Source organism: Vidua macroura, chromosome 8 (assembly GCF_024509145.1).
Source record: "Vidua macroura isolate BioBank_ID:100142 chromosome 8, ASM2450914v1, whole genome shotgun sequence".
Classification (NCBI taxonomy): Eukaryota; Metazoa; Chordata; class Aves; order Passeriformes; family Viduidae; genus Vidua; species Vidua macroura.
Window position 1 is genome coordinate 5,679,729 of NC_071578.1, and position 287,502 is coordinate 5,967,230.

General features: G+C 44.0%; 6 protein-coding genes and 1 non-coding gene across 9 annotated transcripts; 4 read left to right on the plus strand and 3 right to left on the minus strand.

Moving 5' to 3' along the window:
- Positions 1–900: 900 nt before the first annotated feature.
- On the minus strand, positions 901–149,250 carry GRK5 (G protein-coupled receptor kinase 5). 2 transcript variants are annotated; one of them, XM_053984210.1, is made up of 16 exons: positions 149,112–149,250; positions 86,881–86,976; positions 53,655–53,767; positions 45,440–45,517; positions 27,789–27,889; positions 24,844–24,936; positions 22,610–22,673; positions 21,950–22,090; positions 20,662–20,852; positions 16,163–16,200; positions 15,259–15,348; positions 13,725–13,933; positions 5,873–6,010; positions 3,437–3,574; positions 2,497–2,628; positions 901–1,683 (listed from the first exon to the last, which is right to left on the minus strand). In XM_053984210.1, the coding sequence occupies exons 1-16, from the start codon at positions 149,161–149,163 to the stop codon at positions 1,585–1,587; spliced, it is 1,773 nt and encodes a 590-aa protein (XP_053840185.1). In that variant the 5' UTR covers positions 149,164–149,250; the 3' UTR covers positions 901–1,584. The 2 variants fall into 2 exon arrangements, with proteins under 2 accessions (XP_053840185.1, XP_053840186.1); XM_053984211.1 differs by lacking the exons at positions 53,655–53,767; positions 86,881–86,976; positions 149,112–149,250 and having other exon boundaries at positions 24,844–24,940.
- Positions 149,251–156,340: 7,090 nt separating this feature from the next.
- On the plus strand, positions 156,341–161,764 carry PRDX3 (peroxiredoxin 3). The gene is made up of 7 exons (XM_053983572.1): positions 156,341–156,553; positions 156,635–156,710; positions 156,794–156,935; positions 157,672–157,807; positions 160,011–160,114; positions 160,938–161,103; positions 161,582–161,764. Exons 1-7 carry the CDS (start codon positions 156,356–156,358, stop codon positions 161,633–161,635), a joined length of 876 nt encoding a protein of 291 aa, XP_053839547.1. The 5' UTR covers positions 156,341–156,355; the 3' UTR covers positions 161,636–161,764.
- Positions 161,765–162,760: 996 nt separating this feature from the next.
- Positions 162,761–173,224, plus strand: SFXN4 (sideroflexin 4). Its single transcript, XM_053983570.1, has 14 exons — positions 162,761–163,128; positions 163,201–163,266; positions 164,020–164,094; positions 164,440–164,466; positions 164,564–164,618; positions 165,398–165,423; positions 166,876–166,926; positions 167,012–167,077; positions 167,190–167,258; positions 168,531–168,621; positions 169,843–169,958; positions 170,685–170,770; positions 171,844–171,958; positions 172,842–173,224. The coding sequence occupies exons 1-14, from the start codon at positions 163,090–163,092 to the stop codon at positions 172,917–172,919; spliced, it is 960 nt and encodes a 319-aa protein (XP_053839545.1). The 5' UTR covers positions 162,761–163,089; the 3' UTR covers positions 172,920–173,224.
- Positions 173,225–178,873: 5,649 nt separating this feature from the next.
- DENND10 (DENN domain containing 10) lies at positions 178,874–186,984 on the minus strand. Of its 2 annotated transcripts, none has more exons than XM_053984369.1 (9): positions 186,813–186,984; positions 185,715–185,911; positions 184,540–184,619; positions 182,885–183,033; positions 182,583–182,694; positions 182,095–182,195; positions 180,899–181,006; positions 180,250–180,344; positions 178,874–179,595 (listed from the first exon to the last, which is right to left on the minus strand). In XM_053984369.1, the coding sequence occupies exons 3-9, from the start codon at positions 184,593–184,595 to the stop codon at positions 179,419–179,421; spliced, it is 798 nt and encodes a 265-aa protein (XP_053840344.1). In that variant the 5' UTR covers positions 184,596–184,619; positions 185,715–185,911; positions 186,813–186,984; the 3' UTR covers positions 178,874–179,418. The 2 variants fall into 2 exon arrangements, with proteins under 2 accessions (XP_053840344.1, XP_053840343.1); XM_053984368.1 differs by lacking the exon at positions 186,813–186,984 and adding an exon at positions 186,423–186,538.
- Positions 186,985–188,564: 1,580 nt separating this feature from the next.
- On the plus strand, positions 188,565–217,534 carry EIF3A (eukaryotic translation initiation factor 3 subunit A). Its single transcript, XM_053983955.1, has 22 exons — positions 188,565–188,727; positions 192,360–192,550; positions 192,753–192,889; positions 194,707–194,870; positions 195,923–196,122; positions 196,618–196,826; positions 197,304–197,475; positions 198,446–198,550; positions 199,331–199,429; positions 200,112–200,228; positions 200,632–200,817; positions 202,927–203,274; positions 203,513–203,617; positions 205,361–205,474; positions 205,756–205,878; positions 206,577–206,730; positions 207,663–207,847; positions 209,560–209,648; positions 212,100–212,917; positions 214,210–214,384; positions 214,809–214,978; positions 216,269–217,534. Exons 1-22 carry the CDS (start codon positions 188,679–188,681, stop codon positions 216,508–216,510), a joined length of 4,152 nt encoding a protein of 1,383 aa, XP_053839930.1. The 5' UTR covers positions 188,565–188,678; the 3' UTR covers positions 216,511–217,534.
- LOC128811141 (small nucleolar RNA SNORA19) lies at positions 199,793–199,925 on the plus strand. Its single transcript, XR_008438249.1, has one exon. It is a non-coding gene; the product is annotated as a small nucleolar RNA SNORA19 (small nucleolar RNA).
- Positions 217,535–224,142: 6,608 nt separating the features above from the next.
- NANOS1 (nanos C2HC-type zinc finger 1) lies at positions 224,143–225,162 on the minus strand. The gene has a single exon (XM_053983960.1). The coding sequence runs from the start codon at positions 225,095–225,097 to the stop codon at positions 224,324–224,326; it is 774 nt and encodes a 257-aa protein (XP_053839935.1). The 5' UTR covers positions 225,098–225,162; the 3' UTR covers positions 224,143–224,323.
- Positions 225,163–287,502: the final 62,340 nt, after the last annotated feature.

Sequence of the window (287,502 nt, forward strand, 5' to 3'; positions counted from 1 at the left end):
ACCTGATGACCCAAAGGTTTTAAAAAAATCAGTATAGTCTAGCCAACATTGTAAAGACTCTGGGGAACCAACACAATCTACAGAACACTTTGCCCTGCAGTTGTGGGCACAATGATTTTCCAATTCCTGTGGAAGGGAAGTAACCATATTTTTTGGTCTGGTGTTCTTAACAATAAGAGTGAAATACTTGAGAAGAGCCTGATTCTGATGCCTGAGGCACAGCCACTGATCCTGCCTGATCCTGTTCATCCTAGTGGGGACAGAGTTTTTGTCAATGGTTAAAGGATCCTGGACAAAGAACGATGGAGCTGGAAGTGGGAGTTATTATTTCACACTGGCATTTTATTCAGTGGAGGATCTAACTGAGGGGATGTGTCGGGGGTGTTTGCATGACACATGGAAGTATTTTAAGTGTGGGCACAGCCTGTAGGTTCTGCCACTGCCCAAAAGCAGCTCAGATCCCACTCTAAACCCCCACGGCTCAGCTCTACAAGGCTGTCACCAATCTCATGGTTGGCACAAACCAGACTGCTGAACTTCCCTCCTGCTGCCTCTTTGATATGGGCAGCTGTGGAAAGACCTTGGGCTCTTGACTGCAGCATGGAGAATACTTTGAGTTTTGCTCTCATTTCAGCAGGTGCAGGTTTGAAGTCCTAGAAAAAGAAATGGACATTTGCTTTCCTGGTCACCTCTCCCTCAGCTTTGTTCTGCCTGTTGCTAGAAACAGCACAAACACTAGTGAAGGGAAAGAGCTTAAAACAGGGCTCCCTTTCTACCTAAAAAGCCTTTGATGGAACAACAACATAAGTGCAAATCTCAGCTGTGCTGGTCCCAAGACATCACAAACCATCAGCATAGCAAGTAGCATTTTTGAATGCATCAAAATCTTGTCTTTTAGCATTTAATGCGAGACATTACAAACTAATGAAGAGGAGAAATGTATGCAGTGTTGCTGTAAACCAAATATACAGATGTAAAATAATTAAGAATAAACTGTTCCATAAAAATGCATGTCAATAAACCCCCATCTGATAAAGTGATTTATGAAGAATTTTCTAGAATTGCTAAAAAGAATGATTTCTCATTTGAGGCTCTGGAAGTCTTGAGTCACATTTTGTTTCTTTTAAAAAAATGTCTTAAAACACATGGCTTTACAGCTGCTGCTTGGAAAATATACACCTCCAAAGTCTGACTTTCATTTAAATACAAATGTACAAAATGTAAACTGAGACAATAGAGAAATTTACAAAACTTTTCTTTAAAAATAATAAAGACAAAATTCAGTTCTAGTATGATGCTATTTAAATACGTGCAAGTAGTCATGTTCATTGAATTTCTATTGCAATGTTCTAAGGAGACAAATTTGATTCACACAGTCTTGAGTGCCACCTCCAAAAACAGACCTGAGTGGAAATTTCTTCTTAAAATGTGAGGCTCCACTAGAAGGAATGGGTAGAAAATCTCCATTTTGGGAGATCCAGATTTTCTTTTTTTCACTCAACGGTGGAGGCTCTCTCATCCACAGAAGCTCCAGAGATTATAGTGGAAGGATGCAACATGTTGTTTCATAGGACTGAGCTGGAACTAGCTGCTTCCAGTGGAGTTTGAACTTACGTGATTTGAATTTATGTGATGATTTAAACTGGCCTTTGAATTTGGAGAACTCTTTGAATTGTTCTGATGCTGTAGGAAGAGGAAGAAAATGACAATTAGATTTCCATAATATGCCATGGTTTTATTTTTAATCCAGCTTCGTTCATTTTATGGTCCTGGCTGGACTGCAAGACTCTTGCTTGAAGATCTTCAGATGCAAAATATTCTCCATTTTCCTACCTGTAGTCTCTTTAGGTCAGCAGAACCATGACAGTTCTTGAGGAATGCAGCAAAGAAGACTCACTTGAGCTCCAGGTGACAAATCAATTCACTGCAAAATGTCAGCATCTGCTAAATCTGACAAATACAGAGGGTACCTGCCAATGCTCAGGCACAGCTTTAACCCTACAGAAATAGACCAGTCTAAGAATGTTATTGACATTTGCAAGTGGTGCCATGGTGCCTCATGAAAGCTGCACATTATGTTTGATCCAGGTTGCTCTCTTCTTTATTATCTTGGTTTTCTGCCACAACTGCCTCCCTCAAAATGTGCATTTTCCTTTTTTTTTTTTTTTTTTTAACACATAAATCAAGGATTTTCACTAAAAATGTCTTAAAACCATAGGACAGTTTCAAAAGGCATTTCAGCATACCACTGAAAAACAGGTTGGGTAAGAAGTTTTCAACTGCTGGAAACAAAACTCACGAGCAACACTGGAACTGTGACAAAAAAAAAAAAAAAATCACACAAGGTAGATGAAAAACTTGAGATATGGAGGTAAATGTGAGAGCCAGCCCTCTCTAAGATGCACTGCCCTTCTCCTAGCAGAAATATCACCAGAACAGGGCTGTGAAAACAGGCATCTACAGGAGTTTCCTGGTCTTAGTCATAAAAGATCTCACCTGTCGCTTAAATATTCTCTGTAGCAATCCTTTCTTGGGTGGCTCTGGGGGGTAGCTTTTGTTTAGGTCTGGTGAAATAGTACCATTTGGTCCAAATACATTCAGCTCCTTGAAGCACTCTGTTTCTATCATCTAGTGGAATATAGTGTGAGAGAGAGAAAAAAAAAAAGGAATTATTCATCTGCACTAAATAAATTCCAGTAGTGCTAGGTTTTTCAAAGTTAGCAGTGTGTGAGGAGAGTTAACAGTTGGATTCCTGCTGGTGTCTGTAGAGGGCAATTAGAGTGTATGAAAACCAGAGGCTGAGTCTGCTCTGCGTGTTTGCATCAGACTTGTCAGAAGCTGCCCCACAAGACTTTCTGTTCTTTCCTTTAGCATTGTAGAGAACATCAGGCAAAGACAGGCACACTTACAAAACCCCAGTTATTAGCAGCCCTCTGCCCAAGTGGATCTGCTGTTTGATGCAGAGCTGGATTCTGAAATCCACTGCTGGCTGTGGTTTGATACCAAACAGAAACAAAGACCAAGACATGGAAGTGCTGGAGGAGTTCAGGGTCCAGAGTTAACTGCTGCAGCTGGGGCTGACTGCAGACAGTGGCTGAGAGCAGGGTCACCAGTGGAGGATCCTTCCCTTAAGGATTTCCAGCTGAACCACAGAAGGTGCTGAGGGCTGTCGAAACACCTCTGTAGAAATCCAGGAGGAGGAAGCACAGTAGGATCCTTGCCAATTTACACAAATACACAGAGCCAACAGATACAGTCACCTGAACCTGACATCTGTGGTACATTACAGACCTTGAAAGAGGCCATTTGTAACTCATGAAAGCATTAGAGTCTGGCAAGTTATCCAGTAGCTATATATTACTGGAACATAGAGCTCCTCTTAAATTGTCTGTGTTATGGGGTTTATTGCAGTAACTTTGCTATGATACATCCTTACCTCATTTTGCCATGGAATAGACACTGATCCTGTGGAAAACTTGGAATAGAAATCGTCATCTGTTTGGTCCAGGTTAACTCCTTTCACTGTGGAGAACTGCTCAATGTCTAACACATCCTTGCAGTACACTGCTCTGGGCTGTGTCAGCAGAAAAAAAAAGGAGAAATGACAAGAGGAAAAATATTTCTGAGTCGGACCATGTGCTTTCATTCACAGATTCAGTCAAGTGAGAATGTCTAACAAGTGTGTGTCTGCATCCTCCTTCTCCAGACTTGCTCTGCCTGCGTGTTTATCATCAAAGGCAGACTTCACTTTAAGCACATTAAGCTTCCTATTCTGAAGTCCTCAAAGCATCAGTCAAAGTGGGTTTTAGTCATCCATGTACCATCTGGTTAAGAGGTGAGAGGAAAAGGACAGAAAGAGCCAGAAAAGAAAAATGGAACCCTTCAGTAGTCTTTTAATTTAGAGAGGGAACAACAGAAAACCAGAATGTTTACGAGTGGCACACTGGAGAGAGCTCTGAAAAGAGGCCTCAGATAGAAGTGCCCTCCTGCCCAGATAGCTGTGGAGTTTGCAGCTTGGAAGTTTAAAGGAATGTATCCTAATTGCTAAAGAAAACAGAGGAGGTTTGGCATTTTTCCATTGTTTTTATTAATAGCTCAGCTGCTGGAAGCTGCCCAGAATTACCTCTATTAACTCTTTTAACTTGTCTGCATTTCTTCAAAGGAACGGTCAAATGGCTTTGCCTTTTTGAACTACTCAATTTTCTGGGATGACAGAGACAAAACTCTTTGCAGTGATGGAACTTTCAGCTCATACTCCAGCAGTCAGCCCCAGGGAGCAGAAAGAGTCAGCAGTGGCTGCCTGTCACAGGCAGTGTGTGTGCCCAGAGAGTTCCCATCACCAGCACAGCCACCCTTTGGCATGCAGGGATAATTGAGGGGTGGCTTGTGGGACCAGCCTGACCTGCTGAACCCCAGCCTGTGTGGAACCCTACTGTCTGTCTGTGCTACCAGGACTGCCCAGCCAGGGGTCCAACAGTGCAGCACTTTATTTATCTGGATCTGAGCGCTGTGACCAAACCAATCGACCTAACTCCTGACAGAAGTCCTGTTTGCTGAAGGCTGTATCCCTCTGCATTCCTGACAGCTGCAATCCACAACATTTTTGTGGAGATGGAGTAACGTAGAAGAAGATGGGATTCACTTCTGTCATTGGCTATATAGCTTTGGGTGATTCAGCTGACTTCAGTAAAGACTGGAAGATCTATGGATGGAGTGCCAAATAAATTAAATTAGGAACAGCTCTTGAGCTCTCAATAAATAGCCATAAAAATTTATGTGCCTTTGCTTTTGCAAATATGTCTCTAAGAGGTGCCTTCTAGGCCTTATGTGCCACAGTTTTTATGCACTCTGGCGGATCCCAAATTTGAGCCCAGAATTTTATAATTTTCTACATCAGAAAGAAATAGTAGCTCGTCTCTTATTTCTTCCCACTAAAGCAGGTCGTAACACCACGGGCTAATTGGCAGGAATAACTAGGCTGCATAGTAAAATGTAAAGCAAAACCAGAGGAACTAAAGTAAACTTTTGTAGTGTTCAAACCACTTTGGTTTGGTTGAGCCTGCAGCAATGGGAATGGGAGCTGCCAAGATGTTACTTTCTTTAATATGTTAAAATGGCAGTGTTTACTTAGAACCATATGGGGACTTTAAGGATAGAAGCTCCAGCCAGAAAGAGAGCCCTGCAGGAGGGAAATAATCAGATAACTCTGTGCATTGGGCTAGAAACTGATACCACAAAAGCGTGGAAAAGGTTTTGTTGTTGCCAATGCAACGAAGCCTTTCAATATGTATGAGCCTGGTGTGTAAATCTGAGTAAGGACTCAGTGTTGGGTTCTGTGCCCCATGAACACCAAAAAGCTCCAAATGCTCTCTCAGGTCCAAGTCACCTTCTCTGCTTGAGGTGACACTTGATAGCTGAGCCTGGCTCAGACTCTCTGTAGCAAACTACTGTTCTCATGATGATACAGTTCCACAGAGCCCTGGACTTTGTATTTCTGGTTTCACCTCTATAAACCTGCATGCACACATTTGGCTTTCACTGCTGATTGTCCCAAGCGCCACCTGGTTCTGAGCACACTTATTTTCACAGTAATGCCATGGATAAGGGTTCCCAGTGCCTCCAGTGTTGTGCAGGAATGCTGTGGTAAAAGGAGTGGGAATGTATCAAGCCCCACATTACCAGCCTGCATCCACATGCCCACAGAGCCCTCTCTCCTCTTCCTCCCAGCCTCCCCACTGCAGCCCCACCACTTATCACACCTTCCTGGGGTAGCTACCCATGCAGACAGCGATGACAGCCCTGAGAGAGAGAAGTTATTTTAGAAACAAACCTCTTAAAAGAGGCCACTGGTGGTTCTTGCCATCGTACTTACATCAGGCACAAAGGGAGGATCCAGCATTCCTGCTTCTAACCGCTTGAAATTCATGCTCTTGAAAAAGGGGTGTCTCTTCACTTCTGCTGCACCTTCCCCTTGACATCCCAGCCGCTGCTTCACGTCTTTGGTGAGGAGCTGAAACGTGCCAGCAGGAATGGTGAGGGTGTCAGGAAAGCAAGAGCTCCACAAAGATATTTTTATCTCCACTTGTTTTTGAATGTGCCCACAGGGAAGTACAGAGGGGAGTTGCAACTGCTGTTACTTAAAAGCTGAAGTTAAATGGATTAGGACTGCACTGTTCTGCATGCTAGTGAAATCCTCAAAAAATCCCCTGCTGTAAAGTATTTACAGTCAAAATAGAGACCATTTATTTTGCCTGCTTTCAGTGAACACTTTCAAGAGATCTGACATACCCTAGAAACATATAAAGATGTCACTTTCTTATATGTTACTTACATCTAAAGATGTTACATTCATAAGTTCCATGTGCTTTGTGTCAGTTCTTTTGTTTTTGTTTTTTACGTTTGTAAGAATAATTTTCCCTCAGAAGAACAGGTGCTTAGGAGAAACCAAAAATAGCAAACTGTATTTCCCTCACCCATTGCACTACATTTCAGTGCATCACATGGCACATTGGACCAACCCTTTACAGTCATGGACTTATCCCTGCTGAATTCAAGGGGAGTTCCATCCACAGAGCCAATGCCCAGTAATGATCCTCAGTTCTGCCTTGTTTGTTTTCAGAGAAGGGCAGTGCAAGTCCTACCTGTTTTCTGGGTACCCATAATGGAGCAATGCCACCGACTGAACTCAGCATCTTTGGTCTATCAGATAAGCAAGTCCATGAACAGAAACGCTGTGATATTCACAGGGGAGATTCAACAGCCCTTTCCAGTGCAAGAGAGCTGGAGAGGCACCTTGGATAAGGGCATGTCAAAAAAAGACAAGGGGGAATGGCTTTAAACTGAAGGAAGGCAGGTTTAGATGGGATATTAGGAAGAAATTCCTCCCTGTGAGGGTGATGAGGTCCTAGCACAGGTTGCCCAGAGAAGCTGTGGCTGCCCCTGGATCCCTGGAGGCGCCCAGCTCCAGGCTGAGCAGGGCTTGGAGCAACCTGGTCCAGTGGAAGGTGTCCCTGTTAGACTGGACGGTGTCACGGATCCCCCCAACGCAAACCTTCCAGCGGCTCCGCCGGCGATCCTGAGCCGCTCGGGCGGTGCCGCCGGGAGGCAGCAGAGGAAAGGGCAGCGCGGCGGGGCCGGGCGGCGAGCGCTGCCCGGGGCTGCTCCGGGGCACGGCGGATGGGAGGGCTCCCGCCGCTCCGCCGCCGCTGCCCCCGGCTCTGCTGGCCCTCAGCCGGGCCAGAAGCAGCGCTCGGCCCTGCCCGGGTGCGCTGTGCACGGGAATGGCACCGAAAGCATCAGCAAAGCCCACCGGGGCTCGGCAGCAGGCGGGGAAGGGGCTGGGTTGGGCTCTCTGAGCCCGGGCAGGCGCCGGCACCGGGAGCACCCCCGGCAGCACCCCCGGGACCGTCCCAGCTGCGCTGATAGGATGCAAACACCTTTGGGCAGGCTGGGGAGGAGTCCCGTGTTCTCGGGTGCATCCCTATAGCAGCAGGACCGGGAGCCAGGCAAGTTTCCCTCTGGGGCAAAGCTGCCTGGAGATTGTGTGCCCAGCTCAGGGCTTGTGTGCCCAGCTCAGGGCTTGTGTGCCCCAGCACCTTCTGCCTCAGCCACCGAGGCAGCAGCCCAGCTCAGTTACCTCATCTCACCAACGGGGAACTAGGAAAATTGTTTGTTGCTAATGTTATGTTGTGCTCTTTGCTCTGGTGCCTGGCTGGAGCTGGGGTTTCTTGTCCTTATCAGGGGTTTACAGTGTCACAGCTCTTCAGGCTTCTCTGAACACTCTGCTACCACTGGGCATTTCTACCATCTGAGCATTGGTGGTTTTCTTATCTGACTTCCAACAGCCACCTCAGTTCTGCTTCTGTGTTGCTGGGGCCTCATTTCCAGCCTGCGACGGCAAATGGCTTTGGCAATCCGTGTGCCCCATGGGTACAGAGGCCACCCTCCAGCCCGCCCTGAGCAAGCTGCAGCGGCAGCAGCCACGCCAGAAATGGTGGTAAAGGGCTTTGCAGACATAGGAGTTTTCTGCTCAGGTCTTTCTGCCTCAGCAGCAGCAGCAGCAGCAATAGCAGGGACTGAATGGTCGGGGGAACATGTTTAAAGCCACTGGTGCTGGCCACAGTAGCAACGTTCAGCTTCCAAATAGCAACAGCCCTTTCTTCCCCACACTTTCCTCTGCCTCTGATGCTGCCAAGGTGGTTACATCTGGGCTGACAGATCACAAGTGGCTGATCCATAAATGTAAAAAGACTTAAGGAAATATCTGTATGCCTTGCCATTCTCTGAGCAGAGAGATTCACATGATACTGCACCACATCCATCTGGCTCACCACAAAAGATGTGTCTCAGAGCACTTCTCTGGACTTTGCTTTCCTTGCTAGAAGGAAAGAGGGATGCTTTACTTTCAAATAACTGCATTAGACTTTGAGTTCTCATGGTCCTGAGACTAGGATTTTTGTTGCAAGGTTGTTTTTTTTTGTTTGTTTGTTTTGTTTGTTTTGGTTTTTTTTTTTGCTTTTTTGGTTTTTTTTTTTTTTTTTTTATCTTATGTTCTAGCCTATTTGAAGATGATCGCTTTGGAATTTCCAGACAGAATCAGGCATGCTCTATTCTGGTTGGGCAAAGAAATCAAAAGTTATTTTAATCTTTTATTCTCATGTCAATAAGACTTTCCTGACAGTTGGAAAGAAGAATCTGAAAGCAGAAAGACCATTTTTAGCACCCATGGCTCTGATATACTTTTGGAAATGATACCTTGGACCTTTGAGGAACAGCTGAGGAGCAAGTGGTGGTATGAAGGGATAGATTTGGACTTGCTTGGAGATGATACAGGAGACCTCTACAGTCTCTGCTCTCAAGTCAGCTCTGGAGGGATGAAAAGGGGGTTATTTCCCATCTCTGCAGTCTGGATTCTGGACTTAGTGGGGAGACCAAGCTGATCTGTGAATTTGCCCTTGTCAGGCTGTAAGATGTTTGGAGTGTGCGGTCAGAGAAAAGGGTAGCTGAGGACAGAAAAAGGCTGCTTGGGGATTCCTGGGTTCCTCCATGACAAACAAGGGAGTATTCAGTAACTTCAGATGCAAGAAGGAAGTTTCTGGAGCATGAATGCAGTTGGTTGTGGGTGGCTGGCCACTGCTGGCTGAAAGGCACAAAAGGGAACAGGCCACTTGGGAATAGGCTGGGACTGAAAGAACAGAGAAAGGAGAGGATTCTCCTGCAAAAACCTGCTTCAGGGGAGCAGCTGCAGTCTCTTGAGAGTCCCAGGAGAGTCACAATGGAGAAGAATGTTAGAAATAAATGGAATTTGAAAAGCTGTAGATGCAGCCAGCTATAGAGAGGGCAACAGGTGAAACCAGACATTCTTCCTGGCTTCTGTTGTGTATATCAAGACATAGCATGGAATAGAATGTTTTCCAGAAGGGAGAATCCTTCCTTTCACCAAGGAATAATTAGTCTTTCACCATTTCCTGCAGCCCCAGAAGCTTTCTGCAATAGTAAATCCATGCAAGAGCCTGAAATATGCATCCCATTTGGGAATCTGATGTGGAAAAGAGAATGGAGATAACAGAATGTTATAAGTAATCTCTACACTTTTGTTTAATTCGGCTTCAAAGGGTTTATTTTATATGAATAGAGAGCAGAACAAAAGCAACTCCATCAGGCTGATGACAAGCCCTCCTGGGACAGTAGCGGAAGGGACCCCATCAAAGGTAATTTAAATATAATTCTACAGTAGAGCCTGCAGATAATTCACAGTTTCAAATCTGGACATGGCCTGGGCCACCCAATCGTGCATGAAGTCAATGCCAAGCAGCAGAGCTGTGTGTTCTGGTAAAAAAGGCTCCAGTTGACACTGGATATTTAGGGTTTAGTCTTCAGAGTTCATGGACAGAGCGTGACTAGAACAGGACTTTCAAAGAGAGTCTTGAGTAGCAGCAGTAAAGTTCCATCAAGATCTTGATATAAAGAGCTCTCTGATACTTTCATGTCACTCATTTGATGCCCACTGGGTATTCAAACTCTGCAATGTCTGAGACTTTTCCATGAGTTTGTTTTGCTTCCTTTACAAAAAGAAACAACTGTTGTGAGGATGCTAAAAAAAGCCAGAAGTCCCCAAAGCGCTGTTTTATCTTCATGTGATCAGTCAGTTAATCTCCAGATCATACCATGTAATAAATAATTCCAAGTTCTAAGATGTTAGTCCTAAAATTATAGGAGTAAGGAAAACAAAAAATTGCCACTCATGAAAGCAGACAAGAGGAATGCTAAAACCATTTCCATTGACCCAGCTGATCAAGCAGTTTAAGGAGTCACCTAGGTAAAGTTCAGCCCTGACACTGAAGTAAACATATTATTTTCAGCAATTTTTAGAGAACAGAAAAGCAATACTATGGTCAATTACTATATGAGAGCAGAGAGATGAAAGAGCAGTTATCCTTGGGCACTGATAAACTTCAAGGTGTCATAATGCTGATTTCCATGGGATGAAAGCAGAAAGGAGGGATGGCAGCAGGCAGGAGCAGCTGTACGATGACAGAGCTCCCGATGGCAAGTAAGGAACAGGAAAACATTGCTTTTACGGAAAACAGAACTCATTATCTTTCAGTTGGTTGGGGGGGGGCGCTTTGCAAAGGGAATGGAGATCAGAAACATGGAAGAGCTGAGGCTGGAAGCCACATCTGGACATGCTCTAGTCCAATCCCTCTGCTCAAAGCAGAGTTTCCTAGAGCAGGTTATTCCAGAACTTGTCTGATTGGGTTTTGTCTATCTCCAAGTGTGGAGACTACATACATAGCCTCTCTGGGCAACCTGTTCCACTATTTGGCTACCCTCACCATGGAAAAATGCTTCCTAATGTTCAGAGGGAACAGAACTGCTCCTGTGCCTCAGTTGGTTTCCCTTGCTTCCTGTCCTGTTACGGGACACCAAACCAGGAGTTTGTCTTCTTTACACCATCCCATCAGGGACCTCTTGTGTAGGGTAAAATGGGAGCTGCAGGGACAAAAGGCATCAGGGAAGACAAGTCTGTGGGAGATGCAGACAAGCAGGGCACTGACAGAGTGACAGAAGAGCACAGCAATGAGGGCCCATCCAACGCTGCTGACTTGAATGCACTTCAAGTCACATCTTTGGATGCATGACTGCACTTGTCAGGGAAAACACGCATGTACATCAGTGGAGCACGAGGCATAACCACAACAAACATGGAGCATTTCCTAGAAAGACTGGATGTTTTTCACAGAAAAAACACACCAGGAGCAGCTATGTTATATGGGAACTATGGGTTGGGGAGCTTCCCAGAAAGCCAGCTGCCCCTGTTCCTAATTATTTGTTATTCATCTCTGTTTCAGTCCAAAATGAGGTCTGATTTATGGGAAATTACTTACAAAATGAAACATGGAAATATGGGATGTATGATGATTAATGGGAGCTATGATATATGCCTGCAAAAATGCAAAAGGGCACAAACATCCAGGAGGGGAAGGTTGACGTGGGGTGACACCAGAGGGTTTTCCTATGAGTAAATGAGTAAAGACAATGTATTTCCTGGTGGTGATTAGCTCATGAAGTAAGCTCTGAAGAAGAAAAGGCTGGGCAACATAGTGGGAAACATTTCCTCACTCCTGCCCTGAAGAGTCCACTATGGGAAAGCCTTTTGTGTTGGATCTTTGAGAAGGCTCAAGTTTCATTTATGTATTGCAACTTTTTGCTTCATTTTGCAGATATGATGGGTACTTTATGACTCTTTTGTTTCCTTGTTAAGATGCTGATGCAAAGCAACAAAGTTCTGGCTTTCAATATAAAAAGCAAAAAGAAATTGAGAAAATATGTTTGAATAATGGATTTAAAAATAAAAAACATCAATTGATAAAATAAATCACTTTTGGATGGGAAACCACAAACACCATCATACTCAGTATCAGGACTCAGACTCTTCCTGCCTCAAGATACTAATGCTCAGAAAGGGAAAGGTTATTTTTGGATCCATTAATAGTTTGCACAAACCACCTCAATAAACATGCCACATGACTGGACAGGGAAGCAGTAGTGATCAAGTTTTCAGGAATAAATTATATATAGTCCAAGCTTCCCTGAGGCAAGAGAAAGAACTGGATGATCTTCTGAGGCCTGACTCCCTGAAACCAGAGTCTCCATGGCTGGAAGATGAAAATGACCACTACAGTGGTCATGACTGTCTGCTGCCGTGCGAGTGTGGTAGGTCATCTACAGCACTGTCCCATCAATGCTACATTTAATTCTCCTCAGCTTTAAGTTCTCATGGTTATTTTCAAAGTATATGTTCATTTTGTTATGCAAGGGAAATAAAGAGTAACAAGAAGGGCTTCTACAGGTATGTCAGCCAGGAAAGGGGGGTTGGACTATGTCATCTTTAAAGGTCCTTTTCAACCCAAACTGTTCTGATTCTGTGTCGCAAGCAGCAAGGTAAAATTTCTGCCTCACATCTCCATTTCAGATTAACAGCAGGACATGCACAAATTCCCTGCCACTCCAGCAGATGCTGCTCCTCACCTGGTGAGAGCTGAGACGCCACCTGAGGAGAGAAGGCAGCCTGCTGGGGCACATGGGATGGTCTGTGAGAGCCCATGGCTGCCCCAGTCCTCCCATGTCAGCTTCACTGGGGGCTCTGCATCACCAGTTAAGGGCAGTGAGTGGCCTGGAGCATCTATCACGAGTGATGTCAGTTAAATACCACCCCGAGGATTCAGGAATGACTCGGTGCACTGTGAGTTAATGACTTCCAGGCATGACTCTTGGCAGTGCTACCATTATTATTTTGCAAGGAGACTTCAGTGTCTCTTCATGCAGCCAGCCAACCAGAGTGTTGTGGATCTGCTCTTTGCTTTCCTGTTGCACAAGACACTGGTGAAACCTCCCCTACCTATTTGTTGACCTTTCCTCCCCTTCGTTCTCCCTCTACCAGCAAACACAGATAGGTCATTGTCTCCAAAGGAGACCTCACTCCTTAGCAAACAACACCCAGAAAAAGGCCACATCCTTTTCCAAATTACAATTCAGCCTTCTAAAGATGGATGTCAACAAGACATTGATTAATTCAGACGCAGCTTTGAGATTTCTCAGAGGGATTGAGGATTTCCATTGTCAGACATGGCTATTGTGCTATGAAAATGACTCCCAGCTGAAGGAGTGAGAAAACATTTTGAAGAACAGCTCAACAGTATTAAGAAAAGCTGGATACCCTGGCACCCCAGGGCAAAGCTGCTAACAAAGTTAATGAGATGGGCCGGGACAACATTTGAGTGTCACAATAATTTCATTGCATAATCTTTGTCCTGCTTACCCCCAGCTCTCACCAAAGACAATGGAAGCGTGGGGTTTGCAGTTCCTTGCAGGAGACAATCAGACTCTTGCATCATCGAGTCCTTTTTCTTTTTTTCTACAAGGTTATAAAAGACAGAAATGCATTCTTGACTGCAAACTAACATTCAAAGTCTCATGAGAATAGATACTGCTCCCTTGGCCATAAATCTTTGGAGAGGGCTCAGGATGACCATGATGAATCTCATGGAGAAACAAGCCCAAATAAACAGAGTTTGAATGAATAGAGTGCAGTCATCCCATCCACAGATGAGCTTGGTTAGTCCTTGTTTCTGCAGCCCCTCCATGGCACCCTGTAACTGCTCAGACCATGTCAGACACAGCTCGTTAATGAAGCTGCCCCACTGAGCCTCCCAGCCCCTTACCATTTTACAGATGGACTTGGCCTCCTCAGAGAACTTATGGGAGTACACCTCCTCTGTCTCCAGCACTCTTCTGTCCACTTCTTCCCTCTTCACCTTCTCTTTTCTTCCTCGGAATGGTGATTGCCCAGCAATCATTTCATAAATGAGACAGCCTAACCCCCAGTAGTCAGGGCTGAGTGTGTATCTCTGGTTGTTCAACACCTCTGGAGCTGTGGAGGAGAGTGAGATGTCTTGTAGAAATGCTTGGTATTTACACAGGCAGAGCACTTAAATGCCTCGAAGTTTCATTTTGGTGACTGGATACACATGCACAGAGGATGGTGGGTAAAATACAAAAATGCCTCCTGATTGCAGTTGAGGGCATTACAGGAAATGCAGCATGCTACATGCCATGGTGTTCTCTCTACATGCTACATGCCTTGTGCGTGCTGCCTTCTGACTTCTCTATCAACTCAGTCCAATTAAAAAAAAAAAAAAAACACGAAAGAAGTTAGGCCTAAATATTAAGCAGAGACCTAATTTTAAGAGTTCCTCCAAATTTCTCCACTTAGGGAAGAAAGGAAATGAAACACACATCCTGTAAACAGCCGTGACATTTCTTCAAAAGCAAATTCTGTCTCTTTGGTCAATTCATAGCTTTTTTTTTTCCCCTTTAAAGAAACTCCAATCCATTAATTTTGTGTTGCAACCACAGACAATGCTTTTGGGCAGAGAGTCACTGTCTTGCAGGCACCCTCACCTCCATGCAGGGGTACAAACACACATCCTCACGTGCTCACAAGCACAGAGCCTTGGTGTGCACGCAAACTTACACTGAGATAACAAAATTTAGACATGACAACTGATTTGCTTGCTTTCATTAAAGTCTCCATATGGTGAAACAGTGGCTCACATCAGCTAGTTTCTATTCAGTCAAATAAGCATAAGCAATTTTTACTCCAAGAAATATGCCCACCCAGAGAATGCATGAAAATAATTACATTGAGTTTAGAAAACAGATCTAGTTAAATAAGGGAGTGTAGTTTTGGGCTTTTTTTTTTTTTTTTTTTTTTTTTACCAATGTACAAATCTCTACTCATCTTTTGTGCAGCCTCCCCTGCACACAGAGGAAAGCTCAAGATGACCCTGGTCAAGATGACCATAGGTGTGCACTTACCCATTTGATCATAACCATGCAAATACATTGTAACTCCTATACAAAGCAGCAACTAGAAAGAAACCTTTATTTTGGCACATAACCCTCCTAAGATAAATCTACACTAAAATCACTAGAATCCCAGCTGCTGTATCCCCTTTCAATTTGCTTTGCTGATTTAAGGTTATAGACCAGCCTCACTGAGAGCTGTAGAGGTCCAGCCTTTCACCCTCTTCTGATTTTTATTGTCAGGGTTTCTGTGGGAGTTGCTGCATGAAACTGGACCCAGCTGAATGTGAATATTTTTTATTCTTTTTCTTAAGCTTTCTCGGCAGAAATATCTCAAAAACTCAAGTAATCTCAGCAAATTTTTAAAAATATGAACTGTGGAAGACTTACCCATATACCCTACTGTTCCTACTCTTCCACGGATTGATTCACCCTCGGGGATTTTAACAGCTAGACCCAAATCAGATATTCTAATATGGCCTGGAAGGAAAAAAGAAACAAAACAACACAAAGCAGATATAATAACCTGACCCAAATTAGTCCAAAACCCACAACTGTGCTCATTGCTAAACTACTCTTGCAATTTACTGCTCGGACATTTTAAGAAAAGAGTGTTCTGAATCACTGAATTGGAGCAGTTTCATTGATATGGAAAAGAGGAATTATTAAGGGCACTACAACGCAGTGAAATAAATGTTAACAGCAAGGCTGTGGACTGCAGCGGATCGTATTAGGTATTTTAAAACCAGTGAAAAAAAGGCAGAGAGAAGCATGCTGTGGGGAAGTATCTTGAACTGATCACAGAGGATGGATGGGCTGACACAATTCTGTAACTCTGTGGTTGCTGAAGAGGCTACATCTGGTCTGCAAGTCAGCACGAGATTTGATTATCGCTGCCTCCAGCAATGAACGGGTGGGTACCTGGGCTTGCATAAAACCAGGTTTGGCTCAGCAGAGGATGAAAGTACTTTCAAAAATGGAGAGGGAAGCACAGATATAGAAATTAGAACTCCATGTTGCACCAGCCTTGCAACAAGGATGGAAAAACAACAGGGAAAGGCAGAGAGCCCCAGCAATGCCGAGCTCTCGAGAACAGCCCCTGCTGAGGGCACGGCTGCTTCCTTCCATCTGTGCAGCGAGCTCCAGCAGCTCACCCAGCCCACGACAGGAATATTAGTGTATGCTGAGCCTCTTAATCACTTCAGAGCATTATTTGTCTTTGTGCAATACATATCCTGAAACTAACTTAATCTACTTTACTGTGAAAGCATCTCTGTAAACCTCCAAGACTTACCATAATCATCCAGCAGGATATTTTCTGGCTTCAGATCTCTGGAAATGAAAGATAGCAGTTATGGGTATGAAGCTGGTTTTGATAACATAACCATACAACTGTGTGAGGGCTTTAATACTTGTAATAAACCAATTGAGTGTCAACTCAAACAGCAAGGAACTCCTGAAACCAATACAACCTTTTACAACTCACTTCACAGATAGACTGAAACCATATGTCTTTTTCTAAACTGGAGTTACAATTTTTCACTAAGCCAAGCTTTTAGTTCCTAATCTACCCTATAATGGACTCATCCATCTAGTCCTGTAAGCCCTGTAAATGAACCCCTATAGTCCTCTGTGTTGTAAAATCTCTCTAACATTTTCTGTTATAAAATCTTATGTTAAAAAATAAAAAAAAAATGTTTTAAAATACTTTATTTACATGTGAAAATTGAAATAGAAATCTGTTGGGCTCAAATTTTCTATGTCTGGCATCTGAGTCAGACCAAATATGTGAACGTGTGTCCATGCACTTGCACATATATGCAATAATTTTGTTGAGTTTGGAAAATGTGGGGCAGAGCGGGGAATGCTGTGCCCAGACTAAGATTATTCTTACAAGCATTTGTGAAACTCAAGTGCCTGTGTGGTTTGGAGCAATGCCATGAAAATTGGCAAGGTGGTCAATCTAATGTCGAAGATGTGCCTTTTATTGTTCCTGAAAAAAAAGAAAACAAAAAAACCCCAAATCTGGGCAAGTTATAAACTCCTGAAGTAAATAGTATCAGTTTTCACATATTTAGCAGAGCCTTGGCAGATCATTCTTCTGAAAGGTTTGTCTGCACAAAACCTCCTCCACCAGCTGCTGCTTTGAGATTCTTCCCAGCCCAGCCACGCTGTCCTCTCCTTGACCAAGGCTGTTTTCCAAACCTTTCCAAGCCCAGCACAACTCTGCAGCTGCTGCCATTCTTGGGCTGCTGCTGAGGTGGGAGCCAGGCAGGCTCCTTCCCATCCTGCTCATGCAGAGTGGGAATGAAGCCAGCCCAGGAGATGGGACCAGAGGTGTCAGAGGGGGAGATGGACATGCTGGGCAGGGAGTGTCCCAGAAGTGCCCCAGGACTGGGCTGTGCTGGCTCAGGAGCCTGAATGAGGCACCAGCAGCTGGGTGGGGCAGGGAAAACAGCATTGCTTCAATTCACCACATCATGCCCTGGCTTTTATCTAAAGGCAGTGCTTAGCCTGGTGCAAATCCAAGCACTGCTTGGCCTCTTCTTTTTGTAAGGCCTCCTTGCATCTGTGAACCAGCTTGGTTCTGTTAACTTCCCAGCAAGAAGCATTTCTGTGCAAAGAGCAAAGAGAGGGCGTGTACAAGAGAAAGCCTTGCACCAGGGCACAGGGCAGAGCACAGAGCCTGTGCAGGAGCCCACCCCACCACTCAAACTGTACCACTCCAGTATCATGAAGTTTCCTGTGTATGGAGAGGGGTACTTTATAGTTTTTACAATGCCAAAGCTGGAATTTTGAAACTTGCCTTGTTTTTATTTATGATTTCAAGCAAGAACACAGAGAGCTGTGAGTAATCTCCTTGCTTGCTTCAGACCTTCCTGACCTCCAAGATAAACCTCACCCAGTGCCCAGTGGTACCAAGCCTGCTTTTCAAACAAACAATGCTGAAATATGTGAAGGGCAGCTGAATACTGAGGAGAAGCTGTGATTTTGTTTAACATACCACTGTGGATTTCCCTGCCAATCAGCAGAAGGTTTCCAATGCTGGAGCAGCACAGTCAAGGGCATTGTCTATTTATTTTTGAAAATAGGTTCTGAATCCTGTAAGAATCATTCCCTTGAAGAACTCAGCCTTCATCACTTACTTCATCTTCTGCTCAGCAGATATTAGTCCCACTTAAAACTGTAACTGGTGGCCAAGCTTAAGAATTTTATGTGCAACTTGGGAAATGTTGTGTTTGAATGAGAAAATGGGAGACTCCACAAGGACTCTTAGAACACCAGTTCAGTTCTTAGGGTCAGGGCAATTAGAAGAAGCCTTCCTCCCCTCCCAGACATCAGTTGTCATTCCTGTTTTCAGATTTCTGGTTCCTCAAGATCAAGGCTGGCTTACTTTGCATGGCCAGCACTTCAAAGGGTTCATGACTGAAATGTCCAGAGGGAATAAAAATCCCTGGTGGACACACTGACACATAAAGCTACTTCCCAAAGGCTCAGCCTTGCCCAAACATACTGGAACATAAACTGCTGGCACTGTGCCCATGCTCAAAAGGCAATTGTTTGGCTGTGCAGGACAGTCTAAACAACTCAATTAATCACTTTGGACAAGACTTTACCATGTATTTGTGCAATGCCTGGCACAATGTGAATTTCATGCTCACTGCAGCTTCCAGGCATGGCTATAGTATAAATTTTAAAAAATCACATACTTAAAAAAAAATGTATATAAAACAAAAAATGTTTTATATAAAAAAAAGTTGTATATATATATATATAAATTTAAATACATAATATAAATTATGAAATAGAAATGAATTTTATATATATATATATATAATTTGAGGAGAACCAGCAGCTTTTTACATTTGCTTTCCATGAACAACCAACCCGTTGACCTTTACTAACATGATGCAGTTGAGAAATGTAGCACAAGTGCCATGTTTGACAAGGGAATTCTGAATGAGATAAATCTGACTCTGAGCCTGGTTGCTCTCCCAGGTCACGTCTGCAGCGTGCGTCAGCAGCGGCCCAGGAGATCGGGATGCATTTTCCAACGCTGTGATTTACTCAGGAGCATTTTGTTTAGAGAAAATGAAATTAAGTCTGAAGAATAAGTGTTTTGTGATGAATTATTCGCCTTGAGAAGGCAGTAGCATTTAGCTGCTATATTTTATTGACCTATATAGCACTTCTCACAGGTCCCACAACACGCTGCGCTATTACAAATGAGGGGTCTCTGCAGATGCTCCTGACAGACTGCTAGAAAATGTCACCTACAAGGATGTAGTATCATTCATCACCAAAATGAATGTGCCATCTGAGGTGTAAAGCAGCAGCTCTTTTAAGAGTAGCATGAAAACTCCTGCTTAAGGAAGGAGGTGCCATTTCTCTCAGAGCCACGCACTGTTTTAGGTGGCCAGATCTGATTTGTTCTATTAGAAAATGGCATTAGTATGGCATTTTACCAGCCATGTTATGAATGCAGCAGTCATTTTTTTTCCAATAAAATACGATTGTGAAACACTACACTATCCTTATAAAATGTTTGAAAATGTGGTAGGAGGTTCTTTAAGGGAAAAGGAAGCCAGACACTTCACTTATGATTTGATTTTTCAATTGACATTAGACACTTAGTACCATTTTGTTCCTTGGGGAAAGAAAAAACTTCCTTCTTGGGTGAACATCAACAAAATCAGCATGTTATCTGTCTGCCCTCTGTGTGCCAGCTAGCAAGATGCAAGGCAACCAAGTGTCAGTTTGTTAGAGATCTCCAAGGAACAACAATATTGCAATTTCTAGGCATACAAGCACGTGCATCATATGTATTACACCCAGGCATATAAAATTATTTAAAGTGTGGCTTGGCTTTTAAAAATAGCATCTTATTGTCTATTAATCATTGTCCTTGGAAGTCCTTTCATCAATTTACATGCCCTCTTCTGCTGTGAATGCCAGCAACGATGATTTCACAAGCAGGGATGATGAAGACAAACAAGAACCGTTGTTTACAACTACAGTGGCTGTTGATTAAAAAAAATAAATTCTCGTGGAGTCACAAGAACTCTGTCTGCAATCTGCTTGCTTATCCAGCCTGCCCTGGAAAAGTGCTTCTGTGGAGCTGCAAGCCAAACTGGAAGCTGAGTACTTGGGATCTGCCCTCCTGGAAGCGGCAGCGGCGGCGCCGGGCAGCGCTGTGCCCGCTGGCTGCACCCATGGATGGTGGGATGCTGCCAGCAGGATGCCTCTGTTGTGTGGCTGGGAACGGGCCCCCTTCCATGGCTGGCACACCAGGATCATCATGATCCCATCCAGTTAATCACACTCACCAGTGGAAATCCATGCCCTCTGTCTCAGACACCCTCTTGGGATTGCATGCCCTCTGCAATAGAAGTATTTTCACACGCTGCAGCCTCTCGTGCAAAATAATCTAACTAATTAAAATAGAGGCTTGGATGGAATAATCTCCATTTCATCCCAACTAGGAACTCAATTCCTTAACGAAATCCCTTTGAAGGGACTTCCATAAATATTTTTTTTATGTTGCCCAGTGCACATTGAGGTAGGGTTTGGGGAGCTTTATGCTAGCTCTGGATAATTTACACAGGATGTATTTAGGGAAGCAACTGCTCCCTTCCATGATTACTGTATCATGCTGTATTTATACAGGGCTCTGCAAAATTTCAGCCGAAGCACTCAGGCATCTCAGCTGTGCAGCACCACAATAAGAAGGGAGGAAGTAGACAATTCTTTCCTACCCAGAAAAGACATCCTAAGACTCTAGAGAGTGCTTACCTGTACACAGTATTTTCTCTGTGAAGGTCTTCCAAGCCACAAAGAATCTCTGCTGCATAAAACAAAGCTCTTTCCTCCTCGAAGCCTGGGTTTCCCATGTTGTAGATATGAAACTTCAGGTCACCTCCATTCATTATGGTCAGAACTAAACACAGTGCGTCCTTTGTTTCATAGGCATAGGCTAAATTGACCTAGAAAAACATTCGCAGCACAGTTGTGACAGTTCAGATGGCTGCTAAGAAGGAAGTGCTAGCTTTTCATTAAAGATTTTCTCCAGAAAATGAAAAAAAATACATTGACTGGATTTGGTATGGGCTCTCTTACAATGGCAAACATATATTTTAAAAGTACAGAAAAAATCAGATGTTAGGATTCTACAGATTAATTTGTGCAATCCAGCCTATTTACCACCAGAAATGCTCAAGGCTCAGATGGCTTCAGAGGCTGGACAAACATACTAATTTCAGGCATACTTTTCCATTGTATGAGAAATCTTGGTAATCAAGGGAATTTACACCTCCTGCACCATTTTGCATCTCAGTGAGTTCCCTGGAAGGCCCAGATATCCCAGTCCTGGGGTGATCAAATGAACCATAACGGAGATGTGAAGGTCAGCATCATCCCTGGAGGCTCTGGTGGGTGCCCAAGGAAAAATCAGACCAGCCAAAATCTACCCATCACTTTTAAATATGTGCCATCCTCTGGTAGAGGCAAGCAAACATGTAAGCAAACACCTTGCATTTGTTGTACACACAGTGTTTCCTGAAATAAGTATAAAGAACATGACAGATGCTGAGATAACACCTTTTTTTTTTTTTTTTTTTTTTTTTTTTTTTTTTTTTTTTTTTTAAATCTAAGGCAAGTTTTAAAGGAGGCACAAGAGCTGGTGTGACTCAGGAGAACCTTGCATCAGGCCAACCAGGTCCACCTCACTGCTTAGGTGCTTCTGCAGGCCAGTCTCATCTGATCTGTTTGGGTTGAATCTCCTTCAGTCTCCTCCAAGCACCTCTCTCCCAGACCCTGGGAATTCAGGTAATCACGCTGGATAAGAATAGCTCGTCCTGATGCAGCTGTGATGCAAACCAAGGCTGTCAAACACATCATGTTCCCATGGACCAGAGACTAAAATGAGACTCGGCAAAGGTACAGGGAGCAGGGCTAAGGTGCAAAGCAAAGGGATTCAGCTTCTGGCACATTTCCAGGAGCAGGAGATGGAGGAGGCACTGGATTCAACCAGAACAGTGCTCAGCAGGTGAGCAGGGAACCACGGAGCTCAAACAATACTCACTACAAACTGACTATTGACTTTTTCTAAAATCTGCTTCTCATTGAGCGCCATGGATTCGCCTTTCCTCTTCTTGATCCTCTTCTTCTCTAATCTCTTGCAGGCGTACATCTTCCCCGTGGCTCGCACTTGGCAGGCGCAGACCTGCGAATGGAGCAGAACAATTGCCGCGTAATTCGAAGCAAACGCTGCGTCTGGGCTGCGCTTTGCTCCTCACCAGCTCCTCTGCTTTAGTCCTTTTAAGGCGAGAGACGGCGGCTTAGTGAGCCAGGCCTAGGCGGGGGCAGCTGGGGGACCGACTACTGTTTCCAAACCTGCTGTGGAACATTGGTTTAATTATTTCACTGTCTCCGCCTGCTTCCTCTCCCACCTCCTTTTGTCTGTGCAGATTTTAATCTCTCAGTCTGCACCTCCCCTGCCTCTGCTGCCACCTCCAGACACCAGGAAAATACAAATAAGGGTGTGACCCCAATTCCACTGTGAATGCAACAGCTGAACACAAAATAACTCTCGAAAGTGTCCTTTTGAGATTACAGCGTCATGAGGGGTTGAGTAGAACTGTCAGCAATTAATGAAAAGCAGTCTCTATCACATCAGGCTCCTGTACCTGCAGTGTCTAAAAAGTAAGAAACACACTTAACAGAAAATTTCGGAATTACTCACCTCGCCAAAGCCGCCTTTCCCCAGTACCCTGTACTGCCTAAACGTGTTTTTTGTTACTGGTTGCCTGGAAGAAAAGGAAATAAATAAATAAATCCCCCACCACACTATGTTTAATGCACTCTCTGTGATTTATTTATTTCAGAGCATACTTTTGAAAAGCAAAATAGATAAATATTATATAATCCTATTATTTCAAGGTAATCGTATTATATAGTATAATATATAATTATGTAATTACATTACTTCAATACTATGTATGGCTTGAACTTTTCAATTCCAACATATTAAGCTGTAATAAAATACAACACATTAGTGAGTCATCAGTATAATTTCTGCTAGCATCTTAGGACCAAGGTGGGTTCTGACTCTGCATTGTAGAGCTTTGGCCTTTGTTAAGCAAAGAGGAAGCCTGAGATCTTTCAGTAAGATTCCCATTAATTCCCATGACATATAGGGTGGGCTAACATATCGCTCTGCTTGGCCAGCAAGATGAGAAAAAGAGATCTAAAATTCAAACCACCAAAACATACTTCTGTTGTGTTAAACAAAACATGAAAGTTGTATGAATCAAAGGCAGAAACAATCCTGGGAGTAGGAGAGGTGGATTTATGTGACATTTGCAGGCTGGGAGAGCAGGAGGACAAGGTCCAAGCCAGTCCATTCCCTCTGGGCTACCTGCTTCCTGGGGGAGCATCACAGGCAAGAAGTGGGCAAGAGCTAAATTAAGGTTAAGTAAGTCTGTTCCCAAGGGCAGAGTGCTCCCTATCACTTGACACGATCCCTACACAACCTCCCAGACTTCCCACAAAATCTGAATGGAACCAGAATGGCTCCAACTCTACATCCAACTTTTACTTTGCTACTGTAGAAGTTTTATAACACGACAGAAGAAGGATTCCAGGTTCAGCGAGATCCCGTTTTGTATCCACAGGGAAGGTTTTACAAGGATCCCAGCAGTGGATATGAACATTCCCGCTCTCCTTGCTCCCCTCTGGCAGGCAGCCAGCCGGCAGAGGGAGCACAGTAACGTGGCTGTTCCCACCACAGGGATGATGAGGTTGATGACAATGAAGAATAAATGCTGAAGCGAATCCTTTCATTAACGCCCAGTATTGTTTTCCAAAGTAGGGGAAGAATAGTATGCAGACAGTAAAAAACTAGAAGAGGAAAAGATGTTATTTTCAGTATTCTGTGAGGCTGCTGCAAATGCTTTTGGGGTTAAAAGCAACAATTAGTAGTGATAACTACATGTTCAGCAATGTCCCTGGAATAAATGGACTCTGTGACTGCTCCTTTGGAGCCAGCAGGCTGTCAGAAGGAGCTGCTGATCACTCCATGCTACTAACATCTCTTTGCTAATCCTAAAAACAATTCTCCCAGCTTCTTAAGCCAGGCATATCCAATAGCTTGTCACACTTGTTGGGGGAATGGAAAAAGAAAAAAATCCTCAAAGCATTGCAGAAAATTCCTTATCCCTAATGTGAAAACAGATAGGAAATAGCCTGGCTAGAGATGAATCACCCAATGCTTTTTTAATTGAAATGGAAGAGTAAATGCTGGGCTCAGAAAGATGGCATGTGGAGCATGTCTTGGCATGAAATGGCTCTTCCCTCTGCCCACCCCTCCTGAGCAGCAGCTTTGTAGCTTTCCAGGGAGAGGAACTGGCACAGCTCCTTTGATCTGGAGGCGTCCTGCTGACACACACTGCTCATGGATCCGGCCCTGGCTCATCCGCCGTAATTAATGCCATTTGTGGAAAATGGGGCTTCTCTCAGCTCAAGGTCACTGTCACCCAGCAGTGACCGTCTGCTGCAGCACTCCCTGACAAGGGAAAGGCACAAGCCCTTTCCTTGCAAATTAATACCCACTAAGGCTGCCTGGTTATTAAAATGTGCTCAGGAATGTCCAGCCAATAAATACAGTGAGAGGACCTATATGCCACATTTTTCCTCTCTTTAGAGTGATTTAATAGCAGTGACAACTGGTCCAGACAAAAAGTCACCACATTCAGAGGGTAGCTAAACAGAAAGACAGCTGAAGTTGCTGAATGTACATTAATCATACCTAATATGTTTAATGTACCTAAGTCCATTAAATGGTCGAACACTTGAGCTGTAGAAGCAAACATTATCTCAACTGTCAGATTTTGAGCATATTTGACAGACTTTGCATGGAAAGTAAAAATAAACCTTTTTATTTATTTCTACTTAAAAAAAACATCTTGTGACACTTACCTTTCCAACCACTTCCACTGGAGAAACCTGTCGAAGTACATGCTGTTTAGGTACTCTTGGAATGGTTCCCCACTGAGGTGGTCAAGGACAGATCTATCTCAGATGAAAAGGATATATAAGCATTTTATAATCCTGAACTTTGAGCAAAAGAGAAATAAAACAAGAGGAGAAAAGTCCAGACTTCTTTTATGGTAGGATTATGTTATATCTACTTTATTTTGCACTCTATTTTGTACTTTATTTTGCTCACTGTTTCAGTACAAAGTGATGTACTTGATGTATTTCATAACAGGAGGCCTCATACATGCCGAATACTGGTGATGCTTGCTGAAAATTATCAGGGCAACTCCCACTGACTTTAATGGACTCTTACAGAGGTTGTTAGCCACAACACAGTGAATGTCTTTGCTTCTGTTGGTAAACTGAAACAGGAACTGAGCTCCTAAACTTTGAGGCATGTTTACATCTGGACAGAAAATTTCTGGCTGAAGCCCATTTCTATCAAAGAGAGACCAACTGAGGCATCATTTTGAGCAAAAAGTTCAGTTTCAATTCCTGCTATATAGAAGAATTAGTACATGTGACTAAAGTCAAAGGGGATTTCCTAACAGCTATGTGCTTTGTAGAGTAAAACAGAGGACAGAAAAGTCTGAACAGGGATGTGGATTTGCTTCTGGATCAAGAAAAGAATTTTGGGGCTCACGCAGTGCATGGAGCCTTTTGCATAATGGAAGGAATGAAGGAATAAAAAGATCAGTCTGCAAATGTGAGAAGAAAGGTGTGTTGCTTGTGACAGGCAGCAAACAGTCAGAGAGCATCAGGCATCCCATCAGAAAGGCCAAAGGCTGGAACTAAGAAAACATGAGCTGGGAGTTGTCTAAAATGAAGGTGGTCATGTTGTTTAACAACTGCTGGTGTTGGTTCTTGATTTGCTTACTGGGGTCCTGCATCCACCTCTGCTGGCAGCACTGGCAGGACAGAAGTTGGGTTAGGGTGAAAACTGCCCCAAGAAATGAGCATTTCTGTCTGGATGTATACAGACACACTTGTGTCTGTGTCTAAGGGCATACAGACACATTTCTAGATCTTGCTGGAAGGAGGAAATCATCTCTGAATGACTGCTCTACTCAGGGGATGATAGTCTATGTCTTACCCCGGGGTAGTTCTCTGAGCAAACAAGTCACCATGAGTAATGTGTCTCCTCAGTTCAGTTCCTCCCCATTCATGAGCTAGTATTTTTGGAATTTCTCAGCTGTTACAATATTATTATTTTTTTAATGCTTGCACCATCAATTTGGAGAAGGCAGGTAATTGCACACGCTCAGTGTGCACAAGTCAAATTGTTGCTGTCTTCATTAGCTTTGACTGGACACAGATCGTAACAGTTTCCCTTAATGGATTAAAGATTACAAAATGAACTAAAATGTAAGTCTTAATTTGCTTTAATAAATGTCCAAATTCAACATCAGATTTCTAGGTGATGTTGGAGAAGGGCAGGAGCAGACAGTCAAAATATTAAAGGTAATAGCAGAAGTTACATACATGCACTTTTCTTGCATACTGATTTTTATCTATGAAGATGTGAATGGAACTCATCCCATCCCTGCTCCTCCAGGACAGCAGGCTTCATATTTGTATGTATGCCTCCCTTTTCTGGTCTGACTGTGAGCCCTTCCAAAATGAATATCATTCAGCAACAGTAAACACCAACAGCAATTTTTTAAAACTTCCTTTTGACCTCATTTCAGTCCGTGTGAAATGATCAGCATATTTATTAACAAGGTCCCAAACCTGGCTCATTCCTGAGTTTCAGCTGGGATGATGGAAGGAGCCTGCATTAAGTGGTGTCCAATGCTCGGCCTTTCCATTCAGTTAATTAAAAGCTGCACGTATTTTAAAAGAACAATAGCTGCCTTTCAGCAGTTGTTTGCTTTTTAGTTCCCCTCTTTGGCAACAACAAAGCGCATTTTAGAGGGAACTGTCAGCTTTCAAACCGATTTGAGAACTGGAAACAGGCACCAGGGGGGTTTGTGTGGAGCACAGCTCTGCCTCTGTTGCTGGGACTGGCACCCACAACTGGTGCGAGTTACAGAGCATCTCTACAGGACGCCAGGCCAATGCAAGGAAACTGCCTGTGCTATAAGAGAAGGCCAGAAATAACCCACAGCTCCTACCAACGCAAAGAATAACTGGAACCAGAAAAGGTCAATGAAATGAGTCAAAACAATGAATGACAGCGGAGCAAATTTTACAAATCCCCATTACATCACCCAGGGAAAACAAACCGCGCTCAGCCAGAAACCACATGGGCCCGCGTGCCATGATCCCTCCTTTTCATATTTTTATTGGTTTATGATCTACTGGCGTGCACGCGCTCGGGGCAGGGTTTGCAAATGCAGATTGCATACCTGGAGCTTTAGCACATAATGGCACAAATCGCTGCAGAAACTGATAAGCCTTTTCCCAGACAAAGGGGGAAATAATGCACGTTCGTTTGAACGCCACAGACAGACAGAAAGCATTAAAAAAGCCCCGTTCTCCTGGTGAAGATTTTCTGGAAAAGTCATGCGGAGCAAGTTTGCACATTCCTCTGTCTAAATGGACTGTATAGACACTTAATTTTTATTCACTTTGAAACAGAGATGTTTTCTTTGGATACATTATCATTGTAGCTCTTTTCACACAGCATGAAATCCACGGCTGGTTTACTTGGCTGGAACACTCTGTCAAATACCTGAAACAGTAAGTGCCTGTGTGTAGCGCATATAATGGCATGGAAATATTTATTATATTTTGTTCAGATGAAATGACTTCACCGCTCGTCAGCTCTGCCTCTAGGATTGTGAGCAAAGATACCTGCCTCAGGCTCAGGCTGAAATGTCTCTTCCTGCCACATTCCTCACAAGCTGCTGGCTGCAGCCCTTTGGGTGTCGTGTTATACTTACTTTGTGCAGGGAGAGAACAGCTCTTTGCAGGGGCTGTTCTCGAGTTTCTCCTCTGTCTGCTGGATAAGTTCTTGACTGACTTCGGGAACATAGGCTGGAGACTGGGGAGAGAAGAGAGGGGCACATTAACTCTCCGACGAGGTGCAGATTCTGCTCTCTTAACGTGTGAGAGGCACATTCATTATTTATGCCCCTGAGCTGCTTCCATTCAATTCCAGCGGTTGTGTAAAAGCAAAGGAGCTTTACGTCAAAGAGCAGTAAAATAGGATACCGTGGCAACTCGCTCCACATTCCACTCTATCCTCACATTGCTTTTCTGCCTTCTCCTGTACTTTCACCTCCTCGCCCAGCCTCATGAATATGCAGGACCCACTCCTTGCCAATTCTTTGAACTGCTCCCTTGCATCCCATGAAAAATGTGCTGGCTTTAACTGTGTACAGCCCATTCTATTAAACAAAAGAGAATTTGCCCAGTGTTTTCACTTCATGGGTGATTCATTGTGCTGTCTGAAAAATCCATCTTTTTTATTTTAACCAGCAAAGCAAAACAAAAGCAGAGCATTGGTACATATTGATACAGATCTACATCTATCTATATACAAAAAAGATGTTCACAAAAGCATCTGGACACCTTAGTCCATCCTCAGAAAAAAAAAAAATTCAGCAGCTTTAAAATAATAATTTCAAAAAGGAACTTTGCCAACCAACCACATAAACTCTTTTCATCCTCTTCTCCCTTTGGAGAGAATGTATATTTAACTCTGCAAAACCTTACCAAAGAGAGGTGTCTTGCAATATGCCTTGATGGTTAAGCAGTTTAGGACTTTTAGGACTAATTATCTAAAAAGACAGTTTTTTAGGCAGTTCACATCCTTACACATTGACTGTATACTGTAATTATATTACAAAGTGTATATCTGTGTGTGTGTGTGCACCTATTTATAGGCATTTCTCCCATGTACATGACAGTCCCATTATATAACCAGTTGGATTTGGGTATTTTCAATAAACTCATCCATAGATGATAGAATCCTCTTTCCTTGCAGAAGCCTTAATGCCCCTATCCATGCCCACAGCCAGCAGATGTGCTGAGTGGGTGGGGCACAGAGCATCATCCCTCATTCCTGGCCAGATGTTCTCATTAACTCACCCCTAGTCAGAGATATCTTGGCAAGCACTGAAATGCATTGCAGGCAGAGTTCAAAAACACTGGGAATGAGGACAGAGGAAGGGGCAGAGGTGGAGCCACAGAAAATCTCCAGCATGTTGAAAGCTGAATTAAGTCTTTTATCTTTTCCTTCCCACTGCTGTAATGTGAATATGATCCTGGTTTGTGACATGAAAAAGTAAGTTTGTTCCACTTGAATGTTTTTAAATAGGAACATGGTTTACAGAACTGTCTGTGCATGCTGTGCAATGCACTCTCACTGCTCAGCCTTGACAGACAATCTGCAGAACGTGCTGGGGACACCTCTGACCTGCCTGAAATGTTTCCTCATTTCCTCAATATAGTCCTCCATCTCCTCAGCCAAAGATATCTACGGAACACCCACTTTTAATCACAGACAAAGTAGATTACCAATAATTAAGAAGTCTCACAGTTTCTTGAGAGGTAGATCAGCCCCTCACGTTAACATCTAAAAGGCAGAGACTGAGACAAAGCCAGATTTTCTCAGCTTGATTGACCACTGATGTAACTATACATGCCCACAACGAAATCTAAGTCCCAGTTTTGGTTCAAGAGAGTAAGTAGAGGCAAGAGGGAAGCAACGGAAGAACTACAAATAAAACCTCCTGTTTTCCAGTCCTACAGCACTGAAACTACTGGGGGAAAAGACAGGAAAGCAGATTAAACCAAAGGCTTTTAAAGCAATATTCAGACATGAACAAAAGCCTAATGATTAACAGTATTTCAGTTAATTTTGGCTAGAAAGCAGATGAATGAATACCTTTAATTTACAGTTTATGCACTCAGTGGATACACATTTGCACACACATGCTCGCTGGTAGCCCAAAGTTGGTAGGTGGCTGTGTGAATCCAGTGGTCCAAGCCCCGGGTCAAGATGATCATCTCTCTGATTTACAGGGAACAGAAACACCCCTGAACTCCACAGTTTTGGGGCTGCTGTGGACCAGGAGTGTCTTTTGATGTGAATGGAGCAGCACTTCAGTAAAATCCATACTGGGGCCTCAAACTGAAGTTTACTGCTGACTACATCTGGAACTTGTTCTGCACTTAGAGGTCAAAACTGGAATCCAAAAGCCAAGTACTAAACTGCATAATTAGTCATTTAGACCAAGTGACCCGATTCTTACTCATGCCAGGCAACTTCATCTCCCATTGGAAATTCATTTCCCAGTGGAAGGTAAACTGCCTTGAGGTTAGTGTTGAAGATCATGCCCATGACACATTATGAGAGTACTAATTCCATCAAACTTTGTCTGAGATCAAAGTACATTTTAAAAAATAAATTATAAGCATCAGCTAACTCTTATTCATAGAGAGGAAATTAAATTCTTGTAGTGAAAGGGGGAGAGAATGAGCAAAAGAAATGGTAAGTAAGACAATGTGGGAAGTATTTAAAAATGACACAAACTGATTCCTCTCTCCAAGTTTGTGGGAGATGCAGTCACCAGTTGGTTTTTCAAAACCACTCATCGCTGACCTCTGAGTCTTTACTTCCTCTACACAAAGTTGAGCATGGTAACAATATCAAGGTAGGCAAAGACATGAACTCACTGAAATCCTGTGCATGGACTAAAGCCTTAGAGTGCAGTGCAAACACTTCCCTTGACCACTCCATTTTCTATAACAAGGAATAGAGGTGTGGGTTTTTTTTTTTGTTTGTTTGTTTGTTTTTGTTGTTTTTTTTTTTTTTTTCCTAAGGCTGATCATTTCTAAAGCTTCTGTAGACCCAGCAAAACATTTTGTGCTATTCTACAGCCCTTCACAGAGTTCAGGGCACCACATGCCTGGGAAGAACATACCCAACTCTTTCCAAAGGCTCCAGGGAGCCTTTGTATGATCCTTCCTGAGAATCTCCTTGAGACTTCCCAGTTCCCACTGCTCCCATTAAACAGCCATGGCTGCCACTTTCCCTGTGTGAATACTGTGCATGCCCGCAGCCTTCAGAAGTTCAAACAAAGCCAGAAACAATTTCAACCCAAAACCCAACCCACCAACCTACTTTTGCTCCCCTGGAGAACCATTAGGTAGCACAGGTTGTGCATGCAAGGAAGCCTTTGGATCCCAAGAGTGAAAGCTTCCAAAGGTAACACTTTGGCCATTTACAGATGAAAAAGTTGCTTCTTCCCTGGAGAGGTGCAGAAGATTTCTGCAGCCACAATGAAATGGTTATTAACACCATTCTCCTGCTGCATTATGGGCAATGGCTGTAAAAGCAAATTTGGCTTTTACAAGGGAACAGAGACACCTTTTCCAACATATTAAATGTCCTGTGGCAGCTAGGAGAGCCATACACTGTGATTAAGACCATTACATCTGAGGTTGTGACAAAGAATATTCTGCTAACTCTTCAGAAGCACCTGCAGAAACCAGTTACACTTTCTTGCATTCAAAACAAAACACTGGGGAGTTACAAGCATAGTTCCATATTTCCCCTAATGGCTATTCTGCTTCCTGAAGGCAAAGGAAGAGATGCAATAATGTAATCAGAAATTATGCCAGTCAAACCAACTGATTAACACTAGGGTAAAGCTGATGGAACTGAAACCAGATTCATGGCAGTGAATCAAGACGTGCTGAATTTGATTCTACAACAAAAATTTCTCTCATCACACTATCCTTATTGATCAGACATTTTAATAATAGTCCAAAAGTCCCCAATACTTTTACCAGGTTTTAACCACAATCTCCTACCTCCCGTACCTTCTCTTTTATGGCCAGAAACTGAAAACCTCTCTACAAATATTTTGCTGGCATAGCAATAACTCAGTTTTATGATACTCTCCCATTTAATTTTTAAGAAAAGAATGTGACTAGGAATTGTGTTAGTGGTTATTTGAGAAACAAGAAATGGATATTCAGTTACTTCTGAGTGCCATTAGCCCACCCTGAGAAAAGTCTCCACTTTTAAATTTTATTTTTTTCTGTCTTTATAGAAGAGCTCCTCTCAGATGCTTTTCCCTTTCCATAAATGGCATGAGAACAGCTGATATGTCTCACACTTGCTCAGGGTTAGTTGTGTTCATGTCCACAAAAAGTCTGGATGCCAGCAGAGCCCTGTCCAGCAGCAGTGTCTGGTGCTGCCCATGGCCTGGCACCCCACTGAAGTACTGAAGTACTGAAGAGTAGCAGAGTCTGGTTCAGATCAGATGAAAGCTTCCAGGCTCTGTGACTCCCCATCATCTGTTACTTTGAATGTCATGTTGCATCGCTACCCTTTAAAACATGGCCTCTCCTTTTCTGACAGCTCTGTAAGTTTTGCTACAGGCTATTTCACTCAGACCTCCAAGACCCAGTCTTTGCTGAGTTCACTGAACAGGACAGCCATCAAAAAAACCTTCTCCTAAAGTCATTTCTATTTGTTTGCCATGCGACTCACGACATCTCTCAGTGCTTCCCCCGCGACTGTGTGGGGGACATCCGACCTTTTGTTGATCTATCAGCAAATCAAATTCTTCATCAAACAAGCTGAAGTGCTGGCAGTACCAAGGGAAGCATTCAGAAGACCTTCTCTTTTACTTTTTCAACAGATGTGTTATTTGTTCTACCTTTTCTTATGAGATAAAAAACATTTCCAAACATTTGCTGTGCATGACCTCGGTCAAGACGTGATGCGCTACAGGCGACACCTCCACGCCTGTGGGAGTGAAAGCAGGCAGCCAGCAAGCAGAGATTGGCACTTTCAAGGAACAGAAGCATTTTTCTGGCAGCCCAGCAGCTGGGGTTCACACTTGTGGATGAGGTGGGGTGAGGTGGGAAGCAGGTGTCCCCAGTTATTCCCAGAGCCCAAAGCATTGAGGAACTAGATCTGTTTAGTCTGGAAAAGCAAGGGTGAAACTTGATAAAGGTCTTTTAATATAGAAATGTTTTTAATAAAAAGGGCAGGGATCAATTATTCTGCATATTCTGCTCTGCTCTGGGGGAATGATGTGAAGAAATCCACTTAATTGGATATGAAGGCTTTTTATTCTAATTTTTCACACACAGAGAAGCAGAAGAACAGGCCTGTGAATATTGTGGAATTTGTTCTCAGAGGTCTGAAAGACCTCCAAGGGCACTCAGACATCTGTTGATCATCTAAGTGTATTTGATCTCTGTTCAATGCAAGAGGCTCTTGAGCCCTTTCCCAGCCCTTTGTGCCAATGATTTTGCAAAACACTGGGCTTCATATAGCACAGGCACATGGCATGGCCATGAGAACAGATGAGGAAGGGAGTTTGTTTGCTGAGTGCTCACCAAAGAAAACCTGTAGCTCTGAGTAAAGGAATAAGAATCTTCTCTGCAAATTAACAATCCTGTTTCAAAGACTTGTCTCAATCATCACTGTCTCCTAAAAAAATAAATGACATGGCTTGCAGATCCCTGAAGTTCAGACCAGAAAAAGGGAAAGCATTGAGGTTGGCGAGACTGACTTTGTAAGAAACAGAGCAGGTCCATAGTTTGAAGGTAATTCTTCATCCTTACACAATGACTTTCATCTAAGAACCTCAAAGTATTAAATCTTCATTGCAGGATTAAGTCTCCGTGAGCTAGGTGGCAATCTCACAATATTTTACAGAACAGCGCACAGGAGGTTGAGAGATGTGTTTTGCAGAAGATTTGATCATCACCTGTGACTGAAATCAAAGAAGTCACACTGAGATAAATGAAAGCTAGAGATGCTGAGATTCCTCAAATCAGTCCAATTGTCCCTTGCAATTAGTGAATAAAGAATAGAAACCTAGAAGTACAGGCTTTCATTTCATACCAGCTCCTGCCAGTGGATGTGAGTCATCAGGGTGCCTTAAAGCATAACTGTTCATCACTACAGAAGCTATATGAACCAGAAAGATTCTACACTCTTTAGATTGAATAGACCTCATGCAAACTTCTGTCACAAACACAACTGCTTTCCTGGCAAGTTTCAGGCATGCAGCTGATACTGAAACATGGTGAGTTATTTTAAAAGTCACTTGTGTAAAATAAATAACGTGCAGCATATGTTATGTTTCAGGTTATGAAAACATTCCACAACAAACTGGCTTAAAACAATTAAAAACGTTTCAGTCAATGGACGAAAGTTCAAGCTGTAACTTTTCTTGAGCTGCCTCTCAAACTGCTTTCCAAGCATTTGTCTTCATGATATGTGTATTTTCAGATGTTGACAGCAATGTTCCACATATAATCTGTTTGAAAATCTCCACACACTTGCTACCAGTAGAGACCTCAAAACTATGACAGAAACAGGCTAAAATGAACTTTTTGTGTGAGATGATGCATGATCAGACAAGAAGAGTTCATACACGAAAACCTGGAAATTCTGGCTTTATCCAGCAGTCTAAGCTCCAGCCAGGGAAGTTCCAACCATGCAGCCAGGGACTGACTGAGGGAAAGTGTGAAGAGGCTGACAGGGGGAATCCAAAGTTCTTTAGGTTGGGAAAGACCTTTAAGATCACTGAGTCCCATCAAGAAATTCAGAGGAGAGCAGCAGATGAGGAGATGGAATGTTGTATTTCGATTTTGGGAAATCAAGGTTGGGCATTCCTGGTGAGGGAAAGGATCCCCGCACTGTCACAGCACACGCAGTCTCCTGATGCCTTTTGGTGTTACACAAAGAAATCTTGGAACATTCTTTTGCCTTTCCCTGTCTGATCTTATCTATTCAGTTTGAGCTGTATGTGTAGTAAACAGCCAATTCTACATGAGGAGCAGCTGCAACACTTTAACTAATCAACTTCTGCATTTTCTTTTTACTTTTTTTTTCCCCTGTCACAGTCATTTGGGTTGGTATGAGGCGAACCAGTAAAGCAAAAGGCTTCATAATTCCAGGATATTTGCTTTGAGATGATAGATGTAGGAATTGGCAGTGAGGTGGACGGGGAGCATGGAAGGCAGCTGTGTTATTAGTAGCAATTTATCTATTACAACAGTGTGTAGACATGACACCTAAGAATGGGGGTCCATAGTGCCAGGCACTACAGACACGTCATGGGAGCCAGAGCTTCCAAAGCAAACCAATCTCACCAGCCCTGGGAGTGGGAGCAGGGGCCAAAGATATGAAATATCTCATCCAGGATTTCAGAGAGGGTCAGTGGCAGAGAAAATATTGAGCCCAATCCCAATACCCAGGGCAGGATCACTTGCTATCTGAGTGAAGCAAATCATCAGTGTCTGTCAGCTGTGGGGTTTATTTTGTAGCTGCAAGCTGATCTGGAGTCATGACAAATCTGTTTTCCCTCATATGCTACTAAACTATCAAAACACATGTTGACACACAGAAAAATACAATGACTGGAGAGAGCAGAGCCCTCAGCAAGCAGCTGAGCATGTTCTAGCCTGGAGGGGTTGTACTCGTGCTGCACAAAGGGCCACGCTTCCACCTCAGTTCTCGTGGTAGATCTGGAGTAGCTTCAGGCTCCCTTGCTTGCCCTGGACTCCTCAGGTTACCTCTTGTGCCTCAGCAGCAGAAAAAGGAGATGTTTCCCCCCTGAGTTCCCAGCATCCTTCCTCTTTGGAGCAGGGATACAAGCTGTAGTCTAGAACCATGCCCTTCCTTGGGAAAACAGCAGCCCCTGAGGTTTCCCTTCTGACAAGTGCATAGGAAGTATATGAATTATTTTTTGGCTCTCCTGTTAGTCAGCAACAGGGCCTGCTATCTGGCTATACCTTGTTTTTCCTCTTCTCAGCAGACATTTTTGTAGCTGCTCCTTTCTAGAAACCGATATGGCAAACAAGCAACTGCCATGCAACTGGTGTGAGTCAACATGTTTCCTACATACAGCTTTTCTGTCCAAAGTGTGGTTTCCTTGGAATGTTGACTTATTTGATTCAGAGAAATCTGGGGGCATAACCACAACAGGAGTTTCAGAGCAACAAAGGAAAAGACTGCCTAGGCTCAAGAAGGAGAAAATTCTTCCTGGCTCCTATTGGTGACCAGAGCTTAAACACCCAAAGCCCCATAGAAAGTAATTTTGAAATAACAAATTGTCCCATGAGACAAAATTTAGTTGCTTCATCATCTCCTTTTGCAAGTCCAGTGAATCAGCTTCAGACTTTATACTCTTCAATTAAACAGAAACACTCACCACAATCCCAACCAGCTACAGGGTTTTTGGTACAGCTTATTTTAAGAATCTAAACTGGTCAGCACAGAAGATATGCTTTTGACTTCAATTAGTGAGAAATGTGACCTCACAAGAAGTGCTTGGCAGGATATTTTTCTGGATCTTCAAACCTTAGTCCTTCCCTACCCATACTTTTAAAATTATTCTTTAGAAACATGCTCATAGAGATTTCTTCACCAAAGAAATGCATTTTTCCTTCTTTCTGTAGACAATAGGTTTATTGGTGGAGGGGTGCTCATAAACCAGCCAGCTGAAATACTTTTAAATAAATTTGCTTTTAAAGCGGAGGAAGGGAAAGTTTTGTTTTGCTTGTTGTTGCCCTTTTTCTGCCTTAAAAGCATTTTGCCCCCAGATTAAAGGATGGAAATAGATGAAGTGACCTGTCAGCAGGATGAGGAGGGCAGCTTAAGGAACAGAGAAGAGAAGCAGGATTTTCTGTCCACTCCACAGTGAGGCTGCTCACAATCCTTTGGAGTGTCACAGAACCACTTTTGTTAGCAACTCAACAGAGCCATGCTACAAACAGCCAGATATTTGATAAAGCTTTTTGGGAGAACAATGTATTCCCACTATTACTAGCAGCAAACATGACAGGACAATTCTGAAAGCTTCTCTTCTCAGGAAGTCTTTTTCTCTTGTCACATGTGCTTAATAGGTTTGGATAATATCCATTGTCCAGCCTCTTATCAGGACCTTCCTACCTTTTAACATCCTCCTGCACTGATGGATGGCCTAAACATTAGCAAGCAACCTTATGTTGCAATAGTCATAGCTTGGCTTCCTCTGGTAAGCCAAATGTCATTTGTTCCATTAAAAAAAAAAAAACAAAAAACAACAACCCCTAAACAGATAAACACTCACTCACAACCTCAACGTTACTGAATGGCTTTCTTGCAGGAAAACAAACAGATCCCTGCTTGAATTCACTCCTGAGACACAAGGCTGTAAACAGGAGTAACCCTTCCCTTGCAGGCTGAAGCCTGATCCACACTGAGCTCCACTCAAGGGCTGTTTTGCCATCACTTGCAGGGGGGATTCTATCGAATTTGCCTTCATCTTTTTCCATCTTTTTCCAGGTCCAAATCCTGAGGAAACATTTGAATGAAAAAATGAGAATCCAAAAGAGAGTCCAGGAAGGTCTTGAAAAGAATTAGGAAATTAATTAAACAAACATCAGGCAGGAACCAGTGACCCACTCACAGAAAGACTGGAAACACCCAGGAAGGCAAACAAAATCACTGCTGGAAATGGGGCATTCCCACATCACCTGGATCACACAATCCATTAGCAATCATATGGCAACAGCCATCTGCAAGGAACTGGGAGGGAAGACATTTATTGTAGGGAATGACACGCTGTTTGCAGTGGCATATTCCACTCTTCCTCACTTTTGCTTGTTGGACAAACAACATCAGTGCAAGGATAATAAACTTGCTATATGCTTGATTTTTGACTCAGATCAGAGTCTGACTTGGTTAAAAAAAAGTAGCATACAAGCTAAAGCTTGGCAAGCGGGTTAAATGACTTTTTTCAGTGTTGTTGGATTACTGGGAAAAAAAATTAAACATTAATAGCTTGAAGAGTCACATATCCACAACTTAAATATGCTGGTTATTTCTAAATCAATTTGTAAAAAAAGACGTTTTGAAAAATCTCACTTTTTACACTTATCAAGCAATATTTTAAGGAAATGAAATATATTTTTTTTTTCTGTGAAATTTAAAACCCTGTGATTCCTGGTTCCAAGTTAAAATAGCACAGTTTACCAGCTTACTGATTCTTCTACGTTGCATCATCCCAGCCAAAGGTGTCAGCCTCAGGCATCTCACTGGAATTTGCCTGACCTGTCCTTATGAGGCTGCTCAGATGCTGAAGCCTCCAGATGTTTTCGCAGAATCCTAATTTCCTATTACAATGGAATCAGTTGAGAAATAAGGTATGATTAACTTCCATTCTCTTCTTTGTTGGGGTTGCCTGTTACTGCTTCTGAGTTTAGCACACGGAATCCTGAGCTCAGGGAGACATCAGTTGATCTATTATACTTTTAGTTTCAGAAATCTGAAACTGAACCAACCAGAAAAGTTGCAGCAAGTGGGGGAATGGAAGGGCTGTGGAGGTCAGGTCTTCAAATGACTCCTGAACTATTGAGAAACTGTGCACAGAAACCTGTGTGGGTATGCCGTGCAAGGTAATTTAATGTATTCTGCATGACACCTACTATGGAATTCACCTCATCACACTTTAATCATCTAAAGCTGAGACACTCAGAGTCTGCCCAGGCTCCCCGTAGCCAGTGGGCAGAAAGAGTCATCTCATCTCTCCAATCCAGATGCCTCCAAGGCTGAGTGCTGGGAATGCAAGAGGCTGGACTCATCAGAGGTCTATTTTAATGTCATTCTGTGCAAACACACAAAAGCCATCTCCTGCAGATTTCTGGATGTTTTGCAAGTCAGTGTTCCAGACAGCTGATTCCTTTTTTCCCATGTGAGCAAAATTTTCAGGAAGAAGAGGCTGTTTCTGGGAAAGCTGAATGCACCTGAAAGTCTTTCAGAATTAACTTCCCTGGCCACTGGATAATCCATACAAACCAAATATAAGTTATGGGGGCATGCAGAGGGGATAGAGGAAAGATGACCCCAGAAACAGGGATGAGGAAACTATAATTAGCATATTCATTAGCCAAGAGCAGGCAAATAGAGCCTTCCTATTGCCAGAAAATCCTGAGCAGATCTGCTCTTTCTTTGCAGAGTCCTTTTGGGTGGCCTGGCTGCTCTCTAAGAGGAGCTGGAGCAGGCTGGGGGCCTGCCCTGCCTCACAGGCAGATGTAAGCCAGGTTTACATGTGTGGTTGACATCCATTAGTGGAATCGAGTTTCCATTTTCCAAAGGGTCAAGTCAGAGTAATTCCAGCAATCACAGGGAAGCCAGAAAGCTTCTTCTCAATGACCAAGGCATCCCAATGCTTTTCCTGACCAAAAATGACAAACAGGAGGCATGTGCACTGGAGAGTGTAACCTCTCCAGAAGAACAGGGAAAGAGAAGCAGAGCTTCAATAGCTCTGATGAGCACAAAACTGGAGGAGTTAATGACCCCAGCCCAGACTTTCTACCAGTCTGAGCAAAGGAATTGCAAATGCAGCCCTTCCTGAGTCTAAAGGACAGGACACAGGACCACCCAAGGACCTATTCTGGGGCAGCATCATCAGGACAGGGCAGGCTCCAAGTTGTTTCCACAGACTCTCCTGCAAATTTGGCACCACTGCAGGAGACAGAAGCTCTCAGTAAGTGTTTAGTTAACTAACATTTGTATTATAAACAGTGGGTTAAGGATGAGGAAATAGGACTCCAGCAAACCGTGAGAAAAAAGCCTTTTTGCCTGAGACCACAGCAAAGGGACTCCTAATCAAGGCAACACTGTGATTTTTCAGATTCCCTACCACACTACATTACAGCCCAGCCTCAGTGACAGACAAATGTTTATTAAAATAAATTCTGACTAGAAAGCATTAATTTGAGTAACTAATTTGAGTAACACGGTTGCCGTTCTGCCACCCAGATATTTTCCCAGAACTGAACTTTGGAAAGATGAGCTTTTTCAGAGAGCCTACTGAGAAGGTACTTTCCTGGACTCAGACACAGTGATCAGCAGAGGTATTGATCGTGCTGTCTCTGCAACAACAACAGGAATTATACATTGATTTCTCTGGAGACTGGATTATGTATTGATTATGCAAGCTGCAAAGCAGAGGTCTAAGTAATGCTATCATGTCTGGCTAAAATGGTGCTCGTAGAGTAGTGAAGTCAATAGAAAGGGGAGATGAGAAATCCATTGAGGCAAAGGGCAAAGTCCCAGGGTAATTAATTAAATGGCAAAATTCTCCTGGCTCAAGCAATGCCAGGATTTCTACTTAAGCATTTTGCATCCTGAAAAGTCCCCTAATAGGAGCCCAAAGGATGCAGTGAATAACGCTTTGAGCAAGTAAATAATTCTAGCCCATCCCGAGTCCGTGTAGCACACTGTGGACAGACAGGCACTTCATTCATTGCTTACTTCAATTGGGTCATTAATGAAATACATAGGGTTTAGAAAAATTTGAAAACTAGCTGTGGAGATAACTCTTGGATCAAGCCTGAAGGGGCCATCCACTGCAGTCAGTGAAAAGAGATACTGTGCTGGCCTTTTATCAGCAAGATAATAAGCTTACAAGGGGACAGAGATGACTTGCTGGATATAAGTGATATAAGCTGAATTTGTTGGAGAAAGATAACAATGTAGAAAACAGCCCCTGAAGGCTCACCTTTCAAAACACAGAGCCTCTGTCTTGCGTTAAGCTCTCCAGATTGCTTTACAGAAGCTTAATGTTTCTATCTTCCACTGCTTCCCTTAGAGTGGAATTCAGCTTTTGTTCTGGCCATCCCAAAAACTAATTATAACATGTTCTCTAGGAGGCATTTAGTAAAACTAAACAGGTAGAGGAAAAGGTCTCAGGACCTGAATCCAATTCTTGGTGTGGTGTGACCTGCAGGATGCAGCCAGAATCATTAAGAAGTGATAGATGAAACTTCACTGATCAGCAAAGATGACTCACCCAGAAGCACAAGTGCTGAAGTTTGCATTTATTTTGGGAGTGGAAATAGAAAGGAGGGGAAGAAATCTCAAGGACAGAGGGAAAGGTCCTGGCTGTCAAGATCAAAACAATGGCCAAAAGGAAATTATTCTGGTGGTGCACAGAGATGGGAGAGGTGTCTGCGAGCAGGAGCCTGGCTCAGCCACGTGGCCTGGCCCAGCAGAAAGCCTCATGTGTAATTTTAATTTCATCTCACCCATCTTATGGACATGTTTTCTTCTCCATAAACAACTGATTTGAGAGAAGGGCACATTTTAGCCAGTAGACAAGTAGAAGGCCAGGTACTGCTGATCAGCCAGAGTCCCTTTCAAGGGACTTTTCCCTCCCTTCCTTATCCTATAATTGTTCATAAAAACAAAGACATTGTTTTGTTTACCAAAATCCCCACTGACAGCCTTAGACTGGTGTAAGGTGGTTATTGCTGTGCCCAGCTAACCTCTTGCAGCAAAGAAAGTGCAAACATAGCCTTTATTCTGTGCATTTCCTGGAGGAAAGGGTACTGGACAGGAATTCAGATAAGAAAATTCATGTTGTTGCTGTTCTTCATACTCTGTGAAGTATTTTAAAGGGGGTAACAATACATATTAGACATCCTGTTCAGTAACATTTTTAGTACCCAGCTGAGTCCAAATATAAACTATAATGGCATATGGAGACTGTCTTAAGAGCCATTTCAAATCAATTTAGTTTTATATAGCGTCTCTTCAAGTCTCTCAAGGTGATTTACAGTGAAAAAGCAAATAGTGGGATAGTGATTTAGTAGAGTAAGGCATGGCAGCTGTCAGGCAGGAAGGCAAAAATGCTGCATGGAGACATAAAACTCTAATTTAAAAGCAGCACAAAGGTAAATATATCTCTTTGCTCTTCCAGTACAAGAAGCAGTCAGGTAATGAAGCCAGGTTGGGTTCAGTTTAATTCAACAGTTCAATGGAGCCATTTACAGATGGAACTGGACCTAAAACTGTTCAACTCCGCTCAACTGCTGAGATTAGGAAAAAAACAGGGAAGAAATATTTGTGACCAATTCATTTTACCATCATATTTCACAACCTCAGAAATTTCAGACTTCCTGTGGCTTGGACTTCTGCCCTAGGGGCTTATGAAGTCAAGAAGGCAGCTTTAAGTGCCTTTTTCATGGAAATTGCTAAAGCCTTTTTTAAAGAAGCAAGATTCTAGTCAAGAAACCTTGACCTGGCTGGTGTGACAAACATTGTGCTGCTCCTGTGCACGGAGAAGGAATAATTCTTCAGAGAACGTTTCCCTCAGCTACAGGCCACCCTTCCTGTGGGTTTTTGCCCTCCTGCTCACCCCTCAAGTGAAGCTGCTACAGAAGCCATGAAAACGCTCATATTTTGGTGTTCCTAGTGTGAGGATCACATGTGCTCCTTACATTTCCTTCCCACCAAAGAGCTCAGAACAGGCTGTTGGATGTGGCTGTTTCAGCGAACTTTAGGCAAGAGAGAGGGAATGCTACTGTCTTCCTAGGACCTGAGTACACAGAATTCTGGGGCAGCTCAGCGTGGAAGGGACCTTTGAAGATCTTCTGATCCAACATTTCATGGGAAAGGGAGACTAGATGAGATGATCCAGTGCCCAACAGCATCCTGAAAACCCCCAGTGATGAGGACTCCACCACACCTTAGGAAGGTTGTTCCAAAGTATCTCTTCTCTGAGAAGCCTAAACACCCACATTTCCTTCCAGCTAAACCACCCACATTTCCTTCCAGCTAAACCACCCACGTTTCCTTCCACCTAAACCACCTACATTCCCTTCCAGGTGCCAGCATTTGTCAGGATTTGTCACTGCTGTTGCCCATAGGTCAGGGACACGTTGGAAGCCTGACCTGCTTGTCCACCAGGACTAAGATTTCAATTTTCCAACAAACAGGTAGGGGTTGTTCAGGATGCCAAAGCTGTGAAGAGCCTGAATTGTGATCACTTGAAAAAGTACCTCCTTACTGTCCTATCCTGGCAAGTGCAGGGTTTGTTCAGTGGCCTCAGGGCAGACGTCTCACAGGCAGTGACTTTGTGAGTCACACGGGGCTGGGAGTCCTGCTGGGATGTCTGTTCATCTGTTCATCTTCTCTTCCTTTCTGCTGTGCAAGAAGTGTATGTTTTATTAAATAAAGTGCGTGTTCCCTATGCAAATGAACGCCCTTTGGAATGGTGATACACCAACACGTTTTACGTTAAATATGTATGCCCTTTAAAAACTGAAGCAAGAACTAAAAATCGTTTATAAATATTAAAGAGCAAGAAGTCTACTTTTTGTTTTCACTGAGTTTCTGATCCTGCACTCTGCAAAAAACACTCCTCACATTATAAGATTGAATTATCTGTCCAAGAACTAAACCTGTAATTTTATTCATCAGTCAAGCTGTATGTCACGCTATTTTTGTGTCAAGACAATCAGGTTCTTTGAAGCACAGACACACACCTACTTAAAAGAAGCTTTCAGCTGAAAGCAGAAGACTCCAGAAACAGCAGCAATTTGTACCTTTCAAGGGACTGATAATTAAATAGAGAAATGCTGATTCCAATGAAAAGAAGGTTTCTTTGCTGGCCAGGATGATGTTCCATTAGGACATTTGGGTCCAGATTCATCTGTTTGGACTGCAGACATCAGTCCTTTGAATCATTGACTTCTAATGGCTTCAAATGTGTCCTTTGGAGATACTTATTTATCTTTCTTGACAAGAAAGGACATTAGGCCATCTGCACCCCTAACCTGACTACCTTAGTTAGGTATCTAAAATGAAATTAAATCAATCCAGGCCTTGCTCTATTTTTTGTTAAGTATTTGTTGCATGGGACACCTATTAGAAAGACTAGTATTCAACCCATTGCATTTTCTGCTGTGCAGGGTTTCCACATCCCTCTGGGAAGAAGCAGAAGTTTCTCACTAAGGAGCAAAAGTGCAGCAAGACCAAAGCAGACATTAAAGCACCACCACCGGGGAGGCAGTTTTAGATTACAAGCGAAGGAGAGTAGCCCTGTGTTTCACAGGATCACAAAATGGGTGATGTTGGAAGGGACCACTGGAGATCATCCAGTTTCCTTCTGCTCAGAATTGTTAAGGTATCTTGCAAGTAACAGAAGAGTCTCAGGACAGACTGTAAATATGCTGTGCCAGTTTTACATACTGAGAAACCAAGTACACAGGTCAAATAAGAAGTCCAGGGCATGGCAGAGAATGGAAACTCCAGCTCTGGAGTCCCAGTATTTTTCCTTCCTGTAACACCACTGTTCTTTGTTGATGAAGAAGCAGCAGTTTTCAGCTTGGTCTTCATTTTTGCACATTCACTAAATTATTCCATGTGCTTCTGGCTGCACCATGGATGGCAGGAGAGCCAATGGCAGAAGGGCTTTTGGAAGCCTGCAGAAAGACTGGCTGAAGTGAAGCAATGCTATCCTCCCCTCACTTTACTAGCTCTGCTATCAGCAAAATGCCTTTCTCCCTTTCCAGATAAGAGCTGGAGCTGTGGGAAATATTTTCCCTCAGAGTTTGTCGCTCTGTTGACAGGAATTTTAAGACAAAAGGTCATTTTGGTGGATTTAAAAAGCAGTGGAACTTCATGCCCCTAATGAATGGGCAGCAGGAACTCATACTGGCAGTGCTCAATGGCTGCACATGAAACTAGCCAGGCTCAGTAAATGAAACCAGATCCCAAAATGCAGCCTGAGATAACTGAAAGTGTGCATCAAAGTTTATTGTAGGAAAATGACTGAGTGGAAAAAGAGTGGTCTGCTCTGCCCCTGCACCTCCAAAACATATTGTACCATTTAAACCCTCTAGAAAGACATCTGCCAAAAATGTGATTAATTCTCCTGAAGGTCAAATGTATTACTTTTGTAAAATAGTTGAAGCAGCAATTGTACGTCTTTGATTACTCTTACGAAAGCAACTTAGGAAAAATCCCAGGATTGCTCTTGTGTTTGAAGCTGCTCTTGTGTTTGAAGCTGGATGTTTACTGCTTACTGGCAGTGACTTGTGTAGCAAAGGTGAAATGTGGTCAGGAAATGATTGCAATCCCCCCAAAAGGGTAAGTCCCAGAGTAGCCTGTCCCAAATTCCAGCGGCACATCCTGTGCCTCTGTTTGGAGTGCCACCCTGTGGACACGGCTGAGCTCCTCCCACGAGCTCCTCTCCTTCCCACAGCCACGAGAGGCAACACTCAGGACGCACCTTGGACACAAGGATGGGTGACAGCACCTCTGAGCTCCCAACCCCACTGTCCCTTGTCAGTCCTGCATGTCCCTGCCCAGCCTGGGGAAAATGGTGCTGGGGGAAGAATGGGAATTTCTGTACCAAAATACAGTGTCTGTTATGAAAGACCATTTTTGCCTGTGCTTTCTACACAACAGAATATGAAATGCCACCACCACTTCTGAGCTGGATAGGAAATAACTGGGGCATCTGTTGGTAATAGCTGAGGTCTCTTGTGTTACACCTCCAGTGCAGAGCTTTGTACACTGAGAAGAGACCAGAGAAGATCTCTGTTCATCCACGGATGAATTAAGCCCCTGGTAAGTCAAGTTCATCCTTAGAAGTCCATTTCTGGATTGCATTACATTTTTTTTTCTCTCTGACTGTTTGTGTAAGACTTGAAGGTTTATTCACTGGAGATTGCCACCATAAATTTTCGGAGTCTGGCTTACAAAGCCAGTAACAACCTTGTTTAGTAAAGGTGTGCCTTACAGCATTCCTTCAGTAATGCCACTTTGGCTGCCCCTTACCTCTGGGGTGAGGTATTTCATCATGATTTCCTTTCCTTTCTCTCCCAGCTTTTCATCTGGAGCAATTTCATATTCTGCCTGGAACAGATATATAAAAAATAAAAGTCAATATTTGCACTCATATTTCACCATTATAACTTCATTTTGGATGTGGCCTTAACAGAACACTCTGTATGAAAAATCTGAAGGACAAATATCATTTTCTTGTGGAAGTAAAACCTGTACACACAATCTTATTAAAAACCTTCCACTATATTTTGACCAGACCCTAGCAGTGCTTCTTCTGGGGCTTTGTCTCTTAATTAACACCAATACAATTTAATTAATTTATATTTTATAACCTTGCAAAGCCAGCTTTCAGAAAGCATTCAGTGACAAGAGACATCAGCTTCATTTGGTTTTGTCCAAAAAGAAGTTGGACACAGAAGGTAAAATTATTTCTCTGAGTATCAGAGAAAGTGAAGGTTTGTTAGCCCTTGCCACAGTGCTGTTTCAAGTGCCAGGTGAAGATTTTTTTTTTTTTTTTTTTTTTTTTTTTTTTTTTTTTGTTTTTTTTTTTTTTGTTTAATGTGTCTTTTCTATGTATTTATGCCTTGACCTTGGTCTGACAATACCTGTGCAAAGCAGCCAGACCTGCCCATCACTATTAGTGACCCTTGGCTCAGTCCCTCCTGATTTCTTAGGCAGATTTCTTAGGACCAAGAGGAAACAAGAGAGACCACTTAGACACCACAAGCAAAATTCTCTTTGGCTTCCCTAGTGCATGAAAAAAGGGAGCATCCCATCCTCACACACAAAGTCTACCTAACATTTTAAAATTCTGACTGCTCTAGGTATTGAAGCATTACTGACTTCTGATGAGCTTTGTTTACATTAGAAACAAAAGAAGCACAACGTGTGTACCATGAAGATATTAATCACTTCAGCTAAAGTTTTGGATCCATGGCAGGCATTCGAAGGAAACACGTGCTTCAGTGGCTAAATGACAAGTTTTCTTAGGGACATTCCTGATTGGCACTGCTTGGGATATGAAGCTTTAGCCTTCAGGTCAAAATATTTTTCCAGAATTAAATAAAGAATTAAAAAAAAAAAAAAAAAAAAAAAAAAAGAAGATGACAGCCTAACAGCTTTCATGACTGTATTAAAAAAAAGATCCCAGAAAATCCTGCCAAACCAATTAAATAACCTGGTCCAATACAAGCTGTCTGTGATGATAAATGAGGAGGAAACTAAAAAAAAAAAAAAAAAAAAAAAAAAAGGTAAATCAGACTGAACTGGCAAACACTTGGAAGAACAAATTTCAGAACTATTGCCCACTGGAAGATGTATGTACTGCTCCAGGCTGGATGCAATAAATCTGCAGGCTGGCTGTAATGGATACCCCAGCTAAGCAAACCTAGGAAAGACATGGAAACCACAATGTAGTAATAATGCTATTCCCCTTCTATCTGGCCAGTGCTCATTTAGCTATTGCAGCTCAAGTCTGGAGCTGCATATTTACACACAGGCATAGCAGGTTGCTTGAAAAATCTGGAATTATGATCTGATTTGGTTTGGAAAATTATAATGGCCGCAAATAAAAATGATGATAAAACAACCAAAAACTAAAATCCACAAGTATAGTACTTCTTTTTAAGTGACAGTTTTGCAGATGAAACTGATTAGGTTCTCAAAAAACTTAATACAAGGGTTTAAACAAGTATTTTATCTTATTTCCTGTCCTTTTAGATGGTATCTGAGTATGGGTCATTTCAGCTCTTAAAGCACAGAAACTCTGAAATGCTTAGAGCATCTTAGCAGCATTTTTCTCCATGATTTCTCTCTCCTTCATTTGCTTTCAAACTCTGATAGTATATTGTCTCCCTAGCAAATAAACCTGATTATAAGTCATCATGTCTTATTTGAAGTGTACCAGGAGAGCTGTTGAAAAATTTGTTGTCCTTTTTGCCACACATAACCTACAACAGTTTCATCCCATCTGAACTGTACAGCAGGAAACAAATCAGGACAAACCAGAAGACAGAAACTCAGCCGGAACTGGATGTCTTGAAATGCAATTCCTGATGGGATCCAACATATGCAGAGCTAAATGCACACCTATACATATACAGAGTATCTCGTTCTGCCTCAAGAGAGATAGCAAAGAATAAAAGGAAAGTTTAATTACACTTGCATTTGACCTTCCCAGGAAATGTGACGTGGTGGTGGCGAAGGTGGGAAGTGACAGACAAGTGAGAATTTGAGAAGGAACCATAAGCTCCAACTGTGCACAGTGCTGATTTCACTGTCGGTCTGCACTAGAAGCCTGTTCCATTTTGTTCCTCAGCTCATTATTATTTCTCCCTTCAGTGCCATTTTTGAGCTATTCAGCAACAGACCCTGGTACATTCCCAGCCATGACCTGTAATTACAGGACATAGACAGGGATGTCTCCATGCTCTCTCTGCTACCTGCCTGGGAAGCCACCAAGGTCCTCAGCTCCTGGTCTTGTGCTTGAATCACAAGATACCCCCCTTTCTTTCCCAATACTCCAAAGCACTGCTACAGTTTGCAAATCCCCAATTGCTAGAAATAACATCATTTCTTACAATCCGTGTGGAACAAAATATTTTCCATTATTCCTTTGATGAATCCAGGCATGTGTTTCAAGGCTCCTGCTCTGAAGTCTAATAGCTTCTCCATGCCCTAGTTAGGTCAGACAGGGCCCTATTCATAGCCCATAAATGAGGGGAGGATTTACGATCACCCTGACTCCATGGGACAAGCTGCAGGGAAGGCTCTTTCTGTGGGCAGGCACAGATCCTTCAGCCCAAATGGCGAGAGGATGTGGGCTGGCCACTGTCTGCTGCTAACTTTTCTTCTGGCTGCTGTTTTGGAGGTAGTAGTTATGTTGGTGGCTCCTTCTTCCACAGAAGCAGCCCTGGCTGGATGGAGGAATGGGAGTGCAAAGTGTCCTTCCTTTTGGAGCAGCTGCCCCCAGGATGGGCTGAGCGAGATCAGCTGGAAAAATGCTCTTCAGCTGGGAAAGGGAGCAACATCTAGCCTGTGGCTGGCTGTGGGATGGGGCCATGGGCTCAGGGACAGCTCAGGTTTGGGGGCTGGAGGCTGCCTGTGATGGATGGAGAGCTACCAGGGCAATGACACAGGGACCCCACAGGGGCTCACACTGATTCTGACACATCAGTTTATGTAGTATCTGATTTTCACCTTAATATTATTTGAGCTCCTGAAACTGCATGGCTAAAAATGTGTGAAAATGGAAAAACATATCCAAAGAGGTCTCTCTGCAGATCTGGGAGGGTGCTCTCCCACAGCAGGTAGCTGATGATTGCCTGTGGCAGCATGACATGGCCAAGGGAATCATCACCCCTTGTACCAGCCACCAGGAGATGGAGATGGGAACAGACACTCCCATCAGAGCAGTTTTGGCTTCTTGGTAAAAGTCAGGAACAGTGGAATCACCTTTTGAGCATCTGCAGGATGTTACTGGTATTTCAGTCCCAATTTTTCACCTCCACTTTCTCAGCTCCCTCCTCTGTTATCTGAGAATATCTCTCTGCTCAGTCCTTTCTCAGACTCCAGGCTCTGCCCTGTTATTGCTCTGTCCTCACTGCCTGTCCTTGCTCTTGCCTCTGCTGGAGATTTAAAATCTGTGACTGAAAATTGGAAGGCAAACCCCAAACAGCTGGGATTCATAATAACTCACATTTCTAAATGAAAAGTGAACTTGAAACCATATTTTTCATATTTAAAGGCAGGGCAAAAGGAGCCCTTTCAGCTGTTTGAAAACACGTTTTGAGTTAATGAGTTTGTTGATACCAACAAACTGGCATTTCTGATGGGAAAAGCCTTGAACAGCTTTAAGACACACATACACAGATGGTTTATATACCACAAAAGGGACTTAACCAAATGAAATCTCCCTAACTGCAAGACTGGGTTTTTACAAATGGCATTAAATGGATGCTCACTCATCCTTTCACCCCAGGTAAGTGCCATGTCTAGCGAAGCATTCAGCTGAAAAGTCCACCCGAGGAGATTGTGCCTCTCACCCTGGCCCCTGAGCCCAGATATCACAAGCAGAAACAACCTGGAGAGGCAGCAGGGCTATTTTCCTCCAGAGGATGTATGTTTGTGTGACTTCAATGCAAAAAAACTAACCTTGTTCACATTAGAGAGAAAATAATGATCTAAATTGTCCACGTTCTCCTCCAGTCAATCTAAATCTGGTCCAAATTAAATTGTTAAAAGCCCTCCCTTGGAAAAAAAAAAAAAAAAAACACATTATGAATGTGAGTAGATGAAGCAGGAAAGGGAGTCCAGAATCTAAAGCCTTCATTTCAATGACACATAAGAATCATAGGAGAAGAGAAAGAAATGTCAGGTGCTGTGACCCTGGGAATGTGCTGATGAGTAGGGGACAGGAGCAAGAGGTTCCTGCTGAGCTGAATGGAACTGCCACCTTCTTGTGCTGGAGGCACTGGCTGTGGAGAAGCAAACACATCTTGCTAGCCCCTTACCTGCTCACTGATCTGCCTTTTAGCACAGGAAACATTTCCCCTCACACTTTATTTTAATGGCTCTCTTTCAACAGCTCCAAAGTTGAACGACGACGTTGCTAAAATATTTGTAAGCAGAGCAAAGTGTGCTTCAGGGCTGTGTGTGATTCCTTGGGTAAGGGCTTCTAGAGGAGCCCATTTAATCACAAACCATCTCCATCTAATGATAACAGTTTATGTTCCCATAGTTCCACCATCTGAATGGCTCCATCAGGGTCTGCTGAGCCATTCGGGGGAGATCTCTGTGGTTCCAAGCACCCAGATAAGCAGACAATGCCTCCAGAGCCTCATGAGAGCTCCGTGGATATTTTATCTCAGCAATCAGGACCTCTGTCATGAGTTTGTTTGCACAATACCCACAGCAAGAGATGGCTGGCTGTCCTTACAGCCCTCGTGCCAGCTGGGAGAAGGGGTGGCTGTTCCTCCATTTCCCAGACAGACAGACACACTGACAGACACACTGACAGGCACTCACTGCTCCCACAGCAGCAGTGGGAACCAAACACCCACAGCTGCACCAGAGCTGTGCTGCAGAGCTCTGCATCTCTTTGTTCTTATCACTGTTATCATCTAATCTTGGGGCCTGCTGCTTACAAACCACATGTCATGTTGGTCTGGGCTACAATCGATTGTGACTAATTACCCCAACACTGCTCTCAGAAAACATGTAGAGACTTTATGCCTCTGAGCACTTTCGTCTCAATTCCTGGTTGAAATTGGCCAAGGTATTCACAGGTCTCAGAGGGAGCTGACAGCTACACACCTACATGCATGCAGAATTTAGTGATACAAATCCTTTTTCTTCAGAAGGCAGCTTAACAACTGTTTAACAGGCAAAAATCCCCAAATGCTGCCATAATTACATTTGCAGGAGACTACATCGGACCAGGTTAGTTATTTCACACATAGCTGACATAAATGGCCAGTCAAGAGAGGATTTTTTTTCGTCTTTTTACATATTCTGGTCTGCAAGGTCTGGATGATTCTACCAGGTTTTGGAAGCAAAGGTGTGAGAGAGCTTAGTCTCTCACAAGGATGTTGATAGATTGTTAAATGTCTGACTCAGCTTCTGGTCTTCTCCCAGAAGCCTCAGTCACTTCTTTCTTTGCAGACAGTTGAGTGCATGAGTTGAAAAACTGTATAAAATATTGGGAGGCATCAAGTACTGGCTTCTGCCAGTGACTTACTGTGTCACCTGGTAAAGTCACTTAGATAGGCACTGAAAAAGAGAGGTGGTCCTCCCTTTCAATGTGCAGAAAGCTCTGAGAGTCCCTCATGAACAGCTAAATATTATCCCCTTTTATCTTTTCCCTTTATTTGACATTACACAAAAGGTAATTATTGCATCTCGTGTTAGAAAAATAACCAGAACAAAAGAAAATGAAGGTTCTTGACTTTTCCTGCTTGTTACAACAGGTGGTCTAAAAAAGGTTTCCCATTCCTGGTGGTCTCATATTAGGGCTGTAAAGTCAGACTCCTGGTGTCATTATAGGGCTTATTTTGCCTAACATAGGGCTTGGCTTGAATCCTACTACTCACTAAACACAGTGTGACCTCGCTGGGCAAATTTCAGTAGCAATCATCCAATTTAATGGCAAAGAGCTGTGTTGCTTGACCTTAATATTGCCTAATGCAGGGATTTTCATGGGCTGGGAGCAAGTTTATACAGAATTTGAAATCAATAAACAAAGGAGACTGCTGTTAATTAGTGTTAAAAAGAAGAGAGAAAGATAAGGATTCAGACCTCCACCCAGACTGGTATTTTGTTTATCAAATCCTCATGGTGCCAGTCTGAGCCTAACTGGGAACAGGCCACTGGTCCAGTCAAGGTACACAGGGCACCTCCAGCCTGCAAGAGCAACTTGGGCTGAGTGCAAAGCCCACCTTTGCAGAAGGATTTGGGAATATTGGCTCGGGATTGCTCGGAGACAGACCTTTCAAACAAAGGCAGTGCCACCAGGAGCTTTTGCAGGAGCAGTGAGTGCCACAGTGCCCTCAGTGCCCAGAGCCAGGCAGCCGCCACCGCGGGGGAGGCTCCGGCAGCGCTGCGGCCGCGGCTGGCACACGGTTTGCCTGGGGACAGATGTTTCCCGGTGCCCAGATGTTGTTCCCCCTGTCAGTGGCGTGCCCTGAGTGCATGCAGGGCTTGCACAATGGGGATTGTCCCCCGCAGCCCCTGGGCGCTACTGGAACCAAGATGTGCTGCGGGGAGGCGAGAGAAGCGAGCAGAGCGCCGCTGAGCGCCTCCGAACCGAGCACGGCTCTGCCGCTTCTGCCTGAGATTAAACCACTTACAGGCCATCTTCTCTGGGATTTCCCCAGGGATTTCTGCAGAAATTGCCATCTCCTCGGGGCTGCAGGTGGCACAGCTGGTGTGACTTTTCTGCAGGGATGCCATCCCCCCCAGAGGGGTGTGTGGTGTTTCATCAGTGGCAGACACCTCGCTGGACAATGCTGGTCCAGAGCAGGACAAACACATTCAAGGTACCCAAAGTGTCCTGCTGCCTGCTGGCCTTGAGCACAGCTGCACAGAGTGTTTGTCAAACATCTCATGTACCTTGATGGCTACACCTTTCACCAGAGAAAATCACAAGCAGTGCTAGGAATAACAGGTAGAGGTCATGACCAGCTAAAACGGATTCAGATATGACTTTATCCAACACTTTTTGTGATGCTGTAGATTTGCTGCTGTTACTGCAGGAGAAACATAAACCTTAAGTCCTCTCCAGACTGTTACTTTTACAGCTTCAGTGCAATCCTCACATTTCCCTGTACTTCAGAGTAGCTTCACCATGGTGCAAACAAAACAATTTTATTCCTCTTGGTATTGTGTTTTGCTTCTGTCAGCATTAGCCAGGGAGCGAGACCCTGCAGGCACTCACAAATGACAAGTTCATCTTGCTCTTTGGTATCATTTCACCTTTTGGCTGATCAACAACCCTCCCCTTCCACAGGTTCCCAGCAAAAGAAGTCACTGAGAGACTTTTCCACTGTGAACAGCTGGCAGGACACACGGCCAAGTGCTGCCAGACTGGGAAAGAGCGTCAGGTCCCCCAGGACTTGGGGGTGATGCTCAGTGGCTGGGTTAACTGATGGCTCACTGGGGTGGAAAATGGAGCAGATTTGTTTCTCAGTGACCTCAATCAAGTTATTTCTGTACCTTGTGCCTCTTGTTCTCCTATTTGAAAAAACAGGCTGATTATCAGGATGTCCTTTGTAAACCATCCTGAACTCTATGTAGGAAAAGGCTTGGTAAGGGATATTAGGATTATTACATTCCCCATCCTCTCTTGTCAGTCTGTTCTCAACTTCCCTTTCTTCCCTGTGCCTCCCAGCACGGCAGGCTTCACCCCCATCCGCAGACATTGCTCACAGCAGCTCAGCTGCTCGGGTCTTGACATGAAGAGAGGCCAGAGCTGGGGGTGACTGTCCTTACCCCTCTCTGGTGGCTCATGTCCCCCAAGGCTGGCACCAGCCGTGCGTGTCCCTGTGCCGCCAGTGGTGCTGGGCTGCAGCTGGGGCCAGCCCTGTCCACTGCCTGCTCCAGCACTTCAGACACAAAATCCCACAAAACAGTGATTTCTTGGTGTCAGAGGAGTCCCCTCTGTCAGGGGAACATTGCAAAGCACCCCAAAATACCACAGGAATTGACTTACCACTGAGTCAAGGAACCGAATGCAGCACTCGAGCTCGGGCCGAGTTTCACAGAACTGCCGAAAGAGAAGCCTTCCAATGGGCTGCTTTTCACATATGCTGCAGTAATCTCTCTCTAGAGACAATAAAGAGAAGAACAGAAGCATGAAAATGAGAATAGCTCTGCCTTTTGGGTTGCTCATGAGTTTAAAGCATAGTGCAGAACTACAACCTCAAATCACAACCTCCTTCTCCCTGCCACCACGTTTCAGGTATCCAAATATAATGAATGGCTTTAAGACTCAATTAAGAGAGGCTGAATTTTGTAGGGCTGATGTTGGTAAAGGTAAAGCAAAAGCTGTTCAGCTATTATGAAAAAATAATTTCATGTTTTTCTGTGGTGGAAATGTATGCAAAGGTACAGCTCAGACTGGTGGTATTGGTGGGAATGTGGGGAGCAAATTACAAGTCCTTGAAATATGAGTCATACATTAAAGGGCAGAAAAAGCTGGAATTTGTGGACCCCTTCCTGGATGCTTCCTAGATATGCACTAAAGTGCCCTGTATCTCTGGAAATGCTTAGCCTACTTTCTATTAAGCAATTATAGTAAACTATGCATTTTCAAAGGTTTCAAATTTTCTGCTATTTAATTGCTAAGCATTAAGGAATGGATAGTGCATATGGCATCTGGCTCATTTCTGTAAGCACTCCTTACAGAACTGTATTTCCCCTTAAAAGCCATGTTTAAATGCCATTCCCCTATGCTGGTACATCCACAACCATCACTCATAGTAAAGCAAAAGGTCCTTTGCCCATCACAAGGACTATCAGCAGGAGAATATGGATGAAGGGCTGGCATCATTAACTGGCACCAGCACAAATGCCAAAGGCTTTGGATATTTTTCTGGTGGAAGCAGAAAATCCCCCAGCCTGCTTGGAGCAGCAATACTTGCTTGAGACACATTATTCCTCTACAAGAACACACATGTCAAACAACATACTGTGTTTCCTTAGGCATTCTTCTCACCACCCTCCTCGCTGCCATATGGCACTTGCTGTTATTATGGAAACAACCAGCTTCTAAACACATAACACAGCACTGCAAACAGACATACCAAACCCACACACGTTGTCAGTGCCTCGGTTACTTCTCTCTTGGGCTTGCAATGTCTTTGATTCCCCCTCTGCTTTGGCTCCCCACATCCTTCAGCTCCTCCCACTCCATGGATGCAGGCACATGTCTGTGATGGAGCTCCCCTTTGCCATTGAGGCACCCAGCTGAGGGACCTGCTCATCTCAGCTTGTGCCCCTGGGGACCATGTTCTGCAAAACCAGGACTACACAGAATCGTCGTAGAATCATGGAATGGTTTGGGTTGGAAGGGATCTTAAAGATCACCTAATTACATATCCCCTGCCATGGGTAGAGACACCTTCAACTATCCCAGGTTGCTCCAAGCCTCATCCAACCTGGCCTTGAACACTTCCAGGGATGAGGCATCCACAGCTTCTCTGGGCAGCCCGTGCCAGGGTCTCCCCGCCCTCTGGGTACATTTGTCCTGAACAGAAAATGCTGTATGAGGTGTTGGACTTCTGCCCTGGAGCTGGGTGACAGTGGGCAGGAGCAGCCAAGGCTGCCTCTTGTAAGAGGAAGGAGGGAGCCTGCCCAGTGCTGCACCTGGCTGTACTTCAGGAACTGATTCCTGAAGCACTTCCAGGGTGGTCACTGGAGACATGGGTTGGGGAAATGTGCTTTTAGTTCAGCATGGTCCTGCTCTGGTCTGGTCTTCTGAAGCAGCTGGGAACAACATACCAGCAGCATTTCTTCGCTGGCACTGCCATTCCATTTTGGATCAGGATATCACTCAATCTATTGAGAAAACTGCAGTGTTTTGATGCTTTCTTGCAAGCAAAACTGGATCAAAATCATTGTGTAAATCCTAACCTGACCTCCAGTCAATCTAATTATCAGCATTCACCCCCTGGTGCTGGTTTGTTTGCCTGAGCTGGAGCCTTCAGCATGGAACATCATGGCACTGATAGGTGTGGTGGGAAAACCAGCGGGATCACTGGGACACGGAGCAGCCTTGGGGTGTCCTTGTGGGTGCTACCAGCTTGTGCTGCTTGACCAAGTGGCATTTTTAATGAGTGACTGCTGAAGGGATGTGCAGACACGTACAGCACTAAGGGAAGTGAAGGAGTCAGGAGAGTGGATCGGAACAGCCCTCACAACTTCCCAGAGGCTGGCACGAAGCCAGAGGCTCAGCAGCCCAGGTGAGCTCTCCTGGGAGGTGAGAAGGTTTAACCACATCTGCCTGATGCTGGCTTCTGCTACCTTGACTAACTCTTGGGAGGGTATGAATAAAACATACACCCTATGCACCTGGTGGCAGGACTCAAATCCTCCAGAAGCCCAGACCCACAGCAAGCTTCCCCATGCCAAAAAAAGAATGAGACTGTCTGGATTCATAACAGTAAACTAGAAGGGGACAAACACAATAATCAGCTGGTTTGCCCCATATTTTTTCCTGTATAATGTCATTTGATGGACAGTGACAACTGTTGTACAAAATGCAGTTAGTTTATCAAAGTTGTTATGACATGGTGACACCCAATGTAGCAGAGGATGATCTTCTACCAAAAAGGCCAGTGAGACCAGGTAAATAAATGTGCAAATTGCACATCCATAACTGTTCTTCCTAGCACAGCAGGGAAAGAAAACAAGCAGCTAAACACTATGACATGTGTGGATAAACACAACATAAACAAGACATGAGCACGGACTTCCTCCTGCTCTACAGAACTTGGCCAACATGTGAGAAGGGTGACCCATTTGTAATGAGGAAAAAGGAAATACCAGAAATAATCTCTGCAAATGCAACAGCCAGAGCAGTTCCCCGGAGCTATCCACGCCTCCGTCATGTGCATTTAACTGCTGGATATACCAACACAGACAATAAATACATGACAAAAATGCTTTCATTCCTTGTAGGTGATACAAACTATTTTCTTAGGCCCTGATCTTGCCGTTGGCCTCACTAAGTCAGCTAAAGGAATCCGCACTCAACTAATTCTTGGGATGCATGGGCCCGGAGCGGACTAAGAAAGAAAAACACGTCTCAGCTAAAGCTGAAAAAGGAGTGGATGGTTTTATTATAGCAAGAAGTGTTTTAGCAGTGTGCTGCACCCCAGAGATGGGGCTGGAGCACCCTGAGACGTGCTCAGGAGCTGCTGCAGGATGGGGAGGGATGGGGAGGCAGGCGGGCACCACAGCCAGGGGCTCTCCTGGGCTGGGGCTGAGCCTTGTGTCGCTCTCGTTCCGCCTGCCAGTAAAAACATCCATCCAGTTTCAAAAGTTTAAAAAATAGAAGGAATGATTTCCTGAGGAAATGGAAATGTTAAACACTTGGAAGTGAAACCATATGCTTATGATGATGAAGTGTAACTAAAACAGCTCTGAGAGTGATATCTTTGGTAGTCAGACCCTCCTGCCTCAGCGCCATCCTGTTTAACACCTGCAAAGTCACCCAAAACGGGGGTGAAAAGCTGGGTGGGTCAAAGTCTTGGGAAAGCAGACACTTCTCACTGACGCCAATCTTTTTATTTAGAAAATACCACTGGCAAACAACGCACACATGCAAGTGAATTCTCCATCTTCCTAACAGAGCAGCAACACAGATTAATATAGAAAAGGTATTATATAAAATGCCATAATTAACATTCATAAGATAAATAACGATAAATAATGTTTATTCATAATTCTACTGACTCATTTTTCCCTTTACTTCACAGCTTATGTATTGAAATACTAATTTCAGGAGCACCCAGCACAAAGAACACACTGAAATAGTTGCACCTGCACACGTCATGCTGTCACCATTCAAAGCCTATGGCCAAATTTGTTCCCAAACAGATATTCTGGTAAGGTTCTGAAAAATAGCTGAGCCCATGCCTAAGAAAAATAGTCCTATTAAGAAAATTTCATACCAGTCAAAACATACCATTGATGAAGTGGAAAGCTAAACACAAGGTAACAGAGTTGCTGATGTCAAAAATCCCCAACTTTCAATTAAAAGTGGGGGGGAAATCTAATATTTTAACTAGATAAAAAACCTTCCTGTGCACTGTGAAGATTTTTTTGTCCTAATTTCTCATTTGAATACCTTTTATTTTTTGGCTGGCTCAAAGTATCACCTTTTGGAGAGAAACAGTGGTCTGCAAAGGGACCATTCTCTTTCACATTTGCAATATACCTGTGGGTTTTGATGGGTTAGTGATGAACTAAAAAACTGTGTGATAACTCTTGGCTGAAAATCAGTCTTTTATGATATTCAGTGTAAACTGCAGGTGTCTAAATAAGACTGCTGTAAAAGCTGCACTTCTGCAATGAAGAGCTGTAAATCCAAGCCCTGCAATCAGCTGGTGAGACTTCCTCCTGTAGATGTCTGTGGGGAGGGATGAGCTCAGTTTAAACCTCACTTTTAAAGTCTGCAAAAGCCAGGAACATCTTTTCAGCTTTTTGGTCATTTATTGGTGTGGCTAAGGATTGTATTTATGCACTATCTGTTAAGTAACATTTTATTTTCCAACATACTGGAATCCCAAGAGCAGATTTTCCGAAGGAATGCATGGAGAATCGCCAAGAAGACATGCACCATGCTGCTGCATGGGAACATTTGGACTTGACCTCTGGATCCCTGCTATCCTTGGCATTAAATCAGAAGAAAAATGAGTAAGATCCAAATGCAAAGTAATTATGCTGCCTAAAAAAGCCCCCACAAAACAACAATAACAACAGAACGCTGCAAACAAACAAACCAACCAACAAACAAACACCTGGAACCCCCAAAGAGGGTGCAGGAAGACTTAATTGTTCATTTCTTGCTCATGCTCACTGATCCAAGATCAGAATTCATCCTCCCTTCCTGATTTTTCTTCTTTAAGGTGAACCAAAACCATTCAGATGATGTTTCAAGTCTATTATTTGTCTGCTGCTCCCTCCCTCTCACCTGCTTTGTCCCAGAATAACAAAAAGCACCCCAAATTAATGGAAGAAAGCATTTGAAAGCCTCGGTCCCTACATTCAAGCTGGGCAATAGGAGCAGCAGCAGAGCCCGAGGGAGTAGCAGTCAGCTCCTAAGACTGTTGGCACACCAGAAGTAAAACTTTCTTCTTCCAAGGGGCTGGGGCCTGTCAAAGTGATCCCCAAAATCCGTGAGCTGGATGGAAATTTCTGCTAAAGATGTCCCAAAATTGCACACCTCCCTCCTCAGTCAAACTCAGGGAGAGGCTGCTAAAAGAGATCCTACCCTGCCCAGCCCAAATAGAAAAGCACTTCTGGTTTTTTTGCCCATCTTTGCTTTCTTTATGTAAGTTTCCTTACAGGGACACACAATGGAAAGGAGGACAAAGGCAGGAACTACAAGCAAGATTAAAGAATATGCAGCACAACTGAACTAAACAGACTTTCACAGGCCATCATACACTGTGCACTTGTAGCAATTTCCTTCTTTTTGTCAAAAAAAGGAATAAATCCTTTAAGGTTCACAGAATTATTTTGTATCCATTCAGAGTATTAATGGAAAACAAATTGCATCTTTAAGCACTGAATAACCCCATTTAGAGCTGTATTAATATAAATACATTTTTCATTTTAAACCAGCAAGTCTAACACTGGTGCTTATAAAGATATCTTATAATTTACTGCTGCTCTTCTCCAGCCAAAAGTGGAATTACCACTGTCTATGTATAAACTTAATAAACAGCACGCACTAAACTGCCTAGTCTTTCAGACTGATGAAAGTTGCTTCTTATCAAAGCATCCTTTGTGGATGTTTTAAAAGGATTTAAATTGCTTTGATTGCATTATTAACAGTGTCTGTGTTGCTCTTGTATTTCAGAATGATCTGGAAAGCTGGAACATTAGCTCTTGCATTCTACAAAAGACTGTTTTCCATCTCTAATAAAAATGCTTCAATACAAAAGATAATCCTTGTGTTCAAGAGAAAAAACCCAAGATGGGCCATATTTATACATCTGAAGACCCTCTTATTACTTTTTACTCTTACTCTTAATTTTCTATGGTCTTCAGTCCTGGAGATGTCATGGCCAATCAGGACTCCATGAACTTTGCTGGGAACTCAGGTACTTGCAGTGGAAAACGTATCAGATTTTTCTCTTTGAGAAACTGAAAATAGGGGACCATTTCTAAAGAGGAAACAGGGATATTGCTGTTTAAACTGCAGAGCCTGATCAAAAACCTGCACAGTAACACAGAGAGTGATCTCTTTTTCATGGTGCCTATTTGGGAATGTTGCAGGAATGGGAGGAAGCAACAGGAGGGAAGTTGTCTGTTATTTCTGGGGTCTGGGGTTTGTTGGGTTTGGGTTTTTTTGGTTATCTGGTGAGTGAGGGGGGCTGTTTTACAATGGAAATCTGTGGTTAAGATGCTGAGGACTCTCCATTCGCCCTGTCTCCAGCAATGCATTTAAAAAGTGAGGCAAGCCAGATGGTTAGAGAGCACAACACGGGAATAAAAAAGTCACATTTCAGTTCATTCAAAAATTCCTATAAACTGTGGCAGTAAGTCATGTTATAAAAGCCTAATACAAGCATCCAGGCTCCTGTGGGAATTCAGTTACCAGCACAACTAATATTCTGTGCCCTGCAGACCTCAGTGGCATGCTGTATTTATAAAATGGGGCTAATGGCACTGCCTGCCTCCGAGCAGCGTGGCCAGAAGAAGTCCATTAAAGTGTGGGAGCCCCGAGTGCTGCTGGATGGCCCTGTGGCTCCTGGCTATTTACTTGCAACGCAAACTCCCGGAGCGGAAATTTAGTCAAGGAGAGCACAGCAGAGTCTTTTTATACATTAACCACTATACTGCTCCAGAACTTCACCTGGCACTTCAGAGAGATTAAAAACGACGACGCAGCCTCTGTCTCAGGGAGTGTTTGTCTTGGCAGCTCTAGAGCCCTGCAGGTGCCGGACAGCAACTCTGAAGCCAAAGGCTGTGATGAAGTTCTCCTGCTGGTGGCAAGAGCACACTCTCTCTAACCATAAATATTTCATCTGCTTTCTTTATTTTTTTTTATAAAACATGGAAACTGTTACGGCCTATGACAAGATAATGGCTTGATAGATTCCTTATTCTGAACAGCAGCCTGTTCTGGTCTGCAGTTCAAACCAGCCCTTCATTGCTGAGGAAAGCTCTAGACCTAACATATCTCCCTACTGGGGGAGAACGTTTTTTTGGCCTTTGTTTATCTTTTTCCATTTGAATTTAGGATTTTCTACAAAAGACTTGGAGACCCTCATCTATGCTGTTATAGCAAGAGTTGTTCTGGCACTGACTATCTAAGTTTAATTAATTAAAAATAAGAATGCAATCAAGCTTACTTGAGACAATGGAATTATCCCAAACTGGTTTTAAGTCCTGCCAGCTTAATTTTCTCTGCTTGTCAGCTGTCTTTTTTAAAACAAACAAAATTTAACCTCCTGATCATCGAACATCTAATGTAATTATGTAGATGCAGACAGTGTTTGCTTTGTATAACTTCCCTTATTTCCACTCTTTTCATGGCGTTAGGCTACAGGGATAAACTCCACACATCACAGCAGCATTACACTGGAGATGGAAACAGTCCAGTTGGACCGATATGGAAAATATGCTTGGAGAATATTGGAACAAACTCGCCATTAAATACACTTCAGTGATACATGTGGATCTTCTCATTTGTTTTTTGAAAGCAGCTGCATTGAAGCTTTGCTCATGGAATTCTATTTGAAAGTCAAATCCTACAAGCAGTTGCATAAATATGTTTGCAACGAGTACTTGAACCAGAACGCGTTTGTGGCTTTGTTGATTTTGGACAAAGATTTTGACAGGAGGGATAACAACCCACCCACCCTTTTTGTAGCAGCAGCAGGAGGAGGATCAAACAAGATCCTGTGAGCTCAGTATAATCACTGCACAGGAAAGCAGGAGTGGGGTCCAGAGCCTGGGGAGGGACCCTCAGCTCTCACAGGGGAGACATTTGGTCATCCAGCCTTGTGCCAGGAGCACAGTCAGATGGCAAAGTGAAAATGCTCTGCCCTGAGACCAGGCTGCTTGCCAGTGGAAGACAAATTTTCATCCTAACAAAATCTGAGCTACTCTGCTGAGTTATTCCAGCCCTCCCCCAACACTTCTGATATTTTCTAAAAGTTACTCACTCAGGCAACTGCATCCCTTCCATATGGGTCACTGAGCAAGCCCCGTGCTCAAAAGCAGGAACTGCAGGGTCAAGGTTCAGCTGAAGAAGATGGACTTTGCCATTCATGCTTGAGCCTCTCAATCAGACAAGCAAAAATATCACTGTGTGAATCATGGAGTGCAGGGAAAGACAACAAATAATTGCTGCCAATAATGAAGACATTTGTTAAACCTGCTGAAACCACAGAGTATTCTGAGTTGGAAGGGACCCAACCATCAAGTCCAGCTTTTAAGTGAATGGCCCATATGGGGATGGAACCCCCAACCTTGGTGTTATCAGCACCATGCTCTGACCAACTGAGATGGAAAGAATGACTGCCATCAATTCCAGTAGCTCTTTGATCAAGCCCACCTTAGTTTTCCCACCTCTCCTCTGTCAAGCACAATTTACATGAACAAACCACTCACCCTGTCTCTCAGTTCCACAGTCAACACCAGCAGGACAGTGGAAATGCGTGCACCAGGATTAATCGCCAGGAAATCTGGACTGTGAATGTGCAATGGGAATATTTTAAAGTTTTTTTTTCTTAAAAACTTAAATTATTAGGTACCATTTTCTCAAACATATCCTTTCTTTTACATTTGGCTGCCAGTTAAAATAACAGTGCATAGAAAGGGAACAAAAAGCAAAAAAGAGCAGGGAGACAGGATGACTGGCTGACAGACAGATGGGCAGGTGTGTTACACTAGTCAAAAAATTACCATTACCAGTAGTAAGCTGGTTTCCATTCCCATAAATTACACTTGAAAAGCACATGGCCCTGGATCAATGCCTTTGCTGAGGTTTCCCAAGCACAGTGTTTGAACAGTTGCCTCTGTGGCCAGTCACAGAGGTATTCAGGGCAGGGTGGGCTTCCCAACTACTTCACACTGATCACAAAAGATGCCCCACCAACATTTCCCAGCACTTTCATGTGGTACTTGTGCAGCCCCAAGGGAAGGGCTGCCCACACCAAAACCCTGACCACCACTCTGGCTAGAAAAAGAGTTTGCCTTTATCTTCTTAAATGACTTTCAACAATGGCTCTGCAGCAAGGCCAGAGGACTGGGAAAAAAAATCCCTCAAAGAAATATGAAAGCTCACCTCAAAAACGCCCTGTGAAATTCGGGGAACAAACACTTAGTTGTTCTCATTTTGTTCTGCCTTGGATGGGAATGACAGAACTGGATGATTTGTTCTCAAAGACTGTAGCTACTGAGATTTTTTTTTTTTTATTTGGGACCTTTATGCCCACTCTGAAAGTTTTTAACTGAAATACCAAACTTATTTTCTGTCTAGTGCTGTTATTTAGACTCCTGCCTGGTGACATTCTGGGTAACACATGCTGAAAGAAAATTTCAGTAGAAGTTGCAATTTGAATGTTTAATGTTATGAAATCTACAGAACTGTTGCTGTTGTACATAGCACAAAATAAACATCTCGATTCCAGGAAACTAATGCAGACATCTTGTGAATCACTTTCTTAAGACGAAAAGACTTCTGCAAAACTACTCTTTGACTTTTAAACCAGCCTAGGTAGAAAGCAAATCAGCTCTCCTTTTTCAAGATGAAACTTTTACCAGGTCAGTAAGTGGCAGAGCACGCAGAGCCACCAGCACAGTCACTCAGTGAGTGCATATTTAAGCAGCACACGTTACTGACAGGCACATAATAAAACCATTCACAGGGATTACTTATTCTGCATGCTGTTCAATAGTCACTGCAAGTCCTAAGTATCCCAGCCTTTTTATTAGTGAATCCTTTAACAGAATAGTAGATGCTATTAGTTGTTACTTCATTGCTAAATTTTATTGGGTATTTTTCTTTCCATTTTTTCTCCTGATATTTTGAAACCCCAGGCTTTGAGTACAACAAAACCCCACACTGGTAAAACTCCACTTATTTTATAAGTGTTTGTCAATCCCAACCTTTAAAAAAATTACACAATAAGCACAACCGCCAACCTAAGTAATCAGAGACAATAAGATACTGAAAAACAATCAATCCCCAACGATTTTTAAGGGATACCACTGACCTGTGACAACACTGCTAAATTACCACTTAACTGGATCTTTTGCTCAACTACAAGTGGCTCATTTGTAATAATACAGACACTGACTTTGCCTTGGTTTATATTGACAGGCTGATTTGACTGCCTGCTGAGAGACAGCCCCCTCTGAGTGGGTGTGAAGGAGCTGAGCTGCTGAGTAAAATTGATAGGAGGAGTGGAAAGAGGTTTTAAAGTCATTTAGAAACTCCAAATGTACTGAAAGTAACTTGTGCAAGAGGGGGATTGGCAGTGGTAAGCATTTTTTTCCTTCTTTTTGACAGAAGTCTGCAGTACTAGGGATCCCTTCATACCAAATTACTGGGATGCAGAGGGTGTGGCAGCTTGTGTCCAGAAACAAAAACCATAAACAGTCTTTCTTAGGTCTACAAAAAACAGAAAAACCAATTTTAGAAAGAACTTCCACTTCAACCTTATGAAAACTGGGTTGTCATGGGGAAAATATGTGAAAACTTTTGCCGTTTTAGAAGTTATTCTAGCATTTGAATTTTTTCAGTTTATCTCTTTTTTTTTTTCTGGTCATTTCTTGGTCTATTTTTACACTGTCATATGAAAAACATCTTACCCTTATGAAGTGTTTTTTCCCCATTCTGTTTCCTAAATTTCAACATACAAATATCCAGCAACACAAAATAATGGTGTTCAGATCTGCAAAACAAGAAGCCCAGACTATCACCTCCAAGGTAACTGAAAAGATTTCAGTGAACAGAAGGCAAAATTATTAAGAACTTCAAGTAGGGTTGCCTACCTCATAAGAAATGATAGGATATTTAGATGCTGAAAATGTATTTAGACACTTTACTTCTCACTTGAAAGAGGATACTTCAACATGCTGGATCTGAAGAAATAAATGAATAACTGAGATCCTAATGCTTCCTTCTTCAGCATCCTTCCAGCCAGGTGCTGACCCACCAAGAAACTGCTTTGCTCAAATATATCAGCTGGGGACACTGAAATCTAATCTGGTTATCTCATAAACTTTGACACCAGAGTGACACACGGCAAGGAGTAACTCTGGCATGGTAAAGCAGCCTCACAACTACGTGAGAAATCCATACCCAAGTTATTCTGGCCGAGAACATATGAGGAGGTGAGGTGGATGAAGTCGGAAATAAGAACTGTGCAAGTGCTCACGCTGCCTTTTCTCAGTTGGGTGACACCACCTTCCCTCTGTGTGAAGCATCACCTCTGAGTCCATAAATGTGAAGGGATGCTCAGACATGGGGAAAAGGACCACTTTTATGGGGCAGCCACTTAGATTTGGGTTGCCCTTTCAGTTCTACCAAGCAGAGTAACCTCTTGTGCTTGTACTTTCATGCTGACCTCCAGAATGGGCAGGGCAGATGCTGTATATGGCTTTTTGATGCACAGATGTTTGGAGCAAACTCTGGCTTCACCAGCAATATTCTGTGTCCCATGTGCACGGGTAGACTGCTTCTGTCACCTCATCAGTCAGTGCAACAAGCTGCTGGGAGTTCTCTAAAAATGGAATTCAGTGTGCAATTATCACTTTAGAGATGGGGAGGTTCTCCTGTGAGAGTGGGATATGGGGACACAGCGCAGTGCACGAGGCTGGAAAGGAACCATCAGCTAAGGCTTAACAGCTCCGTTCCCAGGACTGAGGGGAACTGTCTTCTGGGTCCTCAGCCCAGGAACTCCACAGAAGACAGGGATTTCCTCTTCAGCAGACACATAAAATGTACTTCTCTGAAAGGAAAGGGGGAAAAGAGATGGAAAAGAAGAGGCTGATCTGAAAGGAAAGCATGCTTGCATTGACATGGAAACATTAGAGACATTGTTCAAGTGCAGTTCATCCTTGCAAAAATATTATCCTCGTCTCGATGCCAAGGTTGGTGAAAGTATGGGCTACTTGCCATGGAAGTGCTGGGTATTTAGGCTAGACCTGTCATGGGGCTTATTTACTCTCTGCGCCCAACGTTTCGGACACACTCAAGTGTAGTGTTCACGTCTTGGCAGGAACTTCTCATTCATGCATTTTCTCCTGGTCCCCTTTGAGGAGTCTTCCTCCTCCGACATTGCAGTGGTTAAAATTTCATTGCTTGCTGAGAAAACCAACACTGATTAATTTCATCCTACTTGCATGGAAGAGGTAAAGTATGCAGGTCTCCAGCCAGGGACAAGGAAATCCCTGCTGCTTACATGCCACATTGAATAAGCAGCCCATGGTTGAGGCCATTGGGCTTCAACAGTCTTCATTCCACCCGCAGGAAAGAAGCAATTATCCGTAGCAGCATGGGGAGCAAACAGGAAGTAATGCAACACATTCACTTTTGATTACAGAATATCTTTTTTTATGAGACATAATATTCCACAAGGAAGAATTCAGCTGCAGCGTTACGTCGACACACCCCAAATTATTAGAGGAACGTGATTGAGGTTGCAAAGCTAAGCCTCAAAACCTAGGAAAAACCTAAATTAAAGTTGCTGGTGCAGCCTGAATGCCACTGCTCACTGCATGTGCATTCTGGTACGGTCTTTAATTACATCACTGCAAACTGCTATTCCCACAGGGCCTTCGCCTCATTCAGCGCACAGGACAGACAGTGCTTAATAATGAGCAGCCATTCAGTGTTTGGTCCTCTCCTCTGGTTCAGTGAGTGGCCCTGGACTGTGTTTACTGCACACCAGTCAGGCCTGCTCCGGAGACACAGTGATTCATTTCCCCATAGATCTTTCTGTGACATTCTCCAACACAGCCTTTAAATACCTCAGGTGTATTCATGGATCTATTTGCACCCCACCTTTGGGAGACAGAGACTCCAGTTTTGCAGATGGGGAACTGAAACATATGAAGATTAAGGTAAAACGTGTCCACTGATCGGTGCTACTTGATTTTCTGTGTATTTAACTTTAAATGCTGCTCTCTCTGTCCAAAGCCAACCTTCCATTTGCTTCAGTTGGACACATTTGTAACCAAGACCCAAAAATCTCGAGGCAACTACTCAGAAAATGGAAAAAGCACAATTAGAGGCCAACTGTGAAAAACTAATTTTAAGTGACTTGCCTGTCATCACATAAGATCTATGCCTGTCCAGTTCCTTAGTATGCTATTCAATTGCTTTGGCTATGAGACCATTTCCTTTGATGCTGCAAATCCCCATTTAAATTTATCACACACCTTTTACCTCATGCAGTAAATGAGTCAGCCATTCTATGCTCCTTTATTAGACAACCCAGTTCCAGCCCCAGACTAACTCAGGCTTTTGAACTGGCTGCATTAGGGCTCCTGGGGAAGAAAATTAATTACTTGATATATATACTGAAAGATGAATTTAAGCTGCATAGGCAGGCTTAATTCAAAATTTATTTTAGGTGCTCATTGTTTTAACACATATTTTTTGCATGCTTAATTTCCTAAGCTTTTAAGGAACTGAAGAAAAACTGAAGAAAAAAAACCTGCTGTGGACCAGTGAAGAAAATCTTGCTCATTTGGAAGAGTTTACACAAAAGGCTGGGAACTTTCGACTTGGCAACTTGAAGAATGTTCTTTTAACACAGCTTTTCTTGAGCTCTTTCCTAAGTTTTCTTTGAAACAGAAACTCCATCATGTTGCCACTCATAGTGATACCCATACCAGCAGAGCTGACACAGGGGTGTCAGTGTATCTGCTTGTGCTGCTGGGAACTGGCAAAGAAGCTGTAAATTGTGTGGGCTGATCAACCTGGGCTCTACAGACTCTGTGAACCATGACTCCCCTATTTTTTCTTCCACCTTCTCTTCCTAACTTTTGCCATTTTCTCCAGCAGTACTGCTCCTCCATTCTACTTCCTCTAAGATGATTTCCTCCACTTCTACACTCAGTCTCAATCTCTTTAGACAGTGGGTCCCAATTTCTTCCCCCATCTGATCCCAGCATTTGTCCTACACTGATAGTGTGCAGCAGTACAGGTGGGATATGGATTTACTGCAACTCTGCAACAGCTGTCCAAGAGTCACCCTTTGGGAGACATCTGCAAGACTCTGAGTCTCAGTCTGAAGTGGCTGCTTTCTTTCACTGGAGGGAAAAGCACGGAGAGATCCTCAAGATGGGATCCTTCCCTGAAATCCCTAAATGGCCTCTTCCATTTCTGACTGAGAGGATGAACAGCATCACTGAGTTGCAGCAAAATACTGTTAAACTTTCTCAGCAATGTGCAATGCAACTAACATCCTCTGAAACTGCAACAAATCTCATATTTAGCCTGGATATTTAAGGAATAGCTATAATGGTGTTAATTCACCAGTGCTCATTCCCACTTAGACTGATGATACTTCTTTGTCTTTCTGATCACTCTTGGCTTCCACCTTCAGACTGTTAGTTTTAATAATAAAAAAAAAAAAAAAAAAAAAAAAGTACAGAAAATATCCAGCATGGAAAATTTAAGTCAACATAACTCTGGCAAGATCTTAATCTTATAATGTCCAATATTAGACAAATTCAATAATGGATGGTGCTACCCAGCCCACCAGTAACAGCAACCCTTACTCAGAAGGTTTGGCTTTGGGAGAAGTGTTGTTATTATTTATCATGTGTTACAGGGCCAGTTCTGTCCTGCATGCTGGTGTTTGGGAACCTTGACTTGGGAGCCTCACTGGATGCTGACTGCAAAACTCTCAGAGGATGCTATCTTTGAGGGTCATATGGGAACCAAAACACAAGCAGCTTCTTTTCCCAGAGTTTTAGCCTAAATAGATAAACATAAAACGGCAGAAGATGAGGAAAAATAAGAGTGACTGTATAAGACTCATGCAACGTTTTGTATAATTTTATGATTTGTAATAGTTAAGCATCTCTCTCAGTTTATTGGGGATTAATATTACCTTACTTTCCTTGAATTCCATTCAGTTTTTACATTATACATATTCTACATGAGCACTCTCTTCTCCCAATACTTCTGGCACAAATCTGAGCCTCTTTGGTAAGGACTCATAAGGTTATGAATGTCTGGACAGCCTGAGTAATGAAAGGCCATTTGGGGCCGAACCATTGACCACAGCTTTAACTTGCCAGGAAGCATAAAACATAAAATGTAAATTAGGTACTAATAACCCATTTTTCTTCTAAATCCTTGGTACAGATGCGCAGCATGAAGTACAGATTATGTTTTGAGAGAGATTTTGGAATAATTTGCAGTTAAAAATATTGCATGGGACCTTGTGTTGTGGCCTCAGAAGAGACTGAATTGTGAGTTGTTACTGCTGCCCTTGAACCCACTTCAGTGGATGGAAAGTTTCATTGGCACCTGGATTTGTTGCTTTGGGTAGCTGCCTAGCTACCAGCAAAACCCAGCACATAATACTGTCATCAGGGAAAGTGGAATGTGCAGTCCAGCAAGCAAGACATGCATGGAAAAGTACATTTCTCCCAGCATGTTTTGCAATCTCCATGCTGTTCCCTCCGCATCTTCCTTTCCACTGATCTCATCTGTGGAGATGAAGTCAAGAAGAAAACTTAGGAAGTAGCACTTGCAGGGCAAGATCATTTTACTGCCTGTGCATGACCAGCATCATCCTTAACACAGCTTTGACCCTCTGGATGGGGCCAACCCCGTGTGAAAAAACAGATGTACAGCTCCAGTGTTCCTCAGACAAGGGATCTGAAGGCAGCTTGAGGTTGGCTGGGCATGTTTAGTTCCCATGTGAATTTGCCGTTGTTGTGGTCTTGGATTCTGCCAGCAACAGTGTGCATGAAACTGTTGGGAGATGGAGCTACACATTATGCAAGTCACAGCACAACATTTTTGTTGTGCTTCTTTCAGAACACATTCAAAGACATGTCCTTCATGTGTGAATTCCAGCCTCCAGCTGCTTTATGGAAGAAGGCTGGAGTTATCAGTCCCCTCTCAGAAACCATTTCTTTTGTTCTGTTCATTGCAGCCCAGCTACGAGGAAAAGACCAGCTTTTGTCTTTTTCATCTCAGCCCAGGAGTATCTAAAAATATAACCTGTGGAACTCGCTTCTTGAATTAATTATGCTTCAGGTAAAAATAAAATAAATGTACTTGGCCTTAATGAGATCTGCAACTGGTTCTCCATCTCATGGTGCACATCCTTTTAAAGCAAAACCTGGATTCTTGTTATGTTTCAGTAGGTCAGTACACCTGATATGGCTGAGTCAAACCACTGCTCTACAGCTCAACAATTTCCACCATTCTTTGCATGAAGCAAATGAGATAATTCAATCAATACTTTTAAAAATTCAATAAATACCTGGATTTTGGCATGCGAAGAGGGGAAACCTGTGGCTATGCCTCTGATGCAAGACCTAAAGAGAAGACAGGAGTAGATCTCTACTGTATCTCTGCAGAATTGCCTTGCTGGAATAGATACCTTCTTCCAAAGAAGCAATGCAGGGGAAAGCAAACTTGTATCTCCTCATTCACTCTTCCTGATAATACTTTGTAGCATTATTACTAATAATGATTACTAATAAAGATTATTTTACTGTGCTAATGGCTAATCATGGCACAGGAGCAAGAACATATGGAATGGAGCATGGTGTTTGGCACTGAATAAACACAGAAAAGCAGGGCAGTTCTACCCTGATGAGTGGAAAGGTTTAGATAATACAGATACATATTCATTGCTTTGGGATGCCTGTCAGAGACACCTTCTAAGCCTTCTCAGGTTCGACCGCTACTATTAATGTAGAGAATCATGACTTAAACGGGGAAAGGAGGAGATTCCTAAAAACACATGTCCTGACAAAACAGAAACAGACTAAACAAGCCTCTTGAAGAAATACGCATTTGAGAAACTACCCTGACTTAAAAGATCTGCCTTTTTATCCTTCCTCCACCGCCTGGACCTGTGGTACAGCAGCGCGCTGGAGATACATCGTGATAGCTCAGGGACACTAACATGGTAGGAAAAGCAGCAATACTGCAAGAGCAAGAAAATAAACCTTGAGATTACAAAGAAAAAAAACAAGAAAAAGAATCCACAAGGTCTGGTCGAGTGCACACTATCATTACTGATGTGAATCATGACTTTGTGATCCTCAGAGGAGGGTTGATGTGCCTCTCCATAAATCAGGGTATATACATTACTAGCGAAGGACAAGCACCACAGTTTGCTTTCACATAATGATCCAGCAATGGCGTTTAATTGAGCAGAATATAAACACCCAGGCTGGAATTTAGCCAGGACACTACATTTAACATCCTACTCTAAATAAGAAATTCCATACAGGCTGCAGTCTCCAAGCAGAGCAGAGACAAGCTAAAGTAAAAGATCTCCTCTGATAATCCCTCTCACAACAAACTACACACACCAGAATTTATAGCCCTGGGCAACATCAAGAGTTGAGTCGACCCTGGCTGCAGCTGCCAAATGTGGTGGAGCACTTGGAGAACATTCGCTGTGGATGACAGCAAGCGTCTTTTGTCTTGGAGTGTCCCAGCTAAGTCCCCTGGGGGAAAAACCAAACAACCATCTGCAAGAGGTCTCTCTTCCAGCCTGTCCTGTTGGCCTGCTTCCCTTGACTGATCACTGTGCTCTCAAATGAACTCACTCATAAATGTGACGACAGCCTCCCCATTTTTTGGATGTCGGACTTTAAGTGAAAGGAAATCAGGGTGTTTGGAAAGTTGTCACCTTATCCTCTGCCAAGGACCAGGAGAATTTTCTTTCTTCATTTTTTAGGAGTGGCCAAACCACTTTTGAATCACACAGTCAACATGGTTAGCATGGCTGACTTGCCTTAATTTCCCCAGAACCAATCTACACTGTTCAATGACAACGGCTTGTGCAAATACTGGCAGGAAGTCAGCAAAAATATGACAGAAAGAAGATGTGAAATTTCCAGCACAATTAAGAAAACTGATTTTGGTCACTCTCATCAGTTGAGACTAATTAGATCAGTAAGAGTGGCCAGACCTGGCTCTAGTGTGGAATAATCTGCTTGCATCTCTCACAAATGATATTTTCACTGAACAGACCCAAGACAACGCTCCCTTTGCCTTAGGTGTCTGTGTTGACCAGCCTGATTTCATCCATCCTGTCACCTGGTGCTGCCCTTGGCACAGCCTCACTGAAAGCACTGTAGCACATTATTCAGATAATTCCCCTCTTCATCCATCATTGTGAAAAGTCTTACAAATGTTGCAAGATAGTCCAGGAATTCATACCAAGTCCCTTGATTTCAATGGGAACTGTTGTACTGTGGAGATCTCCAAATCAGATAATTCATATAATTGAAATGGTCTGCTTCTCTTTTTTTTCCCAATTCAGCATTCTTGTGAGACAACATTTTAATTTGTTATCTTCCTAAGTTTTTTATCAGATCTTCCTGTATTCTTCACTCCAGCCTTCACATAATTTTCTGATTAAATAACTGAAAACACCTGGTACAGACCATGTCTTTCAGCATGTACTCAGAGGAGCCCAATGACTGTGAAAAGCTCAGCAAGCAAGGCCAGAGCTTTAAAATTTCCATGTGGGTATTCACATTTCAGTTGAAATATATTTGGGTTCGACAAAAAAAAATAAATAGGGAAGGTAAGAAATCATTGATTAACAAGCTCTGTTGCGGCCCACAGTTAAGGCAGAGACCACCTTTTACTTGTGTCTGGGATCACATCACATCTCACAGCTCTACATCAGTCCAGATATTTGGCACTGACTTCATTTCTGGATCCCACAAGCCTCACTGTCCATGAGTAGTTGGTTGTTGAGTCCTGGGTAAGAGCAGAAATTACAAAAAAATACAGTAGGTCATTAATAATAAGAATAAATGCCTGAGACAATGCCTTAAAACAGCCTTTCTCTAAAATTAATAGGAGCATAAATTTCACTTGCTGCAAATTAGAGACCAGGAGGTCCAAGCACGATCCATTTTCTAAGCATTCTATTTTAAAGTAGCATAGATCAACACCATGAAATGACAGTGCATGTACGCCTTGAAATAACAAATGCCTGCTAGGCTGTGCCAGCTGCAAAGGGCAACAGCATGAAACACCCTGGCACGTTCCTCATCAGGCTGGGGGAAGCCTCTCAGAAATACTACTCCTGCTACTTCTTCACAAGCCTGTGCTGCCACTCTTTTCACTGCCACTCATTGCTGTCGTGCCCACTGCATTAACCACGTGCAATCACACCTGTAATTCATGGGCTGCTTGGCAAGGGCCCTGGGCAAACAGCTTCTGTTAACTCAGTCAAAAGATCACAAGAACTTCCACCAGCCCAAAACCAGAATGCCTGTTGTGGTGCTGGTTTTGCTCTTCTCCATTTGATCTTGCCTTTTCATGATGGCTTTTTTATGGTGGCAATAATGTTTTCCTACTCATCTCATGCTGCCTGAGACATTAGCTTTTGTATTCACTTTTGTGTTTTGTATTCACTTTTCCTTGCCTTGAATGAGAGCACGATCTTTCACAATGGCCATAGCTCTGTTCTCAGATGCTTAACCCTGATCTGTTTGATTCCAGGGCTGAATACGACCCAGAGTCCACATTCCTTGTGCTGCCTGATAACCTCCTCCAGGCCACAGAGAACTATTTGCCCACAGCAGTTCTCTCAGATAGGTCAGCTATATTTATTACAGCACACTGACCACATGGCCTTCCCCTTCTTCAACAACAGAAGCCGCAGAGCAATGCCAAGCCCCGATTCTCTGACCCCAAGGGCTTCCATGGGAGATCCACACCATCCCTAGCTTTTTTCCACATGCAGAGCTCTGACAGGACATCACATCTGGATATCACTGGATGCACTCTTGGACCGCTGAATGACAGGCCAATCCAATAGGATGCAGAGACATTAACTGGAGCTTTCAAGCCTGAGATGAGGAATCAAACTGATTTACTGAAACACAATGAGAAAGTCAGCACTTATGAGAAGCCAGATTGAAGGAGGCTGTTCTGTCACTCAGGTTCTGGGCTGGGTTGGATTTGCCAAGTGCTTTTCTCCTTTTGAGGAAGCTGTGGGCTTGACATTTGACTATGGACCTCTCTGCAGTGACTCTGCCTCTGCTGGCTTCCCACGTGCCATCTCCCCTTTCAGATGGCTGAGAGCAGCAGGATGCTTTGCAATGGATTTTTCCTGCTGGGTGCCCTGCTTGGCCCTGCACTGCACAGGGTTCCCATGGCTGTCATTAGCTGGGAGCTGAGCTCCAGCTTGAGTGGAAAATCCCACACCATAACAGCCTAAATAGCAGACATCTGCTGTCCCCATGCCCCAGCCCGTGTCACTGCAGTGGCTTGGAGAGCTCGAGGTCGGCTCGGCGCTGTGGGCTGGAGCTCTGCAAACACTCCTGGTGCAAGGGTTGTCTCCTCTGGAATGTGCTTCCCCATTTTAGCTCTAACAGCCTGGATTTCATGACCTCTCCCCAGGTCACTCTGTAGGGTCCATCTGCTTTCCCAGGCTCTGAAGGGGAGGAGAAATTTGGGGAATTGTAAGGCTACTGTAGAAAAGGCTTAGTCATAACACGGCAGGAAGAGTTTGTGCCTAGAGACGTTGGCTTGGTGGGTAGAAATTGCAGAGATATGGAGTAAATTGCAGAGATATGGAGTAAATCTGCCCAGAAAGCAGAATGGGGAACTGTTACTGAGCTGAAGAAGCAGACACTTATTGACTTTCTGGGACAGGAAAAAAAGTATTTTTACAATCTGATAAGTAAAACTGTCCTGATTAAGGCTTAAAGTATATAAATAAAAAAAGAGGACTAGGACGAAACATAGAACTTACTGTCCTAAGAAGACGGAGGGATGGGGAAGTCCATTATGGGATTGTTCGAGGAGCCTACTTGAAATATTCAATGCTGATCCCTCTGCCTTCTAGCTCCTCAAAAGAAATCACCTCTTACATCATGCCATTCAAAATGAATTATGCTTTCAATTTTCCTTGTTTCCTGCTATATTCATATTAAACTATTACATTGTATGCAGGAAAGAATCCAGCACAAGCAACTCGTTGCATGCTGGGAATGGTTTTCTTCAGATGGCTTTAATGCTGAAGACAAAGGTCAGCAATTTACCCCAAACAAAGCACTGGAATTTAATCTTTCCTCTGCTTGGGAGCAGCATGATTCCACAGCCTTCACTGCGTTCTTCAAATACATTCCTACTGGAAAGCAGGGCTTTAAAAAACCTTTTATAAAGCTGTTTTTTTTTTTTTCCTGAGAGACTTGAAGCCATGAATACTGTATTAGGGAGCTGCCAAGTTATCTGCAGAGGACCTCTACCACTTTACCTCTTCCAGAGATTCTTGTTTAATTAACGCATTCCACAAGCTGTAGGACTCCTCACAGCTGAGGATTTCATCTGGAGGATGAGGGCACGGACAGTTCACATCAAATCCTGCAGCCCCCTGATCAGCTTTTTGCATGCCAACTGCATAGCCTGGAAATGCATCCCAGAGCAACGCATGAAACCAGCAAACTGCGCTCTGGAATTGGGAAGGAAGGGGAAGACAGCTGGAAATGTGCATTATTTAAAATGCTGTAGGATGAGAAACAGATGCTGCCATGGCATTTGTGGAGTTGAAAGCCACCCAACTCATGCTGCCAGTTGGCAAGCTAGCCTGGTATCAAACCCACAGCTATGCAAAACCCACCACCACAGCTGGCACCCAGGCTGGCAGAGCCGGCCCAGGGCCAGTGATCACAGTCACTGCAATGTTCCCTCTCATGCCATTGTACCTCCACCTTGCACCAGAGCACAGACAGGGAAGTCAGAGTGCACCTGCCTGGGAGATGCACACAATATCTCCCTTTCAAGGGCTGTCTATGCATCACCAGGACTTAAATTTGCTTAAATTAAAGGCAGGAAGAAAAGCAAAGGGGTGCGTTTGCTCTCTAATTTGTCTTGATGACCCACATCTCACAGGCAGAGCCTCCAGCTGAACTCCCAGTGCCTTCTCTCTCTGAGGCAGTCAGAGGAAAGGCTTTCTCATCCCTTCTCAATGCATGCTGTAAGTGGGTGAGTTGGCAGCAAGATGAGATTCCCTTCCTTATTGCTGCCTACCAAAAAGGGAAACCCTGGAAAACTGCCAGATCTGAGGACTTGTTAGGGAAATACGAGTTTGTTGATGGGAGGCAAAAAACAGATGAGGCAGAATTCCACATAATTCTGCCAGCTAAAGCATTGTTTTGACTTGCATCAGTAGAAGGAAGCTATCAGCTAATTTACACAAAGAATAAAGGCTTTTGGGGAGATGTGATTTAGCATCATCAGCCTCCAGCAATGAGTGAGACAGAAGGCTAAAATCAAAGAATCATAGAATAGTTTGGGTTGGAAGGGATCTTTGAAGGTCGTCCAGTCCAATCCCCTGCAATGAACACGGGGGCTTAGGAAAAAAATTATAATCTGTCCTTGGGGATGGAGAAGTTTTCTCATATGATATGAACAAGGAGAAAATAAAGGAATATCCTACCTATGCTAAGAGTTACAGTGAGCACTACTGTAGATTTCAGTCTATAGGTGCTTTACCTAGGAATTGGTTGTGGGTGATGGTTACTTTCCACTTAGCTCAACGGTGCTGTTGGGAACAAAATCCTATCCCTTTTTTTTTTGAACAGGGATGGCAGGTCTCCATCAGAGCTCCTTCAGGATTTGGAGCAGAGGCCAGTGAGTGCCAGAAAACTTGCGAAAACCACACAGGCTACAGGGTGGATCCGTGTCTTCCCTGTCTCTGTGCTGGCCCTGCTGTAATCCCAGTCTGTGCTGGTGCACAGAGCCCTTTGCAGAGCACAGTGGGAGTAACCACAACCTTGTGTGACCTTTGCCTTGGCAGCTCCTCTGCCGAGCTTGAAACTTCGTGTTGCCTCCTGTCACGCCTTGAGATCTCACCTAAAGTAGCTGATTTTTAACTCATAAGAAAGGTCTCTGCACCCTCAGGAGACTTTGATGTAGATTCTAAAAAATACATTCGTCCCAGTCATAGGACTTGGGGCTGTCCATGGCAAAGAAAGGGAGAAAAGGCTGTAATTCTCCCTCGCAGCTCTGACCACTGATTCACAGTCACACTGGCATAGACAATACTGACACAGACAATATTTTTAGAAGTTGGTTGGGGTTTTTTTTCCTGTAGAAGATAATGAGGCTATAGTACCCCATGGACACCCACAGTCTCCTGTGCAGGGATGAAAGGAGTCTTAGAAGGAAAGAGTTTCTACCTTGGAGGAAGAAAGCCTGCATGGAGCTAAGGACAGTCATGAGGTCCACTCCCAGCACTGGGGCTGCTTAACAGCTGCTCTTTTCATGCTGGCTCTTCTCCCACGGACAGAACAAGCCTTGGGAAAACTCCCACTGATGATACAAAGGGGATGTAACTTTATTTACCTACAGCTTTTCCCCCCAGCTCACCCACTCTCCATTCTCCATCCTCCTCAGGCACAGACCTGGGCACACAGAGGTCTCCAGGAGCCAACAGTGCTGTTGTTCCCTCCCCAAGGACAGGTTTGATCGCTCCCATGTGGGGCCCATCCTGTCACCAGCACAGAGGTCTTTTCCAAAGATTTCCCACCTAGTTACTCATGGTCAGGCTTAGCAGGTTCAGCTAAAAAGATCTGAAAAGGAAATCTGAAAAGGATCTTGCTTGAAGTGGCAGGGCTGCCAGTTGGCTTTGGCTGCTGGAGAGCTGATCAGCATAAACATGTCAAACTTTGCTACATTAAATCAAATATTCCCTGTTATGAATAAGTTCCCCACCATGTGTTTCTCTCTTTTGCATTATAGAGTCAGTATTGTACCTTTAAGGGTGTCCCTTCTTCCTTTTTAGACCTCTCTTGAAGCTCAGTGTGCTGAAGTCACTGTTCATGAAACAAACTATAACCACACCAAAAGGTCAAATGCGACAAGCCTGGTGCTCAAGTGTTGAATGTTGTTTGTTTGGACTGATCAGAATAGTTCTGAAGTGACTTACACCAAATTCTTCTTGTGCTCAAAACCATGTTTCTCCATAAGCCGTGTTTACAAATGCCAAAAATATTTTGGACCAGGAGTTATGAAAGCCTGAAAGCACTTACTTATAGAGAGCTGTTTCAACATTGCAAATACTCGTATGTAGTTGAGCCAGGTCCTGCTGCTCATGAGAACAGCCTTCACCAATCTGTCAACACTGACCTAACTTGTCCAAGAGAGAGCTCAGAAAATCAATGTGACATGGAGAGACCTTCAAAGTGCCACTGTACAAATGTAAAGCTGGTGCAGGGCTGGAGGATGGTGAAATCTGGCAGGTACAAAGAAGTTTGTAACCATCTCCAAAGATTATATTTTTGTGGGTCATTTAATATTACAGAGACTCCCCATCTTTTGAAATTAGTAATTCTTCTGGAAAGGTAAAACCCTTCACACTTTTCTTAATGTACTAAATTGAATTGTAACTTAAATATCTTTTTAACATAAGAGTTCAGAATATTTTTTGAATAATTTTTCACTGGCTTTACAAATGCCAGGACAACAGGGGGTTCTTTAACAAAATCAACTATCAGTCTACCATCCTACCCAAACTTGGGAGTTTTTTTCATATTATCCTGCTCTATAATTTAATTTCCTTTCCCTAAATTGGACTTTCACTCATCCTTTCCATTAGTTCAGCTAAGGCACAGCAATTGAAGGCAAGAGAGTATTTTATTTTACTTGTCTTAGAATTCCATGGAATCAGTTTACCATGGTAAAAATGTGATTAATAAGTAAATAATAGTACTGGCACAACCAGAGGCTCCTTTCAGAAATGGCCTTATAGCTCCTGCTTTGATCCTGCTGAGTGGAGGTTCTATTTTAATAGCAATATGCAGCAGAATTCATGGCCATGCCCTGATTCCTGACCTACAGAGCACAGAGAAATATTTCAAATTATCACCTCCAAGTGTTTTCAAAGCAGCACAGAGTGATTACCTGAAAAATAAATGGAATCTCTCAACGACTTCAGGGACTCAGCCAAACCACTGAAAAATCAGTCTTGTAACATTCCACATGTGAATTCCCTCATGCTGTTTTGAAATCAGAATTAAAAGATAGGTGTGGGACTATCTTAAAAACGCTCAACCTCTCTTTTCCTTGACAGCTGGAAGCCGTGAGTGCATGGACAGCAATGGGCCATATTTCCACTAAGGGACTTTCCCTGGTGCATGACTGTTCCCAGAAAACCCTAAAACAAAGCCCAGCCACAATCCTAGAGGCCTCTGTAGTAACCAGCAGAAGGCAAGTCAAAGTAACACTTCCTCTACCAGCTGCTCCAAATGAGTTCCTTTCCTCAAGAAGCATTAACTTTGGCTAATCCCATTCCTCCCTGAAAGGATGAGTGTTTCCCCATAGGTGAGGATTTCAGGCTGCTCACTTCACAGCATCCCTATAAGGTAGGTCTGGTAGACCTTTTTTCTCCCTTTTCCCTCCCTGCACTCCCCTCCTTTCATTACCTGCACAGTTTAATTTAAGGGAAACTTTCAGACTCCAGCAGAGCTGAGCAGAGCCAGCCAAGCTTTGTCCTGCCACCACCTTCCCATCACTACCAGGAGCAAAGCCACAAGACAGTCCTGCAGGGATAAGAGCAAGCTTTTACCATAAATGCAGCCCTACCTCTCATTCCCCATACCCAGCAAATGCTGAATTGGTTTTAAAATAAATTTCCTTAACAACCAAGTACTACTATTTAACAGGACCCGTGAGCACTTCTATAGCATTTTACAAATCACTGCATAAGTATTAATTAGACTTAATGACTCATATTACCTAATGAGATAATGAAAAACCCTGCAGCTCACAATATCTACTTCTATTTTCAGCAAGAGATGAAATAGATCTTGTAAAAGGATATTCTCTTCTAATTCCCTTCCTACATATCCCTGTAATAACGTTGGAAAGTAATTCAAAGTGTGCAAGTCGTGGCAATTTTTCCTTCTCAGTTTGCAAAGGCTAATACAGTCTTTGCCACAAAACACAAATGCAGAAGTTCAGTGATAATATTTGTTCCTTATTGAAGGATGACTGGTGGGGGCTCACTTTTTGGTAAGGAGATGTGGATTTGCTGCCCGTTCTTTATGGAGAATAGCAACATCTTTCTTGCTTTCTTTCTGGGTTGCCCCTGCCAAGGTAATACTCAATGGATTAAGTCTTGTGAAATAAATTCTGTAAATAGAACGTGGACTGAGATCATTTCAACTCATTTCCCCTGCGTCCCCTTCCCGTCCTGGAAGCTGTCAAGCACAAGCAGCCTGCAAGCAGCCTGTTCTCCCAGTGTTAGTCTTGAGTCTCACTAGATGCATAAAACAGCTTGTTTTTCACATATTTTCTGTGATGGCATTAAAAAAAAATTACAAGGGGGGGGAAAAAAACCCCAACCCTTCTCAATTCCACCCATAGCTATAAACTGGATACAGCTAATCTTGCAAGGGCACCAAACATTGCTCTGTTTGTCCACATTTGAGCACTAGAAACCTATGTTTATGATGGAATTATACTTGAATCTGAAGGATTTTAAAGAAAGGAACTGAACCAACTGTGGGTTTGTAAACAAACACTATGGTTTTGACGTCAGCCATATCATTTCATGTGCTGGAACTGTTTCTATCATGTGGCCAGTTCCTGCCCCTGAAGAGTATCTAATTTAATTTAGATGTATTCACGATATGGGACAGCACGTCAAGTCCAAGAAACAAGAGGGCAACTCTGCAGGAAGGCCTGTGCTGGAAAGATTGCATAAGCTGTACTTTGAAGGAGCAACAGAGACCTTCTGGCTCAAGGAAGAGAGGGGAAAGTGATGTCTACTGCAGAAAAAGGAAAAAAGAAAGTGAGGAGAAGGGAAGTGTATGGAGTGGGCACTGTCATGGGGAAGGACTTTCTTTCTCATTTAGAAATGAATCAGTTTGAGGTATTTTTCTGCATTAATGTAATAAAAAAAAAAACTCTGCAAAACATTTTCCAGAGCAATGCATCCTATCCAGAGCTTTCAGGAGTCCTTCCAACTTCGTTTTTGGTCCTTCTTGGGTTCTTCTCTCTGGTCTTTCTGTACTGGCCCTGCAGACAACCACCATGGAGCATAACTCATCCAGGAGATTTTCTGTCAGGCACCACTCCAGCACCCATGGGATCACCCACAAGAAGCCCTGGTGACCCCGGGGTGATGCAGAGCCCACTCCCTCCCCTGAGCACCTGGGCTGAGAACAAACACCCCAGTGAGGTGCTGGCACATGGGTGATGGGAGAACAGCAGCAAGATACCCCTTTGCTGCTGCTGATAGTGACTGAAATATGAATTATGTTGCAGGTACCTAATGGCACCAGTGTGGGAAAACTGCTTTTCATACAGGGCACGATTCTGATTGCTAAACCCCCCCAGCCTGGCATCAACTGAATTTAAAGGGACACCCTGTGTGGTTAAAAAATTCTTTTTGCGTCTACATGTTTACCAGCTTGGGCCTTAAATGATATGAATTTCTCTAGAAATATATTTCAATTAAGAGCATAACAACAATACAGTATGTTGTCTTATTTATTCATTTAAATATTTTTACTAGACAGCATTTTCTACTCCAGTAGCTCTAATTCCTCAGGTTTCCAGAAAAGTCAGTTCCTTCCAGAAGTGGTGTAGAGCTCTGTGCTGGGTACTCAGCTCTGGCTGTACACACACACTCCCCACCAGCATCCTCCCAACACAGCTACCCTGATTCCTACACATTTGGAAAGAAAAGAGGAGACGGTTCCCCTCGCAGTTATTTCATGCCGTGGAATCCTGACTGCTTGTTGAAAAACTATTTCCAATAAAAATGTAAGGGTTTTTTCCAAGGAAAGCTAACACTTTCTATCAAAAAAATATTTCTCAAAAATTAAACTCTAGTTTTAGCCAAAAACACGAGACCAGCCTTAGGTGTAGGATTCAGACCAATACTACAGGACAATCACAGAAGTTATAACCAGCTGAGCTAGGTTATTTACAGTGGAAGGCAAGCTGCAATTCCTTCCTTTGATCTATTTATTGGCTTCAGGATTACATTTCCCAACCATGCTTTTTAATCACTGTAAACATCGGAGGTGAAGAATTTGGTGGAGAGAAAATTGGCCGCTTCTTTGTGTTTTTGATCAGACGGAGCTTTGATGCCTTCTCTTTCCCCGTTCCAGTGCCTGAGCTTTATAAGTGACACCCCCACGTGGCCTCAGGCTCTGGGATCTGCACATGGAGTGCATTTCCTTGCCTACATCTCCATCCCCTGAGGGATACAACCCAGGGGTGATGCCCTTCCCAGCGAAGAGGGGCAGGGTGCCACACATTACCCCACAAGGAACACTGACAGGCCATGCTGTCACTCAGTCTCTCAGGGACAGCTTCCCTCCCGAGCAAGCCTGGAAGCTCACACTTTGCTTTTGCAACACCCCTCAGCCATGAGTTTCTCTCTGCAGTGCTGGAAAACCTCTGGAGTCAAGAAACCCGAGCATGGCTGGTGGGAATTCATGAAAGATGTGCCAGCACCGTGCAGCAGAGAGGGGGATCCAAGCTACCTCTGAATGAGACACCAGGGGTACAGCAGGAGGCTTTCTGCCACAGGGAGGAGCTCAGTGCAGGCTGCAAAGCATTTCTAGGAAGCTCCACAAATACTCAAAGCATCTGAATCTCATTGCAGAGCCTGCACTGCCAATTGTGCCTCCAGGCAGATAAGCTGCAAAGTGACTGAGAAAAAAAAAATCGTGTAGGTGAAGGTCTTGATCATGTCTGAAAAAGTAGAATACCCAAGAGAGTGATGGGGGGAGAAAAGAGCCAGCTTTTGTAAAAAGTGAGCATGTGAATGAACTCCGTGGCTTCGATTTTGTCCCACTTACTCTGTTCACCAGCTCTACAAAGTGTTTCTCACACAGAAGTGTATTTTTAACAACATGGAAAAGAATGTGCCAAAATTGGAAGCTCAAGCTACTTTTACCCTGTGTAAATGGGAGGCAAATGCCATGTAGAGGTTAAATGGCAAAGAAAGGATTTTTTTTTTTAAGACCAAGAATGGCCAAATTAGTATTAATGGGGCTGATCTTTCTGACTGTGAAATCTCACTGAATAAAAATATTTAACAAGAGAAATCCACAGCATTCTCTTCTACCTGAGCATCATGCACAACCAGAAACTGCTTTACCAAAGGAGTTAAAAGTGTCATGCAATAATGCAGCAAATCACTCTATGCAGCAAACACAGACACATTCTGTGGCAGTTTCCCCACAAGGTTCAATCTATGGGGTCAAAAAGTCTTGATTTATTATATAGCATTTGGACAGTTGTGAATGAAAATTTGCCAAAGATCAGAATAATCAACTCTTTCACCCAGGCAGTTTTTTTATGCAAGAAAAAAGCACAGAATGGGTCTGAGCAAAATAAATAAAAATTCCACACTTTTAACCAACAGAACCTTTTGCGTCATTCAGAAATATTTACAGACATCCAGAATCTTTTATCATCAAAAAGACTCTGGCCTTTCAAATTGCAACTTTTTCTTATATTTTTGTTTACTGATGGCCTTTAAACTGCTGGATATCTCTAACTTGTGGCATCTCTTCATGCCATGTCAAATGCAGGAACTTTTAAAGCTGTTCATTGGTATTTTTCCTCTTCCCTTGAAACATCTCTCTTTTGCTAAGCTGTCATCTGTGAGTTTTAAAGATAGCAGAACCCCATCTACAGCAGCATCCGTCACATGAGTCATGGCAGCTATGCCTCAAAAATCAGTTTTTATCGATTGACTGGGCCTCTGGTGCCAATATGGAAATCTTCCAACCTGGAAAGGGCCGGCTGTTTTAATACAATTAAATACAGCCAGGAAGAGGGCTGCAAATGGAAACATGCATTAGCCATTCATAGTATACAAGCCTCTCTCAGAGCCCAGTAAAGTGCAGCATCCCTGCTTCCCTTGCTTATTTAATTAGCACACAATGAAGGCCACTGAATTTCCCTGCAAAAGGTGTTGCGTACTTTGGACAAAAAAGAAAGGAGAAAAGAAGTTGCTTTAAAGTCCAGTCCAAAAAAATAGCTCCTTGCCTAAATGGCACTTTTAATAAAGACGTTTCCAGTGTTTGTTTATTTATCAAAAAGCAGTGTTTCTCTCGGGTGTTTTGATTTTTATTTCTGTGCACAAGAAGGAGGGGAAAAAAAGGGCTTTACTAAGCAAGTCTTTCAGTGAGACACCAGATGATGGATAGTCAAACACAGAGTCTCCTGTAAACACAGAGGTAACCAAAAGGTATGAACTGACTCATAATTGTGTCAACACAGGTCGCAGACCCTTGGTTTATTTCAGCCTTCCTGTTTTTCACAGATTTCTTTTCACACTACACTATTTTTTTTTAAGACACAGACTCTTTTCAGTACATCTTAGCGGGGTGCAAAAGCACACACGTTTTTACACCAAAATGTGGGCATCTACACACACATGTAGGCTGTACAATTTCAACAGCAGCATTTTCCACCTATTGCTTATGGCTACATTAAACTAAGCTGTGCAGTCCATGACTGCTCTAAATCAAAAAGTCCATCCCATTCCAGCCTCCAGCCTTTCCCTGGAGGCTCTTGGGAAGCATCCAGAAGAGAGGAACACAACAAAACCTCAACAGCCTAGTGCTCCAGCTCATCCAACCCTCCAAGACTCACTGTGATTTTTTTTTTTAACCTAAGTGGCAAAACTCTGTCTGATGGAAAATGCTGGGAGGAGGACAGGCAGCAAAGAGGTCTGTGATGAGCAGAACCTGCCTGTATTCGTCTTGATCTCTAAACAAATTGAACTAGGCTGTAGGCTTTTCCTTGTATAAGGTTTAGAACCATGGTTTGGGTTGGAAGGTTGGAAAGTTCCAATCCCCCTAAAAGACCTTCCACTAAAAGCCCCATCCAGCCTGGCCTTGGAGGAAAAAGTCTTTATGGGCTCTCTATTTCTGAACTAAAGAAATTGTTAGGGTAGGGGCTGATGTGCAGACACCCCAAGACACTGAATCCCCTGCATGTCCCAGAGCAGCTGAAGGGCCAGGAAAGATGTTTCAGCACATTCACTGTACCTGTCCAGACACTAGTCTGAAATCCTGAGATCCTTTTAAAGGACTTGCAGAAAATAACAAATGAAGAAGGGTTAAAGCCAGGGAAATTGTTCTTCCTCAGCAGAAGCAGGAAAAGAAGCCATTTAAGGGCAGACTGCAGTGACCAGTACTTGTTCCTGGGCTCCAGGGAGCACAGAGCCCTGGACAAGGGATCTGCAATGGATCCAGCCTGAGCACACACATGAAAAGGACTTAATGCTATAGACCCACCCACCCAAGATGTGTCAGACACCCTGTATGAGCCAGGAGAAGTTCAGACAACTGCTTATCTGGGATGTTTCAACTTCAGAGATTCACTGAAAATGGCAGAGCCAGCAAGGACAGATGACATTATTCAGGCTGAGCGGTGCCTTATTCCTTGTGTAATCACATCCAGCTCAACTCAACAAAAATCAGAGTTACAGAACCAGGATTTGGACCTTATTTCCCATTGTGCCAGTTTACAGGTAATCACTGTAATGGCTGAAACCAAATCCACCCAGAGATCCCACAACGGCTCTTGCCTGGTTACATCACCAAATTATTCACCAAAAAAATGCAAAACAATTACATTACGGTGAAGCTGACACACACAAAAAATGCCAGAAATAGCATTTCAGAAACAGAAATAATTGGCAGACTTAATTTTTAAAAGATTCCTCGTTTTAGGGTAGTACACCTTTGTAAAGAGAGAACATTTTATCTGGAGCCATTTTCCCCTTTGGAATCCAAGGCTGGCAGAACAATGGGGAGAATTCCCTTTACAAATTACAATATACTAAGTCAGATTTGCTTCCAGCAGGTTCTGTACCTTCAGAAATTGGTCAGGCTTTGTATATTGTCAGCTGGGGAAAACCTACACTCTATTCTCCTGCCTCCCCTCTTTTCTTTACCTCCTTTTAGCTACAACAGAAGGCAAAGGAAGAAAATTTTACTGAAGGATACCATGAAAAGGGTTTTCAAAACATTCCACATATTTTCTCTGCATAAACATGCTGTGGATTTCTAATGTAAATAGTGCCAGGGCACTGTCACTCAAACCCCAGGAGTTTACCCAAGTTAGACAAATTATGCTGCCCCTTATCTCAGTTGTTACAGATTCTTGCCCTTCATTCATTTCTTGCCAGTGGCTGGATTTTATGTGTAGGGAAGAAAAGAAGCCTCAAATGCTGAAGTTAACCTCTTGTGGTGAGACCATTAATCCTGGGCTTTCCAGGGGAGAATGCAGAAGGAGATAGCTACTAGCCATGTCTGCCAAGGCAGCAGTCAAAAGAATGCTGAAATTTGGCATGTATGAGCAGGAGAAATGCAGTGCTATGAAAATGGACACTGCAAGCTCCCTGCCAAATCTGCAGCTTTTGGCCCACATGAATAAAACAAATTAAGTTAAAAGAAGTTTTTTTACATGTCCTGTAAAAAACCTCCATAAAGCTGAGTTGTGGCTGTGAATAGGGGATGGTGCTGCTGAGCAAACATGCCTGTGACTGCTGCTTCAAACATCATATCCACACTATAATTAATATTAACTTCCAAGGCTCATTTCCTCCCAGATAAGGAGATACTTACTAGAAGGGAATGCAGGATGTGATGAGGGGATTTCTTTCTGAATGTGTTTTTGCAGCCACACTGCTAGGGACAGAGTGAAAGCCCCTGTCCCACATGGTATTGTCCAGCTGTGAAACCCCTTTGGGTCCTGGAACCTGTGTATGGAAAACAAAGGGCCTGGATGCTGCCAGCCCCATGTCCTGCCCTGCAAGTGCAGCATTCCAGTCTCTTCTGCCTGGTCCACAACCCCTTTTAGGAACAGAAAATGCTGAGTTTGCATGGCAGCACCACGGGAGGAACGGGCATTGCATGCCCACCTGTAAACTGATTCCCTGTAATGATGAGTACCTTTAATGCCATTCTAATGAGCCAGTTCTGATAGAATGTTTTCTTTATGCTGTTCTTCCAAAGAAGGGAAAAGCTCTTACCTATTGTTCTTCGGAGATCTTCACATTGGCTTATATGAGGGAATTTCAGGATTTCCTTCCACTTTTTGCTTTTGCCTTTGCGTTTCCCTCCACCCCCTGCAGAGAGAGAAATACCAGGATTAGATTACTTTGGGGGCATAATTCCACCTAGAGTTTACCTGCCCAGTCACAATTCTTATGGATACCATTAATAATTAAAGCTGAGACACTGTGGGTTGATGTACAAGCAGGTGCCTGGAAGTGTTCAAGGAAAGGTTGAATGGGGCTCTGAGCAATCTGGTCTAGCAAAAGATATCCCTGCCCATGGCAGGGGGTTGCAACTAGATGACCTTCAAGGTCCCTTCTAAGCCAAACCATTCTATGATTCTATGATACAGATCAAATTTCAACTTGTTTGAACTTAAAACAGACCAAGGAAGTGGCATCTGGCAGAAGATCAGCTCGCTAACAGTTGGGAGTCCAGGCTTGCTGCCCACCAGGTCCAGCTGAGATGACAGTGCTACCTCCAGCATCACCTCTTCCCCAACCAAGAGCCATTTCACACAAGTCAAACAATCTTGTAAAATTACAGTTCACACCTTTTCAATGCAGATATCCCCCTTCTGGTTTTGGGACAAGCCCTGATTCATATCCCCTCCCCCTTCTGGTTTGGGGACAAGCCCTGATTCTATCCCAAAAAAGCGCTGAAAACTGAAGATCCAAATTCAGTTCCCCCCATCCCCTTGCACCCTCACATTACATATCCTGCCATCATGGCACTACTGCTGCTGTTACACACTCTGGTCACTGCTGCTTCCACAGGAGAACTGAAGGAGAAAATTAATAGCTTCATGAGGAAAAAAATCACTTACTGGCTCTTCTTTCTGTTCTGCTTGGAGAGGCTGTGCGGCCAAGGAGGAGGAATATCCCTCTGGACATGAGAGCCCAGATGCAGACTGGGATTCTCCAAGTCCCTGTATTTACTGCAATTCAGTCCCTGCACACAAAACCTGATTCACTTGAGTCTATTTTATATGCACTGGCATGCTGAATGACTAATTGAGAGCTGAGTTAATTCTGTAGAGGGGTTGGTAGAGTCACAACTACAGATTGAGAGTGCCTTGGGTCCTGCATGACATTACAGGCTAAATTAGGAGAGCACTGACTCAAAAGGTAGCAGACCACCAGAGAGAAAACAGGAGCCTTGGAAAAAAAATTACAAGTATTGCACTCTGTGAGGCATTTCTGATCACACAATGTCACCTTTGGCATAGGAGAGCTTCTTTTGAATCTTTGCTTTTGATGGCCAATGGTTTTGCCATCAGAGTCTGCCTTGAATTATTTTAAATTTATTATTGATAGGAACTGATTGTATTTCTACAGTATGCAATGTAGAGCTGAGATATCTGCACTGGCCATGCAGGAACCAGCTTGTTTGGACTTTCAGGAGCACAGCCCTGCTATCCTTTCCAGGAATCAGACTGCAGCAAAGCACAGAGCTGTGACTGCCTCCCCACCACACAGTATTCTGCAACACAGACATACCCCTTGGGTCTGTAATGAATTCTGCTTCAAACCCCCCCTTCAGTGCATCCCAACCACTGCTGCTGAAGTCATTTCCTTCCCCATCCCTCTGCCCACAGCATCAGAGAGCTTGTCTTGCTCTCTTGGTCTTGCATGCTGAGGGCCTTAGGTGAACTACAAAGTGCTGTTAAGCATTTTGTGGGCTGGGGTGAGCACTGTGATCATCTGTTCACCAACTTCTGGAGCACATCTGCTCCCAGATGGCTCTGCTCTGGCTGCCAGTGGCCACAAGGAGTTGGATTCAGCAACCCTAAGGGTCTTCATTGGTTTTCATGTCCCCAAAAGCCATTCCTGCAATCCTGCACAGCAGCTCCTGCACGCCAGGCTGCCACCTCCACTTGCTCCTCTTTTCCTTCTCTTCCAGGGGCATATTCCTCTGTGCTCCTGCCCCTTATGCCTCATCACACTGTACTTACACTTCTCTCCCTGCACCCTCCCTTCATATACTCCTCTGGGAAAATGATCCTTCACCAGGAATTCCTGCTTCTTTCTCTCTTCCAGTCATTCTCTATGGCTGCATTTTCTTCTCTGAACCATTCTTCCCGGAATTTTTCTTCCCTGTGTGTTTTTCTTCACACTTATTTATCTTAGAATCACAGAATCCTACAATATACCGAGTTGGAAAGGACCCATCAAGATTACTGAGTCCAGCTCCTGGCCCTGCACAGGACACCTTAAGAAACACACCTGTGCCTGAGAGTGCTGTCCAAATGTTTTTTGAACTCAGACAGGTTTGCTGCTGTGACCCCTTCCCTGGGGAGCCTGTTCCAGTGCTCAGCCACCCTCTGTGTGAAAAACGTCTTCCTGATACCAAACTAAACCTCATGTGCCACTCATTTCTGCAGCACCTCTGCCCAAGGGTCAGACAGAGATGCTGCTTGGGGCAAGCAGGAGCTCTCTGCTCAAGGGATGTGCAGCTGCCTGGGCAGCAGTGCCTGCTCCAACAGTATTTCCAAACTCTGCTGGACACAGGAGGCGGGGGGGTCAGCCAGATGAAACCATCTTTTAGGCCAGTACATCTTCACCCCCTGAAGGTCTGCCCTGCAGGCACAAGCACTAGAGATTCCAGAGCACACCTGCTTCTCCAGCCACCTTTACAGAAGTCCTCTCAAAAAGGCTCCATCTTTAGCAGCATCAAGCAACACAGAATATTGCAGAATAGCCCTTTGCTTTAAATGACAGCTCTGAGATTTGTGCAGAGGTGATATGATTCTGCGAAGCTGGGCCAGAACATCTTTAAAATCCATTCAATGTAAAATATGTATTGATGTATTTACATTGGATGATGTATTCCTGACATTAAATTTCCATCAAAACTAGGGAAGGGCTCTGCGGTCCCCCGTTAAAACCGTGATCGATACAGCCAGCATGTTCCCTTCTCTTTTGTGGCTATCCTCCAAAAATAAGCAGCCTTGCCTGATGAATCATTTGCTCTTAGCTGAGCGTGAAGCAGCGTTCCTGCTTTGCTTGTGACGTCTTTATGTTAAAGATTCTGATCAAGTGCTTTAATCGACCTGACCTTTCCGCTCCCAGCTTTTCTTGTGGAGCCAGCAGTGTTTGCTGGCTCCAAACGTTAATTCTGGGGGGGTTTGAAGGACATAATGCAGTGAGACAGCTGAGACACAGTAAATTGTCTAGCAGAGCTAAAAGCTAAAAGGGGAGGTTTCTCTGAATAGGTCATGGTGCAGGTTGCAGAGGGAAGCTTTTCACACATTGCCTTGATTGCTGCCTTTGCACCCTCTATTCCATACAGGAGGATTTGCATTCTTCAAGGCAGTTCTCAGGGCAGGACTTGACAGATGTGCCATGTTTTAAATGTAAGTTCCATCATGCAGTGTTGGAGGGTCTGACTGCTTTAAAATTTTGCTTTGCTGATGACAACAAAAGGTGAGCTGCCAGCAACAGCAGGAAAGCTCAGCCCCGCTTCCTTGCCTGCACTCAACACCTCAGCATTTGCAAACTGAGGGTTGAAGCTAATTCTCTAACATGTCAACCAGTCCTGCAGGAAACAAAAGCATTTGCTCTACATCTTACCTACTGAAAAATACATGGCATTTTTCACATCATCTTGTGATGCTGCATGGCAAATCTAGCTCTGATCTCTGCCTGTGAGGAGAGAGACATAACCAGAGGCACACATGTAAAACATCTGCCAGCAGGAGTTACCCTTATCCTACCTTTTTCCCCCTCCATTATTCAGTATATACTTATTCTCCTAACACCAAGAGGAGACAGGAAACCACCTGCATATTATTAAGCCAGTGAGCTATTAAGTGGCTTGTCCAAAATGAAATGAAATGAGAAATCAGAGATGAAGATGAAGCTGAAGAAGCCAAGGCTTTGAGACTCTTAATTCTGCTAAAGACAGCATCAAGCCATGCTCCTGCTCAGGTGATTGAAGATTATTTACAACACAGAGTAAAACATATTGTTGGATGAATTTATTCCAGCATCACGCCTGTAGCATATTCCATTTGTGCCTCATACCACCAGGCAAGGTGGATTTTAAGGATGGATAATCTGGCTTCCTACTGCTGCTCTGTTCTTGCCCAGGTTGATAAAATAGCAGCACATCCCATGCTGCCAGGCTTGGCTAATCCAAATATTTCAAATATTTCATACAACTGTATTAATTGCAATCTAGTTAATCCCCAGATCACTGGAGGATGACTACAGCTTCTATCTTCCACTTCACAACAGTACCTGGGTTGTCACCCAAGGCCTTCCCAACAACATTAGAGAGCTCTGTAGCCTCAGAATGCAAGGCCTTGATTACACAGTGAAAGCAGTGAAACAAACTCCAAAAATATTAAAAGTCAGAAAAATCATGGTTAGTGTCCTATTTCCACTCACAAGGTATTCATGTTTCTTCTCTTCCTCCTCTTGCCACCCTTTCTATCCTCTGTCCCATGGAAGTGTTTGAAGCTATGTGTTATATATGGAATTGTCATATTAGAGTAAGGTCTGGCCAGTACAGGATGAACTTCAGGCAGCTTCAGAGGAACATCTTGGAAAGCTGTTTCTGAAGTATTTGAAAAACATTAAATTTGTTCCATATTCTGTTAATTAGATATGGCTAACAAAACATGAAGGTATATGGCTTCCAAACAATTTCTTTTTCTTTTTTTAGCATTTGTGCTACTTAGAATTAGTCTGTTCTTATGATCCCGGTAAACGCCCTGCACTGTTGAATGCCCTCATGTCTCATGTGGGTGTGAATATCAAAGATTAACTGTGTATTTGTGAAGGAAAAGAATACTAATTTTAATCTTGTTTTCCTAGAGTGCCTTGTCCTAATGAGACAGCATTAATAAAACTTACCAGCCCATCATTTTCCCCCAGGAATTTTTCATGTCTAATACATTCAGCCTCTAAGGCAAACAGTTTCACCCTTATTAGACCTGTTTCATGTGGAAGTTCTCCCAGGTTCACTATTCTTCTTTCCTATTAGTTCCACCCACACTCAGCCATACTAGCAAATAAAACTGGCTTGTTATTAAAGAATGAAAGACTGCTTGCTCTCTGCCCTCCATCCTGCCTCTCTCCTCTGGGAAAGCAGAAAAAAACACCAGGAACCCTGTTTTATTCCGAAAAGATCTTGGATGATACTCCTGATTTAACTTGTGCTTAAAACAAGCACTTCAGGAACCTCTTCATGAATCCCCTCCTGCCAGCCAAGGAAAATGCGATGAGTATGAGAGCTGGATTTCCAAGAGCAGGTGGGTGTCCACCATGGGGTGCAGTGCCTCTGCAAACCGGTCTCTAGAGGCTCTCTTTTATCAGATACAATAAAAAATCCACTGCAAGCCCTCAGAAGAGAGTCATGTTACACAGCTCCTCTTATCGGCGCTAATCTGTTTTTATCTCCCGCAGCCTTTTTTGAGGAGCTCGGCTTGGGAGAGTCACAGACCATGATAAGGGTTTTGTGCCCATCTCCCCGGCTGCCACAGCACATTTGCTCGTAATGCTGCTACAAATACCTAAGCCTGACAACCACTGTGTAGAACACCTCACTGCTTTTTGGGAATGAAGAGCAGATGTGCTTCATGTGTAAGCCTCCAGAACCACATTGATGGGAATTTCACAAGCAAGAGCACAAGCAGAGTCAGGCTGGCTTTGCAATCTGAGGGCAAAATATTTTGTATACAACTGGCATCTAAAGTACTATTAACCTTGGCTTATGGGAGTCAGTGTTGATAAACACTTACTGCAGGAATATCTTCCTATGATTTAAAGAAGAAATCAGGCAATAATGCAAATACTGATAAGAGGCTGAAACATGACTTTAACCACACATTTTTTATGTTAATAATAATAATAATATGCTTTAGTAACATCCACTGCCCTGAAGGGACAGAGAAATCTAAGGGATTAGTCTTTGAAGACTGATCCCCAGGGCTTAACCATCATATGTCAAGGCCATTTTGTTACTACCCTAGGAATATAAAGGAGTCTTTGCACAAGCTACCTTCATGCCTGGTCAGAGCACATTGAAAGGACTTAACTAAACTTAAAAATCAAGCCTTTAATTTCTTCTCTAAGTCTTAAGTAGGCTTAAGAATCCCAGTTTGTGGCATTCTCCACACAACTCTGCCTACATCCTCCACTGGATATTTTTAATGCAAGTTTGAGATTATTTGAACAAGTTTTCTTTGGGTTTTGTGGGTCAGCTCACATATACTGGGTTTACATTTTGCTGCTATGCTAACAGAGAGTTGCTTGGTCACAAATTTCCCTGGATGCAGTCTAATTTCACCCAACATAAACACCTATAGTTTGTCTATTACTGTGTGTCTCTCTCTTTTATACCTTGTATTCAACTGCATTGTGTTTATCTGCAGCTGATAAATGAGCAAAAAGAGATTGTTGGCTTTTATGCCAGGAACATACAAAGATAATCCAAAAGATACAAAGTCCATGGAAGATTTACAATCTATTAAAAAACAAACAAACAGTAAATCCTACAAAAATTAAGCCATCTATAATCTAAAACAGTAAAATTGAGAAGAACCCAAAATTTCAATTTCCTATTCTTGACCTCAAAGTAAACAAGGCTACTGGCACAAACCCAGACGTTTTTGTTGGGTTTAGAATGCACTACCATGTACTGGCTGATTCAACATATCTGGGAGACTTTCTGGGGACTGTTGAGAGGTTTTCTTCATCAATAGTGTGGATAACAGAAAAAAAAATTGTAACACTTCCACATCAATGATTACTATGGGAGACCAAGCTTTTGAACAGAGTTGTTGAGATTCAAGGTTATCACCCTGCTGAAAATATTAAATCTCTCCGTGGACCTTACCTCCAAACTGCAGCTGAGACGGTATTTCGAAGTTCTACAAAATTCTGATGTAAAGACATTAAACCATTTCACTGTGATAACATTTGAGTCATCTCAGTTCTCTAACGTCAAAACATTATCATAGAACATATCAAATAGAGTGCTAAGATATCACTGGAACAAAATGGGTATGGTAAATTGACATTCTTTACTTTGTTAAGATGATGTTTCTATATTGTCAATAAGAAGGTAGAAAAAGCAAATCATCTTTTCTTTTAAGCAGACACTTTCCTGCAAACCCTTTAATTTTTGACAAAACTTCATTCTCTGAAAGGAAGATTCTTTTGTCAGAAATGTTCTCAACTGTCACATGCTCTGAAGTACACAAGAATTAAACAAGGAACGTGGTCTCCCCATAGCTGAATGTTTGAGTGACTCTAAATTCCCTAAATTCTAATTTCTTACCAATTCCCTTGAGTTAATTTGCACAGCTGTGAGTTACACTGACTGTAAGAGACCCGCTTCCCATTCTTCCAAAGTAAGAATGCAAATCCCTGCTCCAGAAATCCTGCTTGAATAGGGCTTGATAACATCTTTCCAGGAAGGAACTCCTCTTTAAGCAATGGCTTTTAAACTTATGACCTGTTCTATATATTTATTACCCTGTTTAGCAACATGAATGTAAGCTACCAACTGATACCTCCAAACCCAAACCTGCAAATGCAACTTGGGGTGGTCCTGTGCATGGTCAGGATGATGATCTTTGTGGGTGCCTTGTAATGCAGGATATTCTATGAGTCTGTGAATAGTCTATGAGTTTTCTATGATATTTCTATGATTCTATGACATTCTATGAGTCTCATCACCCACACACAGTCCATGCATTGCCCACAAAGACTGCCCAGGAGGATGTTTAGTGTTCCTGGATACAGCTGCGCTCCTCAAACAGCCCAAATGTTCTCAGGGCTGGCCCCTAAACCCAAAATACCTCACAGGGACTCCTGCATCCTAGTTAGACACTGAGAGAAGTGACTAGAAACCTAAAAAGCTCTGCTGATTTGCTGATCCATAACATGCAGTTCTGATGTTTAGCAACACAACAGAACAATGTGCAACACGAGACAGGCAGGAGGAGTGCAAGGAAACCTGGCCCTGGTACAGGCAAATACATGGGGCTCAGCTCTCTTGAAAAATATGATGCCAGTTCCAGAGGGAGAACATGCAAAAACCCAGCCCTGAGCAGGAAACCATGTGGGTTCTGTCTGTCCCTTGTCAAAGAGCTGTGTGGGCTTTTTCTCCTGCAAATAGTTCTGCAGTATCTAAAAAAATAACTTAGCCCCTGTGCTCCTGACATTTGAGTCTTATAAGGAGTATTTCTGAACTGTGGGGAGGAGATCCAGCTGGAGGGGAGGTGAGAATTCAAGTGTTCCTATCAGCACTCTACAGCCAAGCTCTGAGAATTATATTCTCTTCTGGTTTTTTACCCTCACCTAAATAAACTTACCAACAAGACTAAAGAAAAGAATTTTTGTAAAGATCATGAAAAATTAATAGCTTGAGACTAAAACAATAGCTTGTTTTATTAGGCCTGGCTGATTTAATAGTTCCAGCAAATTGGTAGAATTGGTAAAGCTTTGAGATGTTCTGACAAGAACCCAGAAATCCACATGTTAAAAATGGTGAAAATTAGGCTGAGAATCTCCTTGGTACATGTGTATGGGCTATACTGCCAGAATTTTTTAGGAGGATTTCCCTTCCATGACACCTTTTGCTTCCAGAGTCAGCCAGGAAGAAAAGTGCAGCATCACAACATGTCTCACACTAGGTCGTGTTCTATTTGGGATCAGGATCAGACACATTTTTCTTCACCACAAAAGCAGGTAACTACCATCTTCCTGCTTTCCACGGTCAAGGAACACACTAATTTCTCAGACACGTTCATAAAACATAAATTAAACCCTAGATATATGAGGAGCCTTCAAACACGCCACAGGGGCAATGTGCAGAGGGGTGAAACCCCCCTGAAATGCCTGGTTACAACAGGCATTTGCCAGTTGCAGTGGCTGACTGGCAGAGGAGAAGAGATGTGGGCACAAGCATTGATTGGAGGAAGGAGATTCTGTGTGGATGCCAGGGAAAGCTGTAAGAGGGTGCACAGGACTGATCAAAAGGACTTGGCCAGCTTTAGGGGAGACTTCCCCATCACTTAGCTACAAAGCCTGGCCTTGGCCCCATCATCTTGTCCAGCAACAGCTGCTTTCTATGGATGGTGCTGCTACATCACCCCTGAAACCACAGAAAACATCTTCTTTAAAAACCATTGACAGCCCAAGACGTGATGGTAACAGTATTGTATGCGTCAGCTTTTGGGATCATTGTTGCAAAAGGTTACAGAAGGGATTTGGGTTAATGGAGGTAATCTGTGATTATCTGATGCAACAGATTGCTCTGCCAGTGACTCATTCCTTCTGCCACAATATACTGTGGGCTGCAGCTGCAAATAGCGAGCAGGATGGAGCTGGCTCCCAAGCTAAAACTGTCCCTGTTGTCTGGAGAAACCCCTACAAGAGGGGGTGCCAAGGCATTGCAGGTGTGTGACAGCCTGGCACAGCTTTCCTGAGGGGAGTGGGCTGCAGAAGTGTACTACAGTCACTCATTCATGGGTGTTACTATAGCTACCAGTTGAAGGACTCAACACAAAAAGCAGAACTAAAAAAAAAAAAAAAAAACAAAGAAAATATAAAAATTAGGAGGTAGAAGACAAAAAACAAGGAAACTTGCAGAGCAAAGGCAGAGGGTTCCTCTGATTAGCTAATGAAGTGCTTCAAAAGCAGTGACTGAAAAATGAGGCTTGAAGGTTGCATGGTGTAAGCGTCAGATGATGCAAGCAGCTGGCCCAGCTCGGCTGCCTCTCCCACCCACCCACCCGGCTGTCTTAATAAACACAAAACAGAGCTCTGTGCCAGGGATGGATTAACTATTTCCTCATGGCTCACACAGTCCTGCACTTCCACTGGCTCTCACTGCAGCCCTGGGGCCAGAACTAAAACAAGGTCTTGATTTGGGCCATCAGCCCCCCCGAGAGCAGTGTGGCAGCAAAGATCCTACCACCAGGGACTCCAGGAGAGAGCAAAAGCTAAGTACTGTCATAGCCTGGGAGATGAAGCAAGAAGAATAAACAGCACCATGCAGCAATCCCACACCACCCACACCTCCTGGTGGAAAGCCCCTGCCTCTGGTCTGGATGCCCAAGGTAGCCCAAAGCACCAAAAGCAGCTGCAGCCAGGGAAGGGCACTTCTAATATGTACATAAATCTAAATTAATGTATGATTCCCACTCACATGCTTTCCTGACAGCCAGCTGTTCCCTTTGCTTGCTGTTATCGTCACTCAGAGATGAATGCCACTGCCTGGGACAGCTTCTTAGCAATTTTTATTACAAAGCATATACATTTGGCTGGTGGTGGGCAAGAGCTAAGCCTCTGAGTAAATAAAATACCAGGACAGCTCGCAGGGAATGACAGAGAACAGATATCTGTGGGGTCTTTACCCTGGCTCTGAAAGCCAATAATGGCAGGAGGTCAGAGATCAGCAGCTTAATTGTCCAGTGATTTAATGGTGACGAACGTCTGTTTCCCCTCTTGTTAAAACTGACACCAGATATTTCAGAGAAAGCAGAGGCACACTTGGCTACAAAGGAATGTTTTGATGGCTGAGGCTGAGATTGTTGCCAGCCCCAGCCCGTCAGAGCAGTGCAGGTCAAACGAAGTCACTGTAGGAAACTGCTGCTGACTCCAGCACAAACCAGAACCTTCTGGGCCCAGTCGAGCAGACACAGATTACCCTGCTCACTTTGGAAAGGAACACTGTTTGCTTGTATTTAATAAAAATGTCAGATCTAGAGCTTTGAATAAGCAAGCATTAAAAAAAAAAAAAAAAATTGGAGGAGTGTGAATTGCACCACAAAAATCAGCCGGTACTTGTTTCCTCTCATTTTGAGGAAAAATAGAGAGCAACAGGGAAAAAAAAAAAAAAAAAAACAGAATATATTAAAAAATATAAAAAAAAAAAATCTGTACATCTTCCCTCTCCAGAAAATGTCTCTCTTTCATTGTCCTGCACAACCCTGGTTCAACAATGCATCTCTTAGTGGAAATTGTCATCATGGGACGAGTAAGGAAACTGGGAAATACATGGGGACCACTTTCACCCAGTTAGTGACATTTTCTGAAGCTGCCTAATACTTCTCTATTGAAACAACTTCCACAGGGAAGAATGAGGTCTACTTACTTATTTTCTTCCAGTTGCTCAATCACATTGCAATTCAGATTTTCATGTGTAGCTGTAAGGACAAGGATGAAAGCTTCCCTTTGTTTGAAGGTGATTGTGTTAGTTTTGAGCTGTTGTGAAAGAGACTGTAGGGCACATCTTTCCCCTTCATCTGAATACACGTGAACACCTCTGGTGTTTAATTTAAGCTTCACAAACAAGGAACAAGCACTTTCTGGATATTAAAAAACACAGCGTCAACCTACCAGTCAGTTTTTGAGAATCATAATGTGACTTCTTACGTGGCAAGTAATCCCCCTCATTATGGGACATGCTGATACCTTTAATTAACAGTGGTAATATATAACACTGTTAACAAGGATGCATAACCCTGAATTAGGTGACTAAAGTCTAAGTATTCTTTCAGCACTGTTTTCTACAGGGGTCATGATGACTGAAGAACAGCTACACCAGTTTTCAAGTCAATCTATGTGCTCAGTCTCTGGCTGAGCTAATTATAATGGTGCCTTTAGCATCACTGTCTTTAAGTGTCTGCCAGCATGTCCCTAACAAACCACCAGCTCCATGTTTTTCTAGTCCAGACAGAAGAGTCTGACTATCAGGTCAGAGTTCATTCATTTCCAAAGCCAGGCTTCCATCCCACATGAATCCAGCTTGCTGAACTTCAATTACCAGTGGAGAAGTTCATGACAAGACATCATTGATCAGTGTATTTGACAAATTAATGACAAGACATCACTGAACAGTGTATTTGTTTGATTCATGCTGCTGCCCCTAATCAATACCTGGGGGAGGAAGGCTGCTGGGTCCTCAAAGGCTAAAGAGACTTAATGTGGTCCTCAAGGTCTAAGGGAGGCATCTGGCTCAGCATTTCCAGTGTGAGGATGGCGTGACCTTCACATGGGCACCAGACAGAGAGCTGTCCCTGCAGGCCCCATGGCCCACGTCCTCCCAGCTGAGCAAAACTAATTGAAGGGCTTTTGAAGCAAAGGTCTGTGAGCTGCAGCTTTGGGAAGGACAGTGGTCAGGGTGCAGCCCACACAACCTGTAACAGTGCTGGTGGTGCAGAGCACAGCACTGCAATGCCAGGGGCATGACTGGCTATAAAGTCAATTGCATGGAGTGTGATTCTGATAAATGAGGTCTGTGTACTGCTTGTGTGGCACTTGGAGTCACTCTGGAGCTGAACAGATCTACAAGGAAGTCACAATCTCTGCAGCAAGAAACACTTTCTGTTCAGGTGTTTTATGATACCCACTTTTTTAGGCTTGCTATTATTGCTCCTTGTTGGGTGTCAGGGCAGAGAAAAGAAATTCAGCTATTGCTTTAGATAATATTCTGATTTTCAAACTCATGAGAGAAAAACTCCAAGCAGCTAGGCAGAGAATCCCAGCCTCCTTATCTCATCCAACAGCCCCAGTGACGCAACACACTCTGCACTGTGCTCAGCAAACACTGATCTTCGTGTCTAAGCATCTCAGCCCAAGAGGCACATGTGCTATTTTAGCACCTCTTGGGACCATTCTGGGAGATAATGTAATTAATATTATCTTGGTGACGGCTATTTACCACATCCCACTGGGAAACTGCAATCTGTGCTCATGGAACTTGAACCCAATTAATACCCACTTCCTACCAGTTTCAGGTGTCTCCTAATTTGAAGATACATTTACAGACAAAACAGGTCAGTAACTCTTCCCAGTGAGCCAAACGGCATCTTAATCACTCGTGTTTAATAGGAAACAAAGGACCGAGCACTGATAAAGTTCACCATTATGCTTTTGAGGAAAAGACAAGTGACTACAGAACAATCTGATAACAGGAGAATTTGCTTCCTGTGTAACTCGATATTTATAAACCCTCTCAGCAAGGGGGCAAAAAGGAAATAATTTCAGCTGGCTGAAGTTAACATTCCAAAATACGTTTTAAAATGAAAACACAAACAGGACTACAGCTGAAAACAGTGCTTCTGGGAAAAACATGAAGAAAGAAGAGGAGGCAGGGAAGCCAGGGCTCCTGGGCATGTTCTCCATGTGCCTGGGGACATTCCTGCACCTTGCACAGCACAGAGCCACCCTCAGCCTCCCCAGCAGCAACAGGGGACACGGCGTGCCAGGGTAGCAGCTGGAAGCAGGATTGTCCTGGCTGTGCTTTCCACTTTCAATGGAAAGACTGACTGGATTTAACAATCTCCCTCTGTCTCCAGCAAATATACAAGTGCCTCTACAGGTATGAAAACATGGGATTTCTTTTCAAGGTAAAGGCTGGACTTTCAGTCTTACTGGGATCTTCAGTTATTTTCTATGCTTTTGTATAGTTAATCCTCTTGAAATGCAGTCTGTGATTGCCCTAAAACTTGTCTCAAGAGCAGAACTAGTTCTTGATCCAAACAGCCTCAAGTCCAGCACCTATAACTCCAGCTGATTTTATCAGGGACCACAAATTCCAGCAAGCCCTTCAACAAGCCCCTTGTGAGAGGGAGCGATAAGGACCTGAACTGAGGAGTGCTCTCTGCACAAAATTGTAAGTGCTGAGTATTTCTGGAGTAAGTGCTGTTTTCCAAGGCTTCCTGGTATGGAAGCTTTTCATGGGAGTATAATGTGGGAGATGTGGAAGAGTGCTTACAGTGATAGTAAAAATAAAAATAAATTATTTGCATTTTATGCCTAAAAAGGCAATGTTCTAAATTATTAAAAAAGAAATGTTTATCTTCCAGAGGCAGAAAAACAAATATTGGGGGGTGGAGGGGAACCCAGTAGAAGGTGCACCTATTTTGTTTCACATTTTCCACATTAGTAGATGACAAAGCCATTTGCACTTTGATGCCTTGGCTTCAGATTATCAAGTAGAAGATTTCTGAGTCGCTTTTAAAGTACATAAATAAAAATAATAAAACGAACACACTCCTTGGCTTTTCAGCAGTGCCCTCTACTTAAAGACATAAAAGCATTTTGCAAACAAAAATAGCGAAAGCTTTTCCAGCTTAATTTTGCCCTCACATAAATTAGCATGACTTTTACAGTCGTGTTGAGACACTCCACATGTGCAACTGGGAAAAGAAATTATCACAGGCAGTTTAAATGCTCAGCTTTAATTAGGAAAAAGAAAACCAAAATAAAACCAGACCCATTTTTCTTGAAAAGTTTTCCAGTTGATATTGTCAGAAGACATAAGAAAACTAAGGCTGCTAGCAGGAAAAGCATTCTTAAATTTGTTTTATTCTACCCAGCTCTGGAGAGAGGACACACAGAGGTGTGGATTCCCTCCATCAACTCCAAATGGCTGGTCACAGGGGGTTGCACATCACCTTCCTCCTGCTGAGAGAACAAGCAGCTGGAGAGAGCAAAAAGATCTGCTGAGAAAAGCCTGACACTCGCCCTTTACCAGACACCCGAGGATCCAACGGCATGGATGTTTAATCACTTCCACTGCTCACAGGACAACTTAGCATTTCCTTTTCTGCAATGCCTGGAGGCCAACAAATTCAGGACCTCTTTGTACGAGGCAACACATGAACACAGATCCCATCTCCGAAGAGTTTCCAGCTTGGTACAGCAGTCAAAAGCACTCCCCGTGACATCCTGAACCCGCTGCTGTCACTGGGGATGCTGCCTTTGCCTTCAGCAAGGGTTAGGATTTCATCCCCTGTAGCTTCAGAGGGTCACAGTTTTCCCACTCATCAACACAATTGCTTTCTGAGGAAGGCCCATTTTTCAAAATGGGGTGGTATTACTGAAAAAACATTGAAAGTTGCCAGGAACAATCAAGGGCTATAAATGCACTGTTGTCCAGGGCTGACTGCATTTCAAACAGATTCAATAAAAACATGACTATGGGAAGAATAATGAAAAATTAAGAGCAAGTCAGGCCAGGTGTTTCCCCTCACTTTCACCCTGACATTTCTTGTCTTTCTGTCTTCTGCCCATCTCTAACATTTCTAGCATTAACTACTTATTTTATATTCCAGTTTTGTCCTCTTTTCACCTCTTGCTGACTATCAGCCTCTGATGGCACCTTCTATCTCTAACCTGTTCCAAACTGGACTGCTACGCCTCCACATCATTCCTACTCTTGAAAGCAACCCTAGGAATAGGAGCTTGGAGTTTCTTGCTCTTTCCTTCCCTTGTTTCAGGGAAATGCCTCTAGGAATGCTCTGCAACAGGCATGCATCAGTCTCTGAAGAAGAAAATACAAAGGATTTTTCATTGGAAATCACTCACCACAGCATTAAGACAACTGAATGGAAGGAGTTTATGGCAATTTGCTCACACACACCAAAAAAAAAAAAAAGGCAAAAAAAAAAAAAAAAAACCCAAAAAACAACCAAGTATAGTACTTTGGTCTTGTCCTGAAATCCAAGAGAGATACAACAGCAGATGTCTTTCATCTATATGACCTTTTCCACTAAGACAAAGAAAGACAGGATATTAAATCACAGTTTAAGATTTTTATGACTCTTGGCAAGCATTTATTTATTATGGGTTTGTTTGTTTTGGGACTTTGTTTTTAGGCAAAGTGTTATTTTTTGTACTTTTCGTGGAACTCCAACTGAAATACCATAAAAATGCCTAAGACAAATTTCTTTTAGGTGATTTGCACATTTTCAAAGTCACAGGCTGACTCCCCTTCCAACTCACATTGCTCAGACCAGCGTGTTTAAACCAGAACAACCATATGACACGAAGACTGCAATTATTTTTTCACAAAGTCATGGGAAACCTTGCTGGTATGCCATCATCATGTGAGGAGGACAGTAAATCCTTTAACCAGCAGCTAGATCTAGATCAGGAAACGTGCTCAAAAGCTGTACCATGTCCAGTGAAAATCCCTCAGTGACTACAGCGGGGAACACATGGTGACAGCAGGACACAGCACGAGGAATGTGAGAGAAAACACAGATTAATTGCATTTGTCTTCTTGATTTGCTTACACCCTTGGCTGGAGAGGAGCTCTCCCTACCATGCTCAGCTTACCTTACAGATGACTAAGCAGACAGGAGGATAGGGATGGCACCAGGAAAGACAATCCAGGGGAAAGGACATTAACCTCAGACCCTGGGAGGATTAGCTTTAAGTCCTTCTTCTAGCACAGATTTCTCACTTTATTTTAGGCAAAGAGTTGGGCTGTGTAAACACCTTGTGAAAATAAGGGCTCTGTGATCACAGATGGACTCAGAGGTGGCTGAAGCAGACACAGGTCTGTTCACCCAGCCCCTCTGCCAGGGGCTGTTACCCTTGGAGAACAGCAGGTTTAATGGGCTGTGCTCCTGATTCACAGGGGCTGAAACTCCCCTTATCCCAGTGGGCTCTGATCCCTGCCTGCAGGGTCATCCCACCTAAAGCTCCACAGCACCTCAACTCTGAGCCCTTCATCTTGCCCTCAGTCAGTTCCCAGCACATAGCACAAACCCAGAGCATTTCCTAAGCCTCCCTTTGATATTGATGGGTGTAAATACATTAAAGACTGAGAAACCCTAAAGCCTGATAGAAATTTTCTGTGAAACACTTTTCCCTCAGAAAATACCCATCAGCCAAAAGCAAATGTTTCACAGATGTGTCACTTCTGATAATATTTTACTTTTAAATGTAGGAAATTTAAAAGGTCCTCAGTAAGATTAAAAACAGTGTTTCAACTTCTGATTCCAAACTATTTTACCCCTTTAAAAATAATACATTATATCATAAGGAATAAAATAAAGTTCTTGTTACCATTTATTCCCAAATAAAACGTATAGCCTGAGCTCAAACATTTTTCTCTCTCAGATTTATTTCACAGCACATTAGAAATGTTTGTATTCCCTTTGTCTTAGAATAGAAATGTTTTCTTGAAATTTGGGAAGGAAAACAAACAAACAAGCAAAACCCCAAAACGGGACAACAGCAGAACCTTTGGCCCTCCAAACCTCCCCAAGGCCCTCAGCTCTTGCAGTCGTGAGGGCAGGTAAGGACAGGCTGGAACTCTGCGTGTTCTTTCTGAGTGACTAAAACACGACATGGGCCAAATGCAACCACATGATACTTCCAAAACGAGAACACATATGGCTGAGCATTTCTGAAAAGTCAAAATCTGCTCGCACTGAAATCAATGGGCGTTTTACTCTTGACTTCTTGGAAGCAGGGTTAAGTCAACACCGGGTAAGACGGGAAAATCCCAATCAGAGATCAAGCACAGCGTTCCCCCTAAAGATTATTCATAAAGTGTGTGTAGACGTCATGAGAAAACAGAAGGTGCTACAGTGCTGTTATTTTTAAGCCGAGGGTGAGAAAATAGGCAGTGAAGCGTAGAGCAGAACTTCATACGTTGCTTTGTCACCAGTCTTGTTAAGGAGCTCGGGGAATTTATTTTAGGGAGAAAAAATCCGTAGTTATTTCTGCTTCTTCCATTCAGAACTGACACAATTTTACATGAACTTTTACGGGCTTTTTGAATACTTCTGTATTTTCTCAAGGTATTTCTTTTTGAATGCTGTTTTTCTGTGACCCACCCCATTTTCAGAACCACTAAAAATGTCCAAGAATACATCTTTAAACTACCTAGGCGACATCAGAAGTTATATTCAGAATTTAAATCAGGTCCTAGCTGCCTGCAATGCTTTTGCAGAATTGTGTCTTCCTTCTTTCGCAAAGAGCAATCAATTTGGAGAAGCTGAGGCAGTCACTGAAGTGGATCACAGGGAGCATCTGTGCACAAAAAAGGGAGACCAGTTCTAATCATCAGCATTGCAGGACTGTAATCCTTGAACTCAGGCATGAGCAATTATCAGTGTGAGAGCATAATTTATTCCTTGTAGTCAGACACAAGATGGATATCCCATTGGGCACCAGTTAGATTGTTATACTCATTTTAGAAAGCTTAGCAATACCGCTTATCATGTATGAAACATCAGTAATGGCAGGCGGCCTGAGCCATCAGATGAGTTTAATAAAGGGATTCACTAAGTTAGCCCTGCTCTCATCATGGGGGGGGGGGGGGGGGGGGGGCAGAAATCCTGGCATGAAAAAGGAAGTACAGCAGCTTCTTGGACTTCCATACTGAAATCTTCCTTTGCTTGAAATCTCTCAACTGACATACACACTGTCATTCATGCAAACTTTTAGAGTATGCTACTCAATTCACCACAAGAAAGGAAATCTAAGAGAAGCATAGGATTTCAACTCCAGGACCTTAGATCCATACCTAATCTGACAGCACACAGGAATAATCCTGTCTGCATTATGATTAATAACCCTCACACCCCACCTGTCTGACAATTAACAAGGGAAAAACCCACAGACTTCTCTCTGCATCTCCCAGCCAGGATTACAACCCCCATCTCAAAAAATTGCACTGGCAGCTCACAGTTTGTGAGCAGCAGAGCCTGATCCAGCAGCTGGACCTTCCCTCGCCATCCACCCGGGATGATGTTCCCCAGGAGCATCCCTTCCTTCCCTGTAGCTGCTTTTCCCATCCCAGAGCTGACCAGCCTCAGCCACCCGGCTTATGAAGCTGGACAAAAGCAGCCACTCAGTGTGGCTTGGCCAAGGTGTAAAATATCTCAGACAGGAATTTGGGTTTGCTCAGCCCAGCAGTCCCAGGCGCAACTGCGACACCCGCAATTAGGGCTTGCGGAGAACACACATCGTTACAGCTTCACCCTTGGGCATTCACCAAAAGAGAGATTTGCTTTTCTAATTGGCTCAATATTTTGAGAAGGTAAATGGTGAATAATAACAGCCTCGGCAGGAACATGAGACGGGATGAAAGCAACACAAACTCCCCGTTTACGCCGCCGGCTTCGTGGCGTGAGCCACACGTTGATTGACTTCCAGCCCTGGGAGGAAACTGTGCTGCAGAAGACATCCCTCCTCCCTGCCAGGACCACGGGGAGCGCCCAGGGACACCTCTCCTGGCTTTGGTCACCTCAGCTGGCTTTTGGCCTCGGCGAACTATGCTGTATTTCTGTGCAGCTACAAACCTCATTTGCAGAGCGATAAGTTCCCCGCAGAGTTAGGAACTCGCTTCCCTTATTGCAGAGAAGAAATAAACAGTTCTTTGAGGGGAATGGCAGTGTTTAATTTGCATGGGCTGGATGCTATTCCAAAGTTTAAGCTAGGTAAAATGTTAATTTCTGCAAAGCACTTCCTCAGCAAAAGCAACTTTATAAATGGAATTTGATAAAAACAATAAATCTAATATTTCCTTCAGAGATTCTTAAACCCATATGCTCAATCCTCTCAAATAAAAGGAAAAAAAGTGAAATAGCAACATCCATCATGAGGTTAACTACAACTGGTCACACTTAACCTTTGATAATTTAGCCATGAGGAGTACCTTTTGCTCATAAAATCTGCAGCAAATGTAATGCAATCTATAAATATCACTGAGGCCACCGGTGGCTGAGCTGTGGAGTTTAACCTCTGGGTTGCTGATTTAAATGTGCTGGGCTATGAGCACAGTATGCTGCAGCCTGACTGCTGCCTGGGTTCAGGGCTGACAGATGTCCCCTCCCAGAGCTGGAGAGGGGGGGATGAATGAATGAAAATCCTGCACACCATTCATGGCTGCCAAACAGCTCATTTTTAAATGCAACTGAGAGTCGCATGCTTGCACCGCCTGCTGATCCAGCTCCAAATGCTTCTCCTGCATTTGGTCTACCTTTTTATTTTTCTATGCATGCCATTGTTTGAAGCCTTTTTTGCTTTTGTGCAAAAGCCTGGAGCCTTCTCGCCTCAACGCCAGGGACATAATTCTGCTGTTTGCAGGGAGGAGCGTGACCTCAGTCTTCTGCTCTCCCCGAAAGAGCGAATCTTCCATTGACGTCAAGGGCTCTGCACACAGAGGGAGGGAGATAAGCACATTGGAGGCAGGATCTGCTTCGTGAATGAGAATTTTGCTGTAGGAATTTACAAGCCTCTCGCAGTCTCCTCTCTTGATTAAAGCTGGCAGGATTATTTCACAGATTCAGCTGCTGAGCCTCGGCTATTGGGAATCTGTCTCACACAGGGCTCTCTGCTGTTAACCCAGCCCGGCTGCTCGGGCAAGCCAAAAACCACCATCATCTGAAAAAAGCATGTCAGACATAGAAAGGGTCGTGTCAGAGGGGAGCTGCTGACGCCTCTCTGTATGGCATCTCACACCTGTGAGTTCTGAGGAGCTCTTACAAAACCTGCATCCTGCTTGTGGTGCAGATTTTAAGCAATATAGACCTGTGAGTTAAATCTGGGGGGGTTACACCCAGACTTATGCATTCTTTCCCTGAAGGAGAAGATGGGGCTGTCCATGGAGCTCAGCACAGGGCTGCAGATGAGCTCTCTGCGAGTCAGTGGCCAGGGCAGGCTGGGCAGCACAGGCAGAGCAGGCACACAGGGAAGGATCCCTGGGAGCAGGGCTGTACCAGCTGAGAGTCCCTGCCCACCAGCCTGGGCACAAGGCACGCCAGCATGGCACTGCTGTTCACGTGTCTGCAGCAAACCTGGGCTGTGGGGTCAGGGACCTTTGGATCGTGCTCTGCTCCATGGGCAGATGAGCCCGGGGTCAGCAAAGGGCCAACAGCCTCCTCTGCCACCAGCTCCTCCTCTGCAGTGGAGCTTCCCAGCCTCACTTGGCTCCTGGGTCCTCTGGGACACCAGCACGGGGAAGCAACCTTGAGCTGCCCTGTTTACACACACCACAGCACCCTGAGAAGCACCCCCAGAGAGGACAGCACTCCGCATGAGCACCAGGCTTTTGAGCAAAGCTGCTTATTATAAATACCATTAGAACAACACAAACCAACAGCACAATCTGATTATACCGTGGTGTACATTTAACCAGGATTATCTGATCCTACATTTGCGTGCAAGCTTTCCCCTACTCTCACGCACAAGGCTGTTTCACATTTATTTTTATGCTGTTTTGCAGTGCATTGCTTGGTTATGTTTTACCTTCCTTTACCATGTGCCACCTCTGCAGGTATTGCAGCTCTAAAGTGATAATGGCTCGTCAACATCAACATCAAGTTTTGGTCACAAGCAAGAGAGGTCTGAACAGATGTATGAATAATAACTAGATGCCAACTTTCTGCAGCAAAATCTGAAGGGAAAGGAATGCTGTCAGTATGTCAGCAATGCAGCCAGTGATCTTCATGGCTGGACTGTTATACCTGGTGGAACATTGCAATAGGAACTTCTGTACATGAGGTCTAGCTAGGACACCTGAAGAAAGTGATGCCTCTCTGTGCAGATGGTGTATCACTCTGCAGAATTTAAGAAATCCCAGTGACTGTGCACTTAAAGCCTGAGTGAATCCTTTGGGTGACCTCTCAGGCTTTCTGCTGTTACACCCCAGCACAGCTCACCCTGGACTGGGGAGAGGGGCTGGTGTCTGGGCTGGTGTCTATTTTGGTTCCACAAAGCAAAAAAACAAAACAAAAAAACAACAAAACCTCCTTGTTTAAACATAAGGTAAACAATGTGAATGAAACGCGAATGGACAGAAAATTATGAATTTCCTTACCAGCTCAGCCTACTTCAGGGTCAAAGCTCATTCACAAATGTTTTGGTATCACAAAGAACAAGATACCCACTTACAGCCAAGACCCTCCTCCTTTCCTGTTTTCCTGCAGCCCCAACAGAGCAGGGCAGGTATGTTAGAACAATATAGGAAATGATCAGCTTTGATATACATAAGACAATGCTGATGTGGTTTGCAGATAACTCACACAGGCAGCTGCAAGTTACTGGTTAAGCTTTCCCAGCCCCGATCACAACACTCGGTCATTGTTTCTGCTTGCTACTTCACACAGCAACCTTTGAAAATGCCTACTGAAGTGTTTAATGTGGAGCTGGGGAAGAGACAAAGGATAGATCATATCCTGACGTACAAGATCTCATTTTCTTTTTCTTACTCTTCCTACGCAAACCCACAAATTTTACAATTGTGATAGTACCAGGGTTTTTCAAAGTCTTCCTACAAGAAATGGGACTCTCTGCCAAAAGGCTGCAGCAGTGAGTTCCCCAGGTTGACTGCTCTTATGCCCATTTTTTATTTTTTTTTCAGCCATTAGGTGTTGCTTTATACCTTCCTGGCATATTAAAATACAATTAGAAGTCAAAAAAAAAAAAAAAAAACAAAAAAACAAGGAAAAAAAAAGTGAAAGTTTCAGTATGATTTTCCACAGTATTTTTCTCTTCTCCAGTTATCACTTAAAAAAAAAAAAAATAGGGCACATGTGAACATCCAAAATATTCCAATCAATTAAATTAAAGCATTTCCTCCAGTTCTCCTTCTTTTTCCTCTCCCCTTAGGATTTCAAATAAATTTCTGGTTGTCTAAATGCCAGGGGAAATCAAGAATTAAAATACAGAGCCATTCAAAACATCCTCAAGACCGTAGTCTGACACTGTGGTTTCTGTCAGCGACCACACTTTCATCTTATTGGGATGCCCTTGAAAAAAACTCCTGCTGTCAGAAGCAAAACCTGTGCCCAATTCATGGAATACATGAATGCAGCATAAACCCTCACAGGCCAAGAAATTCCAGAGACACCGCACGGATTAGCTGTGATAACATCTTTTCCCATAATATTGAACGGCGACAGAAATAAAAGACGAATGTTTTTAACATTTCAAAACCTGGGGCCAGCCCCTGAAGCAGGGCAGTGTGTGCATCACTGCAGGGGAAGGAGCTGCCCAAAAGCTGGCTTGTCTCAGAGTGGAAAAGTCTGCCTCACGTGTGGAGATCTCAGGAGGGCACAGAGCCTTCACAGCAGCACAGCATCATTGCTTTGACACTTGCCCTTCTTGCACCCCAGCCATCAGAGCTGTGCTTCAGGCACACCTTTGCACAGCAGCCTTTGGAATGCTTAGTTCCTCAGGAAGGGATCAGCACAACGCAGATCCAGGGAGGAGAAGCTTTGAATCCATGTTGTAACCACCTCCACATTTTCTTTCTGCTTTAAAAACCCCTCAATCACAAGTGAGATCCTGTTTATGTAGATGGTGACAGCTTGAGGGACAGGGTGTCAAACGGGTTCCTTGTTGATTTAAAGAAATCCTATAAGTACCTTGATTGGTTACACTTTTTGTATTTCAACCACAGCTCTTGGCAGGGTTTCCCCCAGCTTCTCTCCTCACACGTTGGCCAGTGCCATGAGATGTGCCCATTGAGGAATGAAGGCCACATTTGAACAGCCACTACACAGAATAAAAAGCTTCAGAAGGCAGAGCTGCCCCCCTGGTCCTGCTCAGGGACTAGCAGGTATTGATCATGAAAATCCTCTCTGTGAATCACAGGAGTTTCTCAGGCCTCCAAAAGCCAGATGTTGAAAGTCAGACTCATTCTCTCCTGTTGCCATAAACCAAAGCCCTGTGCAACCAAGAAACAAGTGCCTCAGGAAACAGGAGTTACAGCACTTCAGGATGGACCTGTGTACAGAATCAAACATGCCTATATTGGGTACTTCCAAGGATTCTCTTGACTTGACTTAGGACACCCTGAGAAGGATGACCCTTCAAATGCTACCAAGAAGCTGGGACACAGCCATTGGGATGGCCTGCAAAACAGCAGCGTGTCTGGGAGCGTGATGGTCAAAAGGAGAAAATAATATATTTGGGGCGGTGAGTTTTCGGGCAAGCACAACTCAAAGCAACAGATGGTCTGTCACTTGCCCCTTGCTCAAGGGCTCATGTTCCCCTTCCACATCCCTCCTGGGTTTGCTCCAGAGGCCATGCCTGAGGGACCAGTGCAGAGGTGTACATCCAAAAGCCCTCAGCTGAGATACCTTTCCCTAGTAAGACCAGCATCCTTCTTATAGCATCTTTATGTGAAACCCAGCAGGCCAACATAACTGTAGTCCTGTAACTTTCCTGTCCATCCTTTATTAGCCACCATCTGGTGTCCTGTAGAGAGCTTTTTGTATCCTGCAGGCAGGATGTTGGTCAGCGAAGTGAGGAAGCTTCCAGGCTGCCATAATCTGTCCCTGGCTGCCATTCTCCTGGACGCCCTGACGCAAACCCAAGGAGAGCTATTTTGAGAACTTTTGTGGTCTCATTTGTTATTGAATGTGGAGATGACACTGTGCATCATATCCATCTCTGGTGCTGCTCCCACCTCAGCCAATGATGGTCAGAGTGGATTCATCCCCAGCCTGTCCTCTGAGACGTGGGCACCACACACAGACAAGAGAGAAGCTGAAAGCTCTGTGGGGCTCTAGGCACACATTATGTTAAGCAGTGGTGTACCATCCCCTCCCAGAAGCTCTCAGTAGTTTTCCACACTCTGTTGATCTCCACGCCACACTCACTGCAGCCAGATACAAGGGGGACTACCCACAGCAAGCTCAAATAGCCCAGAGAATAATTTAAGACAGTTTTGCCCTGCAGCCCAGATAAAACAGGAGGGAGAAGAAGCAACTGGCACAGGCACTGCTGGACAGCAGCGAGCCCAGACAGACATGTGATGGGCCCTGGCCACAAAAGACTGGGAAGCAAAGCCGTGTTTCTAGCCCCAGGTGTGAGCTCCTTCCTCAGAAAACAGATTTCACACTCCTCAGTGGTTTTTTGGCAGCCTGTGCTGAGGCCTGCTGTCAAGAACAGCGAGGTGCCTGGTCAGGAGCTGGCTCCAGGCCTTTCCCTGGCCAGGCATGCCAAGACTGCTCCTCTCAGACAGCTCCTCACCCACAGCACAGCCCAGCCCAGCCCAGTCATGGCTCTTCCTCCACACATGTGCAACAAACACGTGTCCCCTCATGGACAGATGTGTCTTCAGACCTCCCAGGTGGTTTTCAAATATGGACCCTAAAAACATAACTCTCAAGAGCCACCTTGGGCAAGAAACATCACTTCTGCCAGTTTGGTGAGCCTAAGGAAGAAAGCAGTGCTCCCACATGAAAAGTTCAAGTGTGACAAGCTACTCCTGGTGTCCCAGCTCCCCCCAGCTCCGTTTCCATCCCTGGGACTGAGGGGAAAATGGAAGCTTTGTGCTGTGTTGAGACAGCTCAACCTCTGCTGATGGATTCAGCACTCCAAGGAGATCATTTGGCTCCTCATTTTACTGTGTGGCAGCAGGAGCAGGACCCAGACAAAGGCTGGCTGCCTCCAACACCTGCTGAGATTTCAGCATGGCGTTCCTGCACAAAAGGCACAGGTTTCAGGAGAGCCCTCACACCACAACAAACGTGAAGGGAAAGGGCAACGAGCACTCCACACACCTCACGTGTGGAATGGTCACTGTTTGTGGTGACTCTGGCACTCTGAAGCACAAACCTTGATGACAAGGAGGAGATGTGGGATCCCTGCCTACCAAGGCACTTTGAAAATGTTGCCCAAAGCCTCAAAGTTTATTCTCAGGAGGACTGGATGAGTCCTGACACACAACATCTTCACCAGTATAAAGCCAGCTGAGGCTGGCAAATCACTGTTTTATCACTGAGCTTCTTCTGTTGCCTCAGTCTAATTTAGAAAACTCTGGTGCCAGCTTCAGCATTCATAGCAGTCTCTTTCGATGGCCAAAGATGTTACTTTGAAATAAACAGGAGGCATCCAGAAGATTCTCCATAAAAAGCACCACAAATGGGTTTTAAGGATAGGATCACCAATTGAAAGGGGTTAGATGGCACTTGTGGTGCTCCTGCTCTGTCACTCTTGGCCCTGCCCTGGTCCCACCATGAAGCAGAATGGTGCAGGTGAGGTTTTACCTTTAAGCATCTACTGAAGACTTACAAAGAATGCCTGAAACAAAGAGAAAATTCACACTCACCAACTGATCAAGCACTAAAAAGCAATAAACTGTGATGTGGCAGTGGTGGGAATTAAGGGTGGCTGAAGAGAAAACATCTGAAAGGCAGGGAACAGTGCTAGGGGAAGGGGACAGATCCTCTACAAAGATAGTGGCAGGCAAATTACAGAAAGAACACAGAGGCGGATGTTAGAAAAATATAATGTTCCTGTGGGTGTATCACTTATCAGCCATTCTTGCACATAAAACACATTTTTTCAACATTTAGAAAAGAAAAAGAATGACTGATCTGTAATTAGCAGAAATAAAGGCCTGGCCCAGATCCTAGGATAGAATAACATTCTTGAAAAAGTGAATTTTGCTGAAATATTGGTATTAGACAGGGCAGGGCTGCTGCAGGAAAAGGGCAAATCCAGAATAATTGGAACAGTCTGCCCACTAAGAGCCACCCAGCTGGGGACCCCATTTAATAAGCTATTTAAATCCTATTTAACAATCCATTTAACAACATTATGACCCCACTGAAGGGAAATCCTGGGGGAACAATTTTGCATATTTGATATGGGCACCTTTTGCACATCCTGCTGCCAAAGTTTCCCTCTAGCTCCTCCTTGCTGGGGCTCGCTATGGAAAGAAATCCCATGGCACAGCTGCCTGGTTTGGAGTTTAAATGCAAACTGCCTTGACAATCTCTCCTGTCCTCCTCTCTTGCTGGCACAACCCACACTCCATAGGCAGAAGATGTCTAATTTTACACTTCCTCTGCCTCTCTCAGCAGCCTGCAGCCTCACAGGCACTTGTTTTGATGGTCATCAGCTCATGTCAAGCCCTGAAGGTATCTTTCCCACCACCAATCCTGCCCAAATCCACCCTAGCACTCACAGGTCTGGACAACACCATCACTGGAGCAGCTCCCTGTCCACAGCATGTCTTTAATCACTGTTCCAGCTTCACCTTTGCTAGACAGTCTGCAACCTCCTCCTCCTGTCTCAGTCTCCTGTTTTCCTTCCCAACCTGTGCCAGCTGATGGAAAGCCAGGAATGAGGGCAAAGCTACCACCCCTTTGAGTGGGTTGATTCTTCAAAGCAGCTAGAACAACAAAGGGCAGCAATTTATCAGGAAAATATCAGCTGTCAAGGGAAGCAAATGCAAATAATTTCTCTGCTGACTGTTCTTTTCACAACTGCTGCACAATTGTCTTGTTGATTCCCACAGCTGGATGCTGTAGCTTTCTCCTTGGCATATGTAATTGAAAGTGATGCTAGAACAACTTGAGTAAATTGAAATTGATTTCATCAACAGGGTACGTGTGTGTCAGTGGCATGTGTCTTTTTTTCCTCCCCTCCCATTGTCCACTAGCATGTTCTCCAGCCCAGCAGCTGTTGACATTTTGTTTAATGGCACATTTTCCCACTGGGAAATGATGCTTCCATTAAACTCAAGTGTTCCATGAGAAGATACATAATTTGTCAACATTTTCACTAAAAATGGTAATTCAGACTTGACTGTTCTGGAATACTACTATGTGACAAGGTCAAAATGCATCATCTTAGCTTCATGATTTAGATTTCTACATGATGATAGAATCATATAACTCAACACCAGCTGATACAAGTTGAAAGCTAAATATTTCAGTGTCAGTGAACTATTTCACTGAAATACTAATATGTGAGAGAGGAGAAACCCTTTCTAAAAGGAAATTGCACATGGGAAATTCCACAGCTTTCTATACTTGTCCTAACTGGAATCTCATTTGTTTCAATGCTGCCCATGGAATAAGATTTCCACGTTCCAGCCAGATGACAGAAGCCTGGAGTCCTGAGTGTGGGATTACCAGCCAGGGACATTTGCAGAATGGACTGATGAAGAAACTTCTCTCTTGTTGCCCTCACAAGCAAACATAAATCTTCATTGCCTCAAGGCTAAAGAAGAATTGACAGACTTATCAGTGGCCAACTTTCCTGGTGCATGTTCTCATCCTTCTTTTGCCTCCTAATCTGTCTCCTCCTCCATCCTTCCCTTGCCTGTCCTAGAAGCATCTCTGTAGCTGTGGGATTCTCAAATGGCAGTGTCCAGAGTCTAATTACCTGGCAGGTCCTCCCAGACATTTGTCAGGTATGAAAATTTTCCTTGCACCTGATGTTTTACAGGTAATAGCTGGTTTTAAAACAGCAAGTAAACAAAACACCAATTGCTTTGGTGCATCAGAGAAAACAATTGAAGTGTAACCTAGATCAAAATTTTTTAATTACAGTATTAAAAAAAGGCATTATCAACTAAATACAGGAACTGGAGAAATTACTCATGAATATGCAAATTACCTGACAAAACCTTTCTGTAAATGCTTCAGTAATTTTTAGAGATAAACCTTGAACCAGCTGCCTCTTATTTGCAGTTTTATTTGTTGATAAATATCCAATACTCTCTACCTTATTTTGAGGAAATATTTTTTATGTAGTTCATCCTTTAAAGGCACTTCTTGTAGACAAAATATATTAAATGTATGTGAGATTCTCTTCCTGCATTAAAGGTCATTTTAAAGCCTGAAGTACAAGAATTTTTATTTCCTTTTAACATTCAACATAGTAAGTGAACAAAAATGACTGCGAACCTCAACATCTGGCAGTGCACAATGTAGAAAAAGTCCAAAAATCAAACATCAAAACTGTATGGCCATCTAGGACAAAACTTGAGCCAATTGAAGACCTCAGGGAATTTTAAGAAACTGCACTGATGTTGCTCCGTGGAATACAGCAGGAGTTTCACTCTTCTGTTCAGCTGGAAGCGTGAGAGAAGTGGGAGACAGGGAATAGCCACTGTTAAAAATTTGCTTGAGCGCTTTGCTAAGGCCCTGGAGGGCAGCATCAGGCTGTCCTCAGTGAGGAGGCGTGCTCAGAAGTGTGTGTGCTGACACCAAAGAGAACCCTCCACTTGCTTTGGAAGGAGCCTGGTTCCAGCCTGACCTGTGCTCCCAGGGAAGCCCAGCACCGTGGCCAGTGCCAGCTGTCCTGTCCTGCTGCCTAAGGGGATGCAGACAGTCTCCCCAAGCTCAGATGTGTGAGATGTCACCTCCACTTCTCACCCATGACTGCCATCATCTCCACAACCAACACAGCATTCCTTGGAGAAGGAATTACAAAGTGTGACCAGCTCATACGTGTTCCAAAGCGAGCTGGCTCTGCAGCCACACTCTGTGCTTGAAGAAGGCCCTGAGTAGGTCCCCACCTGCCAGCAGCATGGAAACCCAGAGCTGCTGGAGGAGAACCACTTCTGGCCTCTCAGCCTGTGCCACTTTCTGTTCAGCTGTGGGAAATTTGGTGGGAAAGTGAGAGCAGCCAAGAGTCTGACACACGGCAGCAGCCACAGACAGCAAAGTGTGGATGGACCCCAATTCCCAACAGGATTTCCACGGCTCTGCCTGTTCCCACAGCGCTGGCCAAGCTCCGTCTCCTCCTGTGCTGCCTGCCCTTGTGCAAACCAGCCCTTAGGGTGGGGAATACTTAACCCATCTGGCATGAAAGCACAAGCAGATTGCCTAGCTCCCACCCACCAGCAGCACACACTGGGGTTTGCTCTGATCCCTCGAAGCAGGGAAATGAACACATCACCTCGATCTCACCTGGGGAAAAGCACCCTTAGGAGAGCTGGTGTGCCTTAGCACAGAGAATTCCCCAGCGTGGTCCCAGGGCCTCCTTGGAAGCCACTCAAGGCTGTTTTGTTTCCACACTCCCCCCTGCACCCGAGCAGCCGTCACACAGATAATTATCCCAGCCTGAGACCCAACATGTGCATTCACATCCAGGGGTCCTGAGGGCAGCCAAGGCCAGCCTGAGGTGGGATGTGTGTGACACCAAACTGTGGACCTTTATCATTGCTAGGCTGTAATCCTACAGCCCAAACCTTCATTTAAAAGGTGATGTCACATTATTAATTATTCTGTAATCTTGTTTTATCACTAAAGAGGAAGCACACCATATATATATATATATATATATATATATATATATATATATATATGTATGTATGTATACATATGTATACATATGAATATATACACATACATGTGTATATATATGTATGTATATATATATACATGTATGTGTATATACTCATATGTATACAAAAGACCAAGTATTTATTGCTAGGATAACTGAGGTCTTAAGACCCTAATCAGTATTAGTCAAGATTTATTTTTTCATATTTTTATTTAAATACAGAAAAAGAAATATTAGCATAGTGAGAACTGATATACACACAGACTTAGTTTCTACCCTGTTTCCTGGTGCTATCCTCTTCCTTTCCCTGTCTCTCTGGATCTCAAGGCCACAGGTTTCATTCTGGCATCACCATCACCCACATCCCTCTCCCAGCAGGAATATACTGCTCTTGTTGATGTTTTTTTCTTCCTCACGCTCGGATCCCCTTGGGGTCATTTTTATATGTTTGCTGACATGCTTTTACACCTTTGCTCTTTCTTCACTGGCCTGCAGCTCCATCTGCATTTGCTATATATTATGGCTTTTATGTGCGCTAGATACCATTTCATTGTTTCCCATAAAACAGTTCTGAATGTCCCCAGCTCTGCCTTTCTTTAACTTCCCACAGGGGACTTGTTTTCCTGGGGTTAGGCTGCCATGGACTTGAGCTACATAGGAAAGGATCCCAGGTAAATCACTCTGAATTTTGCAAGCCTGTGTCTTCCTTAGGTGTGTTTCTGTAGGCAACTATTTCGCACATCAAAAACTTCAAACGTGTTTGTTTAAGCTGCTGTTTTCCAGCTTGACCACAGCCTCACTCTTAACAAGAGGAAGTGAAGCTTTAGGAGGTGGCAATTAGCTCTGAAGCCCCCAGCCACACGTGGGTTTGTTAATTCTGTGGGAGCAATCCAGGATCTGGAAGTGCCTGTAGCCTGAACTGAGGGAATGCAATTCAATCCCCTTTTTGGGGGGGGGGTAGGGAGTAAGAAACTGGTCTAAAACAAGAATGATAAGGATTGCTTTGGGATTTGAAGAGAGAAGAGTGTCACACCTTGCTCTGCCATGGTTTCAGGCCATTGGATGATGAGAACATAAAAAAAAAAAAAAACCAGCAAAAAGCTATATTTCCAATGCCTCTGTACAAACAAAGCATGTCCATATGCACATAAAGCACACACATATGGATGCTTGAACAGATCCTATCCCCCTCCTCTACCTGGTTTTTTTTTTTTTTATTGTCTCAAACTTCAAACTATTTGGTCATAAACAATTTATTCCTGTGATGCCACAACAGCAGGATGGCAAGGCTCCAGTTTTGTTTAGGTCTTGGAGTGACAGCTATGATGAACACAGCACACAAAAAAACCCAAACCAAAACAAAAACCTTTATAATTTACTACCACAGCACTTATATAAACATACACAAGAGATCTGGAGGAGACTCGGGCAGAGCCTGTGATGCTCCTGTCACTGGAAACCAGGAATACCCTGACTATGGGCTGTTCCTCCAGAAAAGAATGTGTGTGCCTGTCATGCTGCCCTGGAGAGCTGCTTGTTCCTTTTCTATCTCTGCAGTAGGATGTGCATTTCCCACCTCAGAGAGATGGAAAAAAAGCTCGGTGACTTGCTTTTCCTGCTCTGACTGCCAGGCGACTGCCAGAACAAGGGATAAAGATACATTTTCCTCAAAATCCAGCCAATCTCATCTGGCTTCGCAGACAGTTATTTGTAATTACTTTTCTTTTCCCTTAAAGGCAATATAATTGTCCTCTGGACTTAAGAGCCAGCTGTACTTTTTAATGCAGAAAGTAAATGCTTTTTAACATACAGTTCATTCTGCTCTTAAAAGTAATTAATTTTTAGCACTGAAGAGAGAAGATTACTTCATATCAGAGCAATATCATAACAAAAAGGACTACATGAGGAAAAGATCCTCAGCAACAAATAAAACAGGAGTTTATTTTTTTTCATTCAATTTTAATATTTAGCATCTTGAGGCAGCACTTGGTATGCACATTTTAAGAGCTGTGTTAAACTGAATGGGACTTAAATATCTGGCTGTAAGTGACACTGGCATGAAGCAGAATATCCTGAGCATTCCCAGGGAAGAGAAATCACTTTTTAGCCATCTTTCCCGTAAAGCCATCCCAGCCTGGCCCACACACGTGACTTTCTATCAGTGCAGTGAGTATGTGACAGCTGAAATGCAGAGATATTGATGGGTAATTTCATGAGTGCTTCTGCCAACAGATGTCTCTGTGATGTACTTGAGGGAGTGCTGAGCAATGCTGACCGTCTGTGACACCCCCTCCATTTACTGGGATGAAAAAGCACTCAGGACCTCTCAGGACATCTGCTCGCTGACAAAGAGTGAAATGTCCTTTTCAGTGTGCTGGGAAGAAGAATAATAAAAGGCCAAAGCCACACCTGAAACAGGCTGAGGTTCAGAGAAGGCTGTAAGACTGTACAGTTTAAAGTCATCATTAGCAGACAAGTCCTTGGCATCCACAAGCTCTGACTCCCTCTGATTGGAGACACTGTTGTCACTTACTCGTGACTCATTTCCTAATAGGGAAAAATAAATAACATCGGAATCCCCAAACACCTATTTTCAGCCCTCTGATTAAACTGAGCATGTGGAAGAAGAAATATCTCCTCTCTTGAAATAAAGCAATAAAGAATTGAAATGCTCAAATATCTAATAAAGATAAGTTCTTAAAAAAAAAAAAAAAAAAGAGGAAAGCTGAACATTAAAGAGGTCCAGTTGGCCCTGTCCCAAGCATGGGGAATATATCCAAACTAGCATGAAGATCTATATCTGCAAGCAGAGGATTATTCTTTTTACAGCTTTTCCATAAAAACCAAAACCACTCCTGGATAGAAAGGAGAGTGTAAGTGCTACTAATGTTATTGTGCTTGTGGGGATGGAGGGGGAAAATATCAACAGAGAGTGAAACTGGGGGTCTGAACACACCAGTTTGTAGAAGAGGTGTCTGCCCCAGTGACTGCACCGTGGCTCCTCCACAAAGGAACAGAGAACAGCTCACGAGCCAGCTGATGCTGATGTGGGAAATGGCAGATCTCTCCCTATACAAACACCCCAGTTTTGGAGGAGAGACGCTGGGAAGAGGTAGGATAAGTTTCTTTATAGACTTGGCAAGCTGAGACTATCCAAGCACCATTTTCATTCTGATTCTGAGCACAGCATTTCAGCACTAACCTCAATGAAAGCCAGCCAAGCCCTTAAATTCACCTATTGCTGGATACAGCATTGCCTCCAGGTCTTTTAAGAAAGGTACTACCACAAAGCAGGGAAATGGAAAACACTAAAAAAAAAAAAAAAAAAAAGTAATAATAAAAATTCTGCAGATGTTCTAAATTACCAACTACCAACACCCACAACCCTCCCCACTCAATCTGTGGGCAGCACAATTTTCATCCTACTTCTCCCCTCGGGTTATGTAACGTTTTGCGCATTTACTTTTGCCGAAGTCTGGTGGCAATAGAATTAACCCTGGCCCAGATGACCTTTACATAACGTGGGGCTGGTGGTGGCCAAGCCACTGACACCCAGCAGCTAAACCACAGCAGAGCCACCACAGCAGAGCCACGCCGTGCCCGTCCCTCGAGCCGCCGCTGCACAGAGGCGGTGCCGCCAAACGACGCTGCGCCCTCCTCCACCCTCACATTCTCATTTTCCAGTGCTAACGCACAAGAAAGCACAAATAAGCATTTAAAACTGTCAGTGCGGCCTCGCTGCAGAACTTGAGTGTTTTACTCCCACTCTTTTTTTTCTTTTTTTTTTTCCCCAAGTAATACTGAAATGTCCCTACCAGCCACAGCGGGAAGGGCGAGTCCATGAAGCGCTACCAAACCCAGTGCAGCAACAGAAACCAGGCAAGGGGCTCAAAAAACAGGAGTTGGGAATTTTGCTTCCAGTCTGGAGAAAGAATATGAGACTGGATTTCCAGGCAGTTTTGTGTAAGGAAACTCTGGCTACTGAGACCTGGGCACAGACGTAGGGACATGGAAAAACAGCGATGAACCTCGGTTCTTAAAATGTACAAATGCATAAAGCACTTCTTTCTGTAGGTACAGCCTGGATCCCACTGGCAATGCTGGCCACAGAATAAACATGACAACTAGGACGTGACATTACACACAAGCAGACATTTCTACTGTCATAAAGCACTATCAGAGAGCAGCGTGCCAGGCTCAACCAGCACATACCACAAAGTACACACACACCCCAGGCACTCACTGGGTACAGCACAGCCTGCACCTCTAACAGGCACCATTCAGCTGAGAGGAGGGTTTCGAGGGGCTGCAGGCAAGGAGAGAGGAGTTTAGGGGACAGATGCTAATTTGGGCCCCTGAATAGCTGTAAGTGACAAGGTACTCCCCTTGGATGCTAGTGGGGATCAGCTGGAGAACACGGGGATGGGAACACAGCCTCGTGTGAAGGATTAGGCAGGGTATGTGGAAAAGCAACTCAGGACCACTGATGGAGAGAGTGGAGCAGCAGAGGAGCTGGTGGCTGGGAAGGTGAGTTGGCTGGGACCCCTGCAAGCAAGGTGAATCAACAGCTTTAAAATGCCAAGCTCTCCATTACAGGAGTGGTGAGGGGGGAGGATTTATTGCAGCTGGCATTTTCTAGAGGAAAATAATTTACCTTAGCCTTTTAATGTATGATAAATGCATACAGATCTTGCTAGGAAAAAAAAAAAAAACAAACCCAAAATGGCGTGAAATATCATGGTATTATCTTTAGGAGAAGATTAGTTGAGTAAGCCTTCACTGTTTTGCTCAGGCTGCAAGGTCTGGATGATGCATTAGGAAGCACACTTTTACAATAATTTTCTCCTCAGGCATGACATATAAATGTATGTCTAGAATGTATGCCTATGGATGTCTACCACACTCACATTATCAACACAATGCACCAAACACCGGGTTCAGCTTATTTTTCCTTTTTTTTTCTTTTTTATTTCAGTGCTGATAATGTCAAGAAGTTTGAGCACCTGGATTCAGCATCACAAGACGCACCAACCACACTCTTTTTGAGCTGATCCGCCTTCCTCCTGACAGCCCTCTGAAGTCAATACAAATACAAACCTCACAAACACTGGAATAAAGAATTTGGAGAGGATGCTAAGTCCCAGACTGAGCTGTGAAACCCCTCCAGGCTCAGGAATGTTTTGTGTTCCTTCCAGTTACCCAGGCCAGGTCTTCAGCTGCTGCAGATGAGCAGCAGTGGGGCTGCTGTGCCCGTTCCCCACGCTCTCCAAGGAACGGGCTCAGAGCCAGGCCACGCTGCGGGTCAGCTCCAACCCACAGGCCAGCAGCTGCAGCCCCACGGTCTCTGCCAGCCACAGAGCACCCACAAGACTCTGCTCAGCAGAAGGGGAGGGGAACCACGAGCAGACCCAGCAGGAGAAAGAAGAACCAACTCCCCATTCATTTCTTTGTTGTGTCAGCCTTGCACGTCCCTGAGGTGTGTGAGCACACATCACCTCCCCATCGGGCAGATCCAGTCTCTGAGCTCCTTAAGGGATTTAAACATCAACTTCCCAGGGAGGTCTCCTTAATCTTTGTTTATAAAGGGAGCAAACAGAAAGGTTAAGTGAAATGTTTGCTATCTGGCTTTTCGGGAAGGCGGAAGTGAGTCGCTGAGAGGAGCACTGAAGATGCTCGTGTTCTTCCCGAAAATAAACAGTCAGGAAAATCAGACTGTCATCTGTCAAGAAACCAGTGTCAAAAGAAAAAAGTTCAGCCCAGGGTCCTCAAGTCCTTCTCTAGAGATCTGGTAGCATTCAAAGCTTTACTTTAGCATTATATGTAATCCAAGGATTTCTCTGTAACGTTCAGAGTTTGGCACTCAGTGGACTTTGTGTATCAAAGATTCAATAGCACACAAGTCTCCAAAGGGAAAGCATTAGATGGACACAGGGAAAGCATTAGATGGACAATTAAGATGTTTGGCTTCAGATGTCAGACTAATTTCAAATTAAAACCATATCACCAGTACATTTTCCAAGTATGGCATATAAAAGTGTACATTTATCTAGACAGCATCAAAAAAAAACTTGAAGCCTAAAAACATCAAGGCTACAACTGTTAATTCTTCCTTGCTCAACAGAGATGAAAACATAGGCAAAAATAAAGGGGAAAATAATATTAGAAGTCTATGAAAATAATCCACAAATATGAAAGGATTTGGGGGTGAAAAAAAAAAACTATAGAGAAACCTGACTTGCCTTTGCAAAGTCTTAAGAAACACTTCAAACAACAGAGATCAAACTCTTTCAAAATAAAGTAAGGCTTCTGACTCTAAAGGAGTTTTAATCCTAGGGATGCTTGGTTTCATTTCATTCAGAGTTTGTGCCAAGCCACAAAATTTGGGTCTGACCATTTCCCGAAGTTTAGAGCATTTAGAATCCAAAGATTTTGGTTTGGACCCACCACTAATGCCGTTATTGTATGGGTCAAATATCTTATTATAATGATAGTAAACAGCAAGGGAAAGCTGTGAGGCCAGCCAGGGCTCCCTCTGCCAGTTAATCACCAGAAATGTTCACACACTGGAATGAGGGATGATGCTGTGGATACCAGAGCTGGCCACAAACACTGCAGCACTTACACAGCAGATCAGGCAAGTAGGCTCTGCACCCTAGATTATGCAAATTCAAAGGCTGGAGCAAAAATGCCTATTATCTACTGTTACTGAGGTGTCACAAAGAACCTTCAAGCTATGGCTGTATTCAAACCTGCTCCTGACCCTGTCACTTTTGGCCACCTGCTTTCAGAAGTTTCCATTCATAATTTATGCAGATGAAAACATCTCCCATTCATCTTCCACTGCCTTGCCAATACGGAGTGGAAGGGAGCAAAGATCATGCACAATTGAACTGAATTTGAATTAAACTGCATATAAAGGTGAAGGGAATGACTGTCAAATGTGGAATGACCCTGCTTCCTGCAAAGACATAAAGAGGAGAAACAGCTACAAGCAGGGATTGCTAGAAAAAGCACAAGAGAGGTAGACAAAGCTGCAGAATGTATCACAGCAACAACCACATGTGGAAATAAATACATTTCATTCCTCTGTAGAACAAAGCTTTCCTATGAAGATCTTAAAGCACTTCTTAAATGCCTGATGATGCATTCATCCTGGTGAGAAACTGGGCTCATTGTCATTTATCAACAGAAACAGAGGTCCAGGTGACAACAGGTTTTGCTACAGGCTCAGCAGGAAACTGATGGAGCTTGGGAACAAAACAGAACCAGGTCTTTCCCCAGCCCTTTCCCTACACACCAATATTACTGCCCTGGATGAGACCTCACCACAACAAAAGTCAACCACAAAACTGCCACTTGCCTGAAAACTTCTCATCAATAAGCACAAACTGTGACTTGTGCAGCCTAATCACTTGGCATTACATTCCATTTTGGTGCATTAGCAGGAGTGCAGTTTTAAACCTTGCTTTAACTTGGGAAGCTCTCCCTGCAATAAGCTGATTCAGTGGAGGGTCTCTGCCCTCGTGCAAGCAAAGAGCTTGACCTGGCAAGTACAAATGAGTACCAGGCTTTGTGTGCAGGAACAAGTTGTTATGGCTCATTTTAAAACCCTGAAGGAGGCACAGGATGTCTAAGGAAAACATACTGTAGGACTGAATGAATGGGACATCAATTTCCTTGACAGAGATGTCCTGCCTGGATGCTTTGCTCTTCTTGTATTTTTGATACACAGTTTGGTGCCTTCATTCTGTAATAGTGGGACCTCTGCCAGCTGTTGCTAGAGGCATTCATAGTGAATGGCTTCAGCTGTGAAATCAACCCAGTTTTCTCTCTTTACAGAGTAGGGAACTCTCTTTGTGATCCAAATAAACCTTGAAGAAGGCTTCAAGCCAACTTCGTCACTGTTTGCTCTTACGTAACTGGACTAGGAACACTCAGTACCCAGAGGTAACAATAATTCTCCTATATACCTAAAAACTACATTTACTTTGAACTTATCAGCAGCAAAAGCCTGTCATCTTTGGACATCATCCACTAGAACTGCCCAAGACAACTTATCTGTTACCTTTGGGTGCCAACAACAATGGACTTGATATTGTCTGCATTTATCAGAACGGATTTGTTACCCAAGATGCAGATAATAAAAAAACAATTCCTTGCCTCATGGGCAATATTTTTTCTGCTGAACTGAAGTGACTTTTTATATTATATTCACACATGAAATTCATGGCTTTAGGAATTCAAAGCAATGTATTCTTCAGGGCACAGATGAGCACAGCTGAAACCTGTCCACAGGGATCAGCTTCCACCTCTGCTTGTGGTTAGAGCAAACAATGCAGAAGCCACAGTCCCTCTTGTGTCCACTCTGATATTCTCTCAGGGGGCACCACAACCTAAATAGCTGTGTCACCCTTGGAATCCCAAGCAGCTTGCAGCAGGAGCACCTGAAGATATCGAGCTCGAGCACTGAGGGACTGCAGGAGCAGATCCTGCCAGGGTTAGTCCCAGCCCAGACAGTGCTGAGCCAAATCCTCTCCAGTGCCCACCAAAGTCATCCTGACCACTACAGCCTTAGCCTAAACTCTGCCTGGCCTTCACTGCTAAAAAATACAGGAGAAAAAGTATTCCCAGCCATGTTGTGGGGTTATCACTGGAGAGCTCTCACCCCAGAGAAGCAGAGGAGGCTCTGGCACCCAGACAGAGGGAGGTGGGCAGAAATGGGCTCAGGCACCTCAGAGGAGGCTTCCTGATTTGAGTACCTGACTTTGGGGCAGTTGGAAGCACACAAAGGAAACAAGATTTCCCAAGATCAGGGAGTGCTGGTGCAGGACCCAGCAGTGTGGGGTGGGTGCCTGCACGTGGTGCCCCAAAGCACTCCCAGGATGCCTGGCAGAGCCTGTGGCAGGCTGAATGCCCTCATTTCACACAACAGAGAGTGCTTGTTTGCCAGCTACTGCAATTGCTCTTGAACTGCTGGTTTGTTTTTGATCCTTGGTGGCTTCCAACGATCTGATGGGCATCTGTAAGCATCTGCCACCCTGAGCCAGCACAGGCACTGCAGGGAGACCCCCAAGCCCAGGCTGCTTCTGTGCAGCCAGGCTGTGCTACTGGAGCTGTGAACAAATTTATAACTGCTGCAGAGCAGGCACAGAGGGAGGACTGTAACACGTACTCACCGCCGGGTTACGCACACACAGCCCAAACTGCTGGGTGACACTCAAGCACAAGTCCCAGAATGTTTAACCTGCATAAAGGGCTTTAAGTTTAAAATGAAATGAAATAAAAACAGCATTTAACTGTGCATACAGCTTGCTGCCACCTCTGGTGGCCAAGCCAAAAGTATTAGGTAGAGTTAACTTTGGCTGACACCGCCGCATTTACTGTTTAATTTCCTGATACTTAAAAAATAATTTTTTAAAAATATCTGTATCTTGAATATATCTGTGTTGGTGGGAACAGCTTCTCATTTTCTTTAACAACAGCTGTGTTTTTGAGCTCACATTTCACAGATTTTTCTCCTCCTAAACTCAACTCCATTCAGCAGCACCCACAGCATCTTGGCACAGGCCTCCCTCCCTTGGACAAATATGTCACCAGACATTTCTGGCAGGCTGTCCTCTTACAGATAACCAGCATGCCAAGCTAAGAATAGGATTAGCTGCTTCTCTAGCTACTTTGTCCAGGTGCCTGCAGAAGATCACTTGGTGTTCTTGTTCAGCTTCTCAGAGGGGTAATGCAGGACTGGGCTGTGACTCCGGCAAGTTATTAGGAAGCTTGTGGAATCATGTGTGGGTGCTTGGATCAAAACACATCAAAAATCAGTGCTAAGCATCAGATTTCAGCTGTCCAGTGATCCCTGGCTAGCAACAAAAAAAAGCCTTTCCCAAATACTTTATTATGGGACAGTCAAAGCATTATGCCTTCCTCAGTCATCTGGCTCTAGTTACTGTCACAGAAAAAAATCCAGATTATAGAGGCCAGTAGTACAGCCCAAGATGTGACTGTGGTTTAGGCAGAATTGCCTACAGTTCTTAAGTGCCTAGTATAATATATAAACAGTCCAAATTATGTATGTAATTAAAAAGTAAAATAACTCAGGAAAACACGTTTAGCCTTCACTGGAGATCCAGATGTAGTGCAGGTGTGCTCAAAGGATTGCTGAGCAGTATTTATCATAAAACATTTTCAAGAAGTCCTAAAGCTTTCCAGCCCTTTGTAGCTGTAGCATTCTGCAAGAAAACACTTTTTTTTTTTTTTTAATTGTGAATGTACTAAGTGGCAGAAGATTTAAAAATACAACCTGAAGAGACTCCTGTGGGGAAATAAGGAAAGAGGGGTTTTGTAAGGGAATTGAGTGCTACAAATGGCATAAAACAAGGATGATGGCCATGTACATGTCAGACTACCATGAGGCAAACGTGGGGTGATGGCACTGGCAGGAGAGCTTGTGGACCTTGAGATAAAAATGCAAGAACCAGAGTTTATCACAGCAAAGCCAGCTGAGAGCCCCAAGAAAGGCTGTGGCAAAGGGAGAGGAATCACAGCCAGGAAGAAAGTGTTGGCATCTCCTGCACAAATTCTGAGTGGTTTCAGCCATTAGTGCAAAAGGACTAATTCTCTGGAACTGTCACTCAGCTGACTGCATACTCCCGTGTCTGTATGTAAGAGGAACATGTGTCATACAAAGACAGGATGGAGATGCAGCTGTTCAGTGATTACCCATTTTGATCCTTTTCTATAACTTCACTTCCTCTGGCTGCTTTGAGAGAGATCTGCAGCCTCTTTGCCAACGCGCAGCAGCGAAACTGGGGAAAGTAACTCCAGTTAAAATATCCACTTTGTCAAGTGGAGGCTTCCTCCCTGTGTGTGCGTGCGAGGACGTAGTTCCCCTCCCATTGTGTTCCTGGGGACACCGATTGTCCCCCTGAACAGTGCCTGGCCAGTCTCTGATTAGGCTCAGCCGCCTTATCAGCTTGCCAAGCACGCACAATTCAGATCTCATCACCAGCCTACGTCCTCTTCTTATCCCTGCTCCAGCATTTCCCTGATGTTTTTTCTTACGTGACTGCCCGCCGCACTTGAGGGACGCAGTTTTGGTGGGGACAGGAGCCCTGTGAGGAGAGAAAACAAAGCCAGAGCTCGGTGCAGCCTGGCCCAGGTCCTGGCCAGATAAGGCTCCGTGAGCCGTGCAGGGACCGACTCACCCACGATCTGCCCCAATCTGCTGCGGCCAGCAAGGCTCCCCTGGCTGCTGCTCCCCGGAGCTGCTCCTGGCTCCACGATAAAGATGTGGCAACAGCTGTTTCCACACACACACAGGAGCCAAGGGCCGTGATAAGAGACTGAAACTCTCTGCACCAAAAGGGAGGCGCAGGCAGAAAAGCTTGAGGGGGCACCACTTCACATGGCCAAACACACACAGTTAAGTAACTCTTTTCAGCAGGTAGGAGGAAGGGATAGAAAAGTGACCTTTCCCATTAAGAATGACATATTTGTTTTGTTTCCCTACAAGCCGATTTTTCTGGCATCGTGACATGTAAAACATTTTGAACTTTCTAAGGAAACTGTTATTAAAGCACTGAACATTACTGCGAGGGTGCGTTTGAAAAACAGAACAATTAGGCATTTCAAAGTTTATCTAACTTAGTCACTGGTACCTTTCAAAATTGTCACCATGAAACACAAACAGTTGTGGGGGGGGAGTTAAATTATTCCAGTGTACAATACGTCTGCCTATAGGAAGAACAAACCCCTTGAAAATTTATCTTGGTCTATAAGCCACCCTCAACCTTCCTGCTGCAGTCTACTAGTGCACATACTGGAAAAGGAAGGTTTTCTGAGACAAAGGTGGGGGGTTTTTAAGTGAGAGCAGAACTTGGGTCTCCTGCGGAGTTACGTGATGTTAGCTTCTTTACTCTCCTTATAATTCACCATTCCAGCTCAGCTTCTACCAAGCTCCCCAGAAAAATTTTGCAGAGCCACTGCCAGTGTTTAAGGCTCTCCAAAAATTCAGGCAGACAGAAGAGGAAATTCCACACAACGTGCAGAAAGTCTGAATGAGGGGATTCTGCTAGATAACAGGAAAGGTGGGGCTGAGCTTGGGCTAGCACTTCCTTAACCAACTGCATGAACTTCTCAAAGAGGAGGTCTAAGGTGTTCAGAGAAGGTTTGATTGTGATGTCAAGGGACTGCCTGAAAGAAAAGTAATTGTTAAAAAAGCACAGAATTCGAAAGGAAATGTAATTCACTAAAGGAGAAAACTATCTACTTCTGAGCTGCTCTATGAGAACAGTAATGGGGAATTCATTAGCTTGATCCTGCTGGGAGGGTTTTGAAGGGTAGGATCCTGCCACGTTGCATGAAGTCTATGTAAGTGAATCCAACCTGTCTTATTTGAAGCCAGATCGCCTTTCCCCCTCTTAAAATAAAACACAGAAGGTCTCTTTGAATTTATTCAAAGTGCTGAAGAGCACAGAGTACCACGGTGCAGACCCTGATATTCCTGGAACGTGAGGCATCTCTGACCAGAAACGTTAGGGAGGCCTAGAAATAAATGCCATGACTTCATTACATTGCTGCTGAGCTTCTCAAAACAATAATCTTGAGAGGAACTGTAGGTGAAGAAAGGACAGAGGACGTGATGGCATTTTGCTCAGAGAAGCAGGAGAGGACAGAACAGACGAGACAGCCAGCGGCTGAGACCTGGTGTTCAGCCAGGTCTGCAAGTGGGGCTATTTTAGCTTGGGAAAGAGAGAGGTGCAGGGGCAACAGCTTAGTGTGAGCAGCACTGCTCAGAGCTGCCAAGCCTCTTGCACAGCACTGCTTCCAGGAACTGAGGTAGAAGTTAAAATGGGGGCAGGTAACAGTGAAAGAAGCTGGGACCTGGCTGTTGTTTTAGGGGTGAATGTCATTGGACACAGCTGGAGGCTCCATGGCTGTTGCAAAGAAGAGGAGCTTTGATTCTGGAAGAGGGGGTCATTGCTGGAAGCAGCAAATAAAGTGGTTACAGAAATCCAGAAAAAGGATCCCATCTCCCAACAGGTTTAAACAAACACATAAAGCAAAAAAAAAAGAAACCCCAGGAAACCCAGTAAGACTTCATACCATGTATGGAACCACAGAGGGCTTTAGATCCTAACACCCAAACTGGGAACCCAAATAACTGGGATTTCCAAAGAATCCAATTGCTTTCATTCCCTTTCAATGCTAAAAGTCTTTTCCATACAGGAAAAGGATCTATTTATGTTTCATTAGTGCCAGTTTTGTGTACACCAATAAACTGTGTGTACATAGGAGAGAGGGGAGTGTGCTATGCAGCTGTGAGCTTTCTTGGCTAATTACTTGTTTTCTCTTTCCGAGCAAAATAAATACAAAAACAAAATTCAACAGGGCATACCAGCACATCTATTAAGGCTGTGCATTTTCCATCAGATTCCACTGGTATTTGTCTTAGGCTGAGGAGCCCAGTCTATGGTATCCTTCATAAACAGGAGCTGCACAAACACATTTCCTAAACCAAATAAAATAATACCCTGACTTGACACAGAGCAATGTAAGGCAGTGATGCCAAAATGCCAGTTACACTGATGTTAAAGTATTTAGGAAAGAATTCCCTCTGCAGCATCAGCAGCATCAAAACATTTTGTCCTAAGCCTGGGAGCCTGTTCCTTACATATACACTCCATCCCCCAAGTTGAAAGGTTTTATAGGACAGAAAAGACTGAGCTGGGTTAGTCACTTTTCTAAAAAAAAAAAAAAAAAAAAAAAAAAAAAAAAAAAAAAAGTTTATTTCAGCATCAGTTTTGGTAATGAGAAATGTTCCATGTTCTGAGAATGCTTTTGGAGTTTGAAACTCCTAAAATGATTTAAACTGTGATTTTAAAACAGAAACATTGCAACACTTAATACCCTCAAGCTTAAAAACACCCTGGGCAGCAGCTGAATTATAAAGTTTTACAAGATGAAACAAAAGAAAGTTTTCATAAATGATTTGCAAACACCAGCCTTCTAAATCACAGTCTGTAGCATGGTGTACTTCCACTAAGTAATAACAGATATTTCAGGTCCCAGGCTGCCAACTGGCAAAACCTACTGGTGTTCATATACTTTGGAAACAGGTCCCAGACTAGACCTTAAAGCAGACTGACTGGGGATGACTGCCCAATGGTACAAAGATTTAAGAAGAATTTTTGAAATTCTCACAGGTTTTGCTCCTAAGTCACCTTCCAGAGGTGGACGCTGAAGCCAGATGTGTTCTACTTTGAAGCAAGATGAACTACTCACATGCACACATTTCCCCACACATAAGGGTTTGGGGAATAAAGTCATATTCAAAGGTGAAAATCAAATATCTTTAATAACCTGTCCATACACCAGTCATTTTCCTTTGCAGGAAAGAACATTGTCCCAAAGTGTTTAAAGTAAGTTATAAATCAGAAAACAGAAATGGAAATATTTTCCATATGCTTAATTTTACACTGTAATTATTCATTAACAAAGTCTACAGCTACATGTCGTTACACTTATGGGAGTTCAAACACTATTCTTACTATTTTAAATATGTTATTCAGTTTGCTGCTAACTGCAGACATTTATTAGCTCCATATTTCCCTGGCAGCAATTATTGCTGGGAGCTATTCCCTCACAACCTCTGCGGATCACAGGGAGGCACCTGTGCGGATGTAAAGCTCAGCCAAGCCCTAACTCTCCTAAGCTGCCTGAAAACTTTCACTCCCTTTAAAAGAGCAGGTTGCAAATAAAACTTGCTATCACCACCATTTTTTGGATGCATGCTGGTATTTGACACAGCCTCAGGGAAGGCAGTGTGGCAGTGACACACAGGTGGCATCAAGCTGATGTAGCCAGAGGGAGCCCCACTCTCTGCTCTGAGCACTGGCACCATGCACCCAACACGCTGAACCTCCCCGCGGGGAGCACGTGGAGTCTTGGGTGTTATCATTTGGGAGCAAAGGCCCCAGGATTTTCTCTTCCTTCTTTCTACTCCTTCCCCTGAGAAGCTGTGGGTTCCCACATAGCAGCTATTTCTTCAGTGCTTTCCAGAGCAGTTCTTTTGTTTTTCTTGTAAATGAGTTTGTTGATGCAAACCAAAATTTGAATCCCGCTGCTGTCAGATGGGGTGGGCAGCATGTTCTGCCTCAATTCCCTTGCGACTTCAGTAGGTAGCCACAGTATAGCAGAGCTCCTGTTTTCCACTGTATTTTATTGCACTTGTACTTTGGAAAATCTCAGATCTTAATCTGCTTGGGTAAATTGTTTGGAGGAAACCAGCAGCCCTACAACCAACACACACTTTCCCCTCGTGGCAGCTATGGCGAAATGCTCTCCCAGCTGCAGAATTATTTGCAGTTTCAAATTCCTGGTTGCAAGAATTTGAAGCTGCATGAGAGAACGACTTTCTCAACTGGTTATAACCAAGAGGTGAGGTGAAATAACATGAATTAACCTCATGGGCTGCAAATGGCTGCTACAGTGGGGAGCTGGGATTTGTGAGTGCAGTGATCAATAGTGTCCAGGGGCCTTCTGCTGCTTCTTGCTCAGAAGCTCTGTGGGACCACAGGCAAGGGGCTGCTCCTCACTCTGCACTCTGCCCACCTGGGCCCATGGATTAGTAAAGCTTTATGCTGCTCAGGGAAGAGGCTGCATCATCTTCCCTTGCCAGTACTGAGCAGCACTAAAGGATTCTGCATCTGGAGTGCTACTATCATCAGAGGTAAACACTGAATATTTTTAAAGTTCATAAGGAGGGCAGGAAACACTAATGGTCACTTCTGTAAAATTACTGAGTTGTCCACATAGCCTCTAGCAGTCAGCTTTGTGAGGAAAGGTTAAGTGCTTACATAAGGCCTTCCATACCTCCATGCTTTTAACTGTTACTGAATTCAATACATGTGAGCTTACTGTAAGCTTATAAACTTTGCAGGAGTAATGCTATCACCCTTTAGGTATGTGTATATTCCCTTTCACATGTCAGCACAGAGCTGCCCAGAACTGAGAAAGCAGATCAGGATTTGCAAAAGCTTTCAGAAAATTTCATTAAGCCATTCCTATAAAAAAAATTTAAAGTTTTGGTGGTCAAATACGGATACTTAAGAAAATGTGAGGTATGCTTGGTTTCAGTGTCTCAGGAAGAATATGATATGCAGTCATCTCAAAAAATAAATGTCACAAAGAAGCAGAAATAATTCACCTGGTTTAACTTCAGAAGACCAACCTGGACATAGTCCTGAGGTTTACAATCAGCCAAAGTCTACAGTGACTTCAAAGGGAAAGTTCCCAGGGTGTCAGCTACAGGAATGTTCCTTGAACTGCTCAGACAACAGAATGGCATTACTCATGACTCCTCTATAAGATAATTAATCATGACATGCATTTTTAAAAATTTCTTTACATGGCACAGCTAATGGAAGAACCAGGCTGAAAAATTAGTCCTAACAATTAAATAGGGGATCATTCCTGAACAATTAGTGTAAGTTCCTGGAGAATATACTGATCCATGTATTACAAATTACTACAAAACAAATAAAATATGCTGATTTATATGCAGAAAATAAAAACCACATGCTGCTCCACAGCAGAAGGGAACGTCATTGCATACTCTGTTTTCTATGTAACAGAGACACCTGCATTAATATTCCTTTATTAGATCCTTAAGTTCAGCTGCTTTACAGAACACAGGTTGGTTGCAGAAGAGATTTTGACCATGAAAGATTAAACAGTTGACTCAGATGCACCAAGTTAACTGGTGGCAGAGACCATTCTCCTGTTCTCCAGCCTCATCCATCACAACTTAAAAGGCAGGAAAAAAAATCTTCTATGCCACTGCTGGGATACACAACTGTGAATGGTGCTTGGTGGCCTGCTCTGCTCCAGTTTCAGTCTCCTGAGTCCTTTCCTCTTTCCAGGTGCAGGATTTACTCACAGTTAGAAAAATTGCTCACTTTCTAACTGATCCCAGACCCCTCTTAAACAGCTGTGAGTCCCTGATATGTCTCCTAGGTCTGGAAGTTTCTTGCTCCCAGGGGCTGGATGAAGGGGCCATACCCTGAGCCCTGTCCCCCTGCCCCTTCCCAGGCAGACAGGGAAGGGGGCTGAGCCCCATGGCACTGCACAGCTGGGAAGCAGCAGAGGGAAAGTAATTCCCACCACTCAAAAGGCCAGCTACAGCATCCCCTAAGGGATCTGTACTTTACCCAAAAAGTACTATTATGTCTTCATGAACAGCGTGTACAGTGAGAGAACAGGCAGAGGCAGATAGCCACAGACAGGAACATTTACATCTCATTTACAAATGAGAGTATTCACCACCACAGGTCATGTCCCATCACTTCTCACCACGTTGTAGTGGTTGGTATGTGGGTTAGCCTGGCCAGAAAAGGAGCTGCTTGTCAAATAACACTCCTTCACTGCTAAAAACAAGGTGGAGTCAGAGCACAAATTACACTTAGGTCTGTGCCAGTTGTTACAGACTGACATGAAAGCCTAAGCATTTGATTATGTTTTAAATATCCAGACAGCAGTCTGGTCAACTGGACTGATTCTTCCTATAGGCAGGTTACTGTATGGAGATGAACTACTGGATTCTTACTTTTAATCTAAAAACAGAGGTTCAGGACCCTGCAAGAATGGTAAAAACAGTAAATTGCAAGGGTGAGGAGAAAATTTTAAAACCCTACAGAATTCACAGAGTTCAGTAAATTTTATTTGTGATCTCTGTGCTTACCTCATTGACATAAAGTGATTATTAATATTCCTGCATAAGCAGTAAGCTGAGCCTTTGGCTTATTTCTCAAAAGATAAAGGAATTTGGTGCCAAGGAATTGGTACCAAATATGCTTTCTTGTGCTTTTTAGCTTAGAAGAAAAAAAAAGACACTCATGGCCAGTGGGTTCAATGGAAAATGATGGTGACTTTGCCATGTTCCATTAAAAAATAATATCACTGAGCTTGAATTGAGCCGTTGCTTCATGCCCAAATTTTGAGGCTTCTTTCTTTTGAAAGAAAACAAATACACACCTCATGTAGAAGGAGCATAAGACAGTGGCATAAGACAGGAGCTGTTGGAAAGATCAACACTAAGCTGTGTCAAGCTAAAGAAAGCTTCTCTCTCATACTGAAAAGAATGAATAAAAATTACAAGACCTGAGGAAGAGAAGGGGGAAGAGATTCCCCTTTCCTCAAATCGAACGTGAACTATGGCATCGAACTAAGCTTTAAGCACAATCAGAAATGGGGGGGACTTAGTGCCTCACACCAAGGAGTACTTTCTAGACTGCTAAATCCTGAAATAAGTAGGTAGAAAAGCAGGGGCATGTCAGTTGTGGCTCCTTTTGTATTGTTATTACTGTCTGCAGCAAGAGTATCAAGCAGGATTTGTGGTGTGGGTGACAGCTTAAGAGGGAAGAGATTAATATTTTATACAGCAGAAGTATCATGAAGCTGTTCCAAAGCATGGACAAAGCATGCAAACAAAAATGCAACTGTGGCCACTGTCAGAATCTATTTAAAAATCTATTTAAGAGCTGAATTTGTACCCACTGAATAGTGTCAGGGAATGCAGTGGCATTATTCTCAGACTAAGACAAAGAGTGTAAGATTCTAGTCGTAAAATTAATAGCTGTGTTTACAAGGTCTTTAAGATGCTGCCTATTTTTACTCAGTGAATCATTGCCCTTCTTTACAAAGTATATTTCATTAATCTTAGCAATGCACTCAATTCTCAGTGGAGTTGCTCTGCTTACATACCAAATCTGATGTTCTAAGTCTAAACTATTTGTCATAGTATTCAACTTTAATAAAATCTGTATTTATTGGAAGATACCGTTTCCTCACATTATCTTAAATCAAAACAACTGATTCCTCTCAAGCTATTTCTCTCCCTCTTCCCCCTCCCTAGAGGAAAACATTAAGATTTATAAAAAGCAAAATTCACTCCTGTGCAAAATTTTGCAATCCTAAAACTTAGCTTTATCCTCCAGCTGATCATCTACTAAGATCAGATGAAACTCCATCTGCAGTGAGATATTAGAGGAGTTAATACATCACTTGTTTGTGTTTTTTTAAATGCAGTCATTGTGATTTGCAATCAGTCCAGATGAAAATATAACAGTAATAGTGCATATCTATGTTAGCAAAGCACCTGCAAATCTCATCATCTTTTTAATGAAACAAGCAAAATCTCCTTAAAAAACAGTCTTCCCACAATTAGCTGCTGGAATTGGGCATCAGGCCCTCTAACAACTTACACAAAACGTGATTATTTTTTATACAAGAAGGCAAGAGCCAGGAATGGGAAGAATTTCACTGATGAGCAACTGCTCAAATTGCCTCTGTCAACAAATTGTTCACATCATGGGACTATTCACATCTGAAACTTATTACCTGCCTCAGTGTTTATAAAATGGCATCTTCAGCTGGCACCTGCACTGGCAGGTTCACACAGGCAGCATTTCTTCATTCCCCTTTAAGATGTGATGCTGCATCCCAAGATCTGAGAGATAACAGCGAGCACAGAGATGAACAAAGGGCAGAGGTCAAAGCTTTGCTGCCTGCTCTCCTTGGTATCTGGCCCTAGAAACAAGCCAGACCGCTCACATTTACCTCTTCCCTGCACAGAATGCACATTTTAACAGAGTTTAATATCCATTAGTTAATTCCCTCTTTTAATTTCTTCTCAGCTCATTGTATCTAAAAGCTGATTTTTTTTTTTTTTTTTTATCCCTAAGTATTTTTTAAAATTTAGGCCAGGGACTCTGAACAAAAGCATGCTCTGTCCTCACCTTGTAAAATATTTCTGGGCTTCTAAACAAGCTTCATGCCTTCACACAGCTGGTAAACGTTTGCTCAAAAATATATTCCAACAATCCCTTTGAAAAAGATTTGTAACATATAGACTTGAGCTTCATCTTGGAAGCATCATTCATACAGCACGCCCATAAGTTTTTAAAAGCTGCCTTCTACTTACTTCACTCTTTGCAATTACCAGTTTGCTTATAACAACCACCACACCAAGGCCTTGGGGAGGTCACTCAATAAATAATAAATTTCCCTATCTGTTTTCCCAGCTACGCTGACGAGCCAGAGTTTACTTCCTTCACTTGCCTCCATGAACAATCCCAGTGTCATGGTATTATTCAAGCCATAAGCTGCTATATAAGCAAGGATAAATTATTAGCAACCTGAAATGCTGGCAAGGTTAACCATTAACTTGTTGTGCAGTCAGATTACAGCATTACTTTTAGGCAAGCTCTGTGCAGGGCAGGCTCCTACCTGTGCCACCTCCAGAGCCCTTGGTGGCCTCTGGTATTTATGACACACAGAAAAGAGAGATGTGTTCCCCAGGAGAGATGGAGGCAAAGAGCATCCCAAAAAAGGAAGAGAAAACAATATGCTGAATCCATCAAAGATTGTTACTTCATAGACTTTTCACAGCCAAATAAACATTGTGCAGCTGGAGGTCTGCATGAGCCAGAATAACAAATGTCCCGAGACCTGCTAGAGATTTTGGAGTAGGCTGTCTGATGGAAGAGGTTGATCCTGTGCATGCATGCATGGGCAGAGGCAAGTGTTTACTGTACAGGTCCTGAAGATTTTTGCCTGAAAACACCTTTCTTTTTATTTTTCTTCTTTTTTTTTTTTTTTTTGTTCCCATGATTGGCAGGGTCTGGGGATGGGGATGGGGGTTCATTTCTCAGTGTGTTGTGGCCAGTGGCCCACTGGCAGGTATCACACTCCTCTGGGGCATTAGGAGTGAGCACTGACAACAGCCTCAGAGATTTGATGGGTACATTTTACAGTGGCCATTTTAAGAGTGTTCACCTGGGACCTTGTCCCTCAGCCCTTGGTGCAACCCTCATTTCTTTGCCAATCTTCAGTTGTCTCAGGAATGGCTCCTTCAAACACTGCCATCAGCTGGCAAATTCCTACATTTCTCGTTCCCTTTTCCTCCCCACCTCTGGAAGAAGCTGGCTGTACTCACAGCTGCCTGGGCAGGTGGATTTTGACACTTTTGAACAGTGATTTTCTTGGCAGTGACCTTCCCCAACAATTCTTAAGAAACTAAACTGTTTTTGGAGAGGGGGCCCTGCTGTGAGTCAGTAGCAGCTGACAAGATGGAAAATCAGGGATAAGAATTTGACAGAGGAGCAGGGCTGCTCACAGGGTGCCACAGAGGTCTGAAACAGGACTCAGACTATTCAGTGTATTTATAAATGGTCTGGAAAAGAGATGGCATCTGCTGCCAAGATGAGTTTCTTCAGGACAGTTGTAACAAAAACAGCCTGCAAAGAGTTGCAGGAGTATTTTGCAGTACTAAATCACTTAAAAATTAGGAGGGAAAATAAGCTATATTCTGTGTCAGCACAGTATTGCTCATGAAAGAAAACAACTCTCGCTATATCCACCAAACAATGGGCTCCAAAGTAAACACTGCAGCTCAGGAGACACATTTCTGAGGTCACCATCAATAGGCCTAGTAATGAATACTTGTGGCAGTGGGGAAAAAGCGCAAACAAACATCAAGTGAAAATGGTGACAAGAAGAAAGTGCAAAGTGGTCAGCATCCATGTGCCACTGCCCACAGTGCACACCAGTGCCAGGTAGTTTTGGTCACCCAATTCAAAAAAGGACACAGAATTAGAAGATGCAGAAGGACAGAGATGACTTGGACCTTTCAGCCCTTTCAGCCTGGAGATACACTATTTATTAGAGGACATGATAAAAGGTTATAAAATCATGGATGGTCTAATATAAATCACAGAAGCAATGAAATCAACATGTTAAAAAAAAAAAGTTAAAACCAAACCAGCACAGCAAAAAAACAGAAATATTTGATTGATTTGTGGATAATTCCCTTTCCTCCCCCTCCAAGACACTTCCACGTCTTCACAACGACTGCTTTCTGGGGCTGCCAAAACATAAGTCATGCATTGACCAAGTCCCTCACGAAGGACACATGTGGGGAAGCTTGCATGCTTTTCTTACATGATGGAACTCATCACCACAGAAAGCTGCTCAGGCCAAAAGCAGAAATGTGATCCAAAAAAATGGATTAAATAAATTAACAAAGGATAGATCTCTCTGTTAAGTCCCACAGGGTCCCTTCTGCTCAGTAAGTCCCTTGAATGGGAGGTTGAAAAATTCAGCCTGAGTGGGGATTGTGATATCCACGCCTTTCCACAGGCACCTGCTGCTATTCAGTGTCCATCAGTGACATGTGACAAGAAGGAGATTTACCTCAAATGCTTTTCTGTTCTATCACCAGATCTCCACACCAGAGTGCTGAAGTTTTGTGGGGTTTTTTTTCATTCCTGAACCATTCCTGTCTCTCACCCAGCAAAGAGTGAAAGGAGGTGCACACTAAACACACAAGGCTTGCAGGACAGGTGTATGGTAACCCTGAGAGAACCTTACATCATATGTCAATCATCTGGATAGTTCTTCCCAAAACTCTGCTCCTGCTGAAATAAACAAAGCACAAACTTTCCCAGATGCGTGCTTCATGAGGAATTCTCACTCAACGTATGATTTTTAATTTGGCATCCTCAGAAAACACAAAACCGTGATTCAAAGATGGAATGTAGATGTGGAATTGCTACAGAGGGAGATAGAAAGGGTTTATTGATAGATTAGTCCAAACTCCTGTATTTGTAAGCTTTTTCACAGTTTCCAAATGTTGCACTGGGCAACTATCCTTCCTCTCATAGTAAGATTAAGGATGAGTGTCTAGACTCCCCTAATTTTCCATAACTGATAGCCAAGTAAAATCTGGTGAGCAGTTGCATTTTTGTGCAACAAAAGAGGAAAAGTAGGTTGTTCCACTGATTGCTGCAGGAGAAAGGTTTGCTGTGCAAGTAGCAAGATCACCCCTACAAAAAACAACCCTATTGATTTCCAGAGTTCTTTTCACTAAAACTCCTCCTCCTTCTTAGAGACCCAGAGCACTGGGAAAATAAAGAAACCACTTCTGAAACAACCAAAACTGAAGTAGATGGAAGAGAGAACATTGGCTGAAGAGATTGCCAATACAATCTTCATTTGAAAGAAACAAAATCTAAGAGGGAAGAGGAAGTTGAAATCAGCAGAAAGCTAAGGACAAGCATTAAACAACACCAGTATGAATGAATATGTATCTACATGTATCTATATCTTCCTCAAGAGATTCTGGCAGCCTTGGCTAAATGATGATTTAGTCTGGCATGATTCTTTCCAACCCATCAGCTTGTTGAAGGTGTCAGCTCCCTTGCACTGCCTACAGGAACACTTTGATGGAAGTGTCACGGAGGACTCACTGCTGCTGTTCTCACTTGGCATCATTGACATCTTCCCTTTGTTTCTGAATCTCCTCTTCTTCCAGCTGCATTTCTCTCTTTTTTTAGCCTTTTTTTTTTTCCCCAGAAGAGGAGATCTTCCATCAGTGCCTTCTGCAGATGCTGCTAAGTGAACACCACTGTAATGTTACAGCATTTTTCCATTCTCCTGGCAGGTAGGCCCTTTCCTGGGACACACAAGATAAAATTGAAGGAGAACTCTGAGGCAGGCAGAGTCTAAAGCTTTCATTGTAAATAAAGACTTCCTATAGAGCCATGAAGTTCTCTCCTAACACATGCATGGAGAGGAAAAAAAAATAACAGTTTCAGTCATTTTAGACAGGAACCTTGTCACACAGACTAAACACTGACCAAAGAGCAACCAAGGATAATAGGAGTGTGTAAATACATAAAGTCTTACATGTGGCCAGGAAACTGACATTTAATCCAAACTAATTAAATGTGTTTAAAACAGTACATCAAAGACTTCTCAAATTCAAAGGTGGTGTCAGAAACAGAAGACAGGGAAAATAAACTAGACAGAGAAGTGGGAAGAACAAAATATGGGAATTTTGGTCTAGAAAAGTTTAGACTACTCCAATAGTGAGAGGAAATAAAATCATCCAAATTTATTCACTAGGAGAATGATGCTAGGAAAAAGGGATGGGTTCAGGAGCACTGGGAACCAGCAAACAGCATCCAAAAAAGTCATCATTCTCCACACCCACACAAGGTAAAGATTGGCCCTTTGAGTAGTGAAGCAAAAGAGGTATTGTATGAAAAATACGGCAACTTCTAGAACTTGCAACATAACCTCAGCCTACCAGGAAAAGCCAGGCTCACAGTGAAATCATGCATTCAATGGGACCCAAGAGAATACTCAACCAAGGCAAAAAATAGCTGCTGCAGCTTATTCACTGCCTCTCCGGCATCCTGGGGACAACAGGGAGCTCCTCCAGCAACCTCAGCAGGAGAAACTGCTCAGAAATAGCCTGATGAAATACCCTGGGGGTCCTGCCCCTTCCCCAGGGCCCGTCCCCACCACAGAAGCTGTTCTGGCTGGTTTGGAGGTGCAGCAGGGTGAGGAGCAGGTTCAGCCTGGCTGGGGAACCCACTGCCAGGAGGGAACTCCAATGCTGAATGCACAAAATCTGAGCTGGGCCATCCAAGCTGACAGGCTGGAAGAAGGAAAGAACAAATCCTTCTTGACTTGGCAAGACCGTAACTGGTGAGGCACAGAAAGTACCTGGAAAAATGAAAACTGTACAAAAGGGAGTGCATGAGTAAAGGATATGGGAGTAAAAAAAAAAAAAAAAAAAAACAAAAAACCCAAGATTTCTTGGGCTCATTAAAAAAAATCTAGAGAGACAGACACATAAATGGAGTAATTTTTACACCAAAATGTTTCATACCTTAAAAAGTACATGGCAGACCAGGGACAAGATGACGTAGTAGGCCTTTCCCCATGGCTTCCAGTAGTTTCCCTTTAGTTCTCTCAGTGTGGTTTTACTGCTGGAACAGCTCTGCTGCAGAGAGAGCTGCCTGCTCCCTGAGCACAAACAAGCTGCATTTCCAACCAGCAAGCAGTGCCCATGAAGTCCATGGGACTACTCATGCATAGCAAACACATCCCTAGGTGCTGGAAATGATGGATATAGACATTTTTCAGCCTTGGCTGTACCACCAAAAACTTCTCTGTGAATAACTATTCTCATCCTGGAACACAGACAGCCTTCACTATTTGCATTATTTGCTCCCAGGTCTGAATTGAGGCTCAAGTACCTGTGTGTAATTTTGCTCCTTTCAGCCTCCCCTTCTTCCCTGAATAACTGCTTTTGACAGTTTTTTAACCATATCTGAAAGGACATTATATGAGCTACAAGCAGCTGGGCCAGTTGAACAGCCTCATCCATCTTCTTCCTCACCTGTGTTTTGTTCCATCCTTTCATTTTTAACAGGCAGCTTGGTGCATTTTTTTTTAATTAATCATCATCATCTTTGCAATATTTTCTTTAGATTGTTTACTTTAATTTTGGTTTCCCTACTTAATCTTTTTCACAAAGCCGTACGCATTTTTAAATCTTCCAAGGAAAATAATTACAAAGATAATCCAGCTGAGTGTAATCAAACTGCAGGGTTCTTTATTTTCCTGGCCTTTTAATTTAATTTCACATCCTGTGGTCTTAAAGAAATATTAGGATTATATCATCTTGTTATTGTTTAGATTACATGCCAGTAAAAATAGGGGGTAACCAATTCTCTTCTTCCCTACTGCCACACAAAAAACTCACACAGCACACAGAATATTTTCAAAATAAAGATGCAGGGGAAGATCTCAGATGAGCATGAGTTAGATCCCTAACTCCCAGTTTTCTGTCCTGTGTTTATTTGGTTGAATTTTTACGTAAGAAGAGTAACTGCTTTGATAAAATAATCTTTAAAAGTTTTTCAGTGCAACAATATGGATCCTGATGTGATATTGTAGCTTTCCCTGGATCAATACAAACCAGAAGTCATCCACAGAGTAACACTGGCAGAAAACCAGCGTGGGAGAAGAATCAATCAGCTGAACAACAAAACCACAACTGGTGTCTCTATGCTGCAGGAGGACCCTGCCCCATCCTAGCAGTCAGTTTTGAGGTTTGTGGGGATCAGAACACATCTGCAGGAAGTCTGACTGCACAGCTAGGGCTTCAGACTCTTCCCTGCAAACATCCAAGTCCTCAGCACATAGGTCTTCATCCTCTGAGCTGGGAAGAGATCACTGGCAGCTCTCAGCTAGCACAGCAGTACCTGGAAAGGGAGCTCACTTTCCAAGAAGTCAGCCAGGATGCAATTGTGAGGTCTTTGTTGTGTATTTTTTCCAGGAGAAACACACTGTGCTGTCCACAGGTATAAAGGAAAAAGGAAGCACTACCAGCCACCAAGCAAGTGTAACATACAGGGCATAAAGCAGCAAAGTCAGAGCTGCTGAATTCCTCTTAAGCTGTTTCTCCTTCAAAATGGGGCAGCACATGCCAACCAAACTCACTGGGGACAAAGGCATGGACAGGTAGGGCTCATCTTGGGGCATAACTGTATTTAAAACTTTCATTCTGGAGCTGTTTATCACAGAGACACGTGGGCTGGTTTGGTCCACGTGCTGCTGCTCTGGCAACACTCAGCAGAGCATCACTAAAACCACCTCTTTTGGGTATTTTTGACTAAGTTCTCAGAGTATTCTTAACTAAGACAAAAAAAAGTGTCATAAAGTTATGTCAATGTCTTGTATAAGTACTGAAAATTCTTTTCTGAGTGGATAATTTCAGCAACACTAAGTTAAATCCTTCTCAGAAAAAGAACATACTGATAACAGAGACAGGCAGTCTCTTAGATTTATTATTTTGCACTTGAGGAAAGCAATCCCATGAGATTAATGGAGCAGATGTAAGTAGTTCTACTCAAACCTCCACAGTTAACATTTGTACTAAAAGTTTTACTACATAATAGGTTCTCTGTGTTAATAAACTGGCTCACCACTAAATATTTTTTAAATGCCTACAAACCCAACAAGACAGATAGCAATCAGGCCATAACAGTTCCACACAACAACACAGGAAGGAGCATGGTCCTCTCTCCAGTGAAAAAGTTTGGATGGAAGAGCTCTTGATTTCTCCAGCACTGCCACATCCCCAGCCCTGCTGCCCATGTCTGCAGACTGGAGAACCCCAGAGTGTCTAGCAAGGGCATAGCTACAGCTCTACCTTGCTCTGCATCAGCCCTGCTATCAAAAAATATTAAAAAAAAACAGTATAGGAAATATATTTCAAGCCAGTTCTATACACACATTTGCCCTAAGCCAGGCGTGGCTACAGAACTAATTGCCTTCTCTAAAAAGTAACTTTGAAGTGATTCAGACTTACACATTCTTTTCAGAAAGTCCTGGAAAATCGTCTTTTCTGAATTTCCTTGATCAAAATATGAGATAGTCTTGACTCTTCTGGGTACTTTTTTTTTTTCCCCAGAAAGAACTGGTTCCAGGAAACTATTTTTTTAATACTACTGCTTGAAAGCACCCTGTTGCATCTGAAGCAATGGCTGACTCCATTCTTGAAATACTTTTTTTGAAAGCTATTACAGTGGCAAGCTTCTCTTGAACTCAAAAAAGAAAACTAAACCGAGACACCACATGGAAGCTTCCTCTGCTTACAATGTTTTTCACAGAAGGCATTTTGGGTTTACTTCAAGGGATGGAGGACGGGACCTTAGATTCTGCATTCAGTGCAACCATATTCTCCATAGAGTTTTGGCTGTCACTACAGCCACCTTCTTTCCTTCAAAATATGCTTTTCATTGTTCTCCTGCCCTTTTTCCAACTGCTCTGCAGCCAAGTTCTTGGAAAGCAATCACGCTTCACGTTTAGGATTTATTGCTAGTCTTCTGCCAGTACAGACACACACAAATCTCTCCTGTGATCATCCTGCAAAAGCAAGCTAAAAATACAGCAATTTGTGAACATTTTGCATGTTATATGGCATCAGTGTGCACGCATCAAAACATTCTGAGCGTATAAAAGGTCGGCCCCTTTTGTCTAGGCCACTAGAAGGCTCTGCTTGGGTGCCATAAATAAGTTTATTTTAGAATTCCAGCCTACCTAAAAAGGGAAAAAAGCATTTGCATTGTGTTTCAGTGGTTGAAGATTTTTTTTACCACTGTTATGTGGTAAACTTTGTGCTTTAGAAACTCTAGGTTTGACAAAAAAAAACCACAGTTCATCTTCCAAAGTGGCTGTTTTAAAGCTAATGACTAAATTAGACATCACAGTTATCATTAAAATTTCAAAGTGGTGAGAATTATCTGTTTGTACAAATTTTTTAAGGATTTTGCAATTTTAGACTCAAATTGTATTTCTGTTTTGAAATGTGTTTCGGGTTGTCTGAGGAAACTCATACCCAGAAAAGCATCAGGAAACATCAGGGAAGGCTGATTTTATGGCTAGGAAGAACAGCTCACGAGGAAGAATATTCAGGTGATCACCATGCCTTGGTTATGCTTTTCAGACCATATTGTTTATTTTTATTACAAACACTGTAGATTATTTTTATTACAAACACTGTAGTATTGTATTACAAACACTGTAGTATTGTATTACAAACACTGTCCTCTTTGAAAGGCTTGTCTTTTAGCGGCTTATTGCTTTTGACAGGCAAGGGTAGATTCAAGACTCTGTGGATACAATTGAAATTCCAGATTAGGATTGTTAAAGTTCCTCTGAGACCTTGGGAGACTCAGTTCTTGGTCTCTCCTGGCTCCTTGTCTCTGATGATGCCCTCTGTCAAACAACCACAAATTTGGAAGGTGACCTGGGACTCACTGTCCAGCCTGGACTGGTTGCTGGCAGCGTGGTGGATCTCCAGCGCTCACGGCCGGGTGGTTCTGAGCCTCAGCCACCACTGCTGAGACTCAGGAACACGAAGGCTGACTAAAAGAAAGGTCAGTGAAATGGCTTTAGACTGCCAGAGGGCAGGGTTAGATGGGATCTTGGGAAGGAATTGCTCCCTGTGAGGGTAGGGAGGCCCTGACAGAGGGTGCAAGAGAAGCTGTGGATCCCAGTCCCTGGCAGTGTCCAAGGCCAGGTTGGACAGGGCTTGGAGCAGCCTGGGATGGTGCAAGGTGTCCCTGCCCATGGCAGGGGGTGGCACTGGATAATCTTTAATGTCCCGTCCAACCCAACCATTCTATGATGCCATGAAGATCCAGATAAATGTTTTATCACCTCATAATCTGGGGTTCTTACTCAACCCAAAATGAGCACAATTGTTATTGTTTTGATTTTCTTTTTATGAGTCTCATCTTTCTTGTCTTCCCTTTTTAGCTTATTCTTCTCTCCAGGCAATACTAGATAGTTCCCAAATACCTATTTGGTTCCTATAATTAAACCAGATGTATTTTCTGTTCAGTCTGAAAAGGGATTAGTGATTTGTGAAATGGGACTTTGCATTCAAGAAATGAGAAATTACAGTTGAGGAAAAAGCATAAATTTACTCCTAATAAATAATGAATGGACTTTCAAATGCAGTAAATCTCCATTCTTACATGTTCAAACTGACAGACTTCTGAGTATAACAAGTAACTTATGTGTAATTTTGTGTCAAAACCTTCATATTCTGCAAAAATATTACAATTTCCGGAAATTTATTCTCTGCTCAAAATTATTCACTGAAATGCATTTTTGTATGTGAACCACATTTACTCTTTTTGTTGCTCTAATAAGATTACTCATGTATCACATGGCATCAGTTAATTCTGGGTGTGCTTCTCATTGTGATCATCAGGATTTAAGTGCAAGTATTTGTGTAGCAGTTATAAAACTTGCCCCCTGGTATTTCAGCTAGAAAGCTCACTTTACATCAGGGGTGAAGGAACTTAGACAAGGGACTACAGGAAAAAAAAAAAAAAGCTATCAAGGCCAGAGCAAAAGAGTTGCAAAATTTAAACCAATATTTGCTATAAAACATTTGTGGTGGCCACTCAGCCCTACTTCTGACTCCCTCAAACGTCCTCACTGCTGGATTTCACACTGCAGCTCTACCTAAACCTCTCCTTGACATTCCCTTTGCTGCTGAGAGTAGGTTTGTGTTCCTTGTGCAATTCTGACAAAACTTCTGCCTTTACTGACATTTGCAGAGTGGTTCTATCATTTTTCTTCTCCTAACATTAAGGACCACACTGCAGGCACCAACCAGCACGCGATTGAGCTAATACACCTTTTAATTTTGACTTCACAAGTGGAAACACACAGGCACTTACTTGGCTTAGGCTACACGTTCACCCAGCTAAATCTATAGATGGAGTCTGCAGAACCTGGAACAAACTTGTTTTTGTTTTAGATACCGTAATCTTCAGTATATTAACTCTTGGTCTTACATGTGGTGTCTGCCTTCTTCATCTGCAATGAAAGCCACCCACATTACTTGCTGCAAATTTTAAAACAACTTTACTCACAGCAGCTTGCAACAATGACTGAAGTGTGGCAACCTATCTCATACAGCAATAGTACTTGTGGCTCTGTTGCCAGGTACATCATTTGCCCTTGTTCTTCCTTTAAAAAAATTCATATCCCCTCAAAAAAAAAAAAAAAAAAAAAAAAAAAGCTTTAAAATAAATTAGCAACAGGCCTCCGAAATATGTTGTTGGAGGTTCATACATGATTTAAAGAACACTTGGAATGTAGTTTGGAGGAAATCTTGATAAATTTCTGCCATTTGGATTATAGCTAACAGCTTCTTTAATGCAACTCTAAAACAATAAAGCAACATGACTATAACCATCTTCCTGAGAATGGTAGAAAAGGACCATAAAACTGAGCGGCACATTTAAAATTACTTGCAAAATATCAGCTCTCTGTAAACAACACACAATAACTGTAATTAATACCAGTCCTTTAAAGTATTCCTAAAGTAAAGTATTCCTAAAGCCTACTGAAATCTAAACCAGCATTGTGTGACTGGTAGCAACAACTACATCCTAAACAACATTAAAAATGACAACAGAATATAAAATCTCCATCAGAAGTCAAAAAGTTATAATTCATTGATCTGCTGAACACCTTTGCCCTTATTATTTGTAGAGCTTTTTTGGGGATGATCTCAGGACTTTACTCTTTAGCTAAGCCTCAAAAGTTCAACAGCCTGTGAGTTATATAAACACTACTTTACAATTTGAGTTATTTTCCCAGCAAAAGGATCGCTCCAGGGGCAGACTATTTCAATGATCTCTCTTACAAAATGAACGCTGCTTTACTCGTAGTTCCACAGCTTCAGAGCGGCCGAAGCTGAAGCCCACCCAAGCGGTGCCCAGCCTCGCTCGCAGGCAGCTCCAGCGCTCCGGCGAACAGCGGAGAACAGCCTGCAGGTTGTACCGCACCTAATAACGCCTGGTCCAGCAAGTGCTTTCAGGGAAGAAACTCTGACCAAGGGCTTGGAAAAATGCCTTATTTTAAGCAACAAGCAAGTAAATAAACAGAAACATAAAAATGGGTTGGAGCAGACAGAAGGCGATCGCGTCTTGGCAGCGATGCCGCAGCCGTGAGACGTGTTGCTTGTGCGAGGCGCTCCCGCTCCAGCCGGAGGGATGCTCCCGGGCGGACGGGGCTCCGCGGGGAGCCCCGAGCCCCGGCCCCGCCGTGCCCGGCGCCCGGCTCCGCGCCCCGCAGCCGCGGGAGGATTTCCGCCCGCGCGGGGAGAGGAAACTGCGTCCGCTCCCGACGCGGGGAAAGAATGCCCCGGGAGCCCGATCCACCGGTGGTTGTCGGGGCTCGGTTCTGCGAGCCCGCGGGGTCGGGACGGGGATGCTGCCGGGAGCCCCCGCCGCAGCCGGCAGCCGAGCGTCTTTGCAGGGCGCCCCGCGCCGGGCAGCGGCGGCTCCGCGCCCGCGGCTCCGGCTTCGCCCGGAGCATCCCCGCTGCCCGAGCGCGGCGGCGGCCGCGGGGGACAGCCCCCGCTCGGAGACCCCCGCGCCACCCGCGGGCGGGGGCTGAGCCCCCAGCCCCTCCGTCCGGCTCCGGCTGGGGACAAACACGCTCTCAACAATGGGCATGTTTGCAGCAACATGATCTCACCTAATAACGCCGAATAAGGCAATGACTGTACGGGGAAGCGATACGATCCTGCCGGTCTCACCACACGGCGCGGAAAGCTATTTGCAGATTTGCTAAGCCCTTTTGAATGAATGCATCTGCAGCTGACCTTTAACAATAGACGCTGAAATAGCACAATCTGTGGGACCAGATTTGAGGGGGGGAGGCGGGAAGGGGGAAGGAAGAGATGGGTGAATATTGTAATCTCTGCAATCTCATTCACTTCCTTTCCCAAACCCCCGCGCACAGGGAAAAACAGCGGTATTTTCCTTTTCGCCGGGGCTCCGTCTCAAACAAGCCGTTTCCAACGCCGGCACAGCCACATGGCACCCCGAGAACCACCGCCGGCGGGACCGGCGCGCATCCCCGCCGGTGCCCGCCCGCATCCCGCGGGCATCGCTCCGCGGAGGGGCGACTGCGACAAGGATGCTCCAGCCCCCTCTCCCCTCCCGCCGCTCTCTCACCTTCCCTGGCTTTCAGCAAAACGGTGTTGGCAACGATGTTTTCCAGCTCCATTGACGAGCTCGGGCAGCGCAGGCAGCGGCACTGCAGCAGGACGTCACTCCGAGGTGCGGAGTCTCCGGGCGACCACCCGCCTCCTGCCCCTAGCGCGCTGTCCCCCCGCGCATCATCCCCGCCTGCCCGCCCGCTCCCCCGCGCTCCCCGGGCGGAGGCGGCGCTCCCCGCACTGCCTGCTCCGCCGCGCCCCGCTACTCCATCCTCCGCCCCGCCGGCTCCCCCGGTGGTTTGAGGGCTCGGGCGCTCCTGCCTCCCTCCCTCGGGGGTGTGGCACCGCGGAGCGGCCCCGCAGCCCCGCGCAGGCGCCGGCCCCGCCGGGCCGGGCACGACGGGACGTGTAGTCCTGGGGCGGCCCCGCCGCACCTGGCGCCGGCTCCGCAGCCGCGCAGGGTCCCCAGGGAGGGACGGTCACTGTCCGCCTCGGGGAGGGGGAGAGCACGGGCAGGGGCACGGACAGGGGCTGGCCAGAGCGTCCCGGGCGGTGGGGATGGATGTTCGCCGCCGGGGATGCGCGGGGCGATGCTCGGGGCTCCCGCGGTCCTGGCTCCGGCGCAGCCCTGGTGCCGCGCTCCATCCCGCGGAGGCGGCCCGGGGCTCCGACTGTCTTTCCCGCGGTCCCCAGGGCTCCCCGGCCCGGCTCTCCGTGCTTGTCACCCCTCCGCAGGTGCCCACACTCGTGGGAAGGGGTCGCCGACACCCGGCAGACGTCTTCCGCCCCCCCGCCCTTCTCCTCGGGACGAGGCTTCTCGCCTTTCTCGGGATCTCAAAAGCCCCTACAGAAGAACCCGAGGGAACCCCATCTCTTCCGCCACACCATTGTTTTCATCCTTGTAAGGAACTGTGTGAAGCATCAGCCACTTGTGGAAAGTTTGTGAATTTTAAGCGCTAGATTACAACATAAACTCTCTCCTGTCTACATAGGACAGATGCTCATGTCAGCATGATTCTGATTTTCCTAGCAACGGGGTAGATCGATTCATCAGGTCAAGCAATGAAAGAGAAATAAAAACGACCCATTACTCTCACTGACACTCTTCCTCTATCTATATTTGCATTGATTAAATCCACATGAAGCAAATCAAATTAACATGCACTTTCTTGTAAGTGGAGCATAGATACTACTCTTTTCTTCTTGTTTTTTTTTTATTGTACCAATTTTTTTCTTTCCACAGCCACACAGAAATGGCCTGCAATAGCAGAGCTTGCAGACTGCCTAGAACACATTTTCTGAACATAGGAAATAGATGAGAAATGCATTTAATGAATAATACCTTGGGGGTAAAATTGCTACAATAAATGCCTTTTGTACCTGATTAAGTGTCAAAGGTTTGACCTTTGAAAGTTATTTTGCATAGCAGGTGGCACTGCTATGCGCAATCTTCCACAGCCTTTCTCTCCTGTCGCTTCAGAAAAACATTCAGCTTTCAGAGCCATTCCATGTTGTGGTTACTTTCTTTGTAATACAAGTTCTATGCAGCAGCAGTTGTGTCTGTAAGTACCGGAAGATTTTTCTCTGATTAAATAATTCTTGAGGGAGAAATTGCTTCCTGGAAACCAGAGCCTTAGCACAGAGATGAGGTTCCTAAGGAGCATCTGCCCTGCTTGTTGTTTGAACTCTTCTGTGCAAGCACTGATGTAAACAGACCAGATTATGCTCAGTTCTAAGTGCACTCCACATCCCTGCCCAGCCTCCCACTAATGATCATCAGAAGGACAATGCAAACATCGCAACAAGGCTGATGGTCGGTGGAAGACAGAATTTTTATTATACAGAATGTTTTTAATGCTACAAGCAACTCCTCTCTCCAGAGGACAAATGAAGGCGTGTGTCTAAGTGCCCACTTTGTGAAGCACCACTCACTGCAGCAGCACTGGCATATTGCTGTTTCTGCTGCACCTCAGGATGAGACTGACCGGTGGGATTTATCTTCATGGGAGACTCCACAGGGAGCACTGACTGTGTTTGGTGAGTTATTTTTATAGAGGTGCCTGAATGAAGAGGGCAGATCTTGAAGAGCTCCAGTATGAGTTGCACTGGAAATCAGCACATGCACCCAACAGCTCTACTGCTCCTCTTATCTAATATCTGTATGTACCTCGAGATATGTGGAGTCACCCACAGTGTTGCCCTGTGGGACAAAAGCATGACTCCAGCACGCTGATATTGTCCTGTATAGTTTCAAATATCTAATTCTTGAAAGGTCAAACCTATTTATCAAAAGAGTTACGACAGATCTGTCTGGAGTTTGGAAATCCCACGGAGCTACCTAGCGTTCATGAGCGGCGCAGCTCCCGCAGGCTCCACGATCCTGGCGCCAGAGGCACGCTCACCCAGCTCCCGCAGGAGCAGGGACAGCCCGGCAGCAGCGTGTGTGCTGTGACACACGGGTTATTCCAGCTCAGCTGCATGGCTGGGCGTTGAAGTGGACCAGAGGCAGCCACATAACTTAAATGTGGCTGAGTGCAGGGAGCGGGGGTAGCTGAGCTCTGCTACTGGGCTGCTGAGGGTCTGCAATGTGTGTCTGACTTACACATCTACATGGAGAGCAGCGATTCTGACTCCATGCCTATGGGGAAGACCAATGGAAGGTTTTTTTTGTCAATATTCTTATGTTAACTAACAAAGCCCCTCTTGTTTCTAATAAATCTGACTCGCTGTGGGGCACTAGGACATGGAAGGAGGTGTGTTCCCTAGCACGCAGTAGCACTACTTTGAAAAACAAAATCAAAGTGATTAGTCCTCACTGCATCTCTCTTTTCTACTGCATTTTTTAAGCCTGATTAAACCCCTGATATATGACAAAGGGGTCTGAGATGGATGGCCCCTTTCATGGATGTGGCTCCCCATGTGTTGCCAGAGCAAGTTCCACTGCACAGAAAAGTCCATCAGTTGGCTTTTGCAAAACCTACTGCAGCATTTGGACTCTTACCTCATGAGTGCTTCACAGCTGTCAGTATCTTCATTCTCATGTCACCTGGAACAAGTGGTTCACAAAACCAACAAAAAAAAATCAGGAAGAGGTAGATTTATTTATATTCATTTTCTCTTGTGGCGACACAAGTCCTTTAATTTCAAGCTATGTCCCCACCTGATTTAATGGAACAGTCAGGTTCTCTGTGACAGAGGGAGAAGGAAACAGGAGACATATAAATCTGTTCCTCTGCTTATCTGACTCTATTCACTCTTGTAAAATGGTGCTGAAATACGTGGACTCAAAGACAGGGTGGCAGAGAAGGAATGCAGGGAAGGAACACAGGACTCTTTTGCTGGCCAAAATATCCTGATTCAACATTTGAATGAGAAAAGGAAAATTTAGTCTGAATCATATGCAGAAGCAACCAGTATTGGAAGGAGAAAAAAAAAAAAAAAAAGAAGAGGCTACAAAAAAAAAATTCATATTCTGAAAAATGTGCTTTCTAAGGTGCTTTAAAAATGTGCTTTAAAATTTCCATCTGAAGTTATTCAGGAGAGGCTCCTAAAAACCTAAAAGTGCTGAACATCAGGGTAAAGCAGGGCTGGCAGCCATCTTTCCTTTATGGGAAAAGCGAGGTTTGTAAATGAAACGCCAACACCGAGCGAGACCCAAATGCATCAGTGTAATAGGAACAGGGAAGCAGCGAGGCACAGTGTGATATTCTGAGCCACTCGAAGGATGAGTCATCGGCAGGGTGGGCTCGCACAGCTCCAGCCAGAAACACAGCAGCAACACACCCAGTTTTATCCTGGCTCCAGAGAAAAACCGCTCGGCCTCAGCACGGCCGCCTCGACAGCGAAGGATAAGACCCCCGGTGGACCAGATGTCAGAAAGGCTTTTGCCTATACTTATCAATTGGAAACATACCCTAACAGCAGCTATCTCCTAAATCCATGTTCTAACACTTAATTAATGCAGTAAAGCCCGTTCATGATATCCCTAAGCTGGATAGTGCTTGGGATTGCTTCTGGAACTTATTGCTACGAACGGGCAAATTCTTTCTCCTCCTGCTGAGCTTGGGTATCAGCAGGTGGGAGCACACAGGCCTGTGAGAGCATTTGCAGGCAGCTGGAATATTTTTCCAGCGCCCCTGTGTGCAAGGACAGAGGCTGCCATCTACCAACAGTCACGGGGTGATGCATCGTGTTGCCTAAGCCAACTTTTTGCTTTGGTTTAGATAGAAATGTTTACGCCTCTGTTGATTTTTCCCATTTCCCAGCCTCTTTTTCAGTTACCTATTTCCTCATGGTAGAGGACAAATGATTGTTACAACATTTGAGCACATGGAATAACATAACCTTCTAGAAGATGAGCAGACTTTAGTCTTAAACAAACAGATATATGTATCCCATACTCTGCACAGAATTTGCCACTCGGTGATCCACAGCAGCAGTTCCCATTTGGGATTTGCTTATCCCTTTTATCAAGTGTAGAGAGAAACAGCTACTTTTCCCCTAAAATTCTGTTGTGTGAACGATGATCTTTCAAAGAGCTCTTTAAAATCTAACACTTACAAAACAATAATGGAAACAACACACAAGCATTATCTGTATTTTTTAACAACCAATCTTGTAGTTTTTCACCAGAAAGACATAGTTAACTATTCTCAGATAGGAAAAGAGAGGCACAAAATGGGAGCAGGCAGATAAGTGTCCTAACCAAAAAGAACATTCACATCTCTCATTATCTATTCAAGTGCCTTATGGACTTCTCTGTACCTTGTATACCAACTTCTCCCTAAAGCCTGCTGAAATCCCTGGAGAGTCTTTCACCAACTTCACATGTCAATTTGAATCAGACTTAAAGACAGCAAAGGAGACATCCAATAAGATTTGGAAAAAGATGTGCCTATGGTATCACTCGGTAGATTGATTTTGAGCTTTGGATGTCAATAAGAACCAGGTTTAGCAGCTGCTCAAGCCTGTGCCAGATCCAGAGCTGATGAAAATGGAACAAATTTTATCAGGTGCACTTTGGCAGTGACAAGGTTCATCTTCAGATTGTGGGGATGCTCATTTTGCAAAAGCAAAATGGAAAATACCCCAATTAAATGGCAGTAGTTCAAGCTTTTGCACAGAAGTCTGAGAAGCTGAGTTACGCTGCCTCCATGACAAAGCATGAGCAATATTTCCCCACCTGCAAGCCAAGAGTTTAAACAAAGAGTTTTAAACAAATATAACTTTCCGGGGATGGGGGGAAGGGCATTGGTTTAGAATACATAAACTTAGAAGTTTTGTGAATAATCATCTGTGGATGAGACAGCCATCCTCAGGAAATCCGAGCAACAGCCTTTTTTTGGCTGCCACAATGCAGCTCCCACACCTGAGGGAAAGGACCCAGCCACTCCTGGACACACAGTTTGCTGCCCAGCCCCAGGGCACTCGTCTGGGTGAGCACATCTCTGTGCCAGGTTTCAGACACGAACGCAGCCATGCCATCCTGCACTGCTCTGGAAAGAATCAGCCCAGGTAATGGCTGATGGGCTTGCTGCTCTCCACCTACAGCCACTGCTCCACAGGTGTCCCAGGCTCAGCTTCACTGCTCACTGCTCTGCTTGCAGCAGCACAAAGACCTCCCACACCTCTACTCTGGTCACAATCTCCACAATCGCTCCTTCCCTCTCCTAATCCAAGGCTGCAGACTAGGGCACGGCTCACCCACACTCTACCTGACATATTTTCTAATGTACAAATTGTTTACTCCCTTCCACTTTCATGTTTTGAGTAGATAACATTATTCTGGCTGCTTTGCTAGGAATTACTTTCTTTTTTGAGAAGATTTTCAGAGCCACATTTCCAGCTGTCATTGGCTACATCTGGATTAATAAATTCAAGGTGCCAGTGACTGAAATTTGCCATGATGTTAAGTGCCCAGAAAGGTCTCAGCACACTTTTGGACAACACCAACTAATACCGCCCCAAACAATTCCTAGGCATAGTAGGGAGTTAATACCAGCTAGTTGTCAACCCTAACTGGCAGGTTGAACACAATCCTCCCTCTTTTGAAGGCTCAGAGGTTCACTATTACAACGGTGACTGGACCATGCAGATGGATCAGTACCAGGAATAAGTTCAGAAGCATAGATTTAGCATTCATTGAGTTCATCCCAGTTCAACTTTAGTAACTAGAAGTTATTAAAACCAGAAGGGAAACTGGGTTCAGCTTGGTTTAATTGTTTAGATGAAGGAACACAAAGAAAGAAGCTAGGAGCTGCGAAGATGGTGAAGGGCCTTGAGGGGATGCTGTATGCAGAGCAGCTGAGGGCACCTGGTCTGTTCAGCCTGGAGAAGAGAAGACTGAGGGGACAACACATTGCAGTCTACAACTTTGTAAGAGGAAGAGGAGGGGGCAGACACTGATCTCTGCTCTGTGGTGATCAGTGACAGGACCTGAGAGAATGGCCTGAAGTTGAGTCAGGAGAGGTTTAGGTGGTATATTAGAAAAACCATCAGGTTTTAGAAAAAACAGAGGGTGATTGGGTGCTGGAACGAGCTCCCGAGGGAAGTGGGCACAGCACCAAGCCTGAGAGAGTTCAATAAGTGTTTGGACAATGCTCTCAGGCACATGGTCTGACTCCTGGTGTGCAGGGTCAGGAGATGGACTTCGATAACCCTTGTATATTCCTTCCAACTGAGAATATTCTGTGATTCTGTAACTATAATCCAAGTGAGTTCAACAAAGTCAGAGCCAGTTGTAAGCGTGTATGTGGAAGGTTTCTGAGCACAAGCCGGGCTGTATCAGCACACAGCAAACACCACTCACCCCTGCGAGGCCGGGCACAGCGCCGGGGACGTGGCACTGGTGAGGCCGCACCTCGAGTGCTGTGCCCAGCTCTGGGCCCGCAGTTCTGGAAGGACAGTGGGGTGCTGGAGCAGGCCCAGAGAAGCGAACGGAGCTGGGGAAGGGTCTGGAGCACAAGTCCTGCAAGAAGCAGGTGAAGGAGCTGGGGGTGTTTAGCCTGGAAGAGGCTCAGGGCAAACCTTATCACTCTCCACAACTCCCTGACAGGAGGGCTCGGGCTCTGCTCCCAAGTAACAAATGGCAAGACAAGAGGACATGGCCTCAAGCTGTGCGTGGGGAGGTTTAGTTTGGAAATTGGGAAGAACTGCTTCGCAGAAAGGGTGATTAGACATTGGAATGGGCTACCCAGGGAGGTGTTGGAGTCACGGTCACTGAAGGTCTTCAAGGAAAGACTGAACGTGGCCCTCCGTGCCATGGTCTGCTTGACCCGGTGGTGTTCGCCCACAGGCCGGACTGCACGCCGCGAGAAGCCTTTCCCAAGCCCATCGATTCCGTGCTTCCGCGCCTGTGCGTCCCTCACCGCCCCTCTGGGGTTCCCGCCCCGGCGGCCCGCCCCGCTCCGCCCGCCGCTCGACATGGCCGCCGCGCTGGGCAGGCTGCTCCGCGCCGCGGTGAGTGAGGGACCGCCCGCGGGCCTGCCCGCCCGGCCCGGCCCGGCCCGGCTGCCGCCCTGACCCTCTCTGTCCCCGCAGGTGCCCGTGGCTGCCGCCGCCGGGAGGAGAGGGACGGCACGGCCCCCGGCCTGCGCCCGCCGCCCCTTCAGCCTCGGTAAGTGCGGGAGGACGGGCGGGGAACGCGCCCCGGGAGCGCCCCCGGGCCCGGCCCGCAGCTCTGCGTTCTCCCCTCCGCAGGCTCCTCGCGGTTCGCCGCGGCGGTGACCCAGCACGCCCCGTCCTTCAAGGGAACGGCCGTCGTTAACGGAGAGTTCAAGGAGCTGAGCCTAGATGATTTCAAGGGGAAATACCTGGTTCTGTTCTTCTACCCCCTGGACTTGTGAGTGCGGGTTTCTCCCCTTCCCGATGGGCCTTCTGTCCTGCTGAAGGTCATCGCAAGCGCTGCAGGTCGTTCTGGTTTTGTTCGATTTGAGCCAGTCTTGCAGGGCAGATGTGCCTGTTTCTAGAGCGTGAGTGATAAGATTGGGGGCACACGGGGATTGTATGTTACAGCAGTGGATAGGGTGGCTGGAGAGCATCTTCCAGCTGCAGGGCCTGCATCGGGAGGTGTCTGTGGTTCCTGGTACAGTCAGATCCCAGGGGTGAGGGCATTACCTTGCAATTTGGGACTGCCTTGCAGACTGTCCTTGAAGAAGCAAGGCCAGCAGAACTGCAGCTAAACAGCTTCAGGGCAAAACATTATAAGATGGGGGTCAGTCTGCTCAGAAGACTTGAATTGCCAAGAGTATCTTGGTGCATGTGGGCACATGGAGAAGGGTTTAACCTTCATACTTATCTGTTGTAGTTTCCAAAAACTCTGTCCAGAGAGTCTCTAGCAGAGACAGTTTCTCCATCTTTGTAAGGAATCTGTCTAGAACTCAGAGATGGGAACTGGTGTACCAGCTGTGTGGCTGTGACTGTTGGTTTGAGACTGAAATTAATATTTAGCAGGAAACATGGCTAAAATTATCAGTCGAAAGGAAATGTTCTGCTTCATTAGTGCCTAGAAACAGACATGAGAGTCTTCTCTAGAGAAGATGGCAGAATTATTACAGCCTGATCTGTCTTCCCACCAGCACCTTTGTCTGCCCCACGGAAATTGTGGCTTTCAGCAACAAAGCAAAAGAATTTCGTGATGTGAACTGTGAAGTGGTGGCAGTTTCGGTGGACTCTCATTTTACTCATCTGGCCTGGATAAACACACCACGAAAGGTAGGAACTGAGTATCTTTTTGGGGCTTTCTGTGGTGGTTTGGTTTCTTTTCACAAAAGCTCCAGAGAAGAGGAGTTGAATAAATAATTGTGCCAATGCTGATTTTTAGTAGATTTCCTAAAGTTGTGTGCAATCAGCTTCTACATTTGATGACATAATTCTGACCTCTATCTTTTGTTTTCTTTTTCGTAATTATCTGGCTTGGGTTTTTAACTTGTTTTGCTGTAATGATAGCCTTGTTGATAACTTTGTATCCTTGTACATTTATCTCAAAAGACAACTCCTCAGTTTACATGTTACTGTCCCAAAGTGGCTGTGACAGCTGATAATGCACAAAAACTATCACAGAAAAGGAGCAGCAGCTGTTCAGTCGTTACTGTTAACAATTACCCAACAGTGGTGGCTTCAGGTTGGAAGCAGAGGAACCACCAGTTCATTGAGGCACTTTTATCATTAAGTCTCACTTGGTGTGAGAACTTGCTGTTCCACTCTTGCAGTACAAATGGAGGTTTTTGGTTTTCTTTAGGGAAAGAAAGCCTTTTCCTGGAGAGGAGCCTCTTTCAGATACATACAAAAATACCTGCTTTTGGTGACATAAAGCATCTCCCTGGTTTAGGTAGCTGTAGAGAACCACAAGTGTCCCAGGAAGGTGCAGAAGCACCTGTGCCATCAGTCCCAGTCTGTGGGACAGCAGCCTGCAGTAGTGCTGCAGGCTGGGTGCCTTCTGGAACATGCAGGGGAGGGAGGAGAGTTTGCTGCATTTAATACACCTTGGCTGAGCCTGTCAAGAGTATTTCTTTTCTGCATGCTTTGTTCAAAGCTCAGCAATGTGACTGTGGCCTGACTTCCCAGCTTTATGCCAAAGGTGTTCAGGGTATGTCAGTTGTGCACAGTGTTTTACAGATGCACAGATGAATTGGAAAGGACCCACAAGGATCATTGAGCCCAACTCAAAACACCCTGCACAGGGTGGCAAGAATTCCATGGTGGCACAGGCAGGAAACTGACACGCAGAGAAGCTGAAGCCTTGGTTTGTTTGACATCTGTGCTCAAAGCTCTGTGTAGGGAGCTCTGTTGCAGACAAGAGTTTGCAGGATCAGGGTCTTGAGTGGCTGAGATTACACAGTGATTCACTGATGATGCCAAGAATAGCAAAGCTAACAAACTCCAGCCTTGTTTCAAGGTTAGAGAGCTTATGTCTCTTGCAGTCTCAGTCTGTGGCAAAACTGAAAGAAATCCTGTTTGACTCTTCAAATAGTATTTAAATTGATTTGTGAGAGGCAAAACAAAAAAAAAAAAAGAACCACGTACACTGAACAGAGCAGCAGAACTCTGACATACTTAGTGTGTCGGTAAGAGCATTGTGTTTGGAATCATAGGATTGTTAAGGCTGGAAAAGACCTCTAGGATCATGAAGTCTCATGATGATGATGAACTCACCACCACCATATCACCATGTTCACCACTAACCATGTCCTCAAGTGCCACATCCACATGTTTTTTTCCCATGCCCTGGGAAGCCTGTTCCAATGCCTGACAATCCTTTCTGTGAAGAAATTATTGATAATGTTTGATATAAACCTCCCCTGGTGCGATTTGACATCATTTACTTTTGTCCTGTCCCTTGATACCTGGGAGAAGAGGCTTACTCCCACCTAGCTACACGCACTTTTAAGTAGTTGTAGGGAGTGATAAGGTCACCCCTGAACCTCCTTTTCTCCAGGCTAAAGATCCTCAGCTCCCTCAGCTGTTCCTCATCAGATGTGTGCTCCAAAGTTTGTTTGTTCATAGGTTTGTTTCCTTCCTTCCCCACCATGTTCATCCTATTTAATTCTGAACACTTAAATACGCAGTAGAAATTTTTCTATTCAAATCTCCTGAATAGGATACAAAGGAAGTTTTTCTGGAAATGTATGGCTGTTGCCATTGGTAGCCTCTTACCACCGAAATCAGCAATTCTAAAATGCTCAGTGCAAAAGAAATTTCACTTTCTAAAGAAAAAAAAAACGTTCCTGACTACTTTAAAACAAACAGACAAAGCAAACCCAAACAACACCACATGCAGCTGGTTCCTTTCATGGAGCAGATGCGTTGGTTGTGTTTAGTTGTTACTGTGCCCTCAAGAACATGGAATCCAGCAGCTCAGGAAGGATGATCCTAGGGAGCATTTTGTAACCAAGTGAAATCTTTGTCTGTTCTCTAGAGCGGCGGTTTGGGCAAAATGAATATTCCAGTTCTGTCAGACCTCACAAAACAGATCTCCCGTGATTATGGGGTGCTGCTGGAAGGACCTGGCATAGCACTGAGGTAAGGCTTGACTGCTGTGCTGTGGCACAGCCCAGTGTAACCAGCATAAGGCACACTGTCCCCTCCTGTGGGGAAATGGCATCAGGTGAAGACTGTGAGATGTCTTCTGCTGCAGGATGGCTGGATCCATGGAAAAGGGCACCTGGTCATTTTGGCCATGAAGCTGAGAATGGCTCCAGGCCTCTCTGAAAATGTGTGAGGGAAAAGCTCTTCTGCTCTGAGAGAGGGGGAGAACTCCATGTCCCTAAGGAAAAGGAGCAGCATAGAAGGACAGTTCCTGATAATTTTTTTTCCGTAGTAGTCCCTGAGAAACAGTGGATTGGGTAGGAATCTTGTGGAGACTTTCAGTTCCTCATCTCTTTGGATCAGGAACTTTTGGCATTTGTTTACTGAGAGATGAAGTTAATTAGTATGGTCAGATTGGGACTTTGATTTTCACTAATACTTGTATGCAAGGGGATTTAATTTAGTAGCATAATGCACAAGCAGTTCTTCACTCAGCACCTACAGATTTGACCAGAAATCGATAAAATGGCCATCCATGGGCAGGATGCCATCTTTCAGTTTTGAAGTACAGGTGGAACACTGAGTTCTCCGTTTGCTCTCTCTGCCTGGATTGAATAGTCTCCATACATACTTTGTAATTTCACAGTACCAGAGCAGTGGATCACTCTGCTAACAAACAAGATACCAAATGCTGCAGTTCCACTCCTAACTGATGCATGTCACTAGGAGTAACTACCTTGCTGAAATTGTGCACCCGGTTCCTTGTGTTTGGCCTTGGAAACTGATTTGCCTTCCCTGAACTGCTGCTCCATTGCAGAGGTCTGTTCATCATTGACCCAAACGGGGTCATCAAGCACCTGAGCGTCAACGACCTGCCCGTGGGGCGCAGCGTGGACGAGACGCTGCGCCTGGTCAAGGCCTTCCAGTTCGTGGAGACGCACGGAGAGGTGTGCCCGGCCAACTGGACTCCAGACTCCCCAACGGTGAGTGCCTGCTCAGGGCTGGCTGTCGTCCTCCTGAAGGTTGTGCTTGTCTGGAGGGCTGGCACACTGGGCTGTGAGGTGCTTCGCTGGGTCTGTGCCCGTTGCCTGAACACAAAGCTGTCACCGGTTGGGCCAGTTCAGTCTGTTTGTCTGATAGTAAGTGTGAAGAAAGCTACTGGTTTCCTTGTAGGAGATGCAAATTGTGTTCAAAACTCCAAATTTGACTTGGACTCTCCATTAACTGAGTTCAGATTTTTTACTTACTTCATGCATTGTAATTTAACAGGAAAAATGTGGTTTACACTTAAAATTTTCAAGTACGAGCTCTACATGATCTAGGCTTTTGTCTTTCAACCAAGTGCAGAAACAGATTACTATTTTTATAAAGTATGCATGGATTTGCTTGGATTAAGTGTCAAATCTCTATTTTGTTATCCTACCTGCTCCAAGTAATAACTTAACTTTCTTTTCTTGACAGATCAAACCAAGCCCAGAAGGTTCCAAAGAATATTTTGAAAAAGTGCATAAATAAACACTCAAATATGTTTGAGTGAATGAAGACATTAGGAAAAACAGCTGTAATTGTAAAAATTAATAATAAAAATAAAAGCTCTCATTTCCTCATGTTTAAGAAGAAATTAAATGCTGAAATATTTACTGACTCCCTTGTCTTGCTTTAAAAAGGGTAAAACTAAGGCTTTCCCCCTGCCTTCTGCAACTTCAGTTTCATGGATTTCTGTGGCCATTAATTGTCTTCCTGAATGTGATGAGTACACAAGTTACAGTTGCCTTCCACTGGCTTTCCCCTTTTTCTTTAACTAGTTTTGGACCAGAAGAATGTGCTGCATTTTGTTTTCTCACACAACATAAAAGTCTGTCAAAAAAGAAATTTGAAACAAGGATAGAATTTTGATACATGGTTTGTTTTTAATGATTTTGCAGAGGAAGACATGAATATAACAAGTAAAAATAATTTAAAACTCATTGGTTTTGTTTGTAAATACACTAAAACATGAAATGAATGTAAATATGTGCCATTAAAAAAAAAAGTGCAGCTACTCAGGAGCACTAAGAAGCATGAACTTTAATTTTGTTTGGGAGATGGTAAAAACTTGAACCCTCACAGTGCACTTACTGCAGCTTAATGAGAAGTTTTCCTTCACTTGAATTTGCTTGACTCTTGTACTGCTTGAAACTCTCTAGCTATAATAAAATAATCTAAACGTGGCCTAGCAGCAGGTGTGATGCTTTGCTTTTCTTTCCCTTTTCCCCAAGCTCTGTTTCTCTCTGTGGAAGAACCTGGATGCGTTCATTGCCTCAGCAGCTCCGTCCTGCACCTTTGCTCCCAGCAGCTCACAGGGGAGCAGCCCCTGCCCACAAAGTCCTGGGGGCTGCACAGATCAGTGCAGCGCCCTGTGTGTTTCTGTTTATCGTCTTCTGTCCCTCTGAGCAAAGAAGCACAAGGTGGCTGAGTCCTGAGTTAGCTTTATAATGGGGATCAATGCTCCTCTGTAACACAGGATGAAAAAATGACACCGAAGCGGTGCCGCTGCTGATGCTCCGGTTCCACTACTTGCAAATCTTCTCAGCCCGGTGTTTGGTTGTTTTGTGACATGTAACCGCGGGTTTTTCCCAGTTAACCCGCTATTTGCCGCTATTTGCCGCAAAGTGCCCGGTTTGTGCCTGCGGGGCTGCGGCGCCCCGACCTTCACCCGGCCTGGCCTTCTCCTCCCGCCGCCAGCCGGCGGAGGGCGCGGCGGTTTCTCCGCAGCCCGGCTCCTCGGCTCTGCCTTCCCGGGGGAAGCCGCTGGGAAAGGAAAAGCCCACGGGGCCTTGCCTTCCCGGGGGAAGCCGCTGGGAAGCGAAAAGGCCTTGGACGCTCTCCCCAGCTGCCGGCAGCGGGGGGCCTCGGCGCGGCGGCTCCGCGGCCGGGCGGAGCGTGCGGCACCGGACCGGGCCCGGCGGCGCTTCCGGTGGCGCGGCGCCATGGACGCCAACCTGCGCTTCTGGAGGGCGGAGGGGCAGGTGGGCAGTGCGGGCCGGGAGGGGGCACGGGAGGGTCCGAAATAAATAACGCCTCCAACGTGTCTCCCTCAGTCTTTCTTCCAGAGGTTTCTCCTCTGGGCGGACGCCTTGGATCCGCTGCTGCTCTTCAAGTCCTCCGTGAGTACCGCGGGAGGGTGGAGATGAGCGAGCGAGCCCGGGGGCTGTGGAACGGAACGGGGGCACTGCGGGGCTGCTGGGGAAAAGGAGACTCTGGAGGAACGCAGCAGTGCACGTAATGTTCCGCCGCCTCAGGGCTGCAGCAGAGCTGGGGAGGGGCTTTGGACAAGGGCACGGCGTGGCGGGACGAGGGAATGGCTTTAGGCTGACAGAGGAGGTTTAGATTATGTAGCTGAAAGAAATTCCTCCCTGTGAGGGTGCGCAGAGGAGCTGCGGCTGCCCCTGGATCCCTGGAATGTCATCCCTGGAATGTCCAAGGTTGGACACTGGGGCTTTGGGGCAGCCTGGGACAGTGGAAGGTGTCCCCGCCGTGGCACGGGTGGCACTGGCTGGGATTTAAGGTCCCTCCCAACGCGCAGCATTCCACAGTTCTGCGATAAACAGAAACACACGTGTGTGCACTTCTGATTGCATAAACCAGGGGACATTTCTAGGCACAACCATCTCAGCAGCCCTGCCCAGAGCGTGGCTGCTGTGCCTGTAGTTGAATTATCCCAATAGTTTAAAAGTTTCTGTGATTCTGAATTCATTGTGTCTCGGAGCCTTCTTGCTTTCACTGCAAGGAACAGATGCATCATTAGCTTCTAGGTTTGCATTTGTGGTGTTTTATAGCTGATATATTGCACTTAAAATATTGAAATCTGAGGGTTTTTTTTTTTTTGTTTGATTTTTTTTTTTCCCTCTCAAATACAGAATGAAATAAAAAGAACCAGGTTATTAATACAAATCAATGAGAAGACCCAAAATGAACCCGTACAGAATAATCAGGTATTTTGGACTGCAGTTAAAGTCTTGACATAAGTGTTTAGCCATATTTAATTGTTGCTTTATGGTTTAAACTACCTACTAGTTTTAACTTTTTGAACCTTCTGTTCTGCCCGAGTGTGTGCTTTGGTGCTGTTACACAGCTCATGGGATGTGAATGCTTTATATTCAACAGGGAGTATATGGAGAGAAATTTTAGGGGAAGAATATAATTAAAGGTATATATAAATATATACATTTTGTATAAAAGGAAGTGATTAGAAAAAGACATAGAATAAATTTAGAAAGAAGATTTTACCCAGCCTCTTCTGAAATTTAATTACTGACCTAATTTTCCAACTGTTGTAGACCAAACAAGCCTTCTTGCTAAGCCTGGTAAGTTTACAAAATATTTAGATGAATTTTTTTTTTTTCCTTATTCGAGTATGGCAAAGATTTTCTAATTTGCTTTTTTTTTTTTTTCCTTTTTAAGTCCAGCGTACATCCTGATACAGACAAGATAATTCCTGTTATGTTTAGACCTCCAGGTAGGTTCCCTTAAGTGAAATTTTATGTGTGTGACTGAAGCATCAGGGGGGAATTGCTCGTGGTGAGCAGCTGCTGTGATACCACAGTGACACTCTCCTCCACACAGAAGAGCAGGCAGACCCTTCTGTGAGTTGCATTGGTGTATGTGTTGAAGATTTATTTATTTATTCCTATGGTCCTGCTGAGGAATTTCTCCCCGGCATAATCTGCTCATTTAGATGGAAACACTCTGATTAGTCTCTGCTTCTTGTTGCTGCAGAATGAGTTCCCAAATCCCTCCACATTTAACTGGCTGCTGTAATTTAAGTTTTTCCCTTGATGGCTGTGGCTGCTGGATGAATTTCCATTCTGGTGACAGATCAGGTGTGCCTGGGGTTTGCTTAGGCAGCACAGGTTGTTAATCAGAGATAACCACACTGAGGCTAAGTACTCATTATCTCCTGTGAGCACTCACAACTGTGGCAGCTTTTGTTACACCTCTCTTTTTGAACAGAGAGCTGAACTTGTGTCCAGTTATTTCATTTCCAGGCAGCCCTGGGGAGGGGAGTTCACAGGGGCTCCTTTTGGCTGTGCAGTCTGAGCAGGGATTGTGGCTTCTCGAGCCAGGAGTGAGAGATAAAGCTTAGGGCTGAAGTTAATGGTGATGCTGGGGTTTGTGGGCAGTGTTTCACTTGGAGATGGAAATAGACAGGGGAAGTTGGGGGATTTTCTGCTCAAAACCATCCATCTACACTCACAGATGTTATTTTTACTGAAATCAAGTTTTCTTTCTTTTTAGCTTTCATGCCCATAACTCTTCCCTTGGTGAGTAATCATGCCAGATTGCCAGATGTGCATCTAGCAAGGCTTCCATTTTCCATAGCCAGGGGTTGGATGGAGGGAATGGAAGTTTTGGGGCTTTATTGCAGCTTCTGCACAAGCTGTTTGAAAGACATGTGTTTTATGGGAGTGCTGAGTTACCTGGAAATCAAGCCTTAAAGAATCGCTCTGGAAGTCCAAAACTGGTAGTTACCCTTCTCCAGCAGCATTCCAAGAGTTTGTTCATGTGTGAAGGACAGCTTTCTGATGCAAGGTGAGATCACTCAGCAATGAGAGCAAGGCCTGGGTTTGGTCTGTTCAGCCTCAAAAAATCTGGAACTGCAGTGGGAAGGGGTTGGAGCCTTGTGGTCTGTGTCTCACACCCAGAATAGGATTTTTTTTTTCCTATGTAGATGGTGCATTTGCAAGTAGGAAATGGTGTTGTCAGTAAATTACCAAAGATATAAGAATAAACTGTTGTTACTGCGCTCAAAAATGGCACCATTTTGTTTCATAAAATTTGTAGCTGTCATCATGTGCTTATTTATTAATTTAGATTATTTTGGTTTGGGCTTGGCCTATGAGTGTACATCCTGAGATATGTCATTCCATATAGACATTACAGCCTGAACTTACATGGCACTGCTAGAAAGTACAGTGAAAGCCTTGATGGATGTTAAGTTCATTAATAGCAGTAATAAAATTAATAGAAATACTTCTTTTTGATATTTACAGCGTAATGCACTCTCATAGATGTGGTTAGAGTCAGTGTTGGCATTAATAATAAAGATGGTTGATTCACTAATATTAAATGAGTTACTGATCCTTCTCTGAGGCTTTGGAAATTCTCAGCCTTCCTCTTTTTCAATATTTTGTATTCTTATCTTGATTGACTCTGTTTTTTGAAAGTTTTCCACACCTTGAGCTTGAAACCTCAAGAAAGGTTATGGTTTATTAAAGCTGAAGTTCTTATTCACTGTCTGAATTTGAGAAGAAGCTGGGAATTAACTCCTAAAACCTTTGATCTTAGATCAGTTAGATCTAAGTTAGTATTCATATCCCCAGCAAAAGCAATCTGATCCTTTCTCAATAATTTCTTTAATTAGACTTTTGTTACCTTAGTTATTTTATTTGCATCTATTTAAGTTTCACAGGCACAAATGCTTTTTTCTTTTGGGTAAGAAAGCACCTTTCTGCAATATTCTTGGACACAGTGTTTTACTACTCTATGTCTGTGTTTTATACATGTCTGTGCGCTTTCTGTTGAACAGAAAAATGAGCATGCCAACCTCTGTAACAAGAGAATGTGGTAGCCTGGAACCAAGGCTGGTGGCCTTGGGCATGGGCTGAAGCCTTTGACACTGCTGCCAGTGGTACCTCAGCAGTTCTCCTGGTGCTCCTGCACCAAAAACCTCTACACTCTTCAGACCTCATTTCCTTGTGCATTTTTCCTCTTAGGTCATCGTTTCATCTGTTCAGCGCCACGCAAGGCATTCTTTTTTTTGGCAGGTAATTGCCTCTTTCTTTCTGCTTTTGCAGGTCTTCTAGTCTCAATCCTGAATTTAATTTTTCTTACAATCTCTTGTTTCTGCAGTTTGTGTTTCACACATACACCACAGCATTCACTCTGATGAATGGAAATGGCACCCCAAAGGCTGAAGTGAGTGTTGATTTTTATTTTTGTAATCATCTTCATTGTGCAGATGCCATTTTGAACTTGATTTGCAAGTGTTTTACAATGTATTTATGCAGTGTGTTTTTTCTCTCCTTAGGAATACTCACTTCAGCAAAAGCAGATGTTGCTTGGCTTGGGAGCCATTTTCTATTCAGCCTTTGTTGGTGTAAGTATTTGCTCAATGATTGCTTTCCTAGCAAGCTCTCCTGAGAAGGAGTAGGCACCGAGTGCCAGATGTCCTTCAGGATATCCACAGTGCCAGATATCCTTCGGGACTGTGCTCTGGTGCTCTGCTCTGATGTCTTGCCACAGAACTTTTCAGAGTAAGAATACTTTCTGATCATCTGTCAGCCATTGTTTTGCTTGGCTTCCCCTGATGCTTCCTCTTGTGTCAATTTCTTTGTTGTTTGCAAGCTTAGCAAACAGGTAGTGAGAGGAACTGGCCGGTGTTTACAAACACAGAGTGAGCCACTGGGGTGTTGTAGCTGACTTTTCATGTGGTGCTGTGGAAGAGATCTAACTCCAAACAAGTGGTGAGGTCTGCAAGCAGCAGTACTGGACAGTGTTTGCTCAAATCCCAGGAACAGCATAGCCATGAAAATACTGCTCTAGATGCAGGGAAATTAGTCTTCCAGAAGGGAGCTGACCTGTGCTCTCTGCTGGGATAGGACTTTGTGGTTTCTGGAGTTTGCTACATCAGAATGAGCTCAGGTATCATCATGACACTTGTCACAAGTGTAGGTGTCTCTGTAATGCCTCTCCCCCCCCCACAAAACAGTGATTTTCATAAGCTTCTGGCAGAAAAATGTGATTGTTCTTGCTTCTGTTAGAGGGAGTTTCACCTCTGCCCACTGCAGGGCAAAACAGCTGGCCAGGATTGCTCAGGCCTTACAGAAGTCTGGGGAGGCAGCCCTGCCTGTGGGGCATCGTGGGAGTGCTTCCCTTTGTCCTTCAAGGGAGTCTCTGAGGGCCAGTTGGTGCCTTGGCCATTTATTCCTAAATGAAACTTCCTGCAAGTGTATTATGAGAATATAGAATTGGGCTGAAACTGCAGAGAAGCAGGAAAAATACAGAAGCAAACCAGATTTCCTGTTTGGGGGAGAGAGGAGTGTGTGACACAATGCAGTTGGACGATTGTCCAAGGAATATTAGTCAGAGGTAATTATTTTCTTTTTTCTGTCTTTGTATTCACAGTGCTGCCATCCTCTACATAATAATGTTGAATGCTTTTTTTATCACAGTGTTTTGTATTCTTATCTAAAAGAGTGATTACAAGCACCTTCATTAACTAGAGAAGGTGTATATTTTGTTGGAATGTTAAACCAAGGCATTTGTTTATTTTCATAGATGGTAACTAAGTCACAGATTGATTTTCCTAACCTGTTACACTGAAATGCTGCCCATTTTTTCAATGGCCTGTTTCCTCTCCATGCCTTAGGCTTTCCCTCTTGCCTTCATGAATCGTTTTGCGTCAAAGAGCTTATTAATGCAATTTGTCGTCAGAAAACTGCTGCCTGCTCCTCTGCTTGGTGAGTAGGAGCAAACTGTGCATCATGCAGCTGGCCTGAGGGCTATTTGCCTGTCTCACTGTAGAGTTTTCTTGCTTTTGCACAGGTGTGGTTTCTGTTTTTTCTCTGGCTGCCTTTGCTGGCCCCCTCCTTTCTGTGGTGGGAGACAACTCTCACTGTGCAGTGTCCCCGACCTCACTGGATTCTTGCTGGTTTTAGTTTCAGAGCTGCAGAGCACTCTTGTGAGCTTTGTACACATACCTGAAAGCACCAGGACACGTCAGGAGGGCAGTAGCAGTGGCACTGACATGACCTGGTGTGGCACATCCGTGACACCAGAGTGCGACATCGCTCTGGGAATGCAGAAAGGGAGACTTGTTCCAGCAGGGTATTATTAATCCTGCAAGGAAACTGGGACTCAGTTCATTACTGCAACAGTTCTACTGCCATGGTGAAGTTGCACCAGGACAAGTTTAACTATGTAATGTCATTAATTGTGTTTCTATTGCCATTATAGAAATTTTTAGCCTTTCTTAGGGAAAAATTGATAAAATTAAAACTCATCATGTCCTCCGTTTCAAGTTATGTGAGATGCCTACTCAGATCTTTCTGAGGTCTTACTCTAGAGGTTTCTGACTTGTTTCCTTTCAAGCAGGTGTTAAATGTGCTTCCATTTTCTTAAAAGTAGAGAAAAGCCTAGGGGTAATTGATTAATGTAAGTCCAGCATTTGCAAAGTGTCCTCTGGTACACTGGTGTCTTTATTGAGTAGCCCTACCAAGAACTAATAAAAAGAGCAATCTCTTCTTTCAAGCAAGGTCAGATTGACAGTCTATGCTCTTCCTTTCAATGCAGGATGCAACCTTTTCTGAAACCCTGTTCCTTTCAGGATTTTGTCTTCCATGCTGGATTTTATGCTGAGCAGGACAAAACCTAACCACAACAGAAATCCCTCTACTTTCTGTTAAGAGAAAGTACTCATGGTTTGAGCTGGATGGAAATTATTTTAAAGCTCTGAATCCATAATGACAAAGCACCTTTTAGGACTGAAGCCTTGCAGTGTCTCTCAAGCTTCTGAAACAGAGATTCAGAGTAGATTTTCATAGGGCAGTGTTTTTTTAAGCTGTCAGGTTATTCAGATGTGACCTTTTGAACTGGACATGTAAAATGCACATCATTATGAATGTTACTGTTGAGGCAATCCTTTGGGATTTATTAAAGGAAAATCTACTTTAACCCTGCAGGTTTGACAAGTGCATTTACCGTGGCGATGGTGAGAAGCCCGGAATTTGATAATGGGATAGAAGTGATGGACAGGAATGGCAAGGTTATAGGAGTGTCTAAGAAGGCTGGTGAGAAGGTAGGTGAGGGGGTGGAGAACTTTTTTGACTTGCCTTTCATTCCCTGCTAAGAGCAGAATGTGATCCTGAGAGTAGCTAGGGTTGGATATATTGGATAAGGAATCCCACACCAGGTGCTGAATCTTTGGGCAGGCTTGGATTTGGTCTCTGGAACCAGGTTCCACAACTTGAGCGTCATCAAGGGCTGGCTGCCTCCCCACACCAATATACCAAGGACCAGAGACACTGGTACAGACACTTCTGTTTTCTCTGGTCACCTCCAGAAGGAGATAAGACTCTTGGATCTTCTGGTGGGACACCTCAGAGAAAAGCCCTGTATTGTGGAAACAACTGCATGAGCATAAGGATTTGGTGACAGCTGGAGAGAGAACTTCAGATTTAACACAGGCTAGTTAGGATGCCCAGAAGGTATGACCAATTGTATGAAGTTCAGCTTTAAAACAGACAACTTTAAAAAGGAAGTCTTAGCAAAATTATTGCCATGGCAGGAAATCTCATCAGTAGTTTCACCTGCCTTTTAAGGAATTTCTCAGTCATAAGCAGAGTATTTGCCTCTTAGTTTCCATTTAAGAAAGAATTCCTCTAAGTGGGTGTTGTTATCCCTCATTAACCTGTTGCTTTAAACTCCAGAGTGTAAGACAAAAAAAGCACTCAGGGAAGGAGGCAGTGTTTGAAGCTGCCCAGAGCACTCTTTTGACAACACTTGTTTTGCTCTCTCCCTGAAGGCTGTTATGGAAACAGCAATGTCCAGAGCAGTCTTGTTTGGGACAACGTTCTTCCTGCCAGAAGTGCTCATGCACTGTGTGCAGAGGTGAGAGGCACTGCAGGGGGCTGGGGGTGCCTGGGCTGTGGTACTCTGGGTTTCAGTCTGGCTGTTACCATTTGCCAGGTTTTTCCTTGGGTTTGCAGTATTGCTTGCCTTGGTGGAAGTGATGATGTGGGAAGTCACTGCTGTTCAGCTGCTGTGGTTCTTTGGGATCATTAAGTGAATCGGGTTATGCCTGAACCCATGCTCCAAGGTTTGTAGGAATGAGGTTTTCCTCTCTGCTCCCATGCAGGAAACATGTTTGTGCTCTCCTGACGGGCTCTTTTCCAGCACCCACCTACCTCCAGTTCCCTAACTTAAGATTTGAGTTTCAATGTCTGTATCGAGGTTGTTCACAGCACTTAGCTTGGGTTTGTATTTTTGAAGAGGTAATGTGGCAATTGAATTTGAAATTAAAGCTGGATCCCAACTTCTAAATAGTTTTCCACCTGTTGTAAAACATGTTCTTGCTTTTCAACATTTTCAATCCCTGTATCCTAAGAAGAACACATTGTATGCTTTATGAGAGCGTTCTTAGCCTGCCCTGAACTTTTGGTCATGATCTTTTGTCATGTAAATAGTACAGGTAGGGATCATCTCGGTCAGGTAATTTGGTATTGCCTAAATTGATTCCCTATCAGCTTAAGGGACTCCTGTTACCAGAAGACAAATGCAGATGTAAAATAAAACTTCAAATACATATGTCAAAGAATACATTTTTGCACAAGGCAAAATAGGGCTGCTACAGGGACTAAATGTAAAGAAAGAGGGTAAGGCAGGAAAAATCTTAAAGAAGGAACTGAGACACTTTGAAGCACTAATGTACTTTCTCTCCTTTTGTCACTTTGATCTTGCTGCTTTTTTTCTTAATCTTGACAGTCTGAGCTTGGAAAATGCTGCAGGCAAGCACAAAACAAAGGGAAAGCACAGGAAGTTAAGATTAAGAACATAGGAAATATCTGTAGGAACCATAAACCTAGATTATTACTAAATTCAGTAAAATAGTAGCTAATGCTCTTTGTGTCAATGTCAGGTTATTTTTCAATATACTGACATACTTTTTTCAATGTCTTGGACAGAGCAAGACTTGTTAAAAATCCTCGTGCTTTGGGTCCCGTGAGGATGTTTGTGATTATGTCAGTCCTAGCAGGGATGCTGCCAGTCTCCTTCAGTATGTTCCCACAGTGTGGGGAGGTAAGTCCTTTCACAGGAATTGACTTAAGATTATTGTGACATTAAATCAGCCTTTCAGAACTATGGGCAGCAGTCTGAAGGCCACATATAAAAAAAAAAAAAAACAACAGGATTAATGTGGTACATCTAAAACGGAGCAGCAGAGAGGCTGCTTGTGAAGGCCCATGTACCAGCAGAGGCTCACAGGACTTTTGAGGTCTGAGTTGCATTGTGTGTTATCTATATTTACACTTTTCAATGTAGATTTATCAGATTTTCACAACAATCTGAAGCAAGCAAGGTCAGGAGAACTAACTCTTGCAATTTTCAGTGGTTTCTTTTATTTGTCTAAACTTTCTGGCATTTTAGTTTTTTGGGTTTTTTTAAGATTTCTTAATCTCTTATTACAACAAAGCAAACTGAACATAAATGAGGGGACTTTTGAGGAATTATGTACTGAGATTAGGACTGGTTGATGCCCTTTGGGCTTCCCAATGGCTCAGCCCAAAGCAGTTCTCCTATGTATCACCCAAATATATATTTACAATATACATTTATAAATGTATATTTACAGCTGGATTTGGTGATCTTAAGGGTCTCTTCACACCTAAATGATTCTGTGATTCTACAGTGAACAGAGATAATGTCACTATTTTAAAAAAACCAATTATTTCTTCCCATATGTGTGCACATATAGAAAATGTTGGAGGAGAAATAAAAAAGACCCAAAACAACAACAACAACAACAATAAAAAAATCCCTCAAATCCCCAAATAAATAAAGAGCAAGTCCTAAATACTGAGTGCAGTACTTGAATTTGTGCAAATTGCAGTGGAGTAACAAGGACTTAACATCCACTTACGAGGCCGTGGTGGTGCTGATTCCCTTTTCTCCTTCATTTCAGATAAAGAGAGCAGACCTTGAACCAGAAATTCTGTCATCTACAGAAGAAACAGAGTTCTTCTACAACAGGGGAATTTAGAGCCTGGCTTTTATATAGAAATGTGTGCTCTGATCCAAGTGAATTCTGAATGCACCACTGGCATTTGTGACTGAATTGTGATTCTGTGGTGGCAAAGGTGCCAGATCTGGTGTACAATGGTGTGGCCTGTAAAGAGGCAGAACTTGGCAACGTGGCTTTGCCAGCCCCAGCCTGGAGGCACATAAAGACCTCACCTGATGCTGAGAAGTGCTAGAAAAGCACTGTAACACAGCCTTTGTCACAACCTGTGTTCTGTGCTTCCTCAGATGACTGATTTCTTAATTAAATGACTGTTAAGTACCTAAGCTTGTTCTGCTGCTGTAGCTTTTGGTGTGCTTCTTTCCAGGAACTCAGCTGGTGAAGGCTTTGACATCAGCACTCCTGTGGGTAAAGTTCAGCTGGTTCTTCTCAGAACACTTCGATGTTTTCAGTGATCTAACAATGCTCCTTTTGAGGATGAGACGTGAGTGAGGCAGCCCTTGAAGTGATATTAGACAAAGCAACCCTGATGGCAGTAGAATATTGGTTTAATTTAGTGGTTTAAAAAGTATTCAGCAAATGGGTGACAAACTTGACTACCAGTTAATTCCTGTTTTTTCAAACATCCTTGAAGGGGTTTTGAGGCTTGATGCCCCTTGAGCTTTAGAATTTGGTTTTTTAGACTGAAGCCATAAGGAGGATCCCATGTTTTTCTGACCTTGTGGTGGACAATGAGGAATTCCACTTCTGCAGTTTGGCTGTGTTTATCCAAAGAAAGAAAGCTCTTTTGATACATTCCATCATTTTTGTATGATGATCAGTGAGGTGATAACGTTTTGCTGATCCTATGAAATTAATCAGGGACCCTCAGCTGTCTGTGAAGAGCTGCAGAAGGAGCTTACAGGAGACCCTGGGACTGTGACAACATCTTCAGCGATTTTTGAGCCACCTCTTCTACAACCCTTGCCTGTAGTTATGTGAGCTGCTGCTAAGGCTGTGTGACACGGATGCAAATGCACTAAATAATACAAAATTATTTATACAAAAGTGATTATCACAAGTGCAGCCTCCAAAGTATGCCACAATTTCACTTCCTTAGGGCACAATATGCAGGACACTGCTCTCCTGTTGCTGGAGGATTGGATTTCTTTTCACAGTGTGAGCAAAACAATGGTTGCCCAATCCAATCCACCCTACAGGAAGAGAGCAGCACAGAGCAAAGCAAGGAAAAATAGCAAGCCTGGGCTCTTGCAAAAAGAGATTCCTGCTGTGCTTTTGACACTGAACAAAAGCAGGAAGTTGGGCGTTGAGTTTAATTTCTTGTTTGAGTTCTGCCTTTTTTGAGCCTCCCTCTAACAACTTACTAGAGGGGAAGGTCAGACAAGGGAAGAGGAGAGAGGAGCAGCAGCACATCCTAAGGACCTGGAACTGGAGTGGAGCATACTGTAAAGCTGTTCCAGGAAGACCATATGGATACTGTCTGTAATTGGCAGAGTTTGCACTACTCCACACTAGAGGACTGTAGTGATTTTTTTAAAGGTAAAGGATTGTTTACACCTACTGAACTCTGCAGGCTCACTCAGCCTCTGTGGGTGATGTTCTTCAGTACATGGTAAAATCCCATCAGGGTCAGGAAGATAATTGTGTTGTGTCAGACCAAAGGATCTGCTGAACCAAATGTCATCTGCTCATGGCAAGAGGTTTGAACTAGATGATCTTAAGGGTCACTTTCAACCCAAACCATTCCGTGATTCTACCACAAATGGAACAGGTGGAACAGGCTTAAACCTCAGCCTGCCTCTCTGGGTGAAGTGTTTGTCTCCTTCCAAACCTTTAATAGCAGAGGCACAGATAACATCCTGCAGTTAAATTATCTAAACCATGTTTCTCTATTCCTATTTCAGTCACATACCAAAGGCAAATGCAGGAGGGGTCTGATTCCACTCAGTAAACAGTAACTGGCACTACAGTGAAGACCTGCACCTCTCCCCACTCCTTTTTTAAACATAACTTAAGAATGGCTAAAGTAAATGGCAGTTACATGAACCACAGTGGGAACAAGGAAAAAAAACAAAAACCTAAGTAGAGCAAAGCCAACAAATAGAAGAGAATATATTGGTGAACTTTGGATCGTCATGGTAACTAGACAAGCTATAACTTCACTGGCAACACACTTGGATGTTTTAAGCAAATTGATGTCATTACAACTCCATGAGTAAGGCTTCTGGAATAGGTCTGGTAATAGTGTCTGTTATTACAGCTGCCCCTTCTCAAACTCCACCAGCTCCTTACTGAATACTTGAGCTGAAATTTGCCATATTAAACCCAGCTCCCTCAGGATTATTAAAATACTCCTTTTCCCCATTCTCATAAATGTTCCTATTGCCCTAACCAGAATTTTCCAGAAGAGGAGGGCAGGCACCTGCCATTTAAATTGTCAGCCTGGCTGACTCAGCTGCTTCCCAAATTAGGGCAGGGAAAACACATTGCTAAAAAGGCCCTGGCATGCTCAGCCTTGAACCAGTCCCTGAGATGAGAACTGCCAGGAGCAGACACCTGGTAGTCCAGAGATACAAGTCAGGAAACAAGACTGGGACAAGCAGCAAAGCATCATGTTTGAAGGACCTGGGAAGAGGAAACCTTCCCCTTTGTAATGTGGAATAGATTAACAACACACCAGCCCAAGGCAGGTGTGTCTCCTGCCTTAGCTGGCCCTTGTGTTAAGTGACAGTGCATTAGTGGTGGAACCAGTTTAAGTTGTGGTGAATGACAACAGATGGAAGCTTTCAGCTTCAAGGAAAACAGAAGTCTTAGTACAGCACAAGATGCTGTGCCTCACCCACTCAGCTTGTCATCTTGAAATGTAGGAAAATCCAGTGAGGCCTTCAGGCCCCTTTAATGTAGCTTAAAAAAAATCAGCCACTCCCATATTAAGAAATACTGAGATCAAAGCCTTTCTCAGCTGGAGCTGTGTCCCTGCTTTGCCCCCAGGACTGTAACACAGCCATGCTGCTTTTCCCTTTTCCCCACATGCAGGGGTGGAGGAAGGAAGGATGAAGGCAGGGAGGGAGTCCTGCACTGCAGCTCCTTCCCTGTCAGACAGCAAACACCACGTGCTGCAGGTGGTGCTGTAGGAAGGAGCTGCTGCCTAGGCTTTGGAGTTTCCTCTTATCCCACAACCCTCAGCAGCTCCAAGGAATGGCTCCATCTGACCAGAGATGCTCTGACTCAAGACTCCAGCCAGCTGCCTAGGGAGGGGTGTAAGGCACTATGAGGCAGCTGGGAACTCCCTACGCTGAGCTTTATGGCTTGTTTTTTATCTAGAAATGGAGCTGCTTCAACTGGCATCTCACACTACACAATTAACACTTCAGTAGCCATTTCAGGAGCAGTCAGAGACTAAAGACAGAAGCAGCCAGTTTAAGATGGATTCTGTAACATGTCCCATGTCAAGTTTTTCCAGGTTGAACAGCATTACACTGCTCTCCATTGAACATTCCCCCTTCACACATTTGCCTGCAGGGGAAATAGGGCAGGGCAGCTCCTACCAGGAACTAAAACCCCAGGGATGAAAGCAGTAAAGCAAGTAACCCAATTTACTCAGCAAAATCTCATCTGTAGGGACTGAGTGTTTATCCTGCTCCCCTTTCCAAGCCTCTGCCCTGCTCACTCTTTACCTTCCAATTTCTGCAAATGTAGTGGAGATGTTATGGTGCAGGAACCATTCACCATTTTGTATTTCTCCAAGAACAGAAAGGTAGTAAGAAAAGGTATGAATAAAAATTCCATTTGAAACAGCCTTTGCCTCTAGGAGGAAGCAAGGATGTCATCTAACTGCAAAAGAGCAACTGCACCCACAGTCTGCTTGTGTGCATCCTGGGGAAAGGGAAGCGAGAAATAAGTAGAAATATTTTCCTGTCCTGACCTTGCAAATTTTTCTATTTTATTTTAAACATTTTTGAAAAGAAACAGTGTCAAAAGTCAATAAGAAAATGCAAGAACATTAAGACAATCCTTTGAACTCACTGAAGCTGAGGGAGGCCAATAAATCTTGTACAGTGCGGACGATAAAATCAGCAAGGACAGAAGTGTTTGAACATTTCCAGCCTAGAGCCCAAACCATAGCTCAATCCCAGTATTGCAAAATTAAGAGCTAAGGCCTGTGACTCCATGGTCACAACTATTCAAAAATAAATTTACATAAATTGAAGGGCAGACTGGTCAGGATTTTTTAATAGGCATAAGCATGCTATGAATCCAGTTCCTTAAGTGCAAAATCGTATTTCATGTGTGTTGCACAAATGTCAGGAGATCTAATACAATACTGAGATTTTCAACTGAAACATTTCCAGAACAGAAATCAAAACAGGCATTCAAGGTTTAGTTTGCAATTGAGCTCCTCTGCTTTGTGTGGTGTCTCTAGATATGCCTTAAGGCAGTTTGTTAATAAGAAACAATGGGAATTTCTTCTCCGTTACACTGTGATGATAAGACAGCTGGCTGAAGCAGATTCAGGTTTTCCTTGGTGAAAGAATTCAATTTCAGTGGACTTTAAAGTAGGTCCTGAATAGAATTTCCAGCATTTTTTGCAGATCTTCTAATCCAACTGTTTTATAGGTCCCAAAACAGCAATATTAAAGAAGCAGAAATATTAAAGAGCCATTAACAAAAACCATTAATGGGCAAATGGGGACAAAAGCTGTAGAGCACTTACAGGTAAACAAAGGCAGTTGCAGTATTTTTCTCAGAAGTTAAAATTACATGCTACTGTGTTCAGAATTTAAACTTCAGAGTGTTTAAAGCAGAATTTTACACCCCTGAAAACAGGAGACTGTTCTGAAGCACTTTCATTTCCTGACTGTAACAATCACTCATTGTATGCACAGATGCCACATTCCTTAATCACATTCTAGACCAGATTTCCTTAAGGTATCATACATAGCAGAAGGACAACTCTTTCTCCAACCAATATTGCTTGCACATAGTTATTGATGAGCTCTACCAGTTTCAGAATAGCAAACATCCAATTATTTAACAATATAAATATTCGTTACTAAAGTTTAAATCATAAGTATAAAATCTCTATGTAAAACCACATGCCTATCTGTACAAAGGACAGGAAAAAGGTTATTTTTTCTTGTAACAAAGTGCTACTGGCAGAATTGACTGATTTGTGGTGGACATTTCTGAACAAATACAGATTGTTTGGCTCAGAGCATTTCCTTACAGACTCTAAATTCTTCTCAGAAGATTGTAAAGCAGTTAGTTTCAGGCTGCTCAGTAAAAAAAACAAAAACAAAAACAAAAACAAAAAAAAAAAAACAAAAACAAAAAACAAACAAACAAACAAAAAAAACAAAAAAACAAAAACAAAAAAAAAAAACAAAAACAAAAAAAAAAAAAACCAAAAAAACCACAAAGAACAGCACTCGAGTTATAGCTGTGCAACCAAACAAGTAGGCAAATTTTAATTTTCTCTAAACTCTTTCCCAGTTTTCACTATGACTGCAGAAGTTTCCATCTAGATTTTATTTACACAGAGCACCATCAGACAGTACCTGTGTTACAGCTCCAGTCATTCAAGAAGCTGCTGCTCTACCTGTGGCACCTGGCCATTTGAGCATTCCTGGTGGATAAGGCTTTGACTCATCTGACTTTCTCTCACATGGATCAGGAATGAATGGCCACCTCTCTTCTGAGCTGAGAGCCCCAACAACTCCTCAAATGACTCCAGCTGTAAGGCAGCACTTGTGCATGACACCCCCAGGAAGCCCCACTCCAAGCACAGTAATCCTGTATCTTACCCCTGCACCAGAGGCATGGGATGGAGTGAAAGGGGGAAAACCTCTAAAGCAAGAGTTCAAAAGAGGTGTTCAACTCACACCTGAACTTCAAAACATCCCTTCCTTTTCATACTAAGGCTACCACATCAGATTTTCCCAGATATCCTTTATTCACGCCTACACACTTTCAAGTAGAAGGAGAGAACTTGTCCATTTATTTGGGATTTCCAGGTATCAGGCAGTCCAGAGCAAGAGCAGTATCTGACAGGCTGACATCCCTGGAAGCCCAGAAGGAGCACTCAGAGCAGCTGCACGTTCAGGGTGTCCCTGTGCAGAGATCAGCACATCCCAGCTGTGCTGCAGCCATGTTCCAGACCCCAGGGAGACAAGTCAGAGCTGTCCAGCCTCTGGAATGTGCAGGACAAACAGCCACTACACTGATGTCTGCCACAGCCTGGACACGCTGCCCTGTGCTACTTGTATTCCACTCACTTTGTGGTGTGAAATACAGGAGCTAGAGGTACACAGTTAGAGTTGGGGGGAGATAATGACACCAGGAATGTTCCCAAGTATGTCTCCATGTGTTCCCAGTCAAGCTCCAATATTCTGCATTACATCATGGTAACTAGGACATTGACTCATACCTTTAGTTTTTCATATAAAATACCAGGTATACCTATCTGGATGGCAGAGACAGCTTTTTCAGAATTGGTCCAGAACACTGCAGTGCATCAAAATCAGATTTTGAGCATTTGTTCAGCAGCTGCTAAATGAAAAAGGAAGTTTTCTGTGGCTGGTGGAAATCGCTTTTGTTTCAGGGCCTCAGCATTAAGGGTTGGTTTTTCATTGCCATCAGAAACTTCAGTAAGTGAGGCTAAAGTAGCCAAGATTTCTTTTGTCTTCAGAGAAATGTCCTTAAGGAATAGAAAAACAAGCAACCATGAATATAGTATTAGGTAGTAAAAGGTTTTCACATACACTTACAATAAAAAACAATCAATACAGAACAAAAAAAGGAAACCATGGTAAATAAATAGCTCATTTAAAATAAAGACCCCGCTTGTAACAGTTCTTCAGCCTGCTCTTGTGCCATATTGAATAAAGGAAGCACAACCACTCCTCTCATGATCTAACTGAGCTCTGTGACTAAGTCACTCAGTTGTGAAATATCTAATATTACATGGGGGAGGGAGTGATAAAATGCCATCATCATAAAAATCAGGTTTTATAGCTAAGAAGCCATATTTAGCAGGACCTTTTCAAGGTATTGCCAATAATACTGACAAAGCATTGAGCAAAATCCATGCCTTGTAGAATAAAACTGGGAAAGCAGTCTTACAATCACTAGAATTTCTGAACTTTCTTCAGCAATGTAGTTAGCCAACAGGTAATATATAAACTAAGTAAGTTATCCTTAAAAACCTGCATGATGAATAGAAATGCTCATTTGTAAAAAAGCAGAATGTAGAAGAGACTGACTGATTCTCAGTGCCACTCTTCCTCCTACTCCCTCCTTCTGCCAAGATTTAGCAATAGAAGTTAATTAGATTTAAAAATAAAATATTAACCTTAATGACTTGGCTGTCTGATTTATCTGGATCTTCTGCAGATTGAACAATTAGTTGTCCAATTTCTTTGTGAAGTTTCCCCATTGTCATTGCCTCTGTGTAAGAAAAAAGCAAAACATCACATATAAAATCACCTTTTTTGTGATACCTAAAAATGCTTATGAATAACACACCAAACTGAGGAATCTTTTCATGACAGCCATTTGAAGTCTGTTGGTAAAGGCAATAACCTTGTATCAACAGCCAGTACCTCTGAAGTGGCCCAAAGCAGTGATAAGGAGCAGCAAGATGATAAGCAACATACAAAGTCTTCTTTCAAATAATCCCCAGTCTTCAGTATTTAGTGACACGTTTTTCTAAAAACTCATGTAGTATCTCTCCATTCAGCTGAAAGTCTCTTCCATGTCTAACATGGATGTTATGAAATCTCAACTGTGCATTTGTTGGAAAACAAAGCACATCTTTCCAAATTCCAACTTTAACCAGTCTTTCAGGGCAGCAATAAAATGAAGACAGAAACTCACATATTGACTTTTCAAAACCTGGATGGAAGAAGGATCAAGACTGCTTGATCTAGAGCAAGGTTGAGCAATTACTGTCAACTCTGGAATAAACTGCCTCTAAATAAAAAATATAAAGAGCAACCAACCTTTTACTACAGGTGACACTGTAATCTCACTGTCTGCCAAATTCACATAGACATCATAGAGGTCTGATCTACTGCTCACTTCAGAGTCTGTAAATCCAGCAATGTAACCTAGAGACGGAATTGAGCAAGATTAGGATCTTCAGAAATAAGATCAAAAATCACAGTCCAGAAGTCTGTTCTAAGAGTATTTGACACAATACCCACTGGACCCAAGAGGCTGCTCTCTTGATATTATCAGTCATTCCACAAGTGTTCAGCAGATGCTTCATTTCTAAGGAGCTTAAAAATCAACTTTTAAAACTGCCTTGAGCATGGATTAATTGCTAGCACTACAGCAATATCACCAAGTTACCAATCTGAAAATTTAAATTCTCTTCCTCCCTTCCACTAAAATTACTCATTTGTAACTTTCTCATTACAAAAATCTCCACTCTGGAGCTTCTTGTCACAAAGTCAGTATTAGACTGGAACAGAGGAATAAACCCAGCAGATTTGCTTATTTATAGCATGTCAGATGAGCAAACTTGGAGCAGGTTTTCTCCACAGAAGACGCTTAGTGAGCTGTAGAAATGTTGAAGATGAGTAGTCTCCTTGCTCATGCTCTGTATAAAGAAGCCTCTTAATGACCACATGATGTGTCACAGCAACCTCTGCATAAAGCAAGGGCCTGTTCCTGGATTATGCATTAAGCACTCTGCACACACAGCACTGTGTCACACAGACCAAACTCCTACAGGTAAAGTTCACCTGTGATTAGGAGTCTCAGACTTCACTGACATCAAAACAGAAGTCTGGGACTTCAGAGTTAGGAATTCAAAAAAACCCATTCCATTACTAGTGATGTGTAGAAGCTGGGAAAAAAGTGTAGCTTATCTAAGTGAGCTGGTTCTGTACAACAGGAAGACTTTCAGTCCCTTCAATCAAAGCATCAAAAAAGTCTCAAGGCTGCTTTGCATCTGTGATTAAGGATAGACTGATGTGGATCCACCCAAAGCCACCAGATTAACTAATTATCTTCCCACATACTTGTTTAGTTGATTTGCCTTTTCCAAAGAAAATTATGTTTAACTTTGATCAATAGCATTAATAGCAAAATAACCTTTTTTTCCTTCCAAAGTTCCCTGGTGCAAAACTTTGCATCAACAGAAGCTGAAATTTAATTTTCCTGGTATTTTTGATTAATAAATTATCACTACCTGTGCAGGCTTTTAAGGCTTCCAGTTCCTCCTCATTTAGATGCACATATGAATGAAGAATTGACCAGTCTTGTCGATGCCACACTAAAGCAGGCAAAGTCCTAGGGAGATTAGGGTGCAACTTGAGACACAGATTTTTACTGACACTAACTAAAGCTTCACAGTAGAAACTGCACACTATGAAAAAGAACAATAATCACTAGGCCTCATTTGGGGGGGGGGGTGTATATTTATTTATTTATTTATGAATTGTAGAAATTTCTACTATCAGTGCACGCAGAGTTTATCACTCATTCTACCATTAAATTTCTCTGAGTTGAGCAATGTACAGCTAAACCTTAAGAGGGATTTACCAGAATTTCTATAAACAGGTTTAAGACGGATTTTTTTTTTTCCCCTTAAAATACAGGCTTTTTTCTCAATGAAGGTTCAAAATTTGTTTGACTTCTGGGGGACAGTGGGTGGGAAGGAAAGAATTGATAAAGTACCTGGTAAATTCCTGGATAGCTTCTATTCTAGGATGGTACACTACAATTCTCTTCTTTAACATCAGTGCAGTATATAAAATAATTGTTTCCATTCCAAACTGAGATACTATATCTAGAAAAAAGAGGGAATTACTTTATAGAACATATATATATATGCTGATATTATCATTTTTTTGAAGAAGTTTAATAATAACAGCACAGGTAACAGTGTCAGCACAGTTTACTTGAAGCATACATGAAAACAAGATTGTATTTTAGGCTGTAAAAAGGCAATCAGAATAGAGACTCTGGCAGAGATTAACCTTTGATGGAGCCAGCAAGGTAAGCCTTCCGAGCATCAAAGTCCTTGCTGAGGAAGGACCCATTTTCTTCACTTTGGCAGATGCCCTTTGTGAGGACTGCAATGTAACTCTCCATCATTTTAACTGGACTTCCATGCTTCAGGTAGATTCTGTGTGAAAAGGAGAAAGTCTGGCATTTTAACTGCAATCAGTGTACCTATATATATATATATATATATGAAAAATAAAAAATTAAAAATAGCAATATTATTGGCATTAATTCCTATTCCAGACACCTGGCTGAGGTTTTAAATACTAAACTAGAAGTCTTCCAACATACACAGAAACACGTCTGTCTTTTAGAATTTAAAATAACCCTGTATTTTTATTTCAGCTTTCTGTTTTATGAATGAACCAACATGGACTAAGATAGAAACACACCCCAAAGGTGTGGGTAGATGTCCAGGCAAAGGATTCTTTGTAGACTTGGAAGGTGTCTGCTTAATGAAAAAGCAACTACCACAGTAACTCCAGTTATTACATGCAGACTATGACTAGGTAGCTTTTAATTTTTTATCCAAGTATCTTTTGCCATTCTTCTGTACTCTTTACTAAATTATGAAAGAAAAATATAAACAAGTCCTTGATACTCAAACCCCCAAAATAACACAGAGGAAGCATACCCTGAGAGAAGCCATGCACTGTCAGCTGTCTTCCAGGAAGCAGAGAGACACTGTAACCTCTTTTACAAGTTAAGATATTTCAGGAATAGCACTGAAGCTTTCAACTACACATTTTCCATGGTAGCTATAGCACAAAGTTACATCACATTTGAAACTCAATTATTATCATGCTTAGAAGAATCCATTCTGGATTTGAAAGGAAGTATTAGCTGGTAAGTCAGCAGAAATGTGATCCACAGTGAATCTAAGTATTTCATGTATCACCAAAAAAAGAACACATCTCAGCTTTTCAGTACCCTGCAGAATTGATAAGTCTGAAAGCATTTCCAAGTCTGCATTATATATAGTAAGTCCCAAGAGCACAGTAACCTCACAGTTGCATCCAATTAGCTGCAAAATCCCAGGGAATACTCTTGGTATCAAGAACTGGGACTGAACTAATTTGGAAACTGAAGGAAAAGCAAAATAAGAAGCAGAGAGAGAGCATGAGAATGGGGAAATGAAGTGAGTAACAGGACAAGGAAATGAGAAGAGGTTTTTTGGTTGGAAGAGGGCTCTCCCCTCCCTATACGAAAAGCAAAACCATCCCCGGGTGCTGTGCTTAGCTCAGAGGAGCTCCAAGCAGCATTTACAAAGATGTTGTGGAGGGATACAAGTCACCATACACAGGGTGGTCTTTAAGTCCAGCACTGACACCTTCCCAAATATTTACACTTAAAAAAATATATTCTCAGAGAGAATGAGTGTGAGGGTGGTGGTGGTGGTGTGTGTCTGGAGAAGACACAGATTTAAACCCAATGAACATCTGACATTCACCCAACACTTTCTGTGTATGACAAGCTCAAATCAAGGATTTTTATCATTTTATTTCCTTTGTAGGACTGAGTTTCCTGCAATTTGTTTGAACAAATGCAACACAATGAATTGAACCTTTTGCTTTGGCAAGATCTAAGCATGCACGGGGCAGAACCTCAGGCCAGCTTTTATACAGACCTGCAGAGGATCCTGGTGAAGGCTGCATATTTCTCTGGGTTGAAGTCTTTGGCCATCAGGACAATGGAGAAGTGGGTCACCTGCACATGACACAGACACAGGAACACACAGAGCTCAGTTAATGACCCCACATGAACAGACTTGGTCACTTCACTGTCAAGGCTCCTCCCAACTGCAGGAATGGCCTAGACAGAGGACTTCTGATGTGACTCAGCTCTAGTACAGACTATCTTTTGCTTAACCTACACATAAGAGTTGCTTTCCTCTAATCTCGTGAGGTTATTAAAAAACAGAAAGGCATTTTCCTTCCCCACAGCAGGGAGGAAACTTCCAGAATTTGTGCCAAAGGAGGCTGTGGAGGCAGACAGCATCAACATATTTAGAGAGACTGGAAAAAATACACAGATAGCAGGCCCACAAACAGAACTACTCTAACTTCCTCAATCAAATGATTGTGGGCTGGGACAGTACAAGACTGAAAGTCTGCAGACAATGACCAGGCTCACGTGTCCTCCTGAAATAGCATCTCCCACTGCACCTACTGAAGACAGCACTGTGACATCTCGTTTTATTTTACTTCATAGGAAATATAAACTTGGAGTGAGGAAAGGCAAGCAACATTCTGCTGTGGGCATACAAATTACCACATTATCTTTATACTTAACAACATAGCATGAAAAGTTGAACAGACTTAACCAGCAGTTTAATGATTTTCATAACAGGGAAAAGACAGAAGATACAACTATATTTGCTGTCTTCCAGTAATCAACACAGTGGAAAAGAAAGTACCTACATAACTCAATCCTTTGGGGAAAAATGGCAGCAGGTTCTATAGGAACAAGTTTCTGGACACTATGAAACAAACTTCGCAGAGAGGGAAAAAAAAAAAAAGCTGAACTTGAAATGCATATTAACTAAAAACAGCAGCATGAAATAGCATTTGTATGTTAACACAAAGAATTGGGTAATGAATATCTCAATCATTCTGCAATTCCATGTCTTGGTGACAAATGAAATGCATACTGGCTGGGCACCTGGACAGAGCTGCATCTGTGAGCACACAACTCCTTGAATCCCTTCTTGTTTCTCTCCATGGGAAAACACCGCTTAACCCACAGAGGAAGCTCTGCAGAAGCCCACCCTGCATTCTACTGAAAAACCCCGCCAAGCCGTACCTTTTTCAAGGCTGGAGAATCTTGAACTTCTACCGTTGTGATGTAGAACCAAGACCTTTTATACTGGCCAAACACAAACGTATGGAGCAGTTTGTTTTCGTCTGTAAGGCAGCACTTTCGCAGTAACAGCGTCCTCAGTTCCGCTGTTACGGACGGATAACACCAAACCCACAAAGCATCTCCGTTGGTGTCTTTTTCTATGGTGGAAAGATGTTCACTGTGAGAATGCCAAACAGCAGCAAGGAAGTAAATTGATGGGTTAATCAGGTTTGTTTCCTGGAATCAGATTAAAATTCCACCATACCCTGACCCTAGACATCGAGTTCTGCCACTGTGGTTCAAGCCTTAAGGCAGGAATTCTGATACGGGTTTTATTTTATAAAAAATTAATAAATCTCCATTCTTGACCTGCTTCACGAGATCAAAGAAGCACCAACTTTGAATGCACATTCAACATGAGCACGGTATTGAGGAACAAGCACCCGGACCAGCTTATTTATGATTTTCCCTATTTCTGATTTCGCAACACAAACCTCGGAAGCCGCGAATTTCAGACACTTCGGCCGAGTTGTGCACGGCTTAGCTTTGCAACAGGCAGAGCCGGCACCCCCGGCACCGCCCGGGCCCGCGGCCTCAGCGCGGCGGGCCCCGGTACGGCCCCGGGCCGCGGCACCGCCCCCGCCCCGGCCCGGCTCCCCCGGCCCTCACCGATCAGCCCCACGGCCCGCAGCAGCTGCGCCTCCGGCTCTGCCATCTTCGCTCCGCCACCTTCCGCCCGCCCGGCCCCGCTCCACCCTCACGGCCCCGCTCCGCCCGGCCGGGCCCGCCCCCCCCCGCCATTTACTGAGCGCTCCCGCCCGCCCGCTCCCTGCGGCTTCCTCCTCTGGGGCCCGCCCGCCTGTTCTCCGGCGGTAACGGGGGGAAAGTGGGTCTGGGAAAAATGTGTCTTTTTTTTTGTTGCCTGCGTCACAGAATCCCAGGACAGTCAGGTTGGAAGGGACCATGGAGCTCGGCCGGTGCCACCGCCGTGCTGAAGCCCGGCACTCGGGAGCGTGTCCAGACGGCTTTTGGACATCTCCAGTCAGGGAGACTCCAAACCTTCCGCGGGCAGTGTCCCAGTGTGTGATCGCTGCACAATACAGAAGTTCTTCCTCGTACACAGGTGGAATTCTGTGTGTTTCTGCCTGTTGCCTCTTGTCCTATTGCTGGACACCACGGAGCAGAGCCTGGTCCATCTGACACCTCCCTTCAGATAGTGACAGACATGGATGAGATCCGTTTCTGTTCTTCAGGCTGGACAGGCCCAGCTCCCTCAGCCTTTCCCCAAAAGTGGAGAGCTCCAGTGCCCTCATCATCTCTGCAGCCCTTTGTAAGTCACGGGGCACAGTTCATGTGAAATGTTACACAAAAGGAGGGTGGCCCTGCTGGCAACCACCTGCTGAAGCCACAGCTAGGAGCTGTACTCTGAGTAACCCAAAACAGACACCCCTGTGTTTCTACACAGCATGGATGAAGGCTGGCTTGTCCCCAAATGGGGATTGAGTGGCGTGAGGAACAGTCATGGAAGCAGAACAACTATTCCTGAGTAACTCCATGCATCACCAAGTTTATTGAAAATGTAAGGATCTCATTTGCGAGTTTGGATGAACAGTGGCACCTGAACATTGGACTCCGTGATCTTAAGGGTCTTTTCCAACCTAAATGATTCTAGGAATACCATTGTACTGATTAGGAGAGGAAACTTCTGAAATAACTGGGATAACCAGAGGAGCATCAGAACGTGCTAGAAAAATATTTGAAGTTCTGGGAGAAGCCAGGCCTATCCCAACGTGGCTAGGGAACACACTAAAGGGCAGCTTGCCATATGATTTTCATGAAGTCCTCAAGTACACACATTACTCAACTACCACGTACAAAGAGACATGACAAGACAGACGATACAAAATTGTCATGATCCCAGCCTGGAGGGCTTTTAGAGATCCAAAAACATGGAGTGGGCTGCCCAATAGCAAATCCAGCAATAAATACCAGGCAGGACACCTGCAGTCCCCATGAGAGCACAGCTGCCCCCATGAGAAGGCTGCAAGGACAGTCACTGGCTCCGGTGACATGGGCACAGCTGCCACCCGACCTCAGGTAGTCAGTCACCCGACAGACTTTTAAATTAATTGTATGAACGCAAGAAAAGCACTTGTTCAGCGCTATAAATACCTTAGTGATGACTCTACTTCATGCAGACCATACTAAAATACAGGCCTGTCATGGTTTAGGAACAGAATTCTGCAATTTAGTGTTCCCACTGAAACACCCCAGACCATGCACCATTCGGTCACGTCCCCCTCACCTCCCCCTGCGATAGCACGGAGAACTGAAAGTACAAAAAGGTAAAGATCACGGGTTGGGCAAAGAACAATTTACTAGAAGCAGCAATGGAATAAGAAATCGAACAGTAAGAACAATGCTAATAACGGAGTGTGTGAAACGGGTGAACGACTCACACGGGGCCCAGCGCCAGCCAACCGCCCCCCCGGCGAACCCCCTGTGCCCCCCGGCATCGCTTAAGGCTCATTCGGACAAAGAGCTTTGTGGAGCTCGCCCCGCGCTCCCCTGCCGCTGCCGGTCCCGATCCGCCTCACGGGCCCGATCTCCCCAGGACCCCATCTCACGATTCCTTCAGGGTCCTGGTCCCAATCCCCCTCCCGCTTCTTCCGCGATTCCCCCAGGATCCCCTCCCGCTCCCGGTCCCCGTGCGCCGTCGATCCGGTCCCGGTCCCTGTCCCGGTCCCGCCGGGCGGTCCGCGCGCGCGCCGGGCGGGGTTTCCGCTTCCGCCGCCGCCGTCACGGCGCGCGCGGGCCCCTTTCCCTCCCCTTCCCCGGGCGCTCCCTCCCTTTCCGGCCGCGCGTGCCGCCTGGCTGGAGCTCGGAGCCGCCGCCGCCCCGTGAGGAGCCGCCGCCGCCGCCATCATGCCGGTGTACTTCCAGCGGCCCGAGAACGCCCTGAAGCGGGCGAACGGTCAGTGCGGGCCGCGCCCACACACACACTGCGCCGGGTCGCCTTCCGCGCCGCTCCCCGGCTCCCGGCCGCGCCCGCCCCGGGATCCTCCGGCCGGGCTCGCCCGGGAGAGCCCACTCGGAATCGCCCGGCGCTGAGCGGAGGCCGCCCGGGAGGGAGCGGGCGGCGCGGCGCCGGCGCGGGGAAAGGGCCGGGCCGGGCCGGGCCGGTGCGGCCGCGCCGCATGGCGGAGGGGAGGAAGGCCCGGCGGGTGCGGGGAGCGGGCCCGGCCCCGCCTCCCGCTCCCCTGGGCCCCACGGCCGCCTCCGGGCGAAGGGGGAGCCGCGGCGGCCGGGGCTGGCACGGCCTCATCCCGCGGGCCTGAGCCCGCCGGCAGGCAGGCAGGGGCGGCCGGGGCTGGGCATGAGCGGGCCGGACCGGACCGCGCTGCCCTGCCGGGGTGATCGCAAACCCGGCTGATCCCGGGCCCTTCCGTCCCCCGTGGGCTTCGTGTGTTGTATCCCGTCCTTCTCGTGACTCCGGTGAGAACGCAAATGGTAAAACTCCCTCATGGCTGATAACACTGGTTTGCCTCTGGAAGACCGACCAAGGAGACAATTCAGCGCTGTAGCCGTTGCTTGCTGACTGCCACATAAAAGCTGGACTGGTTATATTTATCAGCTGGCTCATTTCGGACCAAACATATGGCTTTGACGCTTCTGTTTTTTATACTATCCTATTTTAAGCCCATAGCAAGACCATTTAGACGGTTCATTGTCACAGGGCTGATCGAAAGATGACACTTAAAGACATCCACAACTTAGAGATGATGAATGGGTCTTTAAATGACAGCAGGAGAGGCTGTGTGGTCTGGGGACTGTGCATTATTCAAGTACTTAGTATATTAACAAGAAAATGTGAAAGTATTGCACGTCCTCAAGATTTTTAATCAGAAAATTCATTATAAAAATCTTTCCCACAAAGTTAAAAAGATGAAAGATAAAGTCAGCTTCAGTCAGCGTTCAGGGATGAAGACATGTTGTATCAGTCCTTTCACTGGAAAAGACACACGTACCGTAATATATAAATTTTATTTCTATTTGCAAATTCTTGGGTAGAGAAAGTGGTATTTGGTGTGCAAGTCACATTTCTGGAGTATTGACTTTAAACTGATGATGATGATGATGATTATTATTATTATTATTATTAATGCTTTCCTGGTATTTAAGTTCACATTTCTTATACTGCTACAAGTCTGCTCAGTTGTGTTGGAGTGAAGGAGTGGAGTGGAACTGAAGGGGGTGTTCTCCAGACAGATGCTGGCAATCCTGAATTTCAGTGGACTGAATGGAAAACATGACAAGCAGTGTCAAGTCCTACAAACTGCAGGGGCTCAATCTTACCACAGCCAAGCATACTAAAGGGTGGAAAGTCGTACCTAATGCAGATTGTGTGTTGCAGGAAGCAGTTTAATGTTAAACTGACATTTCTAATGGGGACATTCAGTGCAGTTTCCAGAGTTCCAGTGTGTGTTTTATAAGTCAGGCTCAAGTGAGCATTAGAAGCACTTCATGTTCTCAGTGACTTCAGCATACAGAGGTGATGGAAATATGAAGAGCATGAAGGATTTTAAGTATATACAGATATGTAAGAAAAGTGTTTTTATAATTGATAAATGTAGGTCAAGGCCAACCGTCAGCTATTGTCAGTATTTGGCATTGCTTTGTACTCAGAGATGTAATGCAACTTTAAGGAGTGTTTTATTGTTGCAGATACTAAGCCTGCTCACTGTTAGAGATACTGTAAAGCACGTGACATCTTTGTCACCTCTTGTAGTGACATATTTTCTCACATTGAAAACTGAGCTTAATTCAGGATTTTGGGTTAGCAGCAGTAGGTGAGTTGTTGATGTGTATCAGCTTGTTCTTGACCACTCAGCTTCAGTTGCTACTCTTGATACCTGTTAGCATTTTAAGTAGTATAAAAGAACAAAACTAGTAGAAGGTAACTCTTACAGCTACTTATGGACTCAGCTTTACAGTTTATATGTTACAGATCTGAGTTTCCATAACTTACAGCTCCTACTGCAAAGCATGGAGTTGTGTGCTGTATTTGATTCTTCAGGTTCATTTTGTGCTTTTACTGAAGTGTCTCTTAAATTAGCCTTAATTATTTGACTTACTTGTAAGAACCTGCTTGGCCAGAGTTAATTAAAAGTTTCAAAACAACATAAAACAATTTTGTGCTTTGTCCAGTTGGCTATCGACCACTGAGAGCTGTGGTTGGAGTGCCCTGGCACTGTTGCAGGATTAAACTTGCTTTTCAAGTTTATTTTCATAAATAAAGTGTAAAGCTCAACAGTAATTGTCTCAAAAGCAGTTCTGAGATAGAATAGCAGTGTAAATTATGGGATGGAGGGTAGCTTTATTAAAATTCCCATGGTGAGTACTGCAGGGTACTGCCACACCGTAACTTTGATTATCTTCAGTTGTATCACGGTGCTTTCTCTAGAAAGGAGCTTGCTCATCTGCTGCCAGCTCATTATTTACATCAACTGATCCAGGAATATGAGCTGTTGTGGTCCTTAAATTAAAACCACTCTGCTGCTTTCAGTCTAAACCTTTTGCCATGTTTAACTTCAAATTTGAGATTCCAAAACTTGGAAGCTCTTCTGATGTCTGAGCCCCTGGAGCAGGCCCCTACTTTAATAATTTCTGCCATTGTTTCTTTAGGAATGGAGTGCTTTCCAAGGTACTTCATGGCAGTACTGACTACCCCTCAGCCTTTAAGAATAGACATATTTCCCACTAGCTGTACTTGACCTCCCTTATCTTTTAAACCTGTTTGCTTCCCATTCTGTGTGTTCATTTCTCCTGCTGTTCTGCAGTGCAGAGTACATTCAGAATAGGGTCTGTGTGTATGTGGGTCGCTGCCTCAGTGTTTCCAGTGGGTGGTTTGCTGTGTTTTGTATGAGGCAGAATGTGTGGGATATCAGAGGTGGGAGTTGCTATGATGCTGAGAGCTCCTCTTAATAACAGCAGCTGCTTAGGGAAGAATAAATGGGACACTGGTTTCAGCAGCAAGGCTGATTTAAAAAGTGTCTGACCCTTCAACTGAACTTTTGATGTAACTTCTGTAAACTGAAGTGCTAAACCACTCATGAGTTAAAAACAGCAAATGAATAACTTTGCTGAATTAAGGTTTTTTCCTTCCTCCCTCCCTCACCTGAGAGCAGGACTTTCAGTTACATTTGTGTTATGCTTTGCACCTTATTAAATGCCCTTGGTAGGTGCTGTACCCACAAGCCTCCTGGTGGGTATTCCTTGTCCTTGATGAAACCAGGATGGTTAAAACTGGATGTGTGCGTTCATACACATTTGTGTGTATGAAGTGCTCAGTCATGCCTGGATGGATGGAGAGACATCTCTGTCTCTCCTGAAGTTCCCATGTAAATTTACTGGTCAACATTAGTTTGCCAGTTGTGTCATTGAACAACTGACACTGAGTTGCCAATGTTTTTGATCTGGCCAACTAAATCAAGCCATCAATGCACTCTGGGTAGAGTTAATTAAATACTGTATGTTTCCTGTGTTAAGCATAAAAAATGCATCTTCTGGTGTGCAAGTTTTTGCTAACTTGGATTTTACTTTCAGAATTTCTTGAGGTTGGCAAAAAGCAGCCTGCCCTTGATGTTCTCTATGATGTTATGAAAAGTAAGAAACACCGAACATGGCAGAAAATCCACGAGCCAATTATGCTGAAGTACCTGGAGCTCTGCGTGGATCTGCGCAAGAGTCACCTGGCAAAAGAAGGATTGTACCAGTACAAGAATATTTGCCAGCAGGTATGGCTTTTGAATTTTTATTGTATGTATTTATAGCAAGCGTGGTATCTGTCAGCTGATACAATCTAAAAGTAACTGATTTGTCCTGAATTTGGATTAATCTGCCTTTTAGATGTTCTTGGGTTTGTAGCACTTACATTTTAAAAGATTTGTTGCCTGTTGTGGGTGGAAACATCTTCCCATTTTTTTGCCTTTGGTGTAGGTTAACATCAAATCTTTGGAGGATGTTGTTCGAGCCTATTTAAAATTAGCTGAAGAAAAAACAGAAGCAGCTAAGGAAGAATCCCAGCAGATGGTACTGGACATAGAAGACTTGGATAACATTCAGACTCCAGAAAGGTGTGCAGCCTGTCTTTAAAATGTAGCAATTCACAGAAAGTATCTTTAATTTTATTCACACAGCTGAGATATAAATGTGGTGGACTTGAAATGGAATACTAGTGGTGTTCTAGAGGTTTTAAAGGGAGGGATAAAAGCAGGAATTTTATGTTGAATGAAATGCTGAGTAAAGAAAGCAAGCAGTAAGGACTAGAAAATCTAGGTGCAGTGGGAGTGGTTCTGGGAGTTGGGTCACCACTTTCCAATGTCTGCTCAGATCTGCATCTGTAGTGGTTTTGGAGAGTTTATTATGGTAAACTGATCATTACTAGTTGATGTACAAATACTGTTAATTATATCAGACCAATGTAATTCTTGTGTGTGATAACCTCCATTTCTTCTGACCACATTGTGCACGTACAAACAAAAGGAAATGCTACTTTATACTTGCTTGGTTAAGTGATGAGATAATAGAAGAAAGGACATGAAAAGTGTGGTCAAGAGAGAGTTAATAGCATAGGTAATGAGAATGTAGAATGGTGATAGAAATGATAAAAAATTAGAAGAAATTACTGAATATTTGTCTTGTGTAGGAATAGAGTTGTGGTAGTGAAATAATACTCATAAAGACCTGGAGTAGAAGGCTCTGTATTTACATGTTAACCGCAAAACTCTCTAGTAGAAGTTGGTTGCAAAAAAAGAGAAGGTGAGAGACGTGTCATCAACAGGGGGCAGTGCCATTCATGTTATTTCCAGTGCCTGAAATTGTTACAGAGGAATCCACTAATAGTTAAACAGTGAAGATTGACTGACCTCTCTTTTCCTTGTTCTCCTTTCTGTAACAAGGACTAGAGAATGGATCTTTTCAATCACACTTCTCCTCTAAACAAGCACAGTTTCCTTAGTGTTTTTTAGGTCCTGTTTTCTAGAGTTTTCATGCTTTTTTGCTGGATTCACTTCTTGATCTGTTAGAAGAAAGCACTGGTGACGTGTCATGTTTAATAGTGTATGTAGTACCCAAGGATGCAAATTAGAACTAGAAATGGTGTAGAAGAAAACCTGCAAGAGTCGAGACTTTATATTAAAAACAGTTCAAAATGAAGGCTTAGGGAAGATGGTTTTTTGTGAGTTTAACATGTTGAGTGGATTGTTTAGCAGAAAGGGATCATGTAGCACTGACATAGCACTGAATTGGTCTCTCTGTCTTGGGAATGCTTTCCCTTGTCTTATATTCCTGTGATGAGGGCACGAAGTTCTAAATGCAAGATTATTGTATCTTCTGATGTATTTAAGCATCTTTTTCATGTCAGAATTTGTAAAGGATTTGAAATGCTAATGTGAGTATTCTGGTTTCTGATGTGTGCAGATCATAACACAGTGTTTGTGTCACATGTCACCATGAAGTGAACTCTGGCAGCAGTGCTGGTGACTAAAAGGGAAGTGTCAGCAAGTACTAAAGTGTCTGCATTGACACTGATACTTGACTCTAACAGAGGTACAGGACACTGCTCCCTGCTAGGAAAGGGAAGGTGAAAATCCTGGAGTTAGTTTCCTTTCAAGGATACAAGTTTCTGATGTCTCACCTCTGGAGCTTGGACATGTCAGTCCAAAGTTTGAAACTTAAAACTTTGAAATAATTATCTACATCTTTTAAAGGAAAAGGGAGCAGTCTGAGGGACCAGTTTGAAAATAAGCAATAGACCATTCAGCAGCAATTAGCTGTTCAGATTTGTTCAGAGTCATCTTAGAACCTGGTAAGAAAAAATTATGAGAAAGAATTGTAGGGAATAAACCATTTCTCTTTTTTCTCTTTCCTTACCCTGCTGCCCTGACTGAAGTGTTCTTCTGAGTGCTGTAAGTGGAGAAGACACTCAGGATCGTACTGACCGCCTGCTTTTGACACCCTGGGTTAAATTTCTGTGGGAGTCCTATAGACAGTGTTTGGATCTTCTCCGAAATAATTCTCGAGTAGAACGCCTGTACCATGACATTGCACAGCAAGGTAGGTGCAAAAGATGGAAACTGGAACTATAATGATGTGGTGAACCCCCCCCTCAAGGGGAGGGGAACATCAAGATTTGTAGATGCAAAAGTTGTAGTTGTCAAAAGGAACAGCAAGGATCAGAGGGTCCTCAAAAGCTTACAGAGTTTTAGTAGTGAATGATACGCTTGGCATGAAAATTGGTGTGTTAGTCCCTGACCTCCCAGTATAAGCATATGGCAGTAGGTTTTGGATAAAGGGATAGGGTGGAAGAAGAGAGGGTTAGAGAGAAAGAATGGGAGAGTAAAAGAGAAATCACCAGTCCTCACTGCAGTGTTGATCCAGCTGATGGGGGTGTCTAGGTCCCTGGGGTGTACATACACCTGGGCTTGACCATTTTGTAGATGAGTTTCTCGTTTGTTATGCAAATCCATTCTCATGCTCCATCTGTTCTTCTGGACCTTTCTGGAAATGGGTTGGAGGGCTTCCAGGATTTTGGGTGGTCTTGATCCCCCTCTACAGTCTATCCCCTCTTCTTGACCTCTTTCCTGCACATGCGTTCTGCTGTGTTGTGCTTATCTCCGGAAGCCAGAACAAGGACTGGTGTTTGAGAACTATGGGATTAATGACAGGGTTTTTGTTTGTGTCATTTCCAGTCATTTGAAAGCTTCATTTGACTTTACCATCTTTAGATGACTTGAGAATTTTTCTCCCACATTTTACAAAGCCAAAACTTGAATTCATACCATTCACAGGATTTTGTGTGGTCTTAGTTCAAACTAAAAGCTGGAATCACTGCATAAATTAGAACATTTTTAAAGAGACTTAAAGTATTCCCTTTGCTCTTTAATCTTAATTATGTAGAAACATCTTCATCTTTTGAGGTCAAGATGAAAATGCGCTGCATTGTCACTTACTCATTATGTGTGACAGATTGTATCATGTTTGAGATGTCGTTTGACTGCAAATGAAGATTCTTTAAGTGTGCTGATTTACATATTTGAATCCCATTAAGAACTACCATGAAGTCACCATTAGTGAACATTTTACATTTACATTACTCCTTTCTGCAGCTTTCAAGTTCTGCCTGCAGTACACGCGGAAAGCGGAGTTCCGCAAGCTCTGCGATAACCTGCGGATGCACCTGGGGCAGATCCAGCGGCACCACAACCAAAGCACAGCCATCAACCTCAACAACCCTGACAGCCAGTCCATGCACCTGGAGACCAGGCTGGTGCAGCTGGACAGTGCTATCAGCATGGAGCTGTGGCAGGTATGCAGCAGGGCTCCCCATCATGCTTGGTCTGCAGCCTTTCCAGAATTTTCTCCACGCTGTTCATGTCTCATGGTACATGCAGCAAGCTGGAGAAAGGATAAGAGCTAAAGAATCAAGTTTTAATATCTAGAATATTGAATGATTAGTCTGGTGTTCCTGCACAGCATTTTGAACCATGCTTTGATGGTAGAACTTTGAGAGATTTTTTGTTTGGCTCCCCCCTACCTTGGTTTGTAGCTTGAAAATCTGAATGAAACAGGTTTTCAAAAATACCAACTTCTAAGCAGATAGTTGATGGAGTATGTCCAAATGATTTATTAGAAAAGAAGTATTTCATTTCATGTAGCTGGCAAAACTGAAGATGACAGCTTTCAGTAGTATTAAATATTTTATAGTCTTATAACCTTTAATAAATTTGTATTTTTCCTTTTTTGGGATGTTGCAAAAAATTTCCTCACAATGGTGTATTTGGTTGTTTTGGGTTTTTTTTAGGAAGCTTTCAAAGCAGTGGAAGATATTCATGGACTATTTGCATTGTCTAAGAAGCCACCCAAACCACAGCTGATGGCAAATTACTACCACAAAGTTTCAACTGTCTTCTGGAAATCAGGAAATGCTCTTTTTCACGCATCCACCCTTCACCGCCTTTATCACTTATCAAGAGAAATGCGAAAGAATCTCACACAAGAGGAGATGCAGAGGTGGGGAAAGATACTTGCTGTGATCTTAGAATCTGTTTTTAACCCCCTAGGTTCAAAAATAAACTAAATTGTACCCCAAAAGAAGCAGATGACATGTATGGCTATGAGCAGCTCTGCCTAAATTGGCCAGTACTAATTGCCTCAAAAGAAATCTAGAGCAAGGAGGATGTTTTACAAAGCTGCAGTGTAAGTATTGTGAACATTAGCATCACCTTAGTTAAGCTTCCTTCTCTTGTCTGAGAAGATGTGCGAGTCAATAAATATCTGGGGGTTTGTTTTCTTTGTCTCTTTTGAGTGGTGGTATTTTCTTCACAAGATTTCACAATTTCCTCTCATGTTGTAGTCGGTGTCTCCTCTGTTATTTCTGGTGTTTTTACATAGTTTTGCATCGTAGATGCTCCTTGTTCCTCTCTTGAGCTGGCACATACATAAACAGGAATTAGTAAATGTTCTCTTGCGCTTCTGCTTTGTCACCAGGATGTCCACTCGAGTCCTTTTGGCCACCTTGTCCATTCCAATAACTCCAGAGAGAACTGATATTGCTCGTCTCCTGGATATGGATGGAATCATCGTGGAGAAACAGCGGCGCCTGGCCACCCTGCTGGGGCTGCAGGCCCCCCCTACACGGGCCAGCCTCATCAATGACATGGTAGGTACTGGGGTTCAGGTCAGCAGCTTCATAACGTTCAGTCCTGTTCCTTCTAGAGCACTCTGCTTAGCTGTGGGACAGCAACTTTAAAGCTAGAACAGCTGTATGGTTAATTGGAACTTAATTGCAGAATCAGAAGGAATGTTTGAAAATGGCAGTGATAATGAACGCTTGTGTGCAATTCAGTGTAGTCTTTTATGTCACCCAAGCAACAAATATTAATTTGAAACACTGAGGGGTCTGAAACATGTTGTGATCTAGAACTTTGGGTTTTTTTCCGACTCTGAAGTGTGTAATTAACTGAATCAAGTGCCTGTTTTTCTGTTAAATGTGTATTGGATAAGCACAGGCCAGATGTCAAATGTTGGACCATATGGATATAATTGATTATGAAAACTTCCTTGTGTTTAATTTGAAGGGATGTTAGATTTATCTATCCTCAGACCTCCCCCAATGCTCATAAACAAATTAGACATTAAGTAATGAGTATTTTCAGAGAATGTTTGAATTTCTTGCAGTCATTTGCACTCATATCTAAAATTTAGGTTCAAAGCTCATTTTACAATTTGAATTCATTCTTCTTGCAGCACCTTTCCAGTCTGCCTCAAACCCACAATTTAAGGCTTCAGAAATTTAATAATGAACAGAGATGCGTGGTTTTAGTTTGGCTGTGGACCTGTGTTTGTGTAGTAGGCTTGTGTCTTAGAAATGGCTGAGGATGGTACTTCGGTCTGTTTAGCTTGTTTGTTTTTTGTCTACTTTTCCATTTTTAACTACATTTAAGTGATAAAGTGTAGAATTACTGTCACTGCAGTTAAGAATGTAATGAAAAATACCTAGTCTCCTTTATTAAAAACCACATCTGTTGCATGTTTAACTTGTTGAATATAAAATTCTTAAAGCATTAACTATTGATTAATACTGTATTTATGTTGAGATCTTTGGATTTTTTTTTTTTTGTTGACTGTAGGTCAGGTTCAATGTAGTGCAATATGTTGTCCCAGAAGTGAAAGAACTTTACAATTGGCTTGAAGTAGACTTTCACCCGCTCAAGTTGAGTGCCCGTGTCAGCAAGGTAGGTTTTTTGTAGCTCTGTGTGTGTAGTAATTGGTCTTGACTAATAGTCTGTTATATCACTATTGATTTGTGGTAAATATCAACCAGCTTTTTCTATTGCCTGATTTTTCAATAGTAGCCTTGATTTGGTGAAGTTCCATCACCATGAACTGTGCATGACATCTGATAGAGTAAACCAGGTTACTGAAATAGAATGAAAATTCACTCCGGTCTTTTGGATGCTATTCAGAGGGCTCCATAAAGGTGCAGAGTTTTGGGAATGTGTCAGAAGGTTTTGCTGGTGGACATGATACTGAGTTAATTTTGTTTAAAGGTGTCAAATAAGAAGACTCTGTGCACACGTGGGCATATGCTGGCAAGTGGGTTGTGTGCCAGGTGGAAAGATGAACCAATGACTGGTTTTACTATTAAAAGGTAGAGTGTTGGGAGGTAGAATAATGTGAGAGCTGTTGATTAAATTAGTGTAAATTCTGCAGTTGATGAAGCACATCATGTTCTTTTTCTTTGATAGTGGGAACAAAGATATTTGAGGTGCTAAAAAGAACTTGAAGGTAAATTAGCAGTGTGGTAAATGTTGCCAGTACTGTCAGTCGCCTTCATACAAAAAGTGTCAGCTCTCCTTTGTAACTGTAAGTGTTCTGATCAAAGGATGCACTTCAGTAAAACAGTATCTGGACAGAAGTGCTCTTGTTTTAAGAGTGTAAACCAGAAATGTTACTTTAATGGTGAAGTTTGTACAGGCCAATGCAGATAGAGTAACTTTTCAGACTTTTGATAGGTTCTGAACTGGGTGAAGGACCAAGCTGAGAAGGAACCTGAACTGCAGCTGTACATTCCTCACCTGCAAAACAACACCATCCTTCGCCTTCTGCAGCAGGTATAAATAAAGATAATGTATGTTCCTAAGGATGCATAAGTTAGAGTATGTTTTGGAGGAAGAATAAGTTGCAAACTTTAATGCTGAAATAGTTTTTCTTTCTATCAAATAGAAGACTGTTTGACTTTGAAATACATTTTTCTAATATATAACCCATATCTTCAGTTTGTGCATCATTTAAATACAGCTATAGTAGCTATACTTGATAGTGGGATACAGTGATGCAGTCTCTTCTCTAGATTTTCTTCATTACATACCAAGTTTCTTAAAATTTCTCTTTGGAGTAAGGTCGGGGAGGGGAGTATTTCACTTTGGTTTTTAATTTTGTTTTTTTTTTTTATTTGTATCTAAGTTTTTTATAAAATGCACATTTCATTGACCTGCTTTCTTTACCAGTGATGAGCAGTGTTATTTCTGGTGTGCTAAAGAAATAGTTGAAGGCTAATTAGCAGCATAGCTGGATGTAGTTACTGCTGCCAGTCTCCTTCATACAAAGCAGCCATTCAGGAATGAGGTTTAATCTGAATACAGTACAGAAATAGAATCCTCAAACAGTATTTGCAACTGCATTCATATGTATACATTCATTTGTTGACAATTTAGCGAGTTAACTTTACAACAACTTCTACTTCTGATTTCTTTTCATTGAGGAAAAATACCTAATGTTTCTGTTCACATTCAGGTGGCCCAGATTTATCAAAGCATTGAGTTTGCTCGTCTGTGCACCCTGGTTCCTTTTGTGGATGCTTTCCAGCTGGAGCGTTGTATCGTGGATGCAGCCAGGCATTGTGACTTACAGGTGAGAGCTGCAGAAAGACTTTGTGTCATGTCTGGGTTCATGTGTATTGCATGTGATAAAAAGGAACTGGTTGACAATGTGGAGGAAGGGACAGGAATGATTTGTCTTTCAGTGCTCATTTCATTGAGCCATTGAAAGTTCAGCTTCTTCCAGTGATTTTGTTTTCGTCGTTGTTTGGATTGGTTTTTTTTCCTAAATCATAGAAATAAATCAAACCTTCATTGACAGTGCTATTTTTCTCTTACTAATTTGGCATTTCTCATAGAGTGGTACAGCAGAATTTTTTTTCAAGTAATTTCTGCGTAGAGCCTCTGACTCATGGTGGTCATAGGCAGAGCAGCAGAGAAATGGTTCAACAAAAAATACAATCCTTTTTCTTCCTTTTTTTTCTATTTTTGCAAAGGTTCGCCTTGATCACACAACCCGGACACTGAGTTTTGGTTCAGATTTGAATTACTGTACTAGAGAGGATGCTCCACTGGGCCCTCAGCTGCAGAGCATGCCTTCTGAGCAGATCAGAAACCAGCTGACTGCCATGTCCTCAGCTCTGGCTAAGGCTCTTGCAGTCATTAAGCCTCCTCACTTAATGGTAAGTCATTTAAAGTCTTAGGAGAGTGTTGACAAAGCTTATATTTTAATGAATGTGTTTACTCAGATTAGATGTACGTTTTACTTTCTCTTTTTTTTCAGCTTTGTGGTAGTCAGTTTTTTGTGCTTTTAAAGTAATTTGGTTTCTGGCCATAACCAAAATATGGCAAATGTACACAAGAGGCCTGAGTTTAAAGTTTCCAGTCTTGCAAATACCAGGTTTAGGATATAACAAATAATAACTGTCCTATACATGAGCCTAGGATTTGTTTAAAGTTTTGCATGCATTTTTGAAAATCCAAGAGCCTGCTTCATTTATTCCTCCTGGAGAAACTGCTGTTGTGAAAAACCTGGAATGCAGCTTTATAGAACAAAACATCCCACAGATCAGGAACTGACCTGTCTTTGTCACTTCTTTTTCTCCTCCCTGAAGCTCTTGGCTTCAAGGTCAGACTCACATTTCAGGTTTTCCAGAGCTCTGTAGCAACAAGGTGTAAATCAGTCTCACATTTCCAGCATGCTTTGGTCGTGGCAAGTTAAACCTTCACTTCTTTTACTAGAGCAGTGGTAATTTTTTCATTTGTTTTAGGTTTATGAAAGATTTCATAGCTAACACATCAGATATTTGTTCCGTAAGGAAAAAAGGCTGATAGCAATATGTCCATATTAGATTCTCTGCAGGTTGAAATACTAAGTAATATTCTTAAAATCTAAATGCAGAAAGTAGAACTGTATCATGACACCCAATGCTCACTTCCTTATGTTAACTTGACCATATATTAATGGTTTTATAGTGTTTAAGATAAAAATATTTCTGTATAGGTTTTCCCTTAAAAATATTTGATTAGTGATTGGTATTAGATTGTCATTTTGGAAGAAAAAGCATGCTTTAGCTGTCCATTTGTGGATAGAAATGGCAGTTAGTCTTGCACTTGACATGTTAGTACAGTTAGTAGCTGAATAAGTTGTAAATCCTCCTTATCTAACTTATTAGTGGTCATTACACTTCTGGAGAACAGTATCAAGGTTAATATCAATCTGTGTGGATAGAAAAGCTACAGAACAAGTTGATATCCTTTTTTCCTTCACTATTCAGGTCAAAACTTTCCACTTTTGTCATGTGCTTAAAAGCTTTTAGTTTGTCACATTTCTAATAATTCAGTAAATCATTAAATTTGTCTAAAGCTTTTTACTTTGGTGTTTCTAGCACCTCCATTTAGCTTTAAATGTGTACAGATCTGCAGCAAAGTTTGGATGTTTCAGTTTTTTTGCTGAATGCCCTAGAAGTGACAGGTTACTAAAAATATCCCTGTGGGTGCTCACATTTCAGGAGTAGCACGGCTGGGGGAGTGTGGGGAGCTGATTTGGGCTACAGAGTTTGGCTGGACTCATGGAAATGGGCAGCTCCCTGAGCTGGCTCAGTGACACCTCCTCGTGTGTACAGCATGAATGTCCACAAAGAACTGTGGGGGTGCTCTGGGAAATGCTGGGGGGTGGGAAGGCTGCTTAAAGAGCAGTCTGTGTTCTACTGTCTAGAAGCCTAGAGTTTTTTATAAGGTAATGAAAATGGTTTTAAATACAATGTTTAAGTTGTTGACTTGTTTTTTAAACATCTCACAGATAGTGTTTTGTGTCAATTAGGATACATTTTTCTTCTATTAATGTGTGGAAAATTACAAAACTTTAAAAGAACAAAGCAGCTTTGGTGTGAAATACAGTACATGTGGTGATATGCTTGCAAACACATACAGAGACAAACAAGGTTGGCCCACACACTCATTGCAGTTAAAGATTTCAGTATCAGTAACATTTGGGTCTACAATATTTTTGGACTGAAAAAGTCAAACTGTCATACCCAAGCCATGTTGCAGAATATTGTCTTTTACAGACAACGTTCTCCATGTGCACATGATTCTGGGCAGTTGGAACTGCCTGGGATGCCACTTGGATGAGTGATTAGTTTTGCCACTACAGCTGTATTTCCATTCAGTTGGCCAGTGTGGAGAATAGAATTAACTTTGCATTTTCCCTTGAGAAGCATTTGCTTTGCTTACTGCCTTTTTAAAGAGGGACTGTTTACATCATTGTCTTATTCTCAATTTAAATCCAGCAAGAGAAGGAAGAACAGCATCAGCTGGCAGTCACTGCCTTCCTAAAAAATTCCAGGAAGGAGCATCAGCGTATCCTTGCACGCCGTCAAACCATAGAGGAGAGAAAGGAGCGCCTGGAAAGTTTGAACATCCAGCGTGAAAAGGAAGAGCTGGAACAACGGGAAGCAGAACTGCAAAAAGTCCGGAAAGCTGAGGAGGAGAGGCTGCGCCAGGAGGCAAAGGAGAGGGAGAAGGAGCGGATCCTGCAGGAGCATGAGCAGATCAAAAAGAAAACTGTTCGGGAGCGCTTGGAGCAGATTAAGAAGACTGAACTGGGAGCCAAAGCATTTAAAGATATTGATATTGAGGTAGGGGGTTTATTGTTGCAGTGGGGAGTTATTTTGTTATTTCAGTGTTACATTGCTGGGCTGCCTGAGTTTCATAGGTTTGTACTGCAGCTGGTCTTACAGTCTCTCTTAAAAATAAGGCAATTAAGTAAACTTAAGTTCTGGGTTTGGATGGGACCTTTTTTACCTGGGAGAGTAAAGACCACCTTTTGTGGGAGTTTTTTCTCCTTTTTATATTGATAACTTTACTTGGTTGTAGGATCTTGAAGAGTTGGATCCTGACTTTATTATGGCTAAACAAGTGGAACAGCTGGAAAAAGAAAAGAAGGAACTTCAGGAACGACTGAAGAATCAGGAGAAAAAGGTACAAAGTAGGAAGGGTAAAAATGTCCATACAATTTTTTTTAGTGAATATGATCTGTGTATACACACATATATATAATACTGGTGCTGGAAATGTTTGAAACTAAAGAAGAAAAGTAATGTGTTATATACCAGTTGGGTCTCTAATTTCCATGCAAAATCTGTTCTAGTTAATGGAGTTGATTTGAAAAAGGATCCTTAAGCTGGATGTGAACTGAGTCTTAGTTGGGAAGACTTATAATGAAAAAATGTTCAGAACAGGTTAAATGTTCAGAGAAGGAGAGACCATGACAGAGAAGTGAAATTAATGAACAGTGTTAGTCCTCACTGAAAGAGAGGAAACTCCACTGCTAGAGCCCTTCTAGATGGCAGAAAAGGATCTGTCTGAAACATGGGTAGCTATAAAAGTGTGAGAAATGTGTTGTAATAATAGAAGCATATGACCTGGGAAAGGTGGAACTCAGCCAGGGCTTCCTGCTGTATTCAGGAATGAAACAGGGGTTCTATAGTACAGTTGGTGATTCAGGTCACTTAAAACTGGTTTGAAGGAAAATGGCAAGTAGAAAGTGGCAGGTTAGTTAAAAAGGTTCCAGTGAGGATCTTGAGCACTGCAGGCCTGTAAAGCTGTTGCTTACACTGGATGGAGGAGCAGAAAATACATTAACAGTAGAATTAGTAGTCACCTGAATGAATATGATCCACCTGGAAAAGTCAGCACAGCTTCTATGAAAGGAATGTTAGCAAGGTTCCTCTTAGAGTTCTCTGAAGCTGTCAAAGCAAACATATGACTAAGGCTGATCTGATGGGTGCAACTAAGTTGGATTTCAAAAAAAAAAAACCTTTTTCCAAAGCTCTTCACAAAAAACCCCAACTTTGTAGCGTGACAAAAGAAAGTCTTTGAATTATGTTCTGGTTAGATAGATTTAAAAACTTTATAGAGGGGAGGCTGGGAACAGAATCCCTCAGTCTTTGGCTTTACATATGAAATGATGGGCTTCAAACTTAACATTCTTTGCCAGCAGTGAGAACTTGGTTCTTCTGAATTTTGAGCACTGTCTGCAGTTCTGGTCTCCTTATGTCTAAAAGGATGTGGTTGAACTGGAAGTTTGACAGGAGCCCAACAAGAATTATCAGTGATGCAGATTGGCTTCTGTGGGAGAAATGTCTTTGTAAAATAGTACCCCTCTGACAGATTTCTAGAGAGAGGATGTGGTGCCAGTCTGTAAGAGTGTACGTGTTGTAAGAGCTGATGGTGGGAGCAGTTGTTCTTGCACAAGGGGTAGTGGAGTGAGAAGGATCAAATGAAGGCAGCAGGAGCCATGTTCAGAGCTGTTTGTAGGTAGAAGTTGGATCTTCATGCTGTGACCACAGACATGCAGGAGTTCTTTCCAAAGTACATTGTTGTGTATTAAAAGCTTTGAGTTTGGAAGGACAAGAGAGGAAATCCACTATTTAAAATATAAGAATACTTCCAACACAGAAAATGCTGGGAGCTGAAAATGAATGATGTTGAGAGAGAACTGTGATGTGCCTGTCTCCATTCCTGCATCCTTGCCTGGGAGTGCATGTAGTTAGTTGCCAGTGGTAGAGGCAGATTCTTGGTTAGGTTGACCTTAGATGGTCCAGTGTGGTTGTTGCTCTTTTGCCATAATATATCAGAAATATATATTTCTGGAGAAGTCTCCAGAAATGAGGGATTTATGTGTGCATTATGTCACACTGAAGATGTGTTATCTTTACTCAGATTGACTACTTTGAAAGAGCGAAGCGCTTGGAAGAAATTCCTTTAATAAAGACTGCCTATGAGGAACAAAGAGTGCATGATATGGAGCTGTGGGAGCAACAGGAAGAAGAAAGGGTAAGAATTTTTTGTTCAGTTGATAAGGTGCATTAGCAATGCATGAAAAATAATGTTTGCACTGTTTTCTTTTTCCCAGCTCTTTCCAAAAAACAAAGAAAGATTGAAATCTTTACACAAATTCACACATTGTTAGCTTTGTGATTTCACTGTTTCAGTGGACAGCAATTTCTTCTATCTTTGCTCCGAAAGGGGAAGAGAAAATTTTTCCTTCTAGTGGCTGGAGTAGATTGAATCCAAATGTATAGTGAAGTTATACTTTGTATATTTTCTGTTTTCAGATCACCACCCTGCAGCTGGAGCGTGAGAAAGCCCTTGAGCACAAGAGCAGACTCTCCAGGATGTTGGAGGATAGAGATTTGTTTGAAGCTAGGCTCAAGGCATCACGACGAACAGTTTATGAGGTACATGAGATGAGGCATTGCTAACAAAGTACACCCCTAAAGTGAGGAGCTAAAACTGACCCAGGGATTCTTCATGAAACTAGAAATTAGTATTTAAAATGGTCCAGAACTATGGAATTGCTTTTTTTTTTCTGCTTTGGCTTTTAAATTCAATTTTGTGCACCCGTTCCTAGGTATTATCACTTAAAATTTTTGTCAGTTTCTGGAATAGCTTATATGGAAAATAAAAGAGGGGCAAAATGTTTATTTCAGTACAGCTATTAGTAAGGGATCACTGGGTGTCACATAGGCAGGCACTAAAAACGGGCTTTACCAAAAAAAAGCAGGAGAGGTGTTATGTTAATATAATTTAGTAATTGCATATGATTCTTTGCAATAATAGGGATAATTTTGGGTAATACGTTTTAGGTACAGATAAATTATTATTTTGGCAGTTCCTTTCTGAAAAAGCAGATAAAGTTCTAATACTGTGTATGATGATTTGATTGTATCTTTCTTCTACACTGGAGTATATTCTTTTATCCAAAATCAATTACAGAAGAGGTTGACATGGCAAGCATGTAATTTTTCAGTGCAGCAGAATTAATATGTTGCAGTTGTTTCGAGTTTTCTGTGTAGCTTTATTTAACAATTGTGTAACTGCCTAGCTGTCAGACATTGCAGTTTTGGTGTTCTGAGGTGTATTGTTGGTATTTCAGGATAAACTCAAGCAGTTCCAGGAGCGGTTGGCAGAGGAGAGGCGGAACCGTCTGGAGGAACGCAAGAAGCAGCGCAAAGAGGAGAGACGCATCACTTACTACAGGGAGAAGGAGGAGGAGGAGCAAAGGCTACGGGAGGAGCAGCTGCTTAAAGGTGTGATTGAGAATGTGACTACTTCATCCTCTGCATCCTTGAGCCTTCCCATTTTGTAACACAGCTAGTGTCTGGTTTTCCTGTTTCACAAGATGGGAGGAAGCCTTCATCTTCAGTTGTCGCACCTTCCTTGCTTACCTGTGTAGCATAGACAGGAAGGTAAAGCTTTGTAGTTCCTAGATATGAGTGAAGGAAGAATTAAAGTAAGGGAGGCTAATGAAAAAGATGAGTCTTTGATTTTAGCCTGTAGTTGGAGTTCTGGCCACTTGTTTGTGTACATCTTAAAGAGAAAAGAAGGTTGGTGTCAACCCAAGAACTCTGAAGTTGTAAACTATTCCCACACCTTTCTTTGTGAGTTGTTTTGTCTGATAGCCCTAATAGCCTCTTTCAGGGCTTTAGAGGAGAAGTGGTGGTTGGCAAACTGCAGGATGAATTTCTGCCCTATTTGTAAATTGTAGGGTAAAGATTTTATGTATCAGAGTTAATCACAATGCAGTATTTAAAAAACAACAACAACTGAAGCAGTCATGAATATCAAATTTCTGACAGAGCTGATTTTTTTGTCGGACGCTTTCTAAGGAAGAGATCCTCTACCATGTTTGAGGTAGTTGGTGATATTTTAGTTGCTATAGTTATGGTCTGTACTGAATTAACATACAGGTATTGGAGCTTTTTCTTTCTTACTAGCTGTTCAAGATGTCTCATTAATGGATGTATCAGGGGTCCTTTTCCTATTGCTTTTGAGTTAGGCGACTTGCAAAAAACGGGTTTTGTGGTTAGCTAAACCCATCATATGAAATGTTTGTCTTTTAAATGTTCAGTTTTTATAGAGTCTGAGGGGAGAGATTGTATTGTGTAACCCCTCTGTGGATACAGCAAAGTAATAGAATTCGTGTTGGTAATACGTTCTCTGTGTGTTTCCAACTGTGCAGAGCGTGAGGAGAAGGAGCGCATCGAGCGCGAGAAGCGCGAGCAGGAGCAGCGGGAGTACCAGGAGCGAGTCAAGAAACTGGAGGAACTGGAGAAGAAAAAACGTCAGCGAGAAATGGAGATAGAGGAGAGGGAGCGCCGCCGAGAGGAAGAAAGGAGGGGTCTGGACGACCCATTTTCAAGGAAGGTGGGTAATTCCTGCAGGTTTGTTTCTTTCTAACTGCTCCTTCTTCAGTAGTTTATTTGAAATAAGGTGTTAGCATTGCAAAGTCATAGGTTGGTTTGTTTAATCAGTTAGTTAGAATGTGAGTGGCTAATTTCATAGTTAAATTACTGTCACTTAGTTTCAGCTCACTATCAGGATCTGGAATCTCTAGTTTAGCAATAAAGTAAAATAAAGAAACTACCTGAAAGCTAAGATTGCCAAGCTGTTTAAAAACTAAATTAGTAAAGACTAAAATGAATATTGGACAAAATTTTCTTTAATACAAAAAGAAGGAAAACTGTTGGAAGCTAGTGTAGTGACTCATGCAAAAGTCAGAAATTCAAGTGGATAATGGAGGAAAGTCCCCCCCAGATTAAACATAAAAGCATAGTTTTGTATTTTTAAAGAAATGTGTAATAACATAAAACCATGATGTGTGTGCAACTTTCTCTTTACAAATATAACTTGGGTTGGGAGAACTCATTACCCCAACCCAACAGGAAATAACAAAAGTTACTTGGAAATGTTTAATGGTTTAAAAGAATGTAACTAAGTACCATAGGCCTTGTACACTCCCAGTTTTTCAGAACTTACCATTCAAGAGAATTAGTTTTAAATTTCATCCCCTACAGCCTTTCCCTTTGTTTAATACATATTTCATTGTGTAATACCATGAAGATAAGTTATCAGGTTGTATAAATTGTTTTGACAGTCTGTCAAGTAAATAATCATGATGGGTGTTTTTCACATAAGAGGTCTCCTGTCTGTGGGCACTTGAGTATATGGAGAAGCTGGCTCAGGTTCTGAGGGAGATACCTGTATCACTCCAGAAATTCCATTTGCAGTTTTGGGATTCTTTGCTCACCGTTGTTATTTGGAGTCATTTCTAAAGCATTTAAGGAGACAGACTAGTGGAGATGCAAGATGTTGGTTAACCCATATTGACAAATAACACTTTTCAAAGAGGGGTTTAAAACTGGAATACCCTTCTTATGAAGAGGTTGTGTGATTATGTGAAATCAGATATTTTGGATAGTTTAGCTAACTAGTTTCTTGTGGTGGAATTAAGGCATAAAAATTCATTTAAATGGTTTGTCTGGCAATGGAGAGAGACATTTTAACTTTTTTAAAAAAAAATACAGATTGACTATTGCTCTGCCCTGCAACATGTGTGAATCACTAGTATCTCACCTCTTCTGAGCACTGAGGTATTGGGAACAAAATTGTCCTTGCCACAGAGAGCTTTCAGTGCATTCAGTTACATTTCCTGGTGAGATCAGAAAGCACAAAGGCAAATAATTACTTAAGTTCATTCCTGTTGTCATAAGCCCCCAGGAAAGGTGAAACTGTTAGAACTTCCCTTTTTTTGTCAACAGGTAGTGGCTGTGGCTGACTGTAGCTGTTGTTCAATTGTTCATACACTTCTCATAAACTTTTTAGTGTATGTGCATATATCCTACCCTGCAGGTATAGTATGTGGCCCAAGGGGAACCATGTTTTTGTTTGAACTGCAGCAGAAACAATAAAGTCAGTTAAAACCATACTTTAGTTACTCAAACTCCTGATAGTTCTGTGTTCTGCAGTGTGACAAGTGATTTTTTTAATGACATAACATGCTCAAGAGTAAATTATATGTTGAAAATCTTCATTTTAAACATTCAAAGAGAATGTTCCTAATTTTTTTCGACATGCAGGAATCTCGTTGGGGTGACAGGGAGTCGGAAAGCTCCTGGAGAAGAGGAGGGGAGCCGGAATCTGAATGGCGTCGAGCACCAGTGGAGAGGTAATCAGGGGCTGCCAGACCTGTTATATTGGGATCAAAGTATGGAGGCTCCCATTTTGGTGCTACTGCTAAAGCTGCACTAGCTGAGTAATATCTCATGCCTCTACACCTCTGAATGCTACCTTCTATTAAAAAGTTGCTTTGCAAGGATCTCAGAATGAGAGAGGTTTTATCTTGGAACCATGCTCAGATAACATTCCTGTTTTATTTGGCTTAGATATGTGAAGGCAAGCAGACATCTTCTGTGTGTGATAAACAACTTGCTTCCTTAGATTCCTTTTTAAATTAACAACTTCTCTCCCACTCAAACATTGGTGTCAGTTCTGTAAATACAGAATGGAGAAGGATGATGAGCAAATACAGAGTTCCTGGATGATGAAATTCTGAGATTTTCCATTTAGAAAACGGATAGTAACTATGCTAGTCCCAGAGTAAGTCACAGAGCAGAAAACACATGCCATAAATTAAAGGTCTGAAGAGCTGTACTGAACAAGGGAGGGATAGATTTCTGAAGGAAGAATATTATGAATGTACTTTGAACTTAAAAAAAAAAATCCACACTTGTTTACATTTATTTTGGCTATGTTCACTAATAATGAAAACTGTTTATACAGTTGTAGAAAACAAGATTTTTAACATTTGTCTTTCTGCTTCACATCAGGATGAACTGTAGCTAAAAATATTTCTGATGCTGCACATCTAGTTGTTCTTAAAAGCCTGTGCTGATGGAGATAACGCTGCTGATTCCAATTGGCAGTATGTTTTATTGCTTAATTAGCCTTGCAGGTAGATAGATTTTTGTAAATGTCTGACCCTCATTTCCAGTACAGCAATTTAAATCCATTACTGCTTACTCTGACTCCAGTGGAAGCAAATTTATTGACTCTTTCTCTCTCTAGCAATATCTTAGAATGTTTTAGAAGGGTGTGATCTCTCTATAAACAAAATAGAATTCCATCTTTCCTTAAAAGCTGTGTTGCCATTCCTGGTAGTGATCCACTTTGTCATGAACTGCAGAATCTAAAAATTGGATGAAACTGCTTTGTGAAGCCTTTCACTACACATACATTGCATAAGCTGTGGTGTCCCATCCCTGGAAATGTTCCAGGCCAGGTTGGACAGGGCTTGGAGCAACCTGGGATAGTGGAAGGTGTCCCTGCCCATGGCAGGGGGTGGAATGAGATGATCTTCAAGGTCTCTTCCAACCCAAACCATTCTGTGATTTTCTGAAGTGTTTAATGCACGCACTTGTATGCTTCAATGGATTTGTTTTTTTCCACACAGAGTGATGCAGCTTGTCTTAGTTATTCTTCATTCAACTTTTCTAGAGATTGATTAGAGGAGAAGTAGTTTAAAAGTAATAGTTTAAAATTAGATTTAAAAATCCTAAGATCCTGAGACAGTGCCTGAATTAATTAAATACTTGTTCATCTGATAAACATTATAACCATTCTTCCACATGTCTTTTATGGTAAAATAATCAGATTTTTCAAAGGGGAAGATTATCCAATTTGAGTCTAAATGGAAATTAACAATCTCCATGTCTTGGTATTTACCTCACAGATCAATGATAATTTCATTCTCCCTTATTCTTCCAAACCCAGGAAATGCACTGCTTGAAATTCCTCAAAATTCTTGAGACTCTGAATTGTCACAAACTGTTTTCTCTTTGTTCACCTGTTCAAGTCAGTCCTACATCTGCTGTTTTGTAGCAAGTTATTGCTGTTTTTTTGTTTACATTTTAGTAGCATAGTGGATTTCTAACCCTTGAGGTGTTCTTTCTGTTGTGTTTTGGTTTGGGTTTTATTTTTTTTAAATCCATGAGATTCAACCGCAGTGCAGCTTCTCTTCTCCTGCCAAGAAGCAGCTACCAGTACATTTCTGTGATGTTCTATTTCTTGTTTCTTTTTTTTTTTTTTTTTTTTTTTTTTTATTGCTGAGGAAGTTTAATTTCCTGAAATAAAGAAATTAATTTGGTGACAAAAACAAGGTCTGTGGTCTAAATGTATGTTTAAAAAATCTTGTAGACAGCAGACTTAATGGTGTGTACCGCTGGCATGTGCTTGGAGAGGGGGGATACTTAATTGATGGTTGTGGGGTTTTTTAATATTGATATGTTCAGACTTAGATCAAATTTGCCAAATCAGGCTTGGTGTAGAAGCCAACCCTCTTCTCTGTGGTGTTGCAGTAGATAACCAACAGAGGACTGTCCAGACTAGTTTGGAAGATAAACTGCTCAGTCTTTACTGAAGCTGTAGGGACTGTGACCTACAGCTTTCCCATAGCAATGAAGGGCATTAAAAGGTGCATTTTGAAACTGCACACCTCATGTGTGGAGCCACTCATCAAGTGGGTGCGGTCAGAAATGGCTTTGGGGGGTTTGATGCTGTTGATGTAAAGCTTTTCTGGATGTCACCTTCCACTTCTCACTCGTTCCCTGTGGTTTTACAGAGACTGGCGTCGAGGAGATCCAAGAGAAGATGAACGGCCGTTCCGACGCGGGGATGATCTGCCCAGGCGAGGGGATGATCTGCCCAGGCGTGGACCTGCAGATGAAAAGGAGCGTCCTCCAGAATCAGCAGAGGACAGGCCACCTAGACGGGAAGGGGACGAGGACAGGCCTCCGAGGCGAGAAGGGGATGAGGACAGGCCCCCCAGACGTGGCTTGGATGAGGACAGGCCGCCACGGCGTGGTTTGGATGATGACAGAGGAAGCTGGCGAGCTGCAGATGATGACAGGGGTCCCAGACGTGCCCTGGATGATGACAGGCCCCCCAGACGTGCCCTGGATGATGACAGGCCCCCCAGACGTGTCCTGGATGATGACAGACCCCCCAGACGTGCTCTGGATGATGACAGACCACCCAGACGTGCCCTGGATGACGACAGGCCCCCCCGGCGCGGTTTGGACGATGACAGAGGCAGCTGGCGCGCGGCGGATGACGACAGAGGGCCCCGGCGCGGGCTGGATGATGACCGGCCGCCCCGGCGGGCTCTGGATGAGGACAGGCCCCCCAGGCGTGGGCTGGATGATGACAGGGGCAGCTGGCGGGCTGCAGATGATGACAGGGGGCCCCGGCGCGGGCTGGATGATGACAGAGGGCCCCGGCGCGGGCTGGATGACGACAGGATGGCCCGGCGGGATGACGACAGGGGACCCTGGCGGAACGCGGATGATGACAGGCTCTCCAGGAGAGATGATGACAGGGGCCCGTGGCGTGGCGGTGAGGACTCAAGGCCAGGTCCTTGGAGACCATTTGGTAAACCAGGTAAAACATAGAAATATAATAATCCTCCCTCCAAAGTGTGTGTTGTCCTCATAGATAGTGGATGTAACATACTTGATGCCAGAGGTGGGAGAATCAGCTCTGAAAACATCTAGATTAATGAGGCTAATGAGGACAGTCCTCTACTTAGTATAATCAAACATTTTCATTTGGCTGAATTAAAAATAAATCGCTTGTCTGGAAGATACGTTGATGGTCACACACTTAACACTGGTCACTTCCCTGTGTGCAAAACCAAAATAGACAAATTGAATGCTCTGCTGGGAGCATTCTCACTAGATTAGCACACCTTGGACTCTTTCCCTACCCCTTCCATGTGTCTGAAGTTAATCTCCTTCTAAAGGAGGATTTTGATACTTCATTCAAGTGGGTGTGGTTTTGATAAGCCCTTTCTCTATATACAGAGATAACGTTTTTAACATTCCCTTTTTGTTTTTAACCCTTTCTGAAAGTCCTGCTTAGAGCAGAGCTTGGATTAGATGACCTTCTGAAGTCTCTTAAAATCTGAATTACCCTATTCTTGTATTGTTTATTTCTATTCTTAAGTGTCGTTGATGGTGTCTAGAGCTGTTTCTGATTCTTTTCAGAACTGTTGATGACATTTGAATGTTAGATATGATTTTGATTTCCTGGTTCTTTCCACTTACATATTGGCACGCACCATGTCAGCTTTCATGGACACTAATTATAGAATCTGAACCTTTAGAAAACTTAGTATAAATATCAAAACCTGCACTCCAGTTTTTCCTATTTAAAACCAAAGCAGGCTACATAATGAAGAACTCCCATTCATAAATAACTGAGCAGTATTGCAGAGTGCACTGTGTTAAGTGGATGATAGCAAAAGTCACGTTTTAAAGTAGTGCTTTAAAAAGCAGTGAGTTCTTTAAAAATCTGCTTCCTTAAAATCTCCTCACTTGTGGATTTTCACAAAGGAATCTGCTGTCTGAGCTACACCCTTTGCTTCTTCTTGCACTTGTTTTGCACCAGACCCTTGTGGTTTCTGGCTGAAAACTGCAGGGTGCAGCCGGCTCTGCTGGACTGTTCCAGGCAGCCCTGACATGAGGTGTGCATTACTGGCTTTACCTTTAGCAGCTTGCACAGTGTTTTCTCTGTGGCTCCCACATGCAAACTTCTTACAAACATCTCAAGTTGGATCTTCAGGAGTCAGAACTTGAAGAACCAGTTTCTGTGATGGAAGTAAAGGGTGCATTGTCTACAAGAGAGATCAGAGGTCAGTCACAAACTCCTTTGACTGTGTTTCTTTTTTACAGGGGGGTGGAGAGAACGAGAGAAGGCTCGTGAGGACAGCTGGGGCCCTCCCCGAGACTCCAGACCTTCAGGAGACCGTGAATGGGATCGAGACAAAGATCGGGATGAAAACGAGAAGGAGCGGGAATTCGACAGGGAGAGAGATTTTGATCGAGACGATCGTTTCAGGCGTCCCAGGTCTGACTGCTCTGTTTAAGTACTTCTAGAATGTTTCTGCAAAAAGAAAAAAGGGCCCTGCTGATACAGAAATAACGTGGAATTGCTGAGTGAAAGGAACACTGGTTAGTTTGTGTGAAACTAAGCGCTTTAGGGCAGCAAGTGGATAGGGGCATTTTGGGGCCTTCTTGGTTTGTTATTTTTAGGATGATATCTGTTTACAGGAGGAATTCCAAAATGCTTAAAATGCTTTTAAATTTTTCTTTTTAACCTATTATCAAGAGAATTCCATGTTAGGCTCCAGAAAAACAAAACCAATTTTGGAAGTATGTTAAATAGACACCCACTGGGTCTGTAAATATCCGTGCTGTGATTTATTACTGCTCCTTTCCATAGCAAAGATAAAAATCCTAACATTTAGCTTTTATGTTTTGCGTGGCCAAAGGGATGACGGCGGTTGGAGGAGAGGGCCAGCTGAGGAAACTTCCAGCTGGAGAGATTCAAGTCGTCGTGAGGAGTGGGACAGAGGTGGTCGTGACATGAGAGACCGACGTGGCGACGACAGGGAGCCGCCCCTCAGGAGAGGACCACCCCTCCGATCCGAGCGGGAAGAGCGTAGGTTCATTTCAGTGTCCCTAAAGTCCTTCATCCAGCACAGAGCCTCCCTCTTCCTGACACTGCTGGGAGGGGGTCACATGGGAATAGTGGGAATAGGTTATATTTTCAGCCTGTATTTAAACCGCCTTTCCATAAACAAAATAATAAAAAGCACCTTTGGCATAATTGAGAATTCTTCAGGGAATTTTAACTATTTGTAGTTGTGTTCTTTTCCATCTTAGTAGCATTTCACATCTACAGTAGGAGGATAACATTTCAAGTATGCACTTGTCATAGGATTGTGTTCTGGGTGCATGTAGTCCTTGTGTTCAGATTATCAAGACAGACATCTCAGAAAGTAGTTTCTGGCCCTTTCCTTAAAACCATTAAAATGTGACAGAAATATTTCTGAATGAGGGTTTCACACTATTAATGGTATTAATTTTGATGACAGACCTATATTAATTTTGTCTATTTATTAATCCTTTGCTGTATTCTAAAAATACAGTAACAGCAAACCCATTTAGCCTGGTGGGACCACCACATCTTCCAATTCTGGCATTCTTACCTTCAGGATCTCATTTTGTCTCTGCCCCAAATGTGGGTGTTCCTGCACTTGGGAACAGGCTGGCACAGAACATGGCATCAAACACAGGAGTGCTGCTTGCAGAAAGGCAGAGTGTTCTCAGTGTGGAGATTTTTCTTTTTAATGTATCAATAAGTTCTGGGATTTGATTTCTTGGCATCTGCCACAGCTTTGTTCACATACAGCTGGGGCAGAACTGAACAGTTTTTCATATAGTAACGGGTGGTGGATGCTGTTACCAGTAGACTCATGTAATTCAGTACTATTTTATCTCTGATTCCAGTGGGCTGAAGAGCAATTTCCTGTCTTTCAATAACAGCCTAAACATTTTCCACAGATGTTTTTAAGTCAGGATTTTTGTTTTCAGGGTTCAGTCATTTCTAAGGAGACACTTTTGTGATTTTAATTCTGTTAATATAAGAATATATTTTTACACCATAAAACCACGTACATCAGTAGAACATTCTTACTGCAGTTACTGTGTTTTAAAGATGACACTCGGCTTGCTCACCACAATCCCAAACCTGAGAAGAGGTTTGGGTAGTTCTGCTGTTACTTTCCTATGAAATTTAAACGTGTATTTGGCCGTTGCCATCGAATTCCCTGTTGGCAGGGCTGAGGATCAGTAAATCCCACTGCCAGGGTCGGGGCTGTTTGTTGGAACTCTCGCAGGCTGCTGCTGGAGCGTGACTGAGTTGTTTTTCTTTTTCCCCGTGCCGTAGCGAGCTCGTGGCGACGCGCTGACGACAGGAGGGAAGAGCGCGGGGAGGAACGGGAACCGGCGCGGCGGTCGGCCCCTGCTCCTGCTGCTCCTCCAGCTTCTGCTCCCCCAGCAGCATCCAAAGAGCGGGAAAGGGACGGCGAGAAGGAGAAAGGATCCTGGAAACCAGAGAAGGAGCGTGAGCCCGTACGCCGCACTAAAAACGAGACAGATGAAGAAGGGTGGACCACTGTACGACGTTAAGTGGGAATCACAGAGTTTAACCAATGTTTTAGCTTTGATTTGATCGAATCCACAGATTATATTTGTGCTTATAAACATTCTGAATTGGAATTCTTTAACCGATGTTTTGAGGTAACATGAAAGCATGAATTACTTACTCATATAGATTGATCATGCGCAAAACTCACAGCAGAAGGTTGGAAATTGAATGCCAGTTTTTTGAGATTTCAAATGATGCTTGTTTCATGGGTCATTTGTTGCTGAAATAAAAAAAAGCAAGTCCAACAGCTGTCTTCAGCACAGCTTCTCTTTGGCACCAAAAACAGGCTGCCCTTTTTATTTTTAGTCTTTCTTAGTTTGGAATGGGGTATTATTGTCACAGGACATGCATTTGAAAACACCTCTGTTCACACAGTGAAATTATTGAAAAACAGTGCTAAAAGAATTTGCATAATTAACCAAAAAGTAGAAAAGCCCTCTTTTACAAAGATACTTTGGAGGGCAGGCGGTTTCTGAGATATTTTATCACTATCTAAATTCGGTAAGTTGTTTAAATTGGAATTGAATACAATAAACATTGTGAATTAGCTACACTGGGATATTTTCTGTAGATTTACTTGAATCCATAATGCCTCTGAGGCCACTTTGCAGTCATTGTTCCAGTAATGTACACACTGCTGCAGTGTACAAATCAAACTTGCAGCTTTTACAATTTGTGTTTTGGTAAGCATATGGCTATGTACTTTCTGTTGCCAATATCACAACTGCTTTCTCCATTACTGGATAATTCATGCCTTTCAAGGATTTATAAATATTTGTCATATTTAAAATGTGTGGTTTTGGAGAAATTGTTCAATTTTCCCCCCAATTCTTTGTCTTCAGGGTCAATTCTTTCCCTTTCCAAAACAGTGATTTGTAGTAGTGGCTGTGTTGACTTCAAAGCTGGGGTGCAGTAACAACAAGGAACAATCTGGTCACACTGAAGCCAACACAGAACTTGCTGCTGTGTGTTTCTTCAATGATAAATAAACAAGTTAAGGAATTAGCTGCTGCAGTGTCTTTGACTTTTTAGTGAGTCCTGCACCATGTGTTCATGCAGAACAGCTGTTGGACAACCATTTTCTGTTCTCAGACCTGTTCTGTACCAGCTGAAGGAGAAGGTGAGAACACCTGGGCTGGTTTCTCCCTGAGAAACCTGGTGTGTGAACAGAAGTTGTAATACTCCTCTTGTCCTTTTCTGTGTTATCCAGGGCCAGTAGTTTTTTTTTTTTGGGAAAACTTGCTCTCAGAGCCATCTTCTCAGGGCTTGATTTTTGTGTCTTTGGATCCTATCTTGTCATTGCTGGTTGAGTCACAGGACTCCTTCAGAGAAATAATGTTTTCCAAGCATTAAAAAAAAAAGTATTTTTTGTTCTTTATACAGTTGCAAAAAGGATGGAACTAGAGAGCAGCAGCCTCCAGTAACAGTGCTTACTGGATCTGGGGTAGGGGGTGCTGCTGTTCTTCAGACACCTCCTGCTGTCCTTGCATTTTGTGTCACTGGATGCTGTTAAAGGGGGCCCAGGAGCTCACTCCACTGCTGGCTGTGAAATTCCTGTGGTACTTAAAACTGTGTGTGTTCAGTGTGGTTTTGAAAACCTCCAAGGCTGAGGACTGCACAACTGTTCTGGGAAGCCTCTTCCAATGCTTGACTAGCTCCAGATTGAAAAATCAGTGTCACAGAATGGTTTGGGGTAGAAGGTAACCTCAAAGGTCATCCAGTCCAGCCCTCAGCTGCAATGAGTAGGGACATCTTCAACTAGATCATGTTGCTCAGAGCTCGAATGTTTCCAGGGATGGAGCATCCACCTTTTCTCTGGGCAATCTGTGCCAGTGTTTTCCACCCTCATTGTTATAAAACCTCTTCTATCTAATCTGAATCAACCATTCTTCAGTTTAAAACCATTACCCCTTTTCCAATCACAAAAAAATCTACCAAAAAATCTGTCCCCATCCTTCTTACAGCCCCCCTTCAAAGGCCACAGTTAGGGCTCTGTGGAGCCTTCTGTTCTCCAGGCTGAAAAACCTCAGCTCTCAGGCTTTCCTCACAGGGGAGGTGCTCCAGCTCTCTGGTCATTTTTGTGGCCCTCAAAAAGTTTAAATCTCTCTCTCTTGGCTTCTACCCTGTGTCTTTCTGCTCATTGTGTGCTACTGTGGAAAGCTGGAATTTTCCAGGTAACTTCCTAGTAGGAAACAGGTGACTGCTGTGAGGTCTCCCCTAAAACCATTCCTTTCTCCAGGCTGAACAAGCCCTGTCCCTTCAACCTTTCCTCCCAGGCGTGTGCTCCAGCCCCTGGACACTGTATTGGTCCTCTGCAAATTTGGCTGAGTCCCTGGTTAAGGGGAAAGAGCACACAGATGAAGTGAGGTGAACTGAGGGGGACCCTTCCCTTCTAGAGGCTGGGATCCAGGCCCAGACAGTTCAGTGCCCAGCTCAAACAGCCTGGGATCTGCTGGCTCATGCTCACCTTTTCCCCTGCCAGGGCCCAGAGGTGTTTGAGCCCCCAGCCTGCCACTGCAAGGGCTCCTTCCTTGGCTGGGCAGGCCCCTGCCCTGCTCCCTCTTGAATTCAGCAGGCTCCTGTCCATCCCTTTGGCCAGCAGCCCTGTCCCAGGTGTGTGGGCTGGGATCCCACTTCAGTGTCATCCTGTGGCTGCCTCCAGGATCTGGAGGATGGTTCCAGCCCAGCCCCCTGCCCACAGTGCTGAGCCTGGACATCCAGCCAGGATTTCTTCTCCTTTGTTATGTGGGGTGTAGCATCCTGAGCTGGGTGCAAGGATATTGTGTGAGACAGTGCTGACAGCCTTGTTAAAGTTGAGATGAAGAACATCCAGTGCTCCTTCCCTCGTCCACAAAAGATATTTTATTATAGAAGGCAGGTGAGCCAGGCATGGCTTACCCTCAGTAATTCCATTCTGGCTGTTCCCAGTCATCTTCTGCATCTCCCAAAAAGACGTTCTGGAAGGATTTCCTCTGATTTTTCCAGGAACTGGAGTGATACCATCTGGCCTGTGCTTTCTCAGATGGTCCTTTCAGCCTTTTATCAACAACAGGCACAACATTTGCCTTTCTCTAGCCTTGTAATATGTAAATAGTGATTGTACCCTCAGTTACATAGTTTTAATTGTATCCACACAAAGACACTTTCACACCGGATGAGTGTTAGTCATCCCTGCACCAGCTAAAGCTGTTTCTCAATCTGTGTTATTTGCATTATTTGAGATTGTGATAATGTTGTCAGTGAGTGTTATATTCTCAGGACTGGGCAGCTTGAGGAGAGGCTGGGGAGATGCGAGCTTTGCAGGCATGCCAGTGTGTTTATTTTATTGCTTGATCTGTTTAGACGCAATACTGACAGTGAACAAAAACCCCTGCTGACCAAATCCAACAGCTCAAACCTCCATCTCCTGCCATCATTAAACATAAGCACAAAATTTGGTTACCTGAAAATGTTGTTGAAGCCAAGTGAGTTCTGTGTCAGTCTTTGCCTTGTTTGAGTCATGTTCCTTAAACAAACAGCTAATTTTTTGAGTGAACCTTAGAAGAATACAAACTGTCACCGGCTGTATTTAGAAGGCAGAACTTAAGGCTGCTGCTGTTTCAATGGATGCAAATGTGGCTGGATTAAAAAATCTCCAGCAAGGCAGTGTCAGGTATGAAAAGTGCTGTTCCCTTCCTGCTCCAGGAGCAGTCCAGACACTGACCCAGCCCATGGGCAGGACTGAGGGCCATCAGGGTCCTCAGCAGAAGGGGGGCATAACTGGCATTATATTTAAGCTTTCTCTAGAGTGCTTTACCTATAAAAACAAATCTTTTTTTACAAAACCCACATTTATGAGAACTGGCAGGGTGCAGTGGTGTTACTCCTGACTGGGCACAGCCACAACTGCAGCCCAGGACACGTCATGATTTTGGTGACCTCAGTGAGGCCATGAGGAGGGCCAGGAGGACGTTGGGGTGGGCTGGTGGGCAGCCAGGAGGCATCTCAGACAGCAAGAGTACTGGAAGGCTTGTCTTACTGTAAATGAAAGATATCTTTGTCATTTTCCTGTCCTTGGGCTGCTGTCATTGGCAGGAACTGCTGCATGTAAGCAAGTTTTCCTCCTGTGGCTAAAGGGCACTGCTGAATGGTGCCAGCCTACAACGGGAAGGCATTGGGTCAGTGAAATGCAAGATCCAAAATGTACCTGTTACTCAGGCACTGGTGCCCATCCTGTGGTTTACTGCAGCATTGCAAGAAGTGGGCACTCAAGTGGTGTAACAAAAACACCCAGTTCTTCCTTTTTTGCCATGGCAGGGCCAGCTGCAGCTGAAATGCTCTACACTTTGTCTGGACCTCCTCTTAAATAAAATTAACGCATTTAATTACAGTCGGATGGAAATTCTAAAAACTATTCCACTGCATTTTATTAATCAAAGCCTCCCTTGCTGCATTTTCTGATAGCCCTTTCTCTCTTGGGCAGGAGGCTTTTCTAAACCTTGTTCCATTTTTAGTGACTCACTTGTCCAGAAAACAGTCATTTTAGAATTATATCTTCCTCCCCATGCATCTCTTAGCAATTCATCTCCAGTAAAAATTAATCTATATATCTGTGGGTCAAACTAGCACTGTCAAAAAAAAAAAAAAAAAAAAAAAAAAAAAAAGACATTTTATAGCCGTTGTGGTTTGGTCCTATGGCATCTACCTGAGGCACTGGTCAGCAGAGTGACAGCAACCTGCCCAAACAGAATTTCCACTAAAGCTGGGCACAGACTTACCTGACTTCAGCTGAATCAAATTACCTATACATCTGAAAGTATTTTCTAATTAGAAGTAGCTTGCTTTTTGCCAAGACTAGCACCAGCTGAGGATGATTATCCAATATTGTGTTCACTCCTCTTGCCAGACTATCACTATAGAAAAGATTCCATGACTTACATGCACAAGTTTAAACAGGTGACCATAATATTTTGATTTGCAAATGCCTGTAGAAGAGTGAAAATAGTATCTCACTTTTCACAGATTTCAGATGAAGCTCTTTGCTGTTCCTAGAATTTTAATTACTAATGCAAACGGTTCCCTGTATTTAAGGAGTCAAAGTTGCAATACAAACACTGCCTATTGTAATAACCTTTTCAGAGTGACCAAGAACAAGCATGTTTTCTGCTCACTTGGTACCACAAGGAGTGTGCTGGTATGCCAGAAATCACAGGAGTTTACTTCAAAAAACCCAGTCCAAAAATCCTTTAAGGTTTAGTTTCTGTTAGACTCGCAGTTGTGAATCTTTAAAGGGCAGATTGTCCTCTTGAATGATTACATAAAGTAACTGAAGAGCCTTGCTGTCAGGCTGGCTTTTGCTGAATCCTGTCATCTTTCTGCAACAGTCTGAGGTTTGGTTTTTGGTTTTTTTTACCTCCCCCACCCCTAACTGGTCTTGAAGCTGTTACTCTTCCACTTTACCTGTTAAGCCTTTGTTGAGATGCCCAGTGCTGGGTAGCAGCGAGGCCAAGCAGCTCTTGGCCTTTCCAGAGCAAGGCTGCAGCTCCCTGGAGAACAGAACCAGGAGCAACAGGCAGCAGCACCGGCTGTGCACACAAGTTTTCCTCTTACACAGGCTCTGCAGAAGGCCAGTGCCACCCAGACACAGGATCTGCTGTTATCCTGAGGGATTTCAGGCTTTGCTCCAGGGCTGGTACTGCACAGCAGCTTCATGTAAAGAGCAGAGAGGTGGGGCAGGGACATGGCAACACCTCCAATCCAGCCCGGCCAGGTAACCCTCAGAAAACACCCGAGACAGATTTTCTTTGATCTTTCTTGCTTTTGTGTCCAGTAACAGTCAACTGCATTAAAATGTATAGAAGGATCTTCAAACTTCCCACAAGGAGGTAACAAAAGTACAGAAGAAAACTCTTCCTACAGCATCACACTGGAGCTCGATTCTAATGTGTGGTGGACACAGATTAAACCTATGTGGACCAGGAATCACAAAACCAAACACATCTAACTTTAACACCTTAGAAGAGCCTGTGGTGCACTCCCTGTAGAGCAAGAGACAAAATGTAATGTATTAAGCACAAGGAGAGGGAGGCTGGCACAAGGATAGCTGCAGCCACTGAGTGTTATTTAATGCAAACCCCACTGTGTTCGATAATTAGACCTGACACCATCTTTGGAGCCATCTGATGGAGATTTAAGGGAACACTTCCACACAAGATCAGTTTCTCCCTCCTAATTGCTGTGGCTGGGAGTTAACAGCAGTGAATAATGAACCCTGGGTCCTCATCCCCAGCCCATCCCACACATGTTTTGACTCCATTCTTGACTGTCCTGCTCTCCTGACCCCATCTGCCACCCTGCTGAGCAGCTTTCCAAAAGGAAACCACACAAGTGTGGATTACTCCTCATTTTCCTAGTTCCCTTTTTCTGTCAGGACCCATCCCCTTTCTCATCTTCCTGGTGCTGTCCCAGCAGTTCCTCCACAAGGCTCTCTTCACCTCCCTGCTACACAGCAGTGTGATCCACTGCACTGAAAACTCCAGCATCCATCTTTCTGCTCCAGAGTACTCAAACTCCAAACTGCTGCTGCTCCTTGTCCTACCTCTAGGTAACAAAAAAAAAAAACAAAAAAAACCCAAAAAAAAAAAAAAAAAAAACCGAAAAAAAACCTCCCCAATAAAACCAAAACAACCCCCAAAACACCAAAAACACACCCCTCAAAACATCAAAAAAGCCCAAAACAAAACAACAAACAGACAAACCAAAAAAAAAAAAAAAAAAACCCAAAAAACCCCATTTTCTTTTGGGGATTAGAAGTGATATAGCCCTGGCTGATATTCAGTACCAAGGAACTGCCATCACCCAGAGTGGTCCAGGACTTCAGCCTAATTCTTGTGCTTACAGTCTGTGTAGTGTTAAGGATATTTGTTATCCATATGGGCAAATCTCTTTTACTTGCAAAGAGTTAAAGCCACATTCTCTGAACTCTTGCAAATAAACAACCTCCCTTTCTTCCATTCTCCTGCGGTCACAGCTTTCTGCTTTGTCCAGGTCTCTTTCCATCAGGCTTCCCCCATTCTCCACCACAAACACAGCTGCATCAAAGCTTGCTCCATTGCCATCTCACTGCCCTTCTGTCAGCGGAAAGGGCTCGGTTTGCACTCTAGCCCAGAGTCATCGCGTTTTCAAACACGCACTTGGATGTTTTCTCCTCTCAGACCTTCCCTAAAGCTGAGTACTCGATACGGGCACCTGCGAGACCAGCGCCATCGGTGCCCACGAGAGGAAGGGTGACCGCTCGGATGCTGCGATTTCGGGAAGCAGGTGTGAATTCCCGAGGGCAGGTTCGATCGCGATTTGCTCACCGCTTTTAAAACCGGCGAAGGGAATCGCTGGGATGTTTGCTTTAAGAGCTGAAAGGCGGAGTGTTTGTACCCTAATTAAACGCCCCGCTATGAACGGGCAATGAAAAACAGCTCTCCCGCCCGATGCCCCGCCGGCACGGAGCGCTCGGGCCGGCCGGGCGGCAGAAGGCGGCGCTGCCCCGCCGCGGGCACCGGGGACCCCCGCCACCTCCCCGGCCGTGGGTGCAACCCTCGGAACCCCCCGCGCACACCCACCCAAGTCAGATCTCGCCGTCTCCATAAAAATCACATATAGATATATTTTTTCTTACAATAAACAAACACAGCGCATCTCCGCCTCGCAGTCCCCGGGCCCGGCGCCGGGCTCCGCGCGTTCCAGCGCGCAGCGGCCGCCCGGGGGCCGGGGCAGTGTCAGCGGGGAGGGGCGCGGGGCGAGGCCCGGGGGTCCCGGCCGCTAGCGGCCCTTCCTGCCCAGGGCGGTCCGGGCGTGCCGGAGCTGCCGGGCCGCCGGCACTTTGGAGAGGGGGCAGTACTTGATGGTGTGGGCATTGTCGCCGCTGGCGCCGCAGAGGGGGCAGGTGTAGCGCCGCAGCACCGGGCACAGGACGCGGCCGTCGGGTCCCTTGAGGATGTGCGTGGTGTAGAGGGCCACCGCCTCCTTGTTGTTCCGGCAGAAGACGCAGACCTGCAGCTCGGGCTTGAGCAGGCGGGAGGCGGCCCGCGGGTGCGCCGGCAGCCGCCCCGCCACCACCACGCCGCCCCAGGCGTGGGCAGAGCCCTCCCGGCCCGGGTGCTCCCCCGAGCAGTCGAACACCACGGCGGCGGGGCCGCCGCGCCCGGGAAAGGGGCTGAAGTCGGCGAAGCGCTCCTCCAGCAGCCCCTCGCCGTGGTGGTGGTGGTGATGCCCGCACAGGTCCAGGTCGTGCAAGTCCAGCGCGCCCTCGAAGTACGGCCCCGCCGCCTCTTCCTCCTCCTCCTCCTCTTCCTCCTCCTCCTCGGCCGGCGGCACGGCGGCCGCCACCACCACCGAGGGGGGCTCGGGGCCGAAGCCCTTGCCGGGCCGCACGGCCTTGGTGATGAGCGTGGCCAGCCCCAGGTAGTCGTTCCAGGAGTTGAAGACGTTCCCGCAGGCGCTGTGGCTCCGGCCGCCGTAGCGGGCGCCCGGCAGGCACTCCACGGGCGGGAGGTGCCGGTGCTGCTCCAGCTTGGTGCCCGGGAATGCCTCCATGGGAGCGGCCCCTCCCTCGAGCGCGGTGCGGGGCAGCGCCGGGCGCGCCGTCCGCCCCGGCACCGCTCCCGCTCCGCCGCCTCTGCGAGCGCGCGGCCGCGCGGAGCGCCTCAAGTAGGGGGCGGGGGCGCGGCTGCCGCGCTCCCATTGGCTGCCGCCCAGAGATGCCTCTCGCTCATTGGCTGAGCGGCGGCGGGGGCGTGGCTCGGCCGCGGTCGGGGCGCGCTCCGGTCCCGCAGGTGCGGCGGGACCGGGAACTGGAACTGGAACTGGAAACTGGGAACTGGAACTGGGACTAGGTTGGGGATAGGGATCCGGATCGGGACTGGGACTGGAATCAGGAGCGGGACCGGGATCGGGATCAGGAGCGGGACCAGGACTAGTTTTGTGATAGGGATCGGGATCGGGACTGGGACTGGAATCAGGAGCGGGACCGGGACCAGGATCGGGGCCAGGACCGGGACCGAGACTGGGACTGGGACCGGGACCAGGATGGGGATCGGAATGGGGATCGGGATCGGGATGGGGATCAGGACCAGGATGGGGATGGGGATCGGGATGGGGATCAGGACCGGGATGGGGATCGGGACCGGGAGCGGTAGCGGAGCCGCAGGATGATCCGGGAGCAGCCCGTGTGAGCCGGAGCCCACAAGGCACAGCCCCGGCGGGGAGCAGCGGTGCCGCTCCGAGCGGCCCGGCACTGGCAGGGAGGAGTCTCCACCCGCAGCAGAGCGATGCGGGAACAGAACAAGTTTGGCGCTGTACGAGTGGGAAAAGGCTCCAGCGAGCCTTGTAAGCTCGTGAGGGCAGCAGGTGCCTTCCCATTGGTGCCAAAAAGTCGTGTGGGGCAGAGGTGATTTCCTCTTTGCACCCCTGTTAGACTTGGGTTTTAATTAATGAAATTAAAGAAGGTTTGGCTGGGGTCTCAGGTGAGATATGTGCCCTCACTGAAGTGCTGCTCAGGTATGGGGAACCAGTCTGGAATATTCAACCCTAGAAAGGGATGGGCCTGATGTACACTGTGCCTGTGCATGCTCTGTGTGCAGTGGGTGGATGCAGAGGCACCTGGGCAGCAGGACAGGCAGCTGTGTCCTGCAGCACCCAACTGTTGGGCCTGCTGAGCCCAGGTTTTGGTGGCCCAGCCCTCACCCCTCTGGTCAGTCCCTGCAGGGCAGGTGCCGTGCTGCAGGACAAGGGACCGTGGTGAGGAGATGCAAACCTCCTTTGCTGCCCCTGATGGTTCCCATCCAGTCAGGCCACCCAGAAACCAGATCCTCCTTTGGGAAGCATCAGATGTGCTTTTCCTTTTGGGCAAGAGGAGCTGACAATGCAAGGATCCTATTAATTTCCAGCCCCTGGTGAGAGCTGAGCAGGGTGGGTGGAGTTTTGTCAGAAGTAAATCTGTCTCCCCTGTGCACGGCCCTGATTTGTCAGTCTAACAGATGCTCCTCTGGCAGGTAAAGCAGCTTTCCAATGTGTTTTGTTTGCATCTGAAATGGGCAGGTTTCATAAGCTCAGGTATCAGGAATAGCTCCCCAGGGGCTGCCTTCCAGCACGAGGCTGGATCCACCTCCCCAGCCTCATGAAGTGCCTGGGAAGTGGGTGTATCAAGGACCAGGGAACAACAAGGATGGCTGCAGGGAGCAGAGCTGGCTGGAAGCAGTGTTTCAGAGCATGAGTTCTCTGGCTGGAACTCATCTCAGTACTGAAGACATTCACAAAGGAAGTTCTGTTCCAGACCATGCCTGTGTGGGACACGGTTCTGCACTGGGTGACCACAGGGACATTTCACAGTTATGGGGTGTCAGGCTGAGCCCAGAGCTCATCTCTGAGATGCAGTTATGTGGCAGACCTTTGCCCTCTTCAGCAGAGTGTTTCAGGGCCTGATTTGCACTGGAGGCAGCAGGGAATGGCAGAGGTAACAGATGGGTGACAGGGCACAGGGTGATCAGTCAGAGTGGTTGAGCATCACTTCCTGGAGCAATTGTTGTATCTCATCTGTAGACATTTTAAGAGGCAGAGTGAATAATTTCATATCACTGCTGTAGCAGTGTATGTAGCTACAGGCAGAGAGGAAAACAGCCCTATTCCCCTCACTGCCAATGCAGGGAGCGATGAAGAACCTGGAGCAGCATAAAAAAAAATATCCTCACTGGGAAAACATTGTGAAGGATAGACACCTGTCACCAGCACTGCAGTAACAGCACCCTCTGTTTGACCAACAGCTCAGCAGAGCTCACGTGCCTTGGCAACCCAAGTGTTTGGGGCATGTTGCAGGAGTTATTTCATTACTTTCTTTGTCCAGACTTTTGCCCATGGACCTGCATGTTCCAGGGGTTGAGCAAATACTCAACAGCTCCACTCAGGTCCCTGCAGAGCTGTCGGGCATCATCAGACTTGCACCAAGCTCATGCCAGCTGACTGGGGTCGCCCAGCCACAGTGCTGGTGCAAGAGCAGGGAATCCCACTGTTGACATTGGAATGAATCAATGTCTTGGTGGAACTCTTCACCAGTTTCAAGCAGTAAACAAAATATGTGATCAAGAAGAGCTAATGAACAAGCAGCTGCTTCTAGGAAGGATTGGTGTTTTGGTGTGCTTTGAAATGTTCTACATTTGAAACACTGAGAACTGCATGAAAAACTACTGCTTTGCCCTCAGCTGGAAGTTGGGATTATTTCTGACTATGCCAAAGTAGCCTTTAGGCAACCCTTGTCAGGAACTGGGCAGTGCAAGAGCACAGATGTCTTGGTGGTGCCTCTTGTGAGTTCTTGTGGCAGGGCTGCACAGCAATGCTGGCAAACTCTCATCTGGAGCAGAAGTGACAAATAGCTCTTGGCACTGTGAATGCAACACCACGGGCCAAACTCTGCCCAGCCAAGGGGAAAGTTTTCTGCTCCCTCAGAGCAGCGAGAAACCATGTCAGAAATTCAAGCTGATCTGAGCACAGGAAGCCATCAGATCTGCTGGGGTCTGAGAAATCTGCTTGGGGAGACTGGTGGGGGAGCTCCCACTGGCCACAGGAATTTGTAAAGTCCAAGACTGCTCCTGGGAATACACAGACACACACACATATGTATGAAAGCTGTGGAGGTGCCAGCTGCAGGTGAGTGAGGCCTTTGTTTGGGGTTGGAGGAAAGATTTCTTTCTTAGTATTAAAGCAAAAATGATCTAACAAGTGACTTAACAAGAATGATAGAAGGATTTAAGCACAGAGGGGTTTGAGTGCATGCAGGACAGCTGTCAAGTTTAGAGAGGAGATTAGCAGTTCATTTGAGAGATACATTAGGAAAGGGCTTACTCTGGGGGGCTGCGAGCTCCCCTGAGGCTGGGGAGGATTTACTGCCTGTAAGTGTTGATGTATTGTGCACGTTGTGAAGCTTGCCATCCCAGCAGCTTTGATATGTTCCAGCTTTTCTTCAAAACCCCTGTGGATTTTAAAGTGGCTTTCATTTAATGTGGGAGATGTTGACAAGCTCCCCCAGGAGGCTGGCAAGTTCTCAGAAGGGTCTTTTTAAAATATTAGCTTCACCACCACTTCTAGAAGACTTCCCCCCCCCCCGCCCAGAATATCAAGGAGTGGTTTGTTTCTGACAGCGCTGAAAATACATGAGGTGTCTGCTGACACAGGGAAGATCTGCCCTGTGCTGCTTGGACTCCCAGCCTAGTGTTCAGCAATCCTATCTGAAGCTTTTGGCTTAACAGATGATGCTTGTGTTTGGAAAGCTGAAGTTTATAGCACAGAGCAATCCTGTTCAGAAGATTGGGAGCAGCTGGTGGGACTCACACGGGCGAGTTAGGTTTCAGTGGAGGATACAAACACAAGTGATGGAAGCAGAGCTTCAGCCTGGGGTCTGCTCAGAGGCCCCAGCGCCGATGTTCGATGTGATGCCTCAGGTTTAGCCTTTATATTTTTCAGAATCTGATCTGCTTTAGTGTGTGGGTCTGGGCTTCATATTAGGGGATGGTGAGCTCTCTTCACAGAGTAAGTAGACAAAACAATTCCTTCTCTAGCTGGGGACCCGAAGACAGCCAATCCAGATCTCAGGCCCAAGAGCAGAAACAACGTGGACTGAAGAGCGAAAACAAGAAAGATGGGACTTCATAACCTAAAGCTGGAATTAGACAATGAGCTCCAATATGCTAATAGGCCAAAACTTATAAAAGTGTGAGACCCCATGACTGGTCGTCCATTTTGTGACCATTTTGAGTTGTGCTGCCCAAGGCAGATCTATTGAGGCCTCTTAATAAATCCCTACTTTATTCTTTAGCTCTGTCTAGTCTCTGTTCTAGGTCAGCATTCACAAGGCATCAGATGTGCCTGTGGGAGAAGAACTTCCTCTGGTGTTTCCCTTCTCAAAAGGGAGGACTGCATGAGGGAGGAAGCCTCTGCTCCTTGTCAGTGGTGTGAGGAGGGTGGGGGATCCCAGGCACAGAATCAGTGGGTTGGAAGAGACCTTCAAGATCATCGAGTCCAACCCATCCCCAACACCTCAACTCAACCCTGGCACCCAGTGCCACATCCAGGCTTTGTTAAACACACCCAGGGATGGTGACTGCACCACCTCCCCGGGTAGCCATTCCAGAACTTTATCACTCTTTCTGTAAAAAACTTTTTCCTGATATCCCACCTGTATCTCCCTTGGTGCAGCTTGAGACTGTGTGCTCTGGTTCTGTCAGTGCTGCCTGAAGAAAGAGCCCAACCCCAGCTGAGCACAGCCACCTTTCAGGAGCTGTGGAGAGTGCTGAGGTCACCCCTGAGTCTCCTTTTCTCCAGGCTGAGCACCCCCAGCTCCCTCAGTGGTTTCTCACAGGGTTTGTGTTCCCAGCCCCTCTCCAGCCTCGTTGCCTCCTCTAACAATGTCTCCCAGACTCCAGGAAAAGGAGGGCCTGAGCTGGAATGACAGTGTTGGTAAGAAGGATAAAGAAGTCACCCTAGCCCCTTTTTTAATGGCAAAATCTCCCTAGGATGGAGGATTAGGGATGTAAAAGCCAGCCACAAAACAAGGCTTTGGTTTTGGGAACTTTTCTTTGGAGGTGTGCTTTTGCTTTTGTTGTGTGGAAGCAGCTGATCCTTCAAGGAGGTGGAAATCTGACTGCAAAGGAGGCAGTGGTGTTTTCACCTTCTCTGATCTGTGCTGAGCCCAGGGGGCTATTTCAGCATCACCAAACACATCAGGTGTTCCTTTAACAGGGTACCAAACTTCCTCAGGGTGTACAGCACAACCTTCACTGCACTGGGGGCAGGAGTGACCGTCCAGATCACTCATTTCAGAGTTACATGACAGTCCTCAGGTAACTGCAGCAAATGTTTACCCAGGCCAACAGAGCTGCTGGGGAATATGATGCATTTTTAGCTGTCTCTCAGTTTGGTTCAGCCATTGAAAGTGCAGAACAGCACACAGCATTAGCCAGCTCTGTAAGAACTGCTGCTCCACCTTGGAGCATGCAGACAACTGGAAAGAGCTGAAAATAAAAGGTGCTTCCAAGAATACATCATTGTCATCAAGCAAGTAACGTGCTCATCACAGCAGAAAGTTATATGGGCAACCTAAACATGGCTCTGCTTGACTCTTGAGTGCTCGAATTTCCAGCAAAATGCTGTCATTTCCCCTGTTTTGTTTTATCTCTAGCAATGGCACCTTGAACCAAGAGCAACTGAAGCTGAGCATTCAGCAGAGCCCAGAGTGCCCAGCCCAGCATCAGCCTGGCTGTGGCTGTAGCAGAAGGGGTGCTCAGGGGGTGTGTGGGGGCTGGAGGGAACAGCTGAGCCCTCTCCAGGGCTGACAGCAAAGAGGATGAGAGGAGACTTCATGCTCTGGGGGCTGATAGTGCAGAGAGAAGAGAAACTGAATTTCCTCTACCCCCAGAAAAGTTTGTCAGCTGAAGGAGACAAAGTGCTTCCTGGACACAGACTTTTAAAAATCTTCAGAGCACTGCTGAAAGTGTTGGAAATAGAAGCTGTAAAAAATAAGAAAAAAATCCATCACAAGATTATTTTTACAATCAAAAATGTATCCAATCTAATTATCGTGGCTGATAAACAGTAGATGCTATCAGCTCTTCCATCATCTCTTACAAATGCATGGAATTTAAAGGAGAATGCAAAGGTCATAGACAGCCAGCCAGGGTTTTGACTTGCCCATCCAAACTACAGCAGAACACAAATAAAGCCAAGAGCCAAATGTTTATCAGCAGCACCATATTTGTCCTGAGGATATACTGACTTATGGAGAGGGATGTCAAAGTGGCATAGAAATTCATATATACTGTTCATGAGAAAATCAAATGGTTTTTATGAAAACTAAAAGGTAGCTTTGGTTTCTTATTTTGTTGAAGAACAGTTTGTGTTAGTGCGTTTTATTAATATATCAGGGAAATGTAATAAATGCTATAAGCACTTCAGTTCCTAAATGTCAGATGTGATTTCCCATTACAGCAAATCAGACTCATGTTGAAACAGAGAACCAAATTCTTCTGAAAGAGCCTGAAATGGCACAGGAACTGTGTTAAATTTACAATTTTGTATGAATTAAATCAGGTCTATAGTACTGAACTTTATTATTGCTGAATATCTCTGGATATCCCTGGATATCCAAGGTCAGGCTGCCTGAGGCTCTGAGCAACCTGGTCTAGTGCAAGGTGTCCCTGCCTGTGACAGGAGGGTTGGAACAAGATTTAAAGTCCCTCTAACCCAAACCATCCTGTGATTCTGTGCCCTCAAACTCAAGTATTTGGGGAGCAGGAGCTCTCTGATCTGAGCTGAGCTGCTCAGCTGCAGCCAATGGCACCTGCTGACCCCACCCTGCGCCCTGGCCTGTGCAGTTGGGAATGCTGAGGTTAAACCCCAGCCTGCTGCACTCCTCTGCAGCCGGGGCTTCCTCTTTGGAGCTTTTTGTCCTGGCAGGGTGTTACCATGTGCCTCTGACAGAGTCTGCCCCAGCAGCTGTGTCAGGTTTGTGCCTCTTGAGGGTGTTTTGGACGTTTCACACACTGAATTTTGGAGTGTCAGTGGGCTTCACCTGCAGGTAATGTTGTTTCATGCTTTCTTTAACTCCAGGGTAATAATAAATTAAACTCCAGTCAGCAAACATTAATTATGTGCTTATCGTGGCAGGCCTTGCCTCAGTACCTGCAGTTTCTCTCAAAGTTGGCAGTTTTTGTTAGATTTCAGGAGACCGTGGAGCTCTTAAGGCACAGAAAGATGTCCTGGTGACTCACAGTGTGGATTGAACTCCTGTTTAATAGCAGTGATTAAACTCCTCCTTGCTTAAAGGGGGTGGCCAAGAGTTGTGTACTGGTTTCGTCTCCTGCTGCCCCTGCTTTCTTGTCTCTCGGAAGTGGAAGGCCAAGTCAATGCATTTGGAAAAAATCAGAGGTTTTCTGTTTTGGATAAATCTCTAGATTCACTGAAAATAGTATTTCAAATAAAATTTTGGCTAGACACTCTACATTCCTTTATGTATTCCTCCTCTCCAAAAAAATCACTGCTCCAGGATATCCTTGAGAGAGCTCAATGCTTGCATTAAGATTTATTGCTTTTACTTTCTGAATCAGTTCTGAACTGAATTAGCAAGTGCTCGTGCATATTTCTAATAGCAACAAGAATTCCAGCAGAATTTCTGAGGTCTGGCTGGCTGATTAAATCCAGCAAAGTCTCCTGCTAAGCTCCTTGGCAGAGCTAGCCAAATTCAAGGACTTTTAGACAATCACAAATTCAGTTCTGGAGATATTTTATTGTGTGAAATTTTACCAAGCAGAAGAGATATATATGTATTAGTTGCAATGATCCATATAAATGTCATGCACACATGCAAGACAGTAGATAAGTTCCTGATATATTAATTTCACGTGGTGAGGATAATAGCATTCCTCCTGGCAACTCAATTAAATTAGTAAAAAATTCCTAGTGAAAAACAGTCATTGCATTTTTTGTCAAGCTGATAAGCACAATTTAGCTGAAAGAGAAAAGCAATCAAAAAAATCAGGCTTGCACTTGGAAATTGCTTGTGAAAATTTACACTCATTTTCTGTTTTGTTATTTGGTAAAGGAGTAACCAGAGGGTTCTCCATTGTCCTGCCTGCTTGGTGGTGCTGGTTTCTTGATCTGAAATTGAAGTTGTCTCTATTGGGAAGAACAATGATGTCCTAGAAAATAAACATCTAAAGAATACAGAAGTCTTTAAAACACCAAGAAATATTTTTTTAATAGGTCTAAATGTTTTACATTTCTGTTACATTCTGGGCTCTGTTGCCTTCTCAGAAGTCACAGCCTGGATACCCACAGACACCACTGAGATTGGGTGTTCCCAGTGTGTGCCAGTGGATTGCAACTTTGGCATTTCACATCCTCGAGGAACCTGGGTTAAGTTTCTAAATTCTTGCACTCCTGTTTTCTCACAAATCCCATTCAGAGTCTGACCTGAGAGCATGACTTCATTTGTATAAGAACTACTTTGCTCAAACCTTTGGGTGCTTTTGAATTACTTTTTTTTTTTTTCCTGAAGGGATAACCCACCAATTATACATTAAAATTGTACCTCAAAGATCCATCTTAATAATATAATTGTAGCAAAGCAACTGGTGTGATTATGTGCATCATTGCACTTTTCAGCCATTAACCAGCTTTTCTTGGTTAATGAAGTTAGTAAAACCTAGAATGTGCTTTGCTGGAATATATCCAGTGCAATCTCATTATCACCTACAAGCCTCTATAATTGGGGTGATAATGTGCAAAACATTATATGGCTGATAAAGGCAATGGGATTAAAAGAGGCCAAGTTCTGCTCTCAGGCACACGTGACAGAGCTTGGGGTTCTGGTGTGTGTTTGTGGAAGGCCTGTAGCCCCTCGTGGAGATTTGGGGGTGGCATTTTGACCAGGGGGAGACCACTTGGAAGGGACCCAGCAGCAAAAACTAATGAGAGCTGTGGCCTCTCAGGAAAGGGAGAAAGAATTGGTGCTGTCAAGTCAGGAGGAGACTTTAGTGAGGCATGAAAATGGTCTTAAATGCCTTCAAAAGAGGGAATAATCTGTTCTCTGTGATCCTGTTGGGTAGGACACAGAGGAGTGGGACAGCAGAGTGGATGTTGGATATTAGGGAAATGCAGGATGGATAACTGAGGGCTGGTTGGAGATCAGGGAAATGCAGGATGGGTAACTGAGGGCTGGTTGGAATTGCTCAGACCAGGGCATGTCAGAGGATTCTCTGCTGCTGGTGGGCACCAGGAGGGGAGTGAGGAGGTGGATTTTGTTCTGGCCCCTGGCTTCAGGCAGTGAGGAGGGAGCACCAGTGTCACTACAGTGGTATTTTATGGCTTTTAATTTTATGTGAGAGGCTCCTGGCAGAGAGCTGAGAGATCTACTTGGTGCTTGCACAAACACAGAGCAGATCTGCCAGGAGGATCTGTGATCAGAATTATGCTCTCAGCTGTTGTACACTTGGAATTACTATCAGGACTGCTGGTGGAAGGGAGAGAAGGCTATGAATGTGAAAAAAGGGAAGCATTACTGTTTGCTCCCTTGGATAATACAGGTCACAAGGCTGGTTCTGTTTGTGCTTGTTTGAATTTCAACATGTATTTTCAGGAAAAAACATTCAAATGTTATTAAAAAACCCTGTAATGAAGAGTCATCCTGTCTGCTTCAGCTCTGGCTTTGGTAATAAATTCACTATTTACACTGGTAAACATGTGCCTCATGTTTCCAGTCAGGACTTGCCTGTTTTCAGTGTCAGGGTTTTCCTGTGCTAATTGAGGACCCTGATCTCAACATTTAATTCTCCTTGTGAACACTGATATTTTTTAACCAAGTCATCCCTTAAACTCCTCTCTTCACAAGCTAAATAGATAAAGTTCCTGCAGCTGTAAATGCTGTTTTTCCATCCTTCATATTCCTTTCTGAACTCTCTGCAACTTGTCAGCTTCCTTTATGAATTGTGGGCTCTAAATTTAACATGGCCCTCCAGTGGGAACTGCACCAGTAATGCCAGGAGCACAGGAAGATTTGCATCCTTTGCTACAGTACAATCCTCAGACACTGTGTACAACTGAAGAGGAGCATAAAAATAGGTTCAGACCAAGGTTCCTCTAGCTCATCATTTTGTTTCTGACACTAGGCTGTAGTGGGTGGGTTCTGAAGGATGGTATTTCCCTGCACAGCCTCCCCTTATCTTTTAAAAATAAAGAAACAATCTGAAATTCCATGCAAAGCCTTTGGAATTCTTATGTCTTCGGTGTCCAAATGGCCTGTTAGGCCTGTAGCTTCCCAGCATTTGTATCATGGGCTGCCCTAGGAGTTAAACTGCAAACCAGAAGATTTGTGTCTTTGCTAAGAGTCTGGGAAAGGATATTTTTAAATCCCTGCATGGCCCTGGGGAGGCAGGGCACATGGAAGGACAAAGTGTCCCTGCCCCTTGGGGACGGTGCTTGGCAGCACACAGGCTCACCCTGATGGCTGTGCTGGGGCTGGCACCCCAAAAAGGAGAGGGAGCAAACACTGGGCTCTGCCAGGCACTGCCAAAGCTCTGAGATCCAGCAGATCCCGGCCAGGAGCCCTGGGGATCCTTGCCTCCCCATCTATAAGCTCAGCCGAGGAACCACCACCATCCCAAACCTGTCTGAGCATCTCTGACCCCCAGAACAAAGCCCTGCCATGTTCCCCATGGAGCTGGGGAATTCAATCCTACCCCCTGAGGTGCCTGGGGCTCCCTTGCCTCTCCCCAGCCAAGTCCTTGGCAGTGAACAGTCCTGTCCCTCAGTTATCACTCTGCTGTGCTGTGTCAGCTGCTGCTTTATTAGCAGATGATTTCATGTTTTCTTCCAGGAAGGATGTCACATAGCTGAGAATAGATCACCATGGAGCTTCTTGGAAGCTCCTGGGTGACGATTCCGTGTTTACAGGCACACTTGGAGCGTTGTCAGCTGGTTTCCAGGTCCTGCCCTGTGCCCCAGGTAAGGCTGGGTGCAGCATTCTGTGGCAGCGTGTCATGGTCTGACACTGGCATAATGCCAGCACCCCCATGAAAATACACTTTTCCCAAATGAGTGCTGTGAGATGCCATCAGGAACAGAGCAGAGCAGGCTCAAGCTTAGAAATAAAGGAAAAAAAAAAAACTTTATTAACCTATCACTATAATAAAAGGCACACACAGAATCCAGAATGAAAACCCTCCAAAACATTCCTCCTCCCCCCACCCAATTTCCAACAAAGAACACTGAGACAAAACCAGGATTCCTGATCAATTTACCACCCTTCAGATAATCAATACTCAGTCCATCAGGGGAGAGAGGAGTCTCTCCTGTACCACAGACCCCCAGGAAACACAACTCCCACCTCTTGTGCTCTCAGAGGCGTGTCCATGCCTTCAGTGGTCGCTCCAAGTGCCAGTATCCAAACCTGACACTGACTGGTTTGACCCCAACTTCCTGAGAAAAGTCGCTTCCTTGTGGAAACAGGACACAGTGTCAGGACCTGTGTCACCACACTTCCCCACCCTGCAGAGAACAGCTCTCACAATGTGCTTGCTGTGGACACTGAGTCACAGAAAGGTTTGGGTTGGAAGGAACCCTAAGGCTCATCCCATTCCACCCTCCAGCCGTGGGCAGGGACGCCTCCCACCATCCCAAATTGCTCCAGGCCCTGTCCAGCCTGGCCTTGGACACTTCAAGTTTAGGCACTGTTGTCTCATTGCAGCCCTTGGGCTGCAGGAGAAATGAAAAAAAATGAGTATTTTAATCCATTCCAGTAGCAGACTAACTAAAGCAAGGTATAATTCAGTGTCATGGAATTTTGTTTATGAAATTTTCATGGATAAAACAAGGTTTCCAAAGACAGAGCCAGCTTTAGAGGGAGAAAGGGATATGTTTGCATTTTAACCCCTTGCTGGCGTGCAGATTGCCAAGGACATACTTGCTAGTGGTGGACAAGAGTGGTGATGAGGAAATTTTACTGCTGGGGAAGGAGATCAGAAAAGGCTTTGCTTTAAGGACCTGGAAGTAAGAGCAGAGGTGAGGACATCAAGAATGTAGAGATCAGACACAGAGAAAAACTGATTTAAATCCCATTTTCCAAATAGGCAGAGCAATTGATGGTATAGGCCACTTAGAAGATATAAAAGTACATGCCCAAATGTAAATACAGATTTCCCATATGTCCCTGGATCCTGATCCTTTAAAAAGACAATCTTATTATATCCTGATTCCACTGAAATTAATGACAATATTCCTGCTAGTTTTATCCTTATTTATTCATTTTTAATTATGATTTTATTGAGATTATTGAGACATAAAGAGCCGCTTTTGTTGCTCAGGCAAAAGAGCAGCTGACAAAACCAAAAATATCTATTCATAAGTATATTCAATTGTGAGAAGATTCCTTTACCATTCAAATATCTGGAGGGTTCATCTTTGATTTCCTCAGGAGTTTTGTCCTGGTACCAAATAATTATAGCTTTCTGGATGAATATGAGTGCTCTTCCCTTTCGAAGTAAATAGAATACAAATAAACACCATCATGTCCTAAACTAATGGACAACTTTTCTCTAAGTTTAACACCCAGTTGTTATAAAAATTGAACGTGCATGCCACTGAAAAGCAACTGATTTTGGAACTGATTTTATATAAGGTTAAAAAATAGCAATGATAATAAAAAATGAACAGTGCTGTGATTTGGTTGGATTTTTCTCTAAATTAATGATGCTCCTGAGAGCCTAGATATGTATTAACTTGTGTATTGGAAGCAAAATGGACCCTTTGAAAAGTGTACTTGTAAGCTTTTACTGAAATGGAAGTGTTTCAAATACACGGGATTCATCACTATTTGAACAACGGCTTTAAAACCTTATGGTTAGTTCAAAATGCTTCTTAGTGCTGTTTCAGCAACTATAGCCATCAGAGCTATAAAACTTGAATGTCTTGGCCTTGTAATAAAACATCCAAACCCTCTCATTTTACCATTTCTGCTTTCTTTTTCCCAGAAACCATGAGAAATTAAAAAAAATGTCACTGTTTTATTTTGACATGTGCCAGGTCTCACCCATCTCTAGATATGTTTTGCTGCTGCTTATGAAAACCTCCCAAGATAAAATAAATTCATCCATGCACAATCCAGATGGTTTCACTTAAACAGTTATGTTGGTCGTGGCCATGGCTGTGGTGTGGAGAAATGCTGCTGCAATGACAGAGGTGAAATCCTTTCCAGAACAGGGTTACTTCGTATTAATGGAGTTTTAAAAACTGTCAGAATTCCTTCTCTTTGAGGCAGCAGACAGAGCTGCTGTGTTGTTTTTCAGCAATGCCTCAAAACATCACAACACCAGAATTCAAAGATGTCCAACATGATTTGTATGAGGGTCAAAGTTACTATGAAATGAAACAAAGAGAAATAAAGATAATTGTTCTTCAATTCTGGGACTTACACAAATGCAGTCATGGTGTCTTTGACTTACCATGAATGAATTTTGCCAGAGACACCATGTTAATATTTTAATGTGTAAATCCATAACTGTATAATCCATGCTGGACTGTCTGGGTGCTGGTGCTGGTTTTCACTGTGTTTCTTGCAGCCTCACTCCATCCCCCTTCTCTCCCCATTTCCCTTCAGATTTGCAATTTCAGATCAGGCAAAACACAACCACACTTTCAGCACTTCAAGATTTTTTAAACAGGACAGAGATGTTTATATCTAAATGTTTAGATCTTCTCCTGGAAACACTATATGGTGTGGCAAACAGCACTCAAATCTTTGGGATTTTATTAAATGCTGCCTGAAATGCTGTCTGAGGGCAGGCTTTATACCTCTTGCTCACTGGATGCAGGCAGCTGCACCTACTTGAAGGAGGTTTTTTTGTAAAACATTCTTCATAATGAGAAAAAAGACCATGGGTTAGATTTTTGAGATGCTTCAATACAGGGTTTTCTCGTATCACTGATTTTTATGTCTTTGCAAAACAGCTGAACCATTTTCTCGTGGAGGCTTCTGTTGTTTTCCTCCAGTGTTTGCTAGCGAGGAAGAGGTCTGACACATTTTTATCTCATTGTAAAGAGGAGACCTCCATTGAAACCACATTGGATGCTCCAGGGAAGCCCTTTAGTTTAAGGTCAGAAATCAAGCTGAATTTAGGGAAAAGGAGCAGGGAGCAGGGTTGGGAGGTGCTTACCCAGCCCCGCTGCTCCTGTCAGCTGGGACATCCAGTGATCACCATCCCATAATAACCTGTTGTTGTTTGAGACATTTTTCTGCTGCCATAACTTGGTTGTTAAGTTCCTGTAGACACAGAGAGCAAACACAGAGGCTGAGGGTTGAGTGTGGTTTGAAGCACGTTGGCAGCACTGGCTGTGATTGTGGCAGTGGCCAAGCTCTGCCCTCCTCCCTTCCCGTGGCTCTTAGCAATGGAAAGTCCTGGTTTTTTATGTAACCATAATATTTTTGGTCTGTGATTGAAAAAAAAAAAAAAAAATCCTAGGACAGTGGGAGTCCTGAAGTGGTTGAAGAAAAATAAGGAAAAAATAGAAAGGTGTGTGAAACATGAAAATCTGGGTTGGCTTTTGCTTGCTCTGTGGAAAACAAGGAGATAATGTGTATAAACAAAGAGGAGAAAGATGTAGCAAATAAGCCAGAAAAAGCCCACCAGTATGAAGGAATTTAAATCAGATAGGACAATATTTCTGAATCGGAATGGTGGGAGAGCAGCAAAAGCTTTTCCACAAAAGTTACACATGGTACTCTGTGACATCAGAGGTGGAACTGTGTGAACTGGACAGAGCTCACTTTACCCTGGTTTCACTGAAGCAGCACAGTCTGCACAAGGGCTGGGGCTGCAGCTCCTCAGGGCAGCTCCAGTTTTACTATTTTCTAGTTAATCACTCATTTTCTCTTGTTTGTGACTTTCTTGTGCAAAAACAGATAGAAAATGTTATCTCACTGTTTCTTTCAGAAGCGAATTAGAGAAAGGTGACACGGAGTGTTGGGAGTGTCCAGGAGCTTGGGTGGTGCCTGGCACTCCTCATTACTGCACTGAAGGGGTTTGGCACTGCCTCCACTGCCAGGGTCTGAGGAAATCCCTGTTCCTGCAGGGGCTGCCTTCAACCTCTGGGCAATGCAGCACCTTTAGCTGCAATGTCTGTTGGCATAAGTATGCAAATACTGAACTAAAAATGGGAAAAAGACACTTCTCCTGCCATGTTGTTGCCTAAGTAGGTCTATCTCTTTGATTCATTTCCTCCTTAATGTTAAAGGTGGGGAAAGAGGTGCTCAGGAGCAAGCTGCCCTCTGCCCTTCTGCAGGAGAAGCCACAGCCCAGCCAGCAGTGTGGTACCTGAAGGTGGGAGTGAGGGAAAACCTGTCCTTTGGTGCCCTGTGTGGGCACGAAATGCCTCCTGACACCCAGCCATGTAACAGCTGCTCTGCTTGCTGGCTTCTCCTGCTGATGTTTTCCAAGCAGGCTGCTGTTGGGTAGCAGGGCAGGGAGGAGGGAAGCAGTGCAGCCACATTTGCTGCAGGTGTTGCTCAGAGATCCAAAAGACCACTGTGATCCAGCTATTCCATGCAGGCTTTCAAAGCCAACGCTGCAGGGCTTGCTCCAGTTTTAGTCTTTACATTTTACAAGCATTGCTGTGACATTCATCCCTCTAATACCTGAACCTGCTGCATCCTCCTGTGAGAAAGGGCATTTTTATCTCGTTATTCTGGTGGGGCACTCCTGAGGTAGAACATGGCTATAGAATTTGTTCATAATCACCTGCTAGGGCTGTGAAAGAGCCAAGAATAGATTTTGTTTCCCCATAGTGGGCCTTAATCACAAAAAAAAAAAAAAAAAAAAAAAAGAAAAAAAAGAAATCCTTCCACTCCAGTGAAGCAGGTCACGTCGGGGAGCTGTGTGCATTAGTCCTGCGGTTCATAGACCTCCCTCATTAAAGAGTCACATGCTGCAGCCTGAATGCCAGGCCAATCTTCCAGCCGTGTGTTTTCAGGCTGGAAAGGCAAATGCTGGCATGGAAAAACTCAGCTTTCATTAGGCACTGTCTGAAATCAGCTAATCTCGTTGGAGCACATGGGTACGGCCATGCTGTAAACACGGGTTTGGTGCTGGGGATTGCTGGGGGACACGGCCACAGCAGACACTGTCCTGGCTCTGCTGGACCCAGCAGCCTCCCAGTGGCTGGGAAATTATTTTAGAAAAGCCAAGAGAGAGCTGAAAGTGCCGAGCACAGATACTGACAGCAAGTAAATAACAATGACCTTTGGGAACAGTAAAGGGATAAAATACTTGTGACCTTTGGTGTCCTCGGGGAGCTTTGTGGTCCCCAGGTAGCTTTTGTCAGGTGTCACTGCCAAAGCTGAGGGGGGCTCTGATAAGTGATGAGCTGGTATTGAAATATTTCTTCTCACATTACCAAACCCCTTTCATTAGCAAGAGGACAATGTGTGCCTTCCCTCTCTGGTGACCTTTGCTGGCACATCTTCCCCGCGTGCCTCACTCTCTTCTGACTCCCTTTTCCAGGCCAGCTCTGGGGACCTGCTTTTCCACTACTTTGGGAATTGTGCCCACATTTGTGTCTGGTTTTGTGTGTGCATTTCCTCAGGTCTTTCCTCTGGGTTTGTCAGCAGCAGGATCCTCTCCTTGCTCTGGGGTGAGTGGTGATGTCCCCGGTGCCTCTGCAGATCAGCTGCAGGGAGCTGTGAGCTGTCCCCACCAGCTCAGGAGGTCTTTGCAGCCCTGGGGCTCACCTGGAGGTACAGGATACATTGTGGAGGGCCAGAATCATCTCAGGTTTCATGTCTTCCATCCACTACCTGGCAGCAATAGCTGTGATGGTGCCAGTCTTACAGGGGTTCCTCTGCAGCCTGAGCAAAGGATGTTTTCTAAACATTTCTAGTGATCATTCATTGCTTCCCAGCAAGTGTGAGCTACTGTTGGTCACTTTCTGATTATTTTTTAGCACAACATCAGGAGATGCAGCTGGAGGGTCCTGCCTGAAGTGTGTGCATGGTGTTGTAGGACTGGCATGTCACTGGGTCTGATTACGTTTGGGGTGTAGAGGAAAATAGCTCAAATGTGAAAGGAACGTGTCTTAAAATGAGCACTTTCCTAAATGGATTTGTTCCTCTGATTCACTGCTCCAGTGCAGGCTTTCAGACTCCCCAGAGCAGCTCCTCGTTCACTCATTTTTGCTCTATTAATAAACATACGTGAGCACTTAAATGGAATAATGTACCTTGTAGAAAGGGAAAAAAAAAATCAAAAAAACCCAAGCAACACAACTTGCTGTCCCCCTGGGAGAAAAAAAAAAAAAACACACAGGAAAAAACAGTGCCATTCCAGTAGATTTTTTTTTTTTTTTTTTTTTGTTTACTGAAATGTATTTGATTCATAGACTTAGCTCTTGAGGCTGTGTGGGGCCAGGGCAGTTTATACACTCCTCATGTTTAAGGTACACAACATCATTTTCCCCCCCGATCTTTCTTTCCTCTCTCTCTTCCTATGTTGTTGTTGTGTTCCATATCTGAATCAAATGTAGTACTAATTTTTGAGGTTTTGTTTGAGCTGGGGTTAAATCAGTATGTAACAGGGGAGCTGCTCAGAGTTGGAGTGTCACAACACTCACTGTGAACAGTGTGAGATAAAACAATGTTGGAGCAGGTCGTGTTTGGAGGGAAAGAGCAGCCTGTGTGACATCATGAAAAACCATATTTCTGAAAACTTTGTTCTTTTAGATGAGGTTCCCTCTCCTTAAATGGCTCTAATGTAGATGTGTGTGGGGCTCAGCTCCCCTTTTCTCTTCTCCCCAGGTTCCTCCTTGCACATTGCAGTTTAGCTGGGATTTTTCTTCCACACTGGAAGAAATCTCACAGCAGCTCTGAAATTCCCTTTCCCTGGGGAGTCCTGTCAGGAGGTTTTCACCTGGGCAGACAACAGGCCTGAAGGGACCAACCTGCTCTGAGCTGCTGGGCAGAGTTGTATTTTACACTAATATTGAGTTATGGTAATGATGGCACTTTCAGGAAGTTTTCCTGTTAGGCTCTGCTTTGTTTCCAGGGGAGGGTGTGTGTTTCTGTGTGTGTAGGACAGGGCAGCTCCCTCCAGGAGGGGCACTGAAGTCCCTGCTGCCCTGCCAGGCTGCTGCCAGAGCCTCTGGAGGGTGGAGAGCACCTGAGGTTTATCTTCTCCTCCTTGGACAGTCCAAGCTGTGCTTCACCCTCATTGTTGGGGGTTCTCTTGTGCCAGCAAAGGGCACATCCCTCCCCTTCCTCCCCTGCAACACCAGGGCAGCCTGCAGCTCCTCCACCTTGCCCTGTCCTTTCCTGCTGCCTTCCCAGGTGGTGTGCAGGAGGCTTTGTCTGTCAGGGTAAGAAGGGCACCTCTGGCACTGCTGGGAGAAGCAGCAGAAGATTCCTGGCAGCCTCCAGGCTCCCTTTGCAAGGGGGAAAGCAAAGGATCTTGAAATGAGTCCAGTGTATTAATAAGCCAGGCTGCCCCACATAGCAGGAGTGAAAGTGGGACAGCCAGCACACTGCTAATTTTACACAGGCCCAAGGGGATTTTTTTTCCAGGGAGTGTGTTATCATTATTTTGTGTCCTAAAGGGCCTAAAATTAGGGCTTGTAAGAAGCAAGCCACGGTTGGAGGCTTCGTCCCAGGTAGCCCAGGCCTGGGGAGAGCTGGGTCTCCTCATGCACGCGCCCCGTTCCTCAGCTGGCAAAAAAAGGAGGTGGCAGCAGAGGTGCAGAGGGGTCTGGCTGCAAGTCCCCACCCCTGAGCTGTGCCTGTCCCAGTGTGGCAGCGAGGGATGTCCCCTCTGCCCCAGCCCCTGGGGACGTGTGTGCAGAGCAGGGCACGGCTGCTGCCCTGCTGCAGAGTGGGAGCTGTGGCCAGTGCTAAATGAGGGATGTGCTTTTGAGCATGAAGGCTTCCAGTCAGTTGATTACAGAGAACATTTGCAGCTTCTCTTTAAGTCATGCACTGCCTCTGTGCACCCCTCGCACAGACAGACCTGGATGCCACCCAGGATGGGAGCAGGGGACACACTGGTGGATCCTCAGCCCTGCCAGGGCTCCTGCCTCACCCACCACACTGCTGGGCAGCAGCCAGGGGAGCCCTGGGGTGTCCAACACCCTGAGCACGTGGCCTCGGACAGGTTTGGGGTTAGGGTCATGTTTCCCTCACTTATGTCCCCCTGACACCTGGGCTGAGGGCCCCATCCTGCCATCCAACCCAAGCACTGCAGTGTTCAGTCAATGGGTTTGTTCACGTGCTTAAAGTTAAACACTTCGTTAAGTGCTTTTGCTCAATTAGGCCAGACCACGCTGCTCCTTGTGGGATTGAGTGCAAAGTGAGGCACACTAGATCAGAACCAATATTTTCAAGCGTCAAGCTGAAAATGAAGCACTTAGCCCCCAGTTCTGCAAATAATTAAGCACATGGGTAATTACTGATTTCGTTCCATTCATCAGCCGTGGGCCATGAGATGCTGGTGGTTACTCGAGTGTGTGAGTGTGTGCAAGGATGGGCCCCCAGGTTAAAAGATCTCAGGGACTGGGGAAATGGATGTTTGCAGAGTGTCTGGCACACGGGGTCTGCAATGCCTGCACGTGTCCCTGGGTAGTGCCATAAGAATAATAATGCCACATTTAAGTGCTAATGATTTTTAAAGGTGCTGAGCCCTGCCCTTACCCATGGAAATGTGGCTTGGCCTTTCTGTGGCAAGCAAGCCTCATCATTAATGGGGCAAATGAGACAGCATTTGATACCTGGACAAGGAAATCTGTAGCCTTGTGTCCACCTGGGCTATTATTTTGTCCAGGGAGACTGTGGACTCCCATCCCTGGATATATTGAAGATCAGGCTCTCAGTAACCTGATCTAGCAGAAGGTTCCCTACTCATGGCAGTGGGGTTGAAACCACATGATCCTTAAGATCCCACCCAGCCCATACCATTCTGTGATTCTCTGATTATTTTCCAAAATATGAATGTTAAAGTAACTGTTTTGATTATTGCAGCCCCTAACCCAAAAGGAAAAAAGTGAAATGCAGGCCGAAGTAGAGCTTGACTCAAGAAGTCAGCAAGAAAGACTTCATCTGCTATTCTTTTGTCTGTTTGCTTTTCTCTGAGCATGATTTGTTTTAATTCCTTTTAAAACCAGACAAAGCTCTTATCTGTGAGGAAACACTAAATTCTTGGTATCATTTCGTTCCCCTGCAGATGATTTGGCAGCGATGTTTACAGAACTCACAATTTTGGAAAAAAAAAAAACAAACTGTGGAGGGAGGGAAGAATAGGAGGGAACTGAACCGAGCTGACCCAGGAGAGGCTCCTGCCACTCCACAAGCTGCTGTTAATGATGCCTTTGATAAGGTGCCATGCTGAGGGGACTCTTACATGATTTCTTCTCTGTATGCAGACAGCCAGGGCTCTAAGCTGATTGTGTGTGCCCCTGGGAGGGGGGGCGGGGGTGTTCTCAAACAGAGCCACCACGAAGCACCTCGTGTCACAAACCAGGCTCATTAGCATAGCTCAGCAATTAAAGCCCCGCTCAGTCTGCTGTCCTGAGATAAAGAACTCCCAGTTTCTGGCCGGGTTGACTTTCACTGGAGATGAATTGGCTGACAGCTTGCAGTGGTGACGTTTTGTCTCCTGAGCGCAGCTCTTCGCAAGGGTGATCTTTCAGAATGTGACTTTTCCAGAGCCCAGCCAAGGGTATTAGCAGGAACTAATTACAGGGAGAAGCCAGGGGCGATGGTTTTCCAGGAGTGGGAACATCACAGGCCCCAAACAGCTGGGTAGTGCCAGTGCTTTTCTCTCCTGGAAAACAACGGCCCTGCTGGAGGAGAGCTCCCCATCTGGCAAGCTCTTCTAATTCCTATAATAAATGCAAATGATATTTATCTTATTTATTTTTTACTAGACCTTAATGAAGTTTAGAGAGGACTGGGCACACGTGGCAAGGCAAGGGGCTTCCCTTCAGAGCGAGCCTGTTGTAATATTTGATCGGAGACATTGTGTTACAGGAGCTGTCTCCTGGCTAGTTTGTTTCCAATTTTATGAACATCAGTTTTAGGAAAGAAGTTTTCTTCTGCTTCCGTCTCAGTGCTGTGATCTTTTGCTGTTTGATTTTGGTTCTCATGGGCTGAGCTTATGCAAAACAACAGCATAGCAGGAGGTCACCACATACAGAGCTGGTCAGCAATGCACGGGGACAGACAGGGAGCAGGGATGTGATGTGGGCAGGAGAGGGGACAAGAAGGTGTCTCTGACTTCTGCCACTCTGGAGAATGAACTCTTTGTGCAGTGAGTGTCCATGGAAACCTTCTTTTTCTCTTATTAAAAAAAAAAAAAAAAAACTTTTCAGTGAGTGTGTGGATCCCCATAGAGCTAATTTAAGGCCATTAACAACAGACTCACTTTTCTTAATTACCTTTTGTAGAATTATCTCAGGATTCCCCGGGGTTCTTGGTCTGCAGGTTGAAAAGTGTCTATACATTGAAGGACAATGTGTCTGATGGTGGTGGTTGGGAATACAGAGCACAATTTCTGAATTAAAGATGACCTACTGGTGTTAGTTTTGTCATGTTATTTACCCCAGCTTGTAACTGCAGGGGACACTGCTCTGAGTGAGAGCCAGTGAAGCACCACAGCCCAGGTGGCCACAGGTTCTGTGTTTGCTGCAGACAATGTTGGTTTTGGGTCTGGGCCAAGCAGGGAGCCATCCCAGGCCCTGAGTGGTGAAGGATGAGAACATAAGACTCTGATCTCTGTTTGTGGCCACATAAATGGCAGCAGGAGGCCTGGTGTGTCTGGGGCTGTAAGATCAGCTTGTGTTGACTCTTTTGGAGCCAACAAAAGTGCTGGTTAATCTGCATGTGGCTGCTTTGAAATGTCACTGCTGTTTTGGCAGCGGTGACTCAAGGATTTCTTTGGATAGGTGGTGGTGGGGAGGGAATAAGCTGTATACATTGATGGTTAACTACATGGTGTATTTCTTCCCAAGCATGTGGGATGTTTTGGCTCTTTTCACAGCTTGTGTCTTCCTGGCACAGATGCTGGTAAGTGTCTGAGGAGCCCTGAGCTCCATATTCATGCACATGTTCAAGTGTATCCATACGGAGCAGAGACATGGCCAGTGGGAACTCCAAGGACCAGAACGTCCAGGTCCCTTGCAGCGTCTCCCTGTGCTGCTGTATGGAAACAGAGCTGGGATTCTGTGATTCCAGGTCTGCTGCTTCCTGCTGCAGAGTAGGTTTTAGGTTGCCTGGCAGAAGTGTTTTAGGTATTAACAAAAAGCAGAATTGAGACTAGCAGAGCAGGCAGTCTCAGCAAACTGTCGAATGTACATTTTCTTAATTATTTTCTCACTGAACCATGATGATGTGTGATGGAGCATTATGGATGGGGAGAAGGAAGGAAGTGTTAGCAAAGCTTTAAAACTAGCCACTGCTCTGGCTAATGAGGCAAAAAGGAAATTCTGGCTGTTAGCAGCAGCAAAGTCCAACAAGAGAGAATTGGTTTTAAGTTGGAGTGAGGGAGTGGAGAGTGCATGAAGACCCTTACTGGGTCAAACAAAAAGCCTTTCACTTTATAGCTTCTCCTTGTCTTCTTATCTAGAAAATGAGCATCCACATGGCCACATAAAACTCACACACTCACTGCATGGGTGGCTTGCACATTCAGCTGTGGTGATGTTGGCTGCTGTAATTTGTTGTGGTTTTGATCCAAGGATGTTTCTGGTCTTTGGAAGATGAAGAAGAACAGGAACTGTGCTCTTACTGCACATCTGGAAATAGCTGGAGACAGGTTAGTGATCCCTGACGCCAGATAGTAATACACAACTTTTCCCTCAAACCAGTTTGGTGAAGGCATGTTTTGTTTGACTTTTTTAGAGTAATTGTGCCACAAAATGGTAAATGAAGGCTACAATGCGCTGCCCCGTGGCAGGAGTTTCTCCATCACATTTTGGACAGATATGGTCACATTTTCTTATGAGTGTCCCAGACCTCACTGTTGGAGAGGATTGCATTTAGTGCTCAGCTGCAGGATGCAGCATAGCAGGGATGCAATGGTGTGAGCTTCAAAACAGCCCAGGCTGGTGCACTCAGCATCAGTGGCAGAAGTGCCTGGAGGTGTGGACAACTTGAAAATTCTCCAAGTTCTTCTCCAGTGTCTTAGGAATCACATGGCTTCCCAGGGTGTTGGCTCTCTGGCTGGTTTAAAGCAGAGGGTTGGAGATGTACCAGTGCTTGGTGGGCGGTGAGGTCGCAGTGCCTGGTTGGGAGCTGGTCACAGGTGCAGTAAAATGGAATATATTGTGCTCTGTCATGGTTTCTGTTACCAGAAAACAGAGAGACTCCTCTGTGACTGTTATCACACACTGATGAGCTGAGCATTTAATGCTGCTCATTAGTGGGCAGGAGGAAAACGAGCACTCACACCAGCATTGATCATATCAGGTAAAACCCAGGGGTGAATAAAGACTTTGGATCTTGCACTGCCGAGTTGCCAGGGCTCCATGCAGGGAGAGAGCTGTGCTGCCAGCCTGCAATTCTTCCAGATAGCCAAATCCACCTGCTAAATAGGACAGAGGGGTTTGCACAGACCTGGGCATAAACTGGACAAAGTCCTGCAGCAGTTGACTGTGTGCAGGTGACCCAAGGCCCCTCGTGGCAGCTCCATGCTCCCTGACTTTGGAATTCCATGCCAGAATGTGGCTGCAGAGGTAAACACCAGCTGGCTGTCATGTGAAAGGGAGGGAGATTAGTGGAACTTGACAGCTCCTGGATACAACCAGCAGTCTTGAATCTCATATTCCTTTAGAATGAGGAGATCAAAGAACTGTGATTTGGAAGCAGCCAGGCAACCTGTCACGGTGCATTAGGAGGGAACAACAACCCCGAGTCCAGGTGAAAACAGCTTTTGTGTGATTCGGTATGTGGCTTTAGGATGGGAATCCCAAAATGCCCATGGATTAGGCATACAATACACAAGTCCTTTGTGAGTCTGGCTAAGTGCTCTGCTGCCTGGTGGAATTTGCCACCCTGGGTTGCATTCTCCAAAACAGAGACTGAAGAGAGAGGCCCTCGTGGGGGCCAGATGGGGAGGGCTAAGGCGGTGCTGAGCTGGAGTTGGCACCTCTGTCTCAGGGGCAGGTGCTCAGCTTGGGGTCACCTCTGCTTTGAGCTGACAGCTGTGAGCTGTCTGCTGGAGCTGGGGAGGACAGCCTGGCCTGACACCACGGCTGGGAAGAGGAGGAAGAGGCACACAGCCACCAGTGAACACAGCAGCTCTGCCAGTGCTGTCCTCTGCATTGGCTCACCTTGCCCTGTAAATGGAATGGGCTTAGGGAAGGATGAATGCACAACTCTTGCACACATCTATGCAGCATTTCTTTCCTAAAGTACCTCCAGCCTCCTTTTTCGTGTATTTATGCAAGGTCTTTTGAACCCATCTACACTCTTGATGTTCACATCCATAGGATTTTAAGTGGTGACAGTGTGGTTGAAATCTTTCAAAGATTTTCTGAATGCCAGACTTCCTGGAGGATTTCTGTGCTTAAGTTACCTCTGACAGGATGCTCAAAAGTAATTAGTATAAAGCCTGAGTTTTTCTTTTATTAGAGATGCAGGTGCTGATATGGCCATTTAACAGGAGTAAAAATAACTTAACCGAAAGATGCCCTTTTATTAAGCCATCACTGTGTCTTATTTATTCTATAAATAGATGTCACTTTGCCCTAGGAACAGCCTGGTATTTTATTCACGTTCTCTCTTCACTAGAACCTAGCACCTATTCTGTACTGCTAAAATGGGAAAAGCTCTTAACTTTTATAGCCTGTCTCAGTTCTTTGCTTCCAAGTGCCTGTACGACCATTGCATTTGGTTTAAGGTCCAGTTATGACTTTTTTTTCTTTTTTTTAATGGACACTTTTTGGTTTTGTTTTGACTTTTTCCCTGCTATTGATTTGCAGCGCTACAGAAAATAACAGCTGAATTACATTTGGCTTCTCCTGCTTCCTTTCTCTTTGAGATGAGGTTACAACGACCTCATCTACCTAAATCAATAATGTGCACCCAAATCTAATAAAGATTTAGCAGGGCCTGTAAAATAGCATGTAGCCCAGATGGAAAGGGAGGCCCTAATGTCCAAGCCACTCATTAGCTATTTATCAACCATTAATGATGAGAATAGGAGAGGTGTGTGGGGAGAAGGACACAGAAGCAGGACAGCAGAGAAACTTCCTGGATATGAGGAGGAGATAAAGACTGTACAGCACATGTGCAGGCTGCAGCCTGACACTGGCTGGGGACAGGGAAGTACCTAAAAAGTGGAATTTCAGTGGGAGTTTACTTGCAGAATCACAGATTTTTATACAAAAAAAAAAAAAAACAAAACCCCTGAAGTTACTGTTCAAGAGACTATAACTAAGAGCTGAAATACATCTGGCTTCCCATCAGCTGACCCTGCATCCCTTTGCAGATGTGAAAGCACAAAAAGCTGAATTTCCTGGAACTGAATATTATAACTTTTTTTTCTTTTTTTTTCAGTAAAAGAGAAATCATCTATGTGATAGTGGGCCCATCTCTTAATCAGTGGTAGTGTTAGGAAAAATCCACAATTTCCCTGTTTTCTGCTTTAATGCCAAGACTTTTCTTTCAGCTGAAGGAAATGAACATGTTTTGAAATGAAATGAATTCATGAAATGAATGGCCACCAAAGGTTTTTTTCACCAAATTGTCTGAGTGCAGAATAAGGCAGGCAGTGAGTGCAAATAGAGAAATATAATTTTTCATCACTGTTTTCTTGTTTCAGTGGTTAAACATTTTTTTGGGGGTTTGAAGCTTTCACGCTTTTCTTGGGGGGGAGGTGTTGATATTTGTTGAAGATGGGAAATATTTTTTCAAGAGCTGGAGCAGTAACATGAAAAGGAATTTGGCATCTCTGGAGTTTGTGGTATGCACAAATACAATCATGTTCCATGAAACAATATTTCAGATTCCAGCAATGCAGAACATAGTAGCAATTTCAAAGAAAACAGGAAATAGAAATAATTAGTCAGGCAGGAGGAAGAATCCCAAACATGACTAGGATACCAAGTGCTTTACAAAGCAGTAGCTTTGTAATCTGTCTTTTAATCTTTGAATATTCCCTCAATCTTGCTCTGCAGGTGGAAAGCCAAAATCTGTTACAGTAAATTTGAATTCTTTTTGATGAAGGCTGATTTCAAATTTATTTGTTAAACAGCTGCAATGAATCTTTTCTGTGTAGTAACTGTCCCTTGCTGCACACCTCTCACCTGGCCATGGTGCAGAGCCAGGTGCTCTCTCCCAGGGTGGCTGTGGGAGGTCAGGTCCCTGTCCCTTTCCAGCACCTCCCATGGCTCCAGCTCTGCTGTGTGCAGGGGAAGGATCTCAGCAGTGCTCCTTGCTGGCCCTTGCTGGGAATGGAGGCAGCTGTGCAGCATTTTTTCAGGATGGACTGAGGAATCCACTGCATCCTTTGCCAGCTTGCTCTTGCTGTTAAAAATCTGTGCTGTGTTTTCTATTTGAAGTAGTCTGGCTTTAGCTTCCAGCCATGGGTTCTTGTTAAGCCTTTCCCTGCTAGATTAAAGAGCCCTTTATGGCTGGTATTTTCTCCCCCATGGAGGTACTTAGCACCCTGTAATCAAGTCACCCTTGGTCTTCTCTTTGATAAGCTCAATAAATCCTGCCCATCAAATTTCTCACTGGAAGCAGTTCCTCCTCCCCAGCCTTTAAATCGTTTTGGTGGCAATTTTCTTCATCCTCTAAGCTTTGCAGTTTCTTAAAAGGCAGTAGGGATCCAAGGGTTGTCTGTGGTCTTTCTGCCTGAATCCACCACGACCAATGGAGAACACAACTGCAGCCCCCAGCAGTGCCAGGGGAACACAAATGCTGAGCTGTGTGACTGCAGCTGCAGAGGTGCTTCCAGAGGCACTTTGTTCCCATGTAGACTTGCAGGGCTGTTGGCATCACCTGCATTCCTTGTCCCTTGCTCTGTAACTGGAGGAAATAAATTTTTATGAATAAGCCCAGCTTACCAGATGAGTCATTGAACTGTATGGTTTCCTCCAGGGAAAGCCATGGATTGTCCATGGCTGTGAGGACCACTGTGGGAAATGAATTTATAGAGAATTTTTAAAAGTTTGATAGAAGGTTGATACAGTATGTATTTGTATGTAAATTTTGAGATAAGAAATGTTAATTTAACAGACCACTTTTGCAGAGCTGTGGAAATAGCAGCTTTTGAGGAGAAACTTAGGAAAGGAGAGTTCTCCGTGACCATGGCTGGCTCTGGTTTGGCAGAGAAAGGTTTTGCACATGGAAGGGATGGCTTGGCAGGCATCCCAGGACACATCAGCCTTTCCTCTGTGCTGGTTAAGCTGTCCTGAGGTTTTACAGCCAGAGGTTCTCCAGGAGATGCTGGATGAGGGAGAACCCCACGGGGTGTTCTGCAGGTTCTGTTGTTTTACCCTGGTGAAACATGTCCTGGTTTTGACTCAGTGCAACCACTGGTTCTGCTGCTTTGCTGCTCTAAGGGTTTGCATGGCTCACAAACAGGTTTTGGATAGAGCGTATTCATTTCCTTCTGCAAATATGCTCGTGAATGCATGGTAAGTTTTCTTTGTCTGTCTTTCTCCATCAGGACTGCAAAGGTTTGGGTTTGTTGCTTTGCTTCCCCACCCGGAGCAGTAAATCAACAGGCTGTAATTAAGCATGCTAAGAAGCTCCTTCATTTTCCAGTCCAAAGTTTAATTTACTGAAGCATCTCTAACTATCTGGCAGCTGAATCACACATTTTCTATTTCTCTTCTCCTTTGTGGAGCAGGACAGAAAACCAGAGACACAACATGCAGAGACTCTCAGTGCTGCTGAGTGTGTCTATCAGCCCAGGACACCTGTGGCTGTTCCCCTCTCTCTTCCAGAGCAAGGCCTTTTCCACAGCGCTGCTCCAGACCTGGATTTTTCCATTCCCTGGTTGCTACCGTTGTTCTCCTTTTGTTTCCACAAAGAAAAAAAGAGAGAAAACCAGATGGCTTCAGTGCTGTTTACCCCAGGAAACATTTTGAGCATTCAGTAATAAAACTGGGAGGAAATCCTTCACTTCCTTTATGCCTCCTAGCAAGAAACCACATCAATATGAAGTGAGGATGTTTTTGGGTACTAACCCAATGTCACCGATCAAAACACAGCCATAAATACTTTCAAGATGCAGCCTTGAATCAGGCTGGTGGATGAGGAAAAGCCACTTCTGTTTTGGAAAGGAATTCTTTCCTTCTGCAACCACTTTCTAAATTGCACTGACATTTAGCAATTAACATACAAAAGCTTTTGTATCCGCAGGATCATTTTTCATGTCAATAAACACGTTCCTTCGCTTTTCGGTGCAATGTTTAATAATTCTCATTTCCTATAGGGGAAGAGAGCCCTTGTACTTTATTTGTATTACACAAATTACATGGAAAAAACAAAGCCATATCTGATCATAATTATTAAATTAAGAACATTTGCATAAATCCTTTTTTTCCCCTCCCCTAATCTAGTTTGCTGTTGGTAAACAGTGTGTTATCTAGGTTTAGCAAAGCATTTGGTTTCTAGCCAGATTTTTGCTTTCCCCTTGTCCTTTTTGAAGTTCTCTTGGCAGGCAGGATCTGCTTCTCCTAAGCTATCTGTCATCACACAAAGTGGATTCCAGCTTCAGACAACAAACGAGTTGCTATTCTGGATTAATGGGCTGAACTGTCATTAAGTCACTGCCTCTCTGCTCTGGGGTTTTAGGAATTGTCTCTGTTCCAGCCCAAAGCTGTGCTCTGGGAGCTCCCCCGGGGGCTCTACATGAATGGCAGTAGGTTAAGTGGAAAGCTCCATGGTGCTCTCTGTCTGGTGGGTCCCTGGGCTGGGGGTTGAGGGGAAGCTTGGTGTGTGGGACTGATAAAATGGGAAAAGGACTGTCTGGTCTCCATGGGAGCCCCTCAGATTTCCATGATGGCAGTTAGGATTGAAGAGAGAAGAATAAACAAAGAATAAATTCATTTCCCCCCAAGCCCCTGCCTGGAAGCGAGGGTGTGTGTTGACAGAAATGATCTAACACCTCCTACAGAACAGGAGGGATTAGAAACACCTGAAATACCCATGAAATGTTTGTGCCTGGCAAAGTGGAGCCCTGGGCTTGCTCTTGTGCTGTGGGGCTTGTGCTCTGACTTGGTAACCACGAGCAGCCTGTGGTGGCACAGTGCAAGTCAAGCAGGGAATGCTGGTGTCTGCTGAACTGCTTAGCTGGAGCCTGCAGAGGTACAGAGAGCATGCATGGGAGCCTCCAGGTACCTTTATTTCCTGTCAGCTGGCTTTCTTGGGATGCTGGAGGGGTTGTGGATTTGGGTGGATGAATATAAAGGCTGGGGCCATGTCAGGCTGCTGTTAGTTAGAAGTTTCTGGGTGGTTCCTTGTAAGAGCTTTGGTGTTTTTTTGGGAGAAGCTATGGTCTCCTTTCCCATTCCCAGTGCCAATTACTTTGGGACAACCTGATTTCATTCCCCTGCCACCACCTTCTGCTGCTGCTCTCACTTCTTGGGGGAGTTCTCCTTCCCAGCTCTGCTGTTGGTAATTAATTTTCAGTAGTATTTCTTTCTTTACAAGGGAGAAAATTCAATAGCAATTCCAATCCTCAGCAACAGAGGTGTTTGTAAGGAATGAAAAGGACACTTGGAGAAGGTCCTTTTGAAGGTGGCATTTTGACCATCTCATAACTAGTAGCACTTTACTGCTCCAGGAATCTCTGTCAGATCCAAGCCTGGAAATCTTTTCCTTTAAAAGCTTGCTGTTTAGCTGCTGGATGCTTTTCCTAACTGGAGATGCAGCAGGCTCTGGAAAAGATGGTGGCAGCCACAGGAGCAGCAGTTTCCCTGCTGAGATGTGCACACCCCACGTGAGACGTGCCCTCACTGCTGTGCCCTGGAGCTGGCTCCCAGGTCTGTGTGTCCACAGAGGCAGCTGCTGGCTCTGCCTGCTCTGCAGTGCCTGGTGTTGGGGTGTTGGGGTGTTGGGCTGGGCTGCCTTGTGGCCCCTGGCTCAGCCAGGGCTGGGCTCTGTCACTCATCCTTTTCTTGCTCCATGATGTGGAGCTTTGCCTTGGTGCATGGGGGAGAAGAAGGAGTTTAGGCATGAGTGAAACTGGACAGATCATGGAGTTGAATCTCTCTGGAGCACACTGCCTCCAGCAGGTACCGCTGTAGGTGCCAGGTTGTGTCTCCATGGTGTCTAAATTTGGGGCTGGACCAGCTGGGCACCACCAGCAAATCCAGCTGGTGGACAGCCCACTTCTCCAGGGTGCAGCTGGCTCAGAGACCAGCCTTGGAGGCTGCCACAGCACGTCCTGATTGCCTGGTGACTCTGTGACACACAGAGGGGTTGGCACCGTGCAGTCCCTGACAAATCCTGCAAAGGAAGGATTTAGGGAGTGTGAGGGGAAGGAGGGGCCCTACATTTGTGGAGTCTGGTCCCAGCTACCTTTACAGACAGGAGGCTCACATTGATTTAAATGGAATCTGGATTGACCCCTAGTAAATGAGATCATTTGCAAAATTGAAGCCTTTGTTTACTTGCTGGATTGGAGCCTGACTGTTGGTGGGGTCCCAGAGACAGAGAACCAGGCACTTAACTTGGAAATGACTTTACTGCAATAATGTCATTACGTTTTATTGACCAAGCACTTCCACAAGTGGTGAAAGGGGATTATTGGGAGATTGGGATGAATGTGCATTATGTCACTTTTGAATCATATCCTGTTTGCAGGGAAGATGTGAGCCCTGATTGAGTGAGCCACCAGGCAGAGGGGGTTTGTGTGTAGGAGCTGTGCTACTGTGTGCAAAGGAGCTGGGGGCTGCCTGGATGAAAGCTTCTGGTGGAAAACTACAAAGCCATACCAGAGGAAATGCTTTCAACGTATCTACATCAAGATGTATGGGCTTTTATTTTTGCATGTGTTACATATCCCTGAGCTCTTTTTGGTCAACTGATAGTCATTAGACAAAGCTTCATTGCTTTGCAATTTACTCATTGCAGGGCTGTGACTTAAGTGCTAACACAGTAATATTTTTCCTCATATGTAACTTATCATTTGTTGGATGTGTATCCATCTCCTGCCATGGATTAAAGTTCCAGAGAGGTGTGCACTGTTCTTCAGGCACTGACAGCCTTCAAACGGCTGTTGAGCACAGCCAGATGTGAAGTGTTAGCACAGTTGCCTGCAAAGGCCTTTTCCCTTGCACCCACACTCAGCTGGGAAATGAAATACAAGATCACCATGACATCAATAAAACATTCTGTCAGCAAGACATGTAAGTTACCTGGAAGGTGAATTCCATTTACAGCAGTGGCAGCACAGTACACTGTCTGCATTTTTTCCCCCCAAGAATCAGTTTCTCTGATTGATTGCATTTGTGTTTCATCATGTGTTTCCATCACAGTTCTGTGATTCTCTGTTAGGGAATCTTGTTTCCATTTGTGGTATTTTTATAAGGCTTATGAAAGTAAGTGATACTAAACCAGGAGGTTTAGGAGAATGGTTTTCAAGAAGAAACAATAAGACTGGAAAAGATTTCCTGTGTTTGTTAATATTCAGCGGGGCTTCAGCTTTTAGATCCTAATATTCTGCATTGGAGGCTATTCTAAAATTCACTGCTCATAAGGGAACCTTTTGGCATATGTGTCTAAATATAGTAAAATATTTTTTCTCAAAACCTCCTCAATTACTTTCCCCACATTTTTGTTTTGATTGCACTGAACATACCCAACTTCAGTGATTCTTACACACAGGAATTCTTGGTAGGACCATCATAAGATATATGCCCTGATCCTCCAGGACTAGTGACATGATCAGTGAGAGGATCTAAGGGTGAGCTCGGGGCCAGTCCAGAGAGCTACAGAGGAATAGCCTTGCAGTAAGGAATGCTGGGTTTTTCATTTCAACAAAATTTCTCGATCAGTGAGAAGTGATTCTCTTGGATGTTGCACTCTCATCTAAATTTATATTTGGTAAAGCAGAGGAATGCACCTCACACTAATTCTTCTGGGGAGAAGGATACGACCAAAAATCAAGTTTCTTGTACTCAGACATTAAGAATACAGATTAAATGCCATGCTTTAAATTATACAATTAAAGCTTAGGGTTAGTAAGACAACTGGTCTTTTCCTCCAGTTTGTGATTAGTAAATAGCATTGTGTTCCTGTTTCTTCTGCACTGAATCTCCTCCTCGAGACTGTGGTGATCCCCTCCCTGTGGCCACAGGAGCTGTCCCCAGGCAGGGGGGCAGTGGAGGGCTCTGTGCCTGCTCAGCCCGTGTTCCCTGCCTGGGTCTTGCCCATCTTTTTGCCTGTTGTGGTTGCTGGCTTTGGGCAAAGGCACTGTTTGTGTTTGGGTCACAGGGGCATCCATGGCTAAACAGATTGTGCAGCCTAATCCATGGCTGTGGCATGAAGTCACACATCTCCCCAAGTGATATTTTATCTAATCCATTTCTGGCTTTAAGCAGATTATAAATTTCTTTTACTGAGCTTCTGTTTTCACAGAAATAAAGGAAGAGTTGTAGATGAGTTTGCTGCTAAGATTTGTGTGTGTGCGTGTATGTACTGAGGATTTATTTATTACATTTCTAACCATAAACAGTTTAATGTTTTTGAATTACTGCTCAGTCTCATTTAGTTTGGTTGTGACCTTGAGCCATACATTTCCAGGGCTCTTGCTAATGGACCTTTTAAATGATGACAATGACATACACCAGGCTCTTTGATAGGGGAACCACTGCTACACTGCATATTATTTTAGTGTTATTCTACAAAATAACCATTATAATATCGTTATTATTTTTTAACTCCAGTTTTATTTTGTCACACCAGCATTACAACAATCTACATCTGAAATATTTCCTCATTTGTGCAAAGCACATTTCTCTGCCAGGGGTAATGAAATGACCAAGCAGTGACCCTCATTTTTATGTTTCTCCTACTGTGAAGAGGAATTGAAGATGAAATGTAGAAGCTAATAGCTGTGCAGCCCCAGTGAATCTAGCAAATCTAAAGAGCCCAGCCATGGGATACATTTAAATATTAAAGCAGTTTTTATGTGCTCTAAACAATATTTGATGCAGCTCTCAGTATGCTTTAATCTGGCTAAATGGTTATTGTGTTATGTGTCCTAGCTGTAAAACTGTCGAGCTCTTTTGTGGTCAGGATACTTCTCCCCACTGCAATTTAGATTTGACATCGATAAACATAAAGGACCATTCTCCAAAATGTATCCTGAACAAGTTAATCCTGCATGAAGCAGGGTGCTTAGAAACCATCCACATTTATTTAATGCTTCCTTCCTGATGTGCACTGTAACAGTTGCTTGTAGGGTAAAGTAAGTGCTGGTTTTTCAAGGGAAAAAAAATGGAACTGGACACAGTTCAGTCCTACAGGGAGAGTTGCACTGGCAAGGTTCATGTCTGAGGCAGGAAAACCTTGACTAGTGGCTTTTTCTTGACTGCTGACTTGTGTAGGAAGCAATGACAAAGCTCTTAATGTTTTCTGTCTCAATTGCCTCTGTCCAGGCTTGCTGGCTTATTTCTTTGGAGAGGAAAATACTTGCTGGAAGTTGGCTGCTCTGGCTGATGGAGCATCTCCAGGTAGAGGTGTTTACTACAAGAGGTTTATTTGCATGTGTCAAGGCTGTGACAATTTCCTGCAGTTGTGTGTCTCTTGTGGGGTTTATTCAAGGCTTACAAAGGTGCTGATGGAATTTTTCCTGGTTTTGCAGTCTTCCTAACTGAGTTCAGGTTGTAGTATTATCTCCAGGGGCAGTAAAAATTTCTTGCCTCCTTTTTACCTGATTCATGTCCATGAGATGTGCACGAGTCCTTTTCCCAATTTTTTTGTCTCCCAAGTGTGATTGAAATAAGGTAGTGACCTTAAAAGAGAATAGGATCCTTTTATTATTTTAGTTTTTTTTAATTTAATATTTATTTATTATTCCATATGTCTTTAAAAATCCAGGCTAAATATGGAGAATATACACATTCTGATTTTTTTCCTTCTAATTATAAGAAAAACCACCACCATTTCACTGCCTCTTCTTTCTACCCCTGAAGAAATGAAATCCAACCCCCAGTGCAGCGTGGCTGTAGTAGTCATAAGAAGAGCATTTAGTAACCTCTGGGAGCAGAGCTTCTGAATTATCCTGACATCTCAATATTACTTTAGCAATCTCCTGTAAATCTCAAGTGGGCAGTGATCCATATTGTAAACCCTTCACATGTAATTCAAAACAATTAGCAAATTCTACTTTTGAGACCATCTTGTGACTTGTGCTGGAAGTGTTTCCTGCAGAGGAGCTGTGGGATGTTTGGGTCTGAGTGGAGGTAAGTGAAATCAGTCCTGGGAGAAAGTTGATACTGTCCAGCTTACCCTGGGCCAGCATGATGTTGATTAAAGAAAGTCTAGTTTATCCACTGTCAAAGGAAATGTTTCCCTGTTTGTGCTCCAGAAATAAAGCAGACCGTTGCACAGAATCCAGTGCAGATCTTTTCTGGACTCTGAGATGCTTCTGGTCCAACCTGTTTTCTTTAAATAAAGTGATTTTCCGATTCCTGTAACTGACCTTCCTTTCTCCAAGTCGAATGATCTTTGTCAGTCTGACTCTTTTATGATCTTGCTAATGAACTTTTCCATTTTATGCTTCTTGTCTGATTAGCAATGCCAGAGATTTAACCAAGCAGAGATAATTCATCAGTCTGAGCCACAGCTCTGAGGGCACGGTGTCAGACCCTCCCTTCCTGCTCCCTGCACTCTCTTAGTTTCTCTCTGCTCTGAGATCTTCTCCATTTGTTTCTGAGGGAAAAGGCAGAAGCCTGCTCCTGCTACTTATTCCTTAAGTATTGGTCATTCTTGACTCTGACAGTGAAATTCACGGCATTGTTTTGGAAACTCTTACGCTGCCATATATTTTTTAAATCCATACTAAGGGTCATGCAGATCAGTGAAAACAGAAAAAAAACCCATGCATAGATTCTGATTTGCGGTGTATAAAAATAAGTAATTACTTGCATTTTGTGGGTGCAGCTATGTTTATTTATGCTACAATCCCTTTTCTTTCTGATGTTGTTTTAATTTGCTGCCCTTGAAATTCAGAAATGAAATATTTAACCTGTTTCTGAGTAAGTGGTAAAGTCAGTGTATTGTGAAGGAGGATAGAGATTTCTCTGAGAGTGACTATGACTATGTATGACTCAAGTGTGTTGGTTTGATCTTGAGCTTCTTGTCTGCTGATTGCAGGGGGGTGTTCCATTCTCGAGCTGCTTTCTGGGACTGGGGAGTAGATGCTGCTGCCACCCCTGCACTGGGTTAGTGGACTGTCCAGGCTGACCCTCTCTTGGCCCCACTCTTTAGCAGGCTGTGTCAATTCCATGCCAGGAACTTGGTCCTGCCAGATGGGGAGTGTGGTGAGTAGGGAGCAGCTGGGGTGGTGGGGATTCACCTGGCAGAAGGATAAATCTCCCCCTCTTCAGTGGCAGAGTGGATTCTTAGGGAGGATGCCTTGTGAAGGCTGACCTAGAACAGAGACTAGATGGAATTAAGGAATAAAGTAGGGATTTATTGGGTGGCCTCAATGGATCCACCTTGGGCAGTACAACTCAAAGTGGTCACAAAATGCACGACTGGTCACAGGGTCTCTCACTTTGATCAGTTCTGCTCCATTTGCATATTGGAGTTCATTGTCCAATTACAGTTTTAGGTTATGAAGTTCCATCCTGCTTGTTTTTCTCTCTTCAGTCCACCGTTGTTCATGCTCTTGGGCCTGAGATTTGGATCATTTGTCCTTGGTCCCCAGCTGGAGAAGGGATTGTTTTGTCTCCCTGCTCTGTGAAGAGAGCTCACCATCCCTTAATATGAAGCCCAGACCCATGCACTAAAGCAGCATGGAATCTGAAAAATAGAAAAGCTAAAACCTGAGGCATCAGGGAAACGTCAGAAAATCTTGTTTCTTCCTGGAACCAGAAGCAGACTTGGACCAACTCTGGCAGAAAGGCTGGAATCAGAGCCAGTGACACCTTGCAGGGATATGGGCGTGGGAGTCCTCCATGTCAGAACCTGCAACAACACCCAGGTGAGATTTTTTGGCTGAAAAGTCTCTAAGATAGTTTGGCTGCTCTGGCACCTTTCTTTGGAACTTTTTTATTAGCTTTTGCCTAATTTCATAATCACTGCAAATTTGGTAGATTCACCAGATTCACTCAAGCTGTACCAGATTGTGCCAGTGAAGATTTTAAAAGTTATTTCTTTGTAAGCAATGGGTGCAAACCTGTATTCCTTGTGTACCCACAACTACCAGAAAAAACAGCAATCCTTAATCTGTCATTGACACAGTCATTGCAGTGAAAAAAAAAAAAGAGACTAGAGATGTTCTGCACAGGATGCCATTTATTTATTAGCTCCATGAAAATCAGATGTTTTGCAGTGTGGACACGACAACCATTGTCTCCTGATGCTGGGTTTAGTTCCTGTGTACAACTTGCAGGACATGCCAGACAGAGCACACTGGGATCTCTTTGTGATTATCTCCACACTGCCTAACATGTGCCCTTCTCACTTCTACTGCTGTTGCTACAGAGGGTAGGCAGGCTCTAATTAAAGACAAGGAGGGATGGATCTGCACATGTTGTTTGTGTTTGGGGGCTGTCTGGCTCGGAGGAGCAATAATTGGCTACAGGGCCTTTCACCTCTGTGGCATGGCTTTGAATGTAGATCAGCTTAGTGACTTTTAATGCCATTACCATGTGACAGCTGTTTTACGTGTGAAATTAGCTGGTTGTTTGAGTGCTCTTCCTGCAGGAAGCCAATATCAATAATTGCCACATCAAATGGTGCTATTAGGACTCCTTAAAAATATGTATAATTTTAAGTTTTGTGAACTTGCTTTAAGTACATATAATGGTGTGTGTTGTAACAACACTGAAATAATTATAAATCCACTTAACTCTATATTTAATCTATATATAGGAGAAATTCATGCTGTAGGTAAGATATAGCAGTAGCCCCTAACTGGAGGGCTTCAAGATCTCCCTGTATTTGTGGTCCCACTATAATATAGGGCATATAAGCCTATGATGCATTTTAAATTATTCTGTGTGACTGTCCCCTAAATGTGTAAAAATCACAGTGAAAAAGCAGCATCAAACAGAAAAGGTCAAGGTAGCTCAGGGAAAATTCCTTCTTGATAAATGACTCCCATTTCCACGGGGGGAGCTGTAAGGAGAGATATGTCACTTTAGGCCAGTTGATACAGCTGAATAAAATAGATAAGCTTTTGGACACGTGACCTGTTTTTAATGTGCCAGCCCTAGGCTGAGGCAGCAGCTCAGCTCTTGTTAAAAACTTTTGCACCTTGTCAGCTGCAGCTGGTTTGCCTGAAGAGGAATGGTCCTTGTCCTCCTGGCTGCTTCCAGCCCTGCTGGTGGCTGTGGGCTGAGCTGTAGATGTTTGCAGGAGGAAGTTTTGCCACTTGTACTGTGAAGAAAAAGTGACCTCGTGAGAGAGACCAGGGAAACGTTCTGAGGTAGTAGACTGACCTCACATTCTTTGTCCTCTGCTGCTTTTTGGAGCTCTGTTTTCCATGGCAACCCTACTAGCAGCAGTAATACAGCTGTGAACCCTTGCCTCATTCCCCCTCCTTCCCACCTGAGTGGGAAGCTAATGATGCAGCTGGGAATGTTGACTAAATGTATTTGTGCTGGAGAGTAATGGCTCATGAAAGTTAAAACCTTCTGTGGAAAAGGTGTTTTTTTTTTTAATTTTAAAAAGCGCCTTTTATTGCATATTCCTCCTGGACAACAGAGAAAAACAGCTTCTAACAGAAGAACCCAAGGTTTTGCAGGTCTCTGGTGGGGTGGAAATCCTGAGCCTGGGTTACTGCTGTTCTTTGCTTGATATGATACCAGATTTGTGCAAAGAACAACAGATCCAACAGAAGAGGCTTGCTGAGATAGACACGGTCTCACCCTGCTCTGAGGGATGAAAAGGAATATCTGACATCTTACATTTTTCATAACATGGAATTCTTTTCTCCCAGCAGGTCCTTTTCAAGGTGATGAAGGGAAATTTCTCAGCATGACTGTTCCTTGCTTATGATCTCTAGATTTTCTACTTGGTTGATTCTGTAGGTTTGCATGCAATCCCTTCCTCCCCAGAATCATGTAATACCTATAAACTCATACATTATTATGGTAACTTGTTCTCCTCAGTGTGAACATTATTAAACTCCCCATAATTCTGCAATCCCCCATAATACATTTAGCCCCTCCTATTAGGTAATGAAGCCATTATTCACTAATAAATTAAACATGCAAGTCTGTGAAGGTCTTTTGTAAGCAGATAAGGTGTTATCTGCTAGGGAAAAGAGCCTCCAGGCTATCACAAAACAGGATAATTTACATGATGTGAAGGATGTTCCTGAGATCCTGCAAAAACACAGCAACAGAGGATATCTTGATTTACAGTGACACAAAGGGTGGCTTCTCAAGCCCAGTTTCTTGGGGATCTTCAGAGAGTGTTTTTAGAATAGGTTAGAGACACATCTGTCATAAGTGCCAGAGTCCCTTTCTGGATCACCTCCTAAAGCCCTCTCCAGACTGCTCTTCTGTGGTAGATTCGTGCCCAGGCAAGCACAGGAACAGATTTCTGCCAAAGAAAGTGGAAATGTTGCCTAACACAGGATTACACAGAGATAGGACAGGCTGAGACACCTTGTGAGCCCTTTGTGCTTCCTGCTGCTGCTATCCCTGTCCTGGGATGCACCTGAGCCTTTTATCCTTTGAAAAGCCAGGTGACAGGGCCCCAAAGGAAAGATGTGCAGGATGAGAAATGTTGAGCTGTAGTATTGACCTGGGCTTCAAAAAGTCCAGTTTTACAGGTGAAGTGCTTGATGGGAGGAGTCATAAATAGAGGGGTGTTAGTTGTTTAGCAACAAGGAGAGGGAGCAGTGCTTTGTGCACAGGGAAATTCAGTGACAGGAATGGGAAGATGAAACCCAGGGACATGTGTCATGGCACAGCCACACCGTGTCTCAGTGGGGTGGAGATCTCTTTCATTTCTGCATCACACAAACAGCAGCCTGTCCTGCTCCAGATGTGTTCTATACCTTCATCACAGACCTCTTCTGCATGAAAAGCAATTCAACAAAAACAAATGGCCCTTCATTAACTGTGGGGTCATGTCAGAAACAATCATCAGTGTATTGCTGATGTGGCCAACGCATCTTGTGAACTCCCTGACCCAGCAGTCAGCAGGATTTCTTTATGTGAGCACTAATATGAAAAGCATTAACATTAATAGAAGAGCTCGCAACCTAGTTGGTGTAAGGGGTCAGCAGAAGTTTACAGACACCTTTGCCTAACATTCCTATCATGCCTGGCAGTTTGACTCTCATCTTGTTTTTCACAGGCTCTGGATAATGATATAATTCTCAAATCCTTCTACAATCCATCAATACAGCAGGAATCCAGCACAGCTGGGAGCCACCCTAACTGCACGACATCACCCAACTGGGGACTGGTCTGTCTCTTCACATTCACTCATTTGTGGTGTTGTGTCAACTCATCACCCTGCTGGAAAACAAGAAAGAGGGTAGAGCAGATAAAGATTTGAAGAGTTTGTGGTTTTGGTTTTTTTTTTTTTTTTTTTTTTTGAGAAACCTTACCCTCATGCTTCTCTTGACCTGGCTAAGAATCTCCTCCATAGATTGGACAGCAGTTTCCCAACATCCCTTGATCCAACCAACACACTCATCTCGGAGGATGCAATGATAGATGCTGGAGGTCTTGAACCACTACAAAAGTATTTGAAAAAAGTGCCAACAAATGGGGGAAGCAGAAGCTGTTGTGAAGGGTAGAGGCCTTTTTTATTAATACCTTTTTCTTTAAAATTAGAAGCCACTTTTAAAACATATAACTGTATACATCAACCTAATTTTTACTTACAAAAATCCAGTTTGCACTTGAATCAAAGAACACAGTTCAGCATCCTGATTGGTCAGGATGAGCAATAGCATAAATTAACTATAGAACTTGAATTGCAGGATGTTTTATTTTGGAGCCCCAGAAAACATTCAGGTGCCATCTGAGAGCCATCACTATTCCCTGTGCTCACAGGGATTGCAAGGGGGGGTCTGTCAGATACCCATGGCTGGGAGATAAAGGTGTGGTGGCCCTTTGGGTACCTCAGCTTCTTGTTCTGGGGAGGACTGGAAATACTTCTAAGTGAATGGCAAACCAGTTTCAGCTGCAGAATGAGCTACCTGTGTCCATATAAAAGTCTGGGTAAACGTAGTTTGGATTCTTACATCTGTTTGGGACTCCTGATTCTGGTCTTTACAGCAGCAACTGAGCATATGATGCTTCATTTTTGCCCCTTGCCTTCTTCCAACTCCAGCTCTGATTTGCAGCTTGTGAAGCAGCTGTGAGTGGAAGAGCTCTCTGTAACTGTTTTGTCAGCCTTACAGAAGTGATGGGATGAGTGTAGGAAGGAACAATGACTCTGGCAGTCCCAAGACAATAATATCTTTTTGTTTCCAGCCTGGAGTGCTCTCCTGGCTGTCTGGCATCTCGCAGAGCTGGTTATGTTGCAGAGGGAGAAAAAAAAAATGTGGATGCTTAGCTGAGCTATAGGGCTAAAAGTTCATTACAAAACAAATGGTATTTCAGCTGTCTGACTTTTTGTAGGAGGTGTTTTCTTATTGCAGGAAGGTGATTGTAGCAGCCAGCATGGATTTTCTGCGCTCTTAACAGCGTGTTTTACTTCAATGGCAAAATTTAATTAGGTTTGTTGGTTTGTTTGTTTTTCTTGCCCAGTTGAACTGTTTGATCCACTTTGCCAGGGTAGCCATATCCCAGCTTGGTTGAAAACGTGGGACAGCAGAGGGGGATGGTGATTCCTGACCATGCCAGCCCCATGGTGAGGTTGACAGTATCTGTGTCTGCTGTGTATGAGATTGACAAATTCCCCTTCACCATCTCTAATTCTGCACCTGCATCCAGCCTGCAGGAGCTGCAACAAAGGGTCCAAGGTGGGAATGCAGAAACTGCCAGGACTTTGGCTCTTTGGTCCTTATTGCCCACAGCACCATCAGGTCCCACCTTAGAGAGACAGAAGAGGCTGTCTGGAGGGAGGTGTGGGATATTTCATGCTCCCTTTTGGGTAAACATTAACTTCTGTGGGAGTTACTTTATTTCTGGATTTGTTATGCTTGGTTAGTCTTGCTGCTTTTAAATATTTGTACAAGTGACTAGAGCTATGCAAACTGTGCCTGAAGAAACTGTGAAACACAGGAGAAGAATTAACTGGAGGTACCAAAATTGGTCAGTATCCTGACTAAAAGTATTACAAGGGAAATTGAAGGAATATGCCAGAAGAACAAGGAAGTTTTTCCCTTCTTTTGACCTGTGGAAGTAAAAGTCCAGGGAATGTACTTGTCTGACAGAGAGGCTAGTGTTGATAGCTTATCTTTAAATAGGTTTATGATTTCCAACATCTTCTAAAGCAGTAGTTTATTTGTGTTTAGACATAGCAGTAGGTAGAGAGGCTGCCTGTAACATCACTCTTCAGACACGTTGGCTTCTGCTGCCAATTTTTTGTCAATATTTACCTTGAATTTTTTAAAAAGATTTATAAAATGTGTGGTAACCTTTGAACAGCTGTGCAGATATGGTCAATATAGCCCCTGTCCCATAACCCACAAGGTGAGCAGCACCAAAAATGCTCTTTGCCATCGCATGAGGCAGTGAAGTTTAAATTTCACTGGACAAGTTTGGGCAGTGTTGAAGGGTTTAAAAATACCTAACTGTGGGACACATCACCTTCCCAAACACACAGTTTGCTATCTGATATATCAAATGACAGGATTACATTTCCAAGTATAATAATTCCGTGTGGAAGCAAGTGGATGCCTTTTAAATTAATTGATTCCTTCCTGTCAGCTGCTGTAGTGGAAGACAATGCTTGCTAAGAAAAATGTAAAACTGCCAAATGGAAAACACTGAAAACCAGAGATATCTTGATATGCAGAGAATAGCAGTGGTGAATAGCTGTTTAGAACACAAGTACACTGGGGGTTGCCTGGACTAAAAAAAATCCTTTATTATTGCTGCTGCCCCAACTGCTGGTTAAAAACAACTCAGCTGACAGGATTAATGGCATAAATCCATCAAAATGAGAGAGAAATGAGGGAATAGGTTTCCTTTAATGGCATTGCCCTGTAGACAAGCACCTGAATGTCATTTTTAGCTTGTTTGCTGAATAGGGAGGATGAAGAGACCACCTTGATGTGATACTAACAAGATCTAGTTGCTGAATATCATACTCTGGAAGAAAAAGGGGTGGTAGCTGAGTTTCTGTGACACTCTGCAGTGTTTGTGACCAGGCTTGAATAATCCAACACTTTCTACTTCACAAGGGAAAGCAACTTTTATGATTTTCCTCTGTATTTGCCACTTTTTTTTTTTCCTATAAATACAGGAAAGAAAACAATAATAACTTGGCATTACTTTTGGGTAATGCAGAGATGAAAGTTTCTCTGCCTCATTCCCAATTCATTAATGTCTCAGTTCTACCATCTAAAATTGTATTTTGATATTAATTGGGGTTTTGTTTGCTTGGTTGTCTCCAGACTGTGCACTGATTATGCTGAACACTAGTGAGCTGAAATAGCATTCAATAAATAGAAATGTGTCTTATTGTTTCATGAAAGTTTAAAAGAAATAGAAGTATTCTACAGAGGGAAGAACAGATTTAACAGCCTGCTGTCCCCTTACAGCTGCATGTGACTCTTTCAGCTCCAGGGGGAACCTCAATTCATGCAGCAAACTCCCCAAAGAATTCACATTTTGGAAACTGCTGCAGACATTTCTGTGAGCAACAACAAATCGAAGCTGGCAAAATCAAAGCCTGCCAAAACTTGCTGAATATGAAGGCAAGATGTTTTCCATCTCTGCTCTTGCAGAGCAGAATGCCTCCTGCAGCTTGTGTCTCTGTGGATGAGCTGGGATTTATTCACTAACATACATGCAAATTTCCCTCCTAGGAAAACATGCAGGTTTTGGAAGACAGCACCCGACAGAAAGGACTGTTTCTTTTGGCTCTCACTTCCAAACCAATTTGTAAGCATGAGAAAAAAATGCCTTCAGGAGGTTTAAAAATAGTTCTCATAGCTGGAATTTTTTGTATCATATTTCTACATAAGCTTATCCACTTTTGCTCCCCTGTTAAAAACTGTGATGGGAGAGGAATAGCAGGAGCAGCAAGTGTTATCTGATAACTATTTAATGTGATAGCATTACTATCTAACAGAATTTGAAAATGGTGCCTGGGAAAAATCCTAATTCTTAAAGCTTCACATTTTGGCAAACAGTTTGCTAGAGATTAGCACTGTAGTTATGATTAAAGTACAATCTGCATTATTCCACAATTTTTCCTTTCACATAGCACATTATGCTAATCACTCTGTATTCCATTTTTCAATAAAAGGTCAACAGTGCACTGTTTGTGCAGAATGTGCAATTTAAACTTCATGTCTGTCATTAGAGATAATCTAGGTTTGCTGTATCAAGTGAGGTTGTCATAGAAACTAGACCTGAGATCTCTGTTTACAGCCTTTGGAGAATAAACACTTTGCATTTATTTCACTGAAAAATAGGTGAACAATTAAATAAGGTTTGAAAACAAAACCATAATGGCCCAGAGAGAGATGTCATTCATCAAAAATCAATATATGTTATGCAGCTGGTAAACTCCAAGCATTCAAGCAGCTGACTGACAGCAATAGGGAAATATTTCCCGGGGGGTGGAGGGTGAGGGAGTAACTGATAGTGTATCCTAACGCCTGGAGCAGAATTAATTTAAATTTGCTAATAAATTTGGTTCCAGGAATTACAACACTGAAAAATATTTGTTTAAATTTTTGCCTTATGTCAGGTAAGCAAACCTTTTTGTGTTGACTGTTTGGATTTTTTAATAGCACTGCAAAATATTTTACCTTTTATTTTTCTGTAACATTCTGTGTCTTCCTATTGTAGCTGAACTTTTTGTTGTGGATTATAACGAGGTTTGCAGGCATCCTAAAAATACCTCTGGTGTCTGCAGCTTCATTAGTGAGCAAAAGGGTTACAGCTTCCAGCTGAACATAGAGGTTCTAACTTGCTCTTTCTGTGATGTGTTATCAACTTGGAGAGCTCACCTTTGTCAGGCAAGGGTATTTAGTAATGTTTCAGGAAAGGATTAGAGAACTGCGTGGACAAAGGCAGCTTCTGTGGTTATTGCACAGTAAAATCACCAGGACTATCAATCTTTTTTTCCTCAGGGCATAATCATATTACCAGCTGGGTGTTTATGTAGGGGTTTTGTCAATGGCATAGCATTGCTCTGCTGACGAGGTGAATTATGCTGATTGTGTGTCTTCTGCAGCACCTGAACACTGCCTGATGTCACAGGACAGGCAAGAATGCCCTGTTTGTCTACCATACCCTCACCCACAAAGATGCACCTGAAAACAGGTGGGCTGCTGCCAGCTTTTCAGGGGAAAGTGAAACACAAAATTAAACCAGATCTTGAAATGGCACAGAAGTGAGCAAAACTTGGCTAAGGCAAGCTGAATGAAAAGCTTCTGATATTTTGCTTCCGTGTCAAAGGAAGGATTTTTCTCCCAGCAGACAGGGCAACTGATTTTTCCAAGTGGGAGATTTTTCCAGGGTGTAAAACAAGACAGCACAGCTTGATGTTTGCTGCTGGTGGAAGCTGTGCTCAGCTCTGTTTGCTGCAAAGCATTTCTCTTCATTTCTTCTAGCAATGAATGTGACCTGATAGTCTCCAAGGGTTGTCCCTGATATCTCATTTTCCTAGGAAAGAAGGGGACAGCTCTGCTAAGGGCTGCCTGCATTGTGTTATGCTACTGGTGAGTTTGGTCTTTCAGGTCTATACAGAGCCCCATGTTCAAACCCTAAGAGGAACTGCAATACTACAGGCTGATAATCTTGTATTTGTAAATCTGTAAGTCCTTGGCTTTTCATGAATGCTCAAATCAACACGAGGTAGTTCTGTAAATGTAATTTCTCTACTTTTCCAGAGCAGAAAATCTTCCCATGCCCGATGTGTTTGCTCAGCACCACACACTTCCCTTCTAATTGCCTGCTCTATTTGTATTTCTTGACCTCACATGCATCAGTAACACGGTAGGACTGTGAAAAAAGTCCTGGCTTGTTGAACTGCCATTCAGACAATATTTATGATACAATATAAAGCAATACAGTATTAGCAGGAAGACAGACCTTGAAAAGCACTTTTTGTTATGCATGTGCTACTGCTGAGACTCACAGCCCTGCCTTTGGGTGACTGGCACTGCACTGGTTGAAATACTGAGAAAATCATTCCCCATAATAAGTTGTTTATCCTGGTCTTAAGCTTCCCTCAGAGCTGTTCCTGCCCCTGTGCTGCATTAGCACTGAGCCCCAGGTCTACAGGCACCTTCAAACAGAGAAGCTAAAGCAGTGCTGGGGCTCACAGACAGCATCTACACTTGACTGAACAGCCTCAAAGGCCTGGGAAAGCCCTGGGGACATCTGCCAGTGGAGCTCAGGCCATGGCAGGGATCAGCGCCTGGATTTGGGAGGGATGGGGTCTGCCTGCCCTTCTCTGTGTGTCGGGCTTGCACAGGCTCTGCTGGTACCACTTCAATTTCAGCTCATCACCAAAGCTTAGCTTGGTGGGTACATCACATATCTGAGCTGGCAAACGGCTGTCTGGAAGGAATTGCACTGCAGATCCAAAGGAATTCCACTGAAAAAGGAATCCTTTTTTTTCTAGTCTGGCTTCATCCCACAGCTGATTTTCTCCCCTCCTCCCCTGAGGAAGAACATGCCATCTCTGCTTTTGGCCCTGCTTTCATTGGCTGTGTCTCCCTGTGCCAGTGAGTGTAACCAGGCTGGAAGGTGGGGAGGGAAATGGTGCTGGGCTGTACGTGAGAGGCCGGAATGCTGATGGCATTGGTGATCACCCAATGGCCCATTTGTGGGTGCTTTGCTGGGCCACGTTGGCACCCCTGAGGGGCAGGAGGTGAGGTTTGGGTTCTGGGTGTGTGGTGGTAATGCCGTAGGACAGAGGGAGTGAACACCCACCCCCGGCAGCTACAAGCCCGAGCTGATAAGAGCCCTGATAAGAAATTTTGAGCCTGATAAGAAATTTTGCCTGATAAGAAATGTTGCCTGATAAGAAATTTGAGCCTGATAAGAAATTTTTTATTGTGCCAGTTGTCCTCCCCTACGAGTCCCGAGTCCCGGGGGAAGGTCACATTCACACCTCAGCCTGAGGGTGTTCATCCCTTCTGATGGGGCAGAACTGGCTCCCCTATGCCCTCATAAACCATCAAAGACCCTCGAAGCACCCCCAGACTCATTTCTGGGGCTTTTCCTTCCCCCAGGGGAGGTACCTGGGTGTTTCCACCTGAATCTGCTGAATGATGTGGGTTTCCTTCCAGCTGGAGAGACCACTGATGTGAGAAGATTCCTGTTCTAGATTCCTTTTAAAGTCTATATGACAAAAATAGGTTTAATTTAAAAATCTTTGGTTTGGCAGGTAGTTGAAAGCTGTTCTGTCCAAAGCCTTACTAGATGGGGCTCACTTTTTGATCTCTGCTGAGCTGTGTTTTCTGACTAGGCAGGAATCTCTGCCTTTTGTAAGAGATTGAGTGAATATTGGAGTGCATCACAGACAATCTTCTATTTAGAGAGGGAATGATTCCCTCTCTTCAAGTATCTTTTTGGTGCATATCTAGTCAGGTTCTCCAGGTAAATTGTAATTCTCTGCATCGATTAGAGTTCCTTTACGCTCAACATGGATTTTTCCATTTCCACTTTCAGGCTGCTTCTCGTTTTTATCAATGAATTTCTTCTCTCTAGTCCCTTGCATTTATAGGCTACTGTCACCTCTTTTGTTCTCCAGTTTGCAAGCTCCATGCATCTTGTTCTCCATGATCCTTTCATGGGAAATATCTGCCATGGCTGCTGTAGGAGGGAGTGGAGTGGGAAGAGCAGGGATTGCTCAGGTTGTACTGGTTTTGCTGAGGGATGGATCCAGTGTCTTTTTTTAGGACATTTTCCCTGCACTTGGCTTGTGCTGGGCTGAAGGGTGCAAAGTGAATTGTAGACATAGATTTTGTTGATGTGACAGTTAAGAAGTCTGAGGCAGCTTTGGCAGTTATCAGTGTTGTTTTGTTTGTTTGTTTTTTTTTTTATTTGAAGCAAGCTTCTTCTCACAGAACAGATGAAAAATTGCATTCTGTTGTAACTCTTTCCTTTGCACATTTCTCCAGGTCTTCAGCAAGCTCTGCTCGGGGGACTTTATGGTTTTATCCACTTGGTGGGAACATTTCTGTGTGGAGGGTGATGATAACAATGTCCCAAACCTTGCACAGGGACCCTGAAGGGCAGCCTGGACCTGGACACTGTGTGGGCAGTGCCAGATGTCAGGATTTGCCCTGCTGCTGCTTCAGATCCTGGACAAGCAGGGAAAGATTCATGCAGTGACTGAACCAACATTTCTTGAAAGCTCTCACTGAAAACATGGTGCAACTTCTGTGGTGGACGTGGTCTCTGTGTCCCCAGGCTCCTGGGCCATGAAAGCCAAGGCTGTCGCTGTGGTGGCCCGATAACAGAGCTTAATTACCCTCGGTGCTCAGACCTTTCCAAAAGGCTGTGATGCCCACAAGGATGGGATGATCACAATGGCTCTCCTGCACCTTTAATCTACAGAGCTCATGTGTGAGGAGTGATTTGTCACATCCACCGTGCCCATTTCACCGTGACCTCCCCTCCCTCTGTTTGGCCTTGACCCCTACAGCCTGTGATGGGGAGGGACAGCTTCCTCCAAGCCACCTGGCACCTGCTCCTGCCTCCACCCTGGCTGCTACAGGAATAATAAAATCCCCCATTCAGTGCCTGCTGACTACTTCCCCCAGTTCTTGGGCTTTTCTTTCAGTTGCTCCCAAGTATTATTAAAAAAAAAAACCCTTATGTTTGCATCGTGTTTTACAGTACTTTTGTGAAGGAACTGACTGCACATGGCACATGCTGAAGATGATTTTGAAGGGATCTGAAACAGAAAGTAAAGTGGCAGTTGCAGGTTGTGACTAGAATTTACTGGGAAAATTTAGTTCTGATTTTTTTTTTAAATAAGAAGATATTTTTACAAATTCTGTTTTGGAAGGACTGGAATATATAATATTACAGCTTACTGCTGCCTGCCTCACACTCAAAGGTTTTAGTATTAATTTATGATTGTCTCTGTATCTTTATTTTCAGTTTTAAATAAATAAAGAAATAATCCATGGGGTGAGTTTCAGTCTGTCAATAGTGTTCTTTTCCAAGATGAAATAATTCAGAAGGACAATCAGTGCTTGGCAAAACTGGCATCTATGAACTAGGAAGGCAAGAGAGAGCTCATATGTGACTCCAGAGCTCAGCAGTTAAATGGTTTTGTCTCCAGCTTGGGCCAGCAGATTTTGTGCAGCCACTGCAGGGAGAAAGCAGTGGGGGAGGAGAGGGCAGAGGCTGGTGCTAATGCTTTTAATTTCTCATTTACTATCAGGCAGCACCATATGGAGCAGAACGGAGCGTATAGAGGAAAGAGGGATGGATGCCATTTTTATTCCTTGAGCTTCTTGTCAGAAGAAAAGGAAAGTGAATTCTCTGCAGGTAGCTTGAGCCTTGCCAGAAAAGTGGGTTTTTATGATTGCTAATGCTGGTGAGGACATTATATTTAATCAATTGTGTGGGCTTTTGGGTCTTTTTTTTTTTTTTTTGTTCTTCATCGGATGAGTAGGATTGACTTGTGCCTCTAATATTTTTGTAATGTCAGTGCATTATTTTCTTGCTGCATTCAGAAGCATGCTAGGCACTTGTCACAATCAAATATTATTTATTTGGAGACTCGGTAGGATGCCCAGGCATCTGAATGCCTCTAAAAGAAGCACCGCTGCTTTGAGTGATTGTGCAGTGGCACTTCTCCTCCCAGCTGTGCCTCACAATCTCTGGCTGCCAGCAGACCTGTGGTGAGCAGAGACTTTGCCCTGCTCTACTGCTTCTCCTCTGACATCTCTTCCCCCCACAGGTTTATTTTACTGTTTCTTTTTTCCCACTGACCGCTCAAAGCCAAAGGCTTTGCACTTGGTCGAAAGCTTTGAAATTGGGTGAGGGGAGGGAGAAGAAACTGCCAGAAAAATGCCCTCGATTATTTTGTGTTGAACTTGTGTGCAGAGGGTTCTTGAGAACTTGTGGGGGCTCTGAGCTCCCCTGTAGCACTAAGAAGGCACTGAAGATGTGGGTAGGAGTAAAGGCTTGGGAAAAACTTTTTAATAAAGCATCTCTTTGGAGCTGTGCCATGCTGAACACAAAGCTGTGCCTGGTCTGTGAGAACCAGGCTGCTCTGTGTCAGCAGGGAGGCCCCCAGCAGAAATCCCCTGCAGAAAGTCCCTGGGTGATGAGACCAAAAACTGTGTGTGTTTGTGTGCTTGTTTAGACACGCAGTGCTCATCCAGCTCTCCAGGGTCCCTGCTAGCAGGGTGCCTCTTGGGCCCCAGGGAGCAGAGAAATCCATTGGCACGGCTACATCAGCTCTCCTCCAGCCTCGTGCACCCTCAGCTCAGTGTGCTGCAGATTTAAATGATTTTAAAAGCATTATTTGCCAGCTTCCCCCTTTAATAGGGATTAGTGTATCTTCTATCTATTCCTTGTGCTGAGGTCATTGCTTCATAGCTGCGAGGCTACAACCTCATGACTCCATCTCTTAATTGTGTTTTAGGACTGCTTTCCTTATCCATAATGGATTTGCAGTGCAGTCAGAAATGAAAAGTGATGTTTATAAAATATTAGGTTGAGGGTAGCACAAAATCCCCCTCAACCCTCTCTCGTGAGTCTCACACACAGCTCCACTGACAAAAGATATACAGGCACATGTCCAAAATGTCAGTACGGTTTTGTAATGGAAAGGATGTCCAACTAGTGATCTTCCTTTAGAAGTTTTACCTTCTCTAATTCATTCTCAAAAGCCTCACTGTGTTTTTTCCAAAGGCAAAGAGACATTTAAAGGAGGTCATTGTGTGCTGGGGTCTTGCCTATCCTGTGTATTCAGGTTCTTCAAGCAGCAGCAGTTATTTCAAAAAGCCTTTGAGGGAAGAGGGTGGTTAAGTGCTGTGATTGGTCTTAAGCTTCTGCTTGACCCATGCAGCCTCTGTAAACCTAAAAAAATGCTGATAATCCTCAGTGAGAGACAGTGGAGGAGTGTTTGGTGCTTCTCACAGGCATGGGCTAGGGGAAATTAGTACCAAAAACATCTAAGAAAAACCTTGGTGTGGGTGCAAAGGCCATCCTGGCTGGTCTTGCAAGACTTTGGACAAGACTCAGTCCCTCTCCTGCATTGTGTGATTGGGACTTTCTCCAGCAGAGCCTGGCTCCTGCCTTGGTCATGGCATATGGGACTTTCCTGACTCCTTGAACTGCTGGTTCAGGGAGGGCCCACAAGAGACTTGGTCACTGTCCCAAAGTGGACAATAGTTTTATGCAGTAACATGCAGAAAACTGCTGTCAATGTGCTTATGTGTGTATTTCTTATCTCTCCCTGGTGTCTGCCTCTTCCTGTTTATGCATTACATCCAGGAGCAGGTATGAAGGAACTTGTTTTCCTTGATGGAGACAAGCACCTACAGGTGAAAACCATCTCCTGATCAAAGCCAAAGAATCACATTCAGGGTTTCTGACTTGCTTTCCCTTTGAGTTGACTATTCAGTACCTTATTTTTTTTAATGCTCCTGCTGCAAAATGGTTGCAGTGCCTGAGTTAGAGCAGTGCAGCAACTCTTGGTGCTTCACTGGGACATGCTCAGGTAACACACACCAGGGTACCTGATGTGCCTGCTTCTGAGGGTGAGGAGTCCTGAGCTGAATCACTGAATGTTTGCCAATGCAAATTTCTTAAATCTTCTGGGAAGCGTTTAGCGTGCATGTTCCAACTCTCAAACTTCCAAATTTGTGCAGAAAAAAGGCTTGCTTGGACTCATTGCTAATCTGCAAGAGGTGATTGCTTGCCTTGTCCAGCTGGCAGCCTTTCCAGGTGCTGCATCCAAGTCCCCAGGCAGCAGCCTCACATCACATCACCCCAGGGAAGGACCTGTGCTGTGCACAGCACTCACCACAGCAAGGGAGGAGATTGGAAAGAAGCTTTCCAGGAAAGAGAAAGGATGTAGGTGACCATGAATTGAAAGGGTCTTTATCCTATTTCTTATCTGAGCCTCGCTGGATCAAGACTGGCTGAAAATGATTTTCTTCTGCTGGTTGCTCAATGGCCTGTGTGAAATGTCACTGACAGATTTGTCTGCGATGTTGCCAAGTCTTCAAACTCCCTGTGAGTAACACAGTTCTGGCCCCTGCTGTGTAGAGCTTCTCGTACTGTAACGTGAAGCACTGCTTACTTTCCACGATATTTTGGGGGAGGAAGGCAGTTTTCTACCCCACACAATGACTCACAGCTGAGAGAAGCACAAAGGCACAAGCCCACGCGCTGGGTTTAGTCTGTTGTTTCGCTTGCTGCGTGCGTCCCGTGAGAGCACTTTCAGACAAGTTGCATTCGCATCCGTCCTTCATTAGGGCAGCAGTGGGGGTTTGCAGGGTGGAAGGGTGTTTCAGATGATATTAGGAGTGGGCTGCAGGAGCTAGAGTCATCACACCTAGCTGTAGGTGTTCAGAAGAGATGGGTCTCAGCTTCTTGGCGTCAGAGGAAAGAGGCATTTGTGCTTTGAATCCTGGAACTGTTTAAGGTCAGGTTGGATGAATCTCTGAGCAGCACAGTGTGATGGTAGCAGTCCTTGTCCATGCAGGGGGTTTGGAATAGATAATCTTTGAGGTCCCTTCCTGTTGGAACCCTGTTTGCTGAGAATTTTAGACTTTCTGTGTTGAAAGGCACAGACCCTCAAGAGAACTCTGCATTTGACCTGAGGCCATGGAGGAGTCTTCCAAAATGGAATGATAGAACTGGGATTGTGGGTGTGTAGTTTGAACAGAAGTGTGTAATATCACAGGGTGGAAAACTTAGAGTTTAAGGTTTTAGAATATAGTAATATATATATATATAAAGCAAGATGGAGGTTTTAGGGCAGAGGTCCTTCTTTACCTTCTTTTTCATGGTTTGGGTGGTTTTATGTAATTGGATAAAAAAGTCCACATTGCAGGACATGGGTGATTGGTTATTGGGTTAAAAGTAAAAATAATTTAGGTGTCATTTCTTAATTGGACAGTTTTTTCCTTAAAAGATCATGTAGAGATAGATACAGGGTCATTTTGTAGCTTATTAGTGAAGTGCTGTAGAACTCACAGCTTGTAAAACTGTAATTTAGATAAGAAATAATAAACATCTGAGTCTGAACACAAAATACCATCTTGAGCGCTTTCAATCCCAACCCTGACCCAGACAGAAAAAGAACATAAAGAATCAACACCTTCCAGCCCAAATAATTCTGTGATTCAGTGATTTGAGAGGGTGACTCTATTGATACTTCCAAGTGGGCTTGGGCAATGTGTTGGCTCCCCTGATGTTGCTGGCCCAGTGTTTGGGGATTGGCTCTTCATACTCAGCTGGAATCTCTCAGCCTTTTGTGTTCTTGAGACCCAAGCTCAATTCCTGCAGGTGATTAATGTGAGCTTGTTGCTGCATCTCACTAGAGCTTAAATCCCAGTCTGCTCCAGCTTCTGTGAATAGGGGGTTGTTTGGGGTGGTTCCTGTAATTCCTGTAATTGGCTGACTCACTTAGGAAAGATTTCTCCAGAAGTGATTTCAATATAGAAAGTTGGATAATTGTGTGCTTCAGACTTTCAATTTTCTGGTGACTTTTCAATGTCTTTTACAAAGAGAACACAAAGGACTGTGGTGTTGTTGGTAGGATGCACATCCAGCATCCCATCATGGCAGCATGGAAGGGGCAGCCCTGATTCAGCCCCTGGATCTCATCAGGGTCCAGCTGCAGGGAAGCTGGGATATTGAGATAGGAAGCTGGATATTGTGCCAGTGCTGTTTCAGTGCAGTGCTTTCCATATTTAATGTGGCTAAATGAGGCTGACTCTTCAGGAGTATCTCTGCAGGAAAGATGCTTCCTGTGTGCCTGGAAATTGCCTCTCTCTGCTTGGGTAAGGTCTGAACAGGTAATTCTAAAAAACAAACTATTTTTGAGGCAGCAGGTGCTTTCTACAAGGTATGAAGATTTCCCTTGGAAACAGGGCACATCTTGGACATTGCCAAGGAGCTCTGTAGTATTCAAGGCTGGCTCTCCAGTCTGAGCCCTGACTGGTTCAGTTATGTCTAGAAATTCCCATTCAGTGGGTGTATAATATAAAGTGAATTTGCATCTCATTTCCAGTTCTTTTTCTGGTGCTACTGTCATATTCCCCTGAGACATCAACCTGACCTCTAAATTGATCCAGAGTATTTTTTCAGAGGTGAAACCTTGCTGCTTTTCACTAGGCATCCAGCAGGGCAGCACTCTTCCAGCATTTATTGCAGCTGAGAGCTGTGATTTGCTCCAAGGTTTATCCCATGATGTGAAAATCCTTTTTTTGTGCTCCTGTCCCAGGACAATGCCTTAGGCTCTGCTTTCTCCCCGCACTTGGGGTTTCCAGCTGGCAGAGGAGATAAAACGTGTGCAGGTGGCAAAACCCACCAAAGCAGCAGAGAGCAACAGGTAATAAAAGGGGGAAGAACACTTGCTTTGCCAAACCTTGGAAAATCTTTGGGTGCCAGAAGATGTGGGTGAGGTCCTGAAAGGTCCTGAAGAGCAGGCAGTGAAGTCCATCCCTGCGGAGCATCTCAGTGAAGCCCTTCATTACCACCCCCTCATGGTCATCGTCCTCCTCTCCCTCTGCCCAAGGCAGCTGACACAAAGAAAGTTGACGGGGCAGCGTTTTCCACAGATGCTGCTGCTCTGACTGCTTAATTTAGCAGCCACTTCGACAATTCCTCAGTGCCCACAGCTATTGAAAGAGTCCTCGGTGTGGTGAGGGGAAAAAACAAACAAGTCAAAGGCTTCATTAGGGAACGAGTCCATCAGTCGTGGCTGGGTGAGAGATGAAGCCCTTTGCTTTGCCAGGGCTCTGTCACAACTTTTCCTGTCTTGTATCCTCTGCGTTGGCCTCACCTTGGAGCTGTTGCTGGTGACCCTGGTGTAGCTGCCACACAAGCATAAATTGGATGAGAGCTAATTAACTGTCAAAACCCAGGGCAAAAGACAATAAACCCCTGCTTCACCTCCTGGTGGGTTTCAGTCTTTTCTCTTTGATGTGACAGCCTGTCCTCCATTCCTTTTGCAAACAACTCACCATTGCAGAGGAAATGCAATACAGCAAGGCAATCACTTATCGCCAGTGACAGCAAATAAACATGAAAAATGGGCTTTGAAATACTAAAGGACAATGATCAGAAAGGTTTCTTCTTTCATCCTAAATCTTGATGTTTAGCACTCGGCTGTAGTATTATAAGTTATTTATAAATGTCTTGGCTTGTTAGGAAATATATGTTTTTATATAAAGATAAATAATGTTTTTAATCAGATGATAGATGTGCATGCTGTGCATGGGGAGGGGGGAATGTGGAGAAACCAAGGCAGAGTCAGTGTAATATCCTCATCCTAATGGGGAGGCACCTCACCAAGCAAAATATTGCAAAGTGACATTTTCTCCTGGGCATGAGTAACACAGACGTGTTTATGTTGAAGGAAAGCTCATTAAAATTTCTGATGGAACAATTTTCTGTCAGAAAACGAAATTTCATCAAAATCAGAATGTCTTCCTGAGGAGTGTCAATCACACAGATATTTGCTACTGAGGAACATTTTTGTTTTGCTTTGGAAAGGTAAAATCCTTGTTTATGTGTTTGTTTGGATTCTTTACACAAAATGTTGATATACTTTAGCAGGATTTAATTTGTTACATTGCTTTGATGTTCTCAAAACAAAATTTTTAAATGTATCAATATGGATGGTTTCAAACCTGGACTTTTTTGGATTGTCACTTCATGAGAAATTTTAATTTTTTTTTTGGTTCTGATTCAATGGAAAAACATGCCAGAATGTCAGTTTCTCATATGACACAAGTTCTGTTTTTCACTCAACTCCAATTATAGCATTTGAATTTTGAAATTCAAAGAAGCAGAGAAAAACAGGAGGCAGGAACAAGATGTGTCAAAACCACCTTTTGCTCCCCCCCTCCCTCAGACACATGAATCAGCTTCGGCAAACTCAGCGTTTTCCAATGTTGTTATTGGAACTGGAGTATTGGTGTATTGTTATTTCCATGCTATTGTAGGCACATTCCTAGCTGGGCCTTGTGGGGATGTGCTTTTTTCTAGAAAAGCTCAGCCTCCACACCTGAATGTGGGATGCAACCTCCTCTTCCTGATGAAGGGGAAGTTTTACATGGTTTTTGCCCGTTGGGTTTTTTTTTTTTTTTTTTTTTTTTTTTTTTTTTTTTTTTTGTGGATTCTCATTTCTGCTACTTGTGAGGAATTTGGGTCATTTTGCTGATAGAGTGTTTGGAAGTAATGGAAGCTGCTGCTCTCTGCAGGCTCTGGGGCATCCTGCTGACTTGGGGGACTGAGCTATGGAGTTTCAGGGTCCTCTGAACTGTGAGAGCTGTTAACAACAGCTCCAGAGCTGTGGAGGCAGCAGAAGGCAGCTGTACCCAAAATGAGCAATCCCACTCCTCAAGAGCAGCTGCTGTGCTAGCAGCTTTTATTTAAAAACAACTCCCAAATCTTCCCTGGACTGTTTCACAGTGTGAGCCTGCTTCTAAGCAATTTGTTTTCTTTTGCAAAGAAGTTGTGCCACACTTTGGAGCAGCCTGTGACCAGTTACAGGTGCATCTATTCAGGGGTTGGTTTATCTTGCTCCGAGGTGTAACACCTTTGGAAGAGTCCTTACCTTTTGTGAACTCACAGGTGAAACAGGAAAGAGCCAGGCTGGAAACAAGGCTGCAGTTCTGCCCCAGCAGCCCCTTACTGCTGCACACACTTTTGGATTATTCCAGTTGTTTCGAGGCTGAGGCAGCCTAGCTCAGGAAGTCTTCCAAGGGGGAATGTAAGTCATGCTGGAAATGAGACTTTTGGAAAACAAGAACACAGATTTACTTCATACAGGATGTTTTTGGTGTTTGAAAATAAATTCTGTTCAGCAAAGGCATTCTCTGCTTAATTACATGATTTTGACAGGTTTTATTCCAAGAAGAAAATGTCACCATTTGTCACAAGCCAGCCTGAATAAGACTTTATTTATACATTCCTTTTCCTCACTACTTTGAATTATACCACAGTAAATTTGGAGCAGCTCTACTGAGTTCACTGGAAAGTGACTTTGGTTTTATACAGGTGGAATTAAAAAAGTGTTTTGGCCTGTTGCACTTGGATTTGTGGCTAATCTAAGACTTTAGAAAGTCTTTGACCATCTTGACATCATTTGACTCATTGTACTGTCCTTCCCCACTTCATAATTTGCTTTTTCTTCCAGAGTTTGTTTTGCTTTTCAGGGAAGGAAGGAAGGAAGACTTTCACTGTGGTGAAAGAAGGGGGAAATGGTGACCTTCACATGTGATTTTTTTTTTTTTTTTGGCTTCTGTGTGGTTTTCAGATGTATGGGGAAAATGGACTTGGACTGCAAATGGTTTTTGGTGTGATGAACTGGCTTGCTGTGAACCCCTCCTGAAATAAGCCCTCCAACCTGGAACAGTTTCTTGTGGAAGATGGGGGGAACAATCCTGCATCAGCAGAAAGCTCTGCAAATTGTGCAGTGTCCTGTAGGGAAGAGGCTGGTGCTGCTGTGAGAACCTTGGGCAGTGATGGACAGAGGTGTGAGGCTCACTGGGGTGTGCAGCTGCCTGATAAGCCTTGCAGGCTGAAGTCCTGCTTCAAGGGATAAAGTTGTTAGAAATCAACCTTGTCCTGCTTTTATTGGCTCTGTTGGCTCCTTCAGGGTGACTTTTGGTAGTGCACAGCTATTAAATGCAGAGTGGCTCTGACTCCCAAAGGGAAGAGAGTGAGGAGAAGGCACAGTAACAGGGAGGGCAAAGATGTGCCTTGGTGAAAGATTCCTCTAGCTGAATTGAAGTTGTGTTAAGTTCTTCCCTGAGGGCAAATACTTGATTTTATTTATGGCTCCTGAGTTAGAAGAAAGCTTTTCATTTTAGAAAGGTTTCAGAATCATTTCCCCTCTCTCTCCCACTTGTTATATTTGACTAGCTGTGGCACTGACTATCGTTTCACTTGATAAAAACACTCTGCTATAGAAATCAGAAAATAAACCAACCTCGTAATAAACTAATCTTCCTATTTCTTGGTTTCCAAATCAGGTTTCTGTGTAAATGCTTATACCTTGGGCCTTTTAAAATTCCCATCACTCCAGTATTTCCCTGCACTCAGACTCTATGTTAGACTCAAGCCTTTTGAAGCACATTTGTTTTCTGAAAATGACCATGGATGTTTTTTGTGCCCAAAGCCTTTATGCTCCAACACTGCTTACAATTTCACTAATGGGATAACCTATTAAAGTGAGGTGACCCATTTAACTGTTTCTAGCCCTGCTGAAATGCAGAAAATTTAAATCTGCTCTTTCCTTCCCCTGGCAGCTCCCATTTCCCCACTGACCCTGCTGTTGCTCCCTATTTAGAGCAGATAAGCAGCATAACCATGTCCTTGGTAGGTATCTATGCCCACATTGTGCTGTGAGAGCCACGTCTGTACTTAGAAATGTGAGAAGAAAGCTTAAAAGGGGCATAACGTAGATTAGGGCAGCTAGAGAAATCTTGTTTTACATTCTTCCCTCCCCCCTCACCAGCATCAGAAACATGAGAAGCCCCAGGGAGAGAGCAGCCAGGCAGGTTTTGCATCCTCAGGACACTGATTTGTGCTCAGCTTTGCCAGATTCCTGCAAACGGCTGCACCATTCTCAGCCTGCCTTGTCCATCTGCCACGGGCACAGGCAGAACCCAGGAGAGCTGGCTCCTTGTGTTTGGTAATGTTCACGCTGCTGGGCCTCCCTTGGTTCTGCTCCCGTTTCCAGAGCTGATGGAGTCACTGCAGGGCAGGGCTGGAGGGGGCTGATGGTCCAGCACGGGCTGTGCAGAGGTTTGGACCAGAGTTTTAGGGTCTGCCCGGCACACTGACACACCTGCAAGAGAGGAACAGACCTCTCTGATGACCCCGTGGCTTCCCCAGTGAGAGGAGTGTAAATGAGAGGAGTGTAAGACTCCTCTCGTGCCTTGGGAAATGGTTCTTTTTGTCTTTATTCAAGCTCATCTCTGAAGCAGACTTTGTGGCTCTCTAAGGTGTAGCTTTCTGCACCATTCATTTGTTGTCTGTTCCCACTTAAATTGCCAGTCTAGATGCCATATGGCTCACTTAATAGACAAATAAGGCAGTGTATGTGGTGTAAATATTTTTTTGCAAGTTAGATTGCAAATAAGGAAGTTATTTCATGAGAATAAATTGAGTTTCTAAAGTGAGATTAACAACAAAACCAAAAAAAGTCCATTTCAATACTGCTCCAGAGGACTTCACCCTAAAGGTTTTGAATGCCTGATACATCCTTCCTCTTTTAACCTGTCCTTTGGTAAAACTCACTAAGATCTATTGGCATGTTATAAATAGCAACAGAACACCCATGTTTTTTTTTTTGTTTTTAGGGGTTTTTTTGGGTGTTTTTTTTTTTGGGGGGGGTGTTTTGTTTTGTTTTGTTTTGTTTTGTTTTTCTTTTTCCAAGCAGTGGATATAGTATAAGAACAGGAAATGTCAGGTGTAAGATTACATGATATAAATGGTGTAATGGAAAATATCAGGCAACTCACAGTGCATTTACTGCTGTTCAACCCAATACCCTCAGTTCAAAGCTTAGCAAAGCTGCAAAGGCTAAAACAACAACAACCCCTCTTTCCCATGAATGTGCTCTGGGAGCAGCTTGCAGCTTATTAAATTATTGCAGGTACTATAAAAGGCTGTATCTCAAAGCTCATCTCTCAGATGTGCTCTCCTGTTGTGTACACTGAGCTGCATATGGGAGGGAGAGGAGAGTCCTGATATTTACTGCCCTTAAAACACTGTGAGGATAACACAGCCCCATCCACTTCTTGAACTCTGCCTTTTTTCACAGACTGCTTTAACCTGGTCTTGTAAACAGGGGTGAGAACAGAGGTGTTTAGAACAGAGATGCCAAGGAGTCAGTGGGGAATGAAAAATCTAAGGAGGGGGTTTCAAACCCATCCTCTTTGCAGAAATCTGGAGTAAGGCTTTTCTTTCAGGATGCAAGTCAGACATATGCACATATTTGAATGTTGTTTTAAAAACAAGGGTTTAATGCTATGACACCTTGCAGAGCTCAGCGTTACACAAGTCTTTTGGGGTCTTTTTGGTTTGTTTTTTTTAAGCTAATTTTTCAGCTATTCATGGCTAAGCAGGACTCCAGCCTGCTCTCAGTACCACTGGGTGGGCAGAGATGGTGAGTAGTGGGGGCTGTGGCAGTACCTCCAAGGAGACTGAAATCCCAGGGCTTCCCCTGCAGCACAGCACTGCCCTGCAGAGAGTGGGAAGTGACATTCAGAACGACAAAAGAGGAGCTCAAAGTTGAAACATGATGTAGCCTTAGGTGACTTGTTAACATCTCAGTGCATGTAGGTTGTGCTTGGAAAAGTTCTAGCCCTTACCTAATGGAATGAATTGTTCCTAAGTGTTAATGGCCTTGGGAGTGAGAGGCCCAGAGATATGAGGAGCATCTGTTGAGAGTCTTGTGCATTTTGGAGTTTAGGTTTCTAGCTCAACTCTTGTCTTCTGAAGATAAACCATCAGGTTGAGGCAGCCAGAAAATATTTCAAGGGAGAAGTGGCTGAAACAGCAGAGCTGCAAGTGATTTTTATCTAATCTGCCTTTGAGAAACCAGATTATGGCTTCCAAATCTGCTACAAAAGCCCACTTGGAGTTTGCTCTTGGGAGAAACAGAGTCTGTGTAAGGGAGGTGCAGCCATGTGCTGCTGAAGTGAACTACTGAGCCGTGGGTTTGTTTGGTTTGAATGGGATATGCAGCTGTTTTAGGCTTCTTGTGATTTAGCCAGGCAGGATTTTGCCATGGAGTGTGAGCAGAGCATGCTGTGAAATTGGGATTTTGGCAGGTGGCCGGGGCTCTGTTTGTTGAGTTTCTGACCTGGTCCTGCCTTTGCCCTCTCTGGTGCGGGGCAGGCTGAAATTAGTGTGGGCTGTGTCATCTTTTGTTCCTTCTCCCGGGCACACAGGCTCTGAGCACTGCTGGTTTAAGAGGTTTGAAAGCAAATGTCCCAGAGGCTGAGGTGGCTGGCAGAGAGCTGGCTGCCCTGTGAGCTGGGGAGTCAGGACTGCCCTGCACAGCTCTGTCCCTGCACCAGCCAGAAACGTGCTCTCCTCACACTGAATTCCTGGCCTTGGGTCAGCGGTGGTGGGGAGGAAGAACCCACTTCTCATCATGCTGTGGGTCACCAGGGAGGGTGCTGCTCCCAGGAGGATCCCTGTCACCTGGCAGTGAGGACAGCCAGGATGTGTCCTGACAGAAATTCCAGCTCTGTGCTCCTTCCAGACTGGCTGCCTCTTCTCTTCCCAAAGCCTCAGGATGTTTGGCTAATACCCCTGTCAGCTGCAGTATTTTTCCCTGTTCCTGTTGTTGGGGCATGCAAAGGTGGTAGAATAACTTCTCCCTAAACCTCTGCCTCTGAATTTTTCTCTGTTTCTATCACTCTGATTTACTTTGTCACCAAGGATTTCCTTTCATCATTTTATAATAATTTTTGACACTAAAAGCAATGTTTTCAAAATGTTTGGCCAAGCCCTATAGGTCTCAGGGGTTCTTCCACAGCATCTCCTGTAGCCTGGAGTGTAACTAGAACTCCCACTGTGGTTTTTGCAACTCAAAGGGTCTCCAGGTTGGATAAAAAGTGTAAAGAAATGAACACTTTCATGCCCTGTGTCATATGTGCTCAGAATGATCTGCTGGCAGAAATTTAATTTTGTTTCCAGTAATTTGAGGTTATGGATAGGATTACATCTCCCAGTCAGAGAGAGACATTAATCAAGAAATAGACCTCTTAATCCTCCTTTCAATTTTAATGAAACACTGTAAAAATGCCTTTCACCAGGGGATGTCAAGTATCAGTTGTGCTTTGATTAACATGCTTTTGTGACAGGTTTACTGTTGTACCATGTACCAAGTTATTCAGCAACCTAATTTAAGCTGTCTGTCAAGGGAAAACAAGTACAAAGAGAGCATTATTTTCTCATTGGACTTGCAATAACAGACTTCTCTAGCTACAAACTTTTTTTTTTTTTTTAATGCTGGTTACTCCACACCCGTTGTGACATTTTTAACCTTCCGAATAAATGGGTAAAGGCTGGACGTGACACACATCACACTGTCCCCTGAATGGCAATTAGGAAAGAGATAAGAAATCGGAAATGTTTTTGCAGCTGATGCAAGTTAAGCACTTGCCTTTCTCACAGCAAAGCGGAATTTGGATCAACTCTTCTGGAGTATAATGGGTGTAAATCTGGGGCAGTTGAGAGGAGCGCTGGGCCCTGAATCTCTAATCCTCTCTTCTTTTTTCCTGTCCCCCTTCTGAAGTCAAAACACATTTTCAATGAGGCTTTGTGGTTTGAGTTGGGTTTGGCTTCTTATCTGCTCCGTTTTTTCTGATGTGGCTCGATTGTGTTAGATACGAACTTCCTCGTGGCTGGAAGCCAGCACCACACAGACTGTTCTCCCTCCCAGTCGCTGAAACCTGACAGGGGAATGCCAGGCCTTTTCACAGGAGTTGGTTTATTTTTAGAGAGGGATGTTTTCGTTCCTGCCTCTTTAAAAATTGACCTCTCGGAGCAGAATGGCTCCAGATCATCTCAAAGTAGAATGCAGCTGGAGACTGGAGTCTTCCACGCAAATGCAGCCTCTTCCAGCTATCGTGGCACACAAGTCCAGGAGCTGCCCCCACCAAGCTGTAACAGCTCAGTTAACAGAGGGAAGCTTCCTGTGTCAGTGGGTGCACTTGCACTCTCGAGCTGTGGAATATGGACTAAAAGCCTCACACTCCCCTCTCTGGTGTGTCGGCTGCTCTGTGGACAGAAGAAATTAATTACAAGATGGCTTTCCATTTGAAAAGATTGTGAGTGAACTCTCAGCCTAGTGCTGCTGACGAATTGCTGCCAGGAGGCTGTGGCACCACTTGCCTCGCTTGGCTTCCTGGAGGGAAGGGCTGGTGGAGCTGCAGGACGTGCAAGCCAGGGAGTCAGGGGGCTGGCAG

Bases quoted from the DNA above. Each gene is read 5' to 3' on its own strand.
- GRK5 (XM_053984210.1), bottom strand. From the start codon at position 149,163: ATGGAGCTGGAAAACATCGTTGCCAACACCGTTTTGCTGAAAGCCAGG. The intron at 3,575-5,872 runs GTAAGTACGATG...CTGCTGACACAG, and splicing joins ATCCTCCCTTTGTGCCTGAT to CCCAGAGCAGTGTACTGCAA. The intron at 2,629-3,436 runs GTAAGGATGTAT...ATATTCCACTAG, and splicing joins CTATTCCATGGCAAAATGAG to ATGATAGAAACAGAGTGCTT.
- PRDX3 (XM_053983572.1), top strand. From the start codon at position 156,356: ATGGTCTGCTTGACCCGGTGGTGTTCGCCCACAGGCCGGACTGCACGC. The intron at 156,554-156,634 runs GTGAGTGAGGGA...CTGTCCCCGCAG, and splicing joins GCAGGCTGCTCCGCGCCGCG to GTGCCCGTGGCTGCCGCCGC. The intron at 156,711-156,793 runs GTAAGTGCGGGA...TCCCCTCCGCAG, and splicing joins CCGCCGCCCCTTCAGCCTCG to GCTCCTCGCGGTTCGCCGCG.
- SFXN4 (XM_053983570.1), top strand. From the start codon at position 163,090: ATGGACGCCAACCTGCGCTTCTGGAGGGCGGAGGGGCAG. The intron at 170,771-171,843 runs GTGAGAGGCACT...TGTCTTGGACAG, and splicing joins CTCATGCACTGTGTGCAGAG to AGCAAGACTTGTTAAAAATC. The intron at 171,959-172,841 runs GTAAGTCCTTTC...CCTTCATTTCAG, and splicing joins TGTTCCCACAGTGTGGGGAG to ATAAAGAGAGCAGACCTTGA.
- DENND10 (XM_053984368.1), bottom strand. From the start codon at position 186,468: ATGGCAGAGCCGGAGGCGCAGCTGCTGCGGGCCGTGGGGCTGATCG. The intron at 182,196-182,582 runs GTACTTTATCAA...TAATCTCCCTAG, and splicing joins GCTATCCAGGAATTTACCAG to GACTTTGCCTGCTTTAGTGT. The intron at 180,345-180,898 runs GTTGGTTGCTCT...TTTCTTACACAG, and splicing joins AGTGTCACCTGTAGTAAAAG to AGGCAATGACAATGGGGAAA.
- EIF3A (XM_053983955.1), top strand. From the start codon at position 188,679: ATGCCGGTGTACTTCCAGCGGCCCGAGAACGCCCTGAAGCGGGCGAAC. The intron at 194,871-195,922 runs GTAGGTGCAAAA...TCCTTTCTGCAG, and splicing joins CCATGACATTGCACAGCAAG to CTTTCAAGTTCTGCCTGCAG. The intron at 205,475-205,755 runs GTAAGAATTTTT...TTCTGTTTTCAG, and splicing joins AGCAACAGGAAGAAGAAAGG to ATCACCACCCTGCAGCTGGA.
- NANOS1 (XM_053983960.1), bottom strand. From the start codon at position 225,097: ATGGAGGCATTCCCGGGCACCAAGCTGGAGCAGCACCGGCACCTCCCG.